This window comes from Moschus berezovskii, chromosome 10, assembly GCF_049115385.1.
Source record: "Moschus berezovskii isolate FMDL1 chromosome 10, NW_MosBer_1.0, whole genome shotgun sequence".
In the NCBI taxonomy this organism is placed as follows: Eukaryota; Metazoa; Chordata; class Mammalia; order Artiodactyla; family Moschidae; genus Moschus; species Moschus berezovskii.
The window spans coordinates 94308744-94579068 of record NC_142469.1 but is presented as its reverse complement, the minus strand read 5'-3'; the positions used below and the strand labels follow the sequence as shown (position 1 = coordinate 94579068).

The 270325-nt window shown below is 45.1% G+C and overlaps 3 protein-coding genes and 2 pseudogenes across 5 annotated transcripts; 3 read left to right on the top strand and 2 right to left on the bottom strand.

Moving 5' to 3' along the window:
* Positions 1-74093: 74093 nt before the first annotated feature.
* Positions 74094-198670, bottom strand: PPP1R14C (protein phosphatase 1 regulatory inhibitor subunit 14C). 3 transcript variants are annotated; one of them, XM_088840823.1, is made up of 7 exons: positions 198593-198640; positions 194163-194224; positions 175829-175948; positions 157832-159104; positions 94007-94090; positions 92627-92659; positions 74094-75693 (listed from the first exon to the last, which is right to left on the bottom strand). In XM_088840823.1, the coding sequence occupies exons 4-7, from the start codon at positions 158141-158143 to the stop codon at positions 75619-75621; spliced, it is 504 nt and encodes a 167-aa protein (XP_088696949.1). In that variant the 5' UTR covers positions 158144-159104; positions 175829-175948; positions 194163-194224; positions 198593-198640; the 3' UTR covers positions 74094-75618. The 3 variants fall into 3 exon arrangements, with proteins under 3 accessions (XP_088696949.1, XP_055288777.2, XP_055288775.2); XM_055432802.2 differs by lacking the exons at positions 175829-175948; positions 194163-194224 and having other exon boundaries at positions 198593-198670; XM_055432800.2 differs by lacking the exons at positions 175829-175948; positions 194163-194224; positions 198593-198640 and adding an exon at positions 165933-166252.
* Positions 198671-221708: 23038 nt separating this feature from the next.
* LOC129560957 (UL16-binding protein 2-like) lies at positions 221709-236820 on the top strand. Its single transcript, XM_055433245.2, is given in 5 exon segments — positions 221709-221831; positions 231443-231706; positions 231921-232196; positions 233097-233229; positions 234078-236820. Coding segments are annotated over 4 exon segments (738 nt in total). The 5' UTR covers positions 221709-221749; the 3' UTR covers positions 233213-233229; positions 234078-236820.
* LOC148776359 (inactive tyrosine-protein kinase RYK-like) lies at positions 225469-230747 on the top strand (annotated as a pseudogene).
* Positions 227528-228134, top strand: LOC148776360 (EP300-interacting inhibitor of differentiation 1-like; annotated as a pseudogene).
* A 5885-nt stretch (positions 236821-242705) lies between the features above and the next one.
* LOC129560954 (UL16-binding protein 2-like) lies at positions 242706-257412 on the bottom strand. Its single transcript, XM_055433237.2, has 5 exons — positions 256815-257412; positions 249763-250026; positions 249254-249529; positions 247925-248060; positions 242706-246767 (listed from the first exon to the last, which is right to left on the bottom strand). The coding sequence occupies exons 1-5, from the start codon at positions 257410-257412 to the stop codon at positions 246743-246745; spliced, it is 1299 nt and encodes a 432-aa protein (XP_055289212.2). The 3' UTR covers positions 242706-246742.
* Between the last annotated feature and the right edge of the window lie 12913 nt (positions 257413-270325).

Sequence of the window (270325 nt, the reverse complement as noted above, 5' to 3'; positions counted from 1 at the left end):
TCACTTAGCTGAAAGTCTTCAAGAGTCATCCGTGTTTTAATATGGATCAGAGCGTCATTCTTTTTCATGGTTTCAGTTCAGTGGCTCAGTCGTGTCCGACTCTTTGCGACCCCATGAATCGCTAGCAGGCACTATATATTTTTATGGGGGCTTCCCCAATGGCTCAGCAGGTGACAAATCTGCCTGCAATGCAGCAGATGCAGGTTTGATCCCTGGATCAGGAAGATCCTCTGGAGAAGGAAATGGTAATCCATGCCAGCATCCTTGCCTGAAAAATCCCATGGACAGTGGAGCCTGGAGGACTACAGTCTATGGGGTCACAAAGAGTCAGACACAACTGAGCACTTGGCACAGCACATGTATTTTTATACCTAAAAAATAGACAATATATGTTATATTTACAAAAAGACCATTACAATACAGTGCAATAAGTGCTATAATAGACAAGTATGCCTGGTCCCTTATTCCATCTGAGATAGGACAAGACCCCACGGAGGACATAGCTTCTACTGTGTCAACAAACTCAGTGTGACCTGGGACAGTGCAATTGAGGGAGTTTGTGCCAGAATCTATTCTACAGTCTCCCTTCCTTGAGAAACTCTTGCTACCAAAAAAAAAAAGTCAGCTGACCTAGACAGTGTGTAGTGTAGTGACATGGTTACTTTGCCTGAATTTCCATTCTACTGTGTGCTCATGTGTCATTTCATGACTGGTGATCAAGAGTGGATGGATTGGTCAGTCTGCAGACCACACTGTGAACATCGTTACTCTAGAGAACATATTTTCCCAACACACACATAGAGTCTTTACTTCCAGTGCTGGTGGTGGATCTAATTATCCCCGTCCTTGAATCCTTCTGCTTTAGTAACATCCTGCAAGTGTATTTGCAGGGTAAGTGAAATGAGGTGAAAGAGAACTTTCCAGGAAAGAGACTTCCCAGGGCATTGAGTGAGGCAACACCATTTCTAATGATTCATACAAACAACCTGTCATCAAGCATTTCTATCAAGTACTTATTTAACAAGTGTTATATCAAGTATTCACACTAAAGGCTTAAAATAGGATGTGCTGGGGACTTCCCTGGTGATACACTGGTTACAGCTCTGCACTTTCACTACCAGGGGCATGTTCAGCCACTCGTTGGGAAACTAAGATCCCACATACCACGTGTTGTGGCCAAGACAGAAACAGACTCACAGATTTAGAGAATTAACTTGTGGGTGCCAGGAGGAAGTATGAAGAGAATGAGTGGGGGAAGGGATAGTTAGGAAGTTTGGAATGGACATGTACACACTGAGTCCCTTTGCTGCCCGCCTGAAATTGTTATAAAACTGTTAATCAGCTATACTCCAACACAAAATAAAAAGTTGCTTTTTTAAAAGAAGAACCTTATGGCTAAAAAAACAAGAACAATAGGGTGTGCCTATGTCCGCACCAAAATCTTATCTCAGTTCAAGTGTGAAGTTAGAGGAAAAAATTCAGAATGCTTTTAAACCTAACTGACCTCACCTATACACAGTCCATACTCACAAATAACTTCAACACCATCAAAGGATATTTAGTTTATATAGATCTAATGACCAGAGGACTGTGTGATGCAGAAGTTTATATTTCTATGTATGATCACCATGCTGATTCTTTATCTACATTATCCCATAAAATCCACAGATGAGGCACTTGATAAGAAACTCCACTGCTCCAGCCATTCCACTACATACAAGAATTAAAAGCAAGGTCTCAAAGAGATATTTGCACATTTATATTCACAGTACTATTTTTCACCATAGCCAGGAGATGGGAGCAACCCAAGTTGCTCCCAAGATGAATGGATAAACAATATAGTAGAGACACTAGAATATTATTCAACCCTAAAAAAGAGGGAAATTCTGACCCATGGTGCAGCATCAATGAATTTTGAAGACATCTGCTAAGTGGAAAAACATCCAGTCACAAAAGGATAAACCTTGTATAAATCACATGTATGAGATTTAAGGTAGCCAAATTCATAAAAACAGAAAATAAACTGATTGTTCACTGTGGCTGGGGGAGGGGGAAAGGAGAGCTATCACCTAATGGGTGCAGAGTTCCAGTTTTGTAAGACAAAAAGAGTTCTGGACTATGGTCGATAGTGGTGATGGTTACACAACAGAGAGAATGGACTTACACTATTGAATACTACACTGAAAAAAAGCAAAGATGGCACATTTTATGTTGTGCACTATGCTGTGCTTAGTCACTCAGCAGTGTCTGGCTCTTTGCATGACCCCATGGACTGTTGCCCTCCAGGCTCCTCGGGGATTCTCCAGGGAAGAAGACTGGAGTGGGTTGCCATGCCCTCTTCCAGGAGATCTTCCCAACCTCAGATGGAATCCAGGTCTCCTGCATTGCAGGTGGATTCTTTATCATCTGAGCCCTTAATATTGTATTTATTGTGCCAAAAATATTTTAATTAAAAAAAAAGATCCCCTCTGCCCTGAAGGAAAAATGGAGAGCTTGTACACAGTGGTTAAAGCACCATGAATGAGTGGAAACAAGGTCCTTAAAGTGTAGTCCTGGATCCCCATCATCCACATCCCCAGAGGATTTGTTCAAAATAAAAACTCTCGGGCCCCACTCCAGATTCACTGAATCAGAAACTCTGGAGGTGGGCCCAGCACTCCGTTTCAAGAAGCACTCCAGGTGTCGCTGACACTTGCTGAAGTCAGGGAAGCACTAGACTCAAGAGAGGCTCTCTCCTCATATTCCCTTGTTGCTGTTGTTTAGTTGCTCAGTCATGTCTGACTCTTTCATGACCCCATGAACTTGTAGCCTTTCAGGGTCCTGTGTCCATGGATTCTCCAGGCAAGAATACTAGAGTGGGTTGCCATTTCCTTCTCCAGGGGATCTTCCTGACCCAGGGATCGAACCCGCCTCTCCTGCTTGATCTGCTTGGCAGACCTATTCTTTACCACTGAGCCACCATCAGTTCAGTTCAAATCAGTCACTCAGTCATGTTCAACTCTTTGGATCCCATGCAATGTAGCACACCAGGCTTCCCTGTCCATCACCAACTCCTGGAGTTTACTCAAACTCATTGAGTCAGTGATACCATCCAGCCATCTCATCCTCTGTCGTCCCCTTCTCCTCCTGCCTTCAATCTTTCACAGCATCAGGGTCTTTTCCAATGAGTCAGCTCTTCCCATCAGATGGCCAAAGTTTTGGAGTTTCAGCTTCAGCATCAGTCCTTCCAATGAATATTCAGGACTGATTTCCTTTAGTATTGACTGGTTGGATCTCCTTGCAAACCAAGGGACTCTCAAGAGTCTTCTCCAAGACCACAGTTCAAAAGCATCAATTCTTTGGCGCTCAGCTTTCTTTATAGTCCAACTCTCACATCCATACATGACTACTGGAAAAATAGCTTTGACTAGACGGACCTTTGTTGGCCAAGTAATGACTCTGCTATGGGAAGCCATAGCCCAGGGAGCTATACTCAATATCTTATAATATTGTATATGGAATAAGAATCTTAAAAGGATATGTGTGTGTGTGTGACACACACGTATATGAATCACTTTGCTGTACTCTTGAAAGTAACACAACATTGTAAATCAACTATAACCTAAAAAGAACCATTGCAACCATTCAGAGAGAGCTAACCAAGGACTCAACTCTTTGGGGAAGAAAACTGGGTGAGTAGGAGGAGGAAATGGTGGCATAAAGTTTGGAGGTGGTAGAAGTGACCAGGTCCAGATGTGGGGGTATTGCAGAGTGGGAATCAGAAATGACATCCCTCCTTCTCCCAGCATATTCCAATCTGTACTTTGTCTCATTCTCTTGGGGAAAGACTTTGGGATTTCATGGACTTCATGTTATTTAACCCAGTGCGCATTTAAGTGGAGAGACTTCTAAAAAGAGCTCTCAGGGGAAAAGCTGAAATGACAACACAGCGTTCACAAAGCTGGGGATTGTTCCGGAACATGATTCATCAAGTGAGACTGGCTCTGCCTCTATCAAAACATGACTTCTGAGACTGGGGGATTTCCCGAGTGCTTTTCTCACTCAACCAATAGCCAAACAGTACTGCCCGGTTATGGGTTGGGGCCCACAGACCTCAAGTGACAGCAGTTCCTCAACTTCTGTATTATATTATCTTTTGAAAACATTGCCTTTTTATGAACGAGCTTAGCCACAAATGATGTGGCATCCATTCTAGGCAAGGAGACACAAACCCTGTGGTGCTATTAGTCAGAAACAGTTTTTAACTGAAAAATGTTGTTGCAGAGCAACATTCCTTAGCATTTATTGATACTGTATTTGCTTCCAGTAGAGATTCATTATTGCTTTTCTACACAATAAAAAAAAATTATCATCTGATGATGGAATTATCATCGCCATCTTATTTCTCCTCTAAGAAGAAAGTACGAGGCAGAATGTTAGCAAAGCAAGGTGACTTGTAGGAGAGGCATTGATTGCTTGGCGTTTAAGAGAAATGTCTGGTTTGTTCCTTTCTTAGTGTGTGTGTCAGTCACTCAGTCATGTCCAATTCTTTGTAACTCCACTGACTGTAGCCTGCCAGGCTCCTCTGTCCATAGAATTCTCAAGGCAGGAATGATGGACTGGGTTGCCAGTCTCTTCTCGAGGGGATCTTCCTGAACCAGGGATCGAATCTGGGTCTCCTGCACTGCAGGTAGATTTTTTACTGTCTGAGCCACCAGGGCAGCTCTAAGGCAGCTGGAACAAAGCCCTGCAAACTGGGTGACTTGAAAGAACAGAAATGTGTTGTCTCTCAGTTCTGGAGGTCAGAAGTCTGAAATCAAGGGGTCAGCAGGACGGGGGTTCCTACGGAAAGCTCCAGGGGAAAATCTGATCAGGGCTTTATTTTATTTCTGGTGGAGGCCAGCAAGCCTAGATGCTCCTCGGCTGGTAGAAACATCACTCTAGTCCTGCCTGTGGAGTCACGTGGCATTGTCGCAGTGTGTCTTCATTTCCCCTTCCCCTTGTAAATCTGTGTCTGTATGTTTCTCCTTTTCTTACCAGGATACCAGTCATTTTAGACTCAGGCCTACCCTATGACGTCATCCTAACTTGACTACACCTGCAAAGACAGTATGTCCCAGTGGACATCAGCATATCCCTTTGGGGCACGACTCAACCCATAACACCTGGTAAAATGGAAATGAAGATGCTTCCTCCTCTTCTGGTGAGGGTAAGTTCATTGTGAAACATTAATCAAATCATGGCGAGTCTCCAAGTTTTTAGCCTATAGGATTGTAAAGTGGGAAGAGCAGGAGAAATTGCACTCATTTCTCTCTAAGGCAACCACCCCGTCCGTAATCAATGACTCATCTGCCTGGGTGGGAGGCTGAGATTGCTCAACACAAATGTTGGAAGATCAGAAACCTCTTTTTTTCATATGTCTAGACTTTGGAAAGTCTAGAGGTCCAAAGGTTATATCTTTTAATTTTCCTTATATTTATGTTTTTGATTAGATATTAATGTTGATCACTTTAACTAGCGACAGCCGATCAAGTTGTTCTCGCACTGCATCTCTCTGCCTTCCACCTCGTCCCCTCTCTGTCTGCGGGGAGAAACAGGGGAGATTGGACAAGAGCGCTTCTTCTGATTCGGTGGGCTCCATCCTGTAATCCAGGATGATCTCCCTAGTTTAGTATTTCCTCGAAATATTAGCATACGAGAATATTTCTGCAGACCAAGAAAGGCATTCAGTGCTTTTCTGCAACATAATGACTTAAAATCTCTTTAATACTGCAGGCTAGGAATCACTGTTTCTCTATTCCTTAATAGATGAAGTGAGTTACTATACTCTTGTTTTATGAATGATTCGTCTAAACTAAACCTAAAGCCGATTGCATAATATTCTAATTGCAAAATATACTTTTTAAAAAAATGGTAGTAAAATATGCAAAACAAAAACTTTCCCATTTTAGCCATTTTTAAGTGAACAGTTCGAAGGCGTGAAGGACATTCACGTTGTTGTGCAACCATTCCCACCTCCCATCTTCAGAATGGTTTTTTATCATCCCAGTCAGGAAGTCTGTTACGCATTTAACATTAAAAATATCCATTAAACATTAACTTCCTCTTCCCTCCTGCCCTAGTCCCCGGCAACCAACATACTGTTTTCTATCTCTACAGAGTTGACTACTCTGAGTACCTCACATAACTGGAATTATATTTGGCCTTTCATGTCTGGCTTATTTCACAGCTCAACATTGTGGCTAATGTCAGAATTCCTTTACTTTTTAAAGCCAGATGATATTTCATGGAGTATATACACTGCATTTATTCATTTACCTGTTGATGGATCTGTTGGGGTGCTGCTACCTTTTGGGTATTGTGAATAATGCAGCTATGAACATTGTTGTACCGTGTTACTCTTTTTAACCCTATTAATGTATAGTTTACCGTGTTATTCTTCCTATTAATGTATAGTCAGTATAGTCAGTTTGAGAAACTGACTGTAAAATTGGTTGCCCAGAACACATCGGACTGATTCTAAGGAAACACTATATGATTCAAATTTCTGGAATTTTTTTTTCCTCCTAGTTAGCAATGTGTGTGTGTGTGTGCCCAGTCCTGTCCAACTTCTTGCAGCCCCATGGAATGTACTCTGCCAGGCTCCTCTGCCCATGGAATTTTCCAGGCAAAAATACTGGAGTGGGTGCCATTTCCTATTCCAGGGGGTCTTTCTGACCCAGGGATAGAACCCTCATCTCTTGTGCCTCCTTCATTGGGAGGCAGATTCTTTACCACTAACGCCACCATTTCAGTGACCCTTAAATTCTTGTATTTCAATTTTTAAATGTTTCTTTTTAAAAAAATAGTTTATTAAATAAATAGTGGCACAGATTCTTTATAGAAAAAAGAACACAACATACAGAAGCAAATGTAAATAAGGAAAACACAATTTAACAAAATTAGAACTAAGGTTGTATCTCAAATAATTACAAAGTGACATTTTAAATTACAACAAGCTTCATATGATTCAGTGTGGATACATTTTAAAGCTCAATAAAATCAGCAATTTCCAGGAGAAAAACAAGCAAAATTCTCAAACTGACTAAAAAATATCAGTTACTATGATAAAAAATTAAAAACGTTGTCAAAGAATGTTTAAAAAAAGATGTGTCCTACCTCAGATGGTGACCTTTTCTAACACTCAAAGAACAATATTACCCAGGCTAAATAAAAAACCTCAGAGTATATGTCAGTTCAGTTCAGTTCAGTTCAGTCGCTCAGTCGTGTCCGACTCTTTGCGACCCTGTGAATCACAGCACGCCAGGCCTCCCTGTCCATCACCAACTCCTGGAGTTCACTCAAACTCATGTCCATCGAGTTGGTGATACCATCCAGCCATCTCATTCTCTGTCGTCCCCGTCTACTCCCGCCCCCAATCCCTCCCAGCATCAGAGTCTTTTCCAGTGAGTCAGCTCGTCGCATGAGGTAGCCAAAGTATTGGAGTTTCAGTTTTAGCATCAGTCCTTCCAATGAACACCCAGGATTAACCTCCTCTAGAATGGACTGGTTGGATCTCCTTGCAGTCCAAGGGACTCTCAAGAGTCTTCTCCAGCACCATAGCTCAAAAGCATCAATTTTTCGGCGATCAGCTGTTTTCACAGTCTAAATCTTCTCAATTTATTGAGCAAAAATAGGAATAATTCTACTAACAAAGCTCAACAAAGATAGCAGACCAAAAACAAAACAGAACCAATCACACTTATAAATCCCACTTGTAAATTTTACAGAAAGAATCATCAATTTAAATTAATCAATATATTTTAAACATATCTTCACTAAACACATTCAAATAAGATTTATCCAAGCAGTACAGAATAATTAAACATGAGGAAATCTAAATATATTACCAAAATTGGTTAAATTTTAAAATTATGCAATAATCTTCAAAAATTTCCAAAAGCTATCTGATATTCTTTAATACCCAATCTGACTTTTAGAAACTTCTTTAGAAGTCCTAAAAATTTTTTTAACATGATATTTAAAATTCACCTTAAACAGAATCAACAATATTCTTAATGACAAACACTAGAGGCAATATCATTAAAATCAGAAATCAAAATTTAAAAGGAAGGAAAGACAAAGAGAGAGGGAAAGCTAGAAAAAAGAGAGCACACTCTTGGGCATTCTTATTCTGGAAACTCCGGTCGAGATATTAAGAATGAAACTGTTAACAGACCTTCTAGATCGTCACCACATGGGTGCCACATCCTTCAACTGCATTTTACCAATAATAAAACTAGTATTTTGTTCCCATTTATCTATCTCCTGAGTCTGACTCTGAACTCCAAGTAGCAGAGACAATGGTGATTAATTATTGATTCATTACACTCAAACCCCAACCACAGGCATTTTTTTTCTTCTAGTTTTCAGTTCAGTTCAGTCGCTCAGTCGTATCTGACTCTTTGCGACCCCGTGGACTGCAGCACACCAGGCTTCCCTGTCCATCATCAACTCCTGGAGCTTGCTCAGACTCATGTCTATCAAGCGTGTGATGCCATCTGACCATCTTATCCTGTGTCATCCCCTTCTCTTCCTGCCTTCAATCTTTCCCAACACCAGGGTCTTTTCAGTGAATTAGTTCTTCTCATCTGCTGGCCAAAGTATTGGAGCTTCAGCAGCATCAGTCCTTCCAATGAATATTCAGGATTGTATCATTTTTTTAGATTCCACATATAAGTGATATCATTTGATATCTGTGTAGAGACAGGGAACTCTACCCAATACTCTGTAATTAACCTATATGGGAAAAAAATTTGAAAAAGAATGGATATATGTATATACATAAATGAATCACTTTGCTGTGCATCTGAAACTAAAATAATATTATAAATCAACTATATTCCAAGATAAAATAAAAATTAAATTTAAGAAAGAGAAAAAAAAAGTCTTCATGTGGTGGGGGAAAGCAAACGTAACCACAAGGTGGCAGGCGTGCGCTTAGAGTCTCACCGTTAACTGAGAACAATGCCTGGGTTTGGCAGGGCCAGGCCCCCAGTGCAGACTTCTCAAAATGCAGGAGCACGTCCTCTCCTGGGCATTCCATTGTCTCTGGGAAATGGGGGAACAATGGTGTCAGAACCTGAAAGGCAAGAGAGCGGTGCTGGGGGTCACATTCGGGGTGAGCTGGAGAACGCCACGAGTGAGCCTTCCACAGGGCTGAGGGCTTCATTTCACAAGTCCGTTTCCCAGGCCACAGATTCTGTAGTATCTTCAGTCTAAACGTTTTCTGGACACTTAGCGGGGAAACTGTGGATTCCGTATCCTCTCTTCTTTTGAGTTAAATTGTGTTCCCCCCAAAGGTAGGCTTAAGTCCTAACCCCAGTGCCTCGGGATGGGACTTTATTTTGAAACAGAGTCATTGCAGATGTAATGAAGTAAAGTAAGATGAAGTCATACTGGAGGAGTGAAAAGTGAAAGTGAAAGTTGCTCAGTTGAGTCTGAGTCTTTGTAACCCCATGGTCTATACAGTCTGTCTAATTCTCTAGGCCAGAATACTAGAGTGGGGAGCCATTCCCTTTTCCAGGGGATCTTCCCAGCCCAGGGATCGAACCCAGGTCTCCTGCATTGTAGGTGGATTCTTTACTGTCTGAGCCAGGAAAGGGTTGGCTCCAAATTCAACATGGCTGGTGTCCTTCTTAAAGGAAGGGAGACATAGAAACATATACACAGGTAGACAGCCATGTGATAATGGAGGCAGAGATTAGAGCACCATAGATGGCTGGCAAATACCAGAAACCAGACGAGATAGGAGGGAATTTCCCCTTCAGATTGCAGAGAAAGTATGACTCTGCCCACCCCTTGATTTCAGATTTCTTGCCTTCTCACTCCAGACTAGAAATCTGTTCTTTTCAGTCACCCAATTTGTGGTACTTTGTTACAACCACCCTAGGAAAGTAGGAAACTGGTCTTCCCTGGTGACTCAGTGGTAAAGAATCCACCTGCCAATCAGGAGATGCGGGTTTGATTGCTGGGTGGGGAAGATCCCCTGGAGAAGGGAATGGCAATCCACTCCATTATTCTTGCCTGGGAAATCCCATGGACAGTGGAGCCTGGAGAGCTACAGTCCGTGGGGTCGCAGAGTCGAACACAACTTAGCGAATGAACAACCACCTAGAAAATCTCTTAAAAGACACTCTTCTAAGAAAAACATGTTCTAATCCCAATCTTTATCTTCTTTTTAGCCTGGATACTTTATTTGCTGTACTGTTTATGTAATTCTACATGCAAGAGTCTTACCAGGAAGGAAGAGGTTAAACGCTCGGATCAAATTTCAGAGAAAACTCCAGAAGGCTCATGGGTTTGCATTCACAGCATCAGACCAAGCTTCCCCACCATTTCAAGGTTCACTTGGCAGTAATGATTTCTTCCCTCCTCCCTTGTTGCCTGCCAGGGAGGTGACCCACCCCCATCTGCCTGTTGGCAGAAAAGACCTCAGCAGAGAAGGCCCTCAGTGGTTGCTGTTTGTGTTTTCACCTCACAGGCTCAATCTGGGTGGGAAGAAGGGCAGGAGAGAGGGCTTGTCTCTTTTCTGGAGAGTGTATCCGTGTGAATGACAACAGAACGAGAGCCAGAAACCATAACCCTCAATCCCAGTGGAATAAAATTAAACAGAGGTTAAAGTGTTTCAACAAGAATGATAGGATTGAACTGTCTTTTAACTAAGATGCTTCCGGCTCATCCCGCCATCTGTTTAACAGATCATCAACATCAATTACCACTGCTCTGCAGTAAAACAAGGAATAACAGAGCGATGCTAAAGCAGGACGGCCCCAGGAGAGGAGGCGAGCATTGCTGAGCAGAAGTGTGGTACCAGGGGCTCCCGGGAGGGATGGTGGTGGCTGCCTTGCCCAAACAAATCCATTTCCTTTCGAGGACTTGAGGTGGAGCTTGTATGATGATAACTTACTTCTTTGTTGGTTTCTTCTTTGGGGTTGGGGGCAGTGTGTGTGGAGGTGTTACCATAGTTACCAAAGAAATCAAGACACTATTCAGAAAACCGAATCTCTTTACTGACAGGGAAAAGGTGAGTTTTGGGGTCAAAAACACCAGCAGGAATGTTATTAAAGGAAATGTGGAGATGACTACAGGGAGAAATGTGAAATCCAAAGTAACCACAACACCCAGAAATCAGACTCTGTTATGCCCTCTTACTGCTCACACTCTAAAATGTCAGTCTTCCTAAGACACAGTTACAGGTTAAGTTAATAATCGTGGTTCTGCAGGATATCACAGAGTTTCCTACCTTATTGTAATTAGACAGGCAGCTTGCCAGCAGCTCATGGCAAAGCCAGAGCTTAATTTTGGATTTAGGCAGCACAAATTGCTTAAGGAGGCTTGGAGCTACTGAGGGATTTTGCTGATTCCCCAGTGATTTTTCAGCCTCTCTGTACTTAAAGGAAAGAATTGAAATCTCACTGGAAAGTATTATCCTGTGCCCCTCATTTCCACACCTGAGAATGACTTCATGGAGGTCAGTGGGAGGGAAAAGGTGGATGACCCCACTTCCCACCAGCCAACATCAAAGAACCTCAGGGATCCTCCAGCTGACCCCAGCCTCTTGCTTTCCCATTGACAAGTGGCTCACAAGGGTTGCACCTACTAGATACCTGCAGATCTAAAACATTAATCAGATGTCTTGAATATTCTCCCCACCCAGCCGGGAGTTCTATTCCTGTTCAACCACTGACAGAGTGTTTGACCTTAGACAAGTCACTCAATCTCTCCAATCCTCTTTATCTTGTCTATAAAATGAGGACCACAAACCCTTTTTTTCTGCCTCACATGTAGTTGTGAAACTCAATGAAATGTGTAAAGAAAGTGCCCCTAATTGGAAGACATATTTACAACGGGAAGATATTATAGGACTTCCCCTTTATGGGCGGGACTTCCATCTGCTGACATGAATGACAGGAGGACAGGTCCCCAAGTCTCTGTCAGGAAGATGCCAACAAAAATACACCACGCCCTTGGGACTTGACATTTTTTACTTAATGTGCGAATTTTGACATGGGTTAGGAGTATCAGACTGCTGGGACAGCAAACACACCAGCATAAGTTCCAGCAGATTAAAAAGAAATATGGCACCACTTCCTCTTTTCCACTTCCTTCAGGCTCTGAGGGCTCTTCTTGTCAGCCACGACTGCTCACCAGCACCTACCAAAGAAAAAAAGAGAAAGTGCCAGGAGCACAAAGGGGTTATCTCCTGCATCATTGTTCCCATTGCTTACCCTTTAGCGAGGCTTGCATCTTAATGTAAAATGGAATAGCAAAGACAGTTCTTGTAAGTTATTAACCACCTGCCTTCTAATAAGATCTTCCCTCATAGCTGTCGGTAAAAAATCAGCCTGCAATGAAGGAGACCCCGGTTCAATTCCTGGGTTGGGAAGATCCGCTGGAGAAGGGATAGGCTACCCACTCCAGTATTCTTGGGCTTCCCTTGTGGCTCAGCTGGTAAAGAATCTGCCTGCAATGTGGGAGTCCTGGGTTCGATCCCTGGGTTGGAAAGATCCCTTAAAGAAGGGAATAGCTACCCACTCCCGTATTCTGGCTTGGAGAATTCCATGGACTATATAGTGTGGTTGCAAAGAGTTGGACGTGACTGAGAAATTTTCACTAAATAAATAAAAATAAGCTAAATCAAAATAAATTAAAAGTTCCTTTAAAAATAAGAATTAAAATAAAATGAGCTGTAAGGATGTACTGTACAACATAAAAATAATAGCCAATATTTTATAATAACTAGCTTACTCCTTGGAAGGAAAGTTATGACCAACCTAGATAGCATATTAAAAAGCAGAGACATTACTTTGCCAACCAAGGTCCATCTAGTCAAGGCTATGGTTTTTCCCGTGGTCATGTATGGATGTGAGAGTTGGACTGTGAAGAAAGCTGATCACCGAAGAATTGATGCTTTTGAACTGTGGTGCTAGAGAAGGCTCTTGAGAGTCCCTTGGACTGCAAGGAGATCCAACCAGTCCATCCTAAAGGACATTAGTCCTGGGTATTCACTAGAAGGACAGATGTTGAAGCTGAGACTCCAATACTTTGGCCACCTCATGAGAAGAGTTGACTCACTGGAAAAGACTCTGATGCTGGGAGGGATTGGGGGCAGGAGGAGAAGGGGATGACAGAGAATGAAATGGCTGGATGGCATCACCGACTCGATGGAGGTGAGTTTGAGTGAACTCTGGGAGTTGGTGAAGGACATGGAGGCCTGGCGTGCTGTGATTCACGGGGTCGCAAAGAGTCGGACACAATTGAGCAACTGAACTGAACTGAACTGAACTGGAGTGAAATAGTTCCAATGGAACTATTAATGGAATATAACTTTTAAAAATTGTGAATCGTGCTCTTCAGTTCAGTTCAGTTCAGTTGCTCAGTCGTGTCCGACTCTTTGCGACCCCATGAATCACAGCACGCCAGGCCTCCCTGTCCATCACCAATTGCCAGAGTTCACTCAAACTCATGTCCATCGAGTCGGTGATGCCATTCATCCATCTCATTCTCTGTCGTCCCCATCTCCTATACCCTGTATAATATTGCAGATCTATTGTCAAGGCTAGGTTTCACACATTGGAGAAGGAAATGGCAACCCACTCCAGTGTTCTTGCCTGGAGAATCCCAGGGATGGGGGAGCCTGGTGGGCTTCCATCTATGGGTTCACACAGAGTCGGACACGACTGAAGTGACTTAGCAGCAGCATTGTCAAGGCTATGGTTTTTCCAGTGGTCATGTATGGATGTGAGAGTTGGACTGTGAAGAAAGCTGATTGCCGAAGAATTGATGCTTTTGAACTGTGGTGCTGGAGAAGGCTCTTGAGAGTCCCTTGGACTGCAAGGAGATCCAACCAGTCCATTCTAAAGGAGATCAGTCCTGAGTGTTCACTGGAAGGACTGATGCTAAAGCTGAAACTGCAATACTTTGGCCACCTCATGCGACGAGTTGACTCACTGGAAAAGACTCTGATGCTGGGAAAGGTTGGGGGCGAGAGGAGAAGGGGACGACAGAGAATGAGATGGCTGGATGGCATCACCGACTCTGTGGACATGAGTTTGAGTGAGCTCCGGGAGTTGGTGATGGAAGGAGGCCTGGCGTGCTGTGATTCATGGGGTCGCGGAGAGTCGGACAACGACTGAGCGACTGAACTGAACTGAACTGATTCTACTTCAATTTTAAAAATTAATGAGAATCATTATCTGTGAATCAGCATCTTTAAGGAGATTTCACACTCCAGACTCCGGGCTTAGTGATATAGAGATGAGGTCAATAGCCCAGTGAGGTTGGTCTTCTTATGGCACCCATTCCGCAGATGAGGAAACTGAAGCTCTTTGGAGAATTCAAGAAGCAGTGCCAGGCCCTGGGGCAGATCCCTGGGCTCACCGGAATCCTGGGGTCAGTCACTTCCACGTTCTGGCTTCTTCCTCAGCACCAGGCATCTCCTGGTCCTTCTGAAAGGCCTGAAGGAAAATAAACACACACCGGAGCAGTTGCTGGGCGATCCGCAGTGTTTGGTGACCTGAGTTGGAGAAGAGGCAGCTCCCAACTCAGAGTGGATTAGTGACAAATAATGATGTTTCCATCTTCAACAGAATCACTGACAGGATGAGTACAGAGCAGGAAAATTGACAGGAAAGGATTGTATTCTTTTACCAGTAGTTCTCTCTGGAGGCAGGAGGTGGGGGAAGGGAAGGGAGGAATACAAATAGGTACTATTTAACTAATTCTTAAAATGCAATTAAGAAAACATTTTTAGGAAATTAATACAACATCATAAAGTAATTATATCCCAATTAAAAACATAGAGTACAGAAGAAAAATAAAAATCAGGCATGGAAAAAATAAAGAAAACATTGTTAGGATTGGAGTAAAATCTTCACTGCGAAATCCACCCTGATAAACCTGGGGGTGATCCAAATATTACAAAGAGAAGCCCCTTCATAGGGTAGAACTCAGTCACAGGGAGAGGGCAGTGAGCTCTGAGGCCTCTGCTTGGGGCCCCTGCCAGACCTGCTCCTCTGACATAGCTGGCAGTGCCAGGGCTGTTCTGGACTTCCCGCCCTCACTGTCAAGTGACCTGGGCTTTGCTCAAGAAGATGGCAAATGCAATTGAAAACCCAAGGAGATAACGCTGTTGGTGGGAAAGGTGCAGCCACTAAGGAGAACAGTATGGAGGTTCCTCAAAAAGATAAAAATGGAGCTACCATCAGTTCAATTCAGTTGCTCAGTCATGTCCGACTCTTTGCAACCCCATGAACTACAGCACGCCAGACCTCCTTGTCCATCACCAACTCCCAGAGTCCACCCAAACCCATGTCCATTGAGTCAGTGATGCCACCCAACCGTCTCATCCTCTGTCGTCCCCTTCTCCTCCTGCCCTCAATCTTTCCCAGCATCAGAGTCTTTTCCAATGAGTCAGCTCTTCGCATGAGATGGTCAAAGTATTGGAGTTTCAGCTTCAACATCTGTCCTTCCAATGAACACCCAGGACTGATCTCCTTTAGGATGGACTGGTTGGACCTCCTTGCAGGCCAAGGGACTCTCAAGAGTCTTCTCCAACACCACAGTTCAAAAGCATCAATTCTTCTGTGCTCAGCTTTCTTTATAGTCCAACTCTCACATCCATACATGACTACTGGAAAAACCATAGCCTTGATTAGACGGACCTTTGTTGACAAATGTCTCTGCTTTTTAATATGCTATCTAGGTTGGTCATAACTTTCCATCCAAGCAGTAAGCGTCTTTTAATTTCATGGGTGCAGTCACCATCTGCAGTGATTTTGCAGCCCCCCAAAATAAAGTCAGCCACTGTTTCCCCATCTGTCTTCCATGAAGTGATGGGACCGGATGCCATGATCTTAGTTTTCTGAATGTTGAGCTTTAAGCCAACTTCTTCACTCTCCTCTTTCACTTTCATCAAGAAGCTCTTTAGTTCTTCTTCACTTTCTGCCATGAGGGTGGTGTCATCTGCATATCTGAGGTTATTGATATTTCTCCCGGCAATCTTGATTCCCAGCCTGTGCTTCATCCAGCCCAGTATTTCTCATGATGTACTCTGCATATGATCCAACAATCCCACTTCTGGGTATATATCCAGACAAAACTATAATTCAGAAAGATACATGCACCCCAATGTCCATAGCAGCACTATTTATAATAGCCAAGCTATGGAAACCACATGGAAACAACTCAAATGTCCATCGACAGATGAATGGATAAAGAAGATGCAACATGTATATGCAATGAAATATTACTCCACCATAAAAAAAGAATGAAATCATGCATTTACAGCACCACGGATGGACCTAGAGATTATCATACTGAGTGAAACAAGTCAGAAAGAGACAGAAATCTAAATATATGTGTGAAATCTAAACTATGATATAAGTGAACTTATCTATGAAATAGAAGCTGATTCATAGACATAGAAAATAAACTTGTGGTTGCCAACAAGGAGGGCAGGTGAGGGAGGGATGGGGTGGGAGCTTGGGATTAGCAGATGCAAACTATTATATATAAAATGGATAGGCAACAAGATCTTACTGTATAGCACAGGGAACTATATTCAATATCCTGTGAAAAACCATAATTGAAAAAATATGAAAGGAATACATATATATTAATATATATGAATGAATCACATTTCTGTTCAGCAGAGACTAACGCAACATTGTAAATCAACTATAACTTAATAACAAATTAAAAATATATAAATAAATAAAATCGTTGTTGTAAACGGGTATGCTACCTTTAGTAAATAAAAATGCAGAATGGAAACTAAGAAAGAGAGAGAGGAAAGCCCAGGAGGTTTGGTAGAGGAGTTGTCCATCCCCTTCAGTCACTTTGCACTGCAGGGTCAGGAAAGGGGGAACGAGTTAAGGAGCTGCCACTTGTCCCAGAGCTCAATTGCCTCTGCTGTCCCATCAGAAGGACTCAATTGCCAGCTTTGATTCTCGTGCAAAGGACAGCTTGGAGGAGGTGCTCTCTCAGAGCTCAGAGCCCATTCCCTTTTTCCTCCTCAGCTGGTTTGACCAGGATAGGATAACACACATAACCAGCACCAGCCTTCATGTCTGACTGGTTAGACGGCCTGCCCACATATCCACGCTCATGGCAGGCCCTTCCAACTGGCCAGAAAGTGGATGTCTTTTATCTGTGTGTCTCTGCCTGACCACCGGTAGTGCCAATTGATGGGTGTTTGATATAAGGGATTAGCACTGAAGTCTAGATTGCCTAAGGAGACAGAAGCAAGTCAACAGGTCCCTGCCTGTGGGCTTCTGATGGAGATGAGGCCGCAGGAAGCAGAGTGAAAACATCCTCAAGACCCAGAAAATGGGAAACATATGGAGAAACGGAAAGGCAAATTCCTTCCACTTCTCAGTCCTGTCCAGAGTGGCTCCTACACAGGAGAGTGTCCCCATCGGAGAATTGACCAGTCAGTCTGGCAGGAGGGCCTTTGTGTTCAATGGCTCGTGTCATTTGGGGTGATTCCCTCAGTCCAAAGTAAAAAAGGACAACAAAGTTCCCATTGCCTTCTGTGGCAGCTATATATATATATATTTTAATTTTTACCTCTATATTATATGACATGAATGCATCTGAGAGACTTGTATTGAAAAAGAGTTTTTATAAAGGACTTGGTGAGTAGGAAGTACTGAATTTTATGTTGCTGGCGAGGTGACATGATGTCTTCATTGAGTTTTGCTTAACCCAGGAGCCTCTGCAGTGGTGGATTCAGGATTGAACCTAACCATTGTCACCAATCATGAATCCCCCTGTGTGGAAGTAGCTGAAAACTCCTGGGCACATGAACACACACTTTGTATTCAATGCAACATTGTACTGTTGGAATATTTACTCTCAGTATATCTAGAGATGGGTTTGATAGTCTTCTTAAGGATACAAAATATTAATATAACACATAAAAAGAAACAAACTGCTTTAACACTGACCCAAAAAAACCTATATGATAAAGAAGAGCAAGTACAACTTTGTTTTCCATGTTCAAAAAGGACTGGATAGAGACTTTACGTTTCATACCTTTGCATTCTTAAAGTATTGTTTTCAGTATAGGGCAATTACTCTTTTTAAAATATGAGCTTTTCCTCAGTATATATAATATGCTTTCTTTTCTCATTAATTAAATTTAGTCCCTGAGTTGCCCTCTCTCATTCTGGGCATTAAGACACGGACCTGCCCCTGACCTTCATCCTCAACATGTTTACTGGTCACCAGGCTCGGTGTTCAGGTCTAAGGGGATAACTGTTGGCGAGGTGTCTGCCTTCACGGCGTTTATCTCCCCAAGGAACCAAGAAGCAAAGTGAGCCAGCGTATGGGCCTGTGCCAGCTGTGACAAGCGCTGCAGGGCACAGACCAGGGTGCCGTGACACAGCCAGCGGTCACCGAGAGTGGCCTGCGGGCTGAGATCTGAAGGAGGAGAATGTGCAGAGGAGAGAATAGGCAAGAACAAGCCAACCAGATGGAAGCAGCGGCAGGCGTCAAAGAGCTGAGGGCCTGTGGGGCCCAACCAGGCAGCAGAGCTGGGGTCTGCAAGGCAGCTGAGAAGGTGCTTGGGCGGGAGCCTGAGTGTATTCTAAAAGGATGGGAAGCCACTGAGAGATTTCAGCAAGAAGGTAGTATGACTGATTTACAGTTTTTGAAGATTATTCTTGATTGTGGTGGTGGTTGAATGAATACGCGCACACACATTCACACATACACACACAAGAGTGCAGGGAAAACTGCTGAAATCAACTCTGTGGATTGCACCATTGTCAACTTCCTGGTTTGATACTATTTGATAGTTGTGCAAGATGTTACCATTGGGGAAAATTGGGTGATGGGTATATGCAGTCTCCTTTTACACTGTTCTTTGCAATTTCTTATGAATCTATAATTATTTCAGAATAAAAAATTTATAAAAATGATCATTCTGAGTCCAGTGTGGAGAATGAATGGGAGGTTTTGCAGGAGGTACAGAAAGAGATATTGGGGCTTAGAACAGAGAAGGAGGTAGAAAGACGTAGAAGGATTTGAAATGCATTTTAAAAGTAGAAAAAGCAGGTGCTCTCAGCAGATTAGATGTTGCCTGGGCCAGGAATTGGGGGGAAGGGGTTGGATGAAGGATAACTTGATTTTTGGTTTCAGTAGCTCAGTGGATGGTGGTGATATTCTATACATTTATTTTTGGAAAAAAATCCCAGTCAGCTATCATTTCAAAACAACATGCAAACAAACATCTTGGAAAAAAATGTATCTTTAGTAATATTAGGGGACAAAACTTTTTAAAGGGAGTAGATTTCAGACAGTCCAAGAGTTGAACTGAAGTTAGAAACTCTAAACTTAAATCAAGATTTTGCTATGAAATGTGTGACCCTGGACAAGTCACTTCATTCCCTCCAAGTCTCAGTTTTCTCACCTGTTTAAAAAAAAATGAGGAAAGGCTAAATAGAAACTCTCTGAATTTCTGGGTTTAAAATTCTGTAAACCCTGAGGTATTTATGTTGAAGCTGGGTGACTGTGCTTTTATTGACCTCAGGCATGGTGAGTAACACAGCAGTGTGAATTTTCTCTAGACACCAATTCTCACAACATCAGTTGCTTTTAAATCCATACCTATGCCAACTTTGTATTGCAGGAAGAGCCCTCAAGGGGCTCCTAGTCCTGGAAAATCAGCACCTTTGCAAGACATCACAACCAAGGTGTGGGTTGTAACATGATACCCTAGATGCTACTCTGTCCATAAACCACCCAAGCTCTACCTGGCCTGCCGCAGGATTAGCTGAGAGACACAGAGAAGCCACTGCTGACGGGGCTGAAACTGTATCTGGGCCTGTTGGATGGGGTCAGTGCACAGCCTGGCTTGTTGCCTGGACACTGCACTCCGTCGGGCCTCCTCAGCTGCCATGTTAGACCATGTGCTTCCTTCTTGTCCTAGACTATTCACAGGGTCATCTCCCTGAAGACTATTGTGAGTCTGATTTGACTGATGTACTGCACTTATCACACTGTAGGTGTTGCCTGGCCATGTAAATATCTCTTACTAAACAAAGGGAGGGCGATCTTTGAGAAGATGTGGCCTCCAGAAGGACACTAAGCCCTGCTGTTGTTCAATCTCTGAGTCATGTCCAACTCTTTGGAAGGGCATGGACTGCAGCATGCCAGGCTCCTCTGTCTTCTACCGTTTCCCAGAGTTTGCTCAAGTTCATGTCCATTGAGTCGGTGATGCTATCTAACCATCTCATTCACTCAGCCCTGCCTCTTTACAAAAGCCTTAGAGAAATCAAAACTGCCCAAGTAGAAGGGTGTTCCATCTCTCCCTTCAGTGGACACTTACTGAGGGCCTGCTCTATCACAGGCGCTGCCAGGGGGCCGAGGAGCAGCTGCAGACTTCAGGGGTCTTGCTGAGGCCACATGTCCCAGACAGAGCAACACTCAAAAGTTCAGGCCCAGGAACCCCTTCCCCAGTGAGCAAATCATCTTTCAGATTACATGAAATTTGATTTTTTCAGATGGGAGTGTTTGAGTGATGTTAACAGTCTAAACATAGCCCTGGGTATCAGAGGTATCACCCTCATGTCTGAAAGTGAAAATGTTAGTCACTCCATCATGTCCAGAGACCCCGGGGTCTTCTGAGACCCCATGGACTATAGCCCACCAGTCATCCATGGGAGTCATCCATGGGATTCTCCAGGCAAGAAGACTGGAGTAGATAGCCATTCCCTTCTCCAGGGGATCTTCCTGAACCAGAGTCTCCAGGAGGATTTCTTTACCATCTGAGACACCAGGGAAGTCACCCTCCTGTCTAGTGGTTAGAAAATTAAAGTTTGAAAGAACTAAACCCGCGTCATCACAATTCAAACAGCCAGTGTCTCGCCCTGGGTCTTGCCTGGCCTTTCCTCCCTCTGCTCTCTCATCACTGCAGCTCACTCACAGCCCTGCCTGGTGTTTGTCTGCAAGGCTTTTGGGGCAAATCCCTCAAAAGCCTCCAATGACTACCTCTTCTCTACTGAATCGCACCTGAGTTCCTGAATACTTGGCTCCCGTGACCCTCTGGGATCTACCTCCCCTCCACTGGGCCATCTTTACATTCCCTCTGCTCCATCACACCCCTGCCCCGGGTGGGTGGGACTCACTGCCCCGGGATCCCTTTGCTCACCGTCTTTCTGAGTTGTTTGTTTGCTTTTTTAATGTAACAATCCAAATCATAGCCACATTTTAAGACCCAACATAATTGCCCCCTCCTCTCAGGAGAATTCCCTGATTGCTTTAGCATTCATTACTTTCTCTCCCTTTTCATTTATGGCACTTTAAGAGTCGGACACGACTGAGCGACTGAACTGAACTGAACTGAACTGATTATTTTCTCAGTACTTTTCCATCTTGCACTTCACTATGTGTTTTTCCCGTCTGCTTAATATGTCACAGTTGTCCCTCTAATGAAACAGAAAGGGTACTAATGACAGGCATTCTGTCCCACTCACTTTTGTGGTCCCCTCTGTAGCTCTGAGCTATAGGATTGGACACCGTATATTAACCAAAGGATTGACAGTAGATCCTCAATAAATGTACCACTATTGCTTGAGACTGGGGCTTCAGTGATCAGGGATGTAAATCTGTCTGGAGTCACCCTGAGTTGCTGTCACAGGTTCAGAAAATTTCCAGATTGGCAACACTGCAAAATCATCATTTTGAGCTCGGGTCTCCTCGGTCAAGGAAGCTGAGGAACTAGTCCTTCCCTCCTCCTGCCCTTCCTTCCATCCTCCACTCTCACTCCCCACCCTTGTCTTTAGACTAAAACCACTACCCACATCCAGCTGGCCTGGGACCAGCAGAATTAATTTATTGGAACATGTATCACCAATTTGCCCAAAGAAGACCATTCTGCAGAATTTCTTTAAAATTAACCATGAACTAAGATTTCCAATCTCATAAACTCTATTAACTATACTCCAAACACTCTTTCAAATATTTAAAAATGAACCCATGTATTATGGAGCTATCATCAGTGTGTTCATGCTATTTTGAGTTCTGGGTGGGTTTTTTTCTTTTAATTTGCATTATTTCAAATGCTGTATCCATATTAATCAACATTTTCACACAGCATCTTATTAGCTAGCTTGTATTCCATTATGTTCAAGCAGCATAGTTTGCTAAGTCTGTAAAATAGCCTTTAATACGTATTTTCAGCACACTGCATGGTGGGGTGCCATCTGCACTGACCCACTGGGGCCCTACCGGGGAGGAAATCCTGAAATCCTGACATTTCATTTCTCTTTCACAGTCACTGCCACAGATCTTTTTACAGTAGCTGCCTCCAGCTAAATGCCAGATTGCACCTCAAGAATGGGCGTGGGGAAGCTAATTTCTACTGGCCTTTCACCCGTCTCTTTCTATTAGAAGCTCAGTGCAGGCAATTTTATCACTGGGAGAAGGAATTCAGGCTACTGGTTGGTGTTTTATTTTACATCCACCTATGCCCTTTTGTGGTCAATGTCACATCAAAAATCATACGTGGGGGTCGTCTGGTACCCATGATTCTGCACTAGCATTCCTGTGTTGTAAATACAGTTCCAAAGCTCTCAGCATGGCCGGCAGGAAACACCCCAAAGACCCAGAAGTTGCTGCTCTCTTTCTCCCTCTCATTGCCACTGCCCTCCATCTACTCCACCCAGACATGGAATCCACTGTCTCTGGGAACAGCCAAAAGGCATCATCTGGTAGTGAACACATCTGAAAGGCATGTGAAAGGCATCGCTTTCAGATGCAGAGGCATCTGAAAAAAATGGACCACGAAAACCTCTACTGAACACACTGCACGTTGGGCCCAGGGAAGTCAGATGTAAATCACACAGAGTCGCCATGTTCACTTGCTAAGGTCTACTGCATATAAAGCAGGCAGTAGAGAATGTTGTTGCCGAGGTACCCACCAGGTATGAAGGGAACTGCAGCTTCTGGCCTCCCGCCCTGCTTCTACCACCCTGGTATCTGAAGATTCACTGCTCCCCTGTCCCCAGCCAGGCCTGTGGGTGGAGCTGACTCCGCCCCCAGCTCGGAGGAGGCAGGGGAACCTGATTGGTTTATGCTAATTACTGTATCTCTTTTTCCTGGCCTCAGTGACTGGTTCAGGGATAGATACTTGACCCGAATGGTCAATATGGCAGGAAGAGATTTGCAGGGGCTTCAGAGAAAGGGGGGGAGGGAGGGAGGGTCGGAATCTTCCTTCCGTTGGAACCACAGGAGCAAAAGCTCTCTTTCCCTTTGAATGGGACGAAGGGTGGATATAACTGCAGGACCTGCTGGCAGCCCCTCCAGTCCACCTGAGACCTGGGAGTGGGGCCAGCATCACAGAAGCAGAGCCAAGGAGGGAAAGTGGGGCCCAGTCACACTACAGGGGACCTGAGTCCAACCAGACCTCAGGCCAGGCAGACAACTGTGTCTTTCAGTTACATAAGTGAATCAGCTTCACTACCTGAGCTTGCTTTATTTGTATTTTCTCTTTCTTGCAGCACAGAGTAGAACTTGAGCATTGTTTGGCTGGGAAAACTGGCAAGCCAACAGCTGGCTCTAATATGATGTGATAGGTGCCACTTCCACAGAAGCCAAAACCAAGCAGAAGAAATGATTTGCTCTGACTCAGAGGGAAGAGGTGTTTCTACTTCACAGGAGACCGGGGAGTGACCTGGTGCCCGATTCCCTCCTCAGACACCTTCACGGACAATTACAATGCCAGCCCTTAGAATGTTTCACAGTCATAAGAAAGCTCCAAGTCAGACAGGGAGCACAGCGCCTGAGGTCTCAGAGCTACATGTCACTGTTGCAACCAAAATAGAGACCTATAGATTTTTCCTGATTTTTAAAAATTTTAATCCAGCAAGGTTTTAAAGATTTTTGTTTATAAATTCAAAACTGCTTTGTTATTTTTTAATTATTATGATCCGTTCATTTGGGATCTGCCTGTAGTGCGGGAGACCTGGGTTTGATCTCTGTGGTTGGGAAGATCCCCTGGAGAAGGGAATGGGCTACCCACTCCAGTATTCTTGCCTGGAAAATCCTATGAACAGAGGAGCCTGGCGGGCCTCAGTCCATGAGGTCACAACGAGTCGGACATGACTGAACGACCTTCACTTCACTTCCCTTGTTAAGCAGTAAATCCAGCTTTTCTCTCTATTTGAACTCATCTTTTTTGTTAACTCACAGATAGAGGGTTTGGGGGCTGTAGACATTTTGCAAAGCGGAAAAGTTCTGACTTGGAGGCAATTTTCCAAGTGTCACAGGATCCCATCACGATGCAGGTTGTGATGCTGTTAGACTTCTTTGGAGAAAGCCAGGGAGCGAGCCTTGGGCCCCTTATCCTAGGTGTCTATGAGGATGGAGGTGCTTCAGAGTCACGAGGCCATGAAGAGAAAAATGGTCTCAGTGCTGGAATTCAGCACGAAAGAGGCAGCACATGTTAGAGTAGAAGGGAGTGAACCTGAAGCAGTGAAACATTTGCCCATATTCTTGGAGGAGGGAGAGGCGGGCACAGAGGAGAGAGGGGTTATCAGAAGAAATAGTCAGCACCATTCCTTATGTTCCCTTTGAGTAAAATCTTACAAGGAGAAGGCTCAAGAGGAGGGGGAAGAAGAAGCGAATCCTAGGAACAGCATTTTCTACATCACAGGGATCAGGGTGAAGATGGTGAGGAAAAACAACGGAGGGACCCAAACTGTTCAAGAACGACTGAAAAAGAGAGGTCAGATTGGGATTAAGGAGAGTAAGTGCAGGGTAGCAGCATATGCCAGCCCAGAATGACTGCAGGGATTCAGGACATGCCACCCCCAAATATGTGGCTTTGACGGATTGATTATTTTGAGCTGTAGGCACTTGAGAAGCAGCAAATGCAGAATGAGGCTTTCTGTGCCAGGTCCCCTTCTTGGTCTAGAGACACTCAGCTGTCAACACCTCTCCTCTTAGGGAGTCTTATCAACTAAAGAGGCCTGAGTCATCACAGGACAGGAGGCTAGAGGTCAACACAACACCTGGACTTGGTCCCAGACAACCACACCCCCCAGGGAGTCTTCTCATCTCCCCTAAAAATCACTCTTCCTTAAGAAACCTACACCCTCGCCCCTTTCCTTATTAAGATCATGCGCATGTGTGCTAACTCACCTCAGTCGTGTCCTACTCTTTGCGACCCTGTGGACTGTAGCCCACTAGGCTCCTCTCATCCATGGGATGCTCCAGGCAAGAATACTGGCGTGGGTTGCCGTGCCCTCATCTAAGGGTTCTTCCCGACCCAGGGATCGAACCTGCGTTCTCTTACAGATCTAAGTCTAAATTCTAAGCCACCACAGGGAGTTACTCTCTGGGTACTTTCCATGTATAGGAGGCAACATCATGCATTGTGCTCATGCTCAGTTGTGTCTGACTCTTTTCGACCTCATGGACTGTAGCCTGCCAGGCTCCTCAGTCTGTGGGATTCTCCAGGCAAGAATACTAGAGTGGGTTGCCATTTCCTTCTCCATCCTATGTGCATTAGTGATGGTCATAACAGACTGTGATTCACTGAGCTGGTGTGGATGCAGGAGTGTGCCTCTTCACAAGCATCCAGGTAACCCTGTGCAGGCACATGGCATCTGTATCTGGGGTGCAGTGGAGGGGAACACATCCAGAGCAATTCCTGGGAGAAAATGTTAGTAACTCGGATGAATCACCTGGATGGGAGGACAAACCATCAGAAGCAACCCGACCCCCTGTCCTCTTGGAGTTAATGGTTTACTTGTTCAGTTCAGTTGCTTAGTTTCCCACTCTTTGCAACCCCATGGACTGCAGCACGCCAGGCTTCTCTGTCCATCACCAACTCCCAGAGCCTGCTCAAACTCATGTCCATAGAGGCGGTGATGCCATCCAACCATCTCATCCTCTCTCATCCCCCTTTCCTCCTGCCTTCAATCTTTCCCTGCATCGGGGTCTTTTCCAATGAGTTAGTTCTTCAAATCAGGTGGCCAAAGTATTGGAGCTTCAGCTTCAGCATCAGTCCTTTCAGTGAATATTCAGGACTGATTTCCTTTAGGATTGACTAGTTTGATTTCTGTGTAGTCCAAGGGACTCTCAAGAGCCTTTTCCAGCACCACAGTTCAAAATGTTAATCCTTCTGCTCTCAGCTCTCTTTATGTTCCAACTCTTACATCCATATATGACTACTGGAAAAACCATAGCTTTGACTAGATGGACCTTTGTTGGCAAAGTAATGTCTCTGCTTTTTAATATGCTGTCTAGGTTGGTCATAGCTTTTCTTCCAAAGAGCAAGCGTCTTTTAATTTCATGGCTGCGGTCATCATCTGCAGTGATTTTGGAGCCTAAGAAAATAAAATCTGTCACTGTTTCCATTGTTTCCCCATCTCTTTGCCAGGAAGTGATGGGACGGGATGCCATGATCTTAGTTTTTTGAATGTTGAGTTATAAGCCGGCTTTTTCACCCTGATCTTTCACTTTTAGTTGGTGAAAAAAAAAAGACTCCAATTACATGAGAATGTGCTTTCTTAGCTGTTTTACAGCGATGGCTCCAGGTCTTTTCATTATGAAGTATGATTTGTATTATTTTTTAATGTAATAGTTAACCAGAGCTTCTGACCAGCATGACACAACCAGGACTTGAGAATAACCTGACCCAAATTCAGGCCCAAAGCAAAGAATCTTGATTTGAGATCTGGGGTTGTAAATACATGCTAAAGAGCAGGTCATACTTAATCAAGCCACCAAGGGTGTGAACCCAGCAGAGCAAGAGTCATGACCAACTGAAGCTGACACTGTCTTTCTGTGAAGGAGACAATAGGAAACGGTGGGGCCTGTGACAAAGTAGAATAGGATGTTCCCCCTCTAAAGAAGGCTTCAGTTGCCAGCTTGCAGTCTGTGGTTGCCATGCAGGAACGTGACCACCCAGATTTCTCAGTTTTTCAAGAGTAGACAAAAATCAGACATTTGCAAGTGAGATCTCCTGGTTTGAGATCTCCAGGTCAGAATAATGGAGTGGGTGGTCTTTCCCTTCTCCAGGGGATCTTTGCAATCCAGGGATCAAACCCAGGTCTCTCTCATTGCAGGCAGATTCTTTACCAGCTGAGCCACAAGGGAAGCCCTGTATTATTATATATATGTACTATTACTGCACTCTTACATATAAATTAAGTTATAGAAAATAAAATGCTATTAATAAAATCATAAGGAAGAGAAAATACAGTACTGTTCTGTATTTATACATACTGTAAATTTATGTCATCTGTTTGAGTCATCCATCTGTCAGTATATACTGACATTTATATTTCTTATGATAAAAAATTCTGCAGGTGTTATACATATTACTAATACTAGACATCTAAAGTGAGAAGATAGTGTGAAAAAAAACTCAGATATCTATTTACAGGAATAACGATTCATGCCCTGATTATGAAGAAGCAGCAATATAACCGCCTTATTGTTGCCTGGTATAATCAATACAATTGCTTCATGGTAGACTAGCCTCTACAGTAAGAAATGAATTGTCATAAATATTCATACTATAGTATTAGAAACATTGTTACATTTTTTAAAAACATCACTTACCTGTAATGATAGACCAATTCACAATTTCTCTAATTACTAGAAACTGAGATAAACTGTATGGTAATATAATTCTTTGAAAACAAAGTGATAAAACAGTACAAAAACTGACATTTAAAAACATTTTATATTAAAGTATTAATTTTATATTAAATATCACTCACCTTATACCGATGTAAAGATAGACTAGTATCTACATATATTTTATGCAATCATGACATACCTAACTTTTTCTTAATTTTTTAATATTTCTAGACTGTGTGATTTTTTTCAAATTGTGGCAAATCTCAGAAAATTTTTCCAATGTATTTGCTGAAAAAAATCCATGCATAAGTGAACCCATGCAATTCAAATATATGTTGTTCAAGGGTCAATGGTCTTGAAAAGAACTGGTCCAGGGGCCGTTGCTCCAGATCACGGGTCAGAAAACTCCCTTAAAAGGCCAGATAGCATGTGCTTGAATCCTTGCACACCACTGGCTCTCTGGTTGCACTGCCCAGCTCTTCCATGGTGACCTGAAAGCAGCTGTGGATCATTCATGAACTAGTGGGTGCTGCAGTGTCTCAATAAAGCTTAATTTACAAAATCAGGCAGTTCTCCTGTGGACTGGTTTGCTGACCCTTTCTGTAGAGTGTCTTGTTCCGGAAACTTTTGACATTTATCTGATCAGTCTGGTTTGCCTAATTAAAAAAAAAAAAGCTATTTTTAACTGTTTAAGTTGAAATTTATTGTGATAGGAATCTTCCAGAAACAGCCTCACTCCCGACATGCCTCATTGCAGGCATACACCACACAGGTGCACAGGTGGTGCAGGGTACAGAGAAGGGGAATGGGCCCCGACAAGCTCCAGCTGGCCCAGCACTGCAGTCCCAGCTCAGAGAATTGCTTCGGATCAGCCCCTAGCTCTGCTTGTTTCCTGGGTCCAACGTGCTTCCCAGTTGGTGTTGTTTTCCACCCTCGACACAAGGTCCTGCTGCTGGAAACTGTGCCTCACACCTTGCATCCTTGGGGTGTTACCAGTCAACACCAGTAAAGTCACATGCTAAATTTAGCACAGCCTGTAAAACCAGTCAGAACTGTCACCCTGTAATTGCAGTCGGCAGCTCTTCCTAACGGCTTGATTCCTGCTGATTTTCCCTGTGTCAGAGTGAAACTCAGCCTCTCGCTTGCAATAAACCTGTGTGGCTGGCTTTGATCTTTGTTGCTGGAGCCGCCGAAGCCGTTGTTTTATGCCAGCCAATCCCCTTCCACCTAGGAGCAGACCCCAATGTTTTAACTGTCACAACCCTACCAGGGGAGAGAACTGTTGGGCTGAAGGAGCAATAAGTGGTCACAGCCATCCTCCTATAGAGAGCTGGGTAGAAGACTAAATCTGGACCACACAAAGATTTTCTCAATAAGCCTCTTTCTATGAGGATGAGAAGTGAATTGTGGTCAAAATCTAGGGACAAATGACAATATCTAAAACCATCACCATCATGGGACTTACCTGACTATCCAACAGTTAAGACTCCATGCTTCCACTGCAGGGGGCAGTGTTCAATCCCTGGTCAGGAAATGAAGATCCCATAGCAATGCAGCCAAAAGTTAAAAATAATAATAATAATAAAACAAAACCATCACCGCCTTAGGTACACAGGGCCCACCAGCTGGAGCCTCATATACTGACTTCATTCCCTCCTTGTCCAACTACCCATAGCCCCGAATTGTGAACAGAACAGAAAAGCAAGTGTTGCTTGTGAACGACCCATCATTGTGCGCTGTGAGGATTTGGTTCTGTACAGACTCTTTCTCCCAGCTCAGCCCTCAAAAACCAAGTCACTAATTTATACGAGTCACTGTCCAGACTGATTTGACATGAACACATCTTAATGTGATTCTGAAAAGCTGACACTAATATGTTGGTGACGTCTATCAACTCAGCCTCATCAGAAAAGAGCCCGGAGCCTCTTTTTACCCATGTGACTCCTTCAAAGACCCAGGGAGTTAAAAATACGGATTATCTTAGGAGCAACAGAGTCCATCCCATCAGGGAGCTCTGAGGTGGCCCTCAGGGAATGGGAGAATGTACGCAGGCTCTCTGACTCCCGAGGTCACAGAAAGGCTAGTTTCTGGGAGTCCAGGAGCACTGCACAAAGCTGTTAGGTGCCCTGAGCCAGAGGCTTTGTGCACAAATTATTTTCTGCCTCATAGGGTGTGCCAGTGTTAGCAGGCTTCCACTGTGTCCCCTGGGTCAGGTTGGGGACATCACAGGGCACATGGACGGAAATCCATTAGCAGCCTAAACAACCCCGCACTGTCTCCTTGCCCTCGAGTGCGCTGATAGAAGGATGCTTCTAGCTGTGTAGTGGGTGAGCCCTGCACTTCCACTGGGTCTGTGGGGATGGGACAGCTCATTGTCTAGTAAAACATTGCCTGAATCTCTCCAGTAAAGTAATAGAGAGAGTGCTGGCCTGCGGGTCAGAAAAACAGTCCAGGAGCAGACTTGCCACTCATAACTCAGCAGCCTTGAGGATCTCATCTAGCCTCTCAGAACTCTGGTTTCTAATCAGACAGCATTTTTGGAAGAGGGTCGCCCTAAATTCCATACTAAGAATGAGTCTGCTAACGTTTTATGACCTGTGTCTCTGCGGTACTGTTACACCAGAGCATGTGTGTCTGCTGCCTAAAAGCCAGAATGTGCTGGAGTGTGCAGAAAAGAAAAAGGAGTTGTTGAATGCAGCCCTTTCCTCACGAGTGGCTTTCACTCAGCTCTCTTTCTGGCAGTGACTTACACGTGGTTCAGCCTCACTCGTCCAGTAATTACCTGGGAAGGGTAGAGAAGTAGGTCATCATCAAGCTCTGATCACCGCTGCTGAGGACCTTCCATCTTACTTGACATCCTTTCCATCAGATTGCCAGGCCTCTTGCACAGGGGTGTGTGCTCAGTCTTCTAAATGAGATCTCTTTGTGCCCAAAAAGACAGAGACTCAGTAACAATGCTCTTCAGGATGGTTTAACCTAAATTCATTTCATCTTCCTTCTCACGGCTGCCTGCATTTCTCCTGCTCACCCCTTGACTGACTCGCCCCCATGTTGAACCCCATACTGGCCCTTGACAAGCTCTGCAGAGAGTCACGTTAACTTGGAAGGCTTTCTCTCCATATCCAAGCCCTCTTGCTGTCCCCTCTTGCCAACAGTCATCGCAGGGAGCCATCTCACAAATCCGATCCGCAGCCCCAGGGAAACCCACACCAACATCTGGACTGCAGCCTTCCAACAGACCCTGAGCCAGAACCAGAGTGAGACCACCTTAGGATTGGTGACCCACAGAGGCTATGAGATAAGAAGCTTTTGTTGCTCTAAACCACTTGACTTTAGGATCATTTGTTATGCAGCCATAGATAACAAATACTCTAGTTAAACTTTTAAGACACATACAGTGCAAATCCTAGATCTTGGCTGCCTGTTGCCTAGAGATATTACTGAGGATACCCACCCCTGCATTGGGGTATGAAATACTTGTGTTACAGAGAAGGTCAGATATTCAGAGCGACAGCCGTGAGGGAGAAGCGGGTGGGGGCTGGCAGAGCATAGCTGGTGCTCTCCACCAGTTTTTACTTTCTTTTCAGAAAGGCTGATTTCCATAGCAGTCATCTGGAAACCTCGTGGCACTCCCTGGCAAATATATTCTTGTTCTTGTGATGATGGATCTCTAGCATGTATTGAAAATTTCTGGCATTTGCAGCTGACATGAAAACCTGGTCAGAGAAAGCAGTCCTAACACCTCTCTGCACCTGTCAGGATCACCATGATTCCTTCCCAGCATCTCTATTGCCCGGTAAGCTGAGCAAAATGCAAGTTTAACAGAGAGAAGAAAAGTGCATCAAAACCAGCTTTCTCCCAACATATCAGGAGGGACACTTAGAAATTCGTCTCTTCAGGATCTCATGAGAAAAAAGGAAGACTTTCTTTTTCCCTCACACAGCGATAAAGTGTGAATTGTGTTGAATTGTGACAAAAGAGGTCAAGAAAGACGACAGCAAAAGCAAGACTGAGCATGAGGGAAGGTTCTTTCCTCCACGTGGGGGGTGACCGTCTGCATGTGACAGCGGAAGATCCTGTGCTACCACGGCTACCCCGTCCCCGCTGGCCACAGCGCCTGGCGCTCTGTTCCAAGACACACAGAGCCAGAGCGTGCTGTGTGGCTTTTTTTGTTGTCACTGGCATCAAGAGAGGCCAGAAAGATATTCCCCTGCAAAAATGCGTTTCCCAGTGCTTCCGAGGGACTGTGATAAAAATAAAAAACCGAAAGAGAGAAAGAGGCAGGGGAGGGAGAGCAAGAGAAGAGCTTAATAACTGGCAAGGGGAAGTTGTTTAGTCTCATGCCAAATCCCTTTAGGTCTCCTGCAGGCCCGTGGAGGGTGGAGGATGGAGGGCTGCCAGCACCAGGGACCTAACTGGGAGGTCAGGAGAGGGCCCCTGATGGCCTATATCATTCACACATGTCCTTGGCGAACCCCAAGAAATTTTTTCGCAGAGCCTCAGGCTTGTTCCCAAAGGTGACAGCTATGAACAGATGGGCCCTCACACCAAGGTATGGGCACAAGAAAAAGCTGAGAAACAGTGAAGTCCTAAAAACCTGAAAAGTACAAGCAATCATTCCAGAAAGCAGCCACCTGGCAGATCTTCTGGAATTTCCTGTGTGTACCAAGTGGACACCCGTGAAGCACACACAGGTGAGGACGTGCAAAGTTGTCGGTGGTCCAGAAGTTCCTCCTGGGCCCCCATCTCCCAGTCATTACCCTGTTCCTCATTACTCCTGGAGGCAACCGCCATTTCGACTTCTAATACTGATGTTTACTTTACCTGTCTTCAAACCGGATACAGTGTATAATAATTTCACATATTTCCTTTGATTCTGGCTTATTTTTCATAATATTGTGTTTCTAAAATGATTTTATCTTTTTTGGGTAAAGCATTAGTTGTTTGGGGCTTCCCCAATGGTTCAGCAGGTAAAGAATCCATCTGCAATTCAGGAGACATAGGAGATTCCAGTTCGATCCCTGGGTCTAGAATATCCCCTGGAGGAGGAAATGACAACCCACTCAAGCGATCTTGCCTGAAAAATCCCATGGACAGAGGAGTCTGGCGGGCTCAGTCCACAGGGTCGCAAGGAGTCAGACATGACTGAGCGACAGCATGAGCACGATGAATTGCTTTGTTTTAACTGCCATTCAGGATTCCACTGTATGAACGTGTCATCACTTATTCGTTCTACTGATGACGGTTGCTTATTTCTAGATAACGACACTATAATCACTCTTTGCATATCTCTTTGTGTTCATAGGCACCATTTCTGTAGGGTATATACTTAGGAGTGTGCATCTTCAAATTTAATAAATAAAACTCTCTTGTAAATGATGAATATATAGTTAAATTCAGAACATTTTAATAATATAATGGGGGTGCATAAATCACATATAATCTAATACAAAGATTAAAAGACAAAAGTGTTAAAAATAACTGTAATTACAATATTTTTAATAGACACATAATAAAAAAAGATGTATGTTGTGACACCAAATCATAAAATGTGGGAGGGGAGTGTAAAACTGTAGAACTTTTGTATGTTTTTGAACATAACTGACTGTTATAACCATAAGATGTTTTATGTAAGCCTCATGATAACCACAAAGCAACAACCTATAGCAGATACACAAAGGATACCTGCACACAGAAAGGGATCAAGCATGCCACTGCAGAACATCATCAAAGCACGAAGGAAGAGAGGCAGGCAGGAACCACAAAAGAGCCAGAAAGCAACTAATAAGACAGCAATAGTATCTCCACACTTATCAGTAATTTGTTTAAATGTAAATGGTCTAAATTCAACAATTAAAAGGCAGAGAGTGGCTGAATGGATTTTAAGAAAAGATCCAACTGTATGTTGCTTAAAAGAGACTCATTTTAGTTCTAAGGACACATATAGGCTCAAAGTGAAGGGATGGAAAGGATATTCCATGCAAGTGGAAACTAAAAGAATGTAGTGGTAGCTATACACGCATTTTCAAAAATAGATTTGAAGGCAAAAGCTGTAACCAGAGGCAAAAAGGTCATCAAATAATGATAAAAGGATCAATTCCCCAAGAGGATGTCACCATTGTAAATATTTATGCATCAACATTGGAGCGAAACTGACAACCACCACCACTACCACCAGCCCTAAAGAAACAACAAACCAATGAAATCCTCTAATATTCTCAAAAGAATGAGCAAAGATTAGGCTTTGGCTCAATTGCCTGAGCCTAACCTTTGACTCTGCCTGGGCATCCAGCACACATGGGTCTTGGGACGATGCTGGTCCACTCTGGGGAGGAAGTGAGTGGCACCTTTGCTTTTACTCCAGGGGGGCATCACTGGCTCAATGGACTTGAGTTTGAGCAAACTCTAGGAAGTAGTGAAAGACAGGGAAGCCTGGTGTGCTGCAGTCCATGGAGTCCCAAAGAGTTGGATATGACTTAGCGACTGAACAGGAGGTTCATTTTAAAACATTCTTCACAAGACTCAGGAACCAAAGGTGCGTGTAAAGAATAAATGCTCACTCTTTCTTTTTCTTTTTATGCAATGGTTCAAATCTAGCAGGAAAATGAAATTATAATGTCAAACAAGAAAGAAAAGAGAGATTTTTAGAAGTTGCTAGGTCACACTACTTGAAATAAAATCTCAGTTTAATGCAAGAGTCTTTAGGTAGGGTCCCTCTTCAAATCCTGCAGACTCACTCATTCATCTCCCAGTCCAATGCTTCCCACAGCGACTCCTGCCCTCTATTTCTCATTTCTTGTCAGGGAAGGCCCAGCAGTTAGTGGCATCCCTTTTCTCCCCTGCAAATATCTCCTCTTCTTCCCAGTCCACACACTTCAAATCTTCAAAGAAATGAAGAATTTCTCTTCCTCACAAAATAATCCTGGGAAGAACTGACCTGACACACCAAAGTACAATAAACTCCCTTTTCCATAAAACTTGAAGCAACCAGTAGTACTGAATCCCATTTACCCCTTCTGGATTCCACCAGCAGGAATACACTGAGTGAGGGCATACCTGATTTCCTCCGGCTGCACAAGGGCATGCGTGCTATGATCCAAACTCTTCCATTTCATAGAAAACATTTTACAATGTAACCCAAGTGTTTGCTATTGAGATACTGTCTTCCAAACCTTTCTCCCAGGTCTTACCCTTGCCTTTAATATCCAAGCAAAATGGCATGATGTAATTGGAAAGGCCAGATGCCATGGAGCCCCAAGGAAATACAGGCGCTTCTGATTACTCAATAAAATGGATGTTTTTTGAGGACTTATTATGTTAAAAGTCTCAATGCTAGGTGCTTATAAAATACAGAGAGAGAGAAAAAAAAGTGAAAGCCCCATCCTCAAGAGCTTTTATAATCCAGTGAGTTTTCTGTGTCCTTCACACCAGATCTCGAAACAGCACCACTCCAGGGGCAGGTGGCTGTCCATTTCCTGTAAAGCCTGGAGAGGAAAAGTGACTGTGGACAGCCAGGGGTGAATCTTCAACTAGAAGCTAGTGCCTGCTTCTCAGGGTGGCCTATGGTATAAATAATCACGTAGCATAGCAGATCACTTATTTGCTGTTTCTGCAGGCATTTGGGACCATGTCACCTCTCTTCTCCTAGCTTGAGCTTTTGTCATCACATTTTGCCCCAGTAAGAGTTGGCAAACCTATTCCATGCAAACAAATGCTTCAGTGAAATGGGATTTAGCTCCTTAGGTTCAGCTCTCCCATGAGAAATGATTCCCCCCAGCATCCCTCCTAGGTCTCTCCTGTTGCCAGGCAACAGCCCTAAAGCTCCCTGAGCTTTAGGTCAGGGCCCTGACTGTGGGAATGACTTCCTTTGTCCTCATGTGTGCCTTCCTGCTTTCTAATTGTCCTCCGGTAGCTGAGGTCACCCCACATGTGAGAATCTATATCCTGATTTGTGTCTATTTCTGAGCTTTTTTCCCCCAAGAATCCCAAATTTTCCTCTTTATGTCATGGATGTTATACAATCTATATGCACACAGCATATATGAACACATTATACATGCAAATGGAGTTAATTCCTTGGAAGTTCTCTGTTTCTTCCTTGCCAGCTGCCAGATTTGGCAGGCCAGCTGACACCCAGCCAGGCCATTTTATTCATCAAGGCACAAAACTGGGGTTTGGCCCCTGTCTTCCTAAGAATCACAGAATATAAAGGCTGGGAAGAGCTGGGGGTGTCCTCAACTCTCCTTTGACAACTCTGGCCCTTTCCTTGGAGCTAAATTAAACTGTTCTCCCCAGCTATTGTAAACCTGTCTTCCTTATGATGGAGTACTTGTGGCTTATTCCTTGGGGAGCCCTAAAGACAGTGTCTAAAGAACAGCTGGATATATAAGAAAGAGGGCAGTCTCAGCCTCTGCGGAGAGTGTCCATGTGGACCTGAGGTTTCTTTGCGGCAGGAATGTGTGTGGCATGATAAAAACCCTTCCATTTCATGGAAAACTTGTGATGCAGTCCAAGTGTCTGCTTGGGATGTCAGTTCCCAAGTCTTTCTCCCGGGATGTCACTCTTTCCTTTAAGATCAAAAAGAAGAAAAAAAAAGGAAGCTTGAGTACATTGCGCATTCTTTATGAAGCCTGAAGCCCAGGGTCCCAAGTGTCCTGGGAGTCTCAGAGGGACTATATCCCTTGCAGTGTCCTCTCTTTCTCTCTCTCTCCACCCCAACTCTCCTCCCCATCCCCTGGATTTCTGTCCCTCTCCTCTTTCTCTTCCACACAAGGTCTTTTTAATATATATGAGCTGCTGCCTCAAGCTAAGCCATTATAGGGTAATTAAGGACATCTTTGCAAGTGTTTCCTCTGGATTAAAAATAATCCAATCAATACTTTCCCATTCAAAAGAAAAAAAATGGGACAATACATATTTTATCCCTCCATACGGTATTTTCCTAGCTTTTGTATTAGTTGTTATTGCCCCATGTAAATTACACCAAAATTTGGTGACTTAAAATAACATGCATTTATAATCTCACAGTTTCTGTGAATCACAAAACTGGAAGTAGCTTAACTGGGTGGTTCTTGAGGGTGAGGTCTATCAAGTCCAGGACTGCAGTCATCTGAGGGCTCAACTAGGGCTGAAAGATCTTCTTTCTAGTTGGTTCACTCTCATGCCTGATAAAGTTAGTCCTGGCTATTGACCAGTGGTCTTATCCCTTGCACCAAATTCTCCATGGAACTGCTTGAGTGTCCTTACAGCATGGAAGCTGGCTTCTTCTAAAATGAGTGATCCAAAAGAGAACAAGACAGAAGCAGCAAGGTCTTTTATCAGAAGTCACACTCCGTCAAGTCTGTAACATCCTGTTGGCTTGCACAGGTTGGTCTTTTTCACTGTAAGAGGCGGCACACAAGGGCATGGGTATCAGGAGCAAGAACCATGGTGGATAGGAAAGGCACCATGAAGACTGCCCGCTGCACTGCTTAGAATGAACATCAGACCTCAAAAAAACACACGTTTCACTGGATCTAAAATACCATTGACTGTAAGATACATCTTTATTTTACGTAACAATAAGAAAGAAAAAATGGCCAATATTGGGACACTCTCCAAATAAACCTGACCCACCAAAGCTACACCTTCAGTTTTGGGGTAAATAATAATAAATCCACCCCACAAAAAGAAACAGCAGAAGACTTGTAAGTCTCAGTTTGCATGGAGTGAAGGTAGGGGAAAAGTACTCCCTAGAGAATTTGAACTCAAGTGTATAGAAGCCCCCAGCTGAGACAGCTTTGAATAGAACTTAAAATCCCCTTTTAGGAAACTTGATGTCAATCTAGATGAACTAAATTGAAAAGACATTCGAATTTTAAACAAAGTGAAAATATGGGAAAATGTATGTCTTAAACTCAGTATGTAAACCGTGAACTCCCAGATGTTCAAGCAGGTTTTAGAAAAGGCAGAGGCACCAGAGATCAAATTGCCAACATCCGCTGGATCATGGAGAAAGCAAGAGAGTTCCAGAAAAACATCTATTTCTGCTTCATTGACTATGCCAAAGCCTTTGACTGTGTGGATCACAATAAACTGTGGAACATTCTGAAAGAGATGGGAATCCCAGACCACCTGACTTGCCTCTTGAGAAACCTGTATGCAGGTCAGGAAGCAACAGTTAGAACTGGACATGGAACAACAGACTGGTTCCAAATAGGAAAAGGTGTACGTCAAGGCTGTATATTGTCACCTTGCTTATTTAACTTCTATGCAGAGTACATCATGAGGAACGCTGGGCTGGAAGAAGCACAAGCTGGAATCAAGATTGCTGGGAGAAATATCAATAACCTCAGATATGCAGATGACACTACCCTTATGGCAGAAAGTGAAGAGGAACTCAAAAGCCTCTTGATGAAAGTGAAAGAGGAGAGTGAAAAGTTTGGCTTGAAGCTCAACATTCAGAAAACAAAGACCATGGCATCTGGTCCCATCACTTCATGGGAAATAGATGGAAAAACAGTGGAAACAGTGTCAGACTTTATTTTTTTGGGCTCCAAAATCACTGCAGACGCTGATTGCAGCCATGAAATTAAAAGACGCTTGCTCCTTGGAAGGAAAGTTATGACCAACCTTGATAGTATATTAAAAAGCAGAGACATTACTTTGCCAACCAAGGTCCGTCTAGTCAAGGCAATGGTTTTTCCCGTGGTCATGTATGGATGTTAGAGTTGGACTGTGAAGAAAGCTGATCGCCGAAGAATCGATGCTTTTGAACTGTGGTGTTGGAGAAGACTCTTGAGAGTCCCTTATACTGCAAGGAGATCCAACCAGTCCATTCTAAAGGAGATCAATCCTCCTGGATGTTCATTGGAGGGACTGATGCTAAAGCTGAAACTGCAATACTTCGGCCACCTCATGCGACGAGTTGACTCACTGGAAAAGACTCTGATGCTGGGAAAGGTTGGGGGCGGGAGGAGAAGGGGACGACGGAGAATGATATGGCTGGATGGCATCACCGACTCAATGGATATGAGTTTGAGTGTACTCCGGGAGTTGGTGATGGACAGGGAGGCCTGGCGTGCTGTGATTCATGGGGTCGCGGAGAGTCGGACATGACTGAGCAACTGAACTGAACTGAACTGAAACTCAAGAAAACATAGTAAGTCACCTCAGCGAGAATTCAGGTAAAATGTACAGAAATGGTTGAGAGTCAGCGTTCTTTAGGGCAAAATCACAAAAATGGAGTCTTATTTTTGACAAAAGAACAGAACCTTGGTCCATCTGCTGTGTTTTGTTGGCCAATGTTGTGTCCTTTCTCACGTCAGTTTCTTAGACTCAGCTAATTACAGAAGAAGATGAAGAGAAGCAGAAAGTTTATGAAGGGGATCAGCGTAGAATCAGTGGAAATAAAGTAAACTTTGAATTAGATCCATGTCTAATTCAAAGTGGATTGCCGGTCTTTATAGCTGCTCATTCACAAATATCTGTCAATAACTGAACATAAGTCCTGGGCTTGGATGCTAGTCCAGCTGCAACAGCTAGACAAGGCACTTGTGTCTACACGATTTCAGCTCCTTCCCAAGGAGCCTTAAAGGAAGAGCAGTATTTTGCCAGATTGATCATATTGAGGTCTTGCATTCATGCTGAGTTCTGTCTCTTCAGCTGTGTCCAACTCTTCGTGACCTTATGGACTGTAGACCATCCAGCCCCTCTGCCCGTGGGATTCTCCAGGCAAGACTACAGGAGTGGGCTGCCATATGCTTCTCCAGGGGATCTTCCCAACCCAGGGATCGAACCCGAGTCTCTTAGGTCTCCTGCATCGGCAGGTGAGTTCTTTACCACTAGCACCACCTGGGAAGCCCCAGTGAGGTCTTAGGGGTTCACTATATAATATCCGTTTATTTTTTTCCCTTCTTCCCTTCTTCAACTGAAAAACAAAATGCAAGAGGTAGACAAAGGAGGTCAAAATGTCAGTTATATTGCTGAGAAAGTCAACTAGAGAACATGGCGTTAGACCTGTGATCAAAAGAGCATGTCACAAGAAAGAGGAACTTGACAGTGAAGAAACCTGACAGATGCTCTCTCAGCCAGGTCATCAAGGTCAATATCAACAGTTGTAAACCACATAGACACAAGTACCCTTGACATGTATGGTATGATGAGAGTAACACTTTACCTCCAAGGTCTTCCTCCCTCCCCAAAACCTATAATTCTGGTCTAATTATCAGAAAAACTTCAGACAAATTGCAAATGAAGAATTTTCTGCAAAATACCTGACCAGTACACTGTCAAGTTCCTCAAAAACAAGCAAAATCTGAAAAACTGACTTAAGCCAAGAGGAGCCTAAGCAGATGTGACCAAAAGATGCTGGAATGGAAAAAGAACATTAGGTAAAAGCTAAGGAAATTTAAATAAACTATGGACTTTAGTCAATAGTTCAGTTCAGTTCAGTCGCTCAGTCGTGTCCGACTCTTTGCAACCCCATGAATCACAGCACGCCAGGCCTCCCTGTCCATCACCAACTCCCGGAGTTCACTCAAACTCATGCCCATCGAGTCGGTGATGCCATCCAGCCATCTCATTCTCTGTCGTCCCCTTCTCCTCCCGCCCCCAATCCTTCCCAGCATCACAGTCTTTTCCAGTGAGTCAACTCGTTGCATGAGGTGGCCAAAGTATTGGAGTTTCAGCTTCAGCATCAGTCCTTCCAATGAACACCCAGGACTGATCTCCTTTAGAATGGACTGGTTGGATCTCCTTGCAGTCCAAGGGACTCTCAAGAGTCTTCTCCAATACCACAGTTCAAAAGCATCAATTCTTTTTTTTTTTTTAATTAATTTATTTATTTTTTGCATTTCAATAGTTTAATATGAACAATCAGAACTAATTAACAGTATAACAATATTTTACAACTGAAATAATTAAAATAAACTATAAAATTACTACATAAAACAGGTCTGATCTAGCTTATTTACTTTCTATAATCTCTTCAGTGCTGCAAAACCATTTATTTCTTTTTTTTTTTTCATGTTTTAATAAACACTTCGTCTTTTTGTATTGCTTTCTTTTTCATCACAATAATAGAAATATAACACCATATATCACTGTAAAACATATTTCCACATAAATGCTGATAAGCACAAAATATTTTTCAGCTTTCTTCACAGTCCAACTCTCACATCCATACATGACCACTGGAATAACCATAGCCTTGACTAGATGGACCTTCATTGGCAAAGTAATGTCTCTGCTTTTTAATATGCTATTTAGGCTGGTCATAACTTTCCTTCCAAGGAGTAAGCATCTTTTAATTTCATGGCTGCAATCAGCGTCTGCAGTGATTTAGTCAATAAGAACGTATCAATCTGGGTTCTTTAATTTAACAAATGCAGTTTGGGTAGACTCCGGGAGTTGGTGAGGGCATGCATGCTGCAGTTCATTGGGTCGCAAAGAGTTGGACACGACTGAGCGACTGAACTGAACTGAATGTAAGATGCTAATAATAAAGGAAACAATACAGATTATATAGCTCTCTCTGTACCATCTTCTCAAATTTTCTGTAAATTTAGAACTGCTGTGAAAAACAGAGTATTGAAGAGAAAAACAGGCGGGCCATGCCAATATACCCCAGCCCTTCACCCAAGTATAGATGGTGGGGCAGCTACTTGGGAACTGCAGAGCAGACCCCCTGACCCAACATGGCTGCCCAGGACCACAGACAGAGGAAACCAAATCCCCAAGACTTGAAGGCATTTCCCTGATTGACCCCACCCAACTGTGGGCCCCTGGCTGTGACCCTGCAGTAGGTCACAAAGACGGCCTCCATGGAGGGTCAGGGAACCACTGCAAGGGGCCAGACTTGTGTCCAAAGAGGCTCAAGGCAAAGCAGTCAGCTTGTGGATGCTTGGGCTCAGCTGTCTGAACTCAAAGCCTGGGTTTGCCACTTTCTACCTGAGTGACCCTCGCAGGTGGCTTAACATCACTGAGCCTCAGTTTTGTGATCTGTAAGATGGTGATGGCAGTGGTAGCTAACTCAATGGGCTGGAGAGGATTAAATTAGATACCACAGCAAAGTGGCTGGAACACAGTAAGTGCTTGATGATTGTATGTTGTTACTATTACTCTCAGAGAAACAGAAAGCCAAGGAAAGAGGGACCCTCCCTGACTTGGGAGTCAGCCTGTGAGAGCTTTCAGGGGGCCCAGGAAGCAGCCCTGGCTGAGCTAAGGAGGTAAAAGGCAGTGAAGGGGACACGTCCATACTGTGGCCACAGCTCAAGGCACATGTGTGAAGACAGGCAAGACCAGACAGGGGCGGAGATGAGTTCAGCCACGAGGCCAAAGAGCACCAGGTTTCTGTACTTCTCTAGGGAGAGACAGGACATATCAGGGCTGCGGTGTGCGTGCTTAGTCGCTCCGTCATGTCTGACTCTTGTGACCCCATAGACTGTATGTCACCTGCCAGGCTCCTCTGTCCATGGGATTCTCCAGGCAAGAATACTGGAGTGGGCTGCCATTTCCTTCTCCAAGAGCTGTGGTAGGCAGACTTTTTCTGTAAAAGGGCTTTGTGTGCCAAAAGGCAAAATCAAGGATACAATGTATCTCTGTTATAATGATAAATACACACATACCTCATATCATTGTGCTTTGCTTTGTTGCATTTTTACAAATTGAAGGTTAGTGGCAACCCTGCACCAAGTAATGGTTCTGCCAGAACCATTTTCCCAAGGGCACTTACTCACTTTGTGTCTGACAGATTTTGGTAATTCTCATGGCATTTCAAACTATTTCATTGTTATTAGACTTGTTATGGGGACCTGCCATTAGTGATCTTTGATGTTACTATCAAAGTAACATCAAATGATGTTACTTTGATGTTACTAATTGTTTTGGCATTTTAATTTTTTTTCTATTTTTTCTATTTTGGGTTTGGTGGTGCCATGCAGCACGCAGGATTCTAGTTCCCAATCAGAGGTCGATCCTGCACCCTCCATGGTGGAAGCTAGGAGTCCCAACCACTATACCGCCAGGGAAGTCCCCTGGCATTTTGTTGTATTAAGGTATTTTTAAAATTAACACATGTACATTGATTTTTTAGACATAATGCTATTGCGCTAGACGACAGTTTAGCATAAATGTTTATATGCACTTGGAAACCAAAATCTTATGTGACTCACTCCGTTTTAATACTTGCTTTATCGCAGTTGTCTGGACCTAAAACTGCAGTGTCTCAGAGGTCTGCCTGAAAATAACTCCTAGGTGAATCTAGTGCCATTGGATGGCTTCATTCCTCCCCATCTCAAATGCCACCCCCCCACACTTTAATGTGATTATAGGCGTAAAGATTAAAACAACTAATATAAATTGCAGGATTCGCTGGTCTAGAGTTGTTAGCAAGTCCATCTTCAGCAGCACTGCCTTAGAACCCAGAGCTTCAGAGTCACTCACTTCTACTCTCTTGTTCTGCGTCCCTTGAAGTTTTTGGAACAGCTGGCAATAAGAAGCAAAGTGAAATGCTCTGGTGTGGCAGTAGGGGTGCCTTCCCAGATATTGCTGAGTTACAACTGCACCCCTGAGATTTGCGGTGCACAGAGCAGCAGAGCCAAGTGATGAGGTCATGGTTTGGGCTCATGGCAACTTCTCTGCAGCTATGGCAGGAAGCAGCCATGGATAACTTGTAGACCGTGGCTTTGTTCCCATACAACTTTATTTACAGACACTGAAATTTGAGTTTCAGGTAACTTTTACATGCCACAAAATGTCATTCTTCTCTTGATTTTTTTCCAACCATCTAAAAAAAGTGGAAAAAAACTAGTCTTGGCCCCAAAACCCTACAAAGATAGCAAGATGAATTCAGCTTTCAGGTCACAGTTTGCCCACTCCTATTCTGAAGGATGGGCTTCCCTGGTAGCTCAGTGGTAAAGCATCTGCCTGCCAGTGCAAGAGATGTGGGTTCGTTTCCAGGGTCAGGAAAATCCCCTGGAGGAGGAAATGGCAATCCACTCCAGCATTCTTGCCTGAAAAATCTCATGGACAGAGGGGCCTGGTGGGCTACAGTCCATGGGGTTGCAAAAGAGTCAGATGAGACTAAGCAACTGAGCATGCATGAACTCGAAGTTTAAAGAATGGTTTGAAATAAAGCCTTAATTCTATCAAGTCATCAGCAAACTACAGACCTGAAGCCTCTTCTCTATATTTTCTGGGGCAGATGGTGACAACCTCTCTGCAGAGAGGACTGTCCGCATCAGAGAGGCTGTTCAGCTTACTCTGTTCATCCTCCTTCCTTGTCTGCAGCATCTCACCCCTCCTTCCCATAAGCAGTTGCTGTCTCAGATGGCAGGAGAAGGAAACTCAGAGAAACCCTTATCACTCTCAACTGGGTGATTCTGGGCTCCCGCCACCGTTACAAAAAAGCTTCTTTTAGCCTCAAAACTGTTGCCAGAACTGAATGAGCTCAATTCAGTTGCTGTAACTCACTTCTATGGCACCTCCCAGGCAGGCAAGGTGTTACACTAGACGGAAGCTCTCAGCTCCCAGCCTCCCGGGAAAGGTAAGCTTAGGGTGTGCTTGAGGAAAATGACATGTAAGCAACAAGGCTATGGTTCAATCTAGTCGTGATGCCTCCACAATTAAAATAGACTTTGATTTTGTAATCAAGTGGCCTGCATGTTGAAACAGGGAGTTTGAAATAGCAACAATAACGCTAGGTGCTGACATTCGCACGTCGGTGCAGAATGGCAAAGAGATGCTAGATGAACAGGAGTAAATAAAGAAAAGGAGAAAGGGAACCGGAGCTCCTGAATCAGCCCTGAGATTGCACAACCAGACCATTTTTCAGAGAAGGAGACGATGCCACACAGGTCGGTGGTTTGTCCAAGCTCACTGGCCATGTAGCGGGTACAGTGAAGGCTGGACCTCAGTGTCCCCGGCTGGGATGTACACATCAGGCATAGACTTCTACTAACAAACTGGCTGAAATCACAGGATTTATATGTTTACACTGACAGTCCCATGTTCCTCGACTTAAGGAAGAGGGCATTAGTGTGGGTGTCCAGGACAGTCTTGTGTATATTTCCATCCTGTAAGTGACAGTCCCCTTTTCCCTCTCAACAGTGAACAATAGATGACATGGTCACTCTAGTATTTGGCTGGACAGATGGCCAATGTCTGCCAGACTTCAGAGACTAATCAGAGGGGAATTGTTCCCCGATTCAGCTTTAGTGTGGCAGGCTCCCCTGGGATGGCCAGAAGCCTGTGTTCAGAGTGCTCTGATTTTCCTCACCCAGTTCTTAGCCGAGGCATCAAGTTCAAAGGGTCTTTTGTCCTGCACACTCTGCAGGCATCTTCTTCGTGCTCTGGAGCCTGATCCTTTCAGGAGCAGGAGTCACTCAGTGCAGACACGGCCTTTCAGCACATCTGCCCCGGCCCCTCCTCTTGGAACAGCCCTGGTCCCTCCCAACCACCCCGGGATAGCAGCCTCAGCAAACTCCAGAAAACCCTTTCACCCGGAAGGTATGGCTTCCAAGTTGGATGCCCTCTGGGAAACAGAGAGATTAGAAACGTTTTTATTTGGTGCTGAAAAACAAGTACCTAACCATCTGGTAGGGCTTCCCATGGGGAGGTCCATGGAGTCAAAAAGAGTCAGACATTACTGAGCAGCCGACCTGAACTGAACTGAGGGCTTCCCAGGTGGTGCTAGTGGTAAAGAATCCACCTGCCAATGCAGAAGACTTGAGAGACTCGGGTTCAATCCCTAGGTTGGGAAGATCCCCTGGAGGAGGGCATGACAGCCCACTCCAGTATTCTTGCCTGGAGAACCCTCATGGACAGAGGAGCCTGGCGGGCTACAGTCTATGGGGTCACAAAGAGTCAGACACGACTGAAGTAACTTATCACTCACACAACCTTCTGGACAAGAGAGAGTTAGAGGTAAACATAAATGGGCTGAAGAAGCACAGTGTGACCCTAACCATCCTGATGTTCAGTTAACAAAGAAAGAAAGGAGGGGAGAAACACTGTTTTGAGCAGGTGTCCCCCAAAGTGACCCAAGGACCCCCCTGAAGGGCGTGGTAGAAGGTGGATTCCTGACCTCCCTCCCACAGAGAGGCTGAGGATAAGGTTGTGCGTGCTAAGTTGCTTCAGTTGTGTCCAGCTATTTGCGACCCCATGGACTGTAGCCCACCAGGCTCCCCTGTCCATGGGATTCTCCAGATGAGGATACTAGAGTGGGTTGCCATGCCCTCCTCCACGGGATCTGCCCGACCCAGGGACAAACCAGCATCTCTTATTATCTCCTATACTGGCAGGCAGGTTCTTTACCACTAGCGCCACCTAGGAAGCCCAAGGATGAGGTTGGAGACTGCATCTACCAAGAAGATTCCAGATGATTCTAATAGGCACCACATGCTGGGGAGAAACTGCTTTAAAAACATGTTTCAATAAATACACTCTGACCAGTCTTCTCTCTTTGTACCTTTTATACTGTCTTGTGATGGCTTAACAGGCCCTTTTCCTAGAAGTGAAAGGGTGAGATCCCCAAAGACAGATTCTGATGAGAAAGAACCAGGCAATCAGTCAAAGAGGGGCAAAGGGAGCAAGAAGAGAGGAATGATCACGTGAACATGGGTCTCTGGAAGCTCTTCCACCTGCTCTGTGCTGAATACCTTCTCTCGCCTCCCCAGGCAATGCAACGTGACTGGGCTTATTAACTCAGAACGTTCCTCCAGTGTTGTGGGCTGGGTCACTGGTCTGATCCTTCAGAGGCCAGTTTGTCCATTTGCTTCGCTTTGCCATCAAGTATCTCTCTATGCTTCTTGTGAGGTGAAAACAACTGGGAAGCACTACAGTTATTCCACCGCAAGCATATTTATTAGCCTCCTCATGACTGTGCACTCAGGTCTAATGTGTGTGTGGGTGTGTACGTGGCATGGATTCCCCACCACCAACAGCTTCTCCCACACCAGCGGGGTGGCACACAATTCTGACCCTACCTACTGGGAGATAGCATCAGATCTCACAGATTAAAGAGCTCAGTTCCGTAAGGATGCCCCCAACCTACTTCAGACGCTGATCACAAGCCTAGGTCGTCACCTGTGCTTCTGACTGACCAGCTAGAGACCAGAAGTTCCCATGACCCCTCTCCTCGGGTTTGATTCATTTGCTAAAGTGGCTCACCGAACTCAGAGAAGCATCTTACTCACTAGATCATGGGTTTATTATAACAGGATATAACTCAGGAACAGCCAATTGAAAGAGATGCACAGGGCAAGGCAGGGGCAAGGGGCGCAGACCTTCCACACCTCTCCAGGTGCCCTACTCTCCCCAAACCTCCCCATGTTTACCCACCTGGAAGCTCTCTGAACCAATCCTTTTGCGTCTCTCAGGAGGCTTCATTATATAGGCTGCTGCTAAGCTGCTGCTAAGTCGCTTCAGTCGTGTCCGACTCTGTGCGACCCCATAGACGGTAGCCCACCAGGCTCCCCCGTCCCTGGGATTCTCCAGGCAAGAACACTGGAGTGGGCTGCCATTTCCTTCCCCAATGCATGAAAGTGAAAAGTGAAAATGAAGTCACTCAGTCGTGTCCACCTCTTAGCGACCCCATGGACTCTAGCCTGGAGTGGACTGCCATTTCCTTCTCCATTATATAGGCATGATCAATTAAATCATCGGCCACTGTTGATGGATTCAACCCCCAGCCTCCTCCTGTTCTCTCAAATTCGGGATTGGGACTAAAAGTTCCAGCCATCTATTCATCCACTTGGTTCCCCAGGCAACCAGCCCCCAGCCTTAGGTGACCCAGGGGCTTTCAAAAGTCACTTCATTAACATAACAAAAGACACCTTTATCATTCTCATCCTTTTTTTTTTAACTTTATACTTAATCATCACTTTTGAAAAATCCCAAGGGTTTTAGCAGCGCTGTGCCAGAAACTGGGACGCAGACCAAATACATATCTTATTTTAATTATAAAGCACATTATTACCCCATCTTTTCACAGGTTAACTTGGGAAAGGGGGGCAGGGAGCAGGGATTTCAGCTTGCTTGCTATCGAACGGAATGAGAATGCAACGTTGTCATATCCACGTGTCTCTATCAAAGTCCCACAGTCAATACAGGGCTGGTTTATCCAGGAACAGCGGGAAGATTGTGCTTCCCTTCAGAACAGGCTGAAGCTCACAGTGCTAACCTGATCCAAAAACCTCCCATCCAGGCCCTCTCCCCTCCCCTGGCTGGCTGTCTCTCTTTCCCGGTTTACTCCTCCCAGCCCTGGCGGTGTTTCTGGATGCTTCTGAAGCATCAGCAATAAAAAGGAAAAGCCAGGGGCAGAATCCCAGTGGGGAGAAGGAAAGTGCTGAGGTGACTGTTGCCCCACAGCTGGGTCATTTTACATCAGGTCGTTCTCATGGAAAGATCGAGAAGGCCATTCACATCCTTGCAACAGGAATGGACGCACGTGGTCTTTCCCCTGAGAGAATCACATTAAGACTGATTTGCCCTTTTAAGCTACCCAAATGCAACTCTAGAAGGTGTGGTAAGGCTATATTTAACCTCAAACCCAAATTTGAACGTCAGCCTCCAGTGAGGGCTCGTTGTTCCCCCAGGAACCGGCCAGACTGGACTTTGCTCTCACCCAGCCTTCACTCATGGGGCCGGGCCTGCCAAGGGGGGCCCTCTGGGGATCACGAACTGGCAGCCACACCACAGATACTCCTTTCCCAGAGAAAGGACCACAGCGGGCTAGACAGACACACCCCAGCCTGTCCTGTTCCACAGCAGACAGGGAAGGAAAGCCATCTGCTAACTTTTCATGGGCTTAAGTAGCAGAGTCAGAACATATGTCCAGGGACTTGCGGAGATGCTGCCCATTTAGTGAGACTTTGGTCCACACACTTTCTAGAACAAAAGCTCTTGTTAGTTCATGCATCCCTCATATCTTCTTCCCGCTCCCCGGACATCTGTCAGACTCCTGACAATTCTACCAAGCAGGTTTTCTGTCTTCTGAAAGAGTCCGTGGGCCTCTCTTCAACTCTTCCAGAGAGTGGGGGCCAAATGTTAACCTATCACTGTGGACCTGAGAAAATGGGCTATAACCACACCAGTTTTTTTAATTAACTATTTTTAAAAAAGAATTTTGTACATACTGCTATATTTAAGATGGATAACCAACAAGGACTTACTGTATAGCACATGGAACTCTGCTCAATGTTCTGTGGCAGCCTGGATGGGAGGGAGTTTGAGGGAGAATGGATACATGTATATGTATGGCTGAGTCCCTCTGCTGTTCACCTGAAACTAACACGACATTTTCAATTGGCTATACCCCAGTACAAAATAAATAAAAAGTTTTTTTTTTTAAGAGTTTTCTGAGAAAGTGGTGAATACTGTAAAGTGGTGGTGTCTCCTTGGTTATGTCCCTTCAAGAGGAGAGAGCTCCAGCTATGTGATGAAGCCCTCACTTCTCTGTTCATAGATATACATAGACTAACTTGTTTTCTTGGATTGCTTTTAAAATACTGTGACCTGTGGAAAAATAAAAGAAAAAGGAAAAGTGCTAAAATGTGTGGCAAACAGTGTGTGGTGCAACTATAGATTCATTTTCCCTTTCTTCCTACTGGATGTATTTTGCAATGTTCTAGAACAAGCGTATATTACCTTTATCATCAGAAAGAAGGGGAGACACTGTCCTGGCGCTGGGACAGTCATAGGTCATACTGTGCAAATGAATTAACTTAGTGGCAGATGCTTCATGAGGGATGGGGAAGGGCTGACACGGTGGCATCATTTCCATGAGTCTTGCAGCTGGAATCCAGAGTCAAGTCTTCCACGTGGACAGAGCTGTCTTCTCTCAGGAATATGTCCCAACCCACCTGGGCCTGGGGTTAGATTTAGAAGCGGAGATGGTTGAGGTATTTCCCAGCACCTTTATGCATGCTTGTGTGCTAAGTCACTTCAGTCATGTCCAACTCTTTGCAACCCTGTGGACTGTAGCCCGCCAGGCTCCTCTGTCCATGGAATTCTCCAAGAATACTGGAGTGGGTTGCCATGCCCTCCTCCAGGGGATCTTCCCAACCCAGGGATCAAATCCAAGTCTCTTATGTCTCCAACATTGGCAGGCAGGTTCTTTACCAATAACACCACCTAGGAAGCCCAGCAACATTTATAAAACCAGTTACATGCAGGCTTCCAGAAACCTCCTTACTAATTTGAAAACCACAGCTATGAGAGCTACCCTCAGTCATCCAATCTTGGCTAAGTAGTCCAGCAGCAACTGGAAGGGAAAGAAGTGAATGGGCTGCTTCTGACCCATCTGACTCTGTGTCTTTGGCCCATAAAAGTGACCACTGTCAGCAATTCTCCTGGAGCTTGCCCCAGCCTGGTTTAACAAATCATGTCTCCAAACTTCTATTAGCGTGAGCACAAATTTGGGGCAAGGAAGAGGGTAAGTGTTTGGACTTTTCTAGGTAAATATATTAAAAATAGGAAGCAAATGAGAATTTCCCCCCTCTTGCCAGCTCCCAGCATTGATCTCCTTTTTAATGGTATTTTTTTTAATTCTTTTTTTTTTTTTTGGAGTATAGTTGATTTACAGTGTTGTGTTAGTTTTTGCATACAGCAAACTGAATCAGTTATACATGAACATATACCCATTCTCTTTTAGATTCTATTCCCATATTGGTCATTACCAAGTACTGAATAGAGTTCCCTGTGCTATACAGTAGCTCCCAGCATTGCTCTTTAATAGCATGCGCTGGACAAAGGAATATTCAGATGCTTTCTCAGTGAGGTGGAGATGGTAGCTTGGTAGCTCTTTATCTATTCCAACCCAAGGGCTATCATATGCTGCAATCACCTTGAAGGCTTAAAAACAGAATTTTCCAGACCCTTGATGGGTCAATCCTATAATCGTGTTCTCCTGAAAATCTTTTCTGAGGACCCATCCTAAAATCCCACATCTTTAGCCCTCCCAACAATTTTGTAAGCAGCTAATGCTCTGTCAACGACTCAATGGACATGAGTTTGAGTGAACTCCGGGAGTTGGTGATGGACAGGGAGGCCTGGCGTGCCTCCTCATGGGGTCACGGAGAGTTGGACACGACTGAGCAACTGAACTGAACTGAACTGAATGCTCTGTATTAAATCCCCTTTTGCTTAAACTATAATGAACACTATTATCTGCAACTGAACCCTGACTTTCACCAAAGATGTGCTGACTGCCCCATAAGACAAGCCCTGTGCTACTTGATGAATGAATGCATGGACAGTAATTCATCTGTATTGAGTACCTCTTATGTGCCACAGATCACTCCAAAGTTCTTTCCCTCCAAAACCTTATTGCTGATAATTACAACTGGATAAACAAATATAATTACAAATGTACATTATGATACAGCCAGTTAATACTACAACAGGAGCTCTAAACAGAGCTATGTAACAGAAGAGAAGACAGAGATCAAAAGCTGGGTAAGCTTTCAAAAGTGGGACTCCATACCCCCTATATGTAACACTGCTGTTAATTTCTAGGCTGTTCCTAAAGCCCTCTTCCTTTTCTGGCTGTCTGCCTGCCTACTGAGGCTTAATACATTTCAATCCTGTGAGGTTGGTCTTCTCCTGATTTCTCACCTCACCACCTCGGTTTATTTTTTCCCTCATCCTTCAAGTGTTCCTCTTTGCCCATCCAATATGACTCCTTATTCACCTCTACTTTCTCTGAATTCCTACACCATTTAGGGTTCCACACTCACTGTTTTGTGTTCAGTTTTCCTGCTGTGAGGTCTATATAATTTGTCATCATCACCCATCTGCTTATCCTGCTTCACCAGCCCTTGGAAACAAGGAACCTTACACTAAGCACATGGCAGTTGCTGGATAAGGCACTGGATACATCTGATTTTCCACCAACCCCTGCTGCCTGATTCACTTGTTTATCCACATAGCCCTCACCCTTGCTGTCCTAAATGAGGTCAACACAAATAGGAATTCAAGGGAGAGGAAGAAGTGGGGTACTCAGTTTAAGAATGAAAAGAGGACAAGAAAGGCAGAAAATGGGGAAGGTAATACACCAGAAATCAAGTGAAAAAGGAAGGGAAAAAATACTTTATCCTAAGGCTAGACAACACATTTCTATCTTCCACCGAGTATCATTTCCATTCTTGATGACACTGTTTGACTTTCCAAGTGCCTGTTCAGATGATATGAACCATGTTAGAGTCTTCTGATGCTCATGCGAGTGTGACCATAGAGGTCAAGTTCCCAATCATGACCCCAGTCTACCATTCACAATCCCCATCAGTTGCAATGGTGCAGACCAAGCATGTGCTTTATTTCCATCATCCAGGTACCAAACACAAAATCCTCTCCATTTTTTCCTATCTTCCACACTGCTGGGGAAACCAATCTGCCTTTCTTCTTCTAATGAACTAAAAAGAAAAGCAAAATGCTTCTCCTGAGAGTAAACTAGGATTTGGAAGTTTCTGCAGTGCTTGTTTCCACTTATTTATCTTCCATATGAGAGTAGATGCATTCATTCATCTGTATGAGCACCTCCTATATGCCACAGATCACACTGACATCCTTTCCCTTCAAGACCTTATTGATAATTACATTTGAGTAAACAAGCAAACCAAAAATTACAACCAGCTAGTGCTATAGCAAGAATTTACCTGGGAGCAAACCAGGTTTGGAAGGCTTTACAGTGTTTATTTAATCTCTCCATCCTCTGCATCTCCCCACACAGAGCAGTACATTTCACCAATGAAAAGGCTGGTCAGCAGCTGAGCTGAATATGCTATGAGCACAGATCAATACCAAACCAGTGTGTGAGATGCGTGGCCCTTAAATGGATCCAAGGTTTTTTGCTTTTTTTTTTTTTTTTAACTTAGAACTCAATGGCCTTTGCTATTAACAAGGAGACTCTCACTCATGCTACCGCGGTTCTTCCCTAAGGACGCTTTCTAGACACCATTTATTCACCTAGATGCTCCCAAGACAGAAATTACTCCCTTTGTGTCAGGCACCGAGGGCAGGCATGGTAACTCTCTGCTGCCCCGGGAGACTCGTTCATCACAGGCTGCTGATTGTCTGCTTCCCAGAGCAGAAGGATGTCATGCAGGTGCATCCAGGCACCAAGGGTCAGATGGGAGCCATGTGCACAGGAGCGCTGGGCCCTGCCCCCTTCAGACCCCTAGCAGGCCTCCCCCTACCCAATACTGATACTTCCCATAGCAGGCTCACAACCTCTCTAAGCCGAGGTTCCCCTTCTCTGTCTAATCATGCAAAAGGAAAAGGAAAGCAAAGTTGCTCAGTCGTGTCTGAATCTTTGCGACCCCATGGACTGTAGCCTACCAGGCTCCTCTGTCCGTGGGGCTTTCCAGCCAAGAGTACTGGAGTGGGTTGCCATTTCCTTCTCCAGGGGATCTTCCCGATCCAGGGATCAAACCTGCATCTCCCACGTTGCCGGCAGACGCTTTACCGTCTGAGCTATCAGGGAAGCCCGATCATGCAAAGGAACAGACAAAACAAGCAACAACAAAACGTAGGCCCTGGTGGAGTTAATTATTTAGCCAAGGTCGCACTGCAAGATGGATTCTCAATCCTCAGGCACTACAATGGATCCCTGTGTGGATAAAGTCCAAGCTGCTTAACACGTGTGTGAAGCCCCTTATAACCTGGCTGTCGGCTCCACCCGTCCCGGACTCACACTGCAGCCTCCAGCCCTGCTCAAATCATTCGTGTCCAGACACTTGAACCGTGCCGTTACCGTGGCTAGAACTTCCTTCTCCAGCTGCCAACCCACTGCCTCCGATGCCTCCTCCTGCTCATCCCTACTCATCCTTAGGGTCCCAGCACCCCATTCACCCTCTCATTCAATCAATCCACAGGCATTCTGCTAGTCCTTTCCCTACATGGTGTCATTGGACTCTGAGGATACAACAAGAAACATGGGGACCTGGTCCCTGCCACCCGGAGTTCACAGCCCAGTGAAGAGGCATAAGCAAACAGGCAGTGATAAGATGCTGGGGTAGGTGGTGACAGAATTAGAACAGGGTGTGTGTTCAGGGTTGTCCAGAGGAACACAGCCAATAGACACTAGAAGGTGTGTGTTTGTGTGTGCGCGCGCGTGCAGATCGAAATAAAGATAAAGAGATGTTTTATAAACACTTGGCTTGTGTGATCACAGAGGTGGGCAAGTCTCCAGTCCTGCAGGGTGGGAGTCATCCAACTGAGGCCCATAAGTGTCCATTGGCTCTAGTTCGGGTCCATCTCCAAAAGCTTGAGAACCAGGACAGCCGGTGGTAGAGTTCCAGTCCAAAGGCCAGCTGGCTAAAGATCCAGGGAAAACCAATGTTTCAATTGTAGTCCAAAAGCAGAAAAAGATCCAATGCCCCAGCTCATAGGAGGCAGGCAGGCGGAATCCCTCCTCATTCAGGGCAGGGTCAGCTTTTTGTTCCAGCCCAGCCTTCAGCGGATTGCCTAAGGTCCACCCACACTAGGGAGGGCCGTCTGCTTTATTTGGTCTACGCATTTAAATGTTAATCTCACCCAAAACACCTTCAGAGAAACACCCAGGATGATGCCTGACCTGACTATCCTGTAGCCCAGCTAACCTGACCCACAGAAGTAACCACCACAAGGTGCTGTGGGGACACAGAGCCAGGCCCTTGACTCTGGAAGTGCTTTCGTGACCATCCGCTAAGTCTCCATCCAGGGTCCTTTCTCTCTGTTCCAACAACCCTCACTACACTCCTTACCGTAATTCTTGTGGGCTAGTATTTTCTCCGGAGAAGGCAATGGCAAGCCACTCCAGTAGTCTTGCCTAGAAAATCCCATGGATGGAAGAGCCTGGTAGGCTGCAGTCCGTGGGGTCGCTAAGGGTCGGACACGACTGAGCGACTTCACTTTCACTTTCACACATTGGAGAAGGCAATGGCAACCCACTCCAGTGTTCTTGCCTGGAGAATCCCAGGGACGGGGGAGCCTGGTGGGCTGCCGTCTATGGGGTCACACAGAGTCGGACACGACTGAAGTGACTTAGCAGCAGCAGCAGTATTTTCTCTCTCCTGACCGTAAAGGCCCTGACGTTGTTAAAATGCTATTGAGACCTTGCTCTGAAGTCAGACCTACTAGGCTAAAGTCCCAACTCTCCCACTTTTAGCTGTATAGCTGGGCAAGCTTTCTAACCACCTGGGCCTCAGTTTTCTTATCTGTAAAATGGGATAGCATTAGTGCCTACCAGCCTCACAGGAATATTGAGAGAATTAAATGAAGCAATACACAGAATGTGCTGAGGGTCTGCTGGCACATGGTAGGTCTCCAGAAAACAGTAGCTCTAACAGTCATTCTCTGTGTCCTCCAGCACCCAGCAGGCTTCCAGCGCATGACACATTCTTGTTGAGACCTGCACATTGACACTTAACTCCCTCTCCTATCCTGCCAGCAACTACATCTGTGCCCACGAGCATCTCAGGGCCTTGTTCTTGCAGAACGCTGCTAGCATCCCCCCAGACAGGAGCAGTGGAAAGGGAAGTGTCTGTCTTGCTGGAAAGGTGATGACAGGATAGATGTGTGTGAAAGGCTGTAAGTGCCTGGAGCATCTGCCCTGAGAACTATTCTCAACAGGTGACAAACGGTAGTCTTTAGTGACTGGCTTGACCTTCAGTTAATAGTAAGAATGACTTCAGTAGGGAAATTGATTTTTGGCTAATCACCTTCAAAAGATGGAGACCTTGGGACAACTCATTATCCAGTATTTGATTTCCACTTCGAGGAGAAACAGGACCCAGGGGAATGAATTGACAGTGTGCAGTTTCATTTTTCCCACCATTAAGCCCTCTCCTGTCTTTCTGAAATCTTTTAACAAGTCCTAGTTAATTTTTTTTTTATTGAAGTATAGTTGCTTTACAATATTGTGTTAGTTTCTGCTGTACAGCAAAGTGATTCAGTTATACACACATACACATTATTTTTATATATTCTTTTCTTTTATAGTTTTTCATAGTATACACAATACATCTCCCTGTGCTATACAGTAGGGCCTTGTTGTTTATCTATTCCATATATAATAGCTTACATCTGCTAACCCGTCTCCCACTCCAACCTCCTTCAACTCTCTTCCCCTTGGAAGCCACAAATCTGTTCTCTATGTCCCTGAGTCTATTTCTGTCTCATAGATAGGTTCATTTGTGTCATATTTTAGATTCCACATATAAATGATATCATACGGAGCTTTCTCTTTCTGACTTCACTTAGTACGGTAATCTCTAGTTGCATCCATCTTGCTGCAAATGGAATTGTTTCATTCTTTTTAATGGCTGAGTAATATTCCAATGCATATATGTATCATATCTTCTTTATCTGTTCCTCTGATGAACATTTGGGTTGCTTCCATGTCTTGGCTTCTGTGTATAGTGCTGCTATGAACAAAGTGGTGCATGTATCTTTCGGGATTAGAGTCTGGTCTGAACCAGTCCTTTGTGTTCTGTGAACTCAGTGGTGTACTGACACAAAAGGATTTTTTTTTAATATTTTTTTTTATTGAAAGATAATTGCTTTACAGAATTTTGCTGTTTTCTGTCAAACCTCAACATAAATCAGCCATAGGTATACAAAAGGGAGGGTATATGTCCCCTCCCTTTTGAGACTCCCTCTCATCTCCCTCTCCACCCCACCCCTCTAGGTTGACACAAAGCCCCTGTTTGAGTCTCCTGAGCCATACAGCAAACTCCCGTTGGCTGTCTATTGACACGAAAGGATTTTACTGTCCTTCTACCAAGGTCTTCCTCCTGCGGTCATGGAATCAACCCTGGAATGGTACCTCAATCCTGGCCCTGCCTCTTGCTCTCTGTGAATTTCAGTGACCACACCTGTAAATAGGGAGATCACCTTCCCCACAGACCTCAGAGTGACATCTGAGATAGGATGGATTGGGTGTCTATATCAGCAGGGCGGTCCTTGTGAAAAGCTGTGGGAGAGTTTGCAGTGTTACGCATATACAGGACTTGCATGGGAGGAACGCAGCCTAAAGGCCTTCCATAACACAAACTAATTCATTTCAGTTCCGTCGCTCAGTCACATCCGACTCCTTGTGACCCCATGGATTGCAGCACAGCGGGCTTCCTTATCCGTCACCAACTCCCTCAGCTTGCTCAAACTCATGTCCATCGAGTCGGTGATGCCATCCAACCATCTCATTCTCTGTGGTCCTCTTCTCCTGCCTTCAATCTTTCCCAGCATCATGATCTTTTCCAGTGAGTCAGCTCTTCGCATCAGGTGGCCAAAGTATTGGAGCTTCAGCTTCAGCATCAGTCCTTCCAATGAATATTTAGGACTGATTTCCTTTAGGATCGACTGGTTTGATCTCCTTGCAAGTCCAAGGGTCTCAGCACTGGAATAAATGTGAAGTGGGAGAAATAACTTCTCAGAGCATGTAAGACAAAAACCATGGAGTCATGCTTTTTAAGTATAATCTAGCTTTTTCTCTAATACGTCAGTGAGTTCTCTGTCTTTTGAATCAGGTAACGTGGTGTGTCAAGGTGTTTGGACTTTGTCGTAGCTTTTTATTTCTAAGTCGTTCCAACCCATCTTGCAGCATGAACACCAGCAACTAAGTGACTGCTTATTATGAGATACAAAAAAGATGTTAAAACGACAGGGAATGTTAAATAACAGCATGATGGCCCCCAACTTCATTCTGGCTGAGGTTCCTCAGCACATACCACTGTGTGGTTTGGAATTGGGTATCTACTCATCAGCTAGAGGGCACTGCCAAAGGCCAGAGCATAAGCTGATTATAATTCACTAGACCCAACATGAAAGCTGAGTGTCATGAGTTTGTGTCCCCCAAAAAGATAGGGAAATCCTAACCCCAATACCTGTGAATATGGTCTTACAAAATCTTCACAGATGATCAAGTCAAGATGAAGTCAAGTTAAGACCAAGTTAAGGCAGGCCCTAACCCTACATAGCTTGTGTCCTTACAAGGAGTGGAAATGGACGCAGAGACAGATGCGCATAGAAAGAAGACAACAGTCATGTAAAGACACAGGTAGGAGCCAACCTTCTGCAAGCCGAGGAAGAGCTAAGGCTAAGCTACCGAACCTAGGAAAGAAGTATGGAAGAGATTTTTTCCCCCAGACCTCAGAAGAAACTACTCCTGCCAATACCTGAACTTAAGCTTCTAATCTAATGAACAATGAAAATATGAATTTCTGTTTAAGCCACCCAGTTTGTGGCTCTTTGTCTTAGCAGGTATATTGCTAGTATATTAGCAAACTAATATACTAAGCTTCCCTTGGTTTTTTTAATTTAGAAGGACTCTCTTCCATAAGGTAATATCTTCTCAATTATTTAAATAGCACACAGCTTCCACTGTGCAGTTAGCAGTGGTAACCTAGGAAATGTTTGAGAAAGAAGAACTTGTAGAACTCTGGCCTTCATATGAGAATGTGGAGCTCAAAGCAAGAGTCTAGGAAGATGCACAAATAATAAAGGAAATTATAGCTAATATTTACTGGCTATTTCTGTGTGCCAGGCACTGAGTTCAGCCCTTCACATGCATTAACTCATTTAATTTGCACAACCACCTTATGTAGTAGACACAGTCATCACCCCCATTTTTCAAATGAGGAAGTCAGTCAGAAAGGTTTAGTTACTTGCCTGAGGCAGCACAGCTAGCAGGTGGGAATTCTGTGAATTACAATTCTTGACAGTCAGGCTCCAGAGCACACTCTAATGGCTAGAAAGACCTGGAAGCCACCAGTTTTATAAGATATGGTTAACCCAGGGCCTTCCCTGGTGGTCCAATGGTTAAGAATCTGTGCTTCCAGTGCAGGGGCATGGGTTTGATCCCTGGTCTGGGAAGTAAGATACCACATGCCCTGCAGTGCAGCCAAAAAAAAAAAAAAAAGATATGGTTAATTGCGTCATCAGCGTCTCTGAGATAATGAGGAAGTTTCACATATATCCCTTGAGCCCATATTCCCTGATGACCCCTCATGGCCACCTATCATTCCAGGCACTGGGAAAGCAAAGCTGAACCGGATGCAGACCCTGCCTGCAGGGGATGCAGGCCATGGAACACAGGTTAGGGCAAAAATCTTCAGTCTTATTTTCATTTCTCTGCTAACTCTTGGTTCTGCCCACCACAGAATTGAGACTTATCCCAGGAAAAATTTTTATTAGATAGCTGTGATGGTTAATTTTATGTTTCAGCCTGGCTAGACTATGGTGTGAAGTGAAGCGAAGTGAAAGCCGCTCAGTGTGTCCGACTCTTGTGACCCCGTTGACTGTACAGTCCGTGGAATTCTCCAGGCCAGATTACTGGAGTGGGTAGCCTTTCCCTTCTCTAGGGGATCTTCTGAACCAGGGACCAAACCCAGGTCTCCCACACTGCAGGCGGCTTCTTCACCAGCTGAGCCCCAGGGGAAGCCAGGACTACGGTACTCAGGCATTTCATCACTCAGTAATCTGGGTGCTGCTGAGAAGGTGTTTTGTAGATGTGCATAACTTTTTCAAGTAGTTGATAGTAAATAAGGAGATTAAGCTTGATAATGTAGGTGGACCTCATTCACTCAGCTCAAGACTTCAAGAACAAGAACTCAGGTTTCCCAAAGAAGAGAAATTCTGCCTCAAAACTGCACCATCAACTCCTATCTGAGTTCTGAACTTCCAGTCTGCTCAACAGATTTTTGAACCTACCAGTTCCTATAATTATGTAAGATAATCCTTAAGATAATAAAATGATAATATTAATAAATAATAATATCATAATATATAATTCTGCAATCTAAAATATTTTTTAAATATACAATTATATTAAAAATTGTGTACACATATAAATATACACATACACATTTGTATAGGTATATGCAAATGTGTATATGTATGTGTATATTCTATTGGTTCTGTTTCTCTGGAGAACCATGAGGGAAATCACTAGATTAAAGGTTGAAGATTTGGGTCTGAGTCCCAGATCCATCATATACCAGCTCTGGAAGCTTCAGAAATTTCTGGAAGGCCTAAAAATTATCTTCAGAAATGCTCTTCAAACTTTAAATTCCTTATTTATAAAATGAAAAATTTTTTAATGTTTGAATAAAATTTGCTTCACCTGCTTCCTAGAGATGTGTCAAATGACACAGATTAAACACTGTTTTGAAAGAAAATGCCAAACCAGTGTCAGTTATTACATTCCAAGGGCATAATTCTTACAAGTGTAGGTGACTATTTCTTTTTCTTTCCGACTTTGCACAGCTGGCCTCAAAGTGGGACAGTAAAAAGACGTGCATTCAGAGGGAATGAGTGCAGACAGAGATGACTAGAGGCCCTGGTGAGTCGGTGCCGGAAGGTGATCAATATACACCACGGGACATCCTTGCCGGGGCCGCAGCGAGGACAGAGGCAGGCAGGACCTGCGCGCACTGTTGGCATGGAGACAGAGGAAGAAGGTATTCTCCATCAGCCCTGCAATCTTCTTAGGAGACGCATGACCAGGAAAGTCAGCAGGCAGAGTGGCTGCTCAGAGTTGTGCAGTGAAACTGCCCTCTAGAACTTCGGCATCTTGGGTCCAGAGGTCCCTGAGTTCTAGCTGAGTAGCCCCCTGTGATATGAGAGGTGGAGAGGGAGTCCCCCTGACCCACTACAGGGCCTGAAATAAGCCTTCAGAAGCGTAGAGCCTTTGGCTGGGTTAGGAGTGATATCCCTCGGAAGGGGAGCCTTCTGGTGCGTTAGACATGGGGAAGGCTTGTGAGATGGGGTGCAAGGTGCCAGGGAACTCAGCAAGGGTATCATGAGAGGAGCACTCTATTTGCTGTATTCAGAAAGGTGTAGACAAGCTAGCCACCTAACAGCACCCTCCTCACGGTGTCCCGGACACCCTGCAGTTACTCCTCTGTCTACACAACAAGGATGCCACACTTCTGGCTTGGCCGAGTTCCCCTGGAAGCCCCCAGTGACTCCAACCGCTTCAGCCTCATGTATTGCAGAGTGCTCAGCAGTCACCCTCTCCGGTGTTTGGGGGGCAATCTCCATCCACCCTTTCTCTCTGCTCCTCTTTAAGCCAATGAGCCCAAAAGCCAAATGACACCACACCTGTAGGACCACAGGGCCACTATTTCCCTGGTCTTTGGGGTTTTATCCAGGCCAACAAATTATTTCTGAGAACAAAAGATTTTCTTCTCAAATCCAACAGAGCCAACCCATTCCGCTAATATTGTAGGTCTAAGTTAAAATGTGTCAAATGTGACTGGTGTGAGCTTGTTTGATGCCCTGCAGCCCGTGGTCCAGAATTTCTCCATTTTCTCAAAGCTCCTTACCATACACTTTTTGTGACAAATATTGATTTCGTATTCAGCCCTCAAGACATGTCATATTTTTCTTTTGTATTTTCAAGCCTGTTCTGTGTTAGGGTTTTCTTTGTCTTTCAGCACAGTATCGTCATTCCCCATATGTTTTCTCCCCGAGATAATCATAAAAATTAAAAGCCTTCATTAGCATGCACCATTAACAATTCCAGGTTTTCTAAGCATGTTTATGGTTTTGCGTCCAATGAACACTGTCTTCTCCCCTTGTCCCCAAGTGGCACCTGTTCTGAGGCTCTAGTTCTAGAGACGGAAAGCATTTCCACTGTTCCTGCAGTTTACCACCTACCCCGGCCACACATCGGTTTTCAGAAGTGGGATAAACCTCAATCTGTAAGAATTTTATAGAGGAAGAGCGACTCTGTCACTCTTCTCCTCCAAAGTAAACCTCTGAGTTTAAGCAAGAAGTTCCCATAGAAATGATAAATCGTGCAACACATAACCACACCTGAAGGCAGGAAGGAAGAAGGAAGTCATTGTCTATCAGGGAGACAGGGAAGGTGACAGATTTTATGACGTTCCAAAGTCATCTCAGAGCATTTAACAGCATCCAATAGGTTTACGGACATAGGTAGCCTCATCTCGGTGGCACTCAGAACATGGTCGGGCAAAGGCTAGTGGACCAAATCTGCCAGCATACTGTAGGCAGCCCTCAAATTAAGAATGGGTTTATATTTTTTAGAGGATTGTGAAGAAGGTGGGCTGGAGGGAATCAGCAAGTCCTGTCGAGAGCTTTGTCACCACAAAGCTGAAACTATTCATGATCTGGCTTTACAGAACAGTTTGCTCTAGAGTTTCCCAGACTTGTCTGATCACCTTGATTCACTTGTGAAGACTGTCACGCACACAGATCCCCTGTAATGATGAGTCCATCACAGCATTGTTCATAATCGCTGAAAGTCAGGGCCTAAACATCCATCCAGGAGAGAATGGGCACACCTCCTTTAGAATAAATGAAGTGGCCAAATTATTAATATTTACACAGGAAATTCTCACAAGTGAAAAACAGGTTGCAGACAGATACATAGAATATGATGCTATTTACACGAAGTTTTTAATGTAGTAGTATTTGCGGATCCTTCAGACGTAGTGAAAGTATGAAGACATACATGGCAAGGATACACACCAAAGTCAGGTTCATAGTTACCGCTGTAGAGAGAGGGATCAGCAGAGGGGCATAAAGAGGGCTTCAATTTATCTATGTTTCACATCTTAAGCTTAATGGCTTGTAGATATGCAGGTGATAAATAGCTACAGATATTTACACAGATATAGATAGATACAAGTATAAAACATATTTGAATATTTTTCCTTGGATTTTTTGTACACTATAAATATTTTGTTATAATGATTTCTTTTTAAAATTACTGCTCAGTAATTTATAACTCTTAATATATACTCAATACAGTGTGGAAGAAGACTCTTGAGAGCCATTTGGACTGCAAGGAGATCCAACCTGTCAATCCTAAAGGAAATCAACTCTGAATATTCATTGGAAGGATGGATGCTGAAACTGAAGCTCCAATCCATTGGCCACCTTATGCCAAGAGCCAGCTCATTGGAAAAGACCCTGATGCTGGGAAAGATTGAGGGCAAGAGGAGAAGAGGGCGGCAGAGGATGAGATGGTTAGATAGCATCACTGACTCGAGGGACATGAACCTGAGCAAACTCCGGGAGACGGTGAAGGACAGGGAAGCCTGGCGTGCTGCGGTCCCTGGGGTCGCAAAAAGTCAGACATGATTTAGTGACTGAACGACAACAACAATAGATACTCCAGGAAGCAGAAGTATTGAAGGGTCAATATGTGGATCCCATGAAAGAAAGTGCACTTTTTCTGTTTCCTTCTCTTTTTAGATTAATTAATTGAATGATGATTTAAAATATCAACTGACTTTTTCTAATCATTTTAGGGCGCAATGTCAGCTGGGTGGATTAAGAATGCTCCTCCACTTTGGTTTTTCTGGCTGAAGGAAGGAGCATTGCTCGCATAAGTGTCTTTCCGAAAGTAGCAAGGAATGCTGGTCGATATCTTGATTAAATACACGGACAGGTGGAGACTAATCTAGGGAGAGCTGGGAATAAAAGTCAGTAGGGAAAATTCCATGGGCGGAGGAGCCTGGTGGGCTGCAGTCCATGGGGTCGCGAAGAGTCGGACACTGAGCGACTTCACTTTCCCTTTTCACTTTCATGCATTGGAGAAGGCAATGGCAACCCACTCCAGTGTTCTTGCCTGGAAAATTCCATGGATGGAGGAACCTGGTAGGCTGCAGTCCATGGGGTCGCTGAGAGTCAGACACGACTGAGTGACTTCACTTTCTCTTTTCACTTTCATGCATTGGAGAAGGAAATGGCAACCCACTCCAGTGTTCTTGCCTGGAGAATCCCAGGGACAGGGGAGCCTGGTGGGCTGCCGTCTATGGGGTCGCACAGAGTCAGGCATGACTGAAGCGACTTAGCAGCAGCAGCAGCAGCAGGGTAGCAATAGGCAGGGGGTGGCGGTTGAAGAGACAAAGCTGGCTGTGGCCTAGCTGGCCTCACAACAAAGACACACTGGGAAGAGAGAAAGAATGCAGCCTGAGGCAGCCGGGGAAGAAATCCTACAGATGCTGCTTCCAGACACAATGAAACAGATTGGAGCTGTCAGAGCACTGTGAAACCTGCAAATAAAACCTCGAGGCTGGAAGGAAGGATTCTGCTAATTGGAGTGGATAATTTAAGAGGTGAACACAGCACAAAGCCCTAGAGGGACTGATGCAGGTTTAATTAAAGATGATTTTCCATAACCTTGTCCTTGATTTAAAAAACACTGGCCCCTAGAAACACTGGAAGAAAAAAAATGTGTGTGCCTTGTTAGATGGATTTCACCTTCTTTGAGCCTTAGCTATGGAGGGCCATTTTCCCATCCATAATTTTGCCCCACTGGGATGACTGCTGGATTTAGGGTACTGACCCAAAGGCCATCTCCAGGTATGACCCCGAGAAGGAGAAGTGATACAAACACATTTCAGTACTAATGAGGACAAAATGTAATACACAGACAGCAAGGATCAACCCAAAGTTCTTTCAGTTCCTCCAAGCTTTTAACTACAGAATTGGAAAACCTGGAGAATCGTGGGATTCAGATTCTTGTCCTCCATGGGCAGGTGCCCCAGCCTTGCCCCTGGAGACTCTTGATGGTGGCCTCACAAACTTAAGCTGTGCTGTCAACTCCACTGACTTCCCCTGGCTCCACCCTTGTGGTTGAGCTGAATCAGATCAATGATGGTAACAGATGGAGAAGGAAGAGGGAGAAGAAAAAGCAAGGGCCCTAAGGGTAGTGAGCATCATTTTTAAAACTGAGAATGATCAAGAAAAGTATTCTAAATAATGACATGCGTGTAATAGTAATAAGGGGCTGGGTGAGCTGTAAGATGTGAGAGTTGGACCATAAGAAAGGCTGTGCACTAAAGAATTGAGGCTTTTGAATTGTGGTGCTGGAGAAGACTCTTGAGGGTCCCCTGGACAGCAAGGAGATCGAACCAGTCAAGCTTCCAGTAGACGTTAATGCTGTGGCCGACCTTTAACGTTTATTGCTCATTTCTACTCCGGCAAGATAGTTAAGGCAAATATTCTTAATTTTAAGAGGAGGAGATGGAAGCCCAGACAGAATCACTTGCCCAAAGACACCAGGCTGGGTTCTGACAGATCCAAGTGCTTTTTTTACTCTACCAACCTCCTAGGGCCCACGTGGGGCCCTCAGTGGACTTTAACACAGTGAAGGCCATACCTGCCCCATCCACTCCTTTGCAAACTTATCCAAGGCCCCTCTGGTAATTTTCTGAGCTTTACCTTTCTCTGAAATACTTGTATCACATGAAACATTCTGTGGAGGAAATATTCAGATCCACGTACCGGAATCACAGACTGCTTCATCTGGTGCCAAGGCAGGGGCTGCCTCGATACATATTTAGTTTTGCTATTTTAGCATTTTTAATGACAAGAGATGCCCTTACTTTGTTTGGTGGTGATTTAGTCACTCAGTGGTGTCCAACTCTTTGCAACCCATGGACTGTACCCTGCCAGTCTCCTCTGTCCTTGGGATTTCCCACGCAAGAATGCTGCAGTGGGTTGCCATTTCCTCCTCCAAGGGATCTTCTCGACCCAGGGATTGAATCCAGGTCTTCTTCAATGCAGGCAGATTCTCTACTGATTGAGCCACTAGGGAAGTACTTTGTTTGAGGAGCCCTATATCACAGTGGGGGCCAAAAGACATGATGGTCCATACTTAACAAAAACGAAGATGATTAAAGAGTAAGATCCCAGGAGTATGTGCTGGTGAACTTGAAGGAGAACGAATGCCTGACTGTGGGGCCTCTGATAAATTGGTAGGGGGGGTCACTGTGTGGAGGAGGACAGGGGCCCAGGGGTCTCGCTATGGCTGCTGAAGCCTCTTCTAGAAGGTGTGTGCTAACCTCACCCCTCTTAGTAACCCAAGCTTGTTTCCTATAAGATTCTTATAAAATGAGCAGCACAGCACTAAGGGAGCTATATTCAATATCTTGTGAATAACCATAATAGAAAAGAATTTTTAAAAGAATATATTATATATATATATATATATGACTGAATCACTTTGCTGTATAGCAGAAATTAACTTAACATTGTAAATAAACTATGTGTGTGTGCTTGGTCACTCAGCCATGTCCAACTCTTTGCAACCCCATAAACTATAGCCCCCCAGGCTCTTTTGTCCATGGAATTCTTCAGGCAAAAATACCTGAGTGGGTTGCCATTCCCTTCTCCAGGGAATCTTTCCCACTCAGGGTTCAAACCCAGGTCTCCTGCACTGCAGGCAGATTCTTTATTATCTGAGCCACCAGGGAAGCCCCAAATCAGCGGCACGATAGCTTGACTTCAGAACCATCATTTAAAGTGAAAGGGGAGACCAGAGGCCACAGCAGCATTATTGTAAAAACCTGAACCATGATGTGATGGGCAAGCTCCATCCGCTTTCCTAAGGAGATGATCCCCTCTGACAGCTACAGGTAATTTAAAAGCTCTTGTGAAGACTTGGGTGGAAAACAAACGCAACTTCCAGACTCAGCCAATCCCATACAAACATTTGAACAGTCAGTCCTAAAGCATCCAAGGCAGACATTAACACTTACTTTCCCAGTGACCCATAAATAGCCCCCAAGGACTTTTCAAGAAAACCCTTCAGTACTGAAGTTAGTGTCTGAGGGAGTTGACTGGATTGATGGTTGGTTATAATCTTAAGAGCTCTTCGCTTCTGCTTGTTTTTCTTTGGGAGATCGTCACTGAATGGACATTCCATCTGATATCTGTTGTTGGCAATAAAATGGGAATTTCAATTCTTAAAGGGTTTCTGCCTTCAGGGTCTGGAGCACATTAGAAATGTTGCTTTGTCTGGTTCATCCTGTACAAGAATGAGTCATTCTTGATCTCAGGAGGTGGAAGGGTGAGCAACTACTTAAGCAGGGGGCAAGTTCTGTTCTGAAATGTGCATCCTGCTTGCAGAGTGGCTTTATGAAGCATTTTTCATATTTCCTCCACAGAAAGATTGTAAATTAGGAAGCAACACTTTGGATTAAATAAAACTCATGATAAAACATGAGCAAAAAGAACAATTAAGGGTTGACTTCCTCCTAGAAATTGTGAAATATTTTATGGAATTTAAATTCCAAGCCCAAATATAATACAATGTATTTATATGCCTCTGGAACAACAGAAGCATATATAGTGAAGTGGTTTGTCAAAGGCCAAGGCATTATTTATTCCTTCCCTTTCTTTCCTTGCTTTTTTCCCAGGGACAGGATGACAAAGTGTGGATTTTCTTCCACTCCTTCCGGTATCTTGTATACCAATATTCACATGCTTGTTTTCATGCATTTTCTTGTTTGATGACCTAAAAAAGATTCTAGAAGGGATAGGAGGGGGAGGAAAGATATTTCTCCAGGTGTTCTGTCAGCTCAGGGTGTGCACTGCTGAGGCAAAGGGCATTGGCTGCTGAAGCAGACCTGTGAAGCTGAGCCCGTTGGAGGTGAACCTATATCAAAAACATGTGGTCCTCAGAACCTATGAGCAGAATTCATCCCAATAAGCAGAAGAGGAAAGGGACATGGAGCTCACCTCCTGAACAAGTTGGTGTATGTGTGTGGCGGGGCGCAGGACCATCCCCAGTGGCTTCCCTGCTGGGCAGGTTGCTGTTTGCTCTGGGAGCAGCATCTCAGGGAGAAGCTAACATTCACAGAAGCAATTCAGCAAGTGGAACCTCTGGGGATGAGGTGGGAAAGATGGAAACCAGGGAATCAGGGAGGGCTGGGGCCCAGGAGGGGAGCCTGGGCTTGCCCAGCTCTTCTGGGACAGCCAGCAACCCTGGCTTCCTATGGGACTATGGCCTCCAGAGCTTGGTTCTTCACCTGGTCTAGGGATGGACACTGTGGGAACCTGAAGAGAGCCTAGTCCCTCTCCTGCCCGAAATGTTCCCACCCCTCTGCTCTTCCCTCTCTGAGGCAATTCATGTCTCTCCGTTAGAGCACTCTCTCTGTTGCTCTGTGTGTGTCTGTCTCTGTCTGATCTCTTGCTCTCTCTCTCATAAAGTTTCAGAGGTTTTGAAGACTCCCCTTAAGGCCATGTGAGCTGTAGCTTTAAGAACTCCTAGCTTAAAGTTGCGACTTTCCTGGTGGCTCAAAGGTAAAGAACCTGCCTGCCAACGCAGGAGACATAAGACACATGGGTTCGATCCCTGGGTGAGGAAGATCCCCTGGAGGAGGGCATGGCAACCCACTCCAGTATTCTTGCCTGAAGAACCTCGTGAACAGAGAAGCCTGGTGGACTACGGTACATGGGGTCACAAAGAGTCCCGACAGGACTGAAGTGACTTAGCACAAACACGAGCTTAAAGATACAGGCAGGGCGTTCTCAGCTCTAAAAGGAGCACGTGGGACTTCCCTGGTGGTCCGGTGGTTAAACCTCCACACTTCCAATGCAGGGGGTGCAGATTTGGTCCCTGGTCAGGGAACTAAATTCCCACATGCCGCGCAGCATAGCCAAAAATTAAAAAATTTTTTAAATGAGAAAAGGAGCACATGTTTGAAACAGAATATAACATTAAAAAACTATACTTTTTTTTTTAAAGCAGTTTGGGAGATTTTGTTCAACTCCTAACCCATCATTAATTTCAGAAAGAGATGATTCTCTTAGCCTACACTATAGATTATGCATTTTGGTGCTCCATGTTGGGGTTACAGCCAAAAAGAGTGAGGTGCTAAATGCTATAAAAATATATATTTTTAAATAAGATACTTTGCCTTATTTGTCCCTAATTCATCAGAAAGGGAGTTTGAGTCCGTAATGGCCCCTTTTACAAATATGATCCACACCAGGAGTAATTTCCTACTACTAATACGAGGAAAACCAACCTGCAAAATCACTCACCCTCAAGCAACTTGTGATCCCAAGGGGTATGATGCATTACACTTTATATGGATCACTTTGCCATCTGGGAGCACCAGGAATTCATTCCATGAGCTTCCTTTTCTATTTTGTTGTTCAGAGACCACTGGATTGACTGTGACACTGCAAATAAATTACAGTCACTAAACTGCTTTTGGAGTTTAATCTGAGGATGTCAAGGTGGCATGTGATAAAGGGCCACCTATATTATTTAAGTACTTATTTTAAAGAGAAAGACTCAAGACAAGAACTGCCATCTGCCTGTCTTCTCAGCTTCACTCGAGTGTCATTTTTCTGTAAATTTGTTATGTCTGTCTTCCATCAGCCCATTTCCCTTTATCTCTATCACACAGCATCCTCCTGTTGCTAACAAGGAGAGAGAGAGAAAACAGCTTTTGTGAAAGTAAAAGTAAATTCTGCCAACAGAAAATCATTTCCAGACATGAAATCTCTCTAAAGAAAATTTCTGACTCTCTATAATTGAAAACGATGGATCAAATTAGGGTCTAAACAAAAGAAAGTATCTACTAGTTACACGAATGATGCAAATCATACTCAAAGAGACCAAGAAGACTGATCATTGCCAAGACTTGGGTGGGGTATGAGATTTGACCCTATTTCCAAGTTGAAAAGTTAGCCTGCCCAAGAGCCAGCAACACATCAAAGACCCAATACTCCTGGATCAGAGAGAGAGGACAGCTTATTATTCACAAGAGCAGTAGCTAGAGCAGCAGCATTTTGGAATGATGATTTTGCAAGTCCCAATTCACATGGAGTTGCAAAGAAGGCTGAGTGACAATTGCACTTACAAAGGGTTGCACTACAGGAGAAAGAACTCTGAACTTAGGGTACCCGTATCTTTTATAATAGGCAGTTCAGTTCAGTTCAGTCGCTCAGTCGTGTCTGACTCTTGTGACCCCATGAAGTTAAAGTATATTATAGATTTTTAAATTTTTTTTTTAAAATTTAAAAATATTTTGAGGAAAATCTTAATGTCAATTGGAGTAAAATGTAACCTTTAAATCTTTCTGAAAACTCTGTAGTTCCAGGGTTATGACTGTCTTGATAAAATAGAAGCCTCTTTCAAGTTCTTGGCTTTTTATTTCCTGTAGATAGCCTTTAGCGTGCATCTTTCTTAACAGAGTCTACACAAATTATGTAATAATTTACATTATTGTGGCTCTAAATAGTAACCATAAATTATGTAAAAACAAAAACCTAATAACATATACCCAAGTGTTTCCTTCATGAAACTTTTATATAAAATCAGTGTTCAGAAAAGGAGATCAGAGGTAAATTTCTTTACAATCTTCATTTTTAGATTATATTTAAAATCGTTTGCTACCAACTCAACTGAAAATATTTATATAGTTGACTAGCTGGAATTACATGTTTTCTGAGTTTCTTTCACCCCAATATTGTGAATAAGATAGATTTAAACTGTTTTAATTGTTATACTTAACTTTCCTATACATCTGTATCTAAGTGTTAATAAACTTCTCTCAGTAAGCTCACCTAATTTTTTGCCCTAGCGGGAGAAGCAACAAGTTTGCTATCCTCCAACAAGTTTGCTGCACACACAATCATACTTGAAAACACTTGTCCATTCCTAAGGCAGTGTCTGGCCACAAACACGCAGAAACACTAGAGACCTGTATAGAATTGTCTCCCAACAAGGATAATACTGAATTTGTGTGCATATGCGTGTCTGTAAAATGTGATCAAGTCAACACAGCACACACACTTTTTTAAACCCCCATATACTTGATAGGGCTTTCTACCTCTAGAATCCACCAGAACAAGGTGAACCCAAACCCAGCAAGGTCATTTGCTACACCCTACCTTGAAGAGCTTGAAGCTGAAGGAAATATGTACCAGAGATAAATCTGGTCTTATTTATCCGATGGACCCAATAAAAGCATCAGAAGACCAGATCTCTAGGGCCTAGTTTGCAGTTGTCGCTGTAACAGTACTCCCTGAGATGCTCATCCAGTGTGCTGTGGTGGGAACACCCACACAACTGAGAGAGGTAAAGAACAATCCAGTCTTACACAAACCATTCATTCCCAGGTACACGATGCCACAGTGCCTCAGAACACTGAAGACGTGAAGCATTTCCAGCCCTGGTGTCTGAGTCAGGGAGGAGAGGATCTCCAGGAATCTGGATCTTACTTGCTCACAGAAGACTGGGAGAATCCACCCGATTTTCACAGGCAAATTACAAACACCCAGCTAGTTACATCCCGAACTTCAAAGAGAATTTCACCACCTCTCAGAAATAACTGTCCAGGATGCTTTGGATTGAAATAAATTCAAAGAAGAAGAAAACAGCAGTGGGGAGAATTACCAGGACCTCTGTCTTTGTTCAATCTGAAACCAGCTTTCCCAAAGTTCCAATACCAAATACATTGAGTTCTTTGTGTGTTTTTAGGCCATAGACAAGGGGCCCTCCCACCCATAGTACTTCTCCCCGCCCAAGACATCTTAGGCCATCAAAGTGTCCTCAGGTCAGTGCCCAAAGCGGGGGTGAAAGGATGTGAGTGAGGGGGGTGGTAGGAAGCTCCCAAAAGTGGTGCACTCAAGAAAGATCCCTGAGAAGCAGAGGGAATCCACAGCAGCTATAACTCAGAAGCAGAAATGTGGTGCAAGTGCAGGAGTGTCACTCAGCAGTCACACGAAGGGCTGGCTCTGAGCCTGGGCATCTCGCCAAGCAACACTGGAGGGACAGGAATGAGAACAAGCCCCGAGCCTGCAGGCCGGGCGTGGAGCCGCACCCAGAGCAACGCTAAGCACCAAGGCAAACACATGGCTCCCACTCTGACCATGGAAAGGGGTGAGGTCACCTCCCAGATGCTCTCCCACCTGCGTCTCCAGGTCGGGGCCTGGTGCCTGCCTGGCAATCTCTTGGCGTTGACCCCTTCAGCCTGTACCCCTCAGTGTGGCTCATAGAGAGCTCATGTCCCCAGCCACTTCGTCTTCTTGGAAAGAACCAGAAATAATGACTTACTCATCTACTGTTGATCAACTGATTTCTGCACAGCACACAGCCTTTCATGGGGACTCCAGTTTGTAAATGAAAATCAAACATCTGTGTGTAACAAGAGCTGGAAACCTCATCACCCTGGGATGCTTTTTCTCCTAAATTTGCCTTCTCAAGAAACTAGAGAAAGGGTACTCTATACTTTGCTGCCAAGGCCAAACCCAGGAGCTTTTTGTTAGGGGAGAAAACAAGAAGAGCCTGGAACAGGTTGTGCCACAGCTCCAGAGCAGGCGGGGCCCCAGGTTCTCCAGTAGAAAATAAAATGAAAAATAGTGTGTTCACGTCATGGCTTCCACCTGTCGTAACAACACAAGCTGATGACCTGCCGTTAGACGTGGGCATTGGGTTATGCAAGAATGGCCAGTGGCCCAGGCACTCAATCTGGGGACTTTAAAAAATGCCTAAGCCCTGCTTCTACCTACAGATGGAGAGGACCGTCAGGAGGCCGAGGACCCCTCCAAACACAGAGCCTCCCCACCCCCACCCGCCAGCTCAGGGGCCCGGCTCACTGTAGATGCAGTGAGATGCTCTGATAGGTGCAGATGCAGGGGCCCTACTCCTGTGTGTGGGACTGAATATCTCCCTGTAAGAGGCAGGTAAGCCTAATGGTCAAGGGCTTGAATCTCGGCTATAACTGTGTGATCTCAGGTAAGCTGCTTACCTTTTCTGAGTTGATTTTTTCTCACCTGTAAAATGAGAATAGCAATCCACCCCATGAGATTAATGTCAGATATAATGATATAAGGCAGATAAACACTTAACACAGTGATCAAGAAGCGGGAGCCACTATTACGATTGCTGTAAATGGACACCACTCCGTTTAAACTTGGATTTCCCAGTGTTCAAGCAATCACTGAGCCAGAAATTGGTTCCTTTGAAGTCATTCCCCAAGTGCTGACCCTTAATTGCTCTCCAGTAGAAAACAAAATGAGAAATAGCGTGCTCACGTCATGGCTGCCGCCTAGCATAACAGCACAAGCTGATGCCCTGCCGTCAGACGTGGGCATTGGGCTACACAAGAGTGGCCAGTGGCCCAGGGTACTCAACTTGAGGACCTTAAAAATGCCTAACCTCTGCTCCTACCTACAGATTCTGATTAAGTTGGTCAGGACTAGGGTCTGGGCATCAGCTGCTTTTAAAGCTTCGTGGGTGGTTCAAACATACACTCGGGTCTAATATGCACTCTTCAAGGTGGGAAAGAGTTGAGTTTTCTCAAAGAATCATTTATCATATTTATTCTATTGGTAAACACATATTGATCCCTCTGATGGGTCAAGCACAGAACCAGGAGCCTGATTTATAAGACCCAGTTCCAACCTCAAGAATCCTAGAGTCTAACAGATGAGACAACAGGTGAATAGCCAGTAGTAAGAGTGGAGACATGCCACTAGGCTGTACACACTCAGGAAGGGTCCAACCCAGCCCTCCAGATACAGCCCGTTGATGGAGAGGGTGTATAACAGTTTTTGGGACAACAGTTTTTGCAAAACTTCTGAGGAAAAAAAATACAGAGAACCTTTCAGACACTCTGAGGAATTCAGTAGGACCAGCCTTCAGTCCAAAAGGCTGAAAGAGAAGGCTGGAGAGGTAGGGACCGATTCCTTGTAGAGAAGGCAGAGGGGTTTGGGTTTTAGGTAGGGGAGTGGAGTGATCAGAGCTGTTTTGGGGAAAGATTATTCTGATTACTGGGTGGAAAACAGATCAGAGGGACATAAGACAGAACACAGGGAAGTCAATTCCAAGATAGTTGTAGCAATCATGGCAATATTTCACCAGGACAGATTTAAGCAGTATTTGCAGAGGAAAAGCCTGGTGACTATGGATGTCACCAGGGATCAGGATGGGGAGGGGAGGAGGAGGTCCCAGCTTATGACTTGAGTGCTCCGGGGAGTCAGGTGATGCCAGGCCAAGAGCAAAGCAGCAGGGGTTGGGGGGGCAGGAAGTGTGTGCTGTGGTAGGCCTCAGAGGCCTTCAAAGGAAAAGTTCTAAAGATTATAACTTGGGCTGGTCAAACCTAACAGAACTCCTGAAAGTTCTGATTTTTGTGTACTCATAGAGTGTAAGGCATTCTAACAATAATTGGAGTATCTGATTAATCTGAAATCTTGAGAATATACAGCAGATGGGCAAAAGGGAGTTTGAATGAAATGAAAGATGCATGGCCTAGGGGAGTGTTGGAGTAGAAGGCAGGCAGGGCCAAGGGCACAGAGTTATTTTCTGTTTCCTGCTCAAGCCAGGAGTCTGTCCCAGCTCCCCTCCCTTCACCACCTGATCTGAAGATGCCTCAGGTGAGGTCCAGGATCAAATGAACAAAAGACCTGAAAATGAAAAGCCAGGTATAGGTGCTTGGTACCCTTGTCTGTGTCTTCTCAGGTGGCTCAGTTGTAAAGAACCCACCTGTCAATGCCGGAGGCGTGGGTTCGATCCCTGGGTCTGATCCTGCGTCGGGAAGATCCCCTGGAGGAGGGCAAGGCAACCCACTCCAGTGTTCTTGCCTGGGAAATCCCATGGACAGAGGAGCCTGGCAGACTACAATCTATGGGGTTGCAAAGAGCTGGACATGACTGAGCATATGCGCACACACCCTTGTCTTCAGAGCATCTGACAAAGTAAAATCATCACACACATGTTGTTTCGCAAGGCAAATGTGTAAGCAGAGTTGTAAGCAGCTTCGTTTATTCGAGTAAATAGCTTGTAAATAAATCATTGGTAAACATTACAAAATTAAATACATTTTCAAAAGCTTGCCAGTATACATAAAATTCACAAACATAGTTCTTTTAAAAAATAAAATATGTTCAGAGCACCCTTGATATAAAATGCCTGACCCCTGTCCTCTGACACCTAGGGCCACCTAGAGACACCTTACAGTGGCAGGGAGGGTTCTATGGGAGGCAGTGGGGGCTTCCTGGAGGACACCAAGTTTCTACTCTGACCTTTGACCCCATCCACATCCAGCTGCATTTTGATCCTTCTCCAAGGAGCCAGTATAGAACTGAGAGGGGCTCAGCAGGTGCCCCAGGCTCAGCTCCAAGCAAGGGGATCGGATTGGGGTGCACAATTAGGGCCAGAGTCCTCACCATAAGCCACTGAGAGAAGCCAGAAAGGAAATCTCTACCACACTTCAAACCAGCCAATGCTCCTGCATCGACTTTCTCCAGAGGAGCTGAGGTTTTCTCAGTTGTACACCTGCTCATCTCTCAGCTCACCCGCTCAGGTCTGATGCCCCCCAGGCACAGAAGTGACCAGATCTACTTCTAAGGAGGAAGATATTGAATCTGCTCTCTTCCTCATGACCTGCTTTCATGGAGAGAGAATAATATATGGTATTTGGTAGAAAGCACAGAATGAATTGCTACACGGCGCTTTCTGGTTCCACCGCCAAACACCCCTCAGATAGTACGAACGTTTCTCGAGAAATTCCAATAGTCATTCAAAGAAAGGGTTCAGAAAACCTTAAAATACCACAAATGAGGCAATAAGTACATGACCTGGCGAAGCGTCCCGATTAACAGAATAATACAAAGTCTATAAATTAAGCCCTTGACCAACTCCACATTGTTGTAGTGTAGCTCATAAAATAACGGATACACTGAGTTCTTTTCACTTTGGTGCAGAAAGTGAACATTGGAGGTCTCCAGCACTCACATGAAAAAGACCTAGTGGCCTCGTAAAAACACACGTGCCTTGACCTCCAATAAAAGGATGACCACAAGTTTATTCCATCCGTGTGAAATAAAACTCACATCCACATTTTAACTTAGTTGCCTGTAGATATATACAAGAAATTCGACCTTTGTGTCAAATGTACAACTCAAGAAAAAAGAATTACCAAACTAGCTGTAAGAAAACCACCATCCCTGTATCATTAGGTCCTTAACATCTGGTTTCTCCAAGAAGATGCTGCCTGGTCCAGCCCCTCCTTGCATATCTGCCTGATTTGATGCTCTCTGGTTGGGCTGAAGCCGGAGTCTGTGATATCTTTGCTATTAAAATATTACACCAACCAAACTTTAAAAACCAAAAAAGGAACACTCTTGAATAAATGTCTAATAGATACCACCCCTCCCCACCCCCAAAAAAGTTGCTCATAAGGACAACAGTTCTTTAAGAAAAGTCTTCGTAAAGTCCAAATTCCTTCCTGGGTCTCCAGCAGAGTTCCACCTGGGCTGGAATTATACAGCCTTCTTCTGTGGGGGGCTCAACTTCCTCATGCCTCTTATCCGAGAGAGCAGCTCCTTGATGAACTCCTAAAAGAGATCAGAAGTTATTATGAGAGAGTCACACTATTCAAATAAGGGTTTAAAGTCTGCTTGAAGTCACTGATGTCAACTGCAGCTAACCTTAATTGATGAGGTTGGTTGGGTGTGTTAACCCAACTGGCACAGTATAGGACATTTTTAAACAAATGAAGATACTTAAATTTCTCACCATCCTGCCTTCTCACTGCTGTACTCTCTTTAGAGAGAAAACCAAGCTGCCTTCACTCATTGACATCATCTACTTTGCCCCTGAAGGCCTATAAGGTTTAGATCAATGCTTCACAAACTTCACTAATAACACTTGCCTACAAATCACCAGGGAAATGTGTGGATTCTGAATGAATAAGTCTGGTTGGGGCTGAATATTTTGCATTTCCAACTGGCCACCAAATGATGCCAGCATTAGTCTTTGAACCTCACTTGAAATAGCTAAACTAGACCCGTGGTTTTCAAACCTGAGTCCGCATCAAATCACAGGTGGGGAAGGAGGGCTTATTAAATAAACTCCAGAGTGATGGGCCCACCACCCACCCCCCAGAGTTTCTGATTCAGTAGATACAGGCTGTGGCCTGAGAACTTGCATTTCTGAAAAGCTTCCAGGTGATACCTACGCTTCTGGTCTCAGGATCTTACTGAGAACCATAGGTCTAGATCGTAATAGAAGTCTCTTGACTTTTATGGACTGCAAATCACAGTTTGAAAAGAAAAACAAGACACATTTATATTTATAACCCAGTACATATAAAAATATATCTGAAATAAAAACTTAAAGAATGAACACTTACTATATGCCACACACTTTTTTATTCCACTCAAATTTCATTTAAAACATAATACTGGGGAAGAACCACTAAAATGATGTTGTGACTATTGGATCAGAACCCAAAGAACAATCTAGAATAGTTCTCACATTAAGCCATTAGCAATCTTTCCTTGTTGCCTCATGTATTAAAGTTTCTGGCTACTAAATAAGTCGCATTTATTAGATAACAATTACTTTGTCTTCTTTTTCTAGATTTGTTGAAACAAAGCTGACAGACTTTCTGATCAGCAAGGGACAGCCAGTGAGCGACAGAACTGTGCAAAGCAGGGACATCCCGGAGCAAACACGTTAAGGAGACTTCCTTTCCTTTAAGACCTCTGAAAAACACCTCTCAGACAATCACCCACCAATTACAACCCCCAGCCATAGCTCCCAGACTAAATGGTTCCTGTGCTTCTATCCAGCTCTAAAACATAATATGCTTAAACAGTTAATATATGATGAGCTGCCATGATTTCTTTTTTAATAATCTTTTTGCTAATATGAAAGTTACATGTGCTTTTTCTAGAAAACCTAGAAAATATAAACCAACAACAATTACTCCTCAGAACAAACCACTATTAACATATTTTCTTCTATGGAAATTATTTTTACCCAATTGATTATAAACATATCCTTTATTTGCACATAGCACTATGTGTGTGTGCTAGTCACTCAGTCATGTCCAACTCTTTGTGACCCCATGGACTCTGACTCCAGCCTGCTAGGCTCCTTTGTCCATGGAATTCTCCAGGTAAGAATACTGGAGTGGGTAGCCATTCCCTTCTCCAGGGGATCTTCCCAACCCAGGGATCGAACCTGGGTCTCCTGCTTTGCAGGCAGATTCTCTATAACATGAGTTACCAGGAAAGCCCACACTTAGCATTATGTCAAGTCTTTTTCCCACAAATTAGCCTTTTTAAAAATTAATTTTAATAGTTATACAGTTCTACAATCTGCTTAATTCCTCCATCACTGGATATTTGGTTGGTTTCTGGCTTTTCAAAAATATAAACAATGCCACAATTAACATCTTTGTGTATAAATCTCTGTATACAATTTGGATTATTCCCTTTGGAGAGCTAGTCCATAGTAGGTCAAAGGACATAAACATTTTAATCACCACCATTTCTGAACTTGGACAGAAGACATAAATATGGGTATGACTAGCACTGATTTAATGGCTTTCAACTAAAAACAAAAACAAACGAAAAACCCTAAAAATCTTGTGATCTATAGTTATAGCAACCGAGTAAACAGAGATGCAAGACTGAGACAAAAGCTTCACATGAAAATACAACTCTTACTATGTGTAAGATACTTTCTATTCTACTCCATTTTGAAAAAAAATACAGATTAAGATCACTTAATGGTTACCACCCATAGTTTGTAAACACAGGGATCTAGACCAAGGTTATTCAATACATTAACCTGTAACCACATGTGGCTATTTCAATTTAAACTAATTAAAATAAATAAAAATTAAAATTCACTTCCTTGGTCACACAAGCCACATTTCAAATACTCAGTTGCCATATATATTAAACTAGCTAATGGTTATTATATTGAACAATAGGATTTTTCCATCATCTCAGAAAATTCTATTGAACTGCTCAAGATGACAATACTTGGAATCACAAAACTAGATGCGAAAACCTTGGAGGAAAGTATAAATAGAGAGGAAAAAATGGCCAAACACCAAGGTCAGAGGCCCTCTAACAAGTGAGATCTGGCAAAGGCTTGGCGCCAGCAAAGGACACTGAGAAAGAGGAACCAGTGAAATTGGGGGAAACTCAAAAAAATGTTCTGGTTTTTCTTTTAAAATTTTTTTAAAAATTGAAGTATAGTTGATTCACAATATTGTAAAGAAAGTGGTGGTTAAGAAGCCAAAAGAAGGAATTGCTGATGAGAGATTAAGTCAAAGGCAAAGATATTGAATGAGGCAAGAAAGGGGCCATTGTGTCCTGGAGGAGAGAAATTTTAATAGAATGGTTGGGATGGAAGCTCTCAACACTAAAAGGACCCCAGGGACTTTTTTTGTAAACAGCTTCACTAAAATATAATTGACACGCCACAAAATACAGTTGATGTATGCGACTACTATGAGTGTACCATCTGCACAATGAGGATAATGGACATATCCAATACCTCCAGCTGAGTTTCCATTTTCCTTGATAATCCTCCCCTCCTACCCCAATTCCTCCTGCCCCAGGAAAACACTGATCTGTTTTCTGTCATTCTAGATTCGTTTGCATTTTCTAGGAGTTTTCTATAAATACAACTTTAACACTCTATACTTTTTAGTCTGGCTTCTTTAGCTTAGCAAAACTATTTTGACTCACTAGAAAAGACTCTGATGCTGGGAGGGATTGGGGGCAGGGGGAGAAGGAGATGACAGAGAATGAGATGGCTGGATGGCATCAGCAACTCGATGGACATGAGTTTGAGTGAACTCTGGGAGTTGGTGATGGACAGGGAGGCCTGGCGTGCTGTGATTCATGGGGTTGCAGAGAGTCGGACACGACTGAGCGACTGAACTGAACTGAATACTGCTGCATGTATTAATAGTTTATTCCTACTTTGTTGCCAATTGGCATACCACTTTAGAGAAGTATCACAATTTGTTTACTTAGTCACCTGTTGATGGAAATTTGAGTTATTCCCACTTTGGGGCTATTATGGATAAAGATGCTTAAAAACATAAACGTTAGAGAGAGTGTGGAGAAAAAGGAATCCCCTTGCACTGTTAGTGGGAATGTAAACTGATACAGCCAGTGTGGAGAACAGTATGAAGATTTCTTTAAAAACTAGCAGTAAAACTACCATGTGATCCAACAATACCACTACTAGGCATATAGCCTGAGGAAGCCATAACCGAAAAAGACACATGTACCCCCAGTGTTCACTGCAGCACTCTTTACTATAGCTAGGACATGGAAACAACCTAGATGTTCATCAATAGATGAATGGATAAAGAAGTTTTGGTATATATATATACAATGAAACATTACTCAGCCATAAAAAGGGATGCATTTGAGTCAGCTCTGATGGGGTTGATGAACCTAGAGCCTATTATATAGAGTGAAATAAGTCAGAAAGAGAAAAACAAATATCATACATTAACACATATATATAGAATCTAGAATGATGGTACTGATAAACTTATCTGCAGAGCAGCAATGGTGATGCAGACATAGAGAAGACTTATGGACATGGTGGGGGAAGGAGAGGGAGGAATGAATTGAAAGAGTAACATTGAAACATTGCAGTCCCTTGGACTGCAAGGAGATCAAACCAGTCCATCCTAAAGGAAATCATTCCTGAATATTCATTGGAAAGACTGATGCTGAAGTTGAAACTCCAATACTTTGGCCACCTGATGCAAAGAACCGACTCATTGGAAAAGATCCTGACACTGGGAAAGATTGAAGGCAGGAGAAGAAGGGGATGAGATGGTTGGATGGCATCACCGGTTGGATGGACATGAGTTTGAGCAAGCTCCAGGAGTTGGTGATGGACAGGGAAGCCTGACATGCTGCAGTCCACGGCGGGGTTACAAAGAGTTGGACACGACTAAGCGACTGAACTGAACTGAACATTGAAACATATACAGTACCATATGTAAAATAGATAGCCAGTGGGAATTTGCTGTATGAAGCTGGGAGTTCAAATCCAGTGCTCTGTGACAACCTAGAGGGGTGGGAGGGGTGGGAGGTGGAAAGAGAGGTTCAAGAGGGAGGGGACATATGTATACCTATGGCTGATTCATGTTGCTATATGGCAGAAACTAACACAATATTGTAAAGCAATTTAAAAAATAGAAAACTACACAAATCATAAAAAAAAAGTTGCTAAAAACATCATGTGCAAGTCTTTGTATGAAACATGCTTCCACTTATTTGGGGTAAATACCTAGAAGTAGAACAGCTGAGGCACTGATCTATTTATGTGTCTATCCTTATACAAATAAGGAAAGTGTAGATTTTTATAATAAGTCTTAAAATCAGGTAATGTTAATCAGCCAAATTTATTAATCTTTTTCAAAACTATTCTAGGTCCTTTAAATTTCCTTAATAATTTTAGAATTGTTTTGCTTGTAAATGCCTACCAATAAAAACCGGCTGGGTTTTCATTGAGATTGCATTAAATCTATAGATCAATTTGGAGAGAACTGACATCTTAACAATAATAAATCTTCTCACCCATGAAAATGGTATACCTCTGTACCCATTTAAGTCTTGTTTAAGCAACATTTTTGGTTTTTAGTGTACAAATATTACACATCTCTGTCAGATTTATTCCTAAATATTTAATATTATTGATGTTATTATGAGTGGTGTGGATTTATTTCCATTTTGATTGTTGCCAGTATATAGAAATACAATAGATTTTTATATATTTATCTTGTATCCTGCAAGCTTGCTGAACTCATTATTTCTGGTAACTTTTGGGTACACTCTTGGATTTTCTACATAGACAATCACACTGTCTGTGAATAAAGACAGCCTAAGTGAATAGCGGAAGAGGGGATAAATATGTTACAGTATGTTGTAACATAATAATGTTGTTGCCTTCTTTGGGAAAGACCAGTGTTTGTGGTGCTTACATTCACTTGAGACTCCAAACAACTTGATTTGGGGAGAGAAGAGGAGCCTCACCTAACTTCTTTGCAGTAAACACTTAGTATCTGGGCAGTCTTTATTTGGCAAGGAGAGTTGGTAAGTGAGTAACACACTATTTTAGGAAGATAAACCTAAATGCTTAAAATGTTAAATTTTGGAATTATTTAACTCTTAAACGTCAGCAACGTCTTGTTGCCAAGATGCCCACTGAAATTTATAAGGAGTTCCAGAAGACACTTGAGTGGGGGTAGAGAGACACATGAGACCATAAAACAATATAGTCTCCTGGCCTGGGAGGCCCAGAGACCTTTCCAGGTTTCCTATGACGTGAAGACACCATGACTAAGACACTAGCCTTTTCTTTCCTTTTTTTAAAACCATTCTCAGATAAACAGTAGGTTTTCTAACGAGTGGAAAGCAGATGCCCATAAGAATCTAGTGTCTTAACAAACAGATCCACGTCAGTTTCTAATGTATTCATGAATTATAGTAAAGAGGGTTATCCACATTTAAACAAAGTTATTGCACAGGAATGCAATAAAAATGAATAAACTAGAGCCTTCTGAATGAGCAAGGACAGATCTCAGAAGTCTCATGTTGGACACAATTAGCAGGCGGAAGAACAAAAATTACAAAGTATCATTTATACAAAGGACGCAAGATAATTCCCAAGCACACTTGTCACTCCTGCTTGGCTGCAAGAATCCAACTCCTTCTTGTTTTCCTCGCATGGTGCATAATACAGGAGGTGCTCAGCAAAGGTTTGTAAAGCCAAGAAATATGTACATGAAGCAATTAATCCACACAGCGAGGCATTAAAATGAAGCAGCAGGGAGAGAAAACACGAGAATCTTTGTGTATCAATGGAGGAGGCTGGAACGGTACAAGGTATCAGCTGGCCCCAGCTACTCTGGAGGAAGGTTCCAGAGGTTCTCCTTTCATTGCTGGAACATTAGGCCACCTGGGAGAGTTAGGGAAGAGGAAGAACACTTAGGGGAGAGTGGAGCCTAGGATGCTGGAGGTGGGGAGGGCAGCGAAGCGGGGAGAGGTATGCACAAGCACGCACAGAAGAGATCAAAGAACAACAGAAAGAAAAGAAACATCTCCAGTGACCCTGGAAACCTCTCACTGACAAGCTGCCACCGGATTTACGGAGAGGCTCCGAGGAAAGAAAAGGCAAAGCAGGCTTCTGAGGGGACCTGGCAGCTGCGTGAACACAGAAGGTCCCTCCTCGATCTGGAGTTTGGGCAGTGTGGGCTGGCACAGGGCACGGCCTCGCACTGGCCACGCTCTGAGCGCTTGTTCCTAATCCCTCCTGGGCCCCGTGGTTTTCAGCTGCCACCCCCTCTTGCCTGCTGGGGTCTGTGCCAGAGGTGGCAGATGGATGCGCGTTTTGCAATTATCACCAGAGCCAGGCGTCTGCGGCCCTTCCCTAGTTGCTCAAAGTGACTCATCTGTTAGTGATGACACTGTGCTGCTTCGGGTGGGTCCATCGGAAAGCGGGCGAAGGAGAAATCTGGGTGTCACTACAGACCGCTGCTGTGTGCGTGACTAAGCTGCATCCACTCATGTCGCTCTTTCAAGCATTTCAAGTCATTGGAAAAAATAAACAAGATAAATGGATATCATGATGCAGCTCTTTGATGAGAAATATTTCCTGACAGATTTTTCCAAAGAAATGCTTAAAACTGCCGCTTGGTGAATGATGTCACCAATGAGAACAATTGTGTGCAACATGCAAGTTCTGACAAAGGGCGCCCAGCAGAACTCTAGATGCTTTACCTACTTGTCCAAAAAATACCACCCACCCCTTAGGTGGCATGAAGAGAAACAGCAGGGGAGGATTCTGAAGGCTGGAACCCATGAGGATCAGCAACTTCCTGTGTGCCTCCTCTTTGTCACCCCAATCACTGCAGCAAGCATTTCCTAAAAAGGCACATTCGGGGACCATCTGTCCCTGAGCCTCGCTGCCAAACGATGGCAAATCAAGTCAAGTTGCACCTGTTTTATGTAGCTACCTGACGCTTCTTCCAAAAAGCCTGGCATTCAACAGATGACATGGGAATCAGGCAAGTTGTGATTGGTAGAGATGGAAGAATTTCATTGCTTTAATCAACATGTAATTGACATATATATTCAGGTATATGCCATAATGGGCTTCCCTCATAACTCAGTTGGTAAAGAATCTGCCTGCAATGCAGGAGAACTGGTTTCGATTCTTGGGTTGGGAAGATCCTCTGCAGAAGGAAATGGCAACCCACTCCAGTATTCTTGCCTGGAGAATCCCATGGACAGAGAAGCCTGGCAGGCTGCAGTCCATGGGATCACAAAAGTTGGACACGACTTAGCAACTAAACCACCACATGACATAATACATGAATATATCGCAAAATAATCATGTCAGTAAGTCTAGTTAACATCCATCACCACACAGTTACAATTTTTTCTCTTAGCAACTTTCAAATAAACAAAACAGCACTGTGAACCATAGTCACCAGGCTCTGTGAGAAGAATTTCAAGATCCAGCAAAGATTAGATGTGAGAACGTTGGAAGGGTAGGCATTTGCCTCTTCTTAAATATGGCAACACCTGAAAACTATTCCAAATGGCAAAATGTCCTCCCTCAACGAACCAGCTAAGCAATCAAAAATCACACTGTAAACTTTCATTGGCTTGACTATCTGGATCACACAGGATGCCAAAGGGGCAGGCAGTGAATCAGTCCTGATGAACATGGCTTTGGGGGCGATTCCATCCCTGTGTGACCCTGGGATTTGTTCTCCACAGTCACTGGCATTATTCAGCAGCACCAGTGCCTTCATCACTCATCACTGAAATACTTCACTTCCCCATCTTTGGGAGGGGGGAGGGGGAGGGGAGAGGGTTTATCTTCAGAGAAGTTCATTTGCTGACAGGGCACACCAGAACTGATCCTATTTTTCATGATCTGAAGAGAGGCTTATGAATCTGTTTTGGGTGAGGGTTTGTGCCTGCTGTGCTTATAATGACTTCTGCCAATGTAAATTCCTGAAGCTCTTAACTGCATCCTGGTTCCCCCTCCTTTAACTTAAAAACCACTGACACTATTTTGTCCATTTATTTCCTTGACTATCCACCATTAAAGATTAATTTGCTCTGCTGATGAGAACAGTCTCTTGAATCTATATTAGAGATTCAGACCACTGCTTAGATTAATTTATTTTGTACCCAAATTCTAACCTTTTTGTATATGCAGCAGAACAGTTCATTTGCCCTCACCAGATCCAACTAAACTGGCATTTAATTCTTCCTTCACCTACTAATGGGCTTCTCACACTCCGTACACCTGTAATTCACATCACACAAAGTCCACATAAGTAATCCAACTGCAATAAATAATCAGTGGACTAAACTCAGCAGAATTATAATTTCCCACTTCACAATCCCTGAGAAAACTAAGTTCATCAAGGGTTCCATTATCAATGAAGGACAATATTATTTAGTACAAACACCTGAATCTTGTCTAAAGGAAAGAAATCCATTTCTAAACTGTTTGAGACTTGTGTGATTGTGACTCCCTTTTCTAAAGATACAGAAATCAAAAATCATGTGTCAAATTGCCTTTAACATAGTTTTTCTCCTGCCCAGATAAATCTAAACATGAGAATATAAAGCTGATTTTAATATAGGGTTGATCAGCTTTGAAAACACGATCATGGTGTCACATGATCATTCATTCTGAATTTAATAGAAAAAGAAAAGGCCATAAAAGCACAATCAATCACTGGAAAATGCCAACTGTTTAAAGTCACTGCCCTTTAAAGCCTCTACCTCCTCCACTGAGTCTTTTATAAAATAATAATCATTAATGTCTGGGGGCAGGGGGACCATCCAATGGCAAGATGCATGTGGTTCTTCCAGCAAAGCCAAAAAATAAAATAAATAAATAAATCTTTTAAAAAAGTGGGTCCAAAAGTCAGCTCCAACACATCCTGGCTCTTTCTCCCTGGGCAGAAGAGGCCTGGAGCCTAAAGAGCCCTAATGAAAGTGGGCTTAATAATAAGAGCGAACAACTGACATACTGGGACTAAAATCCTTTTGGATACTAGATAAAGCTTCCCATGTTTCTGGCTAATAAATATGAACTCTTTATGATCTACCTGTTTAATTACTCTAACACATAATTAGGCTCTCGTAGCCAATAGCTGCAACCTCTAGAATGTTGTTCCTATCTGACTCTGGTCTTTCTTTGTAATTTCCCAATTCTCACTTTTCAGAAATATCATTCTGAAGGTGACAGTTTTCAAAGGGCAGATTTCAACTCATTAATCTCACATTCAAGTTCTACTCCTCTTCCCAGCCCCAAACGGCAGTCTTTTTTGAGGAAATCCCATGAGAAGCCAGATGAAAAGTTTTCCCTGCATGCAGGCTCTCAGATCCATTAAACAAGCAAAACAGCAGCCTCCTTGGCTTTTTCCAGCAAAGTACAGATCTCCTAAAATCACTCTCCATTCAGCAATTTGGTTTCTAACTCAGAGAACCATGGAATAAGCTGACACCCTGGCATTTCTGTCCTTTTATCCCTATTTTAAAAATTTTTGAGCATTGAAATTCTCACCATAGCTGGCTGTGGCCTTTTAAGGATTGTTCTTATTTTCTATTTATTATTTAATGTTTATTTATTTATTTTGGCTGCACTGGGTCTTAGTTTCAGCATGTGGGATCTAGTTCCCTGACCAGGGATGGAACCCGGGCCCCTTGCATTGGGAGTGTGGAGTCTTAGCCACTGGACCACCAGGGAAGTCCCTAAGAGGTTGTTTTTAAACTGGACACACATTTTCGCCACCCTCTCTAAGTCCCTAGATTACAGAAATCTTCTATAAATATTTGTTGAACGGAATGAACAAAGAGAATATAGCAAAACACCAAGCCACGCCTCCTCCAGTCACTCACACTGACTCTCCTACATTTTCTTTCATTTACATTTTCTTTCTGCTGCAGTCAGCTCAGTAATCAGGGCTGGGAGTATTTCCATGTACGCATAAACTGAACAATATTTAAATGACAGGTTAAGATACTACATGGTGGGTGTGAGTGGGAAGGTGACAATGGCCAGCACCAAAGCCTATCAGAAATGTAAGATGCAGTCACCATGACATCAAAGCAAGGAAAGAATCTGCCTTCAACACACGATGAACAACAGAGCTGGTCTGTCCTTCTGAAAACACTGGACAATTCCCATTTGCAAACAATAATTAGACATCCTTCTTCTGTACTGTCATATGGCATGATATTTCCATGACCCAGCCGACTACCGGGACCAAGGATGCCTCTCACCGCCCACTCACAGACTAAATCATCCTGCAAGAACCTCTCATGCATATCAATGGACAGACTCTGATCGCTAAGATAATAGGTTAATACCTCAACCTCTATTTCACAAAAAGGAAATAAATTCAGAATGAAAAATCTGATGTTTATCAGACAGCAATGGCACAGCCACCTTTAACTATAAAAAAGAGATTTCTAAAAGTCCGTAAGTCAAACTGGCAATTCCCTTAACAGATGGTAAGAGAGATGCCCTCCAGCCCATATTAAATCCAATTTCTTTCCACCATCCCAGTCAATGGAAGTGTTCCTCTGTGATTCTGAGATTTGAAAATCACGCAAAGTGACCCTGAGCAATAGGAGAAGAAGCTCCCCCTAGCCTGGCTAGCTGGCCTGGACATCCCCATCCTTGATTTCCACAAAGCCCACTGCGTGCATGGTCAGTGACTCAATCATGTTCAACTCTTGGCAACCCCATGGACTCTAGCCTGCCAGGCTCCTCTGTCTACAGGATTTTCCAGGCAAGAATACTGGAGTAAGTTGCCATTTCCTACTCCAAGGGATCTTCCTAATCCAGAGATTGAACATGTATCTCCTGCGTCTCCTGCATCGGCAGGTGGATTCTTTACCACTGAGCCACCTGGGAAGCCCTACAAAGTCCACTTGCATCCTTCAAATCCAAGTAATAACCAAAGCACAATTACTTATTTTCTTCATGTTTTATATAAAAATATCCTTTTTCTACCTATTTTCTATCCTATTTTTTACCTATCAGCTCTATTTTAGTATCAACTGCATCAGAAATGGCATCTATTGAAGTGGAAAAAAATGAAAGCACCATTCTGACTAGTCAATCACTAATCCATTAGTGTGGGGACTTCAATTATACTGCTGTGTTTTCTAAAGAGCCCAAGTCAGAAAAGATTTAAATGTCAAGAGTCCACAGTTTGGCATATGAATCAAAATGGGGAAATACAAGTCTCTTTCTTCCTAACCAGGGACCCACACAGGATGAAACCATGGACCCAAGTCCATGGACCCAAGTCTGTGACAGAACAATATCACTTCTGTGAAATCAGTAGATTCTTTCAAACCTGCTCTTCAAATTAAATAATCCAAGAATATCATTATCAGTGAATCTGGGCATTTTATGCAATTAATATGTAATGGAGAAGTATTGCCTTATATGGAGCCAGATTCAACCAGCATGTGGCAAGCTTCATGTTATGTGCTTTCCTATGTACCCTGACTTCTGCACTTATTAACTACGTCACCTGAGGCAATTTACACAGGCTGTCCTGTGTCTCAACTGATGATCATAGTGCCAATCTCATAACTCTGCTGTGAAGATGAAATGATTAATACATGTATTAGATCAGTGCCTGGCATGTGCTTAGAAATGACTAAGCTCTTATTATTGTTGCTATCACTAATAATATTTTCATTGCAAATAGCCCTTACTAAAACCTAAGGAGGTGATTATTAACTACCTCCATTTTCATAAAGGAGGAAAAGGAGGCTCAGGGAGGTTGAGAAAATTGCTATAAGTCACACAAGTTTGGTGCTGGTATAAGACTCTAGATTCAAAGTCCAGTCTTCTTTCCACTCCCTGCTCACCAACCCCCCTCAACTGCCAACTCATCCTCTGCAATGAGACTATAAATAGATCTGTCTGATTCAGCAAAGATGGCTTCCTTACACTTCTAACTTCAAAGAGGCATAATAATTGTATGTAAAATTCTTTTGATCAAAAAATAGTACCTCCAGAGAAGGCAACTTGAAAAGGAACATCATTAATTGTCAGGCATTTAGCTGAGATTAGTCAAAGTCCTTTAACAACCTACATGTCTTGCTGTGTCAAGCAGCTTAGGAAGACTGGCATGATGGAAAGAAAGCACAAGATCAGGTGTCAGAAGCTCAAGGATAAGTCGCAGTCTCTCTGCTCACTGCTGTGAGATCTTAGACAAGTCACCCAAATTCTGTGTTTCAAGTGATGGTTGTGAGGATTAAATAAGATAATGCTTGTTCCCTCAGTGTGAACTCTAGAGCTCAGGGGAAACACAAGCTATTATTTTTATAATCACAACCCAGGTGCCAGTAAAATCTGTTTCTTGTGCACATAAGCTTAAAGACAAAAGTATCCAAACTTTTCTGAAATGATCCTTTCATACATCAATGACCTTGACTGAAATTCCGCAGAATTTTACACCATTTCCATTCCTAGGAACCATGAGCTCAAAAAGGGGGCAAGATAGACTCCCTCACAAACTCCAGCACCTTTTCCTTCCTTCTTCCTTTGGGACTCCAAGGAATATTCAAATGCCATATCCTCTCATTTCATAAGCCTCCTCAAAGAGACTAGCTCAGTTCAGCTGCTTAGTGTGTCTGACTCTTTGCGACCTCATGGATTGCAGCACGCCAGGCCTCCCTGTCCATCACCAACTCCCGGAGTTTGCTCAAACTCATGTCCATTGTGAGTCGCTGATGCCATCCAGCCATCTCATCCTTTGTCGTTCTCTTCTCCTCCTGCCTATAACATTTCCCAGCATCAGGGTCTTTTCCAATAAGTCAGTTCTTCACATCAGGTAGCCAAAGTATTGGAGTTTCAGCTTCAGCATCAGTCCTTCCAATGTATGTTCAGGACTTATTTCCTTTAGGATTGACCGGTTTGATCTCCTTGCAGTCCAAGGGACTCTTAAGAGTCTTCTCCAACACCACAGTTCAAACGTTTCAATTCTTCAGCACTCAGCTTTCTTTATGGTCCAATTCTCACATCCATACATGAATACTGGAAAACCCATAGCTTTGATTAGATGGACCTTTGACAGTAAAGTAATGTTTCTGTTTTAAGGAATACTATTATTAGAGGAGGAAAAGGCCCTCCATCTCATTAAATTATACGGAGTGTAAACACTTTTCTCCCTGAACATTGCAAAACCTGGGGGAAGGAGGAGGAGGGCTCTCATGCATATCCAACCTTTCTCACCTAAACACCAAAAGATGCACTTCCCCACCCAGAAGAACTGAAGAAAAAAGGGAGTGATAAGTGAGTAAGGGGCATGTCTATACCCACCAGTCTGCATCTACTCTCAGCAGCCATCCCCCACCCCCACATCACATGTTAATTCACTGGCATAATTTATCACTTTTCCTGACTAAGTTTCTACCGAGCTTGTCCAACCCTTCGCAACAATTCGATACTGCTCTCCAAATATCTAATTGTTTTAACTCTTAATTTCCCAACTATGTATAAATAAAGGAGTTCTAGTCCCCGAAGAGCTAAAGGGTGAGGTCACCTGCTGCCTTTCTGTCCTTACTTCGACAAAGCCTAAAGTCAGATTATCAACCCTCAGATAGGAGTTTACCAGGTCAAATCTTAAAAAAATAAACAAAACAGAAAATCCTCTCCAGAAAAGAGATGTCCAAACAGCAACAGTTTGAGAAGGCCCCTGTTCCGTGTGTGTGTGTGTGTGTGTGTGTGTGTGTGTGTGTGCTCAGTCGTGTCTGACTCTCTGCAACATTATGGACTATAGTCTACCAGGCTTCTCTGTCCATGGGATTCTCCAGGCAAGAATCCCGGATCAGTTTGCCATTTACTCCTCCAGGGGATCTTCCTGAGCCAGGGATAGAACCTGTGTCTTCTGTATCTCCTGCATTGGCAGGCATATTCTTTACCACTGAACCACCTGGAAGGCACCCCCTTCTCCATACCCACATACAATGAAAAAAAAAAACCTGATTTGCAACCTGGTCACTCCATGGTGAGACCCACCAATGGACAAGTTGTGCTCATACACACAGATTCCAGTCAGCTTCAAACATGAATACACTGCCCAGAATTAGCAAGGATGGACAAAAACAGACAGAGAAAAAGGTGATTCAGAGAAAAAAGAGAAAAGGCAGAGAGCAGAATAATCTTCAAAAGGAAACAAAACATTGACCGACATCCTCAAAGAGAAAAAAGAAATAAATGCCTCCATAATATGAGAAGGAAAACTCAAACCAAAGAGTGAACAGCGATCAAGAAAGAGTTCTTCAATATTAAAAATAAGAGCTGAAAATTCAAAATATCAATCAAAATGTAGAAGATAAAGTCAGGGAAATCTTTCAGAAAGTAGAACAAAAGATCAAAGAGATGAAAAACGAAAGGAAAAAATTAAGAAGCTAGAGGCTCCATCCAGAAGATGTCACATCTAGATAATAGGAGAACCAAAAATATAGAATATTGAGGGAAAAATTTATAAAAATAATAAATAATTAAAAATTAGTTTTGAAGAGATGAAAGGCATAAATCTTCAGACTAAAAGAGTTTACAAAGCACCCAGCATATGAACAGAAAAGAACCCACACTAGAGCACATCATTGTAAAATTCCAAAATATGGAGATAATGCAAGTTAACTGAAGGGAAAAGAATAGGTCACCTAGATTCTGAGAATGGAAAAGGCTTCAGAATTTTTAACAACCCAAGTAATACAACAATAGAATAATGCCCTTAAAATTGAGTTTTAGAAATGAATTTTGTCTAGAATTCTATACCATCCAAACTATCAATCAAGATACACTTTCATATATGCAAGGATTCAAAAATTCTACCTTTTATACATCCTTTCTCACTTAAATGAGGAAGACTGAGATTTAAGAAACAAAGCATCGGACATGGGACAGCAGTGAACAGAAGTTTCAACATAATAGCTACTCAGCAGACCCAGAGAATAACTTCTCCATATTGTTGCAAAGGGGCTCCAGGAGGAAAGTCTGGTGTGGAGTGAGTAATGATGCGTTTGAACACACAAAAAAATATATTACACAGGCGAAGATTCTGGGGAGTTCAACCAAAAATACCAATAGGCACTAGACAAAAATAAATGACCAGGTGTCTATCAGCTCCAGGAAAAACAAATGGCTATGTGAGAAAGAAGCATTGGTAATATTTCACTGTCTGACTTATCAGTGAAAAACATTTGTTTAAATCATAATATTATTAATCTTGACTACTGGGTTAAAACGATACTGCTATATAATTTTATTGAGGGGATGAAAGGAAATGAATTGTGTGGAGAGTAAGAGATTTATCACATTTCTCTTAAGTCAAGGAGTGAAAAAAAGTAGTAAATTCAAACTTAGCAATATAAGAGTAAACTGCAGGGAAACAGCCAAAATTGTTGTTATATAAAGATACATAAATATAAAATACATACTCTAGGGAGGGGAACTAAGGAATGGGAAAGACATTGCTACTTTTTCATCATAAGCCTGTTTTTGGTTTTCAAAATTATGAATATATACATCACATTGATTAAATATATATATATGTTTTGATAACTAAAATTTTTAAATCTCTATGAATACAGTATGTAATCAATATAAAGGAAAACTGGCGATTGTAAGAATAAAGCTCAAATAAGTAACTGACCTCAAGGCAAATGACCCTGAAACCTCCCATTCATTAAAATTTTACATACTCTGAAAAGCATACTTTCCTCTCACTTTGTAGTTATACCACTTCAAAAAGAAAAGTCCTCTCATTATTGCTTTGATATTGTAAATTAACTTCAAAACATCTGATAGATCTTCTAATTTCTCTTATCATAGGAGCAAAGTGAAAATACCTCTTTTACATATATTTTCATAAACGATCAAATCCTTAATTTATATACTGGTCATTAGAGTATTCATTAAATGCTTTGCTCTAATCAAACTAATATCCATGTGTTTTACACTAATACTTATGCTCTTGACAAATATCTACACAAAGCGTAAAATTTATCCTTCCAATAAAGGCAACCATTCATTTATGAAAAACAGAATCAGTGTTAAGCTTTCTAAAAACGCATACCTCTAATAGAATGTATTCTCCAGTCATAAATCTAAAATTTTTACTAAAATGACTCCAAACCTTCCTATAATTTCCTTTGAGGTCTGGCTTTTATGTGATATAAAAGCATTCAACACACCCAATTCTATTAGTTTTAAGTCTTCCAGAACCAGACACGTTTAGGTTCACAAATAAGGAAATCAGTGTTATTCAAACACACGCACTTCACCTATGGATATAATGGCTATTTAGTGTACACATAATCAAAACCACTTATTGTGGTTCTGCTTTAAAAATAGAGCAATTAATTTAATAAAAAAATAAAATAAAAAAACCAGCTCAAACTTGACATTTAGGGAAAGTGATTTGGTTACCTCTGTTGGTTTGTAGCAGTCTACAAGAGCTTCCTAGAAGAAAATACAGAGAAGTTTTATCTTAAAATTCGACATCATTTAAGTGAAGTCATTTCATTCTTATAACATTATTCTTAACAGGGTAAATCAGTATTTCATACTGACTACCAAGAATCACACTGTATTTCAGCTTCCGTTAGCCCTCTGAAGACACAAAGTTGGACCTTTCACTGGCACTCTTCAGAACACACACATACACACCTGTCGTTCGGGCTGCCTATGTGGTTCATAATAATCTGGATACACTTAAGTTGAGACAGCCTGTGAGAGACGGTGACAATCACATTGGACACAGAGAATGAGAGGGGCTGCGATTCAACCACAAAGTAGCTTGTCTCACCTCTGCAGGCTTTGGTTGTCCTCCCCTGGGAACCAGACAGGGTGACCTGATGGCAGTTAAAGCTTCTTTCAAGTAATTACTTTTCAGAAAAAAAATTTATGTCATTACATTTTCTATAGAATTGGTGCCTGGGGTTTTTGTTTTGCTTTTTGTAACTTTCATAACCAGGATGCTATCATCTCCCAACAAATGTACAAACAAGAAATAAGAGCCTGGCTCTACCACATTAAACTGAGACCGTTCACCACTCAAGGGACACCAGTAATTATTAACACACTAAACACATTAACACATTCCTTTACTTGCCCCTAGTGATCATTTGTCTTCTGTGATAACTAACAGCCATTAACAGTAATTATCAATGAACAGTGAGAACCATGGCAGGTCAAAGGTTAATTGGTTTTAGAAACTCCCAAATGCAGATTTTATAATGATAGATTTGACTTCCCGTGGAAAGGGAAATAAGTATTTTTTTGCTCTGGACAAAGGAAATGGGGGAATCTCAATATCCATTGTATTAGGTGAGCATGAACCGATAAAAGATATTTTATTAGAATGATGTTATAAACAGTCTTATCTAGAAATGAATTTCATGAATGGTATAATCCACAAGTGCAAGACCAGAATCCTGGGCTTAGGTATTCCAGTTCTAGCTCAGCTCCTCTCCTTCCCACACAATTGTGGGACATGCCTTCCTTCTCTGGCAAATGGATCTCTGGAGGCAGAACCATCCTTTTCCCAAGAAGTTGGAGCTGAAGAAACTCATATCCGTAAGGTGTTGTAAGATCGGACTATAGTCAGGTCCTTTGGGCTGTTTTATCTCCAGATGTGCAGTTTATGTGGGTGAATACTCAGCACCCTATTGATTCCCTCTGCAAACTGCCATTGCCCAAGTGCCGGTGCCAATACCACCCCAGGGCAGGATCAGCGAGAGCCGTGCTCTGGAGACCCAAGTGTTTTCAAGCATTCATCAAAGGATCTAGATTTTGAATACTGCTTACCCGTAATTTTAAAGCCCTCTCTTCTTCACTGTCTGCATCAAGAAGATCATCAATGTCAATTTCCACATCTGGCATTTCTTCTTCCTGGGGAACAAATATGGAAACGTTCTATTTAGTGAGATACTGCACTGGATCAAACCCATGTTGTTGAGTCATATAGACGTGCTGACAGTGAACGGGGGTGGGGGCACAGGGAAGAGACTAGGAGGAAGGGGAGGGAAAGAAGAAGGAAGGGGAAGCAGGAAAGAGAAGAAACGGCAGGAAAGGTGGGAAGGGGAAGGAGGGAGAAGGAACAGGAGAGAGCGGGAAAAGGAGACATTAGAGTCACAAAGCAGAGACGCTAATGCTACCTCAACAACGATGATTTTCTACTTTCTGGGAGGAAATTGCCTTTCTGAGTATTTAATGGGGGGTTGATCAATTATAGGAAGACTAGTGTGACTTGCAGTTTCCTACCCAACATCTATATTTCCCTTGGTGACTACTTCGTCTATTTTCGGAGGGTGAGGGGTACGGGGGCACATGGATCTGCATCTCCCTCCCCAGCTCAGGGTCTGGAAAAACCTGAGTCCACCAGGGGTTTCTGAGCCAGGGCTCTTGGGTCAGTATCACCCCAGCCCCAGTTACAGACTCAACTCAGACCAGTGGGGGCTCTGGGAAAAGATGCTCTTTCAACAGCAGCATCCTGGCTGGAGAGCGGGCTGAGGGAGCCCATTACCTAGAAACTTCTGCAACCATTGTGCAACCGTGAAGGGACAGTCTGACTCATGGTGGGCAGACTGGGGAGAAGTACGAAAAGAGGGTTCTAGAAAATGTCGCCTCTGAAGCCCACTGACATTCCAGTAGAGCCCTATTATTGTGAATCAAGTCTAATATTCCTGCAGCCAAAGACATCCCATCCATAACAGAGGGCGAATGCAGTGACAGACCTCCTGATCTGGAATCTGACCTCCAGCGCCCGGTCGAGCCCGGTTACCTCTCCTCTCTGTTACCTGATACTCCCCACGTCTCGGTCTGAGGGAGCGGAGAGAAAGATCACATTTAGAAGAGTGCTTTAATTTTGCACTTCCCCTTCCCATGAGGAGTCACCTGCCTGCCAACTCGTCCCAGCCTCAGGGATGGCGAGGAGTATTTACAGAAGTCAGAGAGCAACCTGTGTGGGGACACCTGTGCGTCCACCTGGGCTTCGCTGTTCTGTGCCAGCTGCACTGTTTGGTCCTCAGAGGCAAGGCTGACTTTCCGAGAATTTCCTTTCTAGCAAAACACATTTACTAGCTAACAGTGCTCAACCATTCTTTTTCCTGCTCCTACACAAAAGTGAGGACCCAAGTGTTTTGAGGAAGCTGAGGCAGATGATATACTACTATGAAATAATAAGAAACTGTTTATTGCTGTCTGTATCCCAGTTCCTGACACAGAGCTCTTCAAACCCTTGTAAAAACAGTAAAAGTGAAGTAGCTCAGTCGTCTCCGACTCTTTGCGACCCCATGGACTATAGCCCACCAGGCTCCTCCATCCATGGAATTCTCCAGGCAAGAGTACTGGAGTGGGTAGCCATTTCCTTCTCCAGGGGATCTTCCCAACCCAGGGATCAAACCCAGGACTCCCACACTGTAGGCAGATGCTTTACCGTCTGAGACATCAGGGAAATCCTTGTAAATCCTTGTAAATAGGGGTGCTGACTATTGTGTTATTTTTACTATTATAAGATAGGAAGGCAATATTGGAAAGTTCAGATAAAGCAGAAGGAAAACTAAACCCAAAGTAGAGGGGCAAGTCTAAGACGTTAGTCTTATTAAAGTTAAAATCTCTTTTAAATTTTTTAATAATACTAACAAAAAATGGGAAGGAAAAAGCAAGTCTCCTTAGAGAAGTCAAATGACCTCAGAACTGGGGAAGAATGATTCTTGCTGGAGAGTAGGGATAGGAGTAAAAGTAAAACATAATCACCTGGCATTCCAGGACATCAGAAAAGCAGTACAGGGTTGGAGGTGTGTACCTGCCTATAAGAATATTTGACAGTACCAAGCAGGCCCTGAGACTTGGTCTACATGAGGCAATGAACACAGCATCACTGTGCTCCACTTAGAGCTGGCTGGGCTGCTGTGCCTTTTCCCTCCTTCCCTGGAAGCCATCCAGCCCACATTTTTATCGAACCAGTCTGTCTCTCAGCCTAGTACAGAGCCACTCTTCCAAATGAGATTCCATTTTTAAGCCCTCCCCAGGGCTTTGGAACTGTGGTGCTGGAGAAGACTCTTGAGAGTCCCTTGGACTGCAAGGAGATCCAACCAGTCCATCCTAAAGGAGATCAGTCCTGGGTGTTCATTGGAAGGACTGATGCTGAAGCTGAAACTCCACTACTTTGGCCACCTGATGTGAAGAGAACAGACTCCTTGGAAAAGACCCTGATGCTGGGAAAGATCGAAGGCAAGAGAAGGGGGCGACAGAGGATGAGATGGTTGGGTGGCATCACTGACTCAATGGACGTGAGTTTGAGCGAACTCCGGAAGATGGTGAAGGGCAGGGAAGCCGGGAGTGCTGCAGTTCATGGGGTCACAAAGATTTGGACACGACTGAGCAACTGAACAAAGGGCAGAGCAGAGAGATGGGGACAGACGTGGCCTCCACCAGGGGGAGGATGCCGGAGGGCCCCGAGGCTGCGCTCCACTCAGTCAGGATGCTGGGGAAGACCACACTGACGCCTCCCCGTGTGGGTGCAGTCTCCCTGTTCATCATCTACCTTTCACACTGGAATTTTCTTGCTCCTGTGCTGCCTGCGCTGACTTCTTATATTGTGTAATTTGAAATTGTGACTGAAAGGAAGACTGTGGGTGGAGAGGGGAGCCATTTAGGGAGCCACAAAGAGCGGTGTGGCTCTCAAGGGGCTGCCAGACTTTCCACAGTGAAAGGGCTGGTGGGAACTGAAACACCAACAAAGAAACTCACTGGACGACAGAACAACTGGCAGCGCATGAACACAGATTGCAGCTGGGAAGCCGCAGTGTGGAATAAATGACGCCCGAACACATGGACCCTCCCTGGGGCCAATGAATACTGAAGCCACGGCACACACGGTGCGGATATTCTAGCAAATGTGGTGCAAGATTAATTCACCTACGCCCACAGCTCAGCACGACTTTAATAACCACCATGTAAGGGCAAAACACCCAGAGCCTGTTTCAGCTGACGCTCTTCAAGAAAAACCAAGCAAAAGCGATAACCTCACAAGTTTCCATCTGTGTAACAATCTACACAGCCTCGCCCTAAGTTCCCTGACTCCTCTCTCAAAGCAGTCATTTGGGTTCAGTGATTAGACACGCTTTGGGTGCAAAGTATGCATTTATGTCACGGTTTAATGAAATCAAGTAGAGGAAACAGGATATAGAAACTCGTTCAAGTAATTACAGCTGAGGGGAGCTCCGTGTCTGCTTTTCTGAAAGGAAATAAAAGAATAAGTGAACAATGCCCTTGTCAGCACAGCACAGCACAGGTTTCCTCGCAAACATCGTTCAGTTTTGAGGCCAAATTTGGTCAAACAAGCTTTTACTTGCACAGCAGCAGAGTCTCGCCTACAGGGCAGCGTCTGCAATTAGGTATCCTCTCGCCACGACTGTACTGGGCTCCCCAAAGGTTCTGACCTCATATGACCCATTTCCCCCACCCTTGACGTCTGGGCCATCCAATGTGGCCACCACATGTGGTATTTATGCTTAAATTCACTAAGATGAAATAGAATTCAAAATCTGGTCCCCCGGTCACCTTAGCCACATTTCAGGGCTCAGCTGCCACATGTAGCAAGTGACATGGGTTCTTTCATTTCACTGGACACCACGGCCCTAGGGTCCACTCACCCTCTGGCCCAGACAAAGCAAAGCCCCCTTCCCCTTTTAAAGGAACTTGACAGGAATAAAGAAAACAGCCAACATCCCAAGGTCACCACCATGCCCCAAGGGCATATAGCTGAGAAATCCTGGGTTTGGCTTTCTAAGTGGGAAGGCTGATGCAAACCAAGTATTCACTCACTGAGTAATTATACCGAATCACTAGGTATGAGCATTTTCTACCAACCGATGAGCTTCTCAGGACCCCCACCGGCTTCTCTCAGAAGCCAGGAGGAGGTCAGGCTGAATGTGTGGACCAGAGCTGAGCGTGGAGCACAGAGCAGGGTGGATTCTGAAGGTTGGTGATGCTGAAACCAAAGCCCCGGGGAGGACAGAGAGATGGGGCCATGGAGGTACTCGTGGGAAGGAAAAACAGACCTAGCATCAAGCATAGAAGCCTGCGTCTATTTGGTGTTTAATCATTTTAATGAGGAGTGTGGACATAGTCCAAATTCAGTTGACGTTCTCTTGAGCTCTATCTTCTGTATAAAGCGGTAACAGGAGAAGGCAATGGCAAGCCACTCCAGTACTCCTGCCTAGAAAATCCCATGGATGGAGGAGCCTGGTAGGCTGCAGTCCGTGGGGTTGCTAAGGGTTGGAAACGACTGAGCGACTTCACTTTTCACTTTCACACATTGGAGAAGGAAATGGCAACCCACTCCAGTGTTCTTCCCTGGAGAATCCCAGGGACGGGGGAGACTGGTGGGCTTCCGTCTATGGGGTCACACAGAGTCGGACACGACTAAAGTGACTTAGCAGCAGCAGTAGCAGCAGCAGTAGCAGCAGTGAATAACCTTGGGGACAGATCAAGTCACTTACAAGGAAGAAACTCCACCCACGACCTACTCTGGTTTGCCAGAATTTAGTTGTGTTCGGGGACTTCCCTACACTAAAAATAGATCTGCCAACAGGGGCTCAGGTGAGACAAGGCATGAAACAACCTCTTGAGTGGCTGGGTAAGTCAGCAGCTAACATCATCCCCCACTGAGTCAGAGATCTTCCTGTTGGTACCCACAGAATGAGGGCCTTGATCACGTGTGTGCATCCTTCTGGTTAAGGAAGTATCCACTGAGCGTTCACCATGTGTGAGGTTCTGTGTGTCAACCCTATGAGGCCCTGCCCTGGAGAGGCAGCTGACGCACAAAACAAAATGATATCCAGAGACACCAGAAGACAGACAAACCAAAGTGCTTTATGATGAAGGAAGGGGAACACTTCCACCTGGGGCAGGTTAGGGAGGGTTTCACAGAGAAGCTGGCCTTGTAGAAAGGCAGGATTTGGACAGGATTAGAGGGGGACAGAGACCACCCAAAAGAGACAGGATGGTACACAGGAGGCAAAATCCAAGAACTGTTCTAAATACAGGGTACAGAAAGGTCTTGGCCTGTGAGTCAGACTGCTCTGGGATGCAAATATTAATACTAATGCCTATGAAAGCCAGAAATGAGAGTGAGGGGGTGGGAGTATGGAGTATGAGTGCAACAAGCAAGAGAAAACATGCCCCATGGAAAAGCAGCAAAAAAAAAAAAAAAAACCAAAACCCTCCATTCGCGACTACTGTAACCTCATAGGAACAAATGCTCAGTGCTTCCAGATTCTCCAAGTTTTCAGAAAAGTTGAAAAGATGGATTTTTTAATGATAAAATATCCTGATTTTTTTTCCAGTTGGTTTACAAGTCCTTAAAATATTGTGAAAGACAAACAAAATCTATCCCCTTCATGTTGCCAGCCTTTCCCTGCAGAGACTGTAGCAACGGACGGCTCCAGAGCAAGGGTGGGGAATAATGCTGGGAGAACTGGCCCAGCTGCACAGTCCCGGCCCGGGGGCCCAGGGTAGGGGGTGGGGTGCTGCTGAGAGCCTGCTGCGCTCATCCGTGGGAGGTAACAGGGCCTGGATGAGGCAAGAATGGAAAGATTTCAATAGTGATAAATAGGAAGAGGAAAGAGATGGAATTTGGAGATGAACTGGAAGTTGGAAGAAAGAGAAGATGCAGGTTTCCAACCTGAGAGGTTTTTTTTGTTTTGCTTACAATTTTTTTTTTAATTTATTTTATCATTTGGTGCTGGGCCAGGTCTTTGTTGTGGCATGCAGAATCTGCAGTTGCAACCTGTGGGATCTAGTTCCCTAATCAGGGATCGAACCCGAGTTCCCTGCATTGGTAGCTCAGGATCTCAGCCACTGGACCACCAGGGAAGTCCCAAGCCTGCGCAGTTTTGAAGAAACACGCAATGACAAAGCACGCCTCAGACCCTGAAGACACCTCACAAACCAAAAGGCAGTTCAGAGGGCAGCCATCTCCAGCAGCCCCATCCCCAAGCAAAAGGGGGACCCCCACACTGCCACTTCCCCGTGCAGGCAGGACTCCGCAGGGCCTGTGACCACCCCCAGCTCACACACCAGGACACAGTGATGCAACCTCGTGTTGTGTTCCTGAAACACAGACGGCCTGTGGGGGAAACACACACACACACACACACACACACTCGTACACCGCTAACCAGAAATTTTACACCATGAACCCCGACAAGTGTGGTGTCAGCCGTTAAAAAGTACAAATGCTCGCCTCCCTCCACAGCAGGGAAGGCGGCAGGAATGAAGATGCTAAAGCAGCTGGGAGACCCTCAAGCAGTTTGAAAACGGAGGATGGTTTTTAAGCTCCACCACACAGCCGAAAGTGACAGTGGCTCATTGTTCTCCGCAGTCTCCGTACCAAAATAAGGACAGGAAGGACCATGAGATTAGAGTGTTGTGAGCACGGTGGCAGCGAAGGAGAAACATGGGCAGCGGGGCCAGGTGGGCACTAGCCTATTCTGATACCCGCACTCCCCAGAGCTCCCCTCCACAGGCCTATGGGGAAACTGGAGGAGGAAAAACCAAAGAAGGTCCCCACTGCCAGGGACTATGTGAGTATTATTATCTTCTCTGAAAATAGTTACATTTCATGTTTTCATTAATGACATCCCCAAACCAAATTTCTGTAAGCAAGCACATTTATTCTAAGAATTATCTGGATGACCATCCCATAACTAGATCCAGCTCTGTGTTTATCATCAAGCAGAATTAAGTTAATGGACTAATGAGAAAAAGGTAGATTTAATACTGACTCATTCACACCAAGCGAAGCCCCAAGACACTGCTCAAAAGACTGTGCTGCCCACACTGTGCTTTGCTGCTGTGTCAGTGGCTCAACTGTGTCAGACTCTTTGTGACCCTATGGACTGTAGCCCACCAGGCTCCTCTGTCCATGGAATTCAGGAGACAAGAATACTAGAGTGGGTATTCTAGTGGGTATACTAGATTCCCTTCTCCAGGGGATCTTCCTGACCCAGGCATCAAACCCATGTCTCCTGCATTGCAGGCAGATTCTTTACCATTTAAGCCACCAGGGAAGCCAACTGTGCCTAATTCCTTTTACAGAAAGAATGACATCAGCCATCCCAGTCAATTCACATTGTACATTTGAGTTGGTTGGGTACTTTATGTTTAATTCGCAATTTTGATTTTGTAGTTTATGCTTGGTTTTAAGTGGCATACATCTAAATATTATCATATTAAACCTTTAAATAACATCATAGTAAACCTTTAAAGCCCTGGAATTTGTAAGAACTTTTTCTACTTAAAAAGGAGCCCAGCCTACCCTAAGGCACATCACTGTGAAATATCAGAACACTGGAGATGAAGCGGAGATCTGGGAAGCTTTCAGAAGGAAAACAGGTCACACACAAGGACAGAAAATCAATGTCATCAGGCTTCCCAACAACAGTGCTGTGAGCCGGAAGCCAAGAGAACAAACATGCCAAGATCCTAAGAGAAAATGATTTCTGACTTGGACACCTACATCCCTCTGGACTGCCAACTAAGAGATGGGGAAAAATCACAGACATTTTATGACACATCAGATTTTATATCTTAGTATGTTTACCTCCCACTTCAGGAAGAAGTGCTCCAGTGAAACAAATAAACTAGGAGAGTCATCTGTCGCTGTGGAGCGTGGAGGCCAGAGACTGTACAAGGATGGGGTCTGAGGAGCGGGGCAGGAAGAACTGGGAAGGGATCAAGACTGAGCGTGGAGGCGAACAGAGCTGGAAAGCTGAGTGAAAGGAGAGGAGATGAGCCTCTTTTTAATACAGGCATCAGGTCCAGTCCCTGATGGGCCCACGTCCGCCAAGCATTTTAGAGCAGCTGGGTAGTGAGTCCTGTAATAAAACTCAAAGGGTTAAACAGTGTGCACCATTCCAGATTCAACACTGACAAATGGTACGACCCCATGTCACTAGCATGTATCTAATACACGCTTGGTTTTTGCTTTTTGAGTTTGTTTGTTTACATCCCCTCTGTTTCTTGGATTGCCTTCCCATTAGGTCACCACAGAGCACTGAATGGAGTTCCCTGTTCTATACAGTAGGTTCTCATTAGTTATCTATGTTATACACAGTATTGATAGCATATATATGTCAGTCCCAATTTCCCAATTCTTGTTTTGAAAGTTAAGTAACCTTCAAAGGCTGAAGCTTGCTCCGACCCAAACAGCAAAATCCATCAAACTCCTCCTTTAAAAAGATTAGAACAGCCTGACTGGGCTTCACCCTGTGATAAAGTGAAGGGATGCTTTAAATAATAAGCAGAGAGGCTGCCCTCCTTGCCTCCCAGGTCAGACACCCCTCTGTTCCGCACCCCTCACAGCTAAGGTTCATTTCTGGGCTGTCAGCGCATACACACGGTGGTTGCAGCAGAAAGCAGGAAAGCCACAGGGCACGGCCATCCCCAGTGCCATATGCAGCGTGTCTCCTTCTCGTCCTGCTCAAGGAAACACTGTGATACCAGTGAGCAAGACTGACATTATTTCACAAACACCTAGAATATATTTTAACTTTCTGACAGTTCATTAGCTTTATTCGGTACTTTCACTATCATCATTGAATAAATTATTTCAGATACATCCTTGTGTCACAGCAATCCAGTTGAGCACTGTCCCCCTGTTCTGTTCTTAGTCACTCAGTCGTGTCCAACTTTTTGTGACCCCCATAGCCTGCCAGGTTCCTCTCTCCATGGGATTCTCCAGGCAAGAATACTGGCGTGGGTTGCCATGCCCTCCTCCAGGGGATCTTCCCCATCTAGGGATCGAACCTAGGTCTTCTGCATTGCAGGCAGATTCTTTACCATCTGAGCCACCAGGGAAGCCCAATCAACAATACAAAGCAGGGGCTTCCCTGGCAATTCAGTGGTTAAGACTCTGTATTTCCGGTCTTTATATTCAAGGCTGTGGTCTTTCTGGTAGTCATGTACAAGTGTGAGAGCTGGACCACAAAGAAGGCTGAGCACTGAAGAATTGACACTTTCAAACTGTGGTGCTGAAGAAGACTTTTGAGAGTCCCCTGGAAAGCAAGGAGATAAAAACAGTCAATCCTAAAAGAAATCAACCCTGAATACTCTTTGGAAGGACTGATGCTAAAGCTGAAGCTCCAATATTTTGGCCCCCTGACAGCTGACTCATTGGAAAAGATTCTGATGCTGTGAAAGATTGAAGGCAGAAGGAGAAGAGGGCAGAGATGGTTGGATGGCATCTCCAATTCAATGGACATGAACTGGGGCAAACTCCGGGAGACAGTGAGGGATAGGGAAGCCTGGTGTGCTGCAGTCCATGGGGTCGGGAAGAGTCAACCGTGACAGAGCGACTGAACAATAACACGTTCCACTGAGAGGGGTGCAGGCTCCATTCTTGATCAGGGAACTAAGATCCCACATGCTGCACAAGGTGGCCAAAAATAATAATAATAATTAAAAAATAATACAAAATAAATGCCAGCCCAGAGATATAAAGATTCACACTACTGGTCACATGAGCATATTCTAGATCCAGGCACATTTACTGGGATCTAAACACCCCAGGCAAATCCATGTGACAACCATTCATATTTACTGAGGACCTGCTATCTGCCAAAACTTTCTAGGTGCCGGGGTTAACAAATGAATTATGCACAAAAATACTTGCTCTCAAGGAGATTAAACCCTGATGGGGAAGACAGGCAATAAACACCTAAGTACAATACACACAAATGGTGATAAAGGGCTTCCCTGGTGGCTCAGACAGTAAAGAATCTGCCTGCAATGCAGAACGAACCTGGGTTCGTTCCCTGGGTAGGGAAGATCCGCTGGAGAAGAAAATGGCAACCCACTCCAGTTTTTGCCTGGAGAATCCCAAGGACAGAGAAGCCTGGCAGGCTACAGTCCATGGGGTCGCAAAGAGCGGATATGACTGAGCGACTAACACTTTCACTTTTAATCCAAACATCAAGGGGCGAACTTCTATACAAGCAGCTGCATGGGTTAACAAGGCAGGCTGAGCCCGAGCGCTTTTCTAGGTGCATGCATAAAGGCACCCTGCTGAGCCTGGGTGGGTGTGATGGCGGGTGTGAGCCACTGGCAATGCAGATACTGGCAATGCAGGACACCTGGTGTGGTGCCCAGGCCAGAGGCGACCTCGATGCTAGGAGCTGCCCGGGAAAGCAGCAAGTCAGTGTGGAGTCAGCCGAGGGGTTGCACCCCAGTTCCCTTCCCTCCCCTCTTAGCATGCTGCTCCCCCTCCACAGGGCTCTGAGGAGCTGGTCTTCCCCACCCCCAAATCTCTGCCCTCCCTAAAACATTTAGCAATTCGTTTTAACAAACGATGGTCCTTGGAGTGAAAATTGTAGCTCTCCAAACATGGTTTTAAAAAAGGGCTCAGAGTCAGGGCAGAAATTGATGATATGTGTCCCATCCTTGGTCTCAGTGGTGATGAAAGGACACCAGGGGGATCTGGGTGACCAGGGCTCAAAAGTTGCCTCTTTCCACAGAGGCCCACGTGGCCCTGCTTTTCAGCACAAATGAGACAGACCCCTCCAGCAGGGGGCAGGAAGTGGCACAGGGCTCCAAGTTTGGAGAGAGACAGGCCTAGGTTTAAATTCTGTCCTTGTCTCTTACAACCTACAAATCAGGCAAGATAATTCATTTCCCGACCCAGGGTCCCCACATCCATAATCCTCAGGGTTGAATAAGACGCTGGCCTGAAGGTGCCCGGCTGGGTAGCACAAACTAACAGATGGTAACGTGACCTCAGAAAGTGCTCAGTTGACTGGGTGCTTCTGATGGCTGGACTTCTCTTTAAAAAATAAAGTTCAATGTGAAAGTGTCTTCCAAGGGATCCTTCATTCCTGATGCCTGAAAAGGGCAAGGGAAGACCTAACACATTACCAACTTGTTCAAAAGCACAAGGAGTCAAAAGAAGAAAAAAGAAAGCAAATATAAGAAAAATCTCCAGATGCAAAGCTTTCTCAAAACAATAACACTTGGTTCCACATTTCTGCATGTAAACATTAAAGATGCATGGCTGGCTGCTAACAGTTCCAAAGTGACAAGAAGAGGGAGGGGCAGATGGCTCCTAATGAGGGATTTGAGTCCAGCGAAGGCTGAGGCAGATGGCAAGGATGGCAGGGATAACCTTCTCAGCTGCAGCACACCTGAGGATGGTGAGGACAGGACGTCCTAAAGGCTCCAGATACAGCAGGTGGACGGCCACCACCCTCATGCCCCCGTGCTGATCGACAGCGATGCCTCCCCTCTGACCCTCACTCTCCACGGCAGCACCCACATCACGAGGAAGACCACACGTAAGCGGGTCCTGAGGGAGGCGGGAGACCCAGACATTAGGACACCATAAAAAGACACAAGGGACTGAGCGGCTGCAAACTACAAGCAACTCAGCAGTGACCTCAGATCGGTCCTGGACTGCAGGCAATGACCGACACTGGGGAAGAATAAAGGAGTGTTCTAGAACAGGGCTGGTGGTGTCCAAAGAGAGCAAGAGGCCACAGCCACGCAGCCTGTCTCTAGGAAGTCATACTCGTCCGCGTCCCGTTTCCCATTTTCAGTGACCTGGCCAGAGCTGTCTTCTGATGCAAGATGGCATACACTCCCCCTTGCGACAAAACTACTTAGGTGCCAAGCCGAACTCTTTTGGCTAGAAACCCTCAATTTACCCCCAGGGTGTCACAAAGGCATTAATAACTCTAAGTCTGGTACAACTCCATTCTTAGAGAAAAGGCAGTCCTCCCACGCTACCAAAACTTGCACTGAATGATTCAATGGGAATATGGAGTCACTGTGGTGTCTTACTTCCTGAAGAGGAACACTGAATCCAATCCTTTTCCAGTTCCTGTCTTGGGAAGGTTCCTAAATCAGCTGCGGCCAAATGTCTCCAGGACTGAAGGTGAAAGAAGAGCAAGGTGGAGAGGAAAGGCCACCTGGAAGAGAGGCCAGGCACCGAAAAGAGACTGTGATTCTCACGTGGAGACCTCCAGGGGCAGACCGGCAGGCACGGTGCAGGTGGAATTCGAAAGACTTGGTGAAATGAGCTATCAAGTCATGAGAAGACACGGAGGAACCTTCGTGCTAAGTGAAAGAAGCCCATCTGAAAAGACTACATACTGTACGAGTCCAACCATAGGACATGCTGGAAGAGCCAAAACTGTGGAGACAGTAAAAAGACCAGTGGGCCTCAAAGGCTCACAGGAAAGGAGTGATGAGTGGCTGAGCACGGGCATTTTGGGAGCAGAGAAATCATTCTGAAACTGTCATGGTGGATCCATGCCATTACTGTCATGGTGGATCCATCTATGGGTGGATCCCATAGAATATACACACATTGAACCCTAGTGGAAACTGTGGACTTCAGTTAGTAATAATGTATCAACAGTGACTCATCAACTGCAATAAACACAACTGCATTAATAACAAGGAAAACAGGGTGGGGTAGAATTGGTGAGGGGGTGTAGGAGAGCTCTGTAATTTCCAGTCAGTTTTTCAACTAATATAAAGCTGTTCTAAAAGTAAAGCCTTTTGATTTTTTTAAAAATGACTATCAGATACAGAGAATAGACTGGTGATTGGCTGGGGTGGTGCAAGGTGGATAAAATGGGGGGAGGGAGTCAAAACTTGGAAACTTCCAATTATAGAATAAATAAGTCATGGGGATGTAATGTCACAGCATAGCGACTACAGTTAGCAAACTGTATTGCATATTTGAAAGTTGCTAAGTTTAGAAATTCTCATCACAAGAAAAAAATTCTGTTAACTATGTATGGTGATGGATGTTAGGCTTATTTTGGTGATCATTTTTCAGTACATATATCAAATAATTATGTTGTACACCTGAAACATAAGGGATGTCAACTAAACTTCAATTTTAAAATGTGCTTATAATTTTAAAAAATGACTACTCTTGTTGCGGTGACAACACATAGCAATGTGACAGGCTGACCCTCTCGCTAAAAGCCTTGAGAATCCTTATTATAACATATGGAAGTGTAAAACATCCTGATGCAGGGAAAGATTGAAGGCAAAAGATTGAAAGGAAAAGGGGGCGACAGAGGATGAGATGGTTGGATGGCATCACCGACTCAACGGACTTGAGCTTGAGCAAGCTCCGGGAGACAGTGAAGGACAGGGAAGCCTGGCGTGCTGCAGTCCACAGGGTCGCAGAGTCAGACGTGACTGAGCGACTGAACAACAGAAGGTCCCGACTGCCATGGGTCAACTGCCAGGCGGAGGGGACAGGCCAGCCTCCTCCTCACCCCTCAGGAGTCATTTAACCAGAGCTTCTGTGGGAACTGAGCAGACCAAAGGGAGAGACAGCTGCTTTGTAAACAATTACCATAATAATTTGCATTTAATGAGGGCTTGCTCTATGCAGGCAATGTGACTATGCAGAGAGGCCTTGCCCCTGAAGCCTCCTCCCGCTCTGTCCCCACCATCAAACCATCACCAAGTCCATCAATTCTATGGCTTTTCCTGAACCTGCACTTTAACCACTTTCCAAGTCTAAGCTAATCATCTCCCCCAGGCTGGAAGCTGGTACAGGATGGATTTCCTTACAGTGCAAAAGATAAGCTTAAGTCTGGAGACTTAGGTGGAGAAGGGTTCAAGGTTACAGAGAAAAAAAGAGCAACTATTCCATCAGTTCAGTTCAGTCGCTCAGTCGTGTCCGACTCTTTGTGACCCCATGAATCACAGCACGCCAGGCCTCCCTGTCCATCCCCAACTCCCGGAGTTCACTCAAACTCATGTCCATCAAGTCGGTGATGCCATCCAGCCATCTCATTCTCTGTTGTCCCCTTCTCCTCCCGCCCTCAATCCTTCCCAGCATCAGAGTCTTTTCCAGTGAGTCAACTCGTCGCATGAGGTGGCCAAAGTACTGGAGTTTCAGCTTTAGCATCAGTCCTTCTAATGAACACCCAGGATTGATCTCCTTTAGGATGGCCTGGTTGGATCTCCTTGCAGTCCAAGGGACTCTCAAGAGTCTTCTCCAGCACCACAGTTCAAAAGCATCAATTCTTCGGCGATCAGCTTTCTTCACAGTCCAACTCTCACATCCATACATGACCACGGGAAAAACCATAGCCTTGACTAGACGGACCTTGGTTGGCAAAGTAATGTCTCTGCTTTTTAATATACTATTTAGGTTGGTCATAACTTTCCTTCCAAGGAGTAAGCGTCTTTTAATTTCCTGGCTGCAATCAGCATCTGCAGTGATTTTGGAGCCCAAAAAAAGAAAGTCTGACACTGTTTCCACTGTTTCCCCATCTATTTCCCGTGAAGTGACGGGATCACATGCCATGATCTTTGTTTTCTGAATGTTGAGCTTCAAGCCAGCCTTTTCACTCTCCTCTTTCACTTTCATCAAGAGGCTTTTTAGTTCCTCTTCACTTTCTGCCATAAGGGTGGTGTCATCTGTATATCTGAGGTTATTGATATTTCTCCCGGCAATCTTGATTCCAGTTTGTGCTTCTTCCATTCTTCTCTTCCATAGAAACAAGTAGTTATAACCTTGATGCCATAAGGGGTGACTGTGAGGTATTGCCAAGTCTCCCAGCGCTAAAACCGAATTTCTTTAAGATATGATATTTGGACACTTAACTGTGTGTTTTTTTTTCTTTTAATGTATGTCCAGTAATTTTTTACTGTTGTTCTCCTATAGAAGCACTCAATTTTTAAAATGTCAACTGGTTTCAACAATGTCATTGAAAATTTAAAGTGCACTTGGAGAGAATTTTAAAGTATGCCTCAGGGACTCAATGCAGGGCAGCACAAGATATCAAAGTTAGGGAAACCGCCGGCGCAAGATGAAAGCAGGGCAAAGGCGAGAACTCCCTTCTCCAACTCTTGATTCCCCACTTGGAGAGATTTTTCACTTTTTTTAAATTTAATATTTTTTTGGTTACACCGCACAGCATGTGGAATCTCAGTTCCCCCACCAGGGATTGAACTCATGCCCCCTACAGTGGAAGTTCAGAGTCCAGTCCACCACTGGACTGCCAGAGAAGTCCGGAGAGATTTTTCCAGAGCACTTCCCAGCTAGAAGCTTGAAGGGCTCTTTCTCAAGTGATGATTCATGGAATACCTGTCTGAAAAACCCCTTGTGAAGGTGCAGATTCCTGGGCGCTCCCCTCAGGGTCACTGGACCCTGACACTTAGGGAGGAACTCAGGACCCCCACAGGGAACCGGAGCCCAGGGGATTTAAAATCAATTAAAGCTTACAGGGCTTCCCTTCCCCAGGGGCTCAATGGTAAAGATCTGCCTGAAGTGTAGAGGACTTGGGTTCGATCCCTGGGTCAGGAAGATCCCCTGGAGAAGGGAATAGCAACCCACTCCAGTATCCTTGCCTGGAGTATCCCACGGACAGAGGAGCCTGGCAGGTTACAGTCTATGGGGTGGTAAAGTGACTAACAACAACAAAAGCTCGCAAACCCTGCTGAGGTTCTGAGTGTCTCCTAAGACAGTGACAACACAAAAGGGAAAAGCCATTCCTTGTGCATGATCAGATTTCCATGGCCCTCGCAGGACCTTCATTCTGCACTGGCTGCCTACCAGGGTCTGTCCAGGGGCTGGGTACTGAAAACAACCATCAATAAGACAGGAGACCCACACCCATGCAGAGATGCTGCTGATGGAGGCAGATGGCCATGACCCAAGGCACTGAGGCTCAGCTGAGTGAGTGCGGCTGCCCTGTCCCCACCAAATTGGGCCTGGGAGGTTGTCTCCAGGCCCGAGGCCACCATTGTTCTGCCATTGCTCAACCTTGCTTTCCCTGGGACCCTTGATGAAGACATCATCTGAGTGTTCCTCACCTCCTGCTGGTAACCCTATTTTGAAAATGAGTCTCCCCTCCCATAAAAAACAAAATCTTCCTTCAGTTCAGTCGCTCAGTCGTGTCCGACTCTCTGAGACCCCATGAATCGCAGCACGCCAGGCCTCCCTGTCCATCACCAACTCCCAGAGTTCACTCAAACTCATGTCCATCGAGTCGGTGATGCCGTCCAGCAATCTCATTCTCTGTCGTTCCCTTCTTCTCCTGCCCACTATCCCTCCCAGCATCAGAGTCTTTTCCAGTGAGTCAGCTCTTCGCATGAGGTGGCCAAAGTACTGGAGTTTCAGCTTCAGCATCAGTCCTTCCAATGAACACCCAGGACTGATCTCTTTTACGATGGACTGGTTGGATCTCCTTGCAGTCTAAGGAAAATCTTCCTTAGCTTTTGTAATTGTGCAGGTCTTGCACACACACTGATGCACACTCAGTCAAATGCCCAGGATGAAGGAAGCTGTGGCAGGGGACCCGAGCCATCACACAGCCGTCACCAAGGAGGAGACCTCCTCCCCCAGGGGTCAGAGGTCATCTGGCAGCATTACAGCCAGAGCAGGGTCCAACCCATGTCCCCCTCTTCACTGACCACAGCAATCAATCAGGGGACAGATGTCACAGGCAGATTGCCACCACATTGGAGAGTCATCACATAACAGCCTGGAATTCAGCAATTTGCCAACTTACAAAGCAGCCCTTTAACTTTGGGGCCCCCTTCTCCCTAATTTCACAGATCCTGGAGACGCGGTAAACATCAAATGCAATTCAAACACTTGGTGCCTTTTACATGCAAGCCAAGTGCCCTCCTGGGCCACTGCTGGAACAGCCTCTAGAAGCGAGTGCTGGTGAGAAGAGGTCCAGAGTGGAACTTCCTAGACAAACAACAGGAAGCAGAAAGCGGTCTTCACCTGAGCTGAACCTGCAGTGGATCCAGATTAAATTCTCAGATGGGGCTGAGGTCTCAGCCTGGGCTGCACTCCTGACTTTCTCCCACACAGATAACTCCCCACCCTCCACTTGTGCATGGCCGGAGGAAGGCAAGTCCAACTGATGATCCTTGTAACCCTCTGCAGCTGAATAATTCCCCCAGGCTACCTGTCAGGAAACTAAAGGGGTAAAGCAAGCAGAGAAGTTCAAGGCTTAGTGGGTGGCGAGTGGAGGGTTACTAGGTTTATGTGGTGCCATTGGGAGGGAAAGGGAGGGCACTCAGGCCTTCCTGAAACCTGGGAATTCTCATCTGTCTTCCATAAATGCTGCTTCCATAAATAGAGTTTCCCCTTTATAGTATACAGCTCTGGGACTTAGACCCTAGGTGAGTCACACACAATTCCAGTGATTCTCAAAATTCTGATTCTGTTATTCTGATTCAGCCACAAAGCAAACTTATGCTAGCGAGGCAATAGGTTGCTGCCTCACGTCCATCCGTGACTTCTGCTCCTAGGAGAGATACTCGTTGGAGATCACAAACAGTGGCAGATGGAAAAGGAGTAGGGGCTCCATACTTTAATTTTAACAAAAGAATTGACTGAACGATAGATTTATTTTTTGAAGGAGAAAAAACAGTGATAAATAACAAGCGGGACAAATTTCTCACACTTACTCTGAAAGCTACCCAGAAAGCTACTGAATGCTCAGATCTTTCCCCGGAGCTTCATTTATTTTGTCGTGAGCAGGGAGCAATTTTGATTGAGGATGATATATTCAAAGCCACCTGGTATGCTCAGTCATGTTCAACTTTTTGTGACCCCATGGACTGTAGCCTGCTGGGCTCCTCTGTCCATGGGATTTTCCAGGCAAGGATACTGAAGTGGGTTTCCATTTCCTCCTCCAAGGGTTCTCTTCCCAACCCAGGGGTCGAACCCACATCTCCTGCAGTGGCAGGTGGATTCTTTACCACTGCGCTACCAAGGAAGCCCCCTCTTTTCTGTATAAATACTAACAAATGCCATACATCATTAAGCCTGATCCACGCTGTGCACCTCAGCACCCATGCCCTGGCATTTGCCCTGGCCATGGAAGACACCTGCATGTACAGAGCCCAATTCTGGAAGCCTCTCTCCTCAGTGCACCCTATCAAATTTTTTTAAGTCCTTAGAACAGAAATGAGATTCAAGAATCCAATGCCTTACTCTTACTCTGCTAAATATTGACATAAATGAAAGCGGGACCAGAAGGCCTCACACCTAGTGGCCACTCCATAATTATCTGTTGAGTGACTGCCTGAATGATTTATTCTGAGTCCCAGTGGGTCTTTGCTCTAGCAAGCTAACTCCAGTGTTATAAAGGCAAGCAAGGATGAAGATTTATGACGGCCCAGTTGCCCCGGGACCATAAGTCTTTGCCAGCCTCTAGGCTGCTTGAAGCAATCCAACTAGTATTCAGCAGGCATAACGACAGTATACTGTGATGATTCCCTTCTGAAAGTCCCGCTGTTACTCCTACTTAGAAAGGGAGGGGCTACTAGGACGACAGTTCTCAGAGTCTATGACACGGGTCAGGAGAATCCCATTTCTCCACTCCCTGAGACAGGTTCTTCTGCCCAGACAGTGACCAGGCCAAAGGGTCTCAGGTCTTCTCCCCTTGGTACCCAGAGCACATGAGGAGATGGGTGCAACCCATTCAGGCCAATCACTGCCCATGACCGGACACTGTGTTAGCATCCGGAGTCTCCCGTTCTTCGGTTGCCCACACTTTGTGGTCCTTGGCAGATTCTATCTCCCGATAGTCACCAGCATATCAAAACCCACCAAGATATATATCTGCTGTCTCCACCAGCAAACTCAGAGCTCCGGGAAGGCGGGACTGTGCTTCCCTTATTTCTGTGACTTCCTCCCTTGCCCATACAGAGCATGGTAGTCAACTCACACACACACACACAGTGACCTTTTTATTGTCAGTAAATAAATTGAAGCCCTCTTCCAAATAAAATGCTCAGGCCTAAAACTTTACCATTAAATACATTTTCTAAACGATTCAAGTTAACGAGTTACCCATATAATTGCATGGGTACTTAATTTCCTCTTGAAATTGACCCAGAATTGGAGATAAGATAATCATGCAGGTTATATAAGAGAGGCTAGAAATAGTAACTGCTCTAGGTATGCAAGTAAAGCTAGTCTCAAAGGGAAAGTGGGCATATATTCTTTTTATAACTCTTGCCTTTGTTGAATGATTCAACCCAGACAGAGAACCTCTTGGATCAACTGTTATATTTATGAACTGACTCTATCTCACCTTTAAATTCCGTGTCAATAATTAAATTCAACAAACTTCAGTGCTTAAACAAGAGGATTTCCCCTTGACTCACTGAGATGTTAAAGAACAGAAAATATCTACCACCAAGGAGCTTAATTAAATGAAACAGGGTTTTCAATTATGGAACAAATTATATAAGAACATCTTTTACATCTTGCAATTCACCAAGGCAGACATTTTATCAGGTTAACAAATGCCAGAACTGTCTGAAATGTCTGGAAACTCCTGCTATCTGAAATGAAGCAAGAGTAGCCAGCCTCCTACTAAGCAAAGGGGTTAGTCATTTCAGAGTGAGGAGAGGCCAATGTAACTAAATAAAATGTAAAATATTTATCTTTTGCTGTGCTGGGTCTTCACTGCTGCAGGGGCTTTTCTCTAGTTGTCAAGCAGGGGCTACTCTCTAGTTGAGGTGCATGGTCTTCTCATTGTGGTGGCTCCTGTTGCAGAGCATCGGCTCTGGGGCAGGCGGGCTTCGGAAGTTGCAGTGCACAGGCTTAGTTGCTCTGCAACACGTGGGATCTTCTCAGACCAGGGATCGAACCCACGTCCCCTGTACTGCAAGGCAGATTCTTAACCACTGGACCATCAGGGAAGCCCCAAAATACTTCAACTGAAAAGGTTTTTTTTTTTTTTAATCACTTCAAAGTAACATTCAAAAAACCATTCTAGGATAATAAAGTATTACTTGGTAGACAGTTGGAGGGTTCTGCCTTTAATTAATGGAAAAGGAATGATATGTAATTGACATACAAATTGTAGTGAGACATTATTTGGTTCCCGTCACTAAGTTACATATACCACTTAAAGATCCGGTCAACCGCATCCTTTTGTACACATTCTTTAAAGGGAAAACAAACAGAGGTGTGCAATTCAAAGACAAATCTTGGCTCAGGCTGGGTCCAAATCTTCAGTAGGCCTATGGATCGGTTGAGTAACTGTTTCTCGGGATAAGAGAAGGGCAATCAAAATGGGAGAGGGATTTTGTGGGAAAAGAGATAAGGAAACCACGCCCACATCAGGCATTCAGTGAATGTCTGCCAGGGTGAGAGGCGGGGTAAGGAGGCTTAGGACAGTGGGTTCAGGGGCTCCATCACTGGAACAACAGTTGAAGGAAAAGAAGAATGAGTTATCATCTAGAAGAACGGTTCAAACCCAGATGAGGTGTGTCAGAAGGTATTCCAGACCTGAGTCAGCAGAGGCTGATGGAGGGTGCCATTCCTCCTCCAAATGATAGTCTCCTTGTGTTTATTAATGTTGATTCTTGCACCCTTTCTCTGGAAATGTGACTGAAGCGGCTTTAGAAAGCTCCCCTGGGATGGATGGGATGGATAGGGAGACTGCTATGTACAAAATAGACAGTGAGAACCTACTGTATGGCACAGGGAACTCAATGCTCTGCAGTGACGTAAATGTGAAGGAAATCCAAAAGAAGAGGGGATATATGTACATGTATAGTTCATTCACTTTGCTGTACAGCAGAAACTAACATAACATTAGAAAGCAAATATTACAATAAAAAATAAATAAAGTATTTTGAAAAGAAAGCTCCCCTGATGACTCTGATAAGCATCCAGCTTGGAAACACAGGACTTGGTAACCTAAGTGAAGAGGAACTCAAAGGCCTCTTGATGAAAGTGAAAGAGGAGAGTGAAAAGTTTGGCTTGAAGCTCAACATTCAGAAAACAAAGATCATGGCATCTGGTCCCATCACTTCATGGGAAATAGATGGGGAAACAGTGGAAACAGTGTCAGACTTTATTTTTTTGGGCTCCAAAATCACTGCGGATGCTGATTGCAGCCATGAAATTAAAAGACGCTTACTCCTTGGAAGGAAAGTTATGACCAACCTAGATAGCATATTAAAAAGCAGAGACATTACTTTGCCAACCAAGGTCCGTCTAGTCAAGGCTATGGTTTTTCCCGTGGTCATGTATGGGTGTGAGAGTTGGACTGTGAAGAAAGCTGATCGCCGAAGAATTGATGCTTTTGAACTGTGGTGCTGGAGAAGACTCTTGAGAGTCCCTTGGACTGCAAGGAGATCCAACCAGTCCATTCTAAAGGAGATCAATCCTGGGTGTTCATTGGAAGGACTGATGCTAAAGCTGAAACTCCAATACTTCGGCCACCTCATGCAACGAGTTGACTCACTAGAAAAGAGTCTGATGCTAGGAGGGATTGGAGGTGGGAGGAGACAGGGACGACAGAGAATGAGATGGCTAGATGGCATCACTGACTTGATGGACATGAGTTTGCGTGAACTCCGGGAGTTGGGGATGGACAGGGAGGCCTGGCGTGCTGTGATTCATGGGGTCGCAAAGAGTCAGACACGACTGAGCGACTGAACTGAAGCTCTTCTCTCCTTCAATCAAAGCCTGGCCCTTACCTGTGGTCGAGTGTCAGCCTACACAAATGATTTTTACTTTGCAATAAAATAGAAAGGAGACATGCAGAAAGGAGCAGTGAGCACTCAGAATATTTTAGGATCTTTCTCCTTCCCACTAAAAGGCTGACTAGGTGTATAACTGTGCCCATGGCATCCTCCAGGACACTCAAATAACACTCCAGTACAACACGAACAATTCAGGCCAGGACTTAGAGACATGTAAATTACTATACAGAGAGGCTGGCATCCAGATCAAGTCCACAGAATGGATGGCAAAGTCAAAATGGGCCAGTCCAAACTTAGTCAATCAGATCTCAAGCACTGAATTTCTAGGCTTTGGGTGGACCTGAGGGAAAGTATTCAGGACCTCTCCAAGGAGACACTGGACCTCACAAGCAGGAAGCTTAGAAACAGACAAAGTGAAACCACAAACCAAGTGACTCGTTCTGCACACCGAGTCTGAAAGCTCCCACCCCTGTACCCGTGGGTGTTCACACCTGGAACACGCCTCTGTCCCCATCTAACCCAACCCCCAGCTTAAGATCACTCTAGTGCCTGAAACCACTTCCTTCTAGAACAACTGGCAGGGTAAGGTCTCTTTTAAAGTCTCATATCAGGACGGCTAGAAGTGAAGAGGAACTAAAGAACCTCTTGATGAGGGTGAAAGAGGAGAGTGAAAAAGCTGGCTTAAAACTCAGCATTCAAAAAACAAAGATCATGGCATCCAGCCCTATCACTTCATGGTAAATAGAAGGAGGAAAAGTGGAAACAGTGACAGATTTTCTTTTCTTGAGCTCTAAAATCACTTTGGAAGGTGACCGTAGCCATGAAATTTTAAAAGATGTTCACTCCTCAGAAGGAAAGCTGTGACAAATCTAGACAGTGTATTAAAAAGCAGAGACACCACTTTGCTGACAAAGGTCCATCTAGTCAAGGCTATGGTTTTTCCAGTAATTGTGTATGGATGTGAGAGTTGGACCATAAAGAACACTGAGTGTTGAAGAATTGATGCTTTCGAATTATGGTGCTGGAGAAAACTCTTGAGAGTCCTTTGGTCTGCAAGGAGATCAAATCAGTCAATCCTAAAGGAAATCAACCCTGAATATTCTTTGGAAGGACTGATGCTGAATCTGAAGCCCCAATCCTTAGGCCACCTGATGCGAAGAGCCAAGTCATTGGAAAAGACCCTGATGCTGGGAAAGGCTGAAGGGAAAAGGAGAAAAGGACGACAGAGGATAAGACAGTTAGCATCACCGACTCAATGGACATGAATTTGAGAAAACTCTGGGAGCTAGTGGAGGACAGAGGAGCCTGGCATGCTACAGGCCATGGGGTTGCAAGGAGTTGGACTTGACCTAGCAACTGAACAACAACAATCAGAATGCCACTTAAATAATGATTCTAAAAGTAGATGTTAGGCACATGTCGTTTCTGTCATGCTATCGGGTACACTCTGAGAGTATTCAGTTCAGTTCAGTCGCTCAGTCGTGTCCAACTCTTTGCGACCCTGTGGACTGCAGCATGCCAGGCCTGCCTGCCCATCACCAACTCCGGGAGTTTACTCAAACTCCTGTCCATTGAGTCGGTGATGCCATCCAACCATCTCATCCTCTGTCGTCCCCTTCTCCTCCCGCTTTCAATCTTTCCCAGAATCAGGGTCTTTTCAAATGAGTCAGCTCTTTGCAGCAGGTGGCCAAAGTACTGGAGTTTCAGCTTCAGCATCAGTCCTTCCAATGAACACCCAGGACTGATCTCCTTTAGGATGGACTGGTTGGATTTCCTTGCAGTCCTAGGGACTCAAGAGTCTTCTCCAACACCACAGTTCAAAAGCATCAACTCTTCATTACTCAACTTTCTTTATAGTCCAACTCTCACATCCATACATGACCACTGGTAAAACCATAGCCTTGACTAGATGGACCTTGGTTGGCAAAGTAATGTCTCTGCTTTTTACTATGCTGTCTAGGTTGGTCGTAACTTTTCTTCTAAGGAGTAAGAAACTTTTAACTTCATGGCTGCAGTCACCATCTGCAGTGATTTTGGAGCCCAAAAAAATAAAGTCAGCCCCTGTTACCAATGTTTTCCCATCTATTTGCCATGAAGTGATAGGTCTAAGACCAGATGCTATGGTCTTAGTTTTCTGAATGCTAACTTTTAAGCCAACTTTTTCAATCTCCTCTTTCACTTTCATCAAGAAGCCCTTTAGTTCTTCTTCTCTTTCTGCCATAAGGGTGGGGTCATCTGCATATCTGAGGTTATTGTTATTTCTCCCAGCAATCTTGATTCCAGCTTGTGCTTCTTCCAGCCCAGCGTTCCTCATGATGTACTCTGCATATAAGTTAAATAAACAAGGTGACAATATACAACCTTGACGTACTCCTTTTCCTATTTGGAACCAGTCTGTTGTTCCATGTCCAGACCTGCACACAGATTTCTCAAGAGGCAGGTCAGGGGGTCTTGTATTCCCATCTCTTTCAGAATGTTCCACAGTTTATTGTGATCCACACAGTCAAAGGCTTTGGCATAGTCAATAAAGCAGAAATAGATGTTTTTCTGAAACTCTCTTGCTTTTTTGATGATCCAGCGGATGTTGGCAATTTGATCTCTGGTTCCTCTGCCTTTTCTGAAACCAGTTTGAACATCTGGAATTTCATGGTTCACGTATTATTGAAGCCTGGCTTGGAGAATTTTGAGCATTATTTTACTAGTGTGTGAGATGAGTGCATTTGTGCGGTAGTTTGAGCATTCTTTAGCATTGCCTTTCTTTGGGATTGGAATGAAAACTGACCTTTTCCAGCCCTATGGCCACTGCTGAGTTTTCCAAATCTGCTGGCATATTGAGTGTAGCACTTTCACAGCATCATCTTCCAGGATTTGAAATAGCTCAACTGGAATTCCATCACCTCCACTAGCTTTGTTCGCAGTAATGCTTCCTAAGGTCCACTTGACTTCACATTCCAGGATGTCTGACTCTAGGTGAGTGATCACACCATCATGATTATCTGACCCTTGCCACAGGGACAGGGCTCTGAGAGGATTATACACACCTAATTTATTTTCATGTCCCTCCCAATTCTAAGCACTGTTCTTAGCACGTAGTGATAATAACTAAACATTTGGCAGGTAAATTCATTCCACAGATACTTATTGAGCATCTACTATAGGCAAGGCCTTGTTCTAGGTACTGGGAAGAGAGCAGGAAACAAAATTTACATAATCCTACCCTCCTGGGACATACATATGCAAAATAATGTTAAATGGACGCAAGTGACGTAAGGAAAATTACAGCAGGCAAGGGAGCCAGGAAGGGCTGAGGTATTGCAATTCCCCAAATGTTGAGGGTTCATTGTGAGTAAAACTCTGAAGGCGGTGAGGGATTGAACCGTGAAGATGTCCAGCGGAAGAATGTTTCAGGCAGAGGAAGAGCAAGTTGCAAAACCCTAAAGAGGAAACACAAATGGCTTGGAAATGAGGACACCAGTGTGGGAGAGCAGAGTCAGTGCAGGAAAAGAAGGGGATGATCAGAGAGGTAAGGCCTGGGGGTAGATCACAGATCTCATAGATCAGTATAAGGACATACACTTAATCTGAATTACAGTAATGAGGCCACTCTGGCTCCTGTGTTTAGGATGAAGGGGGAGGAGGCAACGGAGGAAGAAAGGAGAGCAGTAGAGCTAAAATAATCCAGGCAAGAGAAGTGGGTGACACAGATCAGAGAGGAGGAGGTCAGCTCTGGGATACTTGGAAGGCAGAGCCAATGGGATCTGCTGACTGACGGAATACAGGATGCAAGGAGAGAACGGCTCTAAGGTTTCTGACTTGAGGAACCGTTTGGATGGGCTGCCATGTCTTAGCTGAGCAAGATGGGCTGGAAGGGCAGGTGGGGGGGGCAATGGAGCTGCAGATGGGAGCTTGGTTTTGGATATACTGAGGCTGAGCCACCTTCTAGGCATCTAAGTGTTGATGTAGAGGATGCTGTTGGGTATGGAAGGATAAACTCTGATGGAGAGGTACAGGCTAGAGACATAAATTTGGGATTCACAAGTATATAGAGGATATTTTAAGCCATGAGACCAAATAAGAACCCCAAGAGATGGGATGGAGAAAGAGAAGAAGTCTGAGGGCTAATCTCTGAGGCCTTGAATGTGTAGAAATTAGAAAGATGTCAGAGGACCAGCAAAGGGAGTGGGAAGAGTACAGTGTCTGGAAAACCAGTGGAGGGGAACAAGTTTTAAGGAGGAGGGGCTGATCAGCTCCCGCAAGTGAGACTGGGCCATTGCACTGAGCACCATGGACGTGACAGCTTCCTGACAAGAACGGCCTTGATGCAGTGCTGGAGGCAGAAGCCCCAGCTGAACACAAGTAAAGCAGGCTCCTTTTCAGTGAACCTCATACATCTCTTGGCGCACTGTTGACACTCCATTCAATATTTGCGCCCAACAGAATATTCTCGAACTCAACATCACCTGCACCTTCAAGCCATAACGGCATTTCAGAACAGACAGTAGAGCCAAGCAGACCAAGGTTTGGGTCCTAGATTTGCCAGTTACAGGCCATGCAACTTAACTTCTCTGCACCTTAGTTTCCTCATCCATAAAATGGGAATAAGGATGAGACAGCCTACCTCTCTGGGCCATTTCAAGGATTAAACGGCATGTCCTTTGCTTAACACAGTGCCTGCTATATAGTAGGAGCTTCTCCAATAAGAGCTTCTGTGAGTCTGAGGAAGTCAACCATGGACCCAGGCCAGTGGAAAGATTAGTCTCCATTCAAATTCTTTATCATATCTGAGTGATATCTTTGTTTACAGAGTTCAAAACATTTTATTATGCAGCTTTACAGGGCAACTGGCCTCTGTCCAGAAGACCGCTTAGCAAACACTACGTCTATAGCCTCTGAGAATCCCAGAGTACAGAGTGTTATATTCACTGATTAATAATAAAAAGGCAAAGTCCTGAACCACAAATCAGCTATGAATCAGTGACTTAGAGCCTAGTGTTTATTTTCTTCAAGAAATTCGGGTAAAGCACAAACCATCACAAAGCAGAGTCCTAGGTCTGGTTGAATAGTGCAAGACTAAATAAGGTAGTCCTCTTTTTTTTTTTTTTCCTTCAGAAGAATAATAGCTAATGTTTACCAACACCTTTGTGCCAGGCGCTGTGCCTATAACCTTTACTATCAAGAGTTTAATTACTTCTCATCTCAACATAATTGTAGGTACTCATACGACAAGTGAGGAAATGAAGACTTCCAGGGGTTACATGATTTGTCCTGGGTCAGGCAGCTTGACCCAAAGGTGATTTGACCAAAAATATCTTTTACCCCTTGTAACCTGCAAGTGGATGGGGACTCAAAGCCAGAGGTGAGAAGCCCTTGCTGGGCAGTCACCTACTTGGCCTTCACCTTCCTGGAGGTGGTTGGTTTTGGGGCACAGTGGGAGGTTACAACCCAGAACAGATCTGTGCGACTCCACAGATTCCAAAGATGAGCAGGAAGGAGGTTAAATTCAGTACAGAATTGGTCAGATTTAAGATTCCAAACCATGGTTGTTGGTGTTAAGATGTCTACAACTTTTAAACTCTACCCGACAGGGAGGCCTGGCGTGCTGTGATTCATGGGGTCGCAAAGAATCGGACACGACTGAGCGACTGAACTGAACTGAGAGGTATGCTTGATGACAAAGCATTCCATATGTAAACATCTTGAGAGTCCCTTAGACTGTGAGGAGATCAAACAAGTCAATCCTCAAGGAAATCAGTCCTGAATATTCACTGGAAGGACTGATGCTGAAGCTGAAACTCCAATACGTTGGCCACCTGATGTGAAGAACTGACTCATTGGGAAAGACCCTGATGCTGGGAAAGACTGAAGGTGGGAGGAGAAGGGGACGACAGAGGATGAGATGGTTGGATGGACATGAGCTCGAGCAAGCTCCAGGAGATGGTGAAGACAGGGAAGACTGGCGTGCTGCAGTCTATAGGGTCACAACGAGTCGGACATGATTGGGAGACTGAACAACAGCAACAAATATGTAAACATCAGTTTTAAAGCTTCCAATGGGAGCAGCCCGAGAAAGGAAGGTCAGAAAATGTTCCCTCTGGAAAAAAAAAAGGCTAAAACACTCAACATCCACATGATGAGCTTGGCCATCCCCAGAAATCCCTCCCAGGTAAAAGACGGCTTGATGATACATTTCAGATGAGATTTGGGTATTTCCTCAGTCCTCCACAAGGCTACCGGAACTGCCAAATTCCATCAGGGACACGCATTATCTTCCTTATCCAATCAAGAGACCAGAGTCTCCCTCAAATCCAATAACAGTGACCATGAAAAATGGGACAAGGATGTCAATTAAGTCATCAAGAACACTGTGTTCTGCTCTATTGCATTCTAACCTCCATCTGAGCTGGCACTGTGTCAACAGAAGGAAATACATTAAGAAGCACGAGGGTGGTGAATGGGGATGCAAACATGCTAACTGTATCGTTCTTCATCTGCATTCTGGAGGGAGAGGGATGGCACTGACTCTCAAGGACTGATTTCAGTTACATCCATAAAAAATAACTCAAAGGAGGGAGAACTTAGAGAATGAACAGGGGTAAAGAAAACACCTGCTATGAAGGTAGTTCCCTTTGTTCTGTTCAAGACCAATTTTCTGATGTCCCTCTCCTCAGTTCCCAGGTGCCCCTGCCCTCCTGGAGAGCTGCCCTGAGCAAATGACCACTGTCACCTTCCTGCTACACACCAGCCACCCATGGACGAGTCCTGTCGATCTCACCTCTGGGGAGCATCTATACCACCCCCTCTCCCCTCCCCCACCTGCATCCCCTTGGTCCAGGCCACACACCCCCTCCAGCCTCCTAACTCTCTCCGACCTTCAGCCCTGTCTACTCAGCCTGTTCTACCCACAGCAACTACACCAGGTTTTCTCCAAATTCTAATCTGCCTTCAAACATTTAGAAACAGAACTCACCATTTAAGAGTGTGTTGGATAAATATTTGTCTGACCATCTAATTAAACTCTTAACCAAAAAAAGAAAGATTCAAGTAGATTATCCCACCATAAAACCAGAAGTAGATTAATCTGTTCTAAATTAGAAACACTTAATGCTTTAAGAACATACAAAGTCAAATTTTCACAAGACAACAAATGGTAGACATCACCTAATAAGATAAATAAACCTTGATAATAAACAGATCTCTCTCCACTGTAATTGAATCTGAGAATACAATATTCTCCCTCAGTTTTTTCACATAGTTGAATTTTCTGTGTGAGTGAAAAATACTGGAAAAGATGAGCTTTAAATGTGTTCCCAGGTGGCGCTAGCAGCAAAGAACCCACTTGTCAATGCGGAAGATACAAGAGACATGGGTTCGATCCGTGGGTCAGGAAGATCCCCTGAAAAGAGAATGGCAACTTATTCTAGTATGCTTGCTTGGGAAATTCCATAGACAGAGGAGCCTGGTGTGCTACAGTCCATAGGGCCACAAAGTGTCAGACACTACTGAAGCGACTTAACACACATACATACACATACACACACACATACACACACTCGATGTAAAATAAAACTTTAGGTTTAAGACAGTAATATTGCGAAGAATCACTAGTTCTGGAAATATAAATCATACCAAGAAATAAAGCATGTGAAACAAAAAATCATGAATAAATCCAGAACAACTTAAAAAAAAAAATCCAACCTGACCATCTCACTCCCTTGCTTCAATGTCTGACTAAACTCAAAATTCTGACTCCTTGACTTGCCCACAATGTTCTGCTGGTCTGACTCCACGAGTTTCATTTTATGCCTGAAGCGGCCATGCAGGCCTGTGAGCGCTTTCTGAAGCGCCAGTTCCCTTCCACCGCAGGGCAGCTGACTTCACAGCCTCCCAGTCAGCGCCTGGGAGAGGCCTGATCTGCCTACTGCCTCCAGGGACCCAACTCTCCCTTTTATCATCAGCCCAGGGCTTCCCTCTGCTGCTTCTCTCAGCCACCACTGATGTGTTTATTAATCACATAACCATAGAATACCATGCGACTATTAAAGTAAGCTTACTTAATGTGGCGTTTATCCATACAATGACAAGCTCACCTAGTCGTCATGATGAAAGGCCATACAAACCCCTGGCAAAAGACTGATGAAATAACTGAGTTAGTTTAGTTCAGTCCCTCGGTCGTGTCCGACTATTTTGTGATCCCATAGGGGGCTTTTCCTGTAAAACACTCCTCTCTGAAGCTTGGTTCTAGATTACACAGGACACAGGCTCTTCAGACTGCAGAGTGATTTCCTTCAACAAGGACGGGAAGGTTGTCCCGGGAGCCCTGGAAGACCCTCACAAAGGAAAACCCCATGTGTGAATCTTCCTGGGATTAACTTTTCTCCTTGACTACATGAAATTTAATGTGAGGGTAGAGATATAGCAGGAGCAATCCCTCTGAGGTGGGACAGGAACACTCCGTGTATCAGCAAAATCTCTCTGGTTGCAAACATTCTGGTAGCTCCTTCCTGGCACAGGGCGGGTCTGCACTTTGTTGCTCCCTCTGAAGTTGGCGGTCAGGAGGGACTCGTCAGGGCCAATAAACTGGGTGGGGAAGCGCTGTGCACCCTGTCTGCTGTAAGCTCTAAGAGCCACGGACGACTCACATGCCACTGGATCTGCTTTGCTAATCATGTCCAGAGGGAGCCCCATCGGCCCGGGCCCAAGTGACAATGAGGAGCAGAACCCCCACATCAGCCAACGCTGGATACACCGCACGAGTGAGAGCTATGATTTGTTGTTTCAGACCACTGAAATCTGGGGTCACATCCGATTGCTTCTTGGGTGGCACACATGATAAAGAGCCCCACCTGCCAATGCAGGAGACATAAGAAACATGGGTTCCATCCCTGGGCCAGGAAGATTCCCCTGGAGGAAGGCATGGCAAACCACTCCAGTATTCTTGCCTGGAGAACCTCATGGACAGAGGAGCCGGGAGGGCTACAGTCCATGGGGTCGCAAAGAGTCAGACATGACTGAGCACAGAGGCACAAGCAAGCTGATTGCAACATAAGCTAACCTATCTTGACGGATAATGCTGATTTGTCACTGATTATTGGAACTGAAAATTGTCATCAGTTTCCTATTACAGACTAGGAGTCTGCAGAACTGTTATGCAGTAGCAGCCTTCAGACTGGGAAGCCTGGAGCCCCACACCCAGCAGGGGACTAGGCAGGGAACCTCAGCTTCCTTCAATCAACAATTACCTACTGATACACATTGTCAGACCCTGGACTAAATGCGAGGGGTACCGTTGACTATTGCTGGAAAACTGTTCTGGTGGCTGTGAGGAGGGTACCCGTGGCAAGTTGAACAAAGTTGGGAGACCAGTGACATATCTGGCAGGGCCAAGAGCAAAGGACAGAAGCCTGGGGCCTCAGTCAGAGCAGTTCAGCATGTGTCCGTGACATTGAGAGTGACCGTGGGTGATCAGAGCTGACTATGGCCAGGCACTTTCTAAGGACTTCACACCATTAACTCCTCTCAACCTCACAGCCTACAAGATAGGCAGAAACCACAGTTGTCATTTCACGGATAAGGAAAGTGATAAGGAAAGAAGTTCAATAACTCACCCGAGGCAATCCAGTGAGGCTGAGAGGAAGGGATGTGGGAATGCAGACGTGAGAAATTAGCTATCTTAATAATAATCTGAAATTAAAAGGGGAAGAGATCTGTAACAGAATGTGACAGCTAAGCCCCAACCACAGACGGTATGGTTAGCCAAGAGAAGGCCCTGGCTGCTCACCCAGGAATCAAGGGAAAGAAGGAAAAATTAGTCATCCTCTCCCCCAAAAGGATGAGTCACGACCAAAACCTCTCTTGATTGTATCTCAGCCAGGGCATGTGGGCCAGCTGACGTCTGCTCTAAGACATAGCTCATTCATCCACTGACTCATTCACAAATCTTTTGGGGCACTTGCCATGCGCAAGGAACTGTTGGACATTCAAATATACAATCATGAGTGACCCATGTACTGGCTGCACTCCAGGAGCCTCTCATCCAATGAAGAAGACAAACTGGGAGTGAGGATCCCCTGGGCAAAACAGAGGTCACTTATCCAGATCTTTGGCAAAGAGAAGCTCTAAACGTGCCAAAAAGTAACATCCCCCAGATTGCAAGCGATGGCAAATCACACACGTGGCCATAAAGGGAATGCGGTGGGGATGGGGACAAAGAGTCGGGCATCCACATTTCCCTGGAGGAGGGTGGGTCTGCCCAGCCAAGAGAAGGCAGCTTGCCCGCTAACAGGAGGAGGTGTCAGTGATTAAGAGAGAGCCCCACTGTGCTCCACATGAGAGTCACCGCAGCTCAAAGACGTGATGGGCCCAGTGCTGAGCCACTCTTGCAAGAAAGAACATCACATTCTACCTGGAAAAGATGCTCACCAGGTGCAGCATTTACTGTACTCAGACACGTGACGACACCTGCAGATTAGCTCATGGAGAGCCCAGACACTAACTTCTGATCCATCCATGACAAAGAAGACAATGATATTTAACCTGCCCGATTTAGTGGTGCATCAAGTTTTGACAACAAATCCTTCTTCAAAAGCTGGATGAATCACCAACCTGACACTCAAAGTGACTACTCAGAACTTGAGAAACCTGTGAACAGTCAAAAGGAGAGCCTTACACCAGAGCACGTCTCTTCTGCTTTTCTCAGATGTTCAAAGTAAACAGACTTAGTAATGTCTGCATCAGTGTGAGATTTTACATAAATCACTGCGACTTTTCTACCTTTTATTCACTCATCTCAAGAAATTTCCCAGTTTAGTGACACAGATAGAAACCAACACTCACATGCTCAGTCATAGGTTTGTAATAACTCTCCATGTCCTATGACATTTGGAAGGATGTTTCTGAACACTGAACTTCCTTGAAGTCCTAAGACAAAATACATTTTATTTTTCACTCTATTTCCCAAGACAAAATACATTTTCTTTTTCATTCTATTACCATTCTGTGAAGACAGAATTTATAAACCCATTTTCACCAACTTGTTTTCCTTTTTCTAATTCTAGAGCTAACTGTACTATAGAAAATTCAAGTGAAATTTATGACTAACATTAGCTAGAGTTGCTTGCTAATAATCCAAGATAACTCATTTTAAAAAAATCACTCCTGCTGAAATGTGAAAAATCTCAACTATACAACAGTTATGAAAAGGATAATCCACAGACCAGCAGAATATTTGCACCTTAAATGGGCATTTATGAATTTCTACAGTGATAGCGTGCTTACTTGGTGACAGGCACTATACAGTGTACCTTACATATATCATCTCATTTAATCCTCACACTGATCCTATAAAGTAGGTATACACCTTTATTATCCTCACTCTATAGTTAATCAAACAAAGAGGCTGAGTAACTGGCCCCAAGGCACACAGCTTGAAAATGACAGAGCCAGATTCAAACCCGGGAGGTCTGACTATTGAGTATGTGACCTTGGCCATAAGAAACTAAAAGTGCTCTGATATTGACCCTAAAAAATTTGATAAAAATGGCTTAGTTTAGTCAAATGACAAGACTAAGTTTTCTTTTTCTTTAATAGCGTTTACACCCAAGCTGGTTAGCTACATGGTCCACGTCAAGCCCAGCATTTCCCAAAAACGGATGCTTATTCTACCTCTTGCACCCAATTTCCCACTTCCTCTAGCAGCTGCTACGGAAGAAAAAGAAGAAAGGGCTAAACATGCTGCAAACTACTTACTGCACAAGGTAATTGTATTTCGAGTCTCAAATTAGAGGAGCAATGAAAAAGAAAACCTGTCAGAGCCCCAACTCAAAAATAAATCATCACATTAAAGAAAGATCTTAACAAAGATACCACAAAGTGAGCCGTGTTTGTCAGGTAGGTGGCTTACACAGACTCAGAGCAGCCTCTCTCTCCAGAGAGCTGCAGTTAAGGCGAAGGACAAAGCATCTTATTATGTTTAGAAACAAGAAGGCTAGGCGCCTATGTGACATTTTTTCCTAATTAAGGCATAACCCAGGAAACCATTATGTGCAAGAAATCATTTTTTTTTTTTTTTTAATTTGAGAAGAGCCACATCTGGGGAAACAGGAAACAGCAAAAGTGATGAGCCAGGGTAACAGAGAAGAACATGAATAACCAACAGTTACATATTCAAGTCAAGACTGTTTAAAGGTTCAACCATACTATTAACATTTCTCCTCTAAGGACAGTCTAAATCCTACGACAGAAAGGAAGGGAAAATGCCCACCAGTGCCTCCCCTCACTGAAAAGGACCCTTGAATGTTCGGGAGAGGAGCCGATTGCCCACCAGGCTGAGCGATCCTTATCAAAACGATCTCAATGGCCAGCCTCACCGGAAGCAGCGGACCACTCACTGATAAACAGATGCAAGCAGAGAGAAGAAAAACTGCCCTTCTGAAGACAGGCCTCATCGATCTCACTTTTAAAAAGATACATATCACTTACTACTAAATTTAAATCTGACCATGAGTTCCTAAGGGAGAAGCTATAGTTGGTCGACCTTCCTCTTCCCCAAATAAACCTAAACTTTGACAGGCCGTCCTTACTTCAGAAGCACTGACAAGAACGTGGACATCAATTTTTCTAGTGACGATGCAGATTGGCACTGAGACATTTGGTACTTCAAGCAGAGCCCCTCTGAGACCAGATGATACAGTTCAGTATCAGCACTGGCCCTTCAAACTGCACACAGGCTTCTTTCAAGTTCAATCAAGCCTGTGGTTTTCACACTCACCTGCTCCTCCCGCCAGTCACACTGGCGACAGTCCCAAATCTCTGCAAAATCTCCCGGTGGCACTCTGATTACCACGTCACACGTGCTTTAGGAGCTCATACTGATGCTTCCTCCTGCATCTCCCACTGAAATGACCCCAGGGAGGTCCTCCAGACATGCACTCAAAGCATCACTTCCGAGAAGGGTTTGTATGGCTGTGGCAAGGTTTACATAAGAGAAAACCAAAGGCGAAATGAGGAGCTCTTGAGATTTTCCTGCTTGTGTAGATTCCTTTCTGCAATTCTGGATGAAATATTAAACTACCACGCCTGACAGTCCCAAGTACTTACATGTCATTAAAGCACTTTCCCCAAATGCTATTACTCATTGCTCCAGTGACAGCTCTTTCACATAAGCGGAAACTAATTTCCCCATTTCATGATGAAGAAACTGAGGCTCAGAGAAAGAGGTTATTTGCCCACAGTCACACAACCAGAACCTTGTATCAGTTTATGCTGCTGCTGCTAAGTCACTTCAGTCGTGTCCGACTCTGTGCGACCCCATAGACGGCAGCCCACCAGGCTCCCCCATCCCTGGGATTCTCCAGGGAAGAACACTGGAGTGGGTTGCCATTTCCTTCTCCAATGTGTGAAAGTGAAAAGTGAAAGTGAAGTCGCTCAGTCATGTCTGACTTGTAGCGACCCCATGGACTGCAGCCTACCAGGCTCCTCCGTACATTGGATTTTCTAGGCAAGAGTACTGGAGTGGCTTGCCATTTCCATTCAACCTCAAATATAATAATAGCTGATGTTTACCGAGAGACTAGTACTACCAGACGCCATGAGTGCTCAGTTGCTAAGTCAGATCTGACTCTGTGCAACCCTATGGACTGTGGCCTACCAGGCTCCTCTGTCCATGGGGTTTTCCAGGCAAGAATATTGGAGTGGTTGCCATTTCCTCCTCTAGGGAATCTTCCCGACCCAGGGATTGTCCCCATGTCTCTTGCATCTCCTTCACTGGCAAGTAGATTTCTTTACCACTGAGCCACCTGGGCGCTTTATCACCTAAATCATCTCAATTGATTCTCACAACATCCCTTTCAGGACTCCCAATTTTACAGATGAGGAAACCTAGGAGCAGGGAGGCTAACTTCCCCGAAGTTGTACAGTCACTATGTGGCCCAGCTGGGACTCAAACTTTCCTCTTCCTCACTCATTCTATGCATGATATTACCCTTCAGTTTCACCACAAACACACTAAAAATAATCAGACGGATGTTTCTTCACCCAAATATAAAATCATCATTATGAATAATGGCAATTATTTTAATAGCTCATGAACCAACAACTGAGTTTTAACACAAGATGCGTATTTGGGGATTCAGATTCTAATTAAGGACAAATCTGCTGGGTCAGTTTCCATTTAAGAAGACAAGCCAGTGCTTAGGCCTCCTTACTGGGCTCTTCAGGCCCCTGGGGGCCATTTCCCTCACTGAGGATGAAGGCCCCAAGGCCGGAAGTCTCTTTCCTCCCTGGGCCCCTCCCCAGGACTCCCCACTCTGAGGACGGCAGATACCACAGGCCTCCCTTCCTCCTCAGAGGAAATGGGCTGGGAGAGTAACTTGGGAAGTAGAACAGGGCTTTGAAGGGGACTTGTCCACTCAGAGTGATGGAGACAGTCTCGGAAGTCAATGAGCAGAGTTGGCGGGTTTTCCCTGGAGAATGTGCTGTGCCTGCAGCACCCAACGGGTACACAGATCTGCTCTTCAATCCTTCTCCGTGGATGGAGAGATAAGTCAGCTGTGAGAGCTGAAAACTTGCATATCAGGGATCCCAGAAGCCTCGGGATCTCCTCAGACTGGGTCAGAGTCAGTGGGCGCTTCATCTCAGATTATCGCTTCCATGCACAGTAACACAGCAACCAGTAGCATACAGATCCTCTTCAGTGTTCCTGACCCAGGATTTTGTAGCGTCATGACTGTTCTGACGGTCAGGTGTAACTTCAATTCCAAAAAATGAAAGCAGAAACCAAGCCATCATGGTAATGAATCTATGACTGGGCTTTCCTCAGACACGCAGTCATCTCTTAGGTTGAGACACTCTTCCAGCAGGTCTATCCATCTGTCATGCTGACTGCTAACACTGAAGAACTGAACTTCAAGGGCTGGTCGGGCATAAAAGGAGAACGACAAATCTCCAGCTTCTGCACCCCTTCCCCCTCCAATCAGAGCCGAGTCTCCTGAGATTTCTTCAGCCAGCCTGGCCTCTCTCTGTCAGTCCCCTTAAGGGCTTCACCATCCTCATGGCCCCCAACACACTCTTCTGCCCACACTTGGGTTTTCCTCCAGTCTTCCACATGGGCTGCATTATCAGACAGACCAGACCCTACATCCCGACCTCCAATCACGGTTCCCAGGTGTGCCCAAGACAGGTCCCCATGAGCCTTCCCAGGGGGGGTGCCAGACTAGGAGGGCACAGAGCCTCCTCAGGAGAAGGAAATGGCAACCCACTCCAGTGTTCTTGCCTGGAGAATCCCAGGGACGGGGGAGCCTGGTGGGCTGCCATCAGTGAGGTCACACAGAGTCGGACACGACTGAAGTGACTTAGCAGCAGCAGCAGAGGGCCCAAAACATCTACAACAAAACCCAGCAAGTCATCTGTCAGGAATGAGGGTGAAGTTGACAGGCTGGGAACACAGATATCAGAATTTCTGGTGAAAGGAAGGCAGCAAACAGAACGTGAAATCAGGAACTTGGGAAACCAGAAGGTACAGGGACAGAGCAATTGACACATGGGGTGTGGCCCGATCACTTGCCCGGGGTGGCACCTACCTTGAATAATTCCCGTAGCGGGTGGTGGTGTGGAGCCCCGAGTACCAGGGCACACACAGGAACCCTGCTGGGAGATGATGTCACAACCCACAGCCTTGTGGGGAAAGTGTATTCATGACTGAGATAAAACCTTCAACCAATGAGCAACTGAACCAAGTGTTTCCCACAACCAAGGCCAGGAGCAAAGAGGAAGGATGCAGACAGCTGAGAGAAGCCCATCTTCCTCACCCGAGACAGGGCCTTGACAATGAGGTCTGTCCCAGCTACCCGCTGGGAGGGTCACTGGGTCACCGTGGCCGCTGGTGTCTGGATGTAGGTCCCATTGGTCCAATTACCGTAACTCTGCCTCACCCACCCTCTGCCTTCATCTACAGGAGAAGAGACGGCAGCAAGATGGAAAGAAGGGGACACCAGGGGGCTACCCCATCCCTACAGTGGAATCACCACATCTCCTGATAGCCCCTCGGACACACCTCACATGACCCGGTTTCCCTTCTTTGCTGTCAGCAGACAGGGTCCAGGCCTCGGTCACCCGGCAAGGATTTTTACCTCTTATCTACCAAGATAGTTCCCTTCCCAATATAGACTTGACCTGAAAGTGCCACTGAGTAAGACCCACACATGGACCCAAACTATCACCTCGGTTTCCTTCTCTTCTCCCCAGACCCCTTTGCAGAAACAAAGAGCGGTGCACCTTAGTTTCTCTGGAAGTGTCCAGATGCTTCACCTGAAAGCACTTTCCCCTCGGCCGATCCACAGTGCGGGGACACAGCCCGAGTTCTCTCTGCTGACCGTCAAGATGGGGCTTAACTATGTTCAGAGGGCACCAGAGGGCCTGAAACATCCGCAAGAAAACCCAGCAAGTCATCTGTCAGGAACTAGGGTCACATTTGCAGGCTGGGAACACGGATATTAGAATTTCTGGTTAAAAAAAAAAAAAAAAGGAAGGCAGCAAACAGGACGTGGAGTCAGGAACTTGGGAAACCAGACAGTAGAGAGACAGAGCAGCTGACACACAGGGTATGGCTGGGTCACTTGCCTGGGATGGCACTTACCTTAAATAATTCCTGCAGCTCTTTCATCCCACTTCCTTGAGGGGCCTTATCAGTCAGCATAAAACCCACTGCCTCGCCCCCAGGGTCCCCCACACAGCAACCAGGATTCTCCCGATTCAGACTCCCCTCCAAGTCCTCTGCTGAACCCAGATGCTGGCACAATGGTAGGGACCTGCCTGACACGCACCTCACCACCAGGAACAGCTTGAAAGAAAGATCTCACTTCTCTGACCCGAAAAGCTTTTGTTTGAATGTGGACTAGTTGAAGACGATCAGAAGAGCTCTACTGGCTCCCATGACACCAACCCACTAATCCTCTGAAATATCCATAGAAAGAAGCAGAGCGCAAATTAGACAAGGAACAACTTCTTCACAAGAGCTAAGGAAGTTCTTGCATTTATGGAGCCTGAACTTGGTCCTTTAAGTGTCTGCACCGACGGAAACAGGATGCTGCTTTTCTACCATCCCTTTGGCACTAAGACTGATAATCAAGGGGAAAGTTCAGTTTAAACCAAAAGATACTGTCTTGAAACAGGAAACAAGACAAGAGGAACTTGTCCCAAGGGAGTCAGATACAAACGGTACCATAAGCATCCTTCTTCATCCTTTATTTTTTTTGGGGGGAGGGGTAGTGCCACCCCAAGTGGCATGTGAGATCTTAGTTCTTTGACAAGGGATCAAACCTGGGCCCCCTGCAATAGTGGAAGCGTGGAGTCCTAACTACAAGGCTTCCAGGGAATTTTCTAAGCTTGATTTTTAGGAACCATTCCTGATTTTGTAACTCAAGGAGGCCATGGGTGCCCCTTGGGACTTCCCAAGGTGGCTCAGATGGTAAAGAATCTGCCTGCAATGCAGGAGACCCGGGTTCGATTCCTGAGTCAGGAAAATACCCTGGAGAAGGAAATGGCAACCTACTCCTGTATTCTTGCCTGGAGAATTCCAGAGACAGAGGAGCCTGGCAGATTACAGTCCTTGGGGTCACGAAGAGTCAGATACGACTGAAGCAACTCAGCATGGGTGCCCCTTAGAGACGGAGACAGTCTCCAGGGTGGCTTATCCAGACTGGTCAGCAGGTGACTGTCAGCGTCATACCCCAGCCCCACACTCCGTCACCTAGTAGTGACCAATAAGGACCCTCTTGTTCTTCCCAATCAAGAGAACTCTCCCCCACCCCTCAAACCAGGTAACGCAATCAAAGGATAAACCCACAAGAAAGGGCAGGACCCCCACAGGCCGTGACAGGTTAAAGCTCCAAATATTTCCAGAGGGGTTTTAAATTCTTTCTTAGAGTAACTAGTGACTTACCTGTGGATGGTTTAGAAATCCTGTTATCAACGGGAGAACTTCAGAAAGTTCAGGACCCACTGGAGCAAACCAAATGGTGATTAAAATACCACAAGTATTTTTTTTTTTTTTTGAAACTGTGATACAAACTGCTTTTCCCAAACATACCAGTAGTAAGACATCTGAGTTTTACTTTAACCATTTCTGCTGAAATAAACAATCAGCCTGAAACCTTGTAGAGTCAAAAGCTGTGTGTTATGGTTACCCAGTAACGCAGGGTTTGGATGCTGTAAAATGATTAAGCCTTAGAACAAACAAACTGCACAAAGTAAGAGTTCTGGTAATCGCCTACATTCCTGTTGGGGGAACCAAACCACCACCCAGGAAATGTCAAAGTGACTTCCTTGCAGTGAGAAATGCCCACAAATGCCAAGCTAGGGAGCTCACCTTTATTTGTGCTTTTTATGGTCAAAGTAATATTTTACAAGGAAATTCCTGCGCAGTCATGAAGAGAGAGTTAAATATTTATAAAGACCCATGATATAAACAAACTCACTTTCTCCAAAATACACTCAATGTGTCAAGTTTCTGTATCCTTCGTACAGGATCACTCTGATCTCATGGAAAGAGGCGGTGGGATCTGTGACGCCTGCTGGCAAGGACCCCACCCGATCCAAGAGACCCACAGGGGACAATCCTTCCCCACCACCAGCTGTTCTGCAGCCCTCGGTAAGTTACTGAATCTCTCTGTGCCTGGCTTCCACCTTTTTAAAATGGGGCCAGTGATAGTATCCAGGGACTTCCCAGGTGGTACTAGTAGTGAAAAACCTGCCTGCCAATGCAGGAGGCATAGAGACACAAGTTCCATCCCTGGGCAGGGAAGATCCCATGTAGGAGGGCATGGCAACCTACTCCAGTATTCTTGTTTGGAGAATTCCATGGACAAAGGAGCCTGGTGGGCTACAATCCATGGGGTCGCAGAGTCGGACATGACTGAAGCGACTTAGCATGTTCACACATCTCATAGGTTTGTTAAGAGGTTAAACAGTTAATATGAAGAAGGCTCAATGTTGTTTGGGTTTTATTATTTGCTCAATAGGGATTAAATGCCACAGTAGCACCATTAGCAACATTTAAACCATTCATGGTATGTTTCAAGTAGCATGAGACCAAAAAGACAAATCCTTCATTACTGATCATCATGTGACATTCCAGGAAATCACACTACTTATTAAAACACATCTATTCAACAGAGAACATTTGCTGGACTTTTTGGAGGACACAATATCTTATGAACCAATGTTCCTCCCCTCTAGGAACTTAGAGACAAATTAGGAAGATAAGACACATATACATAAGAAGCCACACCACAGGCAGCAGATGGGAAGTGCCAGCTGAGCAATGCCATCACATTTATTTTTGATTGGCTTATAAATACTAAGACATGTTGGGTAGAGGAGTGTGTGTGTGTGTTACTTGCTCATTTGTGTCCAACTTTTTGTGACCCCCATGGACTGAAGCACACCAAGCTGCCCCGTTCTTTACTATCTCCTAGGGTTTGCTCAAACTCATGTCCACTGAGTTAGTGATGCCATCCAACCATCTCATCCTCTACGGGCTTCCCTGGTGGCTCAGAGAGAGGAATATGAGAGGAGAAGGCAAAACCAAACTCCACTAAATACAGTGAAATAGTCTAGATTAGGTCTTGGAAGAGAAAAAGGACCTAATCTAGGGGGAGAACAACAAGGAAATCTGAATAAAAACTGTAGTTTAGTTAAGAGTATTAAGATTACACTGAGGTTGATTTCTTAGTTTGGCTATATGTACTAGATTACAAGACGTTAGCACCAGAGGAAGCTGAGTGAATGCGGACATGAGAAAGACTAATACGATCTTTGCAGTTCTGTCCATCCAAACTGTGTTGGGGGGTGGGGTAAGGTGATGGGGAGAGAGAGTGTGGAAGGGAAAAGGAATCAGGAGGAATTGGGAGGGGGAAGACAAGGCGGAGAGGCAGGGGCAGAGAAAGGGTGGGAGGAAGGCAAGAAGGGGGCTAAGGGGGCAGGGCGAACGGAGGGGGAGAGACCAGAAGACGGAGAAAGAGGAGTGTTTTATCTATTTAGTGTCCCGGGGAAAAGAGTGGCTCTACATGTGCAAGCAAATTATTTCAGATAACCAACACTGACACTTTTTCTAAACTTTGCTCTAAATGCACCTGCCTTCTGAGGCAGAGGCTGTCGACAGCATTGAACATTTTCTTGATAACTCGGGTCAGACGTCCTATGCGTTCGGCTGCCACCCTCCAGGCCACCGGCACGCACAGAGTTCTTTGTCTTGTGGGAAGATGGCGCCAACCTCCTGAGCTTTTTATAGCTTCCCTATCAACCCCCTACTGTCAGGCCGTCAGCTGTCACTTCGAGACAGTACTTACATCTCCCAGTACTTACATCTAGCAGCCTACTTTGTGGCTTCTGAATCAGAATGAACTAAGAAATCAAGCTTGTTAGAACCGTGGCTAAAGGAAGAGGAAACAAGCTCCTCCAAAGAAGAAAGAACAGACTCTCCAGGGCAGCTCCTTCGCTTCCCAAATCTACTCCTTCTGCTTTCTTCCAGGTGCATCTCTGTATTCCAAATGAGTGACCTCCAGAGAGGTAAGGTTTCACTCAGTAGGTGAAAACATTCAATGGAGACAAACTAAAAAAAGAAAAGAAAAATAAAAAGCCTGCGTTCAGTACATAAGAGAGGGAACCAAAGCCCTGTCTGTAAGTGATAGTCGAGAGCATGGACACCCAGTTCTCTGGCTCGTCTCTGTCTCTTTCCTGGAGCAGAGGACAGAGCCAGCCCTGGCCCAGCCCCGGGGCTGCCTGTCCCAGTGTCCACAAAGGGCTCTGAGCAGTTGGAACTGGAAATCACCAGAAACAGGAGCAGTGGCCAAGAAAATGCTGGCAGAGGCGGCCCCACCTTCCAGCAGCTACTGTGGGGCGGGGCAGGGTGGGGGGAGCGAACTGGCTCCAGCTTCCAGGATCTGCTGAACACACCCCACCTCGATCACATCGCTGGAGGAGGGAGGCAAGGGGCAGAGAGGCCCTGGGGCATGAACCTCAGCCCCAGCATGATGGAGCAAGATGGTGGCCACGGAGAAGCCATCAATTGACAGGTCGCCAGTGGACAGCTATGAGGGGCAGGCACTAGCATGAGACCCACCTGCTGTGCCACACCAACTCCCCCTGCTAGGCACAATGCCAGTCTCCTGAAAAGGCACAGCTCTACTCCTCTGAATGTGGTCTTTATACTGGCACTGAATTCTGAAAATAAGAAATATATTTCACCGCTCACTAAATTCACTGGATGAAATAATGTGCTTTAAAATGTTTTTGTTTACTCTCTTTTCTTCTGTAGGGTTTTGTTTTAAAATATTCTGATAGCAACATAAAAGCTCTAATTCATAGGCTTGTGGCCTGTTTACCCAAACTGTCACACACATACAAAATTTTTAAATAACTATAATAGAACAACAAAGCTACCCCAGAAATAGAAAATTCCAAAAACTACCCTCCTAACACTGGAATGTTTAACTTATAAAGAAAGAAACAACAAATGCTCTAAAATAAAAAACAGAAACTCTGGAAAGAATCCCATAATTTCATAGTTCTACTTCAGGCCTGACACACAGTAGGCCCACAACAAATATTAATTGGGTGGATGACTGGATGAATGATTTAATAGATGAAGTCCTACTGACTAGTCTGAAGCTAACTGGCGTTCCCTAGGACTGTGGCCCATAGGACTTGTCTAAAACCATCTTTGGACCAGTTGAAGAAATAAAACCAAGTTGTCAAGGCAAGTCTTCTCTAAAATCAAATCTGAGAACCTTCTCTTTGAGTCTGAACCTAGGGATTTTACATACTCTTGCTGAAAAGGCAAGTTCAGGCCTGACCATCAACCAGCTGAAACCCACTGACTATTTCCAGTGTGTAGGCCACTGTGCCAGGAATGGAAGACGGAATATAGTAAGCACAATGGGAAGATCCCACCCAGGAAGAAAACACACCATCGGAATCTAAAATAGCCCCCTACACACAAGGCCCTTGTTTCGTGACTATAGCACGGTGGGGAAGGGGATGAGCTTTTCAATGAATGGGGCTGGGTCAACTGGATGTCCCAAAGGGAAAAAAAAATGAATCTTGAGGTCTATAGTATACCATCAATTTCAGGTAGATTATGGATATAATTATAAAAACTAAAACAACAAAGGATCCAAAAGATAACATTGGAGAACATCTTCATGACCTTAGAGCAGACAAAGATTTCTTAAACAGAATGCAAAATACACTAAGTATAAATGAAAAAAACTGGTAAACAGGAAAATATTAACATTAAGAACTTCGGTTCATCAAAAAACTTAGACATTACAAAAGTGGAAAAGGCAACTTACAAAGTGGGAGAAAATACATACACTACATATTTCTGACAAATGACTGACATCTAGGATGCATAGAAGATTAGTATCCAGGATACATAAAAATCAGTAAGACAACTCAATCAAAAGTTTATTTTTTAATGGGCAAGAGAGTTGAACAGGTACTTCATAAAGAGAATACCCTGAGGGTCAATAAACATAAAAAAGGACTGAACTTCATGATGCTGCTGCTGCTGCTAAGTCGCTTCAGTCGTGTCCGACTCTGTGCGACCCCAGAGACAGCAGCCCACCAGGCTCCCCCATCCCTGGGATTCTCCAGGGAAGAACACTGGAGTGGGTTGCCATTTCCTTCTCCAATGCATGAAAGTGAAAAGTGAAAGTGAAGTTGCTCAGTCGTGTCTGACTCTTAGTGACCCCACGGACTGCAGCCTACCAGGCTCCTCCGTCCATGGGATTTTCCAGGCAAGAGTCCTGGAGTGGGGTGCCATTGCCTTCTCCAGAACTTCATGAAAATGCAGATAAAACCACAATGTGAAACACTGTATACCTAACAGATAGTTAAAATGAAAGAGAGAAAATACCAAGTGACGGCAAGGATGTGAAACAACTGGAACTTTCAGATACTCTAGTGGGAATGTAAGTCACCGCCATTACTTTGGAAAATTGTCTGGGAATATCTAGCAAAGCTGAGCATATGTATGCCCTGTAAGCCAGCAATTTCACTGCCGTGTATACCACCCAACAAAAATGCAGACATATGTTCGCCAAAAGACGCGTGCAATAATGTTCACAGCAGTTCACTTCAGAATAATTCCAAACTGGAAACCTCCCCAATGCCCACCAAAAGCAGAACACATTAAAAAACAACTGTGACATATTCATACATCGAACACCGTACAGCAACTCAAATGGATAAACCTCAATGGCATGCAATGACTTAGATGTATTTAACACAGTGCTGAACAAAAGACATAAAACTTATTTTAAAAGGCATAGAAGTTATTTAAAAAAGGAAATCAGTTATTTAAAGAGGCATTCGCCCTTGCAGGCAAGAGTGGGGGTATACTAACGATGGGAAGAGGGTACAACAGGGATTCCTGTGGTACTCGCAATGTTCTGTTTCTTGATCTGGATGAATCGTGGTGGATTCAATTTGAGACAATTCATCAGCCCGTACACTGAGGATTTGTGTACCTGTCTGTTATACTACGTGAAAAAGTTTTTTTTAAAAAAAATACTCTCACTCATGCTCTCGTCTCACAGTTTTTTCTGTCCCGAGTCCCTTGATTATGTCAAGGTCCATCCTGCCTCGGGGTCTCCTCCTCTCCTGTCTTTACAGCTGGTGTCAACTCTCATTGTGTGTAGGTCCTGGTTCAAATGTAATGAGCTTCCTCAGAGAGGCCACCCCCGCTACCAGCAAGCTAGGCACACTCATTCATTCTTTTTTCCATTAGTCTGTTTTATTTCTTCCACAGCACTTCTCACGAGCTGAAACCATTTTGTTTTACTCACGGGTATTTGGTTCTGGAGCACACGGACTTTGTCTCTCTGGTTCATTGCTGTGTCCCTACTACCCGTATCTCTATCACTCAAAACTACATCTGGCTTATTTACCCAAATGATTTTAAGTTTATAACCACTCAAGAGCCCGTGAGCAAATGTCTATGCCAGGTTTATTTATAATTGCCCCTAAACTAGAAGCAACCAAGTTGCCCTTCAATAGAATGGACAAATCATGGTACACAGAGGAATATTTAAATTTAGCTATAAAAAGAAATGAGTTATCAAGTCAAAGATGTAGATGAATCTTAAATGCATGTTGCTAACCATAAAGAAAGCTGAGTGCTGAAGAGCTGATCCTTTTGAACTGTGGCATTAGAGAAAACTCTTGAGAGTCCCTTGGACAGCAAAGAGATCAAATCAGTCAATCCTAAAGGAAATCAATCCTAAATATTCATTGGAAGGAGTGAAGCTGAAGCTCCAATCCATTGGCCACCTGATGCGAAGAACTGACTCATTGGAAAAGACCCTGATGCGGGAAGGATTGAAGGCAGGAGGAGGAGGGGACAACAGACGGTGAGATGGTTGGATGGCATCACCGACTTGATGGACATGAGTTTGGGTGAGCTCCAGGAGTTGGTGAAGGACAGGAAAGCCTGGCGTGCTGCAGTCCATGGGGTCTCAAAAATCGGACACGACTGAGCAACTGAACTGAAGTGAAACAAGCCAGATTGAAGGCTGTATACTACGTGGTTCCAATTATGTGACATCTAGGAAAGATAAAACTATGGCAATGGTGAAAAGATCAGTGGTTGTTAGGAGCTCAGGGGGAAGCAGAAAAGATTGAATGAGTAAATTATGGGAGATTTTTCAGCCCGATGAAGACATTCTATAGGAGACTGTAAGGGTGAATACATGACATCATGTATTTGTCAAAACACAAAGTACTTTACAGCACAAAGGACAATTTAGGATGTACAAGTTTCAAGAAAAATTTTTAAGGGAATCCCTTGATGGTCCAGTGGTTAGAACTCCATGCTGCAGGAGGCACAAGTTCAATCCCTGTCAGGGAACTAAGATCCCGCGACTTGCATGGTGTGGCCAAAATAATAATAATAAAATAAATAATCACTTAAGAGTTTGGGTAACCCCAAAATGGAATGCAGAATATGGCAAAATCAATCTAACTATATTACAAATGTATGAAACAACCTCATTGAAAGAGGTGTGGGGAAGAGGTGCTGATCTAAGCACCTGGAAATGAGTAGAGTCTATAACACTAAATGCAAAGTGAACTGTGCACAAACACTGCACTCCAGTTGAGAAAGCTAATTCCCACGGGGGTATGGGTAACAATTCTGATAACTGCTGTACGTGTATGCCACACTGCACAATTAGTGAACGGATGGCAGGGGGTGGGAACCTCAAGTTTCTCACCGATGGAATAAAAATGTACAGATGAGCAAGAGAAAGAGGCTAGAATAATGCATGTGGTAATGGATTAGAGTTGGAGACATCACCTTGAACTCATGTTTGGCTTAATATAGAGTGATGGTTGGTTACCTATAGAAATATTTACAGATTTATGTATATATGATAGTTATTATACACACATACCTTTCTTCACTCTGACAGCTGACAGACCCTAGAAACAATGACCCCAGGAGCCACACCTAGCATCCATGTCTTGGGTTCTAATACCATTCTTCTACGAAAGGAACTAAATCTCCTTGTAGAAATGGCTGATTCTATGCCTAGGGCAAAAAATGCACAAGATGAACTTGGAATATCTTGTAGCACCAGAGAGTAAAGAAGTATTAAACACACAAAAACACACACACATGCAAACACACACACACACATACAATGAGGGGAGTACGTCAAACATACAAACAAAGGAGCCAATTGAAACAGCTTCCAAAGTTGGAACAATTCAGGCAATAAAATAAATACAGAAGGAATGAATTTTAACCCAAAGTACATAATAAATACCCACAGCCCACATAGATTTAAACAAATTATTGGCTAAATAAACAAGTGGGAGAGAGGAGACGAATGTCCCACACAGAAGAATTCCATATAACTTATGTAGAAATATAAGGAGTTGGAGCATAAGTTCCTTCACACCTCCTCCTTAGGTGTGAAGGAACCTGGCAGACACTATACCAGCCAGGTGATCAAGATCAAGATCAGCAATGATAAGTCCTGTTGATAAGAAGTCCTTTGGCAGGATGTGATGAGAACTACCCTTTACCTCTGTGATTTTCCTCCCCCAAACTCATAATCCCAGTCTAATTATGAGAAAAACATCACACAAGTCCCATCTGAGGGGCATTCTGCAAAATACCTAACAGTACTTCACACAACTGTCAAAGTTATGAAAAACGAGAAGCACCTGGGAAACCGCCACAGTCAAGAATCTAAGGAGACGTGACAACTAAATGTAACATGGTCTCTTGGGTGAATTCTGCAACAGAAAAAAAGGCTCTGCATAAAAACTAAGGAAACTGAATATAGTACGAGTTCTAGTTAACATAATGTATTGATAGTGGCTCATTAATTGTAACAAATGTACCACACTAATTTAAGATGTTGCTACTAGGTAAAATTGGTTGCAGAGTATATGGAGCTCAGCTCAGTTCAGTCACTGTCATATCTGACTCTTTGCGACCCTATGGACTGCAGCACGCCAGGCTTCCCTGTCCTTCACCATCTCCCAGAGTTTCCTCAGACTCATGTCCATCGAGTCAGTGATGCCATCCAACCATCTCATCCTCTGTCTTCCCCTTCTCCTGCCCTCAATCTTTCCCAGCATCAGGGTCTTTTCCAAAGACTTGACTCTTCACATCAGGTGGCCAACATATTGGAGCTTTAGCATCAGTCCTTCCAGTGAATATTCAGAGTCGATTTCCTTTAGGATTGACTGGTTTAATCTCCTTGCAGTCCAAGGACTCTCAAGAGTCTTCTCCAACACCAGAATTCAAAAGCATCGATTCTTCCATGCTCAGCCTTCTTTATGGTCCAACTCTCACATCCATACATGACTACTGGAAAAATCATAGCTTTGACTAGACAGACCTTTTTCAGCAAAGTACTGTCTCTGCTTTTTTATATGCTCTTTCGGTTTGCCATAGATTTAATTCCAAGGAGCAAGCGTCTTTTAATTTCATGGCTGCAGATCTCTGCAGTGATTTTGGAGACCAAGAAACTAAGGTCTGTCAACTTTAGTTTGGAATACTACAGTCATAATTTTTCTGTAAATCTATAAACTTTTAAGTGGGCCCAGCAGAAGGTGATTGCAGGACTGGTGGATGGATATTGGAAAGAGGGAGAGATGGATGCCAAAATGACTGATGGGAGGCTGGGCGGAGGGCAGGATGACTGATGGATGGATAATGGGTGGAGAGGCTCCAGAAAGCAGGGCAGAGAACGATTGCTGAGAGCACGGAAGACGAGAAGTGAGATGGGCATGAGGGTCTCGGCGCCCTGGAGGGCATGAGCCCCACTGGTGGAGAGGAGAGGCAACCACACAGTGGGCTGGGGTGAGCAGAAGGCGTAGACAAGCTCCTTGTGTGTGTGTCCGACTCTGTGCAACTCCATAGACTGTAGTCCACCAAGCTCCCCTGTCCAAGGAATTCTCCAGGCAATAACACTGGAGCAGGCAGCCATGCCCTTCTCCAGGGGACCTTAGATCTGGGCAAAGAGAGGAAGAAACAGGGAGAGTCTTCTGTGTATGTGTGTCTGGCACTTTACTGAGGCATCATTTCCATACCATGAAATGCACAGATTTTCAGTGTCCAGCTCTGTGACTTCTGAAGGAAAGGCTGAAGATGAAGAAGTCAGTCCCTCCTTGAGCAGCAGGATGGAGGCTCCTGAGAGGAGGTAAAGGGGTTGCTCACTCACACGCACGCCCACCAGGGCTGCTCAGAACTCAAGCTGGCACCGTAGAGGCAGCTGAGTAGGATAGTGTCTTAGTCATAATGGTTGGCTTGAGAATTTGGGTTGCACTTTGCAGGTTTCGTATGTTCTCTCTATCCCATTCTTTGCCCTCCGTGACTGCTCTAAATTGCTTTAAGCAAGGCAATTTATAGTACGGTGTCAAGGATAAATAAACTAGTTCCTCTTTAGAATAATGAGTGAACTCAACTGACAGATCTTCCACGTATTAAAGGCAGCCTACTATCCCTCTCTGAAGTTTATTGTGGGAATAGTCCAAAAGTTTGAGACGTGACTGTCAACTAAATGCTTTTAAAGTCTCAGGCTAGTTTGGGTGATGGTCTGTTTACCTAGATACACACACACACACACTCACACACTTTCATTATCTAAACATCCATCCATATCAACTGCTTCTGGCATAAGATTCCTATAATACTGAGCCATCTGGGCTTGATGAAGAAATGGAATATTTTAGCTTAACAAAAGACACTTGTCTACCAGAGATAGTACATGTTATTTTTTTTTAGTTGTAATATTTGTAGAGTGTTATCATTATAGCAAGCATAATCATGTTTTAGCACCCAATCAATGACTCATTTTCTTTCGACTTGTTAAAGAGCTGCCACACCCCATCACAAACAGGAGAAAAACCAGTTGACTAATTAGAACTGTGATGGGCAATATTAGCTCATGAGAACCGGAAAGTCATCTTTACCAATCTGAAAATGCAACACTTTACCTGCCTGCCTTGAAACAATTAATATTTGCAGAATGAATAAAGCAGCTCTGTCGGTAGTACTACTGGCTGAGAAAACATGAAAGAAATGAACAGATGGTTGACCGCAGCGCTCAGGACAAAAGCACTCTTCAGCAGAAGCAGAAGATACTGTTTGGGATTTTTCGCATTTTATTTGGAAGAAGCATTATTTCTTTACTTCACATCAAAGATAATATTTGGAATTTTCAAATATGAAGGATAAAATACCTACTGTGTATCCTATGGCTTATTTAAAGTGAGTTTCCAACTTTTTACTTCAAAACTCCATTTAAGTGGATAAATGGAGAACATAAGAACACCAATACTAACTGCTCGAGCAAACCTGGCAAAACAAAATAAGTGATACACTTAACTGTGATATAGACTTGAAAACTACTGGATTTGAATTTTTCTAAAGAAACAGCTGAGTCCAGTAAATGATTCATCTGAAAAATGACAGAATGCTATAAATTGTTCAACTAAGATGCTGAATATTTGAAAATATATAAAATAAATTAAGCAGAAAAGCTTTGCCTGATGTATTGGTCAAAAATGCTAGAATACATGGAAATGATTAGGGGGTGAAGGTGAAACTGATGCTCACGGTTTCCAAGAACTGCTTCTGAGTCTGAGTCTTGTTCTTCTTACTGGCAATTTAAACTTGGGTATGTTACTAAGCCCCTCTGAGACTCAATTTTCTCATTTAGAAATAGGATGACTACTTATATCACAGAGCTTTTGCATGGATTGAATGGGATTATCTGATGGGGCTTTATGGATTCTATCATAAAACAAAATAAACCAATATTATAAAGCGCAATCAATTCTGCTTTCCATTTTCTACCAGAACTGTCTATGAAAAATCTTAATTTCATTTTTCTATCCTGTCAGGTTAGTTCTAAATCTAACTATAAAGTGACACTCCAGGAATAAATTCCCCAGTGAAAATTAATTTGTTGAGTACAGATTTCTTCAGCCTCCTATTTAGGCTAATTTATGCTCCTCGCCTTTTTAAAAATTTATTTCCTAAATCTGCCGCACTTGTCTCTCTCGAATGCTCATTTTATATCTCAACACAAATCCTCCTCAAGTTAAAATAAATACCACCATTAGTTAATTATGAGCTGCCAAGATAAAGGACAAATAATTAGAACTGGAAAAGTCCCTAACAGCCAATATTAAAAATTATATGCCTAAAAGCTTTAAGTCAGATACGCCAGCTCTTCTTAAAGGTTAGCCCAATTACATGCAAAAAAATAGGCTGATAAGAGTAGCTCTGAGTATCTGCACCGTTAGATTTCAAATTCAACTTGGAAGTCAATGGTAGGGGGAAAGTACTGGAGGGCGAAAGAGGGTTTTTCTTTTTTTAAAAGCCTTCTCAATTTGATCCTTCCCATCCAAGTGGCATCACACAAGAGACTATGCAAAGGAAGGATGAAGACACTCACTTTAGCTACTGAAATGACTACGGAAATCAGATGATCTTTGGGTGAACTAGGCTAATTGTCTCGGGTTTGCCTTGAAAGGGAAGCCCCTCTATGACTGCTTCCAGCATCACCCTCCCTTTAATAAACCTCCTTTTCTCCACTGCATATCCGAATTTATTACAGAACCTCTAAAGATAAGCCAAGGAAAGATCATCCTCCCCCTTTTTTTTTAGATGAGGAAAGAAAACCTGAAAACAAAAGCCTGTCATGAATATGACAGGTCGCCAAGGTCGTCTGGCTGGTAAGCGGGCCCCCCACTAGAACAGAGGCCAGGTCATTCCCACAACATCATATTAGAAACATATTTTGAGTCATAGATTTCATAGACACCAACAAGGTCCCACAGCCCATAAATGATACAGCCTGCCCTGTTTATTCATTCCTGAAGTTCAGTTATTAAATGATGACTTTCTCTTAAGACTTTACTTCCTATTAAAATGAAAGATAACATGTTTTTAATCATTTATATTATAATGTCAGTGAATTTAAGATAATCTTGAAAACAGGCTTAGAGTAAAGGAAGAAGGACACAACCACTAGGCAGTAAATTTGTTGTTGCTGTTCAGTTGTTAAGTCATATCTGACTCTTTGGGATCCCATGAACTGCAGCATGTCAGGTTTTCCTGTCTTTCACTATCTCCCAGAGTTTGCTCTCATGTCCGTTGATTGAGGCAGTGATGCCATCCAACCTTCTCATCCTCTGTTGTCCCCTTATCCTCCTGCCATCAATGTTTCCTATCATCAGGGTCTTTTCCAATGAGTCGGCTCTTTGTATCAGATGGTCAAAGTATTGGAGCTTTAGCTTCAGCATCAGTCTTTCCAATGAGTATTCAGGATTGACTGGTTGGATCTTCTTGCAGTCCAAGGAACTCTCAAGAGTATTCTCCAACACCACAGTTCAAAAGCATCAATTCTTCGGGCCTCAGCCTTCTTTATGGTCCAGCTCTCACATCTATACATGACTACTGGAAAAACCATAGCTCTGACTAGACAGTCCTTTGTCAGCAAAGTAGTGTCTCTGCTTTTTAATATGCTGTCTAGGTTTGTCATAGCTTTCCTTCCAAAGGGCAAGTGTCTTTTAATTTCATGGCTGCAGTCACCATACGCAGTGATTCTGGAGCCCAAGAAAATAGTCTGCCACTGTTTTCATTGTTTCCCCATCTATTTGCCGTGAAGTGATGGGACTGGATGCCATGATCTTGATTTTTGAATGTTGCGTTTTAAGCCAGCTTTTTCAGTCTCCTCTTTCACCTTCATCAAGAAGCTCTTTAGTTTATCTTCACTTTCTGCCATAAGGGTGGCAGAAAATCTGTTGGAGTACATCAAGGCTGTATATTGTCACCCTGCTTATTTAACTTATATGCAGAGTACATCATGGGAAATGCTGGGCTGGATGAAGCACAAGCTGGAATCAAGACTTCCGGGAGAAATATCAATAACCTCAGATATACAGGTGACACCACCCTTATGACAGACAGAAGAAGCAAGAACTATAATTCTACAGCCTCCAGAATGAAAACCACAAACACAGAAACTAATCAAAATCATCACATGGATCACAGCCTTGTGGAACTCAATGGAGCTATGAGCCATGCTGTGCAGGGCCACCCAAGATGGATGGGTGGAGAGTTCTGACAAAACGTGGTCACTGGAAAAGGGAATGGCAAACCATTTCAGTATTCTTGCCTCAAGAACCCCATAAGCAGTATGAAAAGACAGTAAAGAAATGTATTGAAAACACATATTCAACTGCAAGCAGGAGAGAGTTGCTACCATCAAAGGACCTCCAACTATGTGGATGCCTCCATTCTCCTCCTGTAATGGACAGGGTTCCTTTACTTTCTCTTTTTCTCTTACCTAATTTAAATGGATGATGGCGTCTTAGTCCTCTTTCCCCATCGATGCAAATGTCTGTTGGAATGAATGAATGAATGAATATTCTTGCCCTCCACAAGTCTTTCCACAGTTTGCCCCAAGGATTCTTTCAAAAAGGAAAAACCCTTCTGTGATCATTTTATCCTCAACCATAAAGTGATGCTTTAGAGACTAAATCACACTCTGGTCTCCTTTTTTCTCAGCTTTTACCCAGTGGAACAGATTTCCAAAATGCCAGTGCTGACTAAGAAAAACCTGGTGAGAATTTATTGGCCTGAAGTTTTAAGCAGAGGCAGGAATCCTGGCTTTCATTCCTTGTTCCATCAAGACATGTGTGAGCCTGTCGCTCTGAATCTTATCTGCTGCTGGAAAAGCCCTCACCTCTTCCCAGTACAGCAAGCATCTCCACTCCCAAAGAAGTGAACAATTACTGTGCAAACAAAGTAATATTCTTGTACATAATGAAAACTTAAAATTACAGAGAAGAATGGCAGTAATGTGTGATTACTCCCTTTGAAGACTTTTATGACCCAGGCATCAATGCCTTATTCCATCATGATACTCTTTTAATTCACAGTTTCAAAAAACTGTGTGCTGGGTTGCTTAGTCATGTCCAACTCTTTGCAGCCCCATGGACTGTAGCCCACCAGACTCTTCTCCCCATGGAATTTTCCAGGCAAAAAAAAAAAAAAACAACCTACATGGATATAATTCCTAGCCATGAAAAAGAACCAAAACTTCATCAATGATAGAAGAGAATGTTTTTGGGATTTTTGTGGGGGTTTTTGGCCATGCTGCATGCTGTATGTGGGATCTTAGTTCCCTGACCAGGGATTGAACCCAAGTCCCCTGCAGTGGAAGCGTGGAGTCTTAATCACTGGGCCACCAAGGAAGTCCCAAGAAGAGCAGGTTTTTAATACAGGCAGAGTCATACTACAGTAATACACTTAATTTGGGTTATGTACTTCTGAAATGCATGGCACCAGAAGATGCTGCCAAATGGTCTACAGGGCCAGTTTGTGCTTCACTCACTTGACAGCCGGGTCCTGGGTCCCTGAGTGCAGACAGGATGAAAAGGCCACCCAGGATGCAGGGACCACAAGATTCCACCCTTACGAAGCTGGCAGCAAGGCCAAGGGACAGGATTACAGAAAGGTGCTGAGACACGGGTAGGCACAAGCAGGCAGAGGCCTGTCGGCCAGCTTGCCAGGGACAGCACCTGTCACAGAGGCTTCCTGGAGGAGAACAGGTAAGGGGCAGACAGGGGAGGAGGAGAAGGGAGGGAGAGGGGACCCGGGCAGAGGGGGAAGGCAAGGGGGACGGGGTTCCCGCCTCACCTGCTCTGGGATCTCGGTTGATAACTGAAGAAGCTGGGGTGGGGTTGGGACAAGAGATGGGACGCCTGAGCTTTGTCTCAAGCTGTACCCTGAAGGCTATGGGGGTGACTAGATCAGGTCAGGATTTTGGAAACACTCCAGCCACGTGGATGGGGCTCCGAAGCGCCCGTGGGGAGGGAGAGCTGGAGGTGAGGGATCAGAGGAGAAGACCCCAGCCCAGGAAGCGGAGACAGGGCTTCGCTCCAGCCTCTGATGAGCTGATGTTGCCTCTGACTGAGACCTGTGGCTCAAGGTCTGTACTGCAGTCTCTCGACCTCCCTTCCCGAGTGACTGCAAGGACTGAACTCCGGCTCAGCAAGGATCAGGTGTGCAGTAAGAACCTGAGACAAGCAGCTGCTGGGAGCAATGGCAGCATGGAGGCCATGTGACTTCGGGAGTCACCGTGACCTTGGACAGGGACAAGGAGCAACTTCTCTGACCTCAGTTTCTCCCTCTATAATGCGAAGCAATGAAGGTAATACTTCCCACCCCATAAAGTTACTGCCAGGGTCGGCTGTTGGAGGTAAAATGTATACATCACCTGGCTCTTGGCTGAGAGTATCTGAATGGCAGAAGTAGTGATACCAGCAACACTAGTAGAGGGAGAGTCGTCTAGTGCTCATGGTAGGAGTTTGAGAGACAGGGACCAAAGTGTCTTGTGCTACAATACAGGCGGGACGTTATAAGGTGCTGGACTAATGTGGTGGCAGTGAGAAGCCACGCAGTCAGATTCCAGGGCTCGAAGGAGCAGACATCCACAAGGTCTCCTGACTGCAGGGTGTGACCCGCAGGGAGAGGTCAGAGAAGGGAGCCAGCGTAATTCTGGCGGGGACATCTGCGGACAGCATGCCCATCGTTCACCGAGGGAACCGAGGAAGAGGGCAGGTTTGCAGAGGATGACAAGAAACTCAGCTCCAGAGCAGCAGAGGATGAGGCTCCCACCAGGCATCTGAATATGTCTGGCACTCCGAAAACAGATCAGGGCTAAAAATGGAGATTGAAGAGCTGTCAGTATATGAACAGCGACTGAAGCCACAGGGATATTCATATCACCCAGAAAGAGGACGCAGCAGTGGGAAGAAAAAGAGAGAGAATAGAGCAGAGACCCAAAGACAGACCCGGTGTGACAGCGCTGAAGAGGAAGGCAGAGGGAGAAAATGCAGAGAAGAGGCTGGAAGAGTCATTAGTGATTAGGATGAGACCCAGGAGAGATCTGCTTAGAGCAAAGGGGTTCCCAAGGAAATGCGTAAGGGCCCTGAAGGCCACAGAAGGTCAATGAAATAGAGACCCAAACAAACCCCCTGGATCGAAGAGCAAGGAGATTCTCAGGGAAACCATGGCAGAAGCCGACATCAGATTGTGATGGATCAACAGTGGTGTCATGGAGGAGAAAGATCTGGAAAAATAGTAAGGGAAGGAGAAGATAGGGCCACAATCAAAGGAAGTACAGGATTGAAAAAGGAAAGCATTTTTGTGGTAAGGGGTTGCTGGTAACAAAAAGAAACACTGCACCTTGTGTGTGTGTTGGGGTGAAAAGGAGAGGCTGAAAAAGCAGCCCAGGTAGGAGAGTAATTAAGAGCCTGCTTGGGAGGGCAGCTGGACTGGCTTGAACATGGGAGGGTGCAAGGGGCAGTTCAGGTAACAGGAGAGTTACCTTGCAAAGCCAGGTGAAGGTGTGAAATAGCCAAGTGCAGGAGACAAGAGACAGGAGAGGAGACGACAAAACGCAATTATGCACATGGTGTGCAGACCACGTGGAAAATGAAACAGACTTCACTGTGCCCTCCAAATGGAAAGAGAGGACAGCTCTGAGGTGAGCAAGGGGACCCTAGGAAGCCAGGTTGTTTCAGTGGCGGGAGAAAAACAGAAGATAGAAAGCAACCAGTTGCCGGAGATGAGAAGGGCAGGGAGGCGAGTGTGGCGAGGGCACAGCAGAAGCAAAGGCAGAGTGCACAGGACGCCGGAGGGAGAGGCTCAGTTTTCCAAAGAACGCTCTCAACCTAAGCGTAGAAATCAACAAGCTGCAGCTACTGCCTTTAAGTTCCTATTTACGGCAAATAAGTCAACGAAGGTACGTGTATATCCAAAAATGCTGAAATCCAACAGTAAAGATGCAAGAGCTTGATATGGATGGCTATTTAACAAAACCCTAGATTAGTATTTTTCCATAGCCAGAAGTATGATAAAGGAGCGCCGCTAAATGACCCAGGACTAAAGCATCAATGACTTTTCAAAAGTTTTCTGAAGGTTGCTCCTTTTTCAATCATTCATGCTAATGCTTAATGGTTGAAGAACTGAGCCCTACTAGGGACACAGACGAAGAAAATGAAAATCAACCCTGCCTTCAAATGCTGATGCCTAGAGAACCCGATGCTGCGAAAGACTGAAGGCAAAGGGAGATGGGGTGGCAGAGGATGAGATGCCTAGGGAGCATCACCGACTTAATGGACATGAATTTGAGCAAACTCAGAGAGATAGTGGAGGACAGAGGATCCTGGCTTGCTGCAGTCCATGCGGTCGCAAAAAGTCAAACACAGGAACTTCTCTCCACGTAAATGAAAATTCACAAGGACTTCCACAATAAGGAAGGTGCTAGGAAAGAAAAAGGTGGTGGTGGGGAATGATATTTGCTCATGTTCAAGTTCAAAGACACACCAACACCTCTGACCCCATATCCATCTCCAAACTCTACCACCAACTAGGTATGAAGACTTCATTTTCTTCCCCACTCCTGCTTTCCTGTATCATAGAGAATGACCAACAGTTAGTGGCTGGTTATGGGGGGCGGGAGGAGAAGGGGACGACAGAGAATGAGATGGCTGGATGGCATCACCGACTCGATGGACATGAGTTTGAGTGAATTCCGGGAGTCGGTGATGGACAGGGAGGCCTGGCGTGCTGTGATTCATGGGGTCGCGGAGAGTCGGACACGACTGAGCGACTGAACTGAACTGAACTGAACGGATTTCCCAGGAGGCTCAGCGGTAAAGAATCCATCTGCCAAAGCAGGAGATGTAGTGGGAAGATCCCCTGGAAGAGGAAATGGCAACCCACCCCAGTATTCTTGCCTGGAAAATCCCATGGACAGAGGAGCCTGGGGGGCTACAGTCCATGGGGCCGCAGAGAGTCGGATACAACTGACTGACCGAACACACATGCATGCGTGGTTCAAACTACACTGACTAAGTTCCAGCTCCAGGGTCTGACCCATTCAGAACTCAAAACGACCCCGCCAAGGGGCCAGGATGATTCCCTTAAATGCAGGCGAAAGTGGGGCTCAGAAGTTAATAAGGAAGTTGCCTCATCTCAGCACTACTCAATGCAGGGGCCAATGAAGCTTTCAGGTTCACCTCACTTCAAAGCATTTACTCTTTTAACCACTGCCTCCACATCAGATTTCCCTAACCATTGTTCCAAAGGGAACTTGTTAAGCACAGTTTTCTTTTCAGCCTTTGGCAATTTCGAATTCTTTTATTCATAGACTTTTAAACATGTTTAATTTATTCCATAATATTTTACAGATTGAGTTTATGGTGTTTTCTTTAAGCAACTTTTTTTTTTTTTAATTGGAGTATAGTTGTGTTACAGTGCTGTGTTAGTTTCTGCTGCACAGCAAAGTGAAACCAGTTACATGTATACATATATCCCCTGTCTTTGGGTTCCCTTCCCATTTAGGTGGTCACAGAGCACTGAGTAGAGTTCCCCGTGCTGTACAGTAGGTTCTCATTAGTTGCCTATTTTATACGTTAGGGGCTTCCCTGGTGGCTCAGACAGTAAAGAATCTGCCTGCAACACGGGAGACCCAGGTTTGACCCCTGGGTCAGGAAGATTCCCTGGAGAAGGAAATGGCAACCCACTTCATAGTAGGGTATATTTGTCAATCCCAATCCATCCCATCCCCCCTTCCTCCTTGGTATTTAAAGCAGTTTTGTTGAAAAGCTGATTCATTTTCAAATAGCTACATAAATGGGGATTCACCACATTATCCACAAACCATCTTCTAGACAGCAGTTTCTACCTTCCAGCAAAGCAGGCTAATTTGATGTTGTAGAGTGGGAGTTGAGAACAAATTAAGGACCTGAACTGAAAAGAAAAGGCTTGATCCAGGAACAAACCCACAGACACCTGTGTCCCTCTACATGCAACATCAGTCAACCCAGAAGTTACCACAGCTGCATCTGGGAGCAGGCAACCTACAGGGGTTCACAGAGAGTGCCAGGTACTGTCCCATCTCAGGAAGCAGTGGTTAGGGTACGTCTGGCTTTCTGGACACAGCCCTGCTCTGCTATATTCCAGCTGAGGGGCCTCAGGCAACTTCTAGACTGCTCTGAGCCTCAGTTTCCACATCCATGAAATGGGACTATCAGAGGTTGTTACTAGGATACCTGATACAGAAAGTACTTAACAAATTTTAGCTTTGTCTCTTAAATATGTTTAAGTGTTTCCCTTTCTGGAGCTGTACTTTTTTAATGGCAGGTCACAACCCCTCAGATGTGTGATGAAATCAATTTAGAGGGTCATAGCCAGCAATTCTGATAAATTAAATAGAATAGAATATTGTATTTAAATATTAATAAAGTCATACTTTACATTAGAGGTTTCCCAGATGGCACTAGTGGTAAAGAACCTGCCTGCCAATGCAGGAGACTTAAGAGACGTGGATTTGATTCCTAGGTCAGGTAGATCCCCTGGAAGAGGGCATGGCAACCCATCTAGTACTCTGGCTTGGAGAATCCCACAGACAGAGGAGCCTGGCAGGCTACAGTCCACGGGGGTTGCAAAGAGTCAGACATGACTGAAGCGATTTGGCATGCATGCATGCATTTTATATTAAGTTGGTAATGTTTCTTTTGTGTACAAGGTAATATTAACTGGTCTTTGTGAATCTCTGCATCCATCCATGTGTCAGTGTAGGTATCAGGAAGCAAGGGAATTTCTTTCTAGGGCCACAATCAAAATATTTTGAGAACCACTGATTTATAGAATGAAGATGGTAGGGAGTAAGGGAAGATGAAAAAGTGTAATGTGCCAGAAACCACTTTTTAAAATGCAGACATCATGTTGAGGTTTGACAGAAAACAACAAAATTCTGTAAAGCCTTTATCCTTCAATTAAAAAAATAAATATTTTTTTAAAAAATGCAGACAGATGCCACAAAAGAAAAGTCCTTCTGAATGGACAGTCAGGATCACCAGGGGATGCCCTCCACGTACAAGTCTGTTTATACCTAGGCTGCTGCAGGGGTTTCAGTAAACTGAGATTATAAACAGGCTTTTATTTCCAAAGCAAATCAAATTGCAAAACTGGAAGTACCGATGTTATCTTGATGCTGGGCAAGATGAGAAAAATTGACATCACTTATACAGTAAGTCCTCTTGCAATACTCGTCAAAGTAGACATTATGCCAGATATCAAATGCTCTTCAAAACCATCAGGGTTTGGGAGAGATATGAAAATGTCTTAAAACAGAAATCCTTATATGTTGATGTAGAGTTAACCTCGCAGTTCCAGGATAATCAAATTCTTAGGTGAAAATGTAACTACCTGCACAAGTAGATGAAATTGAAAATAACTATAAACATAATCATTTTAGAATCTATAAAGACATTTATGTTTATATCCAAAAGGCTGTGCTATTTAACGATACTATGTTTAGGCTGTGTAAGAGGGTTCACAGCCCTGGGCCACTCCTGCCACAGGCATTTTCCTGCAGAGTACCAGGTGGACTTACCCATCCAGGACCGGTAAGCCTCCATCTGGTTTTAGGCTACACTTCAAGTCCCCAGCATCCCCTGATCAAATACCCAGACACTTCCAAGGCATGAACCAGCTCTTTTCAGGTCGGGCCTCCTTGGTTGGAGCCAGAGGCACGGTTAGGGGGTGGCAGAGGGTGTGGACAGATTGGACGTGCAAGTAGACACAATGCCATTCACCAGGCAGGATGGTATCACAGGTGAAAAGCCAAAGAAAGCAGGCCCTGGGCCAGGGAAAGGTTCTTTTGATCAGTTCTGAGCTCTGGGAGATCTGGGAATTCAAGTTCAAACCTCGTTTTCTGGGTCATTTTGAAGATACAGTTGTCAAGGTAGGAGGAGAGAACACATTTTATAGAAATACTCAGTAGCTTGATTCATGACTTTTAAATACTCAGACACGTGCTGTGAGGCCTCCATCTGTTTTCTTACACAGGACCCTGCAGAGTTAGAAGCAGGTTTGGTGGTTAGAACATGGACTCAGAGTCCATGTCAGCCACCCAGTGCCATCCACCAGCTATGGAGCTTGGGAAAGCCTTTTAATTCTGCTGTGTCTCCCAGTTTCCTCATCTATAAAACAGAGAGGATAACAGCACCCTGTTCATACGGGTTGTTGTAAAGACTAATGAATCAGTGCACACAAAGGGCCTAGAACAACACCTGGGACCTAACAGAAGCACTCCATAAATTCTCTTTGTGTTATTCTCTATACAAAACTGATTGGCCACTGCAAACTTCTAGATAAAACCATAGCCAGGAAGTTATTCTGTGCATTTCTTTCCCCCCACTCCTTTCTAATTTAAAATATCACACTTTTTGGCACTCTAAAAGACCATTATTTCCTATTCTGAAAAGGACAGATCATCTAACTGCTGACCTGCCTGATACAAGTTTTTCTGAAATTACATATGTGTTCATCTAGAAGGCCCCGAACCTGGCAGACCGCTCAAGCCTCTGGCTGAGCTGAAGTCTGGCAAGTTGGCTTTCCATGTCAATTTCACACACACACACCATTTGGCCATTTACTAACCTTCATATTCAGGAGATTCAGAGCTACAAACCAGCTAGGTCCTTCTCAATTTACACACCAGAGGCTGAAATACTTGAAACTATCAGCAAGGAAAGGCTACCAGACCAGAGAACTGAAGCTAAAAATAGAGCCCTACTAGTGGAGAAAGAGATGGAAGAAGACAGTCCTTTATATGGCTACTTATTAGTCCACAGACTTTTTTTTATTCAGTGAAGGTGTAGCATCAGCATAGTATTTATAAATTGCCAACATGACTTATAGCTCTTCAACCTAACATGACAGAACAAGCAACTTGAATAGAAATACCTGGCACATTTTAATAACAAGCCAGCAGCATATAACATCTTGTGTCATTTTACCACAAAACCTCTCAGATCTTTATCTGTTTGCTATATGTGGAGGTCTGAAATGTTTAATACAATGAGCATTCAATCTTCCTCTTTTTTTTTTTAACCAGTTACTCAGAAGAATTTTGAAAATACATGATTTACCAACCTTGAAAAGAGGCTGGAAATCTTTCCCAAGCTACATGTAATTGGTCTGCCATAAAAGGAACATTACTAAAGCATAGTTAATTTCAACAGTAGTTTCTCTATTAACCCAAATCTTCTCTAAACCCAAAATGGAGCATAAAGACTACTATGAAATAAATGAAAACTAATTGGATTCTACAGAGGCAAAACTGAGTCTTCCATCCACTCCCACAGTAATCCCATTGAAATCAAATATATTGTTTCTTTAAAGAGTTTTGCCAACTTCCTGCTTATAAAACACCATAAACCCTTTCGGTTTGGGCCAGTTTTTATTTACGCAATTAAAATGCTTTTATAAGAGCTGGGCTGGAGGAACAATATATTTTTACAAGCCCATTAGTCATATAGTCAAGCTTCATTATATCATAATCATTCATCAGGAGTCCGTAATGAGAATGCATTTTCCTCGCGCGATGAGAATATTAAGGAAAATATGTATTCACAATAGGCCATAAAATGTGTGAAATCCAAACCAGAGGAAAAGCCAGTGGGTTCATCTGGCTTTCATTTTTGCTGAAGAGGGTAACAGCCGGATGAATGCAAACCCAGCTTTAACTCAGAAGCCATATCCTTAATTATTAACCCTCTTCCCTCCATTCACCCTTTCCAAACTCCACTCCCTCAAGAAAAGTAGAATACTTCATTTACAATTACTGCCATTAAAAAGACTCTCCTGGGAGAGCATTTTAGCTTCGGTCATTTTTCGGTAAGCACAGTTTTGTTACAGTTTGCTCTTAATATTTCTCCAAAAACACATCAACCATTTCTCCTTACGCGGCAGACTTGCGTACAGGCTTAGCCCCTGAACTGTGGGAAGTAAATGTCGCGGCGGAGGGGGAGCTGGGGAATTCCCAGCACACCCGCAGGCTCCCTTCCTCCACCCCGCACCCTTCCAGGTTGCCCAAGGCTCTCATTCGGCGCCCATCAACGGGAGTAACTGAAACTGGGCAGGAAGAAAGAAACCTGCTTCAACAAAGCTCAACGCGTGCAGCTTTGGTAAGGCAAGGAAGAATCGTGGAGACACGCGTCGGGGCTGGCTGGAACAGGGAACGCGTTCAGCTTATGGTTTTGTGATATTATTTCAAGAACGCAGCGGGGCTCTGGGATCCCCAGAACCTCTCCTCTCGGTGAAGCGGTTTTCAGTCTCTTCCCTGCTCCCTCTCCACAAAACTCGGGGTTGCCAGGATCCTAGCAGGGAGTCCTGTTCTTGCGCGCAGCTGGGTGAGCCCTCCGAGCCCCACTTTGGGAAGCTGCAGCTGAAGCGGACGAGAGCCCGGGCTTGGGAGAAAGGCAGTGCGCTGAGCAAGACCCGACCTCCCCACGATCATCACGGGGCCCCCAGCAGCTGAACCTAAGCAGGGTGAGCCCTGGCACCAGAGTGCACCCTGGGGAGAGAACGCGCCGCGTCCCGCTCCCAGCCCTCGGTCCCCAGGAACCAGGGCGGCGCGCAGCCGGGAGCGGGAGCCCTGGAGAATTCCTCTGTTAGCACGACCGGGTGCGCGAGCCCGTTCCCCGCCCCGCGACCCTCCCGGCCCGGCGCCCAGGTACCTCGCAGCCATACAGCTGTCCCAGCTGCTCCACGATCCACTCCTCCAGCACGAGCCGTTTCCGAAGCTCCTTGCGATCGTATTTTACCGTCACTTTTCCCTGCTGGTGGCGCCGCTGTTGCTGCTGCTGCTGCTGAACGTGCCCGGCGGCAGCCGCGGTGGCCACGGGCATCGAGTCCTCCCGGGAGGAGCCCGAGCCGCTGCTCGAACCCGGGCTGCCGCCGGCGCCGCCCCGGGGATTCTGGAAGAAAACCCGCGCACCGCTGCCTGCGGCCCCGCCGGCCGCCTCGCTGCTGCCCGTCGCCACCGACATGTCCCCGCGCGCTTAGGAGCCGAAGTGCTGCCCGGAGGAGGGCAGGCGGAGCGCCGGGCGCCGCTACCACCGCGGGCCGGGCAGCGGCATGCGAGGGCTTCGCGGGCACCTGCTCCTCGCCGCCGCTGGCTCCGGGGAGGTCTGCACGAGCGCGGGCGGGGGAGGGCGGGGAGGAGGCAGGGGCGGGGAAGCAGTCTTAAAGACGCCGCCGCCGACCCTCCCGGTCCAACCGGGGAGGCGGATCCGGCGCCCGGCAGGCAGCAGCCAGGGGCGTGGGAGCTGCGCGCGGCGGAGCGAATGCGTGCGCGCAGACGACGCGGGCGCCGGGGTGTGGACACCGGGAGGACGGGCGAGGGTCTGCTGCCAGGGATGGTCCTCTGCACGGATGGCCGAGCTCTGTCCCCCGGGACACAAGGATTGCTCTTCTCCCGCCGACCCGAGGCGCAGGAAACCCACCGCCGCCCGCGGCCTTGGCCAGCGCTACCGGGGGACGGGCGATCGCCGGGGGGACAGGCGACGCGGGAAGGGCCGGAGCCGCAGGTCCCTGGCAAAGGTTTTTCCTCTCCCTCCCGCCTCCTGGGAGGGCGGGGACGTGTCTCTCCCCTCCTGGCCCCACCCCACCGCTCCAAACACCCATCCCTATGCTTGCCGCTTTCTCCCTCGGTTCGTGAGAAAATTGACCAGGCGATGTTTGTGCCACGAGCCAATCCCGAGCCCGAAAAATACTCTCCAGCCCAGTTTTTCTCCTCTTACACCGGGTTGTGTCTCTTCATAGGCAGAGCATGAGGTATCTTCATATCTAAAGGGCAGAAGACTCGCTCTCCTTGGGCAAGAGACTGGGGACGCAAATCTTTCTCTGTGAGCCCCTGCTGGTTGCCGGTCTTCCATTTCTGGTATTGTAGTATTCCCTGCACGGCCGCCTTTGCTCTCTCAATGCCATTGCCAAACAACCTCATTTTAGCTAGGAAAATAAAACAGCAGAGACTACTTTTACAACTTTATACAACCAGTTCAGTTCAGTTCAGTCGCTCATCGTGTCAGACTCTTTGCGACCCCACGGACCGCAGCACAGCCAGGCCTCCCTGTCCATCACCAGCTCCTGGAGTCCACCCAAACTCATGTCCATTGAGTTGGTGATACCATCCAGCCATCTCACCCTCTGTCGTCCCCTTCTCCTCCTGCCCCCAATCCCTCCCAGCATCAGTGTCTTTTCCAATGAGTCAACTCTTCTCATGAGGTGGCCAAAGTATTGGAGTTTCAGCTTTAGTATCAGTCCTTCCAATGAACACCCAGGACTGATCTCCTTTAGGATGGACTGGTTGGATCTCCTTGCAGTCCAAGGGACTCTCAGGAGTCTTCTCCAGCACTACAGTTCAAAAGCATCAATTCTTCGGCGATCAGCTTTCTTCACAGTCCAACTCTCACATCCACACATGACCACTGGAAAAACCATAGCCTTGACTAGACGGACCTTTGTTGACAAAGTAATGTCTCTGTTTTTTAATATGCTGTCTAGGTTGGTCAGGAAGGAAAGTTGTGACCAACCTATACAGCCAGGAAAAGTTATAAATGAATGAGTTTCTTATAAGGTTTAGGGCAAGGAGATGGAGCAGAAGTTGTAAGCAGAAAACTGCGTGTGTATGTGTATAAAATTATTGGGAGACATATATTTATGTGGTATTGGTACATAACAATACATTTCTGTTCAGACCATTGAAAGAAATCATAAAGATACTCAAACACAAGTAAGTTGCTTGTACAAAATTCTTTTAAATGCTACTGGGCGCTTCCAAGGTGGCTCAGTGGTAAATAATCTGGCCGCCAATGCAGGAGACAAAGGAAACGGGTTCAATCCCTGGGCTGGGGAGATCCCCTGGAGGAGGAAATGGCAACCCACTCCTGTATTCTTGCCTGAAAAATCTCATGGACAGAGGAGCCTGGTGGACTATAGTCCATTTGGCCACAAAGCGTCGGAAAGCACAGCAGCAAAGGTTACCAGCAGCTACCCAAGTTTCTCAGAGATAAAGAATCAAGTCAGTTTCCTCTGAACACTTTCTTCGATGGAGAGGATTCTAGCTGGGCCCTTAGACTCTCAGCTATAAAGACATAAAGACACTGGAAATAAAAGTGGCCAGAGCTTTGTTCTGACTCTTCTGGCTTTGCATCTGGTTCCCTGGTTTCCTCTACCCAGGTTTGTGTCTGCTTTATTTTTTGTTTGGGGTTTTCCAGCCGGAACATGACTGTGAAGGGATTTTCCTAAAGCGTTCCATGCCCGATGTTCATCATCGGGACATGTCTGGCCTTGCAGAATGAAAGCAAAAATCTAGTGGGGATTGTGTGGGGAAAAAAAAAAAGGTGGCTGGTATAGCTCTTGGTGCATGCATGCTCAGTCGCTTCGTTCTGTCCAGCTCTGCGACCCCGTGGACTGTAGCCGCCAGGCTCCTCTGTCCATGGGATTATCCAGTCAAGAATATTAGAGTGGGTTGCCATTTTCTGTTCCAGGGGATCTTTCCACCCCAACGATCGAAACTGCATCTCCTGCTTCTCCTGCATTGGCAGGCAGATTCTTTACCACTGTGCCACCTGGGAAGTCCCTAGGTCTTGGACCCTTCTCATAATTAGAAGGGGTTGAGGCTAAAATCCCTGCCCCCTGGAAGAGGCCAGCTGTCCTTAAGGTGGTAGGTTTCCTACCCAGCTACTCATGGAGAAGGGAGACAAAGCTATCCTGACTTGCTCCTAGAGACTGATGAGAATTCTCCCCATGACCTCCACCCCCACTTCCTTAGGGGGTAGATCATTTTAAACTCTGTGCTCATAACCAAGAGGGCAAGAACATCAACAAAAAAGAGCTTTGTCAGCCAGGCTGAGGAGGCAGAGGAGGGTAGGCAGTGATCAACAAAACTCTCCCCGCAACACGGAGGGAGACTAAGCTTGTCTCCCTCTAGACATCTGGCACTTATTCAAGTTAGCTAGCACCAGCTTTAACCAACTGGACTAACCAAGAGAATTTCGTTCAAAACTAAAACAGCTAAAATTGTACTTCATGAGGGAGAAACTATATAAAACCTCAGCCTCATTCTGGCACTGGGGCCTGGCTATTCCCATTTATTTTGAAAACTATGCCTGGGATCCAGGAGTGTGGCAAAGAGTGGGAAATTCCAACTCCTTACTTTGAGTCTTTGGACAATGAATTCAGTCATTCGAGAATGACTTCAAAGGATTTATAAAAATTCACTAAGTTCTTTCTGTGAATTTCTTGTGCCAGTTTTTTCTCACTGTATAAGATGCTTTTTCCTTTATGCTTAAAATTCAGCTTTCACTTTCGTGACTTCAAAAGTGACAAGTACTAAGAGACATTTAAGAAGAAATTTAGAGTTTTCGTATCCTAACTTGTAGAAAAATAGCCAGGGAGGAGTCAGCCTCCTTCCAGGGGTACACTGACCTTCAGATGCCCAAATGTGTCACCTTGACTTGGAATTATGAGTTGAACTAAACAAGAGTCCCTCTTCCTATAAATTCCATAGCTCCACCCAGAACATAATTCACTTTTTTTTTAACTTAAGAATATACCATGGACATCTTTGTGTTGTTGTTGTTGTTTTGCCACATTGTGGGGCATACGGGATCTTAATTCCCTGCCTAGGGGCAACCCACTCCAGTGTTCTTGCCTGGAGAATCCCAGGGACAGGGGAGCCTGGTGGGCTTCCGTCTATGGGGTCACACAGAGTTGGACACGACTGAAGTGACTTAACAACAGCAGCAGGGATCGAACCTGTATCCCCTGCATCGAGAGCTGGGAGCCTTAACCACTGGACTTCCAGGGAAGTCCCCAGGATATAATTTACATTCAAAGTGAACTGCACAGCCCCATTCCCACCACACATACACACACACATACCCACACACACACACACACACACATACCCACACCCACACACACACACATACCCACACCCACACACACACACATACACACACATACACAACTCTCCATGTTTGAATAATCAAAACTCAATGTTCAAATCTTGATGGATCATAGAATTACTGTTTTTTGCAGATTTCAAATACTGAAGACAAAGTATTTGGGAGCAAGGGAATCATTCCTAGGCTAGAAAACATTTACACAGATGAATATTTAAATTCAGTAAAACCAAAGATATTTCTTATCTACAAGACTTATGTGTAAATTTGTTCAGGGCAAACCCTTTCTTTTCTAATGTAAATACTTTTTTAATGGCAGTTAATCAAAAACAATTAATCAGTTCAGTTCAGTCTCTCAGTCATGTCCGACTCTTTGCGACCCCATGGACCACAGCATGCCAGGCCCCCCTGTTCATCACCAACTCCTGGAGCTTACTCAAACTTATGACCATCGAGTCAGTGAGGCCATCCAACCATCTCATCCTCTGCTGTCCTCTTCTCCTCCTGCCTTCAATCTTTCCCAGCATCAGGGTCTTTTCAAATGAGTCAGTTCTTTGCATTAGGTGGCCAAAGTATTGGAGCTTCAGCATCAGTCCTTCCAATGAACATTCAGGACTGATTTCCTTTAGGATTGACTGGTTGGTTCTCCTGTCAGTCCAAGAGACTCTCAAGAGTCTTCTCCAAACCATAGTTCAAAAGCATCAATTCTTTGGCACTCAGCTTTCTTTATAGTCCAAATCTCCATCCACACATGACTACTGGAAAAATCCTAGCTAAAGGTTGTTAGAAAAGGGTGAAAATCAAGGATCCCAGGGTTTTCTTCATTCCTGGAGGAAAGAAGGACTAAAATACAAATGTTCATACTTAGACCCAGTTTCCTTACTTTTTAAACGCTAATTGTCACAATAATTACAACACTTGAGAATCTACCTTGAGACTGTGATAATTACAGCCCCCAAAGCTACAGACCTCAACAGAGAATTCTTATCTTGACTCATCCAGGTCAGTGATAAGATGCCTGCCCCTGATTTCTCTCAAAGATGCGATAAAGCAAAAAGACAAACAAAAAGTGACTTAATAAGTCTGTTTTTCATTATAAAAGTAGAGAAAATATCATCTGTTCTTTAGGATTCTATCAACCATTCACAGTATTTTTAGTTTTCAGGACACAGTCTATGATTTCATTGTTCTTTATGGAGTGGGAGAAGTGATGTTGTTAACCTATATCAGTGTACTTTCCTTTTGGCTACTACTTCATCTCCCCTTCCCCCACTGACTTTTTTTTTTCCTTTCCTAATTCTGGGCATTTGATTGTATCATGTACTACAATTTGAAATCATAATTCCAAAATGAACTTAGCCACTATTTGCATAAATAACCAGAATCAACAGCAGTCACTGTCACAGTTCTTTGTCTTAGCAATTAACAGAAATTCTTATGTGACAGTTCAGAGATGAGACCTGTAGCTTCACTGCATCCCTTCCAACAAAGATTAAGTATCCCCGTGGCTTCCTGTAAGCCTCGCTCATAAAATATTTTGTCTTTTTCTGTGAGACTAAACTCTCGCGAGAAGTCGATTCTCCCCTGTCCAGCCAATGGCCTCCTGCCCTCCCTCTTTCACTGCCCAGTGTTCTGGAAGAGTTGTCCATTCCCCAACATCTCCGTCTTCACTCACACTCAGGCCTCTGCAGTGTGACTGCCACTGCTGCCAAGCAAGGTCTTCACGTCGCTCAAGTCAGTCTGTGCTTTTTCAGCTCTTCTCTACTTTGAACTCCTGCCACACTTGACAATCTTGAATCTCTCCTGGCCAGCATCCTCCTGCTTTTGCTCCCACCTCTGTCTATTCCATCACCATGCATCCATGCATGCTAAATCGCTTCAGTTGTGTCCGGTTCTTTGTGACCCTACGTAGCCCACCAGGCTCCTCTGTCCTTGGGACTCTCCTGACAAGAATACTGGAGTGGGTTGCCATGCCTCCTCCAGGGGACCTTTCAGACCCAAGAATCAAACCCATGTCTCTCTGTCTCCTACATTACAGGCAGGTTCTTGACCACAGGGCTTTCCTGGTGGCTCAGATGGTAAAGAATCCACCTGCAATTCGGGAGACCTGGGTTCAATCCCTGGGTTGCGAAGATCCTCTGGAGAAGGGAGAGGCTTCCCACTCCAGTATTCTGGCCTGGAGAACTTCATGGACTGTATAGTCCTTGGGGTCTCAAAGAGTCGGACACGACTGAGCGACTTTCACTTTCCTTACCACTCGCGCCACCTGGGAAGCCCACCGCAGTAACTCTGGTGAACTCCTTCTCCTACATCTCCACCTTCAGGATGAGCGTTCCTCCAGGCTTCTTCCCTCTGCGTCTTTATTCGTTCATATGCTCACTCAGGGTGACTCTGTCTCCCAGTGAATCTTCTACTTTGACAACCTGCCTCTCCAGATGAAGAGTCTCCAGCAGAATCCTGGTCCTTAAATCTCCAGGTACGTCACCTTTAGTGCCCATGCACTATACCAATATGTTTACTGTTAAAGTTCACAGATACAGGGGGCTTCCCTGGTGGTTCAGTGGTAAAGAACCTGGGAAATCCCACGGACAGAGGACCCCAGCGGGCTACAATCTATGGGGTCATAAAGAGTCGGACTTGAGTTATCAACTAAGTAATAACACCACAAATATATATTGATCTCAATTCATTTGAGAGCAAAACAGTCCAGTGAATGCTGTTTTGGTCATGGATGGTTAGCACAGTAAAGGCAGCTCTAGCCCAGTTCGTTCAAACATTTTTCTACTGCAAACCACAGTAAGAAATACATTTCTGGCATGACCTAAATATACGTCTACACACATAACTTACCCATATTATATTTAATACACTCTGACACATCCTATTCTATTCTGTTCTATTATTTTTAAAGACTGCTGCTCACTATCTATTAAACAGATTTCCAAACCTACTAAAGGATTGCAACCCAGAATTGGAAAAAGAGCTGCTGTCAGCCAGAACCATACCTACGAGCGTCATTCTTGGCACACTCCAGCATGGCTATTTACTTCTCCAGTGCTCTCTTTCTGTCACTATTAAATTAAGTGTTCTGGTCAACAATTTTGACCCCAAATGACTGACACAGAACATGAGTGTGATCCTCCTGGAAGTGCTGCAAAAGAGCTAAAGAGGAATGTTCTGGACATGAGCATGGGCCTTTGCTGAACCTCCACACTCCCTCAGGAAATGGTGGAGTCCCTGGTGGGTAAAGACAGAAGGCCATCAGGGACTGGTAGAGCCTCCAGCCTCAGGACAAGAATAGGGTGCTGGGAAAGATTGAAGGCAAAGGATGAGATGGTTAAATAGCATCGCCCACTCAGTGGACACAAATTTGAACTCTGGGAGATAGTGGAGAACTGGAGGATAGAACTGGGTAGAGGAGCCTGGCATGCTTCAGTCCATGCGGTCCCAAAGAGTTGGACATGACTTAGTGACTGAAGAACAACAAAAAAACGCAGCACAAAGCTCATATCCCAAGTCCCTGATTGAATCTGACCTCTGCCACTTATGGAGAAGGAAATGGCAACCCACTCCAGTGTTCTTGCCTGGAAAATCCCATGGACGGAGGAGCCTGGCAGGCTACAGTCTATGGGGTCACAGAGAGTCTGAAACGACTGAGTGACTTCACCTCACTTCTGCTGTGTAGGCCCTGTGTGACATTGGCAAGTTACTTAGCCTCTCTGTGCCTCCATTTGTCCATCTATAAAAGGATCAATAGCACTTGTTTCATGGGTTGTTCTGCGGGAGAATGGGCACCTGGAGAAGAAGCACCTAGAACAGTGCCTCCTGTTATGGTGAAGGGATCATAAACACTGCAGAGAAAACTCACCATAGTTCCAATAATGTCGCAGAGAAATCACGGCCATAGGCATGTCCTAACTCCAGAGATGTGAAGAGAACGGTGGGAGACATCTCCAGAGGGAACCTGCTCCAGTCATTACACAGCAGTCTCAGCATTCCCATCCACAAGTTCCAATAAATGAAGGCAAACACACATATCCACTGCTTACTCAGTTGGCACCTTCACCTACATGCCTTGAAGTCACCTCAAATTAACAAATTCTAAATGACATCATCAACTTCCTAGGACCTACTTCCTTTTCCTAGTTTCCTTTTGCCAGGACTGTTTAGCACCACTCACTTCTTTGTTTAATCTAGAAACTTGAGAACCATCTCCCTCATTCTCTTATCCACCTTGTCCAGTCAATAAGCAAATCTTTATGGTCCCGTGTTTGTCTGGATCTAAGATCTGCCTCCTCCTGTGGTCCTCACACTCTCCCTTGGATGTTTCCTGTGCTCTCCTGCTTTGTCTTCATGACCTGCCTTCCCTCCGTTCTCTATACTGCTCCCCCAGAGAGATTTCTGAAAGCAAATGTGATCAAGATCCTATGCTTAAAAATCCCTCCGTATCCCCCATTCCTTTCAGGCTAAAGTACGAACAACCTCACATTGCACACAGGCTTTTCTTGCTCCGGCCCTTGCTTTTTGCTCCAGCATCCCACCTCATACACACACATACCTCACTCTGCCCAACATCTCACTGAACGTGGATTCCCAAATACAGAACACGCACCATCTACTTTTACCTGTGCCTATAAACCCCTTCCAAGCTCCCTATGGTGCCAGGCTGACCCCTCACCCCCTCCAGGATCATCTCAGGTCTCACCTCCTGGACTAAGCTCTTCAAGATGTCCTTGGTCTCAGCTCAGTGTTGCTCTCATGTCTGCTCATTGGCCACCATCTGTCACATCACCCATCAAGCCTTTTTGTGATCACATCTCTGCTCCAAGGTCACCTCCTCAGCAGGCCTCCTCTCTGCACCCTCTCACCCCTTGATCGCTTTCTTTTCTCCTTCTCATTTGTATGACTTCTTGAAAAGTGCATATGTACTTGTTAACTGACTCACTCTCTCCCGCTGGAATGTAAATTTCATGAGGGCAGGGACTCCACTGTTCACTTTTTCTACTTCCTAAAACAGTAGTTGGGGAAGGAAATGGCAACCCACTCCAGTACTCTTGCCTGGAGAATCCCATGGACAGAGGAGCCTGGCAGGCTACAGTCCATGGGGTCACAGAGTCGGATAGGACTGAGCGACTTCACTTTCATTTTTCAAAACAGTAGTAGCGCTAGGCTTCTCACTGTCAGCAGAAGGTGTCTGTTAAGTCATCTGTCCCTCCCACTAGATTGTAAACTCGGGAAGAGGAGGAGGTGGCTAATTGGAGTTTATATTCTCAGCACCAAGAACAGTGTGCTTACCACATGTTAGGTGCCCCAAAATAGGGAATGAGTGAAACTAATCTCCACTTCTGGCTATATGCCTTTTTTCCCCTTGGCTCTCCAATACAAATGTACAGAAATGCAGGCCTCTCCCATCTCTCCTCAGTATAGGCTCAATCTGGTAGTGGCTGTTCTTTTAAAATCACAGGAAATCACACTTCTCCCCTCTACAGAGATGCTCCAGGATTTTTACGATGTTTCCATAGTAAACAAAAGAAATAACTATCTCTCTGCTCTCCCCAGGGCCCACACACCAGCTGGAGCTCTAACCCCCTTTCAGTATTTAGTTTCAGCTTTTGAGCACCTTGTTGGTTTGAGGCTGTTCTGAGACAGTGGCTGAGGAATCAGGCGTGAAGTCCGGTGATGGCTCCAGTTCTCCTCTCACCTGACTCTGCTGTGGGCTGAGCAGTTGTTTTTCCATCTGCAAAATAAGGAATGATTCCAAAGGCTACCACCTCAGGCCATCTGTGTGTGGTAAAGGACCAGGTCATCAGGGACCGAGGCGTGATCCCACAGGGCACAGCTAATCTGCAGCCAGTGTCACCTTTGACTCACCAAGCAAGTGTCACAGTGCTCAGACTGCTCCAAACCCTGCTGTCTGACCCCAGTCTGTACCACTGGTCCCCTGGCAATATCGGCTGTCTCTAAAATTTTTCAAACATCTACTCTCACGTTCTGTGCTTATCTTGCCGTGACCCAGAAACAGAACAGAGCAGCCACTGGCACCAGCTCAGGAACAACCCTCTGAAAATCCCTGTGCCACAGGTCCCGTGTTGTCATGATGAGTGACTTACCAACTCTAATAGCTGTAATAATACTGATAGCAATAATAACAGGGCATTGGCCTCCAGTTTGGGAGAATGAGGTGCTGGTTTTCACTTCCTCCTCTGGAAATCTCTGTTAGGACAGGGCTGATTCTAGTGACCCAGAAAGACGTTCACCTTCTGAAAAGCTTGTGTAGCCTCTGCACTCTGCCCGCCACATGCTGTGGAGGATGGCACAAGACTCCTTCCATTAGAAATCCACATCTCAGGCTTTCCTGGTGGCTCAGTGGTAAAGAATCTCCCTGCTAATCCAGGAGACATGGGTTCCATCCTTGATCCAGGAAGATCCCAGATGCCTCTGAGCAACCAAACCCATGTACCACAGCTACCGAGCCTGTGTTCTAGAGCACGGGAGCTGCAACTTCCTAAGCCCGTGTGCCTTAGAGCCTCTGCTCTGCAACAAGAGAAACCACCACAGTGGGAAGCCCACATACCCTGAAGAAGAATTGCCCCCACTCACTGCAACTAGAGAAAGCCTGAAACGCAACAAAGGGCCAGCATGGTCAAAATGAGTAAATAAATAAATATAATTGTAAAATTATGTTTTAAAAATAACAACAGAAAAAAGGAAAGAAATCCACATCATATTCCTGCATGTCTCCAAGGACTGTTGGTTTCACTGCACCCTGTTGTACTGTGTGTTGCATTGTGTTACAATGGGCTGCAACACAAGGAAAAGGGGCTGGGTGTTTATGAAAGACCTGCCGTTCCCAGTGCCAGTTTTCACTAAAAGACTAGAAGGTCCCTCTAGACGGCAAACTCCTTGGGGTGCTACAGAGGAAAGTGTGACGAGTGACTTTTCACTGGCCTTGTGGTTAGGCTGTCAGGAGATGTCTAGACTTAACATTGACTGTAGGTGTCCTCCATAGGGAAGACTGTCAAAAGGTCCATGTAGTCAAAGCTATGGTTTCTCCAGTAGTCTTGTATGGATGTGAGAGTTGGACCATAAAGAAAGCTGAGTGCCGAAGACTTGATGCTTTTGAACTGTGGTGTTGGAGAAGACCCTTGAGAGTCCCTTGGACCACAAGGAGATCAAACTAGTCCATCCTAAAAGAGATCAGTCCTGAATATTCATTGGAAGGACTGATGCTGAAACTCCAATCCTTTGGCCACCTGATGTGAAGAACTGACTCACTGGAAAAGACCCTGATGTTGGGAAAGGTTGAAGGCAGGAGGAGAAGGGGATGACAGAAGATGAGATGGTTGGATGGCATCATTGAGTCAATGGACTTGAGTTTGAGCAAGGCCTGGGAGTTGGTGATGGACAGGGAAGCCTGGCACACTGCAGTCCATGGGGTCAGACATGACTGAGCAACTGAACTGAAGAGGGAAGTGGACCCACAACCAGGTTGGCAGGTCCCAAGCTAGTCTTATCTGAAGCAGGTGACGCAGGTTTATAATAGCTTGAATCTTATAATCCCCGAAGCTCCCCATCACTGATACCCAGTGATGTGTCTGATGCTATATTATAAATGCTATCTCATTAAGTACCTGCCCCCAACCCTGCAGATAGCCTCCCTTCAATGTTGACGATTCTACTCATTTGAAAGAGAAAGAAACCAAGCTGCGAGTGACCCTGCCTTCCACCCTGAGGTTTTCTGGGGAGTGGAGCTGTGATCTTATCTTTTACCTTCTAGTCTGGTCATTGGTAAGACCCTACCCAAAAGTCCCAGCCTCCTCAGTTCCCACAGGCCCTTTAGGGCCGGGCTGTGACCTTAGGACTGAGCCAAGGAGTTAGAGACATGGAGCATCCCCTTTCCTTCCTTTGGAGCTTGGCTTGGTGGAGCCAGGGTCATTGTGAGAGAGCCTCAGGGCACAAGCAGCATTCAAGGGACCATAAACCCACTCCTCACAGAGAACTCTAGTCTAGTTCCAAATTTGGAGTAGTCAAGTTTTATTTTTAAGTGAGGAAGGAGGTTTTTCCTTTCCCCTTCTCTACTTCAAGAGCTGAGATGTTCTGAAATCAACTGGCAATTATATATGGCATCCACTGGGTGTGCAGTTTCTGGTTCCCTGGCATATGGGATGAAAATCTGACGCTGGCCCACCTCATATCAATGAAGTCAAGGTCTCTGGGGCTCAGGCCTGGGCATCAGTGTTAAAAGTTCCCGGGTGAGTCCACTGTGCAGCAAGGGTGGAGGGCCACTGCCCAGGACCACTTGGGGACAAGCTTCATGACTCCCCAGACACTGCCCTCTGTTCTCAGCCTTATTCTGTTCTCTCTCACTCTTATTTACTCTCTCTGGCTTTGCTCCACAAAGATCTCAGCAGCAGCAGCAGCAGCAGCAATCCTCCATAAGTGCTTAATCAAATACATCGATTTCTATAGAAATGACTATTCAGTCACAGTATGAGTTTCACAGTACAGTTTGAAACTGGTGACGTGACTTCACAATTGTTTTGAATATGAAAAGAATGGATCTTTATGGACAGACAAAAACATCTCAATTGTAGAAAAACAAAAGGATCAGACATAATTGTAAAGTTTTATAAATAAGTAAATTGATCATGTCACCAAGAAATCTAATAACCTAACTGGAAAAAAATTTTTTTAACTGGAATAGAATGGTCTGTCAGACCTTGTGCAGAGAATTATGTTGATCCTAGGAAACACAATATGTTGAAAAAAGCAGAGAATGGTATTTCTTTCAAGCATTCATGTTTAAGAGAACAGAAAAATCTATGGCACTGTGTTGCACACGTTTTGTTTGAAAAACAAGCAAAATTATAACATGGTGTGGCAAGAACGCTGCAGCCCAGAAAATGAGGCTAGAAGTGAGTGTGCGTAATGTCCTTAGTGTAGACTGTAAGGCAATAAGCTGTAGAATAAGTAATAAGTGGCATTAACCTTCTCTGCCCCAACTGCCCAACCCACGGAGAGAGAATTATTCAAAATTCCACAGATGCCCTTTGGCTGTCTGAACCCTTAGAAAGAGGTTCTGTACAGAGAAGCCCAGAAATGCTGCAGAGCATAATGAGTGAAGATAAGCCTCAAGGTACATCTAAATCTGTCACCATAGATATTGCAAGACTGCAACTGTGACTGCAGCCGACATTTTAGAAAATAAAACTTCTAGTAAATTCGTGATTCTGGTGAACCAAGAAATGTGGAGATTTTTCGGGAAACAGGGTCAGACTCTAACTTACCAACTGTGTTGTATGCCCCATTTTTTTGGCCCCACATTAGGCAGGACCTTAGTTCCCCAAGTCAGAATCGAACCTGTGACCTCTGCAGTGGAAGGGCAGAGTCTCAACCACTGGACTGCCAGGGAAGTCCCTATTCCCTAGTTGGTCCTGTGCAATCAGTCAGGCTGGGAGAGGAACAAGCCAGACCCCACACAGGGGATGCGGGGTGGGGAGGTGGGGCGGTGGAAGAGGGACGGTGAGCAGGGCAGTCTGCAATTGTTAATCTGGGGATGCAGTTGTGCGTTGGATCCAGCTGTGAACCAAGCTGTGAGTGGGTGAAATGTGTCTCTCTTCCTAGTGTGCAGGCCCCCACCTCTCCCAGGTGCATATTCCAAGCATCTCATCCACCATCACTGCCCTTTGCCAGCAGACAGAGCCTCTCACGGCCTTTCCCCATCACTTGTGTCCCCTCTGTCCGATGCCAGCCCTCTTTCTCACCCTCCAAGACCAAGCCAGCAACTACCACTGGGGAAAAGTCAGCTGTGTGATGAAGACAGAAGACAAAGAGCCTGTACCAGATTGAACAGTGTCCCCCCCGCCCAATTCAAGTCCTTCTTGGAACCACGAGCCTATTGCCTCACCTGACAATCTTGCTGCAGAGCCCACGGGCACCCCCCATGACCTGGGTGCTAAACCCACACCTCCCCACTCTCTGGAACCAGCAGCTCCACAAATGTGGCTGAATTTGGAAATATGATCACTGTAGATGTAATGGGTGAGGTCATACTGAAGTAGGTGGGCCCCTAATCCAACCTGATTGCTGTCCTTCCAAGAGGAAAACACATAGTCACACAGACATACAGACACACTGTGTCTGGAGGAAGACAGAGTGAAGACACCCAGAGAACGTCATGTGAGGTGACGATCACAGGATTGCACCTACAAGCCAAGGATTGCCAGGACCATCAGAAGCTAGAAAAAGCCAAGGATTGCCAGGACCATCAGAAGCTAGAAAAAGCCAAGGATTGCCAGGACCATCAGAAGCTAGAAAAAGCCAAGGATTGCCAGGACCATCAGAAGCTAGAAAAAGCCAAGGATTGCCAGGACCATCAGAAGCTAGAAAAAGCCAAGGATTGCCAGGTCCATCAGAAGCTAGAAAAAGCCAAGGATTGCCAGGGCCATCAGAAGCTAGAAAAAGCTCCTTGACCAGAGACTTCAGAGAGCGTACACCCTTGCCTCATCTCCAGTGTTGGACTTCGACCCTCCAGAACTGGGAGACAATGCGTTTCTATTGTTAAAGCCACCCAGATTGTATTACTGATTTACCCCAGCACTAGGTACTAATATGGAGCCTTAAAAGGTAAGAATGTACCTGACTGCTAACCACAGTCTCCTGCAGACTTGGGGTGAAAACAAGTCTCACATCACATGAAGACTCCTTGTGTCCTGGGGGAGTCACTTAGTGCTCTGCTTGGAGCTAGGCTGTGAGGTAGCATCCAGACTCTACAGGGAAGAATGCCATCGGTCCACGGCATTCATGAACCCAGGAGAGGGAGTGACAGCTTGTGTCAGCTGCTGCCATCCCTGCTGGAGGCACCTCCCAGGGGTCACAGCCTCGGCACCCTCAATCACCCACTCTCGTCCTGTGTTGAAACACCTTCTGGTTTTCACTCTATTGGGGGGAAATAAACAAATACAAAAGAATGCACTTAGAACTTTTTTCAAATGTCTGTTTCAAATAAATCTATTTTAAAAAATGAAATTATTCTTATACAAATACACTGAACGTCAGTTGATTTCTTCTTTAATGGAAGCTTTGTTAGTAAGCCAAAGAAAGCTGCAAAAGGGTCCTATGAGGACCAGTTTATGAAAGTGTAAATATTTAAGATACAAAGTCAAAGTGATTTCAGAAAATTTGTGAGACTGGACAAAAAAAAATTTGTTTTCTAACCAACAGGATTTAGATTATAAAAACTTAGAAGAAAAACAAAGAAAGACTTTGTTTACCATTCACTTTCCCTGGAATGGCTACCCACTCCAGTATTCATGCCTGGAGAAGCCCATGGATGGAGGAGCCTGGCGGGCTTCAGTCCATGGGGTCACAAAGAGTCAGACACAACTGAGCGACTAACACTTTTAACTTTCACTAGCTGCTTGGTTTCCTTAGTACCTAGCAAGGAATTTGGCAAGCAGTAAACTTAATGAATAAGTACTTGACTGCATATGTTAATTAAAAAAAAAAAACTTCAAGATATTTAAATATCAAATGCTATTTGGACATGAAAATATCATCTTGATAAGCTGTAACTCTTTTGTACTCTTCTACTGAGCTTATGAAATATGGAGAACCTCTTCAACAACATTCTGAAAGCATTCAAGGAGAATATTAATACTTCCACTGTAATAACAACAGCAACACTTATATAACCCTGCTAAATGCCAATTACTATCATAATTGCTTCTTTTACATCTGAAGGGAAAAAAAGTGAAAATGTTAATCTGTTAGTCATGTCCCACTCTTTGCAACTCCATGGACTGTATAGTCCACCAGGCTCCTACACCCATGGAATTTTCCAGGCAATAACACTGGAGTGGGTAGCCATTCACTTCTCCACAGGATAGTTCCTACCCAGGGATTCGAACCCAGGTATCCTGCTTTGCAGGTAGATTGTTTATTGGCTGAGCCACCATTTAATCCTCGTAACAACTCATCATTTTGCAGATGAGGCAATGAAAACACAGAGAGGCTAAATAACTTGTCAAAACCACATAGGAAATAAGGGGCAGAGCTAGCCAGTGTAGCCCCCTCTACACAATGCAGCCTCTCATCAGGAGGTCCTCTTCCAGTAAACGTTTATGAAGGAGCCACTGAATGTGAGTACTGTGTCTGGGCATCATTTTGAGATGAAGAAGCACCTATAAGTCACTGCCGGGAAAGCTCTTCCGGGTCATAGCTCACTCATGTTCCTCCAAACCTGAGACTCCGGTACTGCACAGCCTCCTCCATGAAACTGCTGTTCAGACCCAAAGAGCTCTCACTTAGTCAACTCTCTCCCCAGAGTCAGACAGGTATAGAGAATCCTTTCAGATATTGTCGGGAGAAATATCAATAACCTCAGATATGCAGATGACACCACCCTTATGGCAGAAAGTGAAGAGGAACTCAAAAGCCTCTTGATGAAAGTGAAAGAGGAGAGTGAAAAGGTTGGCTTGAAGCTCAACATTCAGAAAACTAAGATCATGGCATCTGGTCCCATCACTTCATTGCAAATAAATGGGGAAACAGTGGAAACAGTGTCAGACTTTATTTTTCTGGGCTCCAAAATCACTGTGGATGCTGATTGCAGCCAGGAAATTAAAAGACGCTTACTCCTTGGAAGGAAAGTTATGACCAACCTAGATAGCATATTAAAAAACAGAGACATTACTTTGCCAACAAAGGTCCATCTAGTCAAGGCTATGGTTTTTCCAGTGGTCATGTATGGATGTGAGAGTTGGACTGTGAAGAAAGCTGATCGCCGAAGAATTGATGCTTTTGAACTGTGGTGTTGGAGAAGACTCTTGAGACTCCCTTGGACTGCAAAGAGGTCCAACCAGTCCATCCTAAAGAAGATCAGTCCTGGGTGTTCATTGGAAGGACTGATGCTAAAGCTGAAACTCCAATACTTTGGCCACCTCATACGAAGAGTTGACTGATTGGAAAAGACCCTGATGCTGGGAGGGATTGAGGGTAGGAGGAGAAGGGGACTACAGAGGATGAGATGGCTGGATGGCATCACCGACTCGATGGACGTGAATTTGAGTGAACTCCGGGAGTTGGTGATGGACAGGGAGGCCTGGCGTGCTGTGATTCATGGGGTCGCAAAGAGTCAGACACGACTGAGCGACTGAACTGAACTGATGGCCAAGGTGTCTATCATAGTGTATTCATTGGGAGAGACCTAGAGTGCTGGTTTGCCTTCCCAAGAGGGAAAGTTAGTGATTGCACATACATTCCTACAGGCTATTTTAAAAGCTGAACTCTTTGTTTCCTTAAATAGCTATCTTTCCAGATGCCACATTTCCCCTGGCTACGGTTTAAAAGACCATAATTGAGATTAAATTTTAAGCAGACAAGCAAGACGACAGAAGCAATGGTTTTGTTTGCAGGGTCAAGACTCGTAATTTCCTTTGGCCAAACCTCCTGGAGGTTTTAGTAAATTTTCTGAGAAATTAGAATGGGAATGAGGAAGTTTTGCTAGTGTGGCTCATTCATGCTAAGATTGCACATGGATCATGTTTGTTTACAGACTATTTACAGACTCGTTAGACCACCCCCAGGACTTGTCCCAGGCTGTAGCTAGTTAGCAGACCTTTTATTGGCATTAAATGATGTCTTAAAGCGATTCAGAAAAACTTTAGTCGATGCATCACTTTTCTGGGAAATAAATATCATGCCTGGATTTTATGCGTCACTTATTTCCATCTGGCCCGTGAGCCGCACACTTGGCTTATGCACCTGCTTCTGGATCAGCAGCGCGGCATGTGTTCATTAGAACAGCTAAGTGTTATTGCAAACGCTCCAAAAGCATACTGGCGCCATCATTCCAGAAGTTCACTCTGTGCTCACGTATTAGTCCTGGATGGATGAACAGGAAAGAAGTTTTAGAGAAGGTTCAAGCTTTAATACCATACCAACCCAAGCATATTAATTTTTAGGTTGGGCCTGAAAGTGACCAGAAAAAAACTGCAAATAACCAGAAAATTTTCTAGATCTTTCAGCCTGAACAGGGATAGGACTAAGCCTGCAGAGAAACTTAAGGACAACAAGAGACAGAAGTGCCACTGCCCGTGGTCACATTCGAGGATTCCTACATATTCACTATAATAGTTACACCCTCATTCATGAAAGCTACTCTTTTTAATGTAATACTCATAGACTAGAATCTCCTCTTGTTAATAGTATTATAGTACTAAGCACTACAGCACACGTGAAAAATACTGAAGTTTACTAATGAGGCCAACATTTGGCTTTAAGTGAGATCTAGATATAAAAAAATATGGAGTGCCTCTTTTTCTTTTAAATTGCAAATCTAGATATCTACAAAGAATTTGATTTATCCCAAAAGAAAAAAGACAAATTTGAGGAAGACCTGCAAGGAGATCTAACCAGTCCATTCTAAAGGAGATCAATCCTGGGTGTTCATTGGAAGGACTGATGCTAAAGCTGAAACTGCAATACTTTGGCCACCTCATGCGAAGAGTTGACTCACTGGAGAAGACTCTGATGCTAGGAAAGGTTGGGGGTGGGAGGAGAATGGGACGACAGAGAATGAGATGGCTGGATGGCATCACCGACTCTGTGGACATGAGTTTGAGTGAACTCCGGAAGTTGGTGATGGACAGGGAGGCCTGGTGTGCTGTGATTCATGGGGTCGCGGAGAGTCGGACAGGACTGAGCGACTGAACTGAACTGAACTGAACTGTATATTTCAGGTTAGTTTCCTAGGACTTCTGGCTGGCTACCACAACCTGGGTGGCTTGAAACAACTGAAGTGTGTTCTCTCACACTTTCAGGGGTGAAGTTCAAAATCAAGGGTCCTCAATGAGCTGGAGAGAAGAAGCCTTCGGAGCCCCACCCCCTACTGGGGTGGCTGCCAAACCTTGACACTCACCGTCTAGCAGCTGTAGTATTTCGCCTCCGCCTCGGTCATCGCCACATGGCTGTCTCACCTGGGTGTCTGTGCGTCCTTCACTCTTCTTACAAGGACACTGGTCACATTAAATTAAGCTTCCACCAACTCCAGTGTGACCTCATCTTAACTAATTACATCAACATTGACCCTATTTCTAAACACTGTCACATTCTGAGGTACTGGGGCTTAGGACTTCAACATTTGCTTTGGAGAGGACACAATTCAACCCATAACAATCTATCAATTCTCTTTTTCTTTTGCCAAACCATGCAGCTTGCAGGATCTCAGTTCCCCAATTAGGGATCAAGCCTGAGTTCCCTGCAGTGGAAGCACAGAGTCCCAATCACTGGACCACCAAAGAATTCCCTCATTTCATCTTTTAATTACTATAAGGTCCGTGTATGAGCTTCCCAGGTGGCACAGTGGTAAAGAATCCACCTGCCAGTGCAGGAGACACAAGAGGCATGGGTTCAATCTCTGGTTCAGGAAGTTTCCCTGGAGGAGGAAATGGCAGTCCACACCAGTATTATTGCCTGGAATATTCCACAGACAGCGGAGCCTGGAGGGCCACAGTCCACAGGGTCGCAAAGAGTCAGACACAACTGAGAGACTGAACACAGCACCATGCATGAGCTAGAATTTCAGCAAAAAACTCTAATACACTTGCAGAAATATTCCATTGTTGGGGTTTGGGTCCTGAAAGCATTCGTCTAAGTTAATGCTGTGGCAGCCAGGTATTTATGTGCACTCCTTTGGAAGGAAAGTAGCAACCCTGAGCAGATTATTCTCCAGAGGTTTCCAAAACATTTACATTTACTTGAAGGCTGTGAGCATTGCAGTTTCACACCACCACAACTCCACATGTAGCCCAGCTGACTCAAGTCCACCCATCCAACAATGTGCAAAATTTCTTAAAGCATAAAAGATGTTAACTTCAGCCCCCTGAGACAGCAGCAGCCTTCTGATCACTTAACAGTGTGTTAAATTGTTCCCACATTCTCTTGGAAGCTCCATCGTCTATTGACTGGATTCTCTAATTTCACTGATGGGCACAATAACACATGAAATCACTCTCTGCTCAGAGAACCAGAGCCCCAGGGGCATCCATCAACATTTCAAGTCTCTTCAAAGCATCTTATCTGGGGAATTCCCTGGTGGTCCAACGGTTAAAACTCTTGAGTTCCACGGCAGGAAGCATGGGTTCGATCCCTGGTTGGGGAACAAAGATCCTGCATGCCAGAGCAGGGTGATCAAAGAATAATAAAAAAAATTTTTAAAAGCATCTCATGTGAAAAATATCTCTTTGGAGAGATAGGCAGTCCTGGGTTAGTTAAGCTCTGCTGGGACTGGCTACATAATTTGGGGAAATTGCTTGATAGTGAAAGTGTCAGTCGTTCAGTCATATCTGACTCTTTGCAACCCCATGGACTATAGCCCACTAGGTTCCTCTGTCCATTGAATTTTCCAGGCAAAAATACTGACATGGGTTGTCATTCCCTTCTCCAGAGGATCTTCCCGATCCAGGGATTGAACCCGGGTCTCCTGTACTGCTGGTAGATTCTTAGTGCAAATGAAACTATGGGACCTTTGTTCAAAACATCATTAATTTAAGATAACATCAGCAGAGCATTAAACCAAGCACAGGCTCTATGTGACTACAGGTCACGTCCCTGAAGCCAGCAACCCCCCACCCTTCCCCTCCCCAGGGGCCTCCCCAAAACTGATTTTCCTTTTTTTTTTTTTTCCAAAACTGATTTTCCTTGACCTCTGAGGAACTTCCTCTGAGTTGGTTAGAAGTGTTGACATCAACATCATTGAGAAACCATGTTTATTCAGGTGTAAGTTTGTCACTTACCTGCTTTTGATTCCAAACGTGCAGGTACTGAGCAGAGAATCCTGACTCCGAAGTCCTCCAAATCCTCACCTAGCACTGGTTACCCAGGGGGCTGGTGGCCCCTCATCCTTACCAGAAAGACCTTCCCCAGCCTGAAGCCTTCAGGGCCCCAGGAAAGGAATATAGCAGCCCCAAAGCCATATTAAATTCAGGCACAGGAATTTCCCTGGCGGTCCAGTGGCTAAGACTCTAAGTTCCCAATACAGGGGCCCCGGGTTCAATTCCTGGTCAGGGAACTAGATCCCACAGGCCACAGCTGAGAGTTCACAGGCGGCAACTAAAGATCTTGCATGAGATCAAAGATCCCACATGTCAAGACTAAGACCTGCCAGAGCCAAATAAATAAAAACATTCTGGTACAGTCTTTAGTCCCCCTAAATCTACACATGGCCATGTAGATCCCACACGGCTACATCTTCAAGTTTTCAAAAGACTCCAGAAATACAGTTTTTCATGTGAATTCTCCTAATTGTACAATGTTGATAACTAAATGGACTTCCCAGGGGACATTAGTGGCAAAGAACCCAGCTGCCAATGCAGGAGACTTAAAAGACACTGGTTCTGTCCCTGAGTCGGGAAGATCCTCTGGAGGAGGGCATGGCAACCCACTCAAGTATTCTTGCCTGGAGAATCCCAGGGACAGAGGAGCCTGGCAGGCTCTAGTCCATAGCGTCACAAAGAGTTGGACACAACTGAAGCAACTTAGCATGAATGACAACTAAATAAGAATTTTAGAAAATTGCACAAGCAAAACAAAACAGGGCTGTCTGTGAGCCCTGTTTAGCTGTGGGCTGAAGTTTGCCAGCTTTGTTTCATTGGAGGGTTACCATCCGGCCCCTAGAGGTGGTCCTCACATCCTCCCCATGACCATGTTCCCCTCTTAAGGTTGCACTTTCTCCCCAGACAGTTGCCTCTGGGTTACCGAAGGCTTGTGTGTTATATTCATGTGCACAGAGCATTGTAGGATGTGTGTGTGCTCCCTCAAGAGCAGAGAAGGCTCTGGAAGGTGCTGAGGTCTCTTACTGGGGCATCAGCAGGGAAGACTCTATCAAGGTACCAGTCTGGAGAAAGTGAGGAGGTGAAGCTTAGGGCCTTAACAGGCTAGGGGAGACTGGCCTTGGATGAAGCCCGCTGGCCTGGGTAGTGAGGGGCTGGTGGTGAGAAGGGTGTGGCCGTAGGAACAGGGCTGGTGAGAACACAGAACGAGGAAACTGGAGAGGATGTGGCAGAGGAGAGAGGACCACAGAAGGGAGCCCACGAGAGAAGCCCACTGCTGCAGAGCTGCCCAGCCCAGCCATGATGGACCGGCAGTCCTCCTGGAGAACAGCGCTCCCCTCCAGACTTTGCACACGTGACTCATGACTGTGATTCAGGGGCAGCTGGCTGGGTGGCCCCCAGAGTCTCCCCAAGACAAGAAGCACAAAGTGCTTTTCTGCCCTGACTGCTGCCAGGGCAGCAAACACTTGTAGAATTTGTTCATACTTCTCATTGTGGGTTTCTGTTTGATGAATTATACGTTCCCAGGAAGCTTCTGTAACACGATAGCACTTGTTGGGTTTGGGCGGGGTGGGGGTGGGGAAGGGGACTGTGTGGAGCACCTGACTGACACTGTGAATAGGAAAAGGCAGTCAGACACCATTCTGTCCCAGAATGTGCTGTGTCACCTGGAGCCAGTCTGAACTGGCCAGCCCTGGGCAAGTGGGAAAGAGAAGTCAGGAGCTGGAGGGGCAGACGGCTGACCCTGCCCCTATAGGCAGGCCTGGAGTTGACCATGATCTTCAGGAAAGGCCTGAACTTCCAAGGAGGCTGAAAAGGACCGGAATCACCTGTTCTCCCTTAGGCCGAGGGCTCAGCTAAATTATCAGGACTGCCTTGGACCACCAAGGCCGCTGTCACTGGGCACTTAGCCACGTCTGACCTGTTCGTAGTGTAAGCATCAGTAGATTAAAACCCTAAGTGATCTGAGGTGGGTGGTGGCAGGTGTTGTGTTTGTCCCTAAAGCAGGAATTATTGAGAATACCCTTCAAAAACACTATCCATGAGACAGGCAGCCAACTGAAAATTTGGCAGCTACAGGGTCTTGCAGATGTAATCAAAGTAGATGAAGTGTTTTTTCTTGCCTAAATGACTCGGTGTGGTTTTGAACACTGAATACATTAACCATGGAGCTTTTAACTTGCATTTCTCTCTAAATTATATGGATCCACCACAAATATTTAAGTTAGAAATGACTTGTGTTCTTAAACATTTTACAGGAAAGCATGCATACACTTAATATATATATATTTGCTTCGGTTATGATCTTTGTTAAGTAATAAGATGCATTCCTACAGAATTTTACACAATGTTTTCCATACTCCTGGCCTGTAAAGCGCTGCAGAATTGCATTAAATAATAAAGTGCCCTAAACGCACTATCTAGAATGGTGAAGATGGACTTTATAATTGTGTTGGTGTGGAAGAGGGCAGAGAAGGAGGAGGGGAGAGAGAGGACGATGGGGAGGAGGAGAGAAGAGTCCAGTGTTTCAGGCTGGTTGCACAGACAGCCCCTGATGGCCAGAGGCCCCTTCTGAAACAGGAGCGGGCAAGTCCATCTTTTTCAAGACCAGAGCGAAGCAGTCCATGACTGGACTCCTGCTGTAGCTGTCTCCAGGTTTCCTTGACAAAGAGATAACCGTCATGAGGGAAGATGAGACCCCATCTTGTGCAAGTTACCGTTGGTGGTTTTACCTGCTCATTTGGGTAAAGGGGTCCGTCTGGCTCTGGGACCGGTTCATTCTGTTGAAGTCATGAATGACTCACGTTCTCCGGCCCAGTGAAAGGCAGACTTCACTGCCATCGGCTCTTTCTTCCAGTCACCAAAAGAAGACCTGGCCTCTGTTGGTTTTGCACTTGCATCTGTGTCTCGGCAAGCCGTCTCCTCTTCTGGGGTTGATGAAGAAAACATATCATGAAGTTCAAAGTCACAGGATCCTCATCAGAGCAGTTGGGATGCTGGCAGATGGAAAGCGCGTGGACGTCCAGGTTGCCCGGGGGATTGGTGGGTGCCTCTGTGCCCTCATGGCAGTGATAATGCACTGCGAGGGGGTGAGGGGGCCAAGAGCAGGGAGCAGAGGGGCTTGGGGAGGGACAGGTAAGGGGAGCTTGTCTTGGGGCCATTCCAAAGCACAACTGAAGGAGGGAACTGAGGCTGTCTCTCTATGCTGAGCATTTGACCAAACCATGATGATTTTTCCATTTTCCTTTTTACATTGACTTTTAATTTCAATCACAGAGTCACACTCTCTGAAGTGCCGAAAGTATTATTACAACTAAAAACACAATAGACTCTCAAAGAGCCAAGAAAATGGAATCTCGTGTACCATGTATGTTGCTTGTGGCCGCACAAGCAGTTAGCGCCAGACTTGGCAGCTTAACACAAACATAAACATTTATCATCTTACATGGATTCTGCAGGTCAGGATCTGGGGAGCCGCTTGGCTGGGCTGACCCTGGTCCAATCTCTCATGAGCTGAAGTTGGGGCTACAGTTGTCCAAAGGCTTGACTGGGGCTGGAGCATCTGTTCCAAGATGGTTCACTCACATGGCTGCCCTGAGTACTGGCTCCTGGCAGGAGAACATTCACTGCCACACGGACCTCTCCATGGCCTTGTGGTGGAAGCCACACTTTTATAATTTAGCTTCTAATCACACCCCATCCCTTCTGCAATAGCCCATTATTTACAGAACTGGTCCCCTACTTAGTTTGGGAGGAAACAAGACAAAAGCATGACTCCAGGAGGCGAGGATTACTGGAGGTCATGTTGGAGCATCACCGCCATGTCTGGGAAAATGCATGTCTATATAAGAAGACGACAAACACAAATACATTCTTGGGGGAAAATGATAACTGAAGTCTGCAGAAAATCCAATTGTGTTCAAGTTTCAAATCTGTCCTGCATCTGACCCAGAAATACTTGTGCCAAAAGTGACTGAACTCCACTTTCCTTTCAACTTGCTGCCCACCCCCAAGAGACGAGGACCGCCAGCTTCACAAAACGCTGAAAGGTGGAGACCTGCAGGGAGGGAGAGTGGGAGGAATGCTATTCTTCTCTTTCCTTGCAACTCCCTGGGACATATATTACCACATGCTTGACAAGGGCCACTAGGATGAAAGGCTGCTCTTAATCAATAAATCAAAGCTAAGAAATAATTGAAACCCAGTGAAAATCAGTTCTAATATAAAGACCAAAGGGACAATTTGCTAACATGACACAGATGAAAAGTGATAGCATCCATCTCAGAGAAATTACCATAGACAGAGGATGAAGGAAAGTGTTTTGATGGTAACAAAGTCACTCCCACACAGGGAGTAGGAATCTACTCCTACTGGAGGCCAAAGTCAGGAGGGGTAACGTTGTTATCTATTGTTAAGGGCAAGGCATTCAAAGAAACTTTCCTTTCTCTTAATTGCAATCAAGATGTATAACCCAAAGATTGTGTGTGTGTATACTGTGCCCACTGCTTGCAGAGGAGATCTAAAGACAAAAAATATATATGGTCTCAGCGCTCAGGGAACTTATCGTTTAGAGAGAGAAATAGACAGACACAAATAAGTGAACCATGAGTGTCTGTGGGCGAGGGATTATGGGAGTGCTGAATGAAGATGACTGAAGGAAGGCTTCCCAGAAGAGGTGGCAAAGGAATGGGGCTCTGTAGGATGCACAAGATGCTGACAGGCGGGGCCAAGGGAGAAAGAGAATGGGCAACAGAGCAATTCAGAGAGAAGAGCTTGAGCAATGAAACAGAGGATGCCAGATTTGTTTAGAGGACAGAAACAATGCAGACTGTAACTGGAATGAAGCGGTCAGAAGTAGAGGGTGGTCCTTGATGGGAAAAGTGATGGAGAGGATACCCTGGGAACAGAACTGGAAAGGCTGTTAACTCCATGAGTTTATTAGAAAACAATGGAAACCATATTACCAAGTTCAAATCCTGGCTGTATCACTTACCAGCTGTCTGAACTTGAACATGTTAAACTCTGCACCTCAATCTCTTTGTTGGAAAGAATAATATAATAATATTGCCTTACTTCCTAGGTTATAAGAATAAAGGACCTGATGTACAGAAAGCACCAGGTCAGAGCCTGTAACAGAGCTCCTCCCTCATTATCATCATCGTGTCGTCACTGTTCAGGGAGATAACTATAGCACCTCCATGAAAGGAAAGGAGGGGCAGGCCCGTGGGAAGCTGCAAAAGTAGAACGAAAGACTAATAATCAGTCGGATGTGAAATTATGAGTCCAAATATGTGGCTAAATTTACACCTTCAGGTGAACTAGGAGGCTGGAGGCTTTACTGCTCATGATAAACAAAGTTAAGCAGAAGAAACAAACAAAACCTTCCAAATCCCAGGCTTAATACAGTAATCAATTGTGTCTCACCTGGGAGACATACCCTACATTGGCTGGGAGGAGGCTTTGCACCACTCAGTCTCCCAGGGATCAGATGGAAACCCACCATCTTGGAGCTCCCCCTCTGAGACTGTCGCCTCCTTGGTCACTGGGTCAGGGGAAAAGACTGTAGATGCCCAAGGACCAGCTAGGGCATGGCCCCACCCAGCTGCGGGTGGGCAGGTCTTTCTGGGGAATTACATGAATATTCAATGAGTGGTCAATTCCTCTGCCGCAAAATGAATGGCTTTGAACAAGCAAGTAATAAATTTGGGTTTGGATGTTGTATTAGTTTGCTAGAGCTGCCGTAGGAAAATATCAAAGATTGGATAGCTTAAATAATTGAACCTTATTTTCTCATAACTACTGAGGCTAAAAGTCCAAGATCAAGAGGTCAACATTTTGGTTTTTCCTGAGGCCTTTCTCCTTGGCTTACAGACGGCTGTCTTCTCACTGGTCCTCATGTGGAGGACCTCTCTGCCCTTCCCTGGTGTCACTTTGTGTATCCAAATTTCCTCTTCCTACATGGACACCAGTCAGGTTGGATAAAAGGTAAACCTAATGGCCTCATTTTCACTTAATCACCTCTTTAGAATCTCTCTCAAAGATTGTCTTATTTTGAGGTAGTGAGGATTAGGGCTTCAACGTATGAATTTTAAAGGACACAATTCAACCCATACCAGATGTGTTGAGTTTGACCCAACTGAAGGAATCACCTAAGGTATGTCTTAAGAACAAATTCCTTCTGTTAGATGTTGGAAAGTTTGACCCTAAGCCAAGGAGTCCATTCAGCCTAAGAAGCAGTGATCGTAAATGTTATTTCTGTTCAGTTTTCGACAGAGTCAACAAGTTAAATATCTGAAACATGAAACAACAGGAAAAATCCCACTTTCATGAAGAAACAAAAAAACCTGACCTCTGTAATACGCAAATATTAACAACAACTGGAACCCATTCACAGCTCTGAAGGAAGTCATGGATTTAACCTAGCGTTCATCAAAGAAATGGAGGCCACAGTAATGATCCTAATTAAAAGAAAATTAATCTCCATGTCATTCAGTAAACACTGACAGAAGGCAACACGTCCACGGTTATTTCCTTACAGATTTCATTAACCATGGTTAGAATCTCTTATTGTTTGCCTGGGTTCAGTCTACGTGCTGGCAACATTTAAAAGAACAGTTTAAAATTCAGTCCTGCAAAGTAAGCAAAAAGCAGACAGATGACTGAATTTTTTATCTTCAGACCCATGTTTCATCATCCAGAAAGATAACCAGTAACTGGAACTACAAGAAAAGGTGCCTTATGAACTTTCAGTGAAACCCCAATCAAGTCAAATATGTTCTCACCATAATATCTTGTGAAAACCAAACACACTGGATAAGTTGTGAACTACAGTTCCAAAATACAATATAAGGCCCCCAAGTGGTTCCTTCATCGATTTTTTTTTCCCATTACTGGCTCTTCAGGATGTTGTAAAATCTTCTCCAACAGCTTCTGTCTCTGTCCATACAATTCAGCACCTGATGCTCTGACCTTGTACTAATGGTTCATGTGTATAAGTTGCCTCCTGCATTTTGAGAAGGCTGTACCTTACATGTTTTAAGTCTTTTGTAATGCTTCTCATGAGACTGAACACAGCTGGTCCATGAGAAATCTTTATTACTACAGCATTAGGGAATAGTTTATATGTTCTAAAGTACAAGGCTATTCTAGGTCAGTAGTTTTCAAGCTTTCAAACAATGCTTTCCAACCGTTGTTCAATTAAATTCTCCCTCGTCTCTCAGGGAGTTTGACAAAATTCATTTTTTTGTCCCCTAACCAAATGGCAACTCACTCCAGTATTCTTGCCTAGAGAATCCCATGGACAGAGGAGTCTAGCAGGCTACAGTCCATGGGGTCACAAGAGTTGGACACGACTTGGCAATGAAACCACCACCAACAACAACCAATAAATGAGACAGGAAACCAAGGCTGGGTTATGAGTCAGGGAGACCCCGTTGGCCAGTGACTCTCTTCTTGGCAGCACTTCCTGTGGTATTTGTGGGGAAGCTTCTGTCTTGTGGGCCCAACATCACAAACACATAAATGCAGACCTCCAACCACCAAATACATAGAGGGAAACATGAGAGATGACTCCCGCCCAGGTTTCTGACACTGTGGGTTCCACATGTAAGACTTAGAAGGCAAGAGGGGAAGGTTTTGGTGCTGATTTTTGTCTTAGATAATTAGAAGAGGGCTTTGTATTCACCCTAGGCCAGATCATCACCTCTAATCCACACAGTGCTACTTTCAGCCATCTACTGACAAGCCCAGGGTTGCCAATGACTCCCAAAGACCATAAAGAATTCAGGAAGCTCCACATCTTGGTTCTGAACTTCCTCCCAACACAGTTTTCTCCCAGTCCATGCCAGGCCTCCTTCAGGCTTTCTCCTCCTATTGAACCCTGCACCGCCTCATCCTGTGCCCTAGTCCTTGCTATTCTCTCCCCGCCCACAACCAGGCCAAGACCGAAGCCCACCCATCAGTCCTCCAGTCCTAGTGCTCAGGCTTCCTTCTCCCCAAGCCTTTCCTGAACTGCCCCAGCTGAGCTAGTTCTCACCGTCTCTGAGCCCCATGGCACTGGTTCTGGATTTCCATTTTTCACTTATTATTATGTAATTCAGCTTCTCTAACAGACCTGGAAGGAAAGTTATGACCAACCTAGATAGCATATTAAAAAGCAGAGACATTACTTTGCCAACCAAGGTCCGTCTAGTCAAGGCTCTGGTTTTTCCCGTGGTCATGTATGGATGTGAGAGTTGGACTGTGAAGAAAGCTGATCGCCGAAGAATTGATGCTTTTGAACTGTGGTGCTGGAGAAGACTCTTGAGAGTCCCTTGGACTGCAAGGAGATCCAACCAGTCCATTCTAAAGGAGATCAATCCTGGGTGTTCATTGGAAGGACTGATGCTAAAGCTGAAACTCCAATACTTTGGCCACCTCATGCGACGAGTTGACTCACTGGAAAAGAGTCTGATGGTGGGAGGGATTGGGGGCGGGAGGAGAAGGGGATGACATAGAATGAGGTGGCTGGATGGCATCACCAACTCGATGGACATGAGTTTGAGTGAACTCCGGGAGTTGGTGATGGACAGGGAGGCCTGGTGTGCTGTGATTCTTGGGGTTGCAAAGAGTCGGACACGACTGAGCGACTGAACTGATGAACTGAACTGAACTGAACAGACCTGGGTCCTCCAAGTTTACTTGGTGTATGCTTCATCCAGAGCAAAGGATTCAGTTCCTAGTGATGGTATTTAACAATATTCATTGAATAAATGGAAGGCTATGAAGTCATTGTATGTGATAAGACATGTGATATTGGAATATGGTATCTGTGTTTTCTTTTACTACTTCTTTTTCCTTCTTTCTTAGTTCATTTTGCTTATTTGTTTGTTGTTGACTGCCATCTAAATTGAAAGCCTCTGTCCCCTAAACTTACTTGTTCCAAGAAATGTGTTTCTTCTTCTTCTTCCAGTTTTTTCCTCTCCTTATAAAATAACTATCTTTGACTAGAACAGACAAAAATATGAGGAATGAAAAAGTCACCACTCAGGAGAAAGTGTGATTTCATCAGGACAATGTCAGGATGCCGTGAACTCTAATAACAGTTTACGAATATGTTAAAGACCTGGTAAGACTTATATCAACTCTAATGGGGTCTTTCTCCTACTCAAGATCAAGATCCTTTCTGAGATCCCATGCTTTAATCTCTTTGACAATTGAGGTGGCCAAGATTCAAGCTACATCGTCCCCAACATAGCAGTCCCCTTCCACCCTGCCAAAGACTGCTGCTGCTGCTGCTAAGTCACTTCAGTCGTGTCCGACTCTGTGTGACCCCATAGACAGCAGCCCACCAGGCTCCCCCGTCCCTGGGATTCTCCAGGCAAGAACACTGGAGTGGGTTGCCATTTCCTTCTCCAATGTGTGAAAGTGAAAAGTGAAAGTGAAGTCGCTCAGTCGTGTCTGATCCTTAGCGACCCCACGGACTACAGCCCACCAGGCTCCTCTGTCCATGGGATTTTCTAGGCAAGAGTACTGGAGCGGTGCCAAAGACTATTCTCCCCCAATTTCCTAAGTCAGTTCAACTATCCCCCTGCTACCTCCCTCCTCCTCTTTTTACTGCCCAGGAATCAAGTACATAGACCAGCCTTTTTTTCTTATGTGTTCTCACGATGAGAAAGCAGGCCCTAGTGAAACAACCAGGGCACATTTATAGAGAGTCCGGAAGTTCTACAATCATGACGTAGTTTGGACATAAGCTCCACTTCTGGGCTTACTTCTCCCTTCACCCTTCCACGAAAGCCAGGGAGTCCTTTTCTCCACTGCAGCCCCTGTTCCTAAGACAATAAAGCAGCACACATATGACCCCCCTCTACCATGTGGGCAAGGCTTTGTCCATTTCTACTGAAGGAAATATAATTAGGAATGAATTCCAAATTGCCAGGCGGGGGAATTCAATTCACTATTAGAAATAATTACCCAATTGTTACACATGAGCTACAGAGAAGAGTGGAATCTCCTTCTCTAGGAAGCTTTTCTTTTCCTCTTTGCACTTTTTTTAATTGGGGTATAGTTGCCTTACAATGCTGTGCTAGTTTCTGCTGTTCAATGAAGCAGACCAGCCATATGTATACATACCTCCCCTCTCTCCCCCACAATACCCCACCCCTCAAGGTCACCCTGGGCTTCCCAGGTGGCACAGTTGGTAAAGAGTCCACCTGCCAATGCAGGCGACACAAGAGACATGGGTTCAATCCCTGGATTGGGAAGATTCCCTGGAGTAGGAAATGGCAACCCATTCCAGTATTCTTGCCTGGAAAATTCCATGGACAGAGGAGCCTGGTGAGCTTCGGTCCATAGAGCTGAGAAGAGTTGGACACGACTAAGAACGAATAAAGAGTAGGTCACCTACTCAGAGCACCAAGCTGAGTTTCCTATGCTATACAGCAGGTTCCCACTAATTATCGATTTTACACACGGTAGTGTATATATATCAATCCCAATCTCCCAATTCATCCTACCTCCTCTCCCCGCCAACCTCCTGCCGTGTCCGTACATCTGTTCTCTACATCTGCGTCTCTATTTCTGTTCTGCAAAGAGGTTCATCTGTACCACAGATTCCACATATATGCGTTAATGTATGATATTTGTTTTACTCCTTCTGACTTCACTCTGTATGACAAACTCCGTCCATCCACATCTCTACAAATGACCCAAGAAGAACCAAATAGACATTTCTCCAAAGAAGATATACAGCTGGCCAACAGGGACATGAAAAGATGCTCAAGATCACTGATTATTAGAGAAATGCAGATCAAAACTGCAATGAGTATCACCTCACACCAATAAGAATGGCAATCATCAAAAAATCTACGGATATTTTAAACTGGTAGACTCCATCTGTCAGAAATGATTAGCTTTATCTTTCCAAAGCTGGGGAACTAAAGGAACCAGTTGCTCAACGTTCTCCCACTCAACAGCAGCCACTGTCTATGTTGACAGTTTTCTTTTATTTGTTTGAATATTCCTTCCTTCTAGCCCAAGGAAGTGTTCTCCTTAACCACTAATTTGTCAGAACGTGTGTCAAAGCGGTTTGGACTATCCCAAAAGAAAAACACCTTTAAGAAACCAAGAGTCACAAAGCGATCAAGTCACTTTGGCAGAAGGGCCAGTGGGTGGGCTGTCAGTTACTGGGGAAACTGTTTTTCACTTGGAGGATTTCCCAGGGAAACCAGGAAACCAGGCAAAACAGCACGAAAGAGGGGCAGCCTCCACCCCTGAGAATGGGAGGCTCCACCTCGGCACTGAAACAGGGATTAAAGGCTACACTCCTACCAGGTTGAAAGGAGAGAGGGCTTCTGTATGGCGAGAGTCAGTCATCTCCCCTGTGAACAAATATTTGGATGTTACTTTAGAAAAATTAGTTATAGGAACAATGTATTTTAAAAGGAGAGAGTGATTCTATAGCATAATCCCTAAGAACAAGAAGGCTTTGGGCTCCAATAGACTTGGCTTGACTTCTGGCTCCAGCTCTCCTGCACACCTTACTCCATTGATTTAACCTTGTTAAGTTTCATTAGCCAAGAATAAAACAGTTCCCAGCATTGTTACGGGCCTTAATGAGAGGGATCCATCTAAAGTCCTTAGCCCAGCTGCCTGCACAGAGTCAAGGATAAATGCTCAGTGGCTTCAGTTGTGTTCGACTCTTCGCGACCCTCTAGACTGTAGCCTGCCAGGCTCCTCTGTCCGTGGGATTCTCCAGACAAGGATACTGTCTGGAGTGGGTTGCCATTTCCTCCTCCAGGGAATCTTCCTGACCCAGGGATTGAACCCGCATCTCTTTTTGTCTCCTATATTGGCAGGCAGGCCAATGCCTGCCAATAGCGCCACCTGGGAAGTCAATGGGAAATAAATGTTAGCTATTAGCATTATTACTGTGATTGTATGATTATGATTTTGTCATGTGTATGATGCTAAAGTAAATGTGGACTATCTGATAGTCCACACTGATAGTGGTCTGAATGGTACGATTATTACTGTGTCATATATATGATACTTCAGGAAGTTCTGCCTTGTGGAGAGTAAGAAAAGGGAGATTGCTCCCTGGACTAAACTGGGGAGTGGTAGTGAGCTAAGGAAAATCCAAGTGGCTACATGTGCTCAGGTACAGGTCACGAGCGTCTCAGTCCATATATTCCACAGACTTCTCAGGATTCATGGCATTACCATGCCTGGACAATAGCCAAACCACACAAGGGTTTTCTAAGCCCTTTCCTCTCAAGGAACTAATTCTGGAGTATTACCCAGTCCTAATTGAGCACAGCATTGAAAGACTTGTATTAAACTAGACTTCATAGTCTGAATAAACAACCTAGCTTTGTCCTACCCTCTTTGAGATGCTAGCAAGCCTTGGTTGAAGTAGCTGTCTTCCTCTCCAGGGTAAGCACCGAAATCAACTTTGTCTTACTAGAAAAGTAAGAACAGTTTCTAAAACCACATACAAAACTAAACTCAAAATGGATTAAAGGCTTAAGTGTGAGATTAGACACTATAAAACTCTTGGAGGAAAGCAAGCACAACACTCTTTGGCATAAATTGCAGCAACATTGGATCCATCTCCTAGAATAATAGAAATAAAAGCAAAAATAAACAAATAAGACCTAATTAAACTTAAAAGGTTTTGCACAGCAAAGAAAAACAATAACAATACAAAAAGACAATCTATGGAAGGGGAGAAAATGTTTGGAAACAATGCGACGCCAAAATAAACAAACAGCTCATATAGCTCAATATAAAAAAATAATAATAATAATCAAGAATTGGGATAGAAGACCTAAGCAGATATTTCTTCAAACAAGATTTACAGATGGACAATAGGCACATGAAAAGTGTTCGACATCATGAATTGTTAGAGCAATGAAAATCAAAGCTACAATGAGGTACCCCCTCCCAACAGTCAGAATGGCCATCATCAAAATGTTGACAAATAATAAATGCTAGAGATGGTGTGTAGAAAAGGGAAGCCTCTCACACTGCTGGTAGGAGTGTAAATTAGTACAACCATATGGAGAACAGTATGGAAGCCCCTTTAAAAACCAAAAATAGAACTACTATATGATCCAGCAATCTCACTCCTGGAGCAAGAGAAACTTCCTGTATAGCATGGCAGACTGTATTCAATATTGTGTAATACCCTATAATGTAATAGCCTATATAATAGCTACATGACTGAATCACTTTGCTGAACACCTGAAACTAACAGGACATTGCAGATCAACTATACTTCAATTAAAAATTTTTAAATAAAATAATAATTAAACTCAAACCAAAAAACAACACAACAGTTGGCTGTGCAATGGACTTTGCGGGTTGTCTCCCTGCCTGTTTCCAGACTGAAGAGAGTCAGGGTGTCACTGGCTCCTGAAACACCCCTTGGGACCTTGTAAGAAATATTTGCACATTCCATATCATTTTTGACAGTTTAACAGTGAAGTGTGTGGGCAGATTGAAATGGAAACCTAAAACTGGTGAGTTTCCAAAGAAAATTGCCATCAACTGGAAACCTGAATATAGCCATTCATCCTCTAGTCTTGGAATATGAATGGGTCATTAATTAGAGCCAGGAAAAAAAAATGGTGTGGTCTTGGACAGGATGGCCCAAAGGAAAGACTCTTCCTGAGCAGTGTGAGCTCCTTGCGGGCGGGGACCACAGCCAAGACACAGATCCCTGGTGCCCAGCCCAGCTCCAGGCACATGGTAGACAGTACACAAATGAATGGATGAGTATAAAGTTGATGGCAAAGGGTTTGGGTTTGATCTCCTGCTTTGTCGTTGCCACAGTGCACAGTCCAGGAGGAATTCTTTCCAATTCCACATTTCCATCTCTGGAAAGCAGAGATGAAAAATAGCACACTTCTCTTAAAATTATAGTGAGAATTATATAAGCTAATTCTGACCACATTTTTTACAAGCCACCAAGAGACCGTGTCTAAGAAAGAGAGAAAGAAGAGTTAGACTGCGTCTAACATTCCCTTCTTGTTGTTGCTGTTTAGTCTCTCAGTCATATCCAACTCCTTGCAACCCCATGAACTGGAGCCCACCAGGCTCCTCTGTCCATGGAATTCTCCAGGCAAGAATACTGGAGTGGGGTGCCATTTCCATCTCTAGGGGATTTTCCCGAACCAGGAATCATCCTGGGTTGATGCAGGTTGCACCCTGCATTGCCAGGCAGAGTCTTTGTTGCTGAGTCACCAAGAAAAACCAACATTTCTTTAGAAAACGTTATTTGCTAAACAGATGGGCCAAGATTTTTCATGCATATCGCCTCCTGTGATAGAATACATTATGGATTACTGTCAGGTCTTCATTAGTGAATATGCTTTGATTGACTTGTTTTCTAAGTGGATTTGGTTGCCATCATCACTTTGATGGTGAAGTGGGCTGCCCTGGACTGGTGTCACTCAGAACCTGTCCGTGGCTCCCACTGCACAAGACAAGCAGGATCTCCAGGACAAGCTGCATCCCCAGGACCAAGAGCTCAGAGAGGATGCTCAGAGCTGTGGTTTCTTATGGCTTCCTCCTCACCTCATGACTTCCATCTCATCCTCTCCTCACCCACTCCCACGGTCCCCTTCTAAAAGAGGATAAGGGGACATGCCAACAAGCAGGAATCCTAAACTTATTCAAGAAAGGACAAGTTCAGTAGTGCTGTGAGAACTAAACTAGGCAATATATTTAAATAAAAATAATAACTCCCATTCATCCATCACTCTGTGCCAAGTTCTGTGCTAGGTACCTTATCTGGACTGCTTTGAATCTCTGTGAAATGAGTATAATTATCCCCATTTTACAGATAAGGAAACTGAGGTCCAAAGAAATTATATAATTTGTCCAAAGACACAAAGGTTTATTTAATAGTAACTGCAGGTTTGAAATAAAATCTGTCTGACTCCCAACTCTATTCTCAACCAATATATCAGTTCTGCAGTCCGCCCATTACCTCCTGTGCTCACAGTCACCCAGTGAATGTTATGTTTGCTCCCCTCCTCTAGAAATGTCAGCATCACAGAGCTTCAACAACATTTCATGAAAACTTGCCCATCAATTAAACATGTATATGAACATGTATGTGTATATGTGTGTGCATGAATATATGTGTGTGATCACTTATTGATTTATTTGACCACTGATCTACTTGTAAGCCTATTTCCCAAGAAGGCTTAAATGATAAGATTTGGCAGTACTCAGATTCCTATCCCTTTTTTGGGTACAGAGGAATAAGCAACGGGTACCTGACAGACCCAGTTCTAATCCTGATTCCACTTCTTCCCGGCTGCATCAGTTGGCTTGTCAACTGCAAACAACAGAAACCATCTTTAGCCAAAACAGTCTGTTGAAAGAAAGTCTCTTAGGACAGAGGGCAGAGATGGAGATCCAGGCTTGCAAACCGCAGGGACTCAGCCAGGCAAGGCCAGCCAGGATCACCCTAGGAGCCCTCTGCTTAGAAAGCCACTTAGGAGGCCCACTGGGCCTCACGCAGCTGCTGTGAGTAATCCCTGACTCCCCCTGCATGTGGCCGACCATCTAAGCCAGAACCTCAGGCAGAAGCATCCAGGCAGCAGGCTCAGGCCACAAGCCAGGGAGCTGGAGGAGAGACTGCTCTTATCGGTCCACTCCTCTCACTGTGATGCCCAAGGGAGTACGTGCTTGTGCCCCATAATGTTAACTCCCTGCTCTCCTCTCCCCTTCCAGCCCTGCCATGGCTGATGGCTCAGGCTCACTGTCTACCAGTCTCCTGCAAACAGCCCAGCCACAGGCCAACCTCTGAGAAGCACCAGTTGATTGACATATCTTGACATGTCACCCACTCTTTTCTAGAATGAGTTGTTTTTTTTTTTTTCCTGTGGCCAAAAATGTAAGATTTTCATAGTCTCTGAATAGTTCTAAACTACCAGGTCACAAAAGATGTTAATACTCTGTTGGAAGTTTAATAATGGAAGTGCAGCAAACCAGTGCAGGCTGTATTTTGAGACTCTCCTTCAGAAGTAACCAGACATGTAGAGAGAGCTTCACCCTGGACTTGAAGTGATTTGGGTTCAAATTCAAGGTCCCTTAGTAACCAGTGTGTCCTTGGGCCCACCAGTTCACCTTTCCACATCTATGTCCTCACCTAAGAAATGACACAAACAACGCTTCCTGGCCAACCTGCAACACCAGGGCCACTGGGGACCACGGAAAGAGCTACGCAAACAGGAATCTAGCGTTCTGAGTGAGATGTGGTTGTGGGAGGAAAAGATGGAAGGAGAAAGGCTTCGAAGCTCCCACCTCACTCCTCTAGGCCCAGTTCAAACCAGATCTGGTACAAACTCCCCTGGCTATGCACTCTCTCTACAAAAGGTGGTGCTGGAGCAGAATCTTGCCTCCTTAAACTAGATTCACTCTCTCCATGGAAGTCTCAATGGCTTGTTCTGATGCCTAAACTCTAAAAAAATGTATGCTTTTGGTATTTTTTTTTTTTTTGCCTTTTGCTCTGGATATATCATCCAGGTTCTCATTGTGGATAGTTAACACATCTAACACATCATAAGAGAAATTTCACTTAGTCCCACATGACCACCTATACATTCTCATCCATTTGCACATGGACAAAGAGGTCACTCTGTAAGACGAGTGCATTTATGCTCCCCTCTCCAGCCTGGAATGAAGCAAAAATGTTCACATTTTTTTTAAAAAAAGGCACAAAAGTAAACTTCTTAAAAACTGACAATATCAAGGTTTGTTTCTTTCTGAAGATGGAAAGTAGTTTGATAAAAATGAATGGCAGCTCAAATTTGACAAGGAGAAACAACATAGCTATTTCTAAATACTGTAGTAATATAAAATATTTCCTCCCTTCTTGAGATAGTCTAGTCCATTTTTCTTCCGCAGAAAACTTAACTTTAAAATTTAAAAAGATAGTAATTTATATCCTCATTAGTATTTCTTAATTCCAAGATGCAATGTTCGTGCTTACATTTGCTCTTGTATTTTCTACTGGAAATCAAATAAATGGTCATTTGCATATCAGAAAGGAAACACAAAGAAAACAGAAAATTACAATTGCTATTGAATAGCCACTGCCATTCAAGCGTCTATTTAAAAACAATTTTGAACAGTATAAATCTTTTCAAAACCCAGACTTTAAAAATCAGCAATGACTTGTTGATGTATGGCAGAGACCAGCACAATATTGTAAAGCAATAATCCCCCAATTAAAAATAAAGAAGTTTTTAAAAAATCAACAATGACCTATTTCTGATGACAATATAGAGGTGAAAAAAATCACTCACTGAACAATAACATAAATCGTCCTCAGAGAAGTTTTACTATAAAACTTAGCTTTATACATGGGGTCAAACTTCAGAGCATGAAGAAGCCTTGCTCCATCCCCTTATTTCATATCCATTGAGCAAACTTGACTTGCAAAGGTCAAGTAACTTGTCCAAGGTCCCCCAGCAACAGTGACCAAGACAGAAAAGGAGCTAACACATCTCTTCTGACGCTGGTGTTCGTCCACTGCTCCACCTGAATATAGCAGGAATTAATTTGTTACCACCCAACTTGCTACATGGGAGGTGAAGTAGATAAGAGGCACCATATCAGGACAAAGGAAGCTTAACTAATATAAAGAACATCAGAAAACATTCAGCAGCAAGAGAGCCATTTCAGGTGGTGACAGGTTTTCATCCAACTTGTTTTGGAGCCAGAAATTTGCATTGATTTATCCTCACTTTCGGGCTTCCCTAGTGGCTCAGAAGTTAAAGCGTCTGCCTGCAATGCCGGAGACCTGGGTTCGATCCCTGGGTTGGGAGGATCCACTGGAGAAGGAAATGGCAATTCACTCCAGTATTCTTACCTGGAGAATCCCATGGACAGAGGAGCCTGGTGGGCTACAGTCCACGGGATCACAAAGAGTCGGACACGACTGAGCGACTTCACTTTATCCTCACTTTCAACCCAGTTAAGTCACCACCTTTTCATCAGCAGACATACTCATTTACTGAAAATTCTTGCCAACTTTAATTTTTGTTTATAAATACCTCATCAAGATTTAACTTTTTGTTTGAATCCCAAATCATTATTATTATAACCGCCATTTAGAAACAGGTTCCATTCCAAGGTCCATTTGCATGTCATTTTAGAGCCTGGAACTTGTTCTCTTTCAGAAACAATTCTACCAATGGGAATTCAGTCCCTGGCTAGTTCTCATCAGGGGTCAATCCAGGATGCCCATAAAGCAGCTCAACAAGCACACAAGACCCTGGGATAGGAGGCCCTTTCTCCCCTGTTCCTCCCTCACTCCTACAGAGAGCGAACTATTCCATTCCTTTCCCTCTCCCAATACCCACCCAAAAAAAAATAACAATAATAATAATCTGAACTTTAAACTCTACAAACAAGCCAAGAGTTGGCTCTGCAATGTTTTTCACTTAAATTTCTTGTGCTACGGCATGAGAAAAACCCAAGACCCTCCTTCTCCTCAGATCAATGGGCTGTGGGCCTCTTGCACTAGAAATTAAGGAAAATTTTACTTCAAAAATCTAGCTGACATTAAGAGTTCCTGAAAATTCTGCCAGTTTCCTCCTAATTCAAAAATAGTTAAGCAGTTTAAATGCTTCCCTGGTGGCTTAGACAGTAAAGCGTCTGACCACAATGCAGGAGACAAGGGTTAGACCCCTGGGTCGGGAAGATCCCCTGGAGAAGGAAATGGCAACCCACTCCAGTACTCTCGCCTGGAAAATCCCATGGACGGAGGAGCCTGATAGGCTACAGTCCATGGGATCGCTAAGAGTCGGACACAGCTGAGCGATTTCACTTTCACTTTCAAGCAGTTTAATGTGTGCTTCAGTGTGTTCTTGTTTAGTTGCGAAGTTGTGTCGGATTCTTTGCGACCCCATGGACTATAGACCACCAGGTTCCTCTGTCCATGGGATTTCCCAGCCAAGAATACAGGAGTGGGTAGCCATTTCCTTCTCCAGAGGATCTTCAAGACCCAGGGATCAAATCCGAGTTGTCTACATTGCAGGCAGATTCTTTACCGCTGAGCCCCCACGGAAGCCCCTTGCCTCAGTATACACAAGTATTAATATATATGCATATACACATGCTTTTGGAGTCTGATCAAGCACCAGCTTAAATCCTTGCCCTACCACTTCCTAGAGGCCACCTATGGAAGATATTTCACCTTTGGAAACTTTTAGATCTGCTTTTTGGTGTTCTCCAAGGTAGGGGAGGCCTGGTGTGCTGTGGTTCATGGGGTCGTGGAGAGTCGGACACGACTAAGCGACTGAACTGAACTGAACTGAACTGAAGGTAGGGGTTCCAGATGCTAGTGGTAAAGAACCTGCCTCCCTGTGCAGGAGACATGAGAGACGCAGGTCTGATCACTGTGTTGGAAAGATCCCCTGGAGGAGGGCATCGCAACCCACTCCAATATTCTTGCCTGGAGAATCCCCTGGACAGAGGAGCCTGGAGGGCTGAGGTCCACAGGGTTACAAAGAGTCAGACATGACTGAAGCAACAGAACACGCATGCATGCACGTATGGCACTGATCTCCTTTTCCAACTTCACCTTCCATCACCTTCCTGGCGCAGCGGTTGCAAGCTCTTCCCCAGACCCTCCGTGCCACCCAGTTTCGTGTCTTCACTCCCACCAGAACCCCTGCCCCATCACACCTCTTACCCTCCAATCTCCACTCCAGGTTTCCCTCCCTCACGCAGCATTTCTGTCCTTCTGATGTGATTTCAACAAGGTTCTGACTGCACTCTAGTTGTTGATGTTATCCGTGTTATTTATTTACTAAAAATAAGCCCCATGAAGACAGAGCTGTGGTTCGTACATCCTGTACTTTCTGCTGTGGCTCCCACACAGCATCTTCAATGCCAAGGACGTTCACTAAGTGTTTGTTGAATGAGTCGTGATTCCTAACTTAGACCAGCTGTTAAGTGCCCATAAATTCATCCCAATCAGAAAGTAGAGGAAGGTAAAGTAAGAAATACTAACCAAAGGAAGAGCAGTCTTTCTCATATTTCTTCGAAGTCCCAACTGTTCACTGGGGCAGAGAGGAGTGTGGCGGCTGGGGCTCTTCTATCCCAGGGACTCCCTCTCCACCAAGCCTCATTCTCATTAGGAGATTGATTTTCCAAGTGTGTTGAAAGGAAGGATCACAAATAGTTTTCTCACCCCTAGCCTGCCTAGGCTTCATCCTGCCATCAAAAGTACTTGTAAACATCAGGGATTTTCCCTGTGCTAGTGAGGAGGGTCATAAATTTAATAACATACATTTGTTTTACAAAATTATCCATTCACTTCTTCCCTGGTAAACCCCCCTGATTTGTCAATACCCAACTCAGTGCCACCACCTCTGTAAAGCCTTCCATGACCGTTCATTCATTCAACAAGCATACATTAAGCACCCATGATGTGCTCACCACTGTGCTGAGTGCTGGAAATACAGTGCTGAGCGAGACAGACACAGTCCCTACCCATGGAGTCCAGGTCTAGTACAAGGTGATGTAAAGGCTTGTAACTGGGAGATTCAACCGTGCTGGGGGAAATCAGAGCAGGCTCCTCTAAGGAAGTGATATTTTACACCGTTTCCCTCCCCCCATATTTCCCTTTCTTGTTACATCTGTCATCACAGAGATCTGGGATTAGGGGCCCCACTTACCTGCATGCATTAAAGATCAGGACATATGTCAGTAATATCCTGACCACAGAGCCTGGCACATAGCAAAAAGCCAGTAAGTAAGATGAATGAACCAGTCTGTGACCCCGTCCTGCTTCAGGGAGTGGACAATGGTCACTTAGGAAGGACAAACATCAACACACGATATCCCAACCAAATCAAAGAGATGCCATAAGCAAGCTGTTTGGGGAGTACTTGGAAATGGCTCTGTGTGACCTTCTAGCAGACTGAGGTGACCTTGCATCCCAGTCCCATAGCTGTTAGATCATCAGCCTCTTGTCCTGACAGAGGTGCAGTCATGACACAGGTGATAAAATAACACCTTCTAGTAGAATGATCCAAGTTTGAGGTCAGAAGGAGCCCATAGCTCAAAAGCATTCAAGTGACTCTCTTCCCCAGCACCTCCCTTCCCAGTCGCTGCTAGCAGGTAAGGTCTCAGAGACACAGCTGTGCTCTTCTCTCCCAGATGACTGCAGATGGTGAGAGTGAGGGCTCATGTTACTGCCCCAGTGGACTCTGAGAACCAAGCTCTGTGTATGAGGGTGCTAATCAGCCTTCTAAAGGAGGTCCACTTCCAGTCACAATTACTTCATCCCCCACAAGGAGAGAACTCTTGAGGGCCATCAATATCTTCTCTGAGACCAGAACGACCTGCAGAATATTTGCCATCTCTCTACGACAAACCTAGACAGTGTGTTAAAAAGCAAAGACATCACTTTACCGACAAAGTTTCATCTAGTCAAAGCTATGGTCTTTCCAGCAGTCAGATGTACAGATGTGAGACAATAAAGAAGGCTGAGCACTGAAGAACTGATGCTTTCAAACTGTGGTGTTGGAGAAGACTCGAGAGTCCCTTGGACTATAAGGAGATCCAACCAGTCCATCCTAAAGGAGATCAGTCCTGGGTGTTCATTGGAGGGACTGATGCTGAAGCTGAAGCTCCAATACTTTGGCCACCTGATGCAAAGAACTGACTCATTGGAAAAGACCCTGGGAAAGATTCTGGGGAAGATTGAAGCCAGAAGAAGAAGAAGAGGGTGACAGAGGCTGAGAAGGTTGGATGGCATCAGTGATTCAATAGACATGAACTTGGGCAGACTCCATGAGGTGGTGAAGGACAGGGAAGCCTGGCATGCTGCAGTCCATGGGGTCATGAAGAATTGAACACTGGCAACTGAACAACAACAAAAAAAGCACAGAGAATTAATTAGTATGAAATGAGTTGCGGGAAGGCTGAAAACAACTGCCAACAGACGAGCTGCTTTAACTGACCTATTCCTATACAAGTTGCATGTTTCTTCACAAGACCCTGCTTCATCATGGAGCTATGAGGCTCAGCAACAACCTCAAACGGGTTGGTTGGGCTGGAGCCAGCATGGTCTAAACAAGTTTCTAAATATTGTCTCAGTGATATTTGAACTCTTACCAGCTGGGATGGGGCCAAGGCTGTTCATATTAATAGCTGTGAAGAGGGAGACTGTGAAGAGGTAAGAAGTTCCAGAGACTCATAAGCCAGAATGGATTTCTCATCTGGGGACCTGGTATCTTAAAATGTTACTTATTCTTTCATGCACCCGTTCACTCATGTATTTGCAGAGTCCACACATCACACGTGCAGTTCCTAGTCTCTCAATCCATCTCTGGAGGCAGAGGCAAACACTGGGGCGGAAAGTGAGAAACCACTTCACAGGAGCATTCGGGAGGGGACCCCAAACTGGGGGGCCCCTGGGGGAGGCGACAGGGAGCTGGGAGGTAAGGAGGGGACAGGAAGAGTTCATCTGCCAAGAGTCAGGGGAGGCATGACAAACAGAACACATGAATAAAACACTTAACTTTTGTTCCTTCAACATCTTTATCTGTAAAATGAGAGAAGGCACAGCCCAACCTAATGGCGTTTTTGAGAGGATTAGGCAGCAAGGCTGAGCCCAGGGCTTGACAACATCCCACACCCAGCAGATCCGGGTTCCCAGCAGTTGGGGGGAGGGAAAGAATTGGTGGAGATTCCTTCTTTCTCTGACTCCTCCTAGGGGTCTGGGTATGAATTTCTAGTTTCCATGGACCAGGATTAGGAAAAGGTCCGTAACCAAGGAACAAAACAGAACTTGGCAGTCGGGGCAACCTAATGAGTCACGAACCACAGAACTTGCAGACAAAACAGCAGTCAAGAACACAAGCCTGAAATTAGAATTGCTCATGAGAAGCCCACTTTCAACCCTTATTAAAGTAGCTTCAAGGGGTGGATTCTAGTCTTTGGGTTCTATCTCTCTTTTTTAATTGAGTAAAACATACATAAAGTTTACCATCTTAATTTGTAAGAGTACAGTTCAGTGGTACTAAATACATTCATATTGTTGTACAACCATCACCACCATCCATCCACATTACTATTTATCTTGTAAAACTGAAATTCTATAGTTATTAATCAGTAACTCCCCATTCTCTGCTCCTCCAGCTCCTGGCAACCACCATTACACCTTCTTTTTTTTTTAATGGATCTATTTTATTTTCTTTTTTCAAATGGATCTATTTTATTTTCTTTTCTTAAATGGATCTATTTTAATTTATTTTCTTTTTTGGCTGTGCTAGGTGTTCATTGCTGTTTGCGGGCTTTCTCTAGTGGTGGCAACCGAGAGCTGCTCTCTAGTTTTGGTGCTTGGGGTTCTCCCTGCGGTGGCTTTGCTTGTTGTGGGGCACAGGCTTGGTTGTTCCACAGCATGTGGGATGTTATTAGACCAGGGATCGAACCTGTGTCTCCCTGCATTGGGAGGCAGATTCCTAACCACTGGACCACCAGGGAAGTCCCATCATTACACTTTCTGTCTTTATAATTTCGACTGCTCCAAATTATCCTCATTTAAGTGGAATCAATACTTTGGCCACCTGGTGCTAAGAGCTGACTCATTGGAAAAGACCATGTTGCTGGGAAAGATTGAAGGCAGGATGAGAAGGGGACGAGAAAGGATGAGATGGTTGGATGGCATCACTGACTCAATGGACATGAGTCTGAGCAGACTCTGGGAGCTGGTGATGGACAGGGAGGCCTGGTGTGCTGCAGGCCATGGGGTCGCAAAGAGTCGGACACGACGAGCAACTGAACAGCAACAAAGTGGGATCACTCGGTACTGAGCGTGTCTGTGTGTGGGTGTGCTTGTGACCGTCTTATTTCACTTACCATAATGTCCTCAAGGTGCATGCATGTTACAGCACATTGCAAAGTTCACCTTTTTAAAAGGCTGAATGTACATAACTTATTTCCTTATCCTTTCACCTTCTGATAGACACAGGTTGCTTCCATGTTTTAGCTATTGTGGAATAACACTGCTATGAACACGATGTACAAATGTATCTTCAAGACCCTGCTTTCATTTCTTTGGGTTGCATACCGAGAAGCGGAGTTGCTGAATCATATGTAATTCTATTTTTAATTTTTGGAGGAACTACCATGCTGTTTTCCACGGTGGCTGTACCATTTTCTATTCCCACCAACACTCGGAGTCCTTCTAATGAGTGAGTGGTAACTCACTGTGCTTTTGATTTGCATTTCCCTCAATGATTAGCGATGTTGAGCATCTTTTCCTGTGCTTATTGGCCATTTGTATATCTTCTTTGGCGAATAATCTATTCAAGTCTTTTGCCCATTTTTTGATCAAGTTGTTTGCCTTTTTGTTGTTGAGTTGTAGGAGTTCTTTATATATTCTGGATACTAATCCCTTATCAGATATATGATTTCCAATACTTCCTCCCATCTTGTGGGTTGCCTTTTTACTCTGGATACTGTCTTTTGACATACATTCTTTTCTAAAAATGTCCATGAAGTCCAAGTTGTCTATTTTTTTCTTTTCATACCTTTGCCTCCGATGTCATATCCAAAAAAATTATTTCAACCCCAAAGTCATGATTTGCATTTCCCTCACCCGACTCCAGTACTCTTGCCTGGAAAATCCCATGGACAGAGGAGCCTGGTAGGCTGCAGTCCATGGGGTCGCTAAGAGTCAGACATGACTGAGCGACTTCACTTTCACTTTTCACTTTCATGGATTGGAGAAGGAAATGGTAACCCACTCCAGTGTTCTTGCCTGGAGAATCCCAGGGACGGGGGAGCCTGGTGGGCGGCTGTCTGTGGGATTGCACAGAGACGGACACGACTGAAGTGACTTAGCAGCAGTAGCAGCAGCAGTGATTACTGATGAAGCATTTATCCTGTTTTATTCTAAGAGTTTTATCATTTCAGGTCTACATTTAGGTCCTTGATTCACTTTTGAGTTAATTTTTGTATATGGTGTGGAGTCCACCTTTATTCTTTTACATATGGATATCCAGTTTTCTCAGCACCATTTGTCAAAAAGTGGATTCTATCTCTTTTTACAACATTTCAAACTTCACATATGCTGCCTGATTTGATCTGTCCAACAGCCACACAAGGCAAGTACAATGGATTTTTTATTTCTTTATTTTAAAATGCATTTCTTCATTGCTGAGGGACTGGGATACTAAATCCCTTCTTCAGGTTACACAGGCAGAATAAGGACTAAATTTATGGAGACAGCCCTGTATTCTTCAGTATTACTAAATCATGCTTTCTCTGAATTTTCTACTTGGGTTTGGGAATGAAAAGCAATATTTGAGGTTAAAGAAGGAAGGTATATAAAGCTCAAATCACACTCATAAATTAAGTTTTCTCTTTGTGTTTTGGTTTTCTTGGATGTCAAATGAAACTGCTAAACAAGAATTTCAGATGTTTCCCCTAAAATACCATTTGTGGTGGAACATGAACAAGCAGTTGCTTCCTTATCTAAAGACAAAGAAGCCTAGCCCAAAGAAGCCTTCTGCAAGAGAAAAAATTCTTTGAAGTTCCATGTTTTCACTGAAAAAAAAAACGTCAATACGGTTCTGCATTTTACTTCATAATATACTAGATAGCATCGCCAACTCAATGGACATGAAATTTGGGCAAACTCTTGGAGACAGTGAAGGACAGGGAAGCCTGGCACACTGTAATTCATGGGATTGAGAAGAGTCAGACATGACTTAGTGACTGAACAACAATACTTGGATTTGTTTTAATATAAACATAAATTAGGGACATCCCTGGTGATCCAGTGGTTAACAATCAATCTTCCAACGCAGGGGACATAGGTTCAGTCCCTGATAAGGGAACTAAGATCCACGTGTCATGGGATAACTAAGCCCATGTGCCACAACTAGAGAAAAACCCATGCACCCCAACGAAAGATCCTGCATGCCACAACCAAGACCCAACGCAGTCAAATAAATAAACATTTCTTTTAAAAAAGCATAAATTAACATGCTTATATCATACAGTTTTGACCAAATGGATTCTCTAAGGTGATTCACAAACTTATCCTCTGATTTTTAATCGTTGTCATTCAGCATTGTACTGTTTCATGTACCCCAGTGTGAGATACAGAAAATTATCTCTTAAGTTTCCATCCCCCACTTTGAAGTCCTATTGCTGTTGTTCTTGTTTAGTTGATAAGTTGTGTCTGACTCTTTTACAACCCCATGGACTATAGACCACCAGGTCCCTCTGTCCATGGGATTTCCCAGACAAGAATGCTGGAGTGGATTGCCATTTCCTTTTCCAGGGAATCTTTCTTACCCAGGGATGGAACCCAAGTCTCCTGCATTAGCAGGTGGATCCTTTACTACTGAGCCACAAGGGAAGCCCTTAAGTCCTATACCTGGATTTCAAATAAGGTGTGACGTCACACTCAGGTTTGATATGAGTGCTGACAAGTAAACTTAAAATGATGCTTTTTTACATTTATACCAGCTCCAAAATAGGACAGACCCTCAACTTGTGCCCACTCCAGGCTGGCTCAGAACTCAGGTGTTCCCCAAAGGAGGATTGCTCCAGGCTGAACCAATGAGCATATCTCAGGTTGCGCAGAGTAACACTCAAGAGCTGGAAATCAGCTCAAATGCTACACACCACTCCATCATTTATTAATCACTAGGGAATGGCTACCCGCTCCAGTATTCTGGACCAGAGAATTCCATGGACTGTATAGTCCATGGGGTCGCAAAGAGTTGGACAGGATTGAGCAACTTTCACTTTTAAGCAAGTCTACTGTAAAGTTCTAATGGAAAGCATCCACACTTCTTTTGATAGCTCCTGGTTAACAAAAAGAATTTTTTTAATTGAATTTAAGCCCTTCCTTTCATGGAAGTAGCTAGTGTACTGTTAGGTATCAGTTTTTTGAATTTCCATAGGTCAGAGCTACAATTACAGCTAGTGAGACTTCCCAAGTTTCTCATCATGTAGTGCCTTGATAAAGACGGAAGGCAGCAGTTAATGGAAGTCTTTTGTTTTCTATAAGAGGTTTCATTTGCCCAGCTTTTCATTATTTCCGAACCATAGGGCAGTTTATTGTCTATAAAAGGATATTTGCATAAAGATCTTTTTTATCGTTTCCTTGAACTGAGTTAACTGGGGGGAAAAGACTATAGGACAGAATATAACCCTTATCACATTAACAGACATAGGAAGATCATCTGTGAGCTTTGTGAACTTAACATTCACGAGGTCATAATCTGAAGTTGCTTGTATTTCTAATTTTTAAACAGCATCATTTCTGTGAGAGTTAGAAATGGTTCATCTAGGTAGTATAATTTCAATGGATTATGTTTCAGTTATTATGCAACCATCTTTATCCATCACCAAGGTTTATTATAGTCTAATATGCTTTTCTTTGAACCTGTGTTTTTCTTGGGGACTGGAGTCACCATGTGTATACTGCCACCAGGGTAGTTTACTCCCAGGGGTCCTCTCCCTAAGTCATGGAAAGGTCTGGAGTGCTGACAAACACTGTAAACAAGTACATTTTCTGGTTCATCAAATACCAGACATCTAGAGACAGCTGCATGGCATAAGAATCCCCAGCAAAAGATGAAGACTTTTGTCTTTGCTCTTTGTTTTTATTAATGGGACCCTTTAAGCTTTATATCAACAATCCAGATGAGGGTAACAAAACTACCCAGCCATCCTTCAATGCCATGCATGTCCAGGTTGCTGAAAATGAAATTAAACAACATTTTTCACATGATTTTCATGAAAGACTAAAATCCTACTACTTTCACCACCAGGCCTTTTGCTCTCACTTTCTTTTCACCTCCTAAAACGACTGCCAATGTTTACCTTAACTTTGTTTCACCTCAGATATGGAGCCACCCTTATGGCAGAAAGTGAAGAAGAACTAAAGAACCTCTTGATGAAAGTGAAAGAGGAGAGTGAAAAAGTTTGCTTAAAGCGCAACATTCAGAAAACTAAGATCATGGCATCTAGTCCCATCACTTCATGGCAAATAGATGGGGAAACAGTGGAAACAGTGACAGACTTTATTTTGGGGGGCTCCAAAATCACTGCAGATGGTGACTGCGGCCATGAAATTAAAAGACTCTTGCTTCTTGGAAGAAAAGTTATGACCAACCTAGATAGTATATTAAAAAGCAGAGACATCAACCTTTGCCAACAAAGGTCCATCTAGTCAAAGCTATGGTTTTTCCAGTAGTCATGTGTGGATGTGAGAGTTGGACTACAAAGAAAGCTGAGCGCCAAAGAATTGATGCTTTTGAACTGTGGTGCTGGAGAAGACTCTTGAGAGTCCCTTGGACTGCAAGGAGATCCAACCAGTCCATCCTAGAGGAAATCAGTCCTGAATAGTCATTGGAAGGACTGATGCTGAAGCTGAAACTCCAATACTTTGGCCACCTGATGCGAAGAACTGATTCATTTGAAAAGACCCTGATGCTGGGAAAGATTGAAGGCAGGAGGAGAAGGTGACAACAGAGGATGAGATGGTTGGATGGCTTCACCGACTCAATGGGCATGAGTTTGGGTAGACTCCGGGAGTCGGTGATGGACAGGGAAGGCTGGCGTGCTGCATTCCATGGGGTCGCAAAGAGTCGGACACAACTGAGCGACTGGCCGAAATGAACTGAACTGTTCCACCTCACTCTTTAACTCAAGTGCCCTCTGGTGTTTTTCTTTATTTTAGCAACTGAAGTCATGGAGTCCTGTTTAAACATGCTTCCGGGTGTTAGTTTCACATCATATTTCTCTTACTTAGCATAGCGCTAAAATTATAAGACTTTGTGTGGAAAAAAAGAAATTAAAAATTAGAATTAGATGCCAGACTCTGCAACCTAATTCCTTAGTAGGCTAATAGCTTTTTTCAGTGCTTCACTTTCTCCAGTCATGGATCTAGAGATTTTTTAGCTCAGAAACTCACCTTACAGAGCATGTGAGACAAGGCCCTCATCTGAAAAACAAAGAAATCAGGACTCAGAATTTAAGAGACTTGCCAAGGCAATATTATGAGGGTTAGCAACTAGATCTTTTGTCACCCCTATGATGAACAGTTAAAATTTTCTAAGTACTTATTGTGAGGTCTGTTAAAGGCCTTATTTTATTTGAGACCCACAGCAATTTTTTTAAGCTCTATTTTTATGCAGACCATTTTTAAAGTCCTTATTGAATTTGTTACAATATTGTTTCTGTTTTATATTTTGAATTTTTGGCCACAAGGCACATGGGATCTTAGCTTTCCAACCAGGGGCTGAACTTGCACCCCCTGCATTGGAAGGTAAAGTCTCAACCTCTGGACCACCAGGGAAGTCCCTCCACAACATTATTTTAAAGTAGGTACTATCAGTATACCTATTTTACAGACAGAGAACTAGAAGTCTGAGAGATCATGGGGAAATACTCCAGGTCACAAAAATACAGGCAATGTGATTCCAGAAACCAAGCTTGAAGTCACAACTGATCTTTCTGCCTTTAAAGAAATTGTCTACATAGATGCGGGCTTCCCTGGTGGCTCAGATGGTAAAGTGCAGGAGACCCGGGTTTGATCCCTGGGTTGGGAAGATCCTCTGGAGAAGGGGGAATGGCAACCCACTATCACTTTCACTTTCCATCCAACCTGACCGAATTGGAGCACAAACGCTAAGTTTCTGCTGCTCCTGCTAGCAAGCCCAGTTGCAAAGACATTAGGTGCTTCTGCAGGAGTAGTAGCAGGGCTGCTGGGCTCTGGTCACTGGCCTTGCAGTGTTGAGAGCAGGGCCTGTGGCACATGGCATAAATTCATGCAAACCATCGCTGGCATGCCTGCACAATGTGATCCTACAGTTCACAAAATCAGTTGTGACTTCTGATTGTGGTGATTTCCTGAGTAGCTTTACAGTCCTAATCTTGGTGGCTTTCAAATCACAATAGTAGTGATATAACAGTGGCATCAGCAGTTTTTTAATCCTAGAAGCAACATTTCTGTCTTGGTGGCTTATACAAGCTTTGGACAACTTCATGGGGTAGAGCAAACACATATTGAAGTCCAGGGCCTGCCAAAGGTAGGGACCCTGGTAAGCTTCCTGCTCTTTGGGTAGAGATAATGAAGGACTGCACCCTAGGAGTAAAGGTCAACTGAGGGAAACCAGTCCTCAAACAGACTACAATCTAGCTTCAAAGCTTCTGCATGGCCAAAAATATCTAACTCCTTGATTTACAGCAACCAAGTGCCTCATGCTTTGTAGATAAGACAGCAGAAGTATAAAACACACAGAAGGTCTAGATCAGTGCTCTGATAGAACTAGAAGGCAAACCACAAATGTGAATCATGCATGTAATTTCAAATTTTCTAGTAACCACATTAAAAATCAAAATGAAACAATTGAAATTTTTTAAAATTTTAACTCAGTGTATTTTAACTCAAGTTTTTATTTAACCCAAATTGCTATTTCAAACTATTTCAGCATGTAATCAATATAAATATAAAATCAATATAAAATTCATAATGGGATACTGGACATTTTTTGTACCAAGTCTTCAAAATCTGGCATGCATTTTACAGTTACAGTATCCCAAATCAGACTTGCCGTATTTCAAGTGCTCAGGAGCCAAACGTAACTAGTAACTACCATATTAGATCTTACTGTTTTAGATTTTAGAACGATCAGGAAGGAATTAAAAATAGCTACACTTAGCATGTTTAAGGAGCTAAAAAAGATGGAAATTCAATGTAGAACTAGAAATTATATACACTTGATATATGGAATAACCTATGACTGTAAAACTGAGTAACTAAAATTAGGAATTCAATACATGTGACTGCTGCTGCTGCTGCTGCTAAGTCATTTCAGTCGTGTCCGACTCTGTGCAACCCCATAGACGGCAGCCCACCAGGCTCCCCCATCCCTGGGATTCTCCAGGCAAGAACACTGAAGTGGGTTGCCATCTCCTTCTCCAATGCATGAAAGTGAAAAGTGAAAGTGAAGTCGCTCAGCTCAGCTCAGCTCAGCTCAGCTCAGTCGCTCAGTCGTGTCCGATTCTCCGCGACCCCATGAATTACAGCACGCCAGGCCTCCCTGTCCATCACCAACTCCCGGAGTCCACCCAAACTCATGCCCATTGAGTCGGTGAAGCCATCCAACCATCTCATCCTCTGTTGTCACCTTCTCCTCCTGCCTTCAATCTTTCCCAGCATCAGAGTCTTTTCCAGTGAGTCAACTCGTCGCATGAGGTGGCCAAAGTATTGCAGTTTCAGCTTTAGCATCAGTCCCTCCAATGAACATCCAGGATTGATGTCCTTTAGAATAGACTGGTTGGATCTCCTTGCAGTATAAGGGACTCTCAAGAGTCTTCTCCAACACCACAGTTCAAAAGCATCGATTCTACGGTGATCAGCTTTCTTCACAGTCCAACTCTCACATCCATACATGACCACGGGAAAAACCATAGCCTTGACTAGACGGACCTTGGTTGGCAAAGTAATGTCTCTGCTTTTTAATATACTATCAAGGTTGGTCATAACTTTCCTTCCAAGGAGCAAGCGTCTTTTAATTTCATGGCTGCAATCAGCATCTGCAGTGATTTTGGAGCCCAAAAAAATAAAGTCTGACACTGTTTCCACTGTTTTTCCATCTATTTCCCATGAAGTGATGGGACCAGATGCCATGATCTTTGTTTTCTGAATGTTGAGCTTCAAGCCAACCTTTTCACTCTCCTCTTTCACTTTCATCAAGAGGCTTTTGAGTTCCTCTTCACTTTCTGCCATAAGGGTAGTGTCATCTGCATATCTGAGGTTATTGATATTTCTCCCGGCAATCTTGATTCCAGCTTGTGCTTCTTCCAGCCCTGTGTTCCTCATGATGTACTCTGTATATAAGTTAAATAAGCAGGGTGACAATATACAACCTTGACGTACACCTTTTCCTATTTGGAACCAGTCTGTTGTTCCATGTCCAGTTCTAACTGTTGCTTCCTGACCTGCATACAGGTTTCTTAAGAGGCAGGTCAGGTGGTCTGGGATTCCCATCTCTTTCAGAATGTTCCACAGTTTATTGTGATCCACACAGTCAAAGGCTTTGGCATAGTCAATGAAGCAGAAATAGATGTTTTTCTGAAACTCTCTTGCTTTCTCCATGATCCAGCGGATGTTGGCAATTTGATCTCTGGTGCCTCTGCCTTTTCCAAAACCTGCTTGAACATCTGGGAGTTCATGGTTTACATACTGCTGAAGCCTGGCTTGGAGAATTTTGAGCATGACTTTACTAGCATGTGAGATGAGTGCAATTGTGTGGTAGTTTGAGCATTCTTTGGCATTGCCTTTCTTTGGGATTGGAATGAAGACTGACCTCTTCCAGTCCTGTGGCCAGCGCTGAATTTTCCAAATCTGCTGGCATATTGAGTGCAGCACTTTCACAGCATCATCTTTCAAGACTTGAAATAGCTCAACTGGAATTCCATCACCTCCACTAGCTTTGTTAGTAGTGATGCTTTCTAAGGCCCACTTGACTTCACATTCCAAGATGTCTGGCTCTAGGTCAGTGATCACGTTATCGTGACTATCTTGGTCATGAAGATCTTTTTTGTACAGTTCTTCTGTGTATTCCTGCCACCTCTTCTTAATATCTTCTACTTCTGTTAGGTCCATACCATTTCTGTCCTTTATCGAGCCCATCTTTGCATGAAATGTTCCCTTGGAATCTCTAATTTTCCTGAAGAGGTCTCTTGTTTTTCCTATTCTGTTGTTTTCCTCTATTTCTTTGCATTGATCACTGAGGAAGGCTTTCTTATCTCTCCTTGCTATTCTTTGGAACTCTGCATTCAGATGCTTATATCTTTCCTTTTCTCCTTTGCTCAGTCATGTCTAATAGCAGGTTATACATGGCTGAAGAGAGAATTAGTAAACTGGAAGGTAAATAAAACAGAAATTATCTGGAATGAGGTACAAAAAGTCCAAAGGGTGAAAAAATACAGAAGAAAGAGTAAGAGACATAGCAGACACAATGAAGTTTACTCCACATTTCACTGGAATCCCAAAGGAAGAAGTCATATTTGAAGAGATGGCTGAGAATTTTTTAAAACTAATTAGAAGTCTGTTGTCAGTTTGATTGTCTTTCCATTACAGATAGCCTATATTTTATCAATAGTCACTTTTAATTTTTTCTCCTTTTTCTCTTCTAAGATTTTGAAGATATTTGCTTTTTCTCATACCACTCTCTCAGTTTCAGAATGAAACTCTCTGCTGAATTTTGATTAATTTCTTCAGACCAGTCATCTAGTACACGGATTCTCTATGCTGCTTTGTCTAAAATGTTGTTTCACCAGTGCATTGAGTTTTAAATTCAACAAACATTTTCACTGCTAGAAGTCTATTTTGACAATGTCTCATTATTTGCAATTATTTTTGTTCTTTCCTATATGCCTTTATGATTTACATATATATATATATTATGGTTCCTACAGAGTTGGATAGACTTGTTTCACTTACTGTGGTTTGAGTCTTGATGCGATTTCTAAGTTTAAGCCATGAGGTTTTCTTTGGCTGGGCTTTATCTATGAGTAATGTCAGCAGCCTACTTGAGATTGTGTTCTTCTGGAGGAGTATTAGTTTAATCCTGTTAGACACACATGGATCTTTACTAGCGGGTATCATTTTTATGTTAGTTTTGTGACTTAGAGATCCCTTGATGAGTCAGGCAGAGTAAATTCTAACCCTAAAACCAGGTACAGACAGCCTATAATTATTAATTCTCAGCAGAGAGTTTCTCATTTGTTTTACACAGATCTCTCAGGCCAAGATAGAGAAGTCTGTCTGCTGTTTCCTTTTACTGTTGTCTCTCTGCGGCCCTGAGATGTTTTTCTAAATCATCTTTTCACTCTCTCTCAGCTTTATATGGTGTCCCAGATACAACTCCTCACCTTGATAAAGCCCATAGGCTGGTGTCTCGATAGGAGTAAAATCTAAACGCTTAGCATCCCGAGGCCAAGAACCTTCACCTCCTTCCCTGCCCTTCCACCAACCTCTGGAAAGCCACAGGGTCCCCTACTTGGCTTATCACTCCGCCTTTCAATTCTTATGTCCGGTTTGGCCCTCACAAATTTCCCTCTCATGTAAACTTAGCTGTGCTTTAAGAAAGGAGTTATGTGTCCCTCTTGCTTTGGAGACTCAGAATCAAAACTCTGAACCGAAAATATTCCAACTCTCAGTTAAAGGTGACTATTTCATCATGAATCTCACCCCATTAGAACACAAAGGAAGGGCAACAGTGAATGGTTCTCACGCGTTCTTATCCAGATTAAACTTCAAGAGAATAAAATCTAATCTGACTTCACTGTAGCAACATAAACATTAGAAGTTTCTCTATATATTTCCATCTTCCCATCTGAGCAAGTAGTTTTCTGGGTTCTTTCCCTCCAAGGAGATTCATAGCAAAGTGAAAAATAAAAGACTCCTTTCCCTCCACCCCAACCCCCACCCCTATCAAAATCCTCAACTCGGACAGAAAGTCTTAGATGGTGTCTTCAAGAACTATCAAGATAAGTTTTCCCCCACACTGGAGAGAGCCAATGGAGATGGCGACAAACCACTCACAGAACTCCTGGGCAAGTATTCTTCACACAAGTCACAGCAGGGTACCACCTAAAACCTGCTGATGACTTAGAGGATTCTGTCTCATATTTCCTCTCCTTTTATTTTTCTTCTCCTCCTCTCTTATTCCAGGGCATGTCTTGACTGCTCACACCATAACCCAATCCATTCTCTTTCCCACCAATGGTTATGGAACAAATGAGTAAACCTGACTTTGTGAGAAAATGAGCATGACTTTCTGTAAACTCAGCCAAGGAGTGCCAGTGACCAGCTTAATGTTCTCCAGGAGAAGAAGCAGAGGAGCTAAGTACTATCATTGCAAAGACTAATCTTATAGCTCAGAAGGAAGACCAAAGGAGTCCTTTCCAAAAGAGAGAGAAATGAAGGAGAATTCAAATTACTGTGGGTAGATAGGAGCCTTTCAAAGGAGTCTTTGAGAAATCAAGCGCACTCCTTTGAGATAAGGTTTACTTCATGAAGAGATAAAAAATGTTTTGATAGTAATTAAAATCGACAGCATTCTGACAGGAACAAATTTCAAGCATTCAATATTGTGGGAAAAAATAAGAGAAAATGTCTTACATGATATACAAAAAAAAAATCAGAAAATAATGGAAAACAAAATTACTGTCTGATTAGTTAAATATTAATATGTGTAATTATGTGTTTAGCACATACCTGCTAATAAGGCAAAACATGTTCATGAAAAGCATATGTTACTAGCTTCCCATTTTATACCTTTTTACCCCAGATAAATATTACTTTCTTCCATCAACAATTTTCATCCATTATTGCAGAAATCAGAGATTTAAATGTTGTTCATCTTTGTTGCTATTCCTTGCTCCTTGTTTGTTAGTTCATCATGGGGAAGATGGACTTTAGCCAAAATGTTTTGTAGAAGATGACCTGAAATCTATTGTAGCAGAAAAAATGTGTGCTTTTCTCACTCTTCTGCTACTATATCACGTGGTATCTGTTAGCTAAAACTGACAATTAATTATGTAGTTTCAAGGTAAAAAGAAAAAAATTCTCATTTTGCAAGGAAATGTCTAACCATCCGATGAAGTAACTGTGTAATATGGATTTTCACTGCTCGCTTGTATTCATAAAGGCACAATTCTCCCAATTCATCTTTTCCTATGGTGCAACTCTACGCTAAATCAAAACTAATGATTTCTCCTCAACAGCAGTGTTACTATAATTCACGGTGTTTAGATATATTCTAAAAGTGTATTTTAAACTATTTCAAACTATTCATTAAGCTTCTCTGAGAGTCCTCAAACTACCTAGTGTTTCTGATTTAATTTGGTCGAGTTAAGTTTTTAAATTGTTTTCTACAATGTGACTTTTTAAATGTTTATGCTTTTTTTGGTAAATTAATCTATTTTTTCTTCCATTTTTGAGATATACCTGACATACAGAAACATATAAGTTTAAGGTATACAGGATAATGCTTTGACCTATATACACAATAAAATGATTGCCACAAGTTTTATAAATATCCATCATTTCATTTAGATACAAAAGAAAAAAAAATGTTTTTTACTTGCAATGAGAGTTCTTAAAATTCACTCACTTAAAAAATTTAACATATAACGTTGTTGTTCAGTCACTAAGTCGTGTCTGACTCCTTGAGACCCCATGTACTGCAGCCCACCAGGCCTCCCTATCCTTCACTATCTCCCGAAGTTTGCTCAAGTTCATGTCCATTGAGTCAGTGATGCCATCCAACCACCTCACCCTCTGATGAGATATATCATACACACAGCAGTGTTAATTTTATTTACTGTACTGTATATTCAGTTCAGTTCAGTCGCTCAGTCGTGTCCAACTCTCCACGACCCCATGAATCACAGCACGCCAGGCCTCCCTGTCCATCACCAACTCCTGGAGTTCACTCAAACTCATGTCCACAGAGTCGGTGATGCCATCCAACCACCTCACCCTCTGATGAGATATATCATACACACAGCAGTATTAATTTTACTTACTGTTCTGTATATTCAGTTCAGTTCAGTCGCTCAGTCGGGTCCGACTCTCCGCGACCCCATGAATCACAGCACGCCAGGCCTCCCTGTCCATCACCAACTCCCGGAGTTCACTCAAACTCATGTCCACAGAGTCGGTGATGCCATCCAGCCATCTCATTCTCCTTCGTCCCCTTCTCCTCCCGCCCCCAACCTTTCCCAGCATCAGAGTCTTTTCCAGTGAGTCAACTCGTCGCATGAGGTGGCCAAAGTATTGCAGTTTCAGCTTTAGCATCAGTCCTTCCAATGAACACCCAGGATCGATCTCCCTTAGAATGGACTGGTTGGATCTCCTTGCGGTACAAGGGACTCTCAAGAGTCTTCTCCAACACCACAGTTCAAAAGCATCGATTCTTCGGCGATCAGCTTTCTTCACAGTCCAACTCTCACATCCATACATGACCACGGGAAAAACCATAGCCTTGACTAGACGGACCTTGGTTGGCAAAGTAATGTCTCTGTTTTTTAATATATTATCAAGGTTGGTCATAACTTTCCTTCCAAGGAGTAAGCGTCTTTTAATTTCATGGCTGCAATCAGCATCTGCAGTGATTTTGGAGCCCAAAAAAATAAAGTCTGACACTGTTTCCACTGTTTTTCCATCTATTTCCCATGAAGTGATGGGACCAGATGCCATGATCTTTGTTTTCTGAATGTTGAGCTTCAAGCCAACCTTTTCACTCTCCTCTTTCACTTTCATCAAGAGGCTTTTGAGTTCTGTATATTACACCCCTAGTAATTACTCATCTTATAACTGGAAGTTTGTACCTTTTGGTTAACTTCATTCAATTCCCCTCTCCCATCACTTCCACCCCCACCCCGCCTCTGGTAAACACAAACCTGATCTCTTTTCCTGAGGCTGTTATTTGTTTTTGAAATATAACTGACATACAACACTATGCTAGTTCCTGGTATACAGCATAGTGATTAAATATTTCTATATATTTCAAAATGATCACCGTAAGTCAGTAAGTCGAGCTACCTTCTGTCACCATGCAAAGATGTTAAACTCTCCTATGTTCCCCACGTAGTCCTTTTCATACCCTTGACTCACTTATTTTGTAACTGCAGGTCTGTTCCTCTTAATCTCCATCCCCACTGTGACAACCACTTGTTTGTTCTTTGTATCTATGACTCTGTTCATTCGTTTTGTTTTTTAGGTTCCACATGCAAAGGCATACAATATTTGTCTTTCTCTATCTGACTTATTCCACTTAACTTCCCTAATAGCTCAGTTGGTAAAGAATCCGTCTGCAATGCAGGAGACCCCTATTCGAGTCCTGGGTGGGGAAGATTCGCTGGAGAAGGGATAGGCTACCCACTCCAGTATTCTTGGGCTTCCCTGGTGGCTCAGCTGGTAAAGAATCCACCTGCAATGTGGGAGACCTGGGTTTGGTCCCTGGGTTGGGAAGATCCCCTGGAGAAGAGAAAGGCTACACACTCCAGTATTCTGGCCTGGAGAATTCCATGGACTGCATGATTCATGGGGTCGAAAAGAGTCAGACACGACTGAGCGACTTTCACTTTCTAGGTCCATCCATGTTGTCACCAATGGCTGTGGCTTTTTTTAGGGGGTGGGGGCTCACACCATGCAGCATGTAGAACTTCCCTTGCCAAGGATTGAACCCATGCCCCTGCATTGGAAGCACAGAATCTTAACCATTGGACCACCAAGGAAGTCCATATTTTTTAAAGTCTATAATCAACATAAGTGTTTCCAGTGACTAAAAGTGAGTGGGCAGTTCATTAAAATATCTATCATACTTGTAATAAATATAGTATTATATGGACTAATTTTATGAAGCTCATAAACTATAAACATCACAGTAAGTGGAAGTGACTTCTAGTTCTGGCATTCACCTTGTCTAAAAGATCAAGGGCTTCACTGAGAAAAATCATTAGTTTTTTCACTTCTGCAAACTTGAAAATAGTACTGCTTGGAAATATGATTCTCCACAGATTGATCCTGGGTGTTCATTGGAGGGACTGATGCTAAAGCTGAAACTGCAATACTTTGGTCACCTCATGCGACGAGTTGACTCACTGGAAAAGACTCTGATGCTGGGAAAGGTTGGGGGTGGGAGGAGAAGGGGACGACCGAGAATGAGATGGCTGGATGGCATCGCCGACTCTGTGGACATGAGTTTGAGTGAACTCTGAGAGTTGGTGATGGACAGGGAGGCCTGGCGTGCTGTGATTCATGGGGTCGCAAAGAGTCAGACACAACTGAGCGACTGAACTGAAATGAACTGAACTGAACTGAACAGAATTTACAGGTTGGTGTGATAATTCATGGCTGAAGTAATATCATTCATCTGCAGGCCCTTTGGTATCGGTCTCTTGTCTCAGGGACCCACCCCCACCTTTGTAGAGCACAAGCAGCTGAAGACAACAGGCAAATCAATGCGGGGGCCAGGTGTGCCACAGTCCTAGCTTACCATCCTCAGATTTAGGGTATATGGGGTCCCAGAAATGGGTGCCTCACTTCTAGTGAACCTGCTGAGGGGTTCTTCAGCCTGTCTTTGAAGAGCCCTGGCTGTGGTTTCAGGGTGCAGTGGATGTGCTGGGAGCGTGGGTGTGCTGTGGAGTGCCTTCCTGGTCTAAGGGGCCATGAGAGATGATTGGTGAAGCCGAAGGTGTGAGGAGAGGGTGTGTCTGATGACCACTGAGCCCGCCTGACCTAATGAGTACTGGCTTGAGGTGCGCAGATCACGACGGGCACTCCTGGGTTGCCAGGTCCCTTGATTTCCTACAGTATCCAGCTTTGGATTCTGTGCTGCTCGCCCCCTCTGTGATCAGGCTTCCTCAGGAGTGGCCCCCACATGCTTTCCATCTCCCTGCAACTTCCTCTCCCTCCTCAAGCCAGCAAAGGGCACCCTTTTGACTGCTGATGGGGAGGGCTGGGCAGAGACAGTCCTTGCTCTGCCAAGCACAGCCCTACAGAGGGACGCACTAGCTGTCACAGGGATCGGGAAGGGATGCCTGTGGGTCCTTTCCTCCCAACCCCAACCATCACCCGCATTTCTCTGTCACAGACTCTCACTCTCTTTGCGATGACTTCACTACCAATCTTGAGCCCAAAATAGGACAACCATAGTGTGAGGTCTGGGCTAGGTCACTAAGACTTTCGATTACTATCCTTGTTTAGTGAGAAGGTTAAATTCTTAGGTCCTCTGGGACATGAAGGTGAAAGGCCTGGGAAGACAGACAGAGACTCTGAAAAACCTGGGGAAGAACTAAAAAAAAAACCAAAAAAAAAAAAAAAACCCAGCTTGACATGAAGCTGGAAGCTGTCACAACCGGCTGAAAGTAGGAAGGCCCAGGGCAGAGGCAGAAGAATCATTGTAGGGTTACAGAACTATGTGTTTGCATACAGCCTGGAAGTTGGTCCCACCTAAAAGGACCCGGCAGCCAGGGCAGGGACAGAGAGGACAGAGCAGGACCAGGAGATTGGAAGAGAAGCAGAGGAGTGATGGGGCATTGGGACAGGTTGTCTAGACTGGACACTGACCTCACCTACTGGGGGTAGGACTTCCCACCCTGCAGGGAAGGTGATGTGCAGGGCAAAGCAGGTGATGCTCCAGCAGATTCTGGCAGTTTGGCTTCCAAGGACAGAAGTCCTCTTCTTTTGACTCAGAGAACAGAAACTAAACAGTGTTTCATCTTGGAGGCAGACATTGGACAATCAGAGCTGTGACTGAGTTCCTCATGAAAATCCCACATGGAGACTGTAAGGGCTGGCTTGAGCAAATTTTCATGCATTGGGATAAAATGCCAAAGACAATAGGTAATTGAAATGCTCAGGATGGAGTGGTAGTTCTCTTGAAATGATAGAGACCTATCCCACTGTGTCTGTGTGTGTCTGTGTGTCTCTATGTGTCTGTGTGTTTGGGAAAATGGTCCATCTGCCATGACTTGGTCCTGGGAGGACAATTGCCCTGGAGATGCTCTGTCATCCTCCCTTTCTCTTCCCACCTCCTGACATCTCTTCCGCACATCATAGGCCTTTGGACTATTCACTAATCAAAATGATTCGACTCTGGAATCATTTTGATTCCAGAGCTGTACTTCCTATTGTTCCCTCCTTCCAGAACCTTTTGTTTATCATCTCACTTGTTCTATTTCCAGAATACCTTCAGACCACCTGACATGCCAGCTTTTGGAAACACTCTGTACTACCTTCCTCATGAGTAATCTCATTTTCCATCACAGCAGAAGTGACTGGACATATGACCTATGCTTCCCCCATTATGTGTTTGAGCTGTGTGGGCCCAATCCTAAGACCTGAGCCCTTTCCTCACCAAACAATAGGAGTCACAGCCCTCCTACTCTACACATTAATCAACTGGTGGGCAAGGCATCTATTGCCAATAAATGCCACTGTCCTGCAGCTGTGGGGAGGCAGAAGAACCTGTACCAGGACACAGGATCTGTCTCTGCCCTGGCGCAGGGCCATGGGACAGCAAGTGTTGTAAATTACCAATTATAAAGAAAAGGCACTACTCTTCCAGTATTCTTGGGCTTCACCTGTAGCTCAGCTAGTAAAGAATCCACCTGCAATGTAGGAGACCTGGGTTCAATCCCTGGATTGGGAACATCTCCTGGAGAAGGGAAAGGCTACCCACTCCAGTATTCTGGCCTGGAGAATTCCATGGACTGTATAATCCATGGGGTCACAAAGAGTCGGACACAACTGAGTGACTTTCACTTTCACGTCACTGATTCACTTGAGTCTCTATTCAGGAGGGGGCCTGGATGGTTTGGGGACAAGAGACACATGGGGGTTGGGAGAAGGACAGGACGCAGGCTTGGGTGGTGACGCCTTAATCACCTGAACCCAAGTTGGTGCCCCACCCAAGCCTCTCCAAAGGGGAGAGGAGAAGACAGTCCATATGTCCTACCAGCTTGCCAGAATCCTCCCTGGAATCCATCTTGGCTGAGCGATGCCTGCACCACCAGGATGGATCCTAAGACCAAATATGGATCAAGCAAGATGACCAGCCTGAGATAATTTCCAGAGGCCTGGAAATTAACCCCATCACCATAAAACCCGAGCCCGTGAGCCACGTGGCAGAGCAGTTCTCCTGGGCTCCCTTGCGCTGTTTCTCTCCCCCGGGGCGCCCCGTCCCGATAAAGTCTGTTCCTTTGTCAGTACCCGTGTCTCCTCGGACAATTCATTTCCAAGTGTTAGACAAGAGCCCACTCTCGTTCCTGGGAAGGGCTCCCCCTTCCTGCAACAAAGGGCAACTCTGGTGGGATTTCTGCAATACAACTGACCACTCGGGTACTCAGGGACCAGCTCGTCTGCTGACCGACCAGACCCAGTGGTAGAAACAGGCATTCTTTTGTCCCTGTTCTCCTCCTGATGCAGACAACTGGCTTGTGCCCCGACTGGGTAAGAAACAAGAGACTTTACTGAGCTTTTTCCCCTTTCCTCTTTTCAGTCCCTCCTTTTGTACTTTTTTCTTCTGTCCTGGTCCCGAATCCAGGAGTCTAGCTGAAGGGCCTCAGCCTGAGCTGAGGGTTGGAGCCTGATCACCTCCAGTGAGCAGAGAACTCAAATTCTGGCCTGGTGTTTGGTTTCTGGAGGGCTGAGTTCCAGTTCTCCCTGCCTGGAAGCCCAGGGAAAAGTCCTGTAATGCCTGGTGGCAGGTGGTGTCCACAAGGCCCCCTTTAGTCCCTCCTCCTTCCCCTGTTCTTGCAACCTGGCCTCCTTTCCTCCCTTTGCAACATTTCAAGAACTGAGCTATTTCAGTTTACTCTGTTAGTACTTGGAGCTGAAGTTCTGGGTCTCTGTAGGAGGTTTTCTGAGAGACTGCAGCCTTTCATTTAAAGGGGCGACCGATCAGGGCGGCTGGGCCTAAGTGTATAGTTTGTGTTCTGTGTTATGATATGTGATGGCCATTCTCTGCCTTCTGAAATTAGAAATTCTGGTTCTATTGCACTGTGGAGGTATCTTGAGTGAATGCTATCTGCTGCAAAGATCCTAGCTATGAGCTCATGATTCTAGCGGGAAGGGATGGGGCACAGCAGCTGGCAATCAGGAGCCAGCCGGTCTTTCAGGACAAGACTGGACAAGTTGGTTCGGCCCAGCCCAAGGGGCCGGGCCCCAGAGGGGTGCGGCTGGAAAGAAGCGGGCAGAAAAGAAACCAGCCAGAGCCAGCTAGGTCTCAGATAATCCCCAATTCAGACCGGCATCCTCGCATTCCTGCGGAATTGGGATGGGGTGGCAATGACATGGATGGGGGGTTCCCAGGCCAGTCTTTGCTTTCTGCTTCTACTTCTGTTTTACCCGTTCAGCGCGAGGCCAGGCGGTGAGTTCAGGGATGAACCTCGGTTGTGGGTGGAGGGAGTGGAGAGAACGACTTAACCCCGGAAGGGGACGGGGGTATATGAGGGGGTTAGGGAAACTTTGCCCTGTGTGACCCCTGACTCCTCTGGCCCTTCCCCTGGCCCCTTTGCTCCTGGGGTGGGGCACTTCCCCAGGCTGGTTACCCACCTTCTGGGCCAGAAAAGAGGTGACTTTGGTGAAATAGTGGTGCCGGGAGTTTCGGAGGTGAAGTTGGTAGAAAAGGTGGCGAGAAAGCGGCAGGAAATGCTGCCCTCAAGACCCCGGCCTGCCCTTGCGAAGTGGGAGCCCTGGAGCCAGGGGGTTTGGGACAGGTGGCCGTCCCCGGGAGAAGAGACCCAGCTAACTCCTCGAAAAGCACGCCCACCCACCTCCCCATCTGCTCACACAAACCCTTCAGATCGGCACGGCTCTCTGTCCTCGAAAGACCAGTGCTCTTTACAGGTGATAAATTTCACCTGCAGATCGGACGGGGCTGCAGAGAAGGCAGGCCCGAGCTTGAGAGCGCGGAAGTGGCGGCCGCGGCTGGCTGCCACGTGCTAGGACGAGATAAGCTGGGGCGGCGGCCGAAGCTCGGGTCTGTGAAGGGCTCGGGGCGGCGGTGGCGACGGCCCGCGGCCCCGCTTCTCCTGGGCGGCGGCGCGGTCCCGAGCGGGACGCATCTGTGGGATCTTCTCCCGGGGCCGCGCATCCTGCGGGCTGCCGCTGCCGCCGGTGCTGCTCCTGCAGGCTCTGCTGCCCTCGCGCCGCCCCGCGCCCCGCTCCTCCAGCTCCCTGCGCCCTGCCCCCAGCAACAGGGGTCGGGGGAGGTGGTGGTGGGGAAGGGGCAGGGGGAGGGAGGTCAGCGCGAGCCTCTACCTGAGGGAGAAACAGGTGTGTTGGCTCTTTGGTCTTTTGTGTTTTGTTTTATTGGAGGCTACTTTACAATATTGTATTGGTTTTGCCATACGTTGACATGAATCTGCCCCGGGTGTACATGCGTTCCCCATCTTGAACCCCCCTCCCACCTCCCTCCCCATCCCATCCCTCTGGTTCATCCCAGTGCACCAGCCCCGAGCATCCTGTATCAGGTATCGAACCTGGACTGGTGATTCGTTTCACATATGATAATATACATGTTTCAATGCCATTCTCCCAAATCATCCCACCCTCACCCTCTCCCACAGAGTCCCAAAGATTGTTCTATACACCTGTGTCTTTTTTGCTGTCTCGTATACAGGGTTATCGTTACCATCTTTCTAAACTCCATGTATATGCGTTAGTATACTGTATTGATGTTTTTCTTTCTGGCTTACTTCACTCCGTATAATAGGATCCAGTTTCATCCACCTCATTAGAACTGATTCAAATGTATTCTTTTTAATGGCTGAATAATACTCCATTGTGTATATGTACCAAAGCTTTCTTATCCATTCGTCTGCAGATGGACATCTAGGTTGCTTCTATGTCCTGGCTATTATAAACAGTGCTGCAATGAACATTGGAGTACATGTGTCTCTTTCAATTCTGGTTTCCTCGGTGTGTATGCCCAGGAGTGGGATTGCTGGATCATATGGCAGTTCTATTTCCAGTTTTTTAAGGAATCTCCACACTGTTCTCCATAGTGGCTGTACTAGTTTGCATTCCCACCAACAGTGTAAGAGGGTTCCCTTTTCTCCACACCCTCTCCAGCTTTTATTGCTTGTAGACTTTTGGATAGCAGCCATTCTGACTGGTGTGAAATGGTACCTCACTGTGGTTTTAATTTGCGTTTCTCTGATTATGAGGGATGTTGAGCATTTTTTCATGCATTTGTTAGGCATCTGTATGTCTTCTTTGGAGAAATGTCTGTTTAGTTCTTTGGCCCATTTTGTGATTTGGTCGTTTATTTTTCTGGAATTGAGCTGCAGGAGTTGCTTATATATTTTTGAGATTAATCCTTTGTCAGTTGCTTCATTTGCTATTTTCTCCCATTCTGAAGGCTGTCTTTTCACCTTGTCTATAGTTTCCTTTGCTGTGCAGAAGCTTTTAATTTTAATTAGCTCCCATTTGTTTATTTTTGCTTTTATTTCCAATATTCTGGGAGGTGGGTCATGGAGGATCCTGCTATGATTTATGTCGGAGAGTGTTTTGCCTATGTTTTCCTTTAGGAGTTTTCTAGTTTCTGGTCTTACATTTAGATCTTTAATCCATTTTGAGTTTATTTTTGTGTATGGTGTTAGGGAATGTTCTAGTTTCTTTCTTTTACAAGTGGCTGACCAGTTTTCCCAGCACCACTTGCTAAAGAGACTGTCTTTTCTCCATTTATATTCTTGCCTCCTTTGTCAAAGATAAGGTGTCCATAGGTGCATGGATTTATCTCTGGGCTTTCTATTTTGCTCCATTGATCTATATTTCTGTCTTTATGCCAGTACCATACTGTCTTGATGACTATGGCTTTGTAGTAGAACCTGAAGTCCGGCAGGTTGATTCCCCCAGTTCCATTCTTCTTCCTCAAGAGAATCCAACAACACATTAAGAAGATCATACATCATGACCAAGTGGGCTTCATGCCAGGAATGCAAGGATTCTTCAATATCCACAAATCAATCAACATAATACACCACATTAACAAACTGAAACATAAAAATCATATGATTATCTCAATAGATGCAGAGAAAGCCTTCGACAAAATTCAACATCCATTTATAATAAAAAACCCTCCAGAAGGTGGGAATAGAAGGAACATACCTCAACATAATAAAAGCTATATATGACAAACCCACAGCAAACATTGTCCTCAATGGTGAAAAATTGAAAGCATTTCCCCTAAAATCAGGAACAAGACAAGGGTGCCCACTCTCACCACTACTATTCAACATAGTTTTGGAAGTTTTGGCCACAGCAATCAGAGCAGAAAAAGACATAAAAGGAATACAAATTGGAAAAGAAGAAGTAAAACTCTCACTGTTCGCCGATGACATCATCCTCAACACAGAAAACCCTAAAGACTCTACTAGAAAATTACTAGAGCTAATCAATGAATACAGTAAAGTTGCAGGATATAAAATCAACACACAGAAATCCCTTGCATTCCTATACACTAATAATGAAAAAATAGAGAAATTAAGGAAACTATTCCATTCACTTTTGCAACGAAAAGAATAAAATACTTAGGGATATATCTACCTAAAGAAACAAAAAACCTATATATAGAAAACTATAAAACATTGGTGAAAGAAATCAAAGAGGACACCTGTAGATTGAGAAATATACCGTACTCATGGATTGGAAGAATAAATATTGTGAAAATGAGTATACTACCCAAAGTAATTTATACATTCAATGCAATCCCTATCAAGCTACCAACGGCATTTCTCACAGAACTAGAACAAATAATCTCACAATTTGTATGGCTCTTCGGTCTTGATGCATAACTTCATTATGTGAGAAATGACCTTATCCCTGTAAAAAATATGCCCGAGATGCAGGAGGCCCAGGTTCGATTCCTGAGTTGGGAGGATCCCCTGGAAAAGGGAATGGCAACCTACCCCAGTCTTCTTGCCTGGAGAATTCCATAGACAGAGGAGCCTGGCGGGCTACAGTCCATGGGGTCGCAGGGTCAGACACGACTGAGAGACTAACACTACTCCTTTAACCTGTTAATACCCAGCGAGACAAATTCTCTGCCCTTCACTTGGCTTGCAAAGTCAGAGTTTGAATATAAAGCAGGTTTCCAAGTAAATTTCGTGGGAATTCCCTCTTCAGTGTTTCTGCTTGGGGGCAGTTGCCACGCATTGTATCAGTGTTTTGGACTGAGTTTTCCTGTTCTGGCAAAGTAGATTCTGGGCTTATAAGAATCTTCTAATCTTCCAGTGCAGCTCAACTTGACAGTAGTCTTCAAAAAGCTTTATAGTCTTAAAGTTGAAGACAAAAATTGTGCCACAAAAAATTTGAAGAATTAAAAACTTCAGTTTTGTACAGAATCACTAGCAGAACTATTTAGGATCCTGTTCATGCAACTTCAACCCCTTCTACATGTGTGTTTCATATCAGCACAGGCATTTACTCTGCAGTAATATTTTGTAATAATAATATTAGCTGTTTTGCACCTTCATAGTATGAAGATGATTGAACTGGATGGCAGCATCAGTGTCCAGTAGTTCCCAACATGTCCCAAGACATGTTGCAGATGACTCAGTGTCAGGGAGGTGACACACCCAACAGTGCAACTCCCATCTCCAATTATTTTACCCTTGGGATAGAGCAGTAGGACTTGAAAAGTGTCACTTTTTGGAGACAAAAGCTAAGGTGAAGGATATTGAGATATCAGGGAGATCATTTTTTATCAGTTTAGTTGCTCAGTCATGTCCAATTCTTTGTGACCCCATGAACCACAGCACACCAGGCCTCCCTGTCCATCTCCAACTCCCAGAGTCCACCGAAACCCATGTCCATTGATTCAGTGATGCCATCCCACCATCTCATCCTCTGTCGTCCCCTTCTCCTCCTGCCTTCAATCTTTCCCAGCATCAGGGTCTTTTCAAATGAGTCAGTTCTTCACATCAGGTGGCCAAAGTATTGGAGTTTCAGCTTCAACATCAGTCCTTCCAATGAACACCCAGGGCTGATCTCCCTTAGGATGGACTGGTTGGATCTCCTTGCAGTCCAAGGGACTCTCAAGAGTCATCTCCAACACCACAGTTCAAAAGCATCAATTCTGCAGCGCTCAGCTTACTTTATAGTCCAACTCGCACATCCATACATGACTACTGAAAAAACCATAGCCTTGACTAGATGGACCTTTGTTGGTAAAGTGATGTCTCTGCTTTTTAATATGCTGTCTCGGTTGGTCATAACTTTCCTTCCAAGGAGTAAGCGTCTTTTAATTTCATGGCTGCAGTCACCATTTGCCGTGATTTTGGAGCCCAGAAAAATAAACTCAGCCACTGTTTCCCCATCTGTTTCCCATGAAGTGATGGGACCAGATGCCATGATCTTTGTTTTCTGAATGTTGAGCTTCAAGCCAACTTTTTCACTCTCCTCTTTCACTTTCATCAAGAGGCTTTTTAGTTTCTCTTCACTTTCTGCCACAAGGGTGGTGTCATCTGCATATCTGAGGTTATTGATATTTCTCCCGGCAATCTTGGTTCCAGCTTGTGCTTCCTCCAGCCCAGTGTTTCTCATGATGTACTCTGCATATAAGTTAAATAAGCAGGGTGACAATATACAGCCTTAATGTACTCCTTTTCCTATTTGGAACCAGTCTGTTGTTCCATGTCCAGTTCTAACTGTTGCTTCCTGACCTGCATACAGGTTTCTCAAGAGGCAGATCACATGGTCTAGTATTCCCATCTCTTTCAGAATTTTCCTCAGTTTATTGTGATCCACACAGTGAAAGGCTTTGGCATAGTCAATGAAGCAGAAATAGATGTTTTTCTGAAACTCTCTTGCTTTTTCGATGATCCAGAGGATGTTGGCAATTTGATCTCTGGTTCCTCTGCCTTTTCTGAAACCAGTTTGAACATCTGGAAGTTCATGTTTCATATATCGAAGGAGAGGATATCTCTAAAAATGTACTTTTAGGTGTATTTTTCATGGGGTTTTAGTACATGAAAAAGATCCAAATAAAGAGAAACAGTTAAAGATCAAGCTTCTGGGTGGAAAACGAACGCCTTGAGGGGAGGTTGAGCTGCTTGCACTATGTCTGAAATGAACGGGCCGTCGGAGCTCTATGAGGAGAGCAATGACCTGCAGATGGATGTGATGCCTGGTGAGAGTGACCTTCCGCATATGAAGGTAGGCGGCGGGAGCCGGGAGGTATTCCAGAACCCCTCCCACGCCGCCGGTGTCCCGCCACAGCTGGAGGACGAAGGCCCCACGGGGGAGGAAGCGGCGGCCCAGCCAATGGCCCCAGAGGGGCCCCAGCCCTGGGGCGCAGCCAGGCCAGATGGCAGGCCCTGATTTCAAGAGCAAGCGAAGGCGAGGGCGAGGAATTCCATGACAGGGAGGGCGACTGTGACTCTCCGGAAGAGGAGCCGCTCAACGGTGAGGGCTACAGAGTATCAGCGGCCCCTGAAGAAGCCAACAAGATGTTTCTGAGAACCTCCAGAGCCAGAGAAGCAGCTCTGGATGGTGGGTTTCAGAAGCATTATGAGAAGACTCCGTTTGATCAGTTGGCTTTTATAGGAGAGCTTTTTTCACTTATGTTGTCAATCGTCTGACCGAAGAACTCGGCTGTGATGAGATCATTGATCAGTTCAGTTCAGTTCAGTCGCTCAGTCATGTCCGACTCTTTGCAACCCCATGAATCAAAGCACACCAGGCCTCCCTGTCCATCACCAACTCCCGGAGTTCACTCAAACTCATGTCCACAGAGTCGGTGATGCCATCCAGCCATCTCATTCTCTGTCGTCCCCTTCTCCTCCCGCCCCCAACTTTTCCCAGCATCAGAGTCTTTTCCAGTGAGTCAACTCGTGGCATGATAGAGAGTAGTTAAATGCTGTTAAGAGAGGAGGAAGCTGCTGGAGGAGAGACTCAGCATTTCCAGTCTTTTGGGTTCATTCCAAATACTTCTGTGCCAATGAAAAGCTTGATCTTCCAAAAAAAAAAAAAAAGCAGAGTAGAATAAGTTAGTGACTGCACAGTTGTGAAAAAGGAGGAAAATTGTTAAAGCAAAGTATCTTAGCACTGTCGAAACCTGTTTTCAAGAATGTCCAGAGACACTTATGGCTTTGACTTTGTTGTTTATTCAGATTAATTTCCTTGCATTGGGGAAGATAATCTTTCATGTTTCACTGTAAGGAATGGCTTTGCAAGAATAAGTTATGACCAAGATAGACTGCCAGTACAAGAACCCACTGATGATAATTATATGAGAAAAAAAAAAAAAGACTGCTTTATCCACCTTAGGACATAAGATGTCTGTGAGTTATTTGGACTGAAACATATTGAGAAAACTTTAAAGATTCAACTTTGTGATCTATCCAGACTGTGGTTATCAAAGGCTAAATTTTTGGTGTAAAATAAATCTTCTACCAAGTGTTCTTCAGTGTCTCAAAGGATAATCTAGTCCCAAAAGAAGCATGTGTCATGCGTGCTATATCTTAAAATGTGTTTCCAAGAACACCTGAGATTTTGTTTGTACATTTATCTTGATCATTTTTAAAGCTACTGTAATCTTTAATTCAAGAAATTTAGTTGTCTTGAACATTTTTAAAAGTCAAAACTTAAGACATCCTTAATAAAGTTTCAAATCTAGACTGTAAAATGTACATGAAGGTACAAAGAATACAAACTCTTTCAAACATCAGTATATACTAGAGAATTTCCTGTTTCTCTTGCTCTCTTTTTTCATTTAACTTTACGAGCAAAAGACTGGTTGAACTTCATAATGTAAGAAATAAGTGAAAATTGTCCAGTAAAAGGAAAGCCCTACATCTGAAAAAAGACACTATGAACAACTCTCAAAAGTTTTAAATCTTCCCAGAAATCCACCTCAGTATTTGAAGTTTCCCTCTGTCTCCTCCTCTAGTTAAGCTTGTTTTTGGTTATGCACCAGCATTGAAGATAATAAAAATTTCTTGTCCTGTGTAAAAGAAAGAAAAAAAAAATCAACCTTCTGAAATTCAGGTGGCAGTGATGCTCACTGAACGTTGTAAGATATGAAGCCTTCATCACAGAAATCTCCTTATTACCCATGTGTGTATAGAAGAAGGAGAAAAGCCCATGGTGGATTGCCTTACATGAATTGGGAGAATCTTAAATTGTCTTTATGGTAGCACAAGTTAGTAGAGGCCAGTAATCCACAGGCAGCACAAGTTAGTAGGGACCACAGGGAATTTCTCAACAAGACCTGGTCTACAGGTCTGTTCACATTGCCTGTGGGATTACCTATCTGGTGAGAAGGGAAGTCATCCACAAACACCAGGCTGCTAGAAGCTGTGTCATTGATGACAACTTTAAGTTAAGAGTACAGACAACCCCTCTCCAGAGTCTTGTTCCCCATGGGATCTCACTGTCTGGGGAACAACGAAAACAATGGATCAATGGATGGCCCCTGAAAGTCTAGTTAATAATGAGTTCTCTGGACTTCCCTGGTGATCCAGTTGCTAAGAGTCCAGCACTCCCAATGCCTGGGCCCAGGTTCAATCCCTGGTTGGGGAACCGGATCCTGCACGCACAATTAAGAAGGTAGCATCCTGCAACTAAGAGATCCCACGCAATCATGACTTTGTGCCAAACGCTCTACGTGGACATCTACCCGTTTGAGATGGGCACATACCTGAAAGGGGTTACCAAATAGCCCAGCCCATCAGCTGTCCTGATGAACCATTTGCTGTGATGGTTTGTGCTGAGCCTTTGATCTGGAGAAGAGGCCCAGTTCCAGGTCTTGTTGAGAATTTATAATAGTTATATATTGTTACATAACAAATTACGCCCCAAACTAAATGGCTTGCATAACAGTAAACAGTGATTTCTGTTTCTTTGGGACTGGTTTAGCTTGGAGATATTGGCAAGGGGCCACCTGATGCGAAGAACTGACTCATTTGAAAAGATCCTGATGCTGGGAAAGGGTGAGGGCAGGAGGAGAAGGGAGTGACAGAGGGTGAGATGGTTGGATAGCATCACTGACTCAATGGAGATGAGTTTGTATAAACTCCAGGAGTTGGTGATGGACAAGGAGGCCTGGCGTGCTGCAGTCCATGCGGTCACAAAGAGTCGGACACGACTGAGCAACTAAACTGAACTGAACGAATACTTTTGTGAGATACGGAGTCAGGTCAGGAGTATGAATGTGGAAATTACTACTATGGTAGCCCTCACCCAGTGGTGTTTTACTAACTACAGAGATTGTCCATTCATGTCAGAAATCCAGGCCATGTGAAGTGAACGTGGTGCGGACCTGTGGACCCAGGGATAACCACTGTTAGCAGGACCTGGGACAGGTGTCCCCTGATGGTCTGGAATCCCAAGCCTCACTTCAGAAACAGGGAAGCCATGACAACACTGCAGTCCCTGTGCATAGTGCTAGTAACACGCTAGGTCCAATATGAATGTGGGAGTAGTTTCTGCTGCTTCAGATTCACTTGCCTGAGTCCATGGTCCTGTGGCTCATGGGAAAGAAGGAAAGGACTTCTGCACTTACAGTGGTGATAAAAGTGCACGCCTCACTGGGATGTGGCTTCCTTCTGTGGGATGCATTCTGGAAAGGGGCTCCGTTCCAGAAATGCTCCTCAGAAGCAGCCCCCCCATGCTCTCCGTCTCTGGTAGGACACTGGGTTCGATTCTGAAAGTCCTCTTCCATCTAGGCTTTTCCAGCAGAGCCATCTGGCATGTATCCAGAAAGGTTGTGTGTTGGCTGATGCTGGGTACTGACCTGGTGGGCAAGGGGACATATCCAGGATATGCAATTTCTGCCCAGCAAGAGACTTCTCCTTCTCCACAAGGAAGGGAGGGGCACTGGCTCTATGGAGTGTTGGGGATGGAGCAGGAGGGACTATGCTTGCTCTGCAAGGCCAGCCCTGCACCTTTACTCTGTTTTCACATAATTGAGAAGAGTAGGCCTATGGGCCTTTTCCTGCCAACCCTACCATCACCTGCCTTTTGCCTTCACAGATGCTCACTCTCTTTGCTATAACTTTACCATCAATTCTCAGCCCAGACCTGGACAACCATGGTGTGTGGTTCAAGGCCAAGTGGAAGGAAAGGTTTTTCTCTCCTACGACTGTGGTCGTGCTCAGATCCAATTCACGAGCCCATTGGGGGAGGAGGTGAAAACGACAAAGGCCTGGGAAACACAAACTGAAACACTCAGAGACATCGGGGACTTGCTCAGGGAGCAACTGCCTGATGTCACGTCGGAGAAACACACAGTCACAGGTGAGTTGGAAAGTCCAAGTGCAGAAGGAGCAGACTGGGGACTTAAACTCATTCATTGTTTTCGGGTGAAAAATAAAATGGAGGATATTGGTCCTTCCCTAGTAGTCCAGTGGAAGGAGCGGGCCTTAGTTAGGCTCAGGGGAGGTGGACCACGGTGGGGCAAAGAAGCTGTCAAGTCCAGAGGCTGAGCTCTTTGCCACGGCGGGGGCGGCAGACCCTCTCACCCTGCAGGGCAGGATGACGTGTCGGTAGGAAGAGGATGGACACATCAGTGGATCCTGGCAGTTCGGCTTCAATGGACAAATGTGCCTCCTCTTCGATTCGGAGAATGGACACTGGACAGAGGTTCATTCTGGAGGGAGACGGATGAAAGAGAAGTGGGAGAATGACAGAGCTGTGAGCAACTTCTTCAAGAAGGTCTGCATGGGAGACTGTCGGGCCAGGCTTCGGGATTTCTTGGTGCGCTGGGAGGAAATGTTGGAGACCACGGGTAAGTGAGACTAGGAGAAGGAAGTGGTAGTCCACTCAGGGTGACATGGACCCACCTCTGTGTATGCGTGCGTGTGTGTGTGTGGAAGTGATCTATTCAAGGTGCGTTGTCCTGGGAGAACAATGACCCGGGGATATTCTGTCACCCTCCTTCCTCTCCCACCTCCTGGCGTCTCTCCTCACAGCACAGGCCTTTGAACCATTGTACATGGATTCTTGCTGACCCCTAACATGAGGACACCACTCCGATTCTAGAGATTTCCTTCTTACTGACCCTCTCTCTGCAAGCTTTTAAAAAATATCAGCTATTCTAGTTCTGGAAATCTGTCGATGCCACCTCAAACATCAGCTCCTGAGAGGACTTCCCCTGTTCCCATCCTCATGTCACCTCATCTGATGTCATGCAGGACTGAGGGGCTGAGTGGGGACCCTTGCTCGCCCATTCACTGTCTGAGTTCTGTGGAGATGGGGCTCCTCCCTTCCCCCATCTCACCTCAGGACCTGTCCCATGGGCTGCCATACAGTCGGTTCAAATGACTGCATGACACAGCGACAGACTTGTGAACACAGCAGGGGCAGGACAGGGTAGGACGAATTGAGAAGGTAGCGTTGACGTATATCCGTACTATGATGTGGAAAATAGCTAACCAGTGGGAAGATGCTGCATAGCACAGGGAGCCCAGCCTGGCGCTCTGTGATGCCCTAGACGGAAGGTTCAGGAGGGGATATATGTATCTAATTATGGCTGATATGTGTTGTCCTACAACAGAAACCAACACAGCATTGTAAAGAAATTATGCACTAATGACTCCATAGTAGGGTACCGGGGTCTGGGGGGCTGAGGCGGCATCTGCTTGGTTTAGGGGTCAGGACAAGGGCTTCCCTCTCACTTTCCTTACAGCATCACCAACTGCAGCTCTCCTCATAGTCAACTCCACGGCCACAGCCGTCAGGCACATCATCTGGATCCTCCCTGTGGTCTTCACCAGTTTCATCGTAACTGTCTTCCTGGGCTGAGTCCATTCCAGGAGCAGGTAGTGAGGGCAGAATTCAGAGGGAAGGCTGGGGCACAGGGCCTGGTGTGAGGATGGGGAAGGTGAATCCCAGCCAAGCCCTGCCCCTCACTGAACCTCCTCATCCTGGAAATGAGCAGGTGGTTAAGACCCCTATCACCCGAGAGCAAGAACTGCAGACCCGACTCCAAAGGCCCGTTCTCACAGGAAGTGGCTTGGGTCAAGCAGGCAAGGCAGGAGCCCCACAGCAGAGACTGTGGGAAGGGCTGAGGCCAGGCCTGTGCTCCTGGAGCAGCAGCAGCTTTACCTCAGCCTGTGGCCTCCTGGGGACCCAGAGCCTCCATCACTGAGCGGTCCTGCCTTGAGCAGAGGTGCCTGAAGATGGGTGGGCCTGAGCTGGGGTGGCGGTGCCCAACTGGGCGGGACCAGGAAGAGATGGGGGCAGGGACCTGGGCCTGAGAGCTGTGTGTGCTGCTCAGAGGCTGGAGGGGAGCAAGGGAAGGAGTTTTGCCTGCAGCCCCCCAAGGCTGTCAGGAGACAAGGCCCCTCCTTTGGGGACCTGCTCCCTGGTCCTTTAGGTCCCCCTCGTGGAGGATCCAGACCTGAGTAAAGGGAGCAGATTGATTCGTCACTGGCTCCAGTCCTGAGCTGAAGCAGGCGGTGTCAGGGTGACACCTGGGGTGACTCTGTGATGCAGGAAGGAAGGAGGAGGTGACAACAAGCTGCTGGGCCTGGGGTGGGGGTGGGAGTGGAGGACATAGGAGCCCCTCAGGGAGGGCGGGGCTGGAGGGGGACTGGGGAGGGGCAGCCCCAGGAAACTGACAGGAGTTCCTCAGCCTCCTGGATCAAGGCCTCTTTCTTTTCTGCAGGAGACGGTCCTCCCAGGAAGCCTGACAGGTGCTCTGTCTGCCTTTCTCCTGCTCTTCACTTTAGATCCAGGAGATCAGACCCCATGAATCCTGAGCCTGTTTTCCAGTTACGATGACACAGTAGATGCATCATCTCATGGGTTTTATCACATTTGGTGAAATCCTACTCGGCATCTCTAAAAAAAACAAAACAAAACAATTTATTTCGCCACTATCTCTTGGTGCTAAGTGATGGAATTTCTACACTGAAATATTGAAGTACTTGAAGAAATCTCCACAAACAGGACATTTTTCATCTTCTTCTGCTACTGCTAAGTCACTTCAGTCGTGTCCGACTCTGTGTGACCCCATAGACGGCAGCCTACCAGGCTCCCCTGTCCCTGGGATTCTCCAGGCAAGAACACCGGAGTGGGTTGCCATTTCCTTCTCCAGTGTGTGAAAGTGAAAAATGAAAGTGAAGTCGCTCAGTCATGTCCAACTCATAGCGATCCCATGGACTGCAGCCTACCAGACTCCTCCATCCATGGGATTTTCCAGGCAAGAGTACTGGAGTGGCTTGCCATTTGTGGATAATTAGACTCTGCCTCGTGATCTTGTTCTTCCAAATGATATTCCAAGAAATATACCATCTGCTATTACAGGACTCAGGGATTCTTTCTGTGTTCTGGAGAAATCACCTCAGCCTCTTTTCAATAGAGCGAAGTTTTATTCATGACTGTTTCCCTTAATAATTTATTATGCTTAAAGTGAAAGTGTTAGTCTCACAGTCGTGTCCAACTCTTTGCGACCCTGTAGACTGTAGCCCACCAGGCTCCTCTGTCCATGGGATGCGCCAGGCAAGAACACTGAAGTGAGTTGCTATTTTCTTCTCCAGGGGCCCTCTCCAACTCGGGGATTGAACCCACGTCTGCTGTGTCTCCTGCATTGGCAGGCGGATTCTTTACTGTCTGAGCCACTGGGGAAGACCATTTATTACACTGCTGCTATTTAAATCAAAATCTCAGTACTCCAGAAAACTTGAAGTATTGAAGTTTCTCTCTCATATTTAAGTTTCTCTCCCATGAGAGAAGTCGTGCTGTTTCTCACTCCTCCATCCTTTGGGATTCAGTGTAACGGTGAGTCTGAGGAACGCGGTCTGTGAGGACGCGCGCCCCGTGTTCACTGCGGCGCTGTTCACGTGGCGGGACCTGGAAGCCACCTAAATGTCACTGACAGACGAGTGCGTGAAGAAGGCGCGGGGTGTACATACAGTGCAGCATTACTCGGCCGCCAGAAAGAATGAAACAACGCCATATGCAGCACCGTGGAGGGACCTGGAGATTGTCGTATTGAATGATGTAAGTCAGGCAGAGAAGCAGAGACACCTTTGCACGTCCCTTATAGTGGAATCCAGAAAGTCGTGATCCAAGTGCTCTTACTTACAGAATCAGAAAGAGAGTCACAGACTTGGAGAATGAACTTATGGTTCTCGGGGGAAAGTACAGGGGAAGGGATAGTTAGGGAGTCTGGGACCAACATGGACACACTGATTTGTCTAAAATGGACAACCAGCAAGGACCTACTGTACAGCACAGAGAACTCGGCTCACTGTTATGTGGCAGCCTGGGTGGGGATGGGAGGGGAGCTGGGGAAGAATAGACACATGTACGAAAGGGAAAGTGAAAGAAAGTTGGATGCACAGTCATGTCCGACTCTTTGGGGTCCTATGGACTGTAAGCTGCCAGCTCCTCTGTTCGTGGAAATCTTCAGGCAAGGGAGTACTGGAGTGGGTTGCCATTCTCTTCTCCAGGGGATCTTCCCGACCCGGGGATCGAACCTGGGTCTCTTGCATTGCAGGCAAATTCTTTACCAGCTGAGCCACCAGGGAAGATAGAGACAGGTTCAGTTCAGTTCAGTTCATTTCAGTCACTCAGTCGTGTCCGACTCTCCGCGACCCCATGAATCACAGCACGCCAGGCCTCCCTGTCCATCACCAACTCCCGGATAGAGACAGGTATGTGTATGTTAAGTCCCTAGCCTAGCTTCCTTGTGCTGCTCATTCAGGATGCCTGCACTCCTGTCTGGGTGTATATTTCCTCTTTGCTTCCATCTTAAGTAAACAAACTGTTTCTCTGTATGTCTCCAGTAATAACATTGGTGCCTATTTTTACAGTTTTTGCCTCCTTGAAACATTCTTGCTTTCAAAGACGGTAAGAGCCAAGGGAACTTTGCATCTTGCCCCTGTGTTTAGTGTCTAGAATTCCTCATTTTACACCAAGATACCCAGGTTCACTTCCTGGGCAGGAAACTAAGATCCCTCTTTAGCACTGCTCACTGCTGTCTCTCTGAGATCAATATTAAGGAAATATACACCTTATATTACTACACCTTATATGAAGGTGTAAATATGCACCTTAAATATACAGGTAGAGGGGCTTCACAAGTTTGTCATGGGAGATTTCGCCTCCGCCAAGAGTTCTTTAAAAAAGAAAGTCCTCTCAAAGTTAACCTGGTTCCTTCCCTTTCTAGGTCTTTTAATGGCTATTGTTGGTCTTTCCTTTCTAGTCCTTGTTTATTTAACCTTTTGCTTGACTTTGTGCCTGTAGGATCTACCAGTTTGAAATAACACTCATGGTGGCTCAAGGAATATAACCCATTCCGGTGGAGGGTGGCCCAGATCCACGTAGGTCCTTGTGAGGGACTTCTGCACCTTGAGGGGAGGCTCAGTTCAGTGGTCCCTGTCCAGCAGGGAGAAGTTTTGATAGAAGAAAGCTTTGGCCCCTTAACCCTTAAGAATAAGGATTAGAACCCCTCAGTGCGTAATGAGACAGGCTGGAACAGTTCGCTGCAGTGAGTGTACCTGGACAAAAGTCACATCAAGCATCAGAATACAAAGAAATTATAAGGGATTAAAAATAATTGCATGCATGAGCAGTTGGGGCAAATAATCAACAACAAGATACAAAAAGACCAAAAATCCAAGGCAATTTCAGAGCAGCCAGGCGCAAAAGCAGGGTACTGGTCATGATCCCTGCACACAGCACCATCGAGGGGAAACAAACCACCCAGGTCACCCCCTTGTCTGAACCCAGGACCGCTCCCACCCTCATCTCATATGTGGGACAGGCTCCCCCACCCTCTGGAGCCAGCAAGCGAACATGTTACTTGTTTTTGCTCCCTCATGAGTCCCAATAAAGCTTTTTTCCCCTGATTTTGTGTCTGGCCTTTTACCAACTTCTATTGATCGAGTCCAAGAACCCTGATCAGTAACACAGGAGGGCTTTGGCTGAAGGTCAGGAATGCTGGTCGGAGATGGTGTCTCCAGTGGGCTTCCAGCAGAATTAGGGATTGAACATGTGCAGATTCCAGGTGGGGGTGCACTGTGTCAGGAACAAAGCAGGTGCAATGGTTGACACGAGTAGAGATGGGAAGGCCAGCCAGGTCCTGACTGCAGAGAGTATGATGCTGGTTCATAGCACAGGGCGATCCTAAAGGCAAGCAACCTGGGCGGGCGGCCAACCTAGATACAAACTGCATGATTGAAAGGAATGAAACAAAGGAATTCCCTGGTGGTCCACTGGTTAGGAGTCCGGGCTTTCACTGCCAGGTGCCCGGCTTTGATCACTGGTCAGGGAACTAAGATACCAAAAGCCAGGCAGCCGACCAAAAAACAAAAAACCCAAGAAACGAAAAGAAAATAGAACACAAGCTGGATGATCAGGACCCTGAAAACAGCCATCACAACAGCTTGTCTGGATACTTTGCCCAGTTTCTAGAACTGAGCCAGTTATCAGAACCAAGAATCCATTATTAGAGAGAGATGCCAGTTTCCAGCAGGTGGGCCCTCTTATCACCATGGCAAGTGCAGTGCAGCAGTCCTGTGGCCTTCCCCATCCTTGGAAGCCACATGGCCATTGACTCAGGTAAGTGCACGCTGGGAAGCAGAAGCCACCCCCACATTCATATGGACCCAGTGTGTGACAGTTGATGAAGAGTGTGATTCAGGTCCCTTCACAGGTGGGAAGGTTTGGGAGGCCCTGGGCTTCTCGGGATGCAGAAATGTGGAATGAACTTAGTGAGCCGCAGGGGAGGAGCTGTGACCACTAAGGGGAATATGTCTGGGGAAGTGAGAGCCCGGGGCGGCACGGGTGGTTTATGGCTGGTAAAGTGGCTTGGGAGTTCAAGGGCAGGGAGTCGTGTAGAGGAGAAGGGTTTGTGTGAACAGATGAGATCCGTGGTGTGTTCTTTCCAGGGGATGTCTGGGCTCCTCCCCACAGGAAGGTCGCCTGTCCCAGCCCTGCCACCGGGCCTCCCACTCCTGGAGGTGAGGGGCTGGGGGCTTAGGGATAGCCGTGTTTCCTGCCACGCTCACTCTCGTCCTCTTGCCTCCCCACCTCCCACTGTCTGAGCATTGCTTTTTCAACCAATCTGCCCTTTTGCTGGCCTGAAAGTGGCCAGCCAGCCCAGCAGCTGCCAACAAGGAAAGGAGCTCACCCAAGGATTGAGGAGGAGGAGGCGGAGGCAACACCGCGCCCGTAGGCTCTCTGACCAAGGCCAGCTTAGGTCCCACTCTCTGGTTATAAAGCATCATCCCCGCCTTCTCCCAGCAGGTTCACCAGGAGCTCACCACCCTGCGCATCGTGGACACAGTTGGGCAGCAGAAGCAGGACCAGGAAGCAAGACTGAAGTTGGTGCCAGCAGCCCTTGCCACCTGGAGCCCCGGGGTGACCCACCCATGGAGAGGAGCCTGGTTGGCCAGTGGAGAAGGGAATGAGTCCCCAGAGTCCTCCCACAGGAGTCTCTCCTGGGGGCTCCCCCCAGGGTCCCCACACCCTCTGTGGGACTCTTGTTCCTCAAAATTTCAATGATCTGTCCCTCACCTTTCCTTTATCCATCCCCTTCTCTGGATCCCCATGTTCCTTATGTTTTTTTTAGCAGCATTAACACCTGATAAGGGGCTTCCCAGGTGGCTCAGTGGTAAAGAATCCGCCTGTCAATGTGGGAGATATCTGTTACATCCCTGGATGGGGAAGATCCCATGGAGGAAATGGCAACACACTCCAGTGTTCTTGCCTGGAGAATCCCAGGGACGGGGGAGCCTCGTGGGCTTCCGTCTGTGGGGTCGCACAGAATCGGACATGACTGAAGCAACTTAGCAGCAGCATTCCCTTAGGTAGCATTTCCCAGTTGAGTTCAGTTCAGTTCAGTCGCTCAGTCATGTCCGACTCTTTGCGACCCCATGAATCACAGCACACCAGGCCTCCCTGTCCACCACCAACTCCCGGAGTTCACTCAAACTCATGTCCATCGAGTCGGTGATGCCATCCAGCCATCTCATTCTCTGTCGTCCCCGTCTCCTCCCACCCCCATTTACAAATGTGTAAATTGAGGCATGGCAAGATGAAGAAACTAGCGCAGTCAGAATTTTGTCCAGATTCCTGTTTCTGGAGGTATCTATAGTCCACATCCATGAAACTACTTCAGGTACTAATTCCAACCTCCCCAGCCCTCCACCTCTGACCTCATGCCTGGGGATCTGGGATGAGACCGGGGGTCAGGGGCATGCATGGGGTGAGTCTGGGTGCCCAGGCCCCTGGGGCCCCTGCTCCTCACACGGGGCTGACCTGGCCCATCTCTGATGGCAGCCTCTGACTTCCTCCTGTTCTCCCAGTCCTTCCTCCCTGTGGTCTGAGTCTACCAGGGGCTTCCAGGTTGCCTCCTCTGGGGGATTCAACCCAGGCTCGCACCCCCAGCCCTTCATAAGGGAGTCTCTCCCCACACAGGTCACCTGGCCCCACCAAGCTCTTGTCCCACCCAACCCTGAGTCCTGCCCACACTTGTGGGTCTCTTGTCCTCCAACCAGCCTCCCAGCACAGGTCCCTCCCACACAGAGACTCTAGTGAGTCCGTTGAGAACCTTCTTATCTCCTTTGCACCTGTTGATTCACAGAGTTTGCTGCTCTTCTTGGATGGCAGCTTGGGTTACCCCAAGCTAGAGCATGGCGCCAGACTGGGTGTAATCAGGGCTTCTACCAAATAGGCCCGCGTGTGGCAATGCAGTCACACAACTTATCAGGATCACAGGGATCTGCAGTGATTGTCTTAGCCTGGGCTGGCATCACATGAGGTGGGGCAGAGCTGAGAGATTGGCTAGAGCCAAGCTTTGGCTTCTCCCTGTGTGCCTGTGTGTGTATGTATGTGTGTTGGGGGGATGGGTTGCAGGGAGTCTCCTGTCTGAGGCTCTGTTGGCTGTGAGCCCCAGCCAATGCTAGGCATGGTCTCCAAATGTTGGCCAGCACACCAGACACTGCAATCTGCTGACTCTGTGCTGGGACAGGGAGCAAGCAAGTAATTCTCTGCCCATGGTCTCTAAGAGTGGAGTCTCCATTTCCCACAGTCCTCCAGTGCTCCAGATCATTAAACCCAACTGGTTTCTAAAACAGGAGTGAGGGAGTGGGGGCGTGGGGCTGCTTCTCCCAGAGCTGCACCAGGGCTGGGGTGCCTGATGTAGGGCCAAAACCTCCTGCTCCTTAGGCAGAATGCTCGAGTTTGTGATGACCCCTCCGTTTGAAAGTACCTGGCCAAAGGGTCCCAACTAGATCCCTTCTTTTCTGCTCCTGCCCTTCTCAGTGTGATTCTTTCTCTATGCTGATTTTAGAGGGGATGATCTGCTGGTTTCAGGTCATTTTCTTGGAAAGAGAGCTCTTTTATATGTGGTTGTACTTTTGGTGTGTCCATGAGAGAGCGGAGCTCAGGGTGTCCTACTTGGCCACCTTGATTTTGCCTTTGTGTGATCCATGATCTTTCATGTTAGTATTGTAATTGTTTTGGGGTGCCAGGAACCATGTGTACATTGCCATCCGATATGTGTGTGTGTCCTGACTGCTCCATTGACCCATCCATCTCTCTCCTGAGACTCCTGAGTCCCCGAGACACAGCAATATGGAAATTATGCCATTGACAGGAAGAATCACGCATCTCTCACTTTAAATCCAAAGAAAAATGGTTAAGCTTTTCAAGAAGGCATGTCAAAGCCAAGATGGGCCAGAAACTAGGCCTCTTGCCCCAAATAGTTAGTCAAGTTGTGAATGCAAAGCAAAGGAAATCAAAAGTACTCCTCCAGTGAACTCACGAACGAGAAGAGAGCAAAACAACCTTACTGCTGATATGGAGAATGTTTCAGTGGTCTGGACGAGAGACTACAACCTAAGGCCAAAGCCTAATCCCGAGCAAGGCCCTAGCTTGCTTCAATTCTATGAAGGCTGAAAGAGGTGAGGAAGCTGCGGAAAAAAAGTTTTAAGCCGGTAGAGGTGGCTCATGAGGTTTAAGGAAAGAAGCCATCTTCTTAACATAGATTGCAGAGTGGAAGAGCGAGGGTTGATGCAGAAGCTGCAGCAAGTCATCCAGAAGATCTAATAAAGTAATCTCTGAAGATGGCTATCCTAAATTAGAGTGTTCCAGTGTAGAGAAAAGAGTGTTCTCTTGGAAGAAGATGCCCCCGAGGACTTGCATAGGAGAAGTCAGAGATTCAACAGATAGGCTGCCTCTCTTGTTAGCGGCTAATGAAGCTGGTGACTTGAAGTTGAAACCAATCCTCACTTACCTTCTGAAAATCCTAATGACTTTCAGAATTATGCTAAATCTACTCTGCCTGTGCTCTGCAAATGGAACAACAATGTCGAGATGACAGCATATCTGTTTACAACACTGATTCCCCAAAATATTAAATCCACTGTTGAAACTTACTGCTCACACAAAAGGATTCCTTTCAAAATATCACTGCTCACTGAGAAAGCACCCAAGGGCCTTGATGGAGAAGTACAATGAGATTCACGTTGTTTTCACACCTGCTAACACAGCATTCATTCTGTAACCCACGGAACAAGGAGGAGTCATGATGTCCAAGTCTTGGTATTTAGGAAATAGTTTCTGTAAGGCTACAGCTGCCACAAATAGTGATTCCTCTGATGGATCTGGGCAAAGTCAATTGGAAACTTTCTAGAGTGTATTCACGATTATAAGTTCCACCCAAAACATAAGTGATTCATGAGAAGAGGTTGAAATAACAACATTAATAGGAATTTGAAGAAGCGGATTTTAACCTTCTTAGATGACTTTGAGGGGTTCAAGAGTTCCCTGGAAGAGTTCACATTACAGATGTGGTGGAAATAGCAAGAGGGCTAGAATTAGAAGTGAAGCCTAATGTGAAGATGGGACTGATTGTTGCAATCTAATGGTAAAATGGGAATAAACGAGAGTTGACTGAAATGGATGAGCAAAAGAAGTGGTTTCTTGATATGCAATCTACTCCTGGTGAGGATTCTGTGAAGATTGTTGAAATGACAACAAAGGACCTAGAATATTATAAGTTTAGAATAAATTTAGTTGAAAAGGCAGTAGGCGAGGATTAAGCCCAATTTTGAAAGAAGTTCTGGTGTGGGTAAAATGCTGTCAAAGGGCATTGCATGCTAAGAGAAATCATCTGTGAAAGGAAGAGTCAAACGATGTGGCAAAGTTCATTGTCTTATTTTCAGAAATTGTGATACCCACCCCAATCCTCAGCAACCACCACCCTGATCAGTCAGCAGCCATAGACGTTGAGACAAGACCCTCCACCAGCAAAAACATGGTGACTTCCTGGAGGCTCAGATGATGCTCAACATATTTTATTTTAGAAACAAAGTGTTGCGTATTAATCTGTACATTATTTATTTAGACATAAAGGTATTGCACACTTAACAGACTTCCGTGTCAACATAACATTATATGCAGTGGAAATGAAAAATTTGTGTGATTCCCCTTATTGTGAAATTCATTTTATTGCCCTGGTCTGGAACCCAGCGTGCAATATCTCTGAGGTCGGCCTGTATCTACATGATTTTTAGTCCACGTTTTCCAGCCTAGAACTAACATTGGGATGACTGCTTAGTAAGGGTGAACATACGACCTACTGTTAGGATATGTGAAATATACATTTAAAAATCCAGAGAATTTAAGGATCACTTCACAGCTGGACTGCATGTTACTTTAGGAGTGATCCTTAAATTCTGATTCCACAAGAAATAAAGCATTATCATTTGTTTTATTTAGTGCCATCACGTGGAGGAATGGTGAAATACCATGACTTTTCTCCTGGATTAGAAAACAGGCATGAAGCACTTAATTTTTTTGCAATATAGAGATGTTGATTTAAGGATCACTATTTTGAACTGTGGTGTTGGAGAAGACTCTTGAGAGTCCCTTATACTGCAAGGAGATCCAACCAGTCCATTCTAAAGGAGATCAATCCTGGATGTTCATTGGAGGGACTGATGCTAAAGCTGAAACTCCAATACTTTGGCCACCTCATGTGACGAGTTGACTCACTGGAAAAGACTCTGATGCTGGGAAAGGTTGGGGGCGGGAGGAGAAGGGGACGACCGAGAATGAGATGGCTGGATGGCACCACCGACTCTGTGGACATGAGTTTGAGTGTACTCCAGGAGTTGGTGATGGACAGGGAGGCCTGGCGTGCTGTGATTCATGGGGTCGCGGAGAGTCGGACACGACTGAGTGACTGAACTGAACTGATAAAGGCTTCCCAGGTGGCGTTAATGGTAAAGAATCAGCCTGCCAACGCAGGACATGGGCTTGATTCCAGGGTCAGGAAGATCCCCTGGAGAAGAAAATAAGACCCCACTCCAGTATTCTTTCTTGCATGGAAAATTCCATGGGCAGAGGAGTCTGGTGGGCTGCAGTCCATGGGATCACAAAGAGTCAAACATGACTCAGCACCCATAGGGTAATAAATTATGAAGGGAACCAGTCAATATAAAATTTTGTTACACTGAAAATACACTGAAGTTGTTTCTCTGGACGCAGAAAAAATCCCTGAGTCCTGTAATAGCAGAAGTATTTTTGGAAAAATACTTTTCCAAAAAGACTTTTCCCTGCATCATGACCTTATTCTTAAAACTGATGATATTTCTGGAAAATACTTCTGAACTGACTCTCCCCTCAAGGTGCCTCAAAAGGACCTACGTGGATCTGGGCCACCCTCCACCGGAATGGGTTATATTCCTTGAGCCACCATGAGTGTTATTTCAAACTGGTAGATCCTACAGGCACAAAGTCAAGCAAAAGGTTAAATAAACAAGGACTAGAAAGGAAAGACCAACAATATCCATTAAAAGACCTAGAAAGGGAAGGAACCAGGTTAACTTTGAGAGGACTTTCTTTTTTAAAGAACTCTTGGCGGAGGCGAAATCTCCCATGACAAACTTGTGAAGCCCCTCTACCTGTATATTTAAGGTGCATATTTACACCTTCATATAAGGTGTAGTAATATAAGGTGTATATTTCCTTAATATTGATTTCAGAGAGACAGCAGTGAGCAGTGCTAAAGAGGGATCTTAGTTTCCTGCCCAGGAAGTGAACCTGGGTATCCTGGTGTAAAATGAGGAATTCTAGACACTAAACAGGGGCGAGATGCAAAGTTCCTTTGGCTCTTACCGTCTTTGAAAGCAAGAATGTTTCAAGGAGGCGAAAACTGTAAAAATAGGCACCAATGTTATTACTGGAGACATACAGAGAAACAGTTTACTTAAGATGGAAGCAAAGAGGAAATATACACCCAGACAGGAGTGCAGGCATCCTGAATGAGCAGCACAAGGAAGCTAGGCTAGGGACTTAACATACACATACCTGTCTCTATCCGGGAGTTGGTGATGGACAGGGAGGCCTGGCGTGCTGTGATTCATGGGGTCGCGGAGAGTCGGACACGACTGAGCGACTGAAATGAACTGAACTCAACTGAACCTGTCTCTATCTTCCCTGGTGGCTCAGCTGGTAAAGAATTTGCCTGCAATGCAAGAGACCCAGGTTCGATCCCCGGGTCGGGAAGATCCCCTGGAGAAGAGAATGGCAACCCACTCCAGTACTCCCTTGCCTGAAGAATTCCATGAACAGAGGAGCTGGCAGCTTACAGTCCATAGGACCCCAAAGAGTCGGACATGACTGTACATCCAACTTTCTTTCACTTTCATTTTCGTACATGTGTCTATTCTTCCCCAGCTCGCCTCCCATCCCCACCCAGGCTGCCACATAACAGTGAGCCGAGTTCTCTGTGCTGTACAGTAGGTCCTTGCTGGTTGTCCATTTTAGATAAATCAGTGTGTCCATGTTGATCCCAGACTCCCTAACTATCCCTTCCCCTGTACTTTCCCCCGGGAACCATAAATTCATTCTCCAAGTCTGTGATTCTCTTTCTGATTCTGTAAGTAAGAGCACTTGTATCACGACTTTCTGGATTCCACTATAAGGGACGTGCAAAGGTGTCTCTGCTTCTCTGCCTGACTTACATCATTCAATACGACAATCTCCAGGTCCCTCCACGGTGCTGCATATGGCGTTGTTTCATTCTTTCTGGCGGCCGAGTAATGCTGCACTGTATGTACGCCCCGCGCCTTCTTCACGCACTCATCTGTCAGTGACATTTAGGTGGCTTCCAGGTCCCGCCACGTGAACAGCGCCGCAGTGAACACGGGGCGCGCGTCCTCACAGACCGCATTCCTCAGACTCACCGTTACACTGAATCCCAAAGGATGGAGGAGTGAGAAACAGCACGACTTCTCTCGTGGGAGAGAAACTTCAATATGAGAAAGAAACTTCAATACTTCAAGTTTTCTGGAGTACTGAGATTTTGATTTAAATAGCAGCAGCGTAATCAATTGGAGAAGGCAATGGCAACCCACTCCAGTACTCTTGCCTGCAAAATCCCATGGACAGAGGAGCCTGGTGGGCTGCAGTCCATGGGGTCGCCAGGAGTTGGACAAGAGTGAGTGACTTCACTTTCACTTTTCACTTTCATGCATTGAAGAAGGAAATGGCACCCCACTCCAGTGTTCTTGCCTGGAAAATCTCAGGGACGGGGAAGTCTGGTGGGCTGCCGACCATGGGGTCGCACAGTCGTACATGACTGAAGTAACTTAGCAGCAGCGGCAGCAGCAGCGTAATAAATGGTCTTCCCCAGTGGCTCAGATGGTAAAGAATCCGCCTGCCAACACAGGAGACACAGCAGACGTGGGTTCAACCCCCGAGTTGGAGAGGGCCCCTGGAGAAGGAAATAGCAACTCACTTCAGTGTTCTTTCCTGGCGCATCCCATGGACAGAGGAGCCTGGCGGGCTACAGTCCATGGGGTCGCAAAGAGCTGGACACGACTGAGCGACTAACACTTTCACTTTAAGCATAATAAATTATTAAGGGAAACAGTCATGAATAAAACTTCGCTCTTTTGAAAATAGGCTGAGGTGGTTTCTCCAGACACAGAAAGAATCCCTGAGTCCTGTAATAGCAGATGGTATTTTTCTTGCAGTATCATTTGAAAGAACAAGGTCACGAGGCACAGAAGAGTCTAATTATCCACAAACTGGAAGAAGATGGAAAATGTCCTGTTTGTGGAGATTTCTTCAAGTACTTGAATATTTCAGTGTAGAAATTCCATCACTTAGCACCAAGAGATAGTGGCGAAATTGTTTCTGTTTTGTTTTTTTTTTTAGAGATGCTGAATAGGATTTCGCCAAATGTGATAAACCCATGAGATGATGCATCTACTGTGTCATCGTAACTGAAAAACAGACTCGGGATTCATGAGGTCTGATCTCCTGGATCTAGGGTGAAGAGCAGGAGAAAGGCAGACAGAGCACCTGTCAGGCTTCCTGGGAGGACCGTCTCCTGCAGAAAAGAAAGGGGTGTTGGTTCAGGAGGCTGAGGAACTCCTGTCAGTTTCCTGGGGCTGCCCCTCCCCAGTCCCCCTCCAGCCCCGCCCTCCCTGAGGGGCTCCTATGTCCTCCACCCCCACCCCCACCCCAGGCCCAGCAGCTTCTTGTCACCTCTTCCTTCCTTTCTGCATCTCAGAGTCACCCCAGGCCCTGACACCCCCTGCTTCGACTCAGGACTGGAGCCAGTGACATACCAATCTGCTCCCTTTACTCAGGTCTGGATCCTCCCCGAGGAGGGCCTAAAGGACCAGGGAGCAGGTCTCCGAAGGAGGGGCGTTGCCTCCTGACAGCCTTGGGGGGCTGCAGGCAAACCTCCTTCCCTCGCTCCCCTCCAGCCTCTGAGCAGCACACACAGCTCTCAGGCCCAGGTCCCTGCCCCCCATCTCTTCCTGGTCCCGCCCAGCTGGGCGCCTCCACCCCAGCTCAGACCCACCCATCCCCAGGCACCTCTGCTCAAGGCAGGACCACTCAATGATGGAGGCTCTGGGTCCCCAGGAGGCCACAGGCTGAGGTATAGCTGCTGCTGCTCCAGGAGCACAGGCCTGGCCTCAGCCCTTCCCACAGTCTCTGCTGTGGGGCTCCTGCCTTGCTGCTTGACCCAAGCCACTTCCTGTGACACGAGCGGGCCTTTGGAGTTGGGTCTGCAAAGGCCTTCCTGCCCCTTCCTCCTGGGATGAGAGTCCGGCCCCTCTCATCCTGGGCCCCTGGGTGGGTCCCCTCCCTGCTGACATGTCATGTGAAGTCCCCATGGTTCTCTCAGCCCCCGTGAGTCCTGCCCTCGCCCTGAGTGCCTGCTGTTCTCACACCATCTGCCCTGGGCCCTGCCAGCCAGCATTCTGTCTCAGTCAGGGGCCCTGGCTAAACTCTTTAAGCATCAATAGGCCCCCAGTCATCCCTCACTTCCCACTGTCATCTGACAGTGAGGACCTCTCAGAACTGAGGCCTGAGCTTGGCTGAGTTCTGCTCTCAGGTGATATGGGATCTTATCTACCTGCTCATTTCCAGGATGCGGAGGTTCAGTGAGGGGCAGGGGTTGGCTGGGATTCACCTTCCCTGTCCTCACACCAGGCCCTGTACCCCTGCCTTCCCTCTGAATTCTGCCCTCAGTACCTTTTCTTATAATGGATACAGGCTATTATGATGCCAATTATGATGAAAATGGGGAGAACCCCGATGGCAATCCAGGTGTTGTGATTCATCGCCGGGGCAGTGGGCTGCACTGTAGAGGCTCCTGTGGTTGGTGATGCTGCAAGGAGAGTAAGAGTGAAGCCCTTGTCCAGACCCCAAACTCAGCAGATGCCTCCTCGCCCCCCTGACCCAAGTACCCCTACTGTGCAGACAGTTTGCACCCATCACATGGAGGCCCCTGTGATAGATACTCAGGCAAGATGGGGGGGAAGGGGGGAGCCCAGTCCTCATGGGGCTCTGACAGCTAATGGGGGAGCAAGGTTTCCAACACAGCCACTCAGTCCTGCTGTGACATCAGAGACATGAGGATGGAGTCCTCAGGAGCTGACAGCAGAGGTGGTATCAACAGATTTCCAGAAGTAGGATTGGTGACATGTCAGACTTTATTTTTTTGGGCTCCAAAATTACTGCAGATGGTGATTGCAGCCATAAAATTAAAAGATGCCTACTCCTTGGAAGGAAAGTTTTGACCAACCTAGATAGCATATTAAAAAGCAGAGACATTACTTTGCCAACAAAGGTCCATCTAGTCTAGGCTATGGTTTTTCCAGTGGTCATGTATGGATGTGAGAGTTGGACTGTGAAGAAAGCTGAGCGCCGAAGAATTGATGTTTTTGAACTGTGGTGTTGGAGAAGACTCTTGAGAGTCCCTTGGACTGCAAGGAGATCCAACCAGTCCATTCTAGAGGAGATCAGTCCTGTGTGTTCATTGGAAGGACTGATGCTAAAGCTGAAACTCCAATACTTTGGCCACCTCATGCGACGAGTTGACTCACTGGAAAAGACTCTGGTGCTGGGAGGGACCGGGGGCGGGAGGAGAAGGGAACGACAGAGAATGAGATGGCTGGATGGCATCACCGACTCGATGGACATGAGTTTGAGTGAACTCGGGAGTTGGTGATGGACAGGGAGGCTTGGCGTGCTGTGATTCATGGGGTCGCGGAGAGTTGGACAAGACTGAACAACTGAACTGAATTGAAAAAAAGATTCTGGAAAGAGGGAATAGTAAGAAGGAGATTGGGATCACAGAGATGCTGTCATGTTTGGGATCAGTGAGAACCCATGTTCACGCATACAAAGGCCTGTGTTGTGAGGAGAGCTGTTAGGAGGTGGACGAGGAAGGAGGATGACAGCATCCCTGGGTCATTGTTCTTTCAGGGGCACCTCACCTCCGATGGATCATTTTTACACAGAGGGGTGGGTCCCTGTCACCATGAGGTAACTACCACTTTCTCCTCCCTTCTCACTTACCCGTGGTCTGCAACACTTTCTCCCAGTGCAGCCAGAAATTCTGATACCAGCGCCGACAGTCTCCCATGGAGACCTTCTTGAAGAAGTTGCATACAGCTCTGTCATTCTCCCACTTCTCTTTCATCCGCCTCCCTTTAGAATGAACCTCTGTCCAGTGTCCATTCTCCGAATCAAAGAGGAGGCACAGTTGTCCACTGAAGCCGAACTGCCAGGATGCACTGATGTGTCCATTGTCTTCACACCAGCAGGTCATCCTGGCCTGCAGGGTGAGAGGTCCTGACCCCACCGAGGAAAAGAAAGAGCTCAGCCTCTGGGCTTGACAGATCCTTTGCCGGACCTGGGTTCACCTCCCCTGGGCCCAGCTAATCTGGCCCTGGTCTCTCCCGCAACAGCTGTTCTTTCCACTGGACTACTAGGGAAGGACAATATCCATTTTTTTTAAACCCAAAAACAGTGGATGCAGCTAAGCTCCCAGTCTCCTCCTCCTGCACTGGGATTTTCTAACTCACCCTTGTCTATGAGTCTCTCCGGTGTAACATCAGGCATTTGCTCCTTCAGCAAGTCTCCAGTGTCTCTGAGTGTCTCAGTCTGTGTTTCCCAGGCGTTCGTACTTTTCACTTCCTCTCCCAGTGGACTCATGTACTTGATCTTAGCTCTACCACAGTCATAGGAGAGAAAGACCTTTTGATCAACTTCTCCTTGAACCTCACACCATGGCTGATCAGGTCTGGGCTGAGGATCGATGGTGAAATTATAGGAAAGAGAATGAGCATCTGTGAAGGCAAAACACAGTGAGGGTGAGGTTGAGGGAAAAAAGACCCGAGGCTCCTTCCCCCAGTTACACGAGTGCAGAGCAAAGCTGCAGGGCTGGGCTGGCAGAGCAATGACACCCCACAACACACACCACACAGCCAGCGCCCCTCCTCTCCTTGTGAAGAAGGAGGAGTCCCCTGCCTGGCACAGATCACACATCCCGGGTGTGTCCCCTTGTCCACAAGGTCCGTTCCCAGCATCATAACCTTTGCAGAGACATGCCAGGCTGCTATGCAAGAAAAGTCTAGATGACAGAGAACTGTCAGAATCTAACCCCATGTCCAGTGAGAGATGGGGAGCCTGTGGGGATGCTCCTGAGGAAGCAGGATCACAGGGAGAGGGGCAAAGAGGTGACGGGTGGGCACAGAACCCCAAGTTGGAGAAGGAACAGTTTATAATTACGGGTCACAGGACTTAGCAAGGCCAGGGAGACACTGCTGATCTCCCACCAGGATGGGTCTTGGAAGCCTGGAGAAAGGCCTGACTCACATGGCATGAAAGAGAAAGTCCAGAACTTCCAAGGTAGGTGGTAGAGAAGGGGATCAAAGGTTCAGGGAAGTGAATCTGCCAGGGTGGACACGGTATGAAGGGCAGGAAAGTGTGCAGCCCACCAGCTCCATGGGAAAGCCTGCTGGACTCTATGGAGCCCGAGAGGAAGGCATGGATGAGAAGCATCTCCAACAGCGCAAGGCTGACTTTTGTGGAAGGTCCGGGACGGTGGTAGGAGACCGTGTTCCTGTGGGCTTCCAGCAGGAACAGGGATAGAAAATGGGGAAAGATCAGATTCCAGGTGGAGTGTTGTATGTCAGGAGCAAAGTTGGTAAAATGGTCAAAGTGATTAGTGAAAGTTGCTGAGTCGTGTCTGACTCTTGTGACCCCATGGACGATACAGTCCATGGAATTCTCCAGGCTAGAATATTGCAGTGGGTAGCCCTTCTGTTCTCCAGGGGATCTTTCCAACCCAGGGATTGAACCCAGGTCGCCCGCATTGCAGGCGGGTTCTTTACCAGCTAAGCCACAAGGGAAGCCCAAGAATACTGGAGTGGGTAGCCTATCCCTTCTCCAGGGGATCTTCCTGACCCAGGAATTGAACTGGGGTCTCCTGCATTGCAGGCAGATTCTTTACCAACTGAGCTGTCAGGGAAGCTGAAAGTGATTAGAGAGTCCCAATGCCAGCCAGGGCCTGACTGCAGAGAGTACAATGCTGGCTCATAGCACAGGGTGATCCTAGAGGCAGAGAGATGGTCAGTGAACCTGGATGCAAACTGCTTGACTGAGAGAGAGAAAACAAGGAGAAACAAACACAAGACTGGATGATCAGTAGGCTGAAAGCAGCCATCCCCACCGAACATCCCTACCAAAATTGCCAGAACAGAGCTACTTCTCAGAAGGCAACACGAGAGAAAGAAGCCACGTCCAAGTGAGGAGAGCCCTTTCATCACCACAGCAAGTGGAGAAGTCCTTCCATTCTCTCCCAATGAGCCACGTGGTTATTTACTGGGGTAACTAACTCCAATTCTTTGGCCACCTGATGCGAAGAACTGACTCATTGGAAAAGACCCTGATGCTGGGAAAGATTGAAAGCGGGAGGAGAAGGGGACGACAGAGGATGAGACAGTCGGATGGCATCACCGACGCAATGGACATGAGTTTGAATAAGCTCTGGGAGTTGGTGATGGACAGGGAAGCCTGGCGTGCTGCAGTCCATGGGGTCGCAGAGTCGGACACAACTGAGTGACTGAACTGAACTGGAACTGCAGAAGGACAAACTACTCCCACATTCATATTGGGCCCAGTGTGTTACTAACATCACGCACGGGAACAGTAGCATGATCACGGCCCCCGTGCTGTGAAGCGATGCTCCGAGGACCAGACAATTAATAGGCACCTGTCCCAGGCCCTGCTAACAGAGGTTACCTCTGGGTCCACAGATCCACTCAGTGTTCATTTCACATGTCCTGGACTTCTGACATGAATGGACAACCTGTGTTAGTAAACTACCATGGGGTGAGGGTACCATAGTAGTGAATTCCACATTCACACTTCTGAACCTGACTCCCCATCCCCTGATAGTACGTGTATACAATATCATATCCTGGAGGAAATAATGGAAACAAGTACCAACCTACAATCTCCCTAGGCCTGCAGAGCTGTGGTCCCTACCTTATCTCCATTTAATTACCACTGAGGTCCATAGGTTTCCTCTGATGGTTCAGTTCAGTTCAGTCGCTCAGTCGTGTCCGACTCTCCACGACCCCATGAATCACAGCATGCCAGGCCTCCCTGTCCATCACCAACTCCCGGAGTTCACTCAAACTCATGTCCACAGAGTCGGTGATGCCATCCAGCCATCTCATTCTCTGTCGTCCCCTTCTCCTCCCGCCCCCAGTCCCTCCCAGCATCAGAGTCTTTTCCAGTGAGTCAACTCGTTGCATGAGGTGGCCAAAGTATTGGAGTTTCAGCTTTAGCATCAGTCCTTCCAATGAACACCCAGGATCGATCTCCCTCAGAATGGACTGGTTGGATCTCCTTGCAGTCCAAGGGACTCTCAAGAGTCTTCTCCAACACCACAGTTCAAAAGCATCAATTCTTCGGCGATCAGCTTTCTTCACAGTCCAACTCTCACATCCATACATGACCACTGGAAAAACCATAGCCTTGACTAGACGGACCTTTGTTGGCAAAGTAATGTCTCTGCTTTTTAATATACTATCTAGGTTGGTCATAAATTTAGGTCACTATTTTCCCAGGGCTCCTGAACAAACCAACTTTTCCTTTTTAACCACTTGTTAACTTACCAGTGGTAGGATCTGGGTCATAACCAGCTTCAATTAGTAACAGCATGAGCTGTCTGGGAGGAGCTTTGACTCCAGGGAGGTGCTGATCAGTGGCTAGGCATTGAGCACCTTCTTCAGGATGCATAGGCAATGTTTTTTTTTAATAAATTGAATCCTTTAATTTTTTCAAGTGTTTTTAAAAAATCCACATTATACTTAAGCCAGCCTTGAAGATAAGCACAAAGTCTGTTTATTTTTTTAAACACAACACAACTCAGGCATCCATTCTGTGCATAGCACTGTTCTAGGTGCACAGTAAAAGGGATTAACCTTAAAACATGATTGCACCTTCTGGAACTGTGTTATCTCCTTTTCCAGAAAGTAAAAATGAATAAAATCATCACTGTTTACTATTAACCTGTCCCAACCCACTTCTGGCTCTGAGAAATGTTAGGATCTGCCAAATTTAAGATGTTTCAGTGAATTCTGCTCCTACTTTCCCCAAGTAAGAAGGCAGAACTCCTCTTTATTAAAAAAAAATTTAAAAAGGCAACTTTCCATGAAAGAGTACTTTCTGTTTCTATTTTTTTTCTCTCTTTTTTTTCCTTCTAGCTTTTAAGTTTTCTTCTTCCAACACTGCTTTTTCCTGTACAAGGCAACAGCATTTTTTCATTTTTCTTTTCTTAAGACAAAGTATTTTATCTTATAGACAAACAATTCCCAAGACTAGTTTTAAATAAAAAAAAAAAAGAAAGAAACTTAAGGGTTTCCCTGGTGGCTCAGCAGGTAGTGATTCCACCTGCAATGCAGGAGACTGTTCAATTCCTGGGTCAGAAAGATCCCCTGGAAAAGGGAGAGGCTACCCACTCCAGTATTCTTGAGCTTCCCTAGTGCCTTAGATGGTAAAGAATCCACCTGCAATGTGGGAGACCTGGGTTGGGAAGATCCCCTAGAGAACAGAAAGGCTATCCACTCCAGTATTCAACCCTGGAGAATTCCACGGACTGTATAGTCCATTGGGTCGCAAAGAGTCAGACACGACTGAGTAACTAAGCACGGCACATTCAAGGGTGAATCAACTACATTACTTTGATGAAGTAGAAACTAAAATGCACTTAGCACTAAGCTAGTCCAAGTATTTGTATTGAAACAATCTTAAAAACTATTTATTTTATAACATTGTTTGAAAATTTCTTGGTCAAAAATTTATACCAACATTTTCAGTTCAACCTAATGAAAGTGATATCTAGAAAATATTCCACATCATTAAGTCTGCCTTAGAAAGTTTAGATGCTATGGCATTCCTAAAGCAGTGTTCTGGAAGACAATGTGCTTCTGTGGTGCTGGGTGATGTATGTGGCTGTCTGTCTCCAAGTGGGCCTCAGCAAGCACCTTCCTCCTGATGCTGGGGGACTGTGAGAGGAGAGTCAGACATAGGCCCCCAGGGCTGCATGGACCTCTGTGAGACACTGGGCCAGCTGATGGAACTGGGCTTCTCCTCCAAATCTAAGGCCCAGCACAAGCCATCACGGCTGGGGTATTCAGTAACCTTCTTTCATATCTCTAAAGGGTTGACATCCGTGTAGGGTGTTTGACCCACAGCCTTGAGCTCCTACACTATCACTCTGAAGGCCCACACATGACTAGCACTGGAGAACTAAAAAAATTATTTTTTTAATATATATTTTTTTTGGCAGTACTGGATCTTAATTGTGGCACCTGGGATCTTTTTGCAGCATGAAGACTCTTAGTTGCAACATGCTGACTTCTTAATTGTGGCATGTGGGATACAGTTCCCTGACCAAAGATCGAACAGGACCGCTTCATTGGGAGAGTAGAATCTTAGCGACTGGATCACCAGGGAAGTCCGGAGAAACCATTCTTTAGCAGACTTTCATGAGCCATCCATCGATCCCACATTTTCATTGTCCCCCAGACAGTGAGAGCGCATAGGGAACAAGACTCTGGAGAGGGGCTATCTGTACTCTTAACTTGAGGTTGTCATCAATGGCAGAGCTCCTAGCAGCCAGGTCTTTGTGGAGGACTTCTCTTCTGACCAGGTAACTCATTCCACAGGCAATCTGACCTTGTGGACCAGGTCCTGTTGAGAAATTGCCTGCGGATTATTGGCCTTCACTGATTTGTGCTGCAGGCTCCCCTGGTGGCTCAGACAGTAAAGCATCTGCCTGCTCTGCAGGAGACCCGAGTTTGTTCCCTGGGTCAGAAAGATCGCCTGGAGAAGGGAATGGCCACCCAATCCAGTATTCTTGCCTGGAGAATTCCTCAGACAGAAGAGCTTGGCGGGCGACAGTCCGTGGGGTGGCAAGAGTCGGACACGACTGACTGACTAATACACACACAGACACACAATTTGCAATGCTGTGAAAACTATTTACAATTCTCCCAATTCATGTAAGGCAATATCACGAGGGGTTTTCTCTTTCTTCTATACACACAAGGGAAATAGGAGGAAGATTTCTGTGATGATCTCACAGCTTACAATGTTCAGTGAGTATCATTGTCACCTGAATTTCAGAAGCTTAATATCTGTTTTTACAAATGATTGCTGTTCTTTATTTGAATCTTTTTCATCTACATAAAGGAGAAGGCAATGACAACCCACTCCAGTACCCTTGCCTGGAAAATCCCATGGGCGGAAGAGCCTGGTGGGCTGCAGTCCATGGGGTCTCGAAGAGTCAGAGACGACTGAGCGACTTCACTTTCACTTTTCACTTTCATGCATTGGAGAATGAAATGGCAACCCACTCTACTGTTCTTGACTGGTGAATCCCAGGGACCGCAGAACCTGGTGGGCTGCCGTCTATGGGGTCACACAGAGTCGGACACGACTGAAGCGACTTAGCAGCAGCAGCAGCAGCATCTACATAAATCCCATGGAAAATACGCCCAAAACTACCTTTTTGGAGTACATCCTCTCCGTGGATAGAGTTAGCCTCTCCTCGGATATTTGGTTACCTTCACCTTAGCTCTGGCCTCGAAAAGAGTGGCACTTCTCAAGACACTCTCCTGCCCACCCACAAGGTAGGATAACGGGATGGAAGTACCATTGTGGGGTGTGTCGCCTCTCAGATACTGAGTGGTCTGGGACATGGCTGAGACAACCCTTGGGAACTACTGGACACTGATGCTGTCTTCCAGCTCAATCCCTGTCATACTATGAAGGTGCAAAACAACTAATATTATTACTACAAGAAATATAACTGCACAGCAAACCCCTGCGCTCATATAAAACACACGGGTAGAAGTAGCTGGAGCTGCATGAACAGGATCATATATAGTTCTGCTAGTGGCTTTGTCCAAGACCGAAGTTTTTACTTCAAGATTTTTGTAGCACATTTTCCTTCCTTCCAAATTTTTGAAGAAGGGAAGTTTTTGAAGAATTTACTGTCAAGTTGAGCTGCATTTAGTATCATAACCTCATCATCTACTTTGCAGAAAAGGAAAGCTAGAGCCAAAACACTGATAGAGTGCGTGGAAATCCCCCCAACCCGTGCCCCTTGCATCCCCACCCCCACCAAGAAGATGCTAACCTGGGGCAGGTCCACGAAATTGTCTACTTGGAAACCTGCTTATATTCAACTTGGACTCTGCAGGCCAAGTGAAAGGCAGGATATCTGTTTCGCTGGGTACTAACATGTTAAAGGATAGACGTAGTGCCCAAAAAGGTCATTTCTCTAGTAACAAGTTCTGTATTTAGAACAATGAGCTAGCGCACCCGGGCCCTGCTCAGGAAGAGGCTCGCAGCCGCCCCTGGGGTCGCGGGTGGAGCCGCGCCGCGGAGCCCAGGCATCGCTGAGCCAGGCAGCCGAGCCTCGGAATGCGGAAGGAACCGCGCCGCGGAGCCCGGGGCCGAGAGCGGAGCCAGCAGCTACGGCTCAAGCGCCTTTCAGCCGGGAGCGCGCCGCCGCCGCCTCCCGGGCACCCGGGTCCGCTCTGCGTTTATAACTTACCGCCGGGAAAGAGCGCTGGTCCTACAAGGGCCGGGAGATGCAGGGACCAGAAAGGTCTCTGTTGCACAGGTCGGGGCGGAGGGTGTGCTTTTCTGGGCGGGTCTGGGTCCCTTCTCCGCGGGAAGGCCGACTGGTCCCACACCGCCCGGCTCCAGGGCTCCCACTTCCCCGCGGCGGGCTGGGTCCTTGCGGGTTTCAACCTTATTTTCTGTTGCGTCCTGGTCCCCTCTTCCCCCAGCGTCTCCTCCCAAACTCCTGGCATTGTTGCTTCACCCAAGGCACCCCTGTTCTGGCCCGGAGAGCCGGCAAGAAGCCGGGAGGAGCCTCCGAAGAGCAAAGGGGCCGAGGGACGGGAAACAGGAGGCGGCGGCGGCGACACTCTGCAAGAAGTTTCGCGAACCCCCGCGGCGGCGACACTCTGCAAGAAGTTTCGCGAACCCCCGCGGACACCACCCCCATCCCCTTTCCGGGTCATAACCCATCCAACCTCCTCGCGTTCCCCAGAAGGTTCATCCCCGGACTCACCGCTGGACGTCCCGCTGAACAAGACAATCAGAGCCAAACCGAGGAAGCCAAGACTGCCCTTGGAGCCACCCATCTCTCGCTTTGCCACCTGGATCCCAGTTTTGCAGGAGTGCGATGCTGCCAAGTCAGAACCTGTGATCCTCTCCCGCTAGCCGGCAGCTACGGTCTGGACCTCCGCCCAGGCGCTGACTGCCTGGGCGGCCCCTCCGCCGAGAGGCCCCGCCCCAGGTTTCCAGGAGGAGGTTCCACCCGAGGTCTGGGCGGGGCACTCTTGCCAGCTCCCTTATTCTATACGCCAGGCTTCCTGTAAACCAGCCTACCAGCCTGTTTACACTGGGCGCCAACGTGCTCTGGTTACAGGAGACCGCAACTCTCTTGTTCCTTCAATTCAGTTCAGTTCAGTCGCTCAGTCGTGTCCGACTCTTTTCGACCCCACGGACTGCAGCACGCCAGGCTTCCCTGTCCATCACCAACTCCTGCAGTTTACTCAAACTCATGTCCACTGAGTCGGTGATGCCATCCAACCGTCTCATCCTCTGTCGTCCCCTTCTCCTCCCGCCTGCAATCTTTCCCAGCATCAGGGTCTTTTCCAATGAGTCAGTTCTTTGCATCAAGTGGCCAAAGGATTGGAGTTTCAGCTTCAACATCAGTCCTCCCAACGAATATTCAGGACTGATTTCCTCTAGGATGGACTGGTTGGATCCCCTTGCAGTCCAAGTGTCTTCTCCAACACCACAGTTCAAAAGCATCAATTCTTCAGTGCTCAACTTTCTTTACAGTTCAACTCTCACATCCATACATGACCACTGGAAAAACAATAGCCTTGACTAGACAGACCTTTGTTGGCAAAATAATGCCTCTGCTTTTTAATATGCTGTCTAGGTTGGTCATAACTTTCCTTCCAAGAAGCAAGCATCTTTTAATTTCATGACTGCAGTCACCATCTGCAGTGATTTTGGAGCCCCCCAAAATTAAATCTGTCACTGTTTCCACTGTTCACCCATCTATTTGCCATGAAGTGATGGGACCAGATGCCATGTTCTTAGTTTTCTGAATGTTGAGCTTTAAGCCAACTTTTTCACTCTCCTCATTCACTTTCATCAAGAGGTTCTTTAGTTCTTCTTCACTTTCTGCCATAAGGGTGGTGTCATCTGCATATTTGAGGTTATTGATATTTCTCCCAGCAATCTTGATTCCAGCTTGTGTTTCATCCAGCCCAGCGTTCCTCATGATGTACTCTGCATATAAGTTAAATAAGCAGGGTGACAATATACAACCTTGACGTACTCCTTTCCCTATTTGGAACCAGTCTGTTGTTCCATGTCCAGTTCTAACTGTTGCTTCCTGACCTGCAAACAGATTTCTCAAGAGGCAGGTCAGGTGATCTGGTATTTCCACCTCTTGAAGAATTTTCCACAGTTTATTGTGATCCACACAGTCAAAGGCTTTGGCATAGTCAATGAAGCAGAAGTAGATGTTTTTCTGGAACTCTCTTGCTTTTTCGAAGATCCTTCTTCCTTAACTTGTTTTTTATCAGATCAGGGCACTCAGGCCAGTCGTCGGAGTTGGGAGGAGACAAGGGACAAAATAAAATACCTGTTCAGGCCACTGGGTCGGGTCAGTCAGTGGACAAGCTTGTTCCTAAGTACCTGAATGGTCAGAGCATCGGTCGTAGTGAAGAAATCCCACCAGAGTCTCTATCTGTTACAGAAAGGGGGACTCCTTGCAGGATCTGAGAGCGGGCTTTTGTCTAACACTGTGAAATGAATTGTTCCATGCTGACAAAGCAAGAGGCTTTTTTGGGAAGGGGCTACAGGGCGGAGAGCAGCAGGGTAAGGGAACCCAGGAGAACTGCTCTGCCACATGGCTTGTAGTCTCAGGTTTTTTAGTGATGGAGTTAGTTTCTGGGTCATTTCTGGCCAATCATTCTGACTCACAGTCCTTCCTAGTGTCAGAAATATGCTCTGGTGAGCTTTATTGATATTTCTGAGAGTTTATTTACTTTCCCTTAACCCAATTAAATCCAGCTCAGTTACAAATTCATTTCCACATAAAGACAGAACAAGAGATCTCCTTGTTTTACTGCTTTAGTTTTAAAAAGGCTATTTTTTCCCCTCACTCTGGGAGACCTCAGATGGATCAGATGGTTCCTGAGAACACAGGCAAAAGACTTACATTTTTGGAGGGGAGAAATGCAGACTCACTTTTTTGTTTGTTTTGTTTTTAAAGTCTTCCAAAATGATTGTGAACAGTTACTGCAACCATGAAATTAAAAGATGCTTGCTCCTTGGAAGAAAAGCTATGACAAACCCAGACGGCATATTAAAAAGCAGAGACATCACTTTCCCAACAAAGGTCCCTATGGTCAAAGCTATGGTTTTTTCAGTAGTCATGTATGAATGTGAGAGTTGGACCATAAAGAAGGCTGAGCACTGAAGAATTGATGCTTTTGAACTGTGGTGTTGGAGAAGACTCTTGAGAGTCCCTTGGATAGCAAGGAAATCAAACCAGTCAATCCTAAAGGAAATCAGTCCTGAATATTCATTGGAAGGACTGATGCTGAAGTTGAAGCTCCAATACTTTGGCCACCTGATGTGAAGAGCCGACTCATCGGAAAAGACCTGGGAAAGATGCTGGCAAAGATTGAAGGCAGGAGGAGTAGGGGATGATAGGGGACAAGATGGTTGGATGGCATCACTGACTCAATGGACATGGTCGTGAGCAAGCTCCAGGAGACGGTGAAGGACAGGGAAGCCTGGTTTGCTGCAGTCCATGGGGTTGCAAAGAGCCAGACATGACTGAGTGACTGAACACCAAGTAACCCATGCCCACAATTGTAGCAGAGATTTGCAGGAGCAATTAGACTGACAAAAGTACATAAAATAAAGATGCTTTTAAATTCACTGACTGAGAGAACCTACCAACGACAGAAAATTAACAAACAAGAAACAACGAGAGGGTCTTACTGGGAAGTGGCCTCTGGGACACTTTGTCCAGCCCAGCCCAACTCTTCTCTCAACTGGCCCTTCTGCAAGGGGGCCAGTGGGAACCTCAAGCCTGAGGTGGGAACACAAAACAAACAAGTGGTGGTGAAAAAGGTGACCCAACGGGGAGTCTCTTAGATGTAAAAGGACAGGAGTGTAGGTTACGAGGACCAAGGGAGAGCAAAAGGGAGGGGGGACAGAAAAGACTGAAAAATGGAAAGGGAGCCATTGCCTTTTCAACCCTTGCACCCTGCTGGTGTCTATTTATTCAGGCACCAACCTGCAGGCTTCCAGAAAGGGCCAGTGAGTGAGGAAGCATCCTGTCCACTGCCCACTGGGATGGTCAAGCCCAGAAACCAGCCCCTTGTACACTGGCTGTGGGACTGCAGCCCAGAGGTGGGATTCTCACCCATGCGTAAAACAGCATATAGAAATCCGCTACTTCAGTGAGTTCCCAACAGGACTTCTCTTGGCTGCAGGAAAATAGGAGTGAGAATACTGGTATGATCAGACATCCGGCCACTACCTAATAAGTGGTTTGAACCTCTATCATTCTCACAAATCTCCTATGAGGCAGAACCTGCTGTACCAAGACCGGCAGGGTTTGAGGTGGGTCTCTCCCACCAGCTTGTCACCCATCAAAGTGAGCCATTGACAGCCAGCGGGAGCTTTGTCTCCTAAGTTCAGAGGAGTGATGCTGTCCTTGCCGAGATCCACTCTCTCAGAAGGATAGGACAGAGAGAGAAGAGGACAGAGAGAAGTGGAGAGATGATAGAGGAGGGGAAGGGACAAAGGGAGAGGGGGAGCGCGATGCCTGAATGAGGGCCCCGAGGCCCCCAGGGGCCAGGAAGGCAGACCAACCAAATCTGGTGACTCTAAGCCTAGGTTCAGGCAGTCACTTGTCACCACAGGGAAGTTGCACACCGAGGTCATAGAGATGTCCAGATGTTCTGGCAGAAAGGGGACAGTAGCCCTTCATGGTTGCCACAGAGTATGTTAGCGGCCAGGCTTCTTGGCCTCCTTAATCAATCAGTTCAATTCAGTTCAGTTCAGCTGCTCAGTCGTGTCTGACTCTTTGTGACCTCATGGACTGCAGCACGCCAGGCCTCCCTGTCCATCACCAACTCCCAGTGTTTACTCAAACTCATGCCCATTGAGTCAGTGATGCTGCAGGGGCAGGGGCTCTGGGTTCAGCAGACTTGGGTATGGCGGGGTGTTGCAGACTTGGGTATGGCATAAGCCCTCTTGGTAGAGGTCGCCATTAACCCCACCAAAGAGCTGCCACAATGTACACAGAACTGGGGAAATAGACTCTTGAAGGGCACAAACAGAACCTTAATTGATAGAAGTGGATAAGAGACCAGATAAGAAATTTAGGCGAGGCCTCAATAGGACACACGCTGCAGTGTGAGGGAGCAAACACAAGCAAGGTTTCCTTGCTCATTCCCTTGTGGGGTAGGGCAGTTGGGGGAGGCAGGCTGGTCCCTTATATGGGGTGAGGGTAAGGGCAGGTCAAGGGTTAGGACCTGAGGGATGGCTTAGGTTGTCTGCCCACTTTCATGGCAGTGCCTTGTGCAGAGATCATACCCCATACCCTGCTTTTCCAGTCGGGTTTTTTAATCTTTTCACTCATAATTAACCCCAGCTTGGCATGCTTGCAGTTATTTTCAGTCCCTTATCATTTCTTTGTATTCTGTTTCTGGAGTCCAGGTGCAAGCACTAGAGCAAAGGTCCACAGATCCCAGGTTTCAAGTCCCGGCAGATCTCACTTGAGCTGTTGGACATGCTTCTCATCCATGCTTTCCTCTCGGGCTCCATAGACTCCTTCAGGCTTTCCCATGGAGCTGTTGGACTACACATTTTTCTGCCCTTCATACAATGTCCGCCCTGGCAGATTCACTTCCCTGAGCCTTGGATCCCCTCCTCTACCACCTGCCTCGGAAGTTCTGGATTGTCTTTTTCATGCCATGAGGGCCAGGCCTTTCTCCAGGCTTCCAAAACCCATCCTAGTGGGAGATCAGTGGCATCTCCCTGGCCCTGCTAAGTCCTGTGACCCCTAATTGTGAACTCTCCCTTCTCCAGCTTTGGGTTCTGGGCTCATCCTCCCCCACTGTGATCCTGCTTCCTCAGGAGCAGCCCCCAAAGGCTGCCCATCTCTCCTCAGGACACTCGGACACATTCTCACAGTCCTCCGTGTTTCGGCCTCTCCTTCTGAGCTGGCCTGGCCCATCTCTGGAAAAAATTGTGTCGGTTCATGCTAGGTGTGGAGCTTTTGAACAGAGTGGAGATAAGCATATCCAGGGCTGTGTGGGTTTTTTGCCTGATCAAGGCTTCCTCCTCTTTCTCAGCCAGTAACTGGGGTGTGTTTGAGGTGGAGGGGCAGGCGGGGCCGCCCTGCTCTGTCAGCCCAGCCCTGCAGCCCTACTCTGCTCTCACAGGACTGGGGGAGAAGGCCTGTGGGTCTTCTCCCAACCTCACCCTCACTGCGGTTTGCCTTCACAGACACTCACTCTCTTTCCTATAACTTCACCGTCGATCCTCAGCCCAGACCTGGACAACTGTGGTGTGAGGTTCAAGGCCAGGTGAACGGAGAGGTTTTTCTCTCCTATGATTATGGTCTTGCTAACATCACATTCATGAGTCCCCTGGGAGAATTCTGGAGCTGAGGTCCCTATCGTTTTCTGAAAATTAGAGGGGAGCCTGGTTGATATATCCCCTAAAAATGGATTGGATATGATCGTTCTAAACAAGACTAGCAACAATAACCAAAAGGGACGGTAATGAAAGGCTGTCTTGATTCCTGATGTCTATTTTTCTCTTATGTTCTTTCTTCATTCGCATCCATGGACATGAACTCTTGAATTCGTATGATTTATGCGCTTGGGGAGTTTCCCTTTAGTGGTCATTTATCTCTTACTGAGATAAAGTGAAGTCGCTCAGTCGTGTCCAACTCTTCACGACCCCATGGACTGTAGCCTACCAGGCTCCTCCGTCCAAGGGATTTCCCAGGCAAGAGTACTGGAGTGGGCTGCCATCACCTTCTCCAGGAGATCTTCCCAACCCAGGGATTGAACCCAGGTGTCCTGCATTGTAGACAGACACTTTACCGTCTAAGCCACCAAGGAAGTAAAAAGGTAAATATAAAATACATTTATAATATCTATATTATAAATACATATTTATATATAAATATAAGCATGGTAGATTGGGGGGCTTCACTGGTGGTCCAGTGGTAATGACTCCATGCTTAGACTGCCAGGGGTGGGGGTTCAATCCCTGGTTAAGGAACAAGATCCTACATGCCTCATGGCACAGACAAAAAATAAAAATGATACATCTTAATTTCTATCCAGGGAAACTAAATTTTAAACCTTAACATTTAAATATTAAAACTAAAAAATTAATACAGTCCATTAAAGAAAATGCAGCAGTATTCATTAAATTAGAAGTTCAAGGTGACATGGGGAAACAGAGTACAGATTCAAAGGCAGAAAAGATCATTAGTTACTGAAATACATGATGAAGTGTTTGAGGCAAATGTAACGTCTTCAAGTTTGAAATGTATAAAAAAATAAGATACCTTGATCTTATGAAGATTCAAACCCTCCAGCACCATGATCTTGGACTTCCTACCTACAGAACTGTAGAAAAACCTGTGTTTGTTGTGTAAGCCATCCAGTCTATGGTCCTTTGTATGGCAGGACCAGCTGATTAATATAGGCTCCTGTGCTGTTCTATGCTTAGTCGCTCAGTCCTGTCTGACTCTTTGCGACTCCACATACTATAGCCCTCCAGGCTCCTCTGTCCACAGGGATTCTCCAGGCAAGAATACTGGAGTGAGTTGCCAGGCCCTCCTCCAAGGGATCTTCCCAACCCAAGGGTTGAACCTGGGTCTCTCGCATTTCAGGTGGATTCTTTTACCATCTGATCCACAAGGGAAGCCCAAGAACACTGGAGTGGGTAGTCTATCCCTTCTCCAGGGGATCTTCCCAACCGAGGAATCGAACCAGGGTCTCCTGCCTTGCAGGTGGATTCTTTACCAGCTGAGCTACTTGGGAGTCAAATATAGGCTCCTACCCTCCTACAGAGACAGGGAGATGCCAGCACTATCTCCTTTAATACTTCAGATTCAAAGAGATGGCTCCCAAGGCCCACACTCTAGAGCCTGCAGGCCATACCTGCCGAACCCAATACCGTGACTACTGAACCCCACGTGCCTTGGCCAGTGCTCCACAACAAGAGAAGCCACCTCAATGAGAAGCCCAAGAACTACAACTAGAGAGTAGCCCCTACTAGCTGCAGCTGGAGAAAGCCTGCACACAGAAACATAGACCCAGGGCAACCAAAACAAAACAAAAAAAATCTGTAAACAGATGCCACTCCAGTATTCTTCCCTGGGAAATCCCATGGACATAGGAGCCTGGCTGGCTACAGTCCATGAGGTCTCAAAGAGTTGGAAATGACTTAGGGACTAAACAGCAGCAACAGCAGCAAAGGAAGTTATACCTTATTAGACAGTACATAGTAGAAAAGCTCATGTCACATAGACTGGCAAATTATTATCCTTCACTGATTCCTTTTCCACTAGGTGTGTAGCTTGTCTTCGTTTCTCATTCTTCCTTTCATCTGGGTTGGGTTGGTCATAGAGTATGCTAGCACATTTAAGTAATAAATGGCCTTCATAAGTCACCTTAAGAGAAAGAAAGAAAGAGAAGGCTCCCAGGGCCTTGAGAAAACAGTCCTGAGTTATAAAACTGGTAAGAAAAAAAAAATGACAATGACAAGATTTGAAATAGAATGCTCTAAGAAAAGGGAAGTCAGAGGCCTAGAGCCTGGAATGAGCTCAAGCTTCATCTCAAGTTTCAGTTCAGTTCAGTCGCTCAGTTGTGACCGACTCTTTGCGACCCCATGAATCACCAAGTTTAGTGCAGCTAAAAGAAATATTAAGGTTACCCTGGGCACACTTCTCAAAATAAAGCCAGTGGAAACCACACAGAAACTCACATAAGGAAGAAAAAGTCCTCAATAGTCAGGATAAAGGAGGTCAAACCAAAGTCTCCAGAATATCAATAAGATACAAAAACTAGCAAGTGATCATGATGATGATGATGATAAAAATAAAAGGTGAGTTTGATTCTGATATTTGCACAGACAAAAAAATGTGGGTTGAAACTTCATTTCTGTGTTAGAATAGAGGGATATTCCTCTATTATAAAACAGTAATAATAATAGGAATATTGTAATATTTCTCTATTATAAAACAGGAATATCCTGTTCCCTGACAATATTTCAGCCCATAATTTTACCATCTATTGATAATGGACTGATAACATATTCATTAACACTAGAAAACAAGCAGTAACTGAACATGTATTCATTCAATAAATATTTATTGGACTCTTGCTGAGAAATGGGAACTTGGCAGGCATTGAGACAGCAGCTGCCCCTGTTGACCATCTCCTCACACAGTGTGGACAGGGTCTCTCTCTGTGTCAACCACACTCTTCATCTGAACCACAGAGCACAGTAATTGAGTTCAGTGACTATTTCCTCAATTCATCCCACAAGGATGGCACATAGCCAGAACCATTTTTAGATGTCTGGATGAGAAGTTAATTCACTACACACTGTGAAATTAACTCCATACAGTGGTTCTTCCAATTAACTAGATTGATGAAATCAGATGGAAGGGGGTTCAGTTATTTTGATAAATCATTTTCTAGGTGTTGAGTATAGACCGTGGGAAAGTTTATGACTGGGGGAGTCCCAAGCCAGAATTCCCTCTTCTCCTCCTGCTTCTATCACACCTGAGACAGGCTGGGACCTGGACAAAGGTCTCATCATCAAAATGCAAAGACACTATAAAGTGAGAAAAAGTGCTGCATGCATGCACAGTTGGGACAAATTATGAACAACAAGATACAAAAAGATCAAACCCCAACTGCCACTACTGAGGTGTTGGGAGCAAAAGCAAGTTACTGAGTATAAGTCGACACACAGCACCACCAACGGGGTGGGTAGACCACCTAAGCCACCCCTCCTGCCCGACCCACGTATCTGCCCCCACCCTCACCCCACATAAGGGACCAGCTTGTCCTCCTCGGGATCGAGCGAGGGAATTTGTTTCCCTTCCCTTGAACTGTAGCAAGAATTCCAATGAAACAGAGCAGGACCCTATGGTCCTTGCCCCACCACGTCCTCAGCCTGCCTTTTGTCTATGGAAAAGCTTTAGCCACACACTAAGCTTCATCAGAGAAGTGAGAAAATGCAGGAACTAAGGGAAATAGTCAAAGGAGACCAGATAAGAATAATGTAATCATTAAGCGTAGTCAAGGACTTTGAGGTCCTTCTCAAGGGCTATTGATAATATTCTGAGCTCTGTCCCGTGAGCTGCCTTATAGATACATAAGTTCCCACCAGCTGGAAGAAATTCAGTTCAGTTCAGTCGCTCAGTCGTGTCCGACTCTCTGCGACCCCATGAATCACAGCACGCCAGGCCTCCCTGTCCATCACCAACTCCCGGAGTTCACTCAAACTCATGTCCACAGAGTCGGTGATGCCATCCAGCCATCTCATTCTCGGTCGTTCCCTTCTCCTCCGGCCCCCAACCTTTCCCAGCATCAGAGTCTTTTCCAGTAAGTCAACTCGTCGCATGAGGTGGCCAAAGTATTGCAGTTTCAGCTTCAGCATCAGTCCTTCCATGAAATTAGCTACATGATAACCAGACTATAGCCATGATATAAGCCACCACAATTCCAAGAATTGTCCTCAAGGAGATGAGAACAAACCAACCATGGAACCAAAGATTAATTGTACTTGAAACAATCAAGATGACTCCGGTCAGACCATCCATGACCAATTTGGAGATGACTGTCAGAGCTGGCTATGCTGTTTCTGCATGCAGCCCCCTCCCTCTGTCTATAAAAGTTCTTGCCCACTGATTGTCAGTTGGCGGAGTCAGCCTTTGGACAGAGGTCCATCCTTCCCACACCGCCTTCACCTCCATTTGTTGTTTAGTCACTGAGTGTGTGACTCTTTGTGACCCCATGAACTGTAGCCTGCCAGATTCCTCTGTCCATGGAACACTGGGGTGGGTTGCTATTTCCTTCTGCAAGGAGTCTTTCTGAGGCAGAGATTGAGCCCACACCTCCTGCATTGACGGGTGGATTCTGAGCAGATTCTTTACCACTGAGCCACCATGGAAGTCCTCTACCTCCTTGCCCCCTGCCATAGCTGGCATCCAAAATAAGGCAAATTTTCCTTTCCATCAACATGATCTGTTTAATGGCTTTTGAGTGGGAAGCAGCCAGGCCCTAGTTTCAGGAACACCAATAAAACCTAGCCTGAATTTCTCATTTGGCCTTTTATCAATTTCTATTGATTAAATATCCGAAAGGAGCTACCCCATGTCCAAGGTAAGGAGCAGCGGCTGAGCTTTGCTGGAGCAGCCATGAAAAGATACCCCACATCCAAGGTAAGAGAAACCCAAGTGAGACGGTAGGCACTGAGAGAGGGCATCAGAGGGCAGACAGACAGAAACCACAATCACAGACAACTAGCCAATTTGATCATGTGGACCACAACCTTGTCTAACTCAATGAAACTAAGCCATGCCATGTTGGGCCACAAAAGACTGACGGGTCATGGTGGTGAGGTCTGACAGAATGTGGTCTACTGGAGAAGGGATGGCAAGCCATTTCAGTATTATTGCCTTGAGAACCCCATGAACAGTATGAAAAGGCCAAAAGATAGAACACTGAAAGATGAATGCCCCAGGTCGGTAGGTGCCCAATATGCTCCTGGATATCAGTGGAGAAATAACTCCAGAAAGAATGAAGGGATGGAGCCAAAGCAAAAACAACACCCAGTTGTGGATGGGACTGGTGATACAAGCAAGGTTCGATGCTATAAAGAGCAATATTGCATAGGAACCTGGAATGTTAGGTCCATGAATCAAGGCAAATTGGAAGTGGTCAAACAGGAGATGGCAAGAGTGGACATTGACATTCTAGGAATCAGTGAACTAAAATGGACTGGAATGGGTGAATTTAACTCAGATGACCATTATATCTACTACTGTGGGCAGGAATCCCTTAGAAGAAATGGAGTAGCCATCATAGTCAACAAGAGTCCGAAATGCAGTACTTGGATGCAATGTCAAAAATGACAGAATGATCTCTGTTTGTCTCCAAGGCAAACCATTCAATATCACAGTAATCCAAAACCCAACCAGGAATGCTGAAGAAGCTGAACAGTTCTATGAAGACCTACAAGACCTGCTAGAACTAACACCCAAAAAAGATGTCCTTTTCATCATAGGGGACTGGAATACAAAAGTAGGAAGTCAAGAAATACCTGGAGTAACAGGGAAATTTGGCCTTGGAGTACAGAATGAAGCAGGGCAAAGGCTAATAGAGTTCTGCCAAGAGAATGCACTGGTCATGGCAAACACCCTCTTCCAACAACATGAGAGAAGACTCTACACATGGACATCACCAGATGGTCAACACCGAAATCAGATTGATTATATTCTTTGCAGCCAAAGATGGAGAAGCTCTATACAGTTAGCAAAATCAAGACTGGGAGCTGACTGTGGCTCAGATCATGAACTCCTTATTGCCAAATTCAGACTGAAATTGAAGAAAGTGGAGAAAACCACTAGACCATTCAAGTATGAACTAAATCAAATCCCTTATGATTATACAGTGGAAGTGAGAAATAGATTTAAGGGACTAGATATGATAGAGTGCCTGATGAACGAACTATGGACGGAGGTTTGTGACACTGTACAGGAGACAAGAATCAAGACCATCCCCAAGAAAAAGAAATGCAAAAAAGCAAAATGGCTCTCTGAGGAGGCCTTACAAATAGCTGTGAAAAGAAGAGAAGCAAAAAGCAAAGGAGAAAAGGAAAGATATAAGCATCTGAATGCAGAGTTCCAAAGAATAGCAAGGAGATAAGAAAGCCTTCCTCAGCGATCAATGCAAAGAAATACAGGAAAACAATAGAATGGGAAAGACAAGAGATCTCTTCAAGAAAATTAGAGATACCAAGGGAACATTTCATGCAAAGATGAACTCAATAAAGGACAGAAATGTAGGGACCTAACAGAAGCAGAAGATATGAAAAAGAGGTGGCAAGAATACACAGAAGAACTGTACAAAAAGATCTTCACAACCAAGATAATCACAATGGTGTGATCACTCACCTAGAGCCAGACATCTTGGAATGTGAAGTCAAGTGGGCCTTAGGAAGCATCACTACGAACAAAACTAGTGGAGGTGATGGAATTCCAGTTGAGCTACTTCAAATCCTAAAAGATGATGCTCTTAAATTGCTGCACTCAATATGCCAGCAAATTTGGAAAATTCAGCAGTGGCCACAGGACTGGAAAAGGTCAGTTTTCATTCCAATCCAGAAGAAAGGCAATGCCAAAGAATGCTCAAACTACCACACAATTGCACTCATCTCACACGCTAGTAAAGTGATGCTTTAAATTCTCCAAGCCAAGCTTCAGAAATACGTGAACAGTGAACTTTCAGATGTTCAAGCTGGTTTTAGAAAAGGCAAAGGAACCAGAGATCAAATTGCCAACATCCGCTGGATCATGGAAAAAGCAAAAGAGTTCTGGAAAAACATCTATTTCTGCTTTATTGACTATGCCAAAGCCTTTGACTATGTGGACCACAATAAACTGTGGAAAATTCTGAAAGAGATGGGAATACCAGACCACCTGACCCGCCTCTTGAGAAACCTGTATGCAGGTCAGGAAGCAACAGTTAGAATGGGACATAGGACAACAGACTGGTTCCAAATAGGAAAAGGAGTCTGTCAAGGCTGCATATTGTCACCCTGCTTATTTAACTTATATGCAGAGTACATCATGAGAAATGCTGGGCTGAAGGAAGCACAAGCTGGAATCAAGATTGCCGGGAGAAATATCAATAACCTCAGATATGCAGATGACACCATCCTTATGGCAGAAAGTGAAGAAGAACTAAA

Excerpts from the sequence above, each read along its gene's own strand:
- PPP1R14C (XM_055432802.2), bottom strand. The coding sequence starts at position 158,143 with ATGTCGGTGGCGACGGGCAGCAGCGAGGCGGCCGGCGGGGCCGCAGGC. Across the intron at positions 92,660-94,006 it reads AGAGGGCTTTAAAATTACGG|GAAGCTCTTGTAGACTGCTA; the intron begins GTAAGCAGTATT and ends ATTTTCTTCTAG. Across the intron at positions 75,694-92,626 it reads ACTGCTACAAACCAACAGAG|GAGTTCATCAAGGAGCTGCT; the intron begins GTAACCAAATCA and ends GATCTCTTTTAG.
- LOC129560954 (XM_055433237.2), bottom strand. The coding sequence starts at position 257,412 with ATGGGTGGCTCCAAGGGCAGTCTTGGCTTCCTCGGTTTGGCTCTGATT. Across the intron at positions 250,027-256,814 it reads ACCAGCGCTCTTTCCCGGCG|ATGCTCATTCTCTTTCCTAT; the intron begins GTAAGTTATAAA and ends TTGCCTTCACAG. Across the intron at positions 248,061-249,253 it reads GAAAGTGTTGCAGACCACGG|CATCACCAACCACAGGAGCC; the intron begins GTAAGTGAGAAG and ends CTCTCCTTGCAG.